Source organism: Hetaerina americana, unplaced genomic scaffold, assembly GCF_022747635.1.
Source record: "Hetaerina americana unplaced genomic scaffold, ioHetAmer1.1.p SCAF_4, whole genome shotgun sequence".
Lineage (NCBI taxonomy): Eukaryota > Metazoa > Arthropoda > Insecta > Odonata > Calopterygidae > Hetaerina > Hetaerina americana.
Genome location: NW_027286985.1, coordinates 83,066,157 through 83,354,514, shown reverse-complemented (window position 1 = coordinate 83,354,514; position 288,358 = coordinate 83,066,157). Strand labels below are relative to the sequence as shown.

General features: G+C 37.6%; 2 protein-coding genes across 2 annotated transcripts; both read left to right on the top strand.

Moving 5' to 3' along the window:
• The first annotated feature begins 104,110 nt into the window (after window positions 1-104,110).
• On the top strand, window positions 104,111-237,548 carry LOC139692491 (transient-receptor-potential-like protein). Its single transcript, XM_071590709.1, has 18 exons — window positions 104,111-104,170; window positions 110,006-110,201; window positions 184,238-184,510; window positions 197,962-198,134; window positions 199,685-199,810; window positions 202,324-202,397; window positions 202,545-202,617; window positions 205,856-206,067; window positions 207,175-207,313; window positions 212,080-212,240; window positions 216,333-216,493; window positions 221,805-221,961; window positions 226,482-226,677; window positions 227,791-228,054; window positions 230,041-230,082; window positions 230,741-230,955; window positions 232,600-233,150; window positions 236,419-237,548. Exons 1-18 carry the CDS (start codon window positions 104,111-104,113, stop codon window positions 236,919-236,921), a joined length of 3,576 nt encoding a protein of 1,191 aa, XP_071446810.1. The 3' UTR covers window positions 236,922-237,548.
• Window positions 237,549-251,615: 14,067 nt separating this feature from the next.
• On the top strand, window positions 251,616-266,855 carry LOC139692490 (chitin deacetylase 7-like). Its single transcript, XM_071590708.1, has 6 exons — window positions 251,616-251,810; window positions 255,843-256,039; window positions 258,652-258,922; window positions 259,720-259,832; window positions 260,531-260,671; window positions 266,522-266,855. The coding sequence occupies exons 1-6, from the start codon at window positions 251,616-251,618 to the stop codon at window positions 266,853-266,855; spliced, it is 1,251 nt and encodes a 416-aa protein (XP_071446809.1).
• Window positions 266,856-288,358: the final 21,503 nt, after the last annotated feature.

Genomic DNA, 288,358 nt, shown 5'->3' with positions numbered 1-288,358 from the left:
AACTCTTCTTGGAAAATACAAAAAAGATGGAAATTCACAGCATGATTATTGATGGAGGTCACCAGAAGCCCGCTGCTGCATTTCCATGATTACAACAAAAGAGCAATCGAATTAAATATTGGCTTGAGACTTGGAATGAAATAGATGTCAACGGTTGAAGTATTAGGTAAATCCTATTTTATCAAGGCTCGCACAACATAGAAAATCTATGCTCTAGCGCTAAATATGAGGTATTGTAATAGTAGCTGTGAGTGCGGTCTCCAAGGAAAGCTACAACAAACGAAAATTCTCTGCAGATTCCACCGAATATTTAATGCGATAAGGGGAAATACTGGCGTTTTAATAAAAATATTATTGCAATTAAAATAAGCAAATCCAGGGGAACACCTTAAGGTGGCAAACAAATATTCGCATCAAAAACATGACATTCAAACTTGCATTTCTGAATCAATAATCTGAAACATTTCAACATCATATCTCAATCACAAAAGAGACATTAACAACATGTTTTCATTTACAGAAAATTGGAAACTAAGTGTTTTATGCACAAAAATAATGAAAGAAAATACGAAGTAGGTATTCTCGCACATAGCCCTAAATCACACCATGTAAAATCACGCCCCATCTAATAGCATGCACCGTTCAAGACCACGCACCATCCAATATTACACACCCATTACAACTTTACACGCCGCTTGCAACTCCAACGGCCCAATATCGCCTTCATCGTCATTGCAAAGTTCATCACATACTCCTTTGTCCAGTGGCTGCCTTACATCCAATCTTAACAATCCACTCATTAGATAGAAATAACTCTCCAGGTAGCTGATGACATTCAACAACATGTATTTTAAAAAGCGAAAATATTTTTCTATTGGTTTTCTGTGTTTGTAAAAGAGTGATCGTTTTTTCCCCGTTAAATCTTGTTTTCCTATTTACTTTCTTAAATCCTCCCTCGCTTCGTAATTTTTAACCATTTCATACTTTCTGTTATATTTACAAATATTTATTCATTATTATTTTTTTCACTTTTTGTGTTACTAATATGACTTAGTACTTTTAACTAACATTACAAATTTTAACGTACTTTTTCTTACATTTTATAAAACTCTTTTATTTCAGAATACCCATCATACCTGCTACGTTATCTGATCTTTAATATTACATACCGAGTGTGCATGAATGAGTGCATATTATATGAATCTCATTGCCACTCGGCGATAGCGCGTCCATAAGTGCGTGATAAGTGCATTTTAATCAAATTATGAATTAAGCACTTAGAGAGTGTTCATATGACAAGGAATGCATTAACTTCTACTGTCCTCATACTAACACAAGACGACAGAACGAGATGAGAATCTGAGACTGTTGAAATCACATTTCGTTGATGCTGATGAAAGATTCACGGTTCACTGGGTTCAAAACGTTTTGTGACACGGAACTAAGAAGTAAAGACGGAGTTATCTAAGTAAGATGGCAGAATGAGCAGTAAAACTCTGCAATAACCGCTGCAACGCGAGGAATACATGGAATCGCAGATCAGTTCAACAGCTCGGAAAGCCCAAATCTTATTCAGCAGCAATACACCTCTGCCAAAGCATCTGATACGCATTGGATTTTAATGCATCTTTTGTATAATAAGGTTAGAAGAAAGGCTAGATTTGGGATGCGTGATAAAGTTAAAATGTTCAGTATCATTTTCAGATATGGAATTGAGTACAATAAATTTTCGAGTATTTTAAAATCCTTTGTTCATAAGAAGATAAAAAACTGATAATTATGAACCTCAAAAAATTCATCAATCTGAAGGAAGAATAATGCGGAGCACTTAAAACAAACATTAAAACGATTGGAACTCGGGAATAAAGTGCAGGGTATTTACTAACCATGTAGAAAGAAACCTAACTCTTTAACCGTCAATAATGATGAGTTTTAGGAGATGAAACTCCTACCATAGGAAAACGTTACCGTGACACGGATCGATGTCAGGCCCTTAACAAACACCTCACTTTGTCGGTGGCCACTTTAACTGACCGAAATATCATTCTATGGCCCATTTTTTATTATTTTCCATAACAAATATCGACAATAAAATCATCCCTATCTATGCAAAAGAGCTTTCTCAAATAGGAGATAATCGATGAAAGGACATTGATTTAGGAAATCAGGAATAAATTAAAGAAAACTGTTGCAACGAGCGTAATTATGTACTGTGCGGATAAATGGTCGCTGGCACATAATGATAGGCTTAGATTAGAGGCTTTTGAAATGTGGGTGTGGAGAAGGATGGCGAAAGTGAAGTAGACAGAAAGGAAAACAAACAAAGAAGTGCTAGACATACTGAGGGAGGAGAGGGTAATGTTGGGAGAAATCCGAAGATGTCAGGAGAGTTAGCCGCAGATCCTATTTTGGAAGTGGAAATCTAAAAAGAGGAAAATGACTGCTAGTGAAGATAGTTGGGGGACGAACAGAATAGTCTTGTCGGAAGGAATGAAATGGGGAAGAAATAATGTGCAAAAAAAGAAGTTTTTACCGCAGAGTGAGATGGGGAGGGAGTTGATGATAGAGACTTTGAGTAAGGATCTTAAGAAAAGACGCATAAGAACTTTAATATGGAGCGTGGTTCCGTACGGTCATTGTACGGAAACATGGCCATTGCAGTAGGATGATAGGCATAGATTGGAAGATTTTGAAATATAGGCTTCAAGAAGAATGAAGAAGGTGAAGTGGACAACAGTAAATTGATAACAATCGAGGAAGTTTTCGAGGCATGGTGGGGAAGAAGAGGAGATTTTTGGGAAAAATCTAAAGGAGGCAGGAGAGATGGATTCAGAGCATAATAATTGGTAATGGGATTTTGAAGACTGTAATAGAGGGGAAATGTTAGGCAAGCAAGGAAGGGGTAGAAACAGAGTATGGATGTTGGACAGAATAAAGGTTGGAAGGAAGTATGCGGAATTGAATTGGGGTCTATTTTCCGTTGGATGACAGGTTATGTTTTGTTATGAGAGACGAGGGAATCGTCGCTGTATCGTAAAGTAGCTGGTGTTAATCAAAAACCTACCTTGACTGGAAAATTATCGATAAATAATGATAAAAGACTTCATCGTATTTGTCACTATTCATTAAGTAATTAGGGTGCTTAATAATTGTCCGATGAGAAAAAAATAGGGAATTGATAGCAATAATTTACTGTATAAAATGATTACCTAAGCAGGAAATTTTTTCCTGTTTGTCCTATTCTTCAAGCAAACTTAATATTATCCCATTCAAACTTTAAACTTTTTGCCGAACAAGTGTAAACATTGGTTGAATAGCGCTTTAACTTGTTTATACCAGTGATATAAATATCAACTATTGTGTATTTAAAAGGCATCGTCCCAGAGGCTCCTTTCAAATCAGATGTAGTTACAACATAATGCGGGATGCAGCATTTACTTTTCATGTGCTATTTCCACGTATCTAGTGACGCAATGATTCGAAAACGATAAAATTCACATTACATTCGACCAACGAGCTAAAACATCCTATGCGCAAACGTAACTGCGCAAAAAAACTAAATAAAAGGACATGATGCCATTCTCCCATTCCCGTCACACTGATGAACGTTTTTACTCTCGCATCAAATGAAACTAAAAGCAGCTCTAAAAGAGAACTCTCTTTCCTTTATTTGATTTATTTTCCGTTTTGTTTCAAGGCGCCCTGAATGCACACAGTTACACACGTGGTCCATTCCAATGGTGTGGTGCGAGCACAGCGGAGAATCCAATATGCCGTCCGAGAGTGGATGGGAAGGGAGGAGGGAGGGAAAAATAAAACGGAGGGATAAAGAGAAGAGAAACAATTCGCCGAAGGGGAGGAATGCAGGAGAAAAACCGCAGGGATTCCATAGAGCAGAAATGTGATTGTGGTCTAGTTTCGCAGCGAAGAGTCTCTAGCTGCCAGCGGCATATCTCGTTATTGTTTTATTTTAAGTTTTCTTTCGACTACAGAATCTCCATTTTTACCCGTAGATAGCGTCCGCAGGGGTACACGGTTGTAAATTCTCTCCGCGATGAACGATGGCGCTGCTCTGGATTCGAGGATGTGTGGGTACTCACATTCGTTAAGTAGCTTTAATTCACCACTTCTTCGCGGATCGTGTGTGACAGAGAGGATAGCGAGTGAGATGAAAACGATGAAATGTGAGTAGTGAAAAAATGGTGCGCCCGGTTCATACTCGATATGAGCACTCGTATTCCAACCAAATTACATTCACCCAGCATAGAAGGCGATAACCCGTTTCGTCACATTTTTAGTTCCTTAGAGATCCGAGATCCGTGTTCGACCGAATGGCATCACCATGTTCATAATGCAAGCGCGATTTCATTAGTTGCTATCTTTGATATATATATATATATATATATATATATATATATATATATATATATATATATATATATATATATATATTCTTTAAAATGTGTCAATTCTGTCCCAAATGAATTTATGTCTGATTATATGTATTTATGTGTGCGTATGAATGCAATTATAAGTTTAATGCCTAATATAATATGAATACGGCGATGGGTTAAATAGAAGAAGGGGCCATTAGGTCTCAATTTTGCCCAAATAAAGACCTCTATACATCTATCCTTTCGCAATTCATGGGAAATTTCCAGAAAATTGAAGAAAATAATGTTGGTCTCATTTCGGAAATTTCTGCTTAAGTAATTTGTTCACAATCTTTGATTGATTTTTTTCGCAGGCAGGCAGGTTTTCCCTTTATATTTTTTGTCAATATTCCCTACTGCGTATGGAGCCATTTTTAAGACTCGACGTTTCGTCCTTCTTACTCCAAACTGTGGCAGGTATTCCTATTTGGCCTACTCCGAACTTTGATTAAGGTATTTATTTTTGTCTCACTTATGCATCTCACGCAGAAACGACCATTGACCATTGTTTTTCACATTTAAAAAATTCAAGAGATCGGAATTTGCACACAGAGCTGGGGTGATGACCATCTTCATTTTTTTTAAAGTACATGGTCATGTGGCTTCCTTGATAGCTTCTCGTATTAAAATAAGGATGAAAATAATTAAATTTTGCCCAAGCTTAACGGACCGGTTGATATTAACAATTTATTTAAAAATTCGAAAAATGATCAACGGTGTCTCAGGGAGTCATTTATAAAGGTGGCAAATAAAAAGATCTCCGTCAGCTCTTTATGACACTAAATGTAAATGACGAAATTATGTCTTGTAAAAATTCGCAATACAGAGCGAGAAATCCCGATTTAATTGAACCGAGAAAAAAGTCTAGTCGTATTTTGGCGTAAGTTCAAAAACCACAAAAATATCCCCTATTGTAGACAAAAAACTACGTTCCCTTACGGCCGCACCCATGATAACTTATATATATATTGATGGAGTTAAACTTCACAGGTGCAGGTACTCAGGTGTGAAAGAAATACAGTTTGATTTTGGTATGACTCCCAAAAATGCCAAAAAACAAAGTGGCTTCTAAATTTCTAGATTCTCATTCGCTATTTTGTCCGACTAAAGAAATAACAGTTTACAACACATTTATCCCAAGTGTTTTTAAATACTGTTAGAATTTTGTTCAATGTCTGATTCTGCAGATTTCGGTTATTTTCATTCTAAAACCAAAAGGTTTTCTCACTTTTCAAATTGAAAAAACTGAGGGCTACCGAACCTTTTCCCAAACTTTTCGACGGGGTGGCAATCCAGAAAGCTACCAACCAACAAAAATACATACCACTGAGTCCATACATATAATTTTTTGGCATATTTATTGCAGCGACAAATAACGCCGACAATACCGACGATTTACTATAGAGAGTTTTGAACTAATTATATACTTCGTGACAAACGTTCTTTGCTGTCAAATTTCCAATTAACTATTTATTGAGTGGAAAAAATGATGAGTTTTTACGATGGAATTGAGAGAGCAATATATCCAAATACACTCGATAGCTAAGAAATTATTCCTTCTGATATGAAAAGAAAGAAATCTCTATTAACATTCTCTTTTCCTAAACTTACAAGGCATTGTAATCCGCCAATTTCTATTCAGATTAAATGTCGAAAATAGGTTACCGTTTTCTTGTGAATATTCATTCAGTTTCCTTCGTGACCCATTGAACCTTTTCAAATAAATATGATTAAAATAAATATAGCAAACATGAGAAATTCCATCAAGGTATTTGCTATTTGTAAACTCACTTGTAGCGGGACAATTTCCTCATGGTAAATGTAATGATTTCCTCCTCTTCTAAGCTTCAACAAATATTCTGAGAAACCATATAGGTACGCAATATTAACAAGACTTAAATTATTTGAAAAAGATACAAAAAACTCAAGAGCCTGCAAAGAATCTACAATTTCCATAAGCTATGCAATACTATTCCTTCATAAAAGTTGAATGAGTGGAGAATGATAGAGTTGTGTTTAACAGTCATCGAAATACAAAAATTGGTTAAATTATTGCAAAAAAATGTGTATATTGGTGCCTGAATTCCTAATGGGAAAAATACTCACGGAAAAAAATGTCACCAATCAGCAGTCAATTCGGGTTTTCATCGAGTTCCAGTAATCATGAGGTTCAGAAGTGAACCACGATTGAGGAATTCAGGAAATTAATTTTCCTGCTCGATCCACCCATTTTTCGAAACGGAGGAGATGAATGAAAAGGAATAATGAAGGTCAGCTCGGCGGTTATAAATTCTCTCCCGAGTTGGCTTTCGGTCCTCCGTGAAGAACGAAATCGTGAAATGGGATCAATACATAATTAACGTACGTAAAGACCATTCATAACGACCGATTATTGCTATCAATATTCAGAATAAATCACTCCATTGGAATACATTTTTATTCCCTCAATGTAAATCCAAAAAAATTATTCACGATTTCAACTTTTGGCAAAATATATCATGATAAGGTATTTTTTTACTACGACAAACCGAAGCAGTAATCTTCATGTGAGTGCATGAAAAAATGCACTCCACTTCACATTATCCACGATTTTAGGTAATATTCCATTCAATTTCATGAGAATAGAATCTAAATTTCGCTACAATTCGCTAGCTTTTTGCGAATTCCGCATGAGTTCCATGTCGTTCAGGCTTGGCAAACGCGCTCAAAAGGCCCCGGGGTCATCCAGTGGTATCGAATTGGTGCCCCTGCCCTCCGACCTTTTACATAGGGAGGCGTGGCTTGGACCACTCCCCCCCCTCTGACGCCCGTCCACACAGCACGTGCTTCCCATTCATCCCGTGGAGTGGGAGGCGGAGCCACCGGCACCCGTTGCCAAGACGACACCACCTCAAGCTTTCTTTTCCCTTTTGCCATGTCTATTCTCCTTCCAGTGTGCGGATGCATATATACAGATTCAGATGCATATATTCGCTCACTCGCACGTCGTCCCTATCTCGTTTTTTTCCTTCCCCTTTCGCATCCACTTCCATTGTTGCCACGACAATGGCGAGCGGTCGTGTGGCACGCGCGTCCTTCCCACGGGCGAGAAGGAAAAAAAGAGCAACGTCGCCGCGCGGAACGAAATGCTTCGAGGGAGAAGCATCAACCAACCCCCCACACGCCTCTTTCCTCTCCCCTCCCCCTCGCTCACCAAAACACATCCCTTTTTGCATGGGGAGAGAGGAGGAGGAAATGAAAAAAAAATAATATCATTCATGTGGGTACGTATGCGAGTAAACGGAATACTTGCGGAATCCCGGCGGCGTTTGGAGAGCATGTCATTTGGTGGGATTTCTGCGACGGTGCCGATTCTTTTTTTTTATTTCACCCTCCGCCTACCGCAATCTCGGGAGCACGCTTGAATGCCTTGCGAGCTTAGGCGCGCATAAAAGTTGGAAGAGAGGTCCTTGATCATCCTCCTTATCTGTGTGTTGGGGCAGCGTCGGCATAATCCGACCCACTGTGAGACGGTTAGTTTTCGTTGCGGCCAGATTCGCCATTTGCGGATATCTAGTCTCAGGCAAACCGTCTGAATTTATTTTTTACGAAATATGACAACGACGGAATCGCGAAAAAAAGAAAAAAACGGTTAGCAATGCTCGAATACATTAAAGATTCTACTTCTTTACGAAATGTATACCATGCATTGATGTGGTGATTTCCATTCAACTGACGTAATTTAACTGATTATTTGTCCTGGAGTGAATTTCCCTACAAAGAGGCAATAAGCGACAATTAAACGGGTATTTTCTTGGTATTCACTAGTTAGTTTTTTTATTGGGTTAAAACTTAAAAAAGGCCAGTCCATCTGCTGAAAAAATCTGAGCTTCCTCCCTTCCCGCGAGACAATACGAGAATATTTAGTGTCCATACCCAAATGATTAAACAGAGGAACGCAAGTAGATTTAACCTATGCATCCGAGAGCATTAAAAAATAAACTTCAAGAGAATTTTAGCTATAATGATGTAACCTAGTGGAATTGATTAATTTCAAAATTTAACCGAATCAATAAAAAATTAATAAACGTATATAAATATTCGTTATACATACGTAGCTTCCGTGGCTCTAGGCCAGAACTAATTATCACAACAAATCAAACCTTTTTTAAGGTTTAAATAGGCTATGGGACCCCCCAGTTATAAACTATTACTGTAAACAATTAAAAATGGCAGTTTGGCATAAGATGAATAATTTTAATTTCACCCAACGTTTTGTAATCTACTAAAGTTTAAGTCCTTAATGATTTCGTTTCCGATTCCCTCATCTGTATTCGTTCTTTTTTTATTCATTGAAAACATTTCCTTCCTCACATTTCCATACCAATATATTTTTATTGTCTCATCTCATGGAGATATGCAATCAATTAGTTTAAACTGTATTACATTAACTCACTCTCAGGTCCAATAAAGTCGTGATTTCCGTACTGTTTAAATATTTTCTTGTTTTTATAAATATCCAATGGGAAAATTGTTTTTAAGGATCGACAAAATATATTACACGTGAGTGAATCTCAATATCAGATGAAATAATTATGTAAACATAAAAAGTTACTGAACGGATCCCGAGAATTAAATTTTCCCGAAAAAATTGCCGCTAGAAGTGGTGAGATAATTACACAGAAAACTTGGCATGGTCAAAAACTAATTTTGGGGCGGGTATTAATTATATCGTTGCTATTTTAAACTCATGTCCTTTACTCTCAAAGTGAAAAAAAACTGTAGCATTGCATTGCGCAGCATTTCACCATGGTCGTGAAATATTAAATCATAGTTGAGGAATTGTAAAGTTTATTTTTTACCATCATAATGAAGGAATTCCACAAAGTTAAACCTGAAACTGTTATGTTTATTTACTTGATGTTGATATCTTTTGACGGAATGTGATCTATCTACCGTTTTAGACGCCAAAAAGCGATTTAGACAAGTGTTGACCTAGTTACAAATTGACATATTCTTGTGAAAACTTCTCGAGATTAGGAAGGGAGTAAGAATTTGATTAAAAACAGCGTAACATTTTCTGAGTGTTAAAATTAATAACTGTTGGAAAGACATTGGTAAATATTTGCATTTCGGATTCAGAAATGAATAGATGAATGTTCCGACGGTATTAATCTGCTGATTAATACCGTCGCTGCCGTGATAAGCTGTTGCGAAGATATTTTCTCTAGATCGTAGCATCTTATAAATCTAGATGATTCCGACTTTTTATCGTACTCTTGGGAAATAGGATGGCTGAACTATAGATTTATTGATAGTAAATTAAACACAGCCTTCCTATGCAGAACTAATCCTAGTCTCTCAGGTTGTGTGAAGCTAAACCATGAATTTAGGAGCCATACCATTTAGTACCTTAGAAACAGAATTTTAAACACATTGTTTAAGTCACACGGAGAGCGCTGCGTAATTACAGGAGAACTTGGTAGGCGTTCACTCTCGTCGTCACGCTTCTTGCGGAAAGTGCTCTTCAAAGCCTACCGAAAATTCAAGGCGGAGACATGTGGGCGGGGTATTCTACTGGCATTTTGAACCGATTCCCCCGCCTTTGTTCTTTGTACCATAGCTACTACTCCTTTTTTTGCTCGGCATGTTTCCTCATGGTGTGGATAAGAGTCAAAAAAAGGAGAGGAGGGATTTCTTCAAATCCCTCTGCACCATAAATTCATTGCATACGCCTGATCCTAGGTTGCCTGATATGGGGTGAACATGCGAGTTTTGTAGGAGTACACGAAAATACTTTAAAAGTAAATCACCGGGGCGGTTTGAATTTACGTTGGAATTATACCATGAAGACCAGTCAAATTGACTTGAAATGCTATGGCAACGTTAACATTAGAAGGGTAGTCATGGATATACAAAGGTCCGTGCGCACCGTTTTATTCCGATTTTAGTTTTAAACGATGGCACCGATTGATCCTGAGTGATCGCCAACTATTTTTAAGTCTCGGAACTGTGTTTGTGTCCTTGTTATGCTTATAAAAAGTTAAATTAGTTGCCGAAATTTAAGATGTACCCACGAGAAGAGTCCAAACTAATTACCCTATAAAATTTACGATTCCACACAGCACAGCAACCCTACAATTTTAGTTCCTACTCTTTACACACATTTCCAATATACCTCAATTTATTTAGTTTATTTGGCAAAAGCAAAACCTAACTATTCTTTTCAAAGTATTTTAACACGCTTTCCAATTTCAATTTGTATTTACAAAAGTCGGGGCCGTGTTGAATGGCTGTGTCATAACTTAAAAAGTGAGGTTTGTCCAGTTTTGTGATATTTCTATGAAATTTACATGAGATTATCGCTAATAGTACAGCTATTATGCCAATAAGAATCACCACTCTGTCCTATCTAAAAATGAAGAAATGATTCTCCAGTTGCATATTTAAATTAACGTTCCAGTTTTAGATAAATATTTCAATCTAATTATGTCAATAGACATCCTGAGAGTTAATTAAAATAGTGTTTAAAAAGACATGTTAGCATTAACCTCGCGGAATACTTTGCAAGTGTACTTACGGTGATATTAGATTTCAACACGGCAGGAAATGATTGTTGGGATTTAGTAGAAAATGCGTTTTTGTGTTCGAGTTGCAGCTGTTGGGGTTTTTCATCAGAAATAGCACTACAGATCAAATTAATTTTTTCTGGATGTTCCCGAGTTAAATTTTTCACTACGTTCCAAGGAGAGATTGGTAGCAGAACTAAATTAAACCATTAATGGCAGAATTTTGAGTATTGAAGGAGTGGAAGAGGTGAGAAGCGATATTACTATGCAAACTGCTATTAAAAAAATCAATTAAGGTATTCAATTGCGAAGCGAGATTCGAATCCTCATTCTCCAGTTATACCGGATAGCGCTTTGCCCATCGACCTGACCGAGTACACAAACGTAATACGTTAATCCAATATATATGTTTACTTTAATGCAATGATGAAACCTAGTATACGTTACGTGTTAAATTAGACTAGAAACAGGAAAGAGAAATAATGACATGAGTATTTTATTTATACTTATAATTTTAAGTAGGCTAATTTTATAACTGTCTCATCAGTTCCGGGCTCTTAGCAATAAATTGTGGGTTGCAGTAGCAGTTATTCAGACATGCAACTGACATCTGAGGTCATTTTGATAGTTTAGGGAGAGATGGGTAATTTTGTTGGGGGAGAATGTACAGGTAATGGAGGAAGGGTGGAGAGAAACCCTGTGTTGGAATCAAAGTGCTATTAATGAAATGCCCAAGGGGGATGCAATTTAAGGTCACATTCGTCAGATGGCGCAGTTAATAGCTCTCCGCATAGTATCCCAAGAAAGGATCGGGATACCGCTGCAATATTAATGACTCTTTGCTTTAACTTCCCCTTCATTGCAACAATTCCGTGAAGGGTAAAATCTAGGTGCATATTGAATTGTATGGAAATTGAATGCGAATTTAACAAACAGTTGTACGGTGGTTTGTTGCGCAACATTTTCCACTTCATGTTTTTCAAAACTACGTAAATCATATCTTGATTATTTATACCTATGTACAGCCTCGATGTGGTAGGAAGATGGAAAGGGAACACAGTACATCAACCACTGTGTATTTTTATAGGAGTGGCCAGAGCTCATGTCGTTCCATTAATATAAGTGACGTTGGCGGGAATGGAGGGAAGTTCCTTTCCCTGTGCCGCCTGAGGATTCCCAAAAACCTGATTTTCAAAAATCACGAGGCTTGGGTGAATACGAGGATTTTCTAAGCCCAAATAACTCTAATTAGAGCTATTCAAATGTATCCGGACAAATAAATCAGGCGATAATTTTTTTTTCATTGAATTTGATGATGAAATTTAAGCCTACATCTCTAAACTAATACATACCGTATTAACTTAGAGATGTAATAGGAAGTAAAAATAACGACATTAATTTTTTCCACCATAATAATTATTGTTTTAAGCGCTTCACTGAAGCTTTCTGCAAGGCTGACGGCCCTTATCATTGAAGAATGCCAACCTTCCTGAATTCCTCCTTTGCCAAATCTCTCACATGAGTTCATTCTTACTGTCATTCGTAAATCTTACATGAGGTTCCGTCACATAAATAACCAAAAGGACGTTCGGTTAAAAAAAGAATATCACGAAGCGGTGGCTGCGGCGAGATATGACAACTACCCACGATACCTCAGCCGATCCGTCCACACTGATTTCGATCAAGACGCGCCCTCGCCGGCGCCTCACCTATTTCTTTTGGAGGAATATCGACCTTTTGGTTCGAGCCCAAAAATTGAAATTCGCGGAGGCAAACGTTTTCTTCCAGAAGAACCACTTCGATAAATCACTTGAGAAGAAGCAAAACGAAGTTACGTAACGCTTCACTTGATAGCAGTGGCATTATATATAGGACTTGAATTTGTCGGCGAAGGCACACGTTCCGCTGTTTTTTTTTCCTTAGCATCTTCAAGAGAGATTGAGAGAGAGAACAAAGGACGAGAAAGGAGTAGAGGAAATTGCTGTCACTATTCCACTCGTTTTGCGTCTCAGCGCATTTCAGGTAACCTCGGAAAATTGAAGATTTTTAGTTCTCTATTTTTCTTTTGTATTAAAAAACCTAATAATTAGTCCAAAAATAACTACGAGGTTCACTCAGGTTGTTATGCCTCCAAATATTTATTTGACACAATAATAACATAATGTCTGCCCAGAATATATTCAACCGCGCAATATTTTGTAAGTAATAACCTACTTAGAGCAATGAGGCCTAAATCCCCTTCGAAGTACTCTCCTTGGGGCCTCACACACTTATCCCAGCGTCTCTCCTACTTTTAAAAACAATCGACAATATTCTTTTTCGAAATGATAATCAGATGCCCAAGCGCATTCTCTTTCATCTCGTCGACGTCAAGAATTTCGTGCTTAAGTTTCAGGGGACTTGCTCCAAGTCGCTAACGATGGCCTAGGTTTTCCAAAAAAGGTCGTAACTGGGAATGAGCCATAAGTCCACGGCTATGACCCTGAATCCCGGAAAGTCGAGTCTTCCCAATGCTCGGTTGGTGACACATAGGAGAATCCAACGAGGTTGCCTATGACCATTCCGAAAAAGGGCTTTTTCAATTTTTTTGAACAATGGAATAGACACTGGGATAAGTGTGTGAGGTCCCAAGGAGAGTGCTTTGAAGGGGAATTAGACCTCATTGTTTTTAGGTAGCCTATTTTTCTCAAAATACTGCATGACTAGATACCCACCGGACATACCTCATAAGTCCGAAAAATTTGTGACTCCCATTACTTCTTGTCATAATCTTCATGAAGACGTGCAGGGTGTAGGGCGGGGGGTCCCTTTTTGCCACTGCAAAAACCGGTAGGTTCATGGCCTTGGCCACCTGTGTTTGTCGTCGCCATAAGACGCATGTCTTATTTTAATCGTCACCAACAAAAACAAATTTTATACACATACATAAAACCATCATCCCATGTCTCATTTAATGGATTTATTATTTAATGGAAGTAGGAGGGTGTTGAAGCACGCAAGAGGAGAAAACGGATGATTACACGTTGCTGTTGTGCAATCAACGACACCATTTTAAGCATTGAAAATATTTCTTACTCTAGTGGAAGCTATACGAACATTGTGTGCCGAACGAGTATAAATTGATCCATCCCAAGTGATGTGATTTTGAATTTTTTCAATCTACAATCCACTGGCATACGTGCACACATGTTCAATACCTCATCAAGCAAACCATTTATTCAATAGTTAATTGCCTTCCTGTACATAATGATAATCAGAGGGAGCTAAATATCGTTCATGACCCCAATGAGGCGTTTCTATTTACAATGAAGCAGTACTACCACATAGATACACCCTTACCATTTTGTTCCTCTCACATGACCATCACTTACGCTTCCATTTTGTTTTTAATGATAGAAATTATTATTCATAGAGCGCAATTAGAGTAAGCAACGATCGATTCTCACGTATCTACATAAAATTCAAAAATTCAGCACACAATGTGAACCACTTTCTAATGTCATATTCTGGATGTGCGGCTAAGCACGATATTAAAATTTGCATTAATGTAAACCCCCTCCTTTGGATTTACCTTAAGTTGATTGTAAATTTACTATTCGACATGCCCTAAAAACCATGGGCGATTTTCATTGCCGACTTATAGATAATACTCCGAAGAGTTTATGGGCACTTGTTTTAATGCCTTAAGAGAGCACAGGATCTGTAGTTTTTTTACAACAGAGCTTGAAAATGTACCTGGCCATACCCTGCCGAGTCAAGACGAAGCAGGTGCCCCATTATACATTACCATGATAATCCCGAGTTCAATGGAAACGGAGACAGGAATGAAAAATGAAACTGAAGTTTTTACAATAAGTTCCATGTGCAGATGAAATAATACAAAGACACAGCGAGCAGGAGTGAGTGCGGAACTATCGGAATATATTTGCATTGAGAAAATTTCGCAACAAACAATTTAGCACAGGCAATCGTCGTCGAGATGAAGTCATGCGATCTCGCATAACAATCCATGCGCTTTTATGCATTTTTTTTTGTTTTCCGTTCCTGGCGACCGCTTTAATTAGGGACGTGCTAAAACCCTGGCATTTGAATCGAAATAATCACTTGAGCTATTTGAATTCGTGTTTCTCAATTACCTCTGCGTGTCAGCTACAAATTGCAGTCGTCTAATTGGTGGATTACATGGCCGGTAATTCTAAACCGAGATTTCAAATTTCAAGAGTCGTGGGAGGGAGAAGGAGGTATGACTTTCAATTTATTTGCCTCCACAAATTTAGGTGCAGGAATTTTTATTGTCTAATTTTAATTTGTCTACGGTGCACGTGACTGAATGCCCAAAATGTGTTTTTTTGTGATTTACTCCATTTAATCGCTTTAGAATGTTAAAAGCTCATCTTCATAAAAAATTATCTCCCAAAAGAGTAGATATAAATTCACAATCAGTGTAATGTATTTATTAAAGTAATTTCGGATAAAATAATTTATGGTAACTGGGCAATTAAGAGGGTGTACTGATATAATACCGAGAAGAGACTGAGTAGTGGGAAAAACGTCAGATAGCAAGATATTCCTGACCTCGGATTTAAGCTGTCTTCTTCCAACCCATGCTTCTGGAGACAAACCTAAGGACAAAGTTGATAAAGGGAACAAGAATCCTTAGGTAGTACCTAAGGAGGAGACTCTGACAACATCTCACCAAATATGCAAAATGGAAGAGCATAAAATTTTTAAAAATTATTACTTACCGCAACTGATAATTCTTTATTTCCTGACGCTAATTGATTAGTATCCTTCTTTACCTCTAAAGAAAATTGTGAACATCTGTGGAATCTAAAACAAACAGTTGAATCGCTAATACCTGAAACTCTCACACACGAGCACAATCATTTCAAGGGCAAGAAAGAAATACATTCCCAGAACACACTCGATGATAAAAAACATAAATGGACACACCTCTCACTAACGATCACTCTCAATAGCATCCGAGTTCAGCCATTTACCACATTCATTTACTTCCAACATCCACCTTTAATTGCTGGTGGAGTGGGCATCTAATGGAATCGGTATGCCGGTATTATTACATGACTCCTGGCTTTTAGTGCAAACATAACTTGGCCCGAAAATGCCCTAATTGGCGATAGAAGTGACGCGATTCCTAAATCTGACAAATTAGCAATCAGAGTAATGTGTTCATGTAAATGAAAGTGCTTGCGCATAATAAAGAAGACACGCACAGCTTAAGTCATCGGTGAAAGTGAGAATAAACTTAGAAAAACTAAATCTTAAATAAGTGTTTAAAATTAAAAAAAAACATAATGGATTTTTTTACAGAAAATGATGCATATGCAGTTTTCATGCACATCTATTTTTTTCTAAAATAAACACATAAGACGGTATTTGTCTACTAATTCCCATTCCTTGTGATTATCACGCCTCCAACTAGCGGAAATCTCCCTCCCTTGTTCTGAAATACCGTCGATTTTAAGCGTGTCGTTAGGAATCATGCAGCAATAAAACTATAACCAGTAGCCTGAAGGTTCGTCTAATAGGTGAGGGTGGAGTTCACCTAGTACTATGTCCAACGGTGAGTAAAATTCACACGCCAAGTTAGGGGTGCCATTTCCTTTCCCTGTGCCTCCTATGGCTTCCCAGGAAGAACTAGTACCCGAACAATCACGAATCTGAGGGTGCCCAGAAGCGTCCCCGGGAATCAAACCTTGGCCTAGTGGTGGTCAGCAGTCTAATTCTCTACACACTGGGCTACCATGTCTCTCAAGAAAAAAAATATTCGAAAAAGGTTTGATGAAAATGAAGGCTTTACATTCATTGGCATTAGTAAATAGGGTTAATATTGAAAGGAGTAGCTATCGATGAAAAAGGAGCGAACGTTGATAGCTCTGTGCCTCTGCATGCTTGGGCAAGTAGCCAACTTGCAGAGAAGTAGTGATATTATTATCATTTTTTGTATCTCTAATTTGGACACTCCGCGAATTCATGTCATGTCATGTACAATAAATTCATACATTGAATTGCTGTTCGTAAAATATTATAAAACAAATGCTGTCTGAATAATTAAAATGCAAATGGAGGTGTGATCATGATCAAAAATATCAAAATAGTAATGATTCAACTTCAAACAATCAAAATTCATTTAATAGTGACGACAATACAATATAATCAATGGAGAAAACGATCACGTCACACAATGGGCACGTCGATTTTTATTTTTATTCACCGAGAAAATAATTAACCAATCATCAACGCTCAAACTGAAGTGTAATTTGATTCGTAAGAGCAGAGGCCAACTGTAAAGTATTAAGCTCCTACGGAAGTGGAAATTCACATAACCAGGTTAATTTGGAGAGGTTAGTTCCTACGACGCATGCAGATTCCCAGGGTTCTAGTAGCCACGAAACAACATAGCTTGGGAAAGGAACACGTTCGTGGTCTAACCTGAGACCATAGAGAAATTTCAATCCTTAACCCTCATCATTATTGCAAAATAAATGCACTTTATTGCAAATGCCAAGCTCCACAAAAAAAAGAATTCAAGTGGCTTGATTTCTTAGATTATCCACGCGAGCACTGAATTTCAGCTAAAATTTTATAAAATGAATGCTCTAAGAATAAAAAATTTAATTTGAGTAACAATAAAAAGATTCAAATATCGAAATTCACAACAAAAGAGTTGTAAATTTAAGCTAGGTAAAATCAGATTCTCTCAAGAAAATCCAAACGGTAAATATAATGGAGGTAATATCACCCAAGAGTACAAGTGTAATGGGATACCTACGACGAAAGCCGCTCGACGGCTTACGAGGGAAAAACTAAGCAAAATAATATTGGGTACACTCAAGACGAGTGAAAACGAATTATAACTTACAACCTGCATGAGGTGCTTATAAATACTGCGGGAAGATGACAAAACTATGACCCTAATGTGGCATACATCTTTATAAAATAATCAAAAATATAAGTTTCACATCTTTTGCAGTCATCTAAAAAAATCCTTTTTGCTCCTGGTGCATGAAAGCTTCGTCATCGGCATTATGTAATGCCCTTAGACGGAAAAGGTTTCCTCAATCATCCCTACTCTACAAGCCATCCAGTCAATCAAAGACAACCAACCCATATACTCTACAAGGAAAATAAACGCAACGCGGAGGTGAAAACAGAATAAATTCGGTTTGGAAGACAAAAAAAGTTGCTTTAACATCGAAAAAACACTTTGGTTGAGCCAACCGAAAAGAAATTAGCTAAAATCGGCCAAAGACGTCGAAAACTGCTCCCAGCAAAGATAATAATTCGGTTTACTGCATAATGATGTTGAATTTCCAATATTTGATGCTGAACTCAGATTGAAAACAGTTTATACCATTAACACATACGTTGATTCTGCTATACCTACTGGTGTACACCGTTGTGGCATTGGGAGACTTGGCAATCATAATTTTTCATTTATCTGTTATATACTGTACGTATGCTATCATACGTACTTTATGACGAATCCTCCCAATTTCTGCAGGGGTGGGTCACATCGCCTACCGATGTCCTTGGTGGAGGAGACCGTTGTATGTTGCATGTCCATATGGTAGTGGAATTTCTATTCTAACTTGTCAAATTCTAGCTTGCACATTATTGGATAAATTTTTTACTGAATCCTAAGGTGCAATTGTTTCTCAGTTGATAGTGTATGTATTTGCATTCGTATAATTTGAAAGTATTTTTGCATGAATGTTTACGCCACTGTAGGTTTGCATGGATGTGTTGATTTTGCATGTGGTTTTGTTCCTTCTTCCAGGTGGTGACCTAACACCCCCCGTCACACTCCCTTGCGGTGGCTTGCGAGGTTTTGTGTAGTTGTAGATGTATGAAATTTTATACACTACGCTCCACTTTATATCAGAAACTAATTCTTACTGATTCTAATGCATATAACATCTGCTAAGTTTTTTTCTATCTACACAAGAATACGCCATCTATCTTATCACTAGAATATGTATTGATTAAAAAGGCTACTTTTAGGCATGTTTTAGAAGAGATAATATTAAACCCTTGGAATTTGGAAATCCTGAGACATTTGTAAAATATTTTCACTCCCTTGAGACAGTAAATTTGATATAATATTACCATATTATTCATTAAAATTCGACAAATCACTGAACTACTGAATCCACTAATCTCATGCTCCCTACGTGGATTTGTTTTTTTAGTAGAACGTAACATTTAACTTCGTGCATAGGGTATGTACCTATCGATTTTATGAGCGTGATATGAGTGGAGGAGATATTCTGCTTGGGGTGAGGGCGGAGGGAAGCACAAAAATCAGAAATTAGGGAAGGGATAGTGAGAGGAGGGAGCCATGAAGTCGCCCACGCGTTGCTTTTCATGAAAGATCTCCCCATTCCAATCCCTTCCTTCCAACTCTAGGAGGAAAAATACACCCGCACACTACCTACACCCTCCCACGCAGAACACGAGCGTGCGTTCCCGTGACGTCTTGCCCCAGTAGAGTGACGTCATGGATGGGAAAGGTAGGTTGGTGGGATGGGAGGGGGGCGCGCGTGAGGGGGTGGAAATGGCACGGGAGGGGAAAGGGGCGACGACGATCACCCAGCCGGAGGGCCATGCGGAGAGAGAAGCATCTCCGGAACACCATCGGCCGGGGCAACGAAATTATATTGCTGACTGGGAGGGGAGTGAGACGTGGGCGGGATGGGTGGTAGACACGGAAATTGAGTCGGAATGGGGATGGGGCAGAGACGATGATGCATGGGAGGAGAGTAAGGGAGAGGGGTCATGGCGTGGGCGTGGGTCGCTTCGTACGCTCACGAGGTCACTGGGCATGCGCAATGACACTCACGGAGGGGAGGGTTGTACTTTTTCCGCGGGGCGTTTGCACGGCGCCCACGTTCGTCGCCGGCGCGATTCGGCAGCGCGAAAACACTCGCCCGTGTTTGCAGCGGCGGCATATTCCATTCGCGATGGACGATGAGGGAGGAGTTTGATGGACGCCTACTTCACCCCAAATTCCTCGAAAATGGGTATGGTCCGTTTCATTCGCGAAAGAGCAGAACGGCGAAAAAATAATACGCTCTTTGGTTGAGCCAGGCGAAATATTTCTGATTATAAAAATCTATCCGAAGATCTCCAACGAAAGAGAGCGGTTAAGACGTTCTGTTTTATCCTCATGTTTAAAATTTTTTAAATGTTGAATTCACATTTCACTCCGTAAATGTCACAGATGTTTTTGTTTGTTCAACATCTCAATTTGAATAATGACTGTATTTTTTTGCAGCAGTGCGCTGTAAATGACGCCGATTTGGGGCCTATACTGTATTACTTCCATGGATATTTGCAGTTGACACATTAACACTGTGAATAGCGACATTTCCCTACAAGTAACGGTCCCAGGGTTCTGATCTAGGATTCAGAATTTTTCATACTTTTTGCTGAAATTTTACAAAATATTTCTGCGGATATAAGACATTTTTTTCTGAAATTTTCCGAGTCGGAAAATTTTCAGACAACCCCTGTTTATATATATATATATATATATATATATATATATATATATATATATATATATATATATATATATATATATATATATATATATATATATATGGGTCGCGGTAGTCCAGGGGGTAGAGTGTTGGACTGCTGACCGGAGGGTCCCGGGTTCGATTCCCGGGCAAGGGAATTTTGGCACCTGCAGCTCCACCCAAGCTATGTGATTTTTCGCGTACAAGGTCTTCCTAGGAAATCATAATCGGCACAGGGAAAGGGACTGGTGTGTGAATTTCACCCACCATCGGGCTTAGTACTAGGTGAACTCTACTATCACCTACCAAACCGACCCTCGGGTTGATTACTGAATTATTAAACTATTATATATATATATATATATATATATATATATATATATATATATATATATATATATATATTCAAATATATATTTATATTAATATATTTATATATTGTCTCTTTACGAAGATATTCTGCAACACCATTTCGACGATTCCCGAACCCAATTACAGTCCCGACTTGGCACAAGCAGAGTGGCCGTAAGAACTTTCCGGAATACCAGGGAGCCTTCGAGTCGTGTAAAAGCCACTGGCTAAAGTGCGTCTATACTCCAGGAATGAACAGGAATGTACTAGTACTTTCAAGAATTTTGAGGCATTACAGCAATATCTAAAATAAATCTTTCTTTTCGAAACTTTTCCTGCTTATTTTATACCAAATATACGAGGGTCATCCGGAAAGTAGTACCCGTTCGTGAAATAAAGACACAAAAGTAAATATTAACAAACATAAAAAATTTTATTTGAAAGAGGATACTTTAAACTACTTCTCAACATAATCTCCAAGCAAATTAAGGCATTTGTCATAACGTGTGACAAGTTTCTGTATTCCTGCTGCATAGTCCTTCGCCGCCAGCTCATTGAGATACGCGAGGGACCCATCTTGCACAAATTTTTGCATAATGCAGATGGTGTTTAACAATTTCATGAACAATTGTTCGAGAAACATTGGGAAAATGCTCACAGATGTCATCAATTGTGACGCGCCGATCGTTCCTCACGAATTCGTCAACTGAGCTCACCAGTTGGTCTGTAATGACAGACGGTCTCTCCGAACGCTCATCGTCGTGTGTGTTCCCCCTCCCCATGTTGAAGTTGCGACACCACCGCCGAACAGACGACTCGTCCATTACATTGTCTCCATACACCTCCTTTAATTGGCGATGAATATCACATGGGCGAACGTTTCTTGCATTGAGGAATTTAATCACTGCCCTCACTTCACAACTGGCGGCGTTCTCAATTTTTTTAAACATTGTAAACAATCACAGAAACAACACAGGCAATGCTAGCGTCACGCAACTTGGCTCAGAGAAGGCAGACAAGCCACTGAAGCTATCTGACCTCGTCCAGCGGCTACTCGCGTCGTCAGCACTTCATGCGGCACGAACGGGTACTACTTTCCGGATGACCCTCGTATGTATATATATATACATGGTTTGTGAAAATTTTAAACCTCTATTTCATCGAAAAAAGTTTCTCCGCAGGAGATCAACCGGGAAAATTTTTTCCTTCCTACACGAATCCGAGTTCCTACATAAAGGAACTCGGATTATGAATGACTTTGAATGAAAAAATGAAAAATGACCATTGAAGAAAAACAGAAAGTTACTTAATTTATTTCAATTTTAGATATTTTCCTGTAATTTTTCCGCACTGCGAAACTCTTTCTCATTTTGTGTAAGACGGATAAAGGCTAATGAAGTCAATTATTCGTGGTTATAATGAATAATATGGCTTTTTATTGCATATATCCATGAAAATACTTTTCTTACGGTGTAGCGATGAAATCAAATTGACATCCTGGGAAAAGACGACTGTGTAAAGGCTAACTCAGATAATCGACCAGCGTTAGACGTATTCAAGATGAATGAAGTTATTCTTCTACCAAATACTCATGCATGTATGTTATTGGTTCATCATGACACTTGGAAACGGAAATAACAAATTCATCAATGGTGATATGCACGGAATTCTTAAAGAGTAACTCATTTATTAATTTCAAATCATGTGAGGGATTATGTTTTACTCAAATTGGGTTTGAGAAGTTTTTATTTCAATTTTAAAATAACCTAACACTAATTTCACGCGGTTAAAGTTCCACCGGCATATCAAAGGCAAATAGCGTTTCCTTTCCTCTTCATCGTGGGAGTAACTAAGTGTTTTTCAATGGCTGTACTAGTTAAAAGTGACGAGTGTGAAATATACACGTGTTCTAAGGGTGTGACCCACTGAGATGCTAAAATGATATGCCAGTCTTTCTAAGCTATTTTTCGATTTTTAATTCCACCAAGGTGAATTTAATGTGTTTCGCTTTGAGATTAATCTTATTCAGTAATACGTTGACTATTGGCATCCAATTATTGGGCACGCCGTGGAATGCTTTTGAATTATTCCGTACCTAAGTGCGTGCTTATGCAAAATGGCCGTCGTTACATTTGTCTTCGGATGGCCAATTGTCGCTCGCACCAAGTTGTCTTATTCTCTGAAGATATTTCTGTAGTTTGATGCGTGATGGAAATCCGAAACTTGGACAGCTTTGTTACATGAGTAGCAATTTTAAAAGGTGATGCAGAAAGGTTAACCGCACTATTTTCAACCAGCTTTGCTCCGAAACGATGGTCTTACTTTAATGGCCGAATCAGCAGCTGTCGGATTTATTGTTTCTTCTTCTTCGGCGATGTCTTAGAATCTCAAGATTATTAATATAGAAAAGTTGGCGAGATAACGAGGCTTCATCATTACGGAAGAGCAAGTTGAAAACAGCTTACGCTTCGTTGAGGTTCCTTTTCGTTTACAACTTTGTACGAAGAACCCTTGGATGAATCTTAGATACAGTTTTAGCTTTTGTACATCGGACAAGTGAGACTTAACGAAAAATGTGAGACAGGAAAAACTTCCAACTGAAAATAAAATATAGCTTTATAAATTCATATTCGAAAAAAACTACGAATTAAGTAAAATAACAGCAATGTAACGAAAAGTATGATTAGTGATCTATAAATATGATTTGAGTTGTGCGTATCCAACGCAACAAAACATGTAGTCATTGTGAAAAAATATGATTCTCGAATAAATTCAACATGAATATTAAATACTTGAAAGTTATCATTGGCGAGAAATATAGAGATGACCATCACAGGAAACAGGACAGATGATAGGGATAGATTCATATCACATAATGTGAACCAGGATTCTCATCTCTCCTTCACCGCAATGAATACCATTACCATTGCTTCACAAATTTATCTTCACCCATCACCACAAAACCCTATTTATTCTTTAATTCAGACTTTATCTTTAGAAAACATATGCAGAATGGTCGTTTTTCACCTCCATTGTTAATTTCTATTGCTAATATTTTACTATAACCTTATGACTAACGCTTAGGCAAACTATGTGACTAGGGAAGTCATTCCCATCGTCACCCTTTCTTAGCGTTTTGTTTCCGTTGAAAATGATGTATTTTGTGTGCCATTACAATCATTAAATTCTCAATAAAAATATCAAGCGAGTCATTCAATAAAGCCGTAGAGAAATTTCAAAATAATTTTTCTAAAAATGAGACACTCCAATCTGAATTTTACAATAACTCTATCTTCGTAATAAGAACGCTTTTACCCTTTTTCCGTTAACTTCCTCATCCTTGGACTTTCCACTCTCCAAACGTTTCCGTGCAGTCCAAATGCCTTTCTTTTTCAAAAATTTTCCAACATTTTTCCTTTCATTACGCTTCTCCTCCATCCAAATGTCAAGCCATCCTCGACTATTTCCAAACGACGCCCTTTCTTCTCCCATATTATCAAACAACCCTACTTCCGTCTTTCTCTACATTTAGCTTATTTTCACCATTATTCTCCACACCGGCGTCTCAAAAGCCTCCAAATTAGTGCTCACTCTCAGTCTTCAAAGACCAAGTTTATAAAATCGTTCAATGAAACGCTCTGTATCAAAGGTCTAACCAACATTTCACAAGCGTCCTTCCCTCGGAACTTTCCTTGGAATCAATTCTATCCTATTCCTTACTCCCACTCGTGTAAAAGTAATTCTTTTCCTTTGTGCCCTTATTATAATGCCTATTTCTGTCAAATATACTGTATTCGTCTTATAAAAAATATGCAAACTCATTCTATCAAAATCCGACGTTTTTCTTAACTATAAGTTTGAAATGACCGATTCCAGAATATACAGATATTCTGAACCCTGTTTCCACGGGTATATGCACAGAATCCCAGTTCACGTCTTTTCCGCCACTTGGGCACCTGTTTCCTCTGCCTGGGTAACCGATTTCTACTCCAATACATCAACCTGAACGCGATCGCCTTGAATGTATTACGCGTATCTACATTTAACCCTCAAGGCTCTGTGGCAAAGGGTCATAGGATAACAGCCATTTGGTTCACTGCTCATGTCGTTTGTTGTAATTAGTTGAATTATGGAAGCTCAAATTATCGTACCCGTTGTTTCATACTGTACCGATGTTGAACTGTGGACAGACGTGTGGGTGTGTGGATGGAGAGAGGTATATAACTCAGGGTTATATGAAACATATGGTATTTCAGAATCTTTTCAATATCATTAATCTACTAACTAATCCAAATGGGCTCTCTTATGAACGCCTTTCATAAATGATAAACCTAGCATAAAATCAAATTACTGCCGTTTATTTATCGATTCTTTGCTAGAGAAAAATGAAAAACTTAAACAAAAAAATATTCATTCGTAGAAGAAGGAAGTAGTCATAATCAATTATTGTAGCAGTATAATCATCATTGTAAACCCATTTGATGACGATGGGTTGGATACAATATTCATGCACATGGTTTATCGTCGCCTTCAAAACGAAACCACAATTTCCATTGAAAGCTGTCCCCATATCTCTGGGGAAGCTGATACGTTGACATTACAGATTCCAAAAGTAACTCATTCGTAATTAGTATAAATTGTTAGCAAGATATGGCGTTTTCATTCAAGAAAAACGTATTGTGAATATTATGGCATTCGGGAATGGAAAGTATAATCAAAGTCTTCAAGAATTCCAATGATTGTTTCTCAGTGTTGATGGGCCCTGCATCTTAAAGATAGTCCATACTTCTTATGTTACGAATCATTAGATTATCCAACCGATTTTTGCATAATGTTTCGAAATTCACATCAGACGGCCTTTAAAAATTAATTAAAATAAAAATAATAAAATCGTTATATTATGGAATAGTTTTCGGACATTGCCGTACCTTAGCTCTTATCTTTTTCCTAGATTCTTCTAACATGACGCTTACCTTTTAAAAGCGAAATCAGCGAGGTGAGTCCACTGAACGGTACATATTTTTTCTCGTCACAATAAAAAAAATTGGTCATTCATGTACCTGAAAATTAGGTATAAGATCACGATGTAGCTGATTACTAACGGCATTAGGCATTAAATATTGAATGAACCTAATCAAAAATATTTAATTTAAAAAAATAGTAGCAAATTATGATTGCAAAAAATTAGTCTTGAACCAAAAGCTTGGCTGGCTTAAAACATTGGAAGTTTGGATTAATTATTTCAATTTTGGGGCACTTTGTTTAGTTCCAGAAAAACAATATTTTGTTTTAGCAATGAATTAAGCAAAGCGATAATAATTTTTATCAATATGAATACTATTTTTCATAACTTTATCGAATACCATTGGTAAGAATTATCCCTTCGGCTCAGCCTAAATTCTTGTCGATTTGTATTAAATATACCTGTGTGCAAAACCTTGTATACAATCTGCGTCACTGAAAGAACTTGGTATTGTTTACAGTGACGTATACCTTTTCAAGAGAAGAATCCTACCAGATGTGTTTTATCTCATCAGTCCAAACGCGGTACTTCAGCCGCATTGTACGAATTAACTTCGATTAACCGCGAGATCATTGAGTTTCCAGCGCTGGTCATTTCTTGATGCCGAGAGCAAAGGGTACCTGCAAAGGCTATACAGCAAGTGTGCTCGGGCGAGAGAGTGCTGCTGCGAAGGTACGATTCTATCCTGCCGCAATCGCCCGAATCCTTCTTCGAATACAGTGACGTCACAGGTGACCAACATACGAAGGCGCGTATTTGTAGGATTGTGGCAAGAACCTCTACCAGCTGAATATTTATCAACATGTATGCCCTGAAGGTTACCCAATGGCGAAGAAAACCGCGCAAAATCCCATAGAAGAGGACCTGGAATGCGATTCCTTTTTAAGGTATGCTGCTAGGGATGAAAAAATATTCAAGTCGTAGCTCCCATATTATTGTCTCAGAAAAAAGGAATGTAGACAAACATGATTGGAACGCGAATGACTGATGGAATTAAAAATATTTACTCCCCCCTTCCGTTTTATTTTCTTCATGAAATTCAATATTGTGCTAAACCTCTCGTTTCCTAGTAAACCCAACCTGATTGAAACATATTTAAGAACACATTATCATAATTTTATACTAACTGTAATTAAAACTGGCGTATCACTCAAACCTTGACGCCGAAGCGAGTGAAAATTTTCTTCGGTGGATCATATCCACAGGAGAAAACTAAACGTGATTTGAAGAGCAAGGTTATAACATTGAAGGTGATCTACCAGCATCAATTTTATAAAAACCCACTTTTTTCAGCTCGCTTGCGAATGATTCTCAGGTCCGGATGGATTGTTAGTGTAGAATATCCCAAGAGAATTGAATAACAGTAATTAAGCATACAGTTTAATATCCTTGCACGACCCATTGTTTGGCAAGTGCACAGAAAATGTAATCAAACATTAATACTTATCTACTTCAAATAATTCAACCACCGCTTTCGCTTTATCAAGAATAGTACTTCACTGAGAGTTCAAGAACATGCATGCATATGGCAATCAACATGTAGGACAGCCTATGGAGGGTACTGTCTTTATATGAAGTAACAGAGTTGACAAGGCATATGTGACACGTTCGTCAATGTACTGCAAAATGTGTCGAAAGCTGAGGTCAATATTCAACCAGAAGACATCTACATCTACATCTACATCAATACCCTGCAAGCCACCAAAAAGGTGTGTGGCAGGGGGTGCAGCACCAGGAGGAAAGGGTAAGGGATGAGGGGATTAGGGTTGCATAAGACTTAGGGAAGCATCTCACCAAGCCTTGTACAAATATGCTTGACATACGCAGTCTACCGATATCTAAGAAAACAAATTAGATTATATAGCTACCATATTTTTTCTATTCAATAACATTTAATTAATGGTAATTAAGGGGGTAAAACATTTAACCAAGGGAAGTCATTATTTTAATCGAGCAGGTCTAATTTTTTTTAATTGCATTTTTTTCTAATCAACCGGTTATTCATGTTGTGTGTTCCCCCTCTAACTAACAAATGACTCCACAATTTGTAAAAGTTGCAACTGTTATTTTTTCTAAGATGCGATTACGAAAATCATATTCAGTAGTGACAGTACGAGGGTAATCCCAAAAGTAACCGACCCAACAAAGAAAACACAAATATTTTGGGAAAAAATGTATTTATTTTTCAACGTAACCTACTTTCAGTTCTATACAATTTTCCCAGCGATGTTCAATAAACTTGATACCCTTATTTTAATAAAAACTGTCATGCTCCTCAAGACAGTCATTAAATGCCGATATTATTTCTTCACGGTTGGAAAATCTTTGACCACTGAGCCATTTTTTTCAAGTTTGGGAACAAAAAATAATCCTAAGGGGCTAAATCTGGCGCATAGGATGCATGAGGTAGCAATTCAAACTTGAATTCAACAATTTGGCCATTGAAATAACGAATTTGTCAGTTGGTACATTATCTTAATGAATATAGTTTCTTTATTTAACATAATTTCTTTATTCTTAGCCAAATGCGGCCGCAATTGCTTCATTTCTTCGCCCAAACGTTGCAATAAGTTTGCATGATACTCGCCGTTGATAGTTTTTCCTTTTTTAAGATAGTAAATGACAATTATCCCACGCGCATCCCAAAAAACTGACGCCATGACCTTGCCTGCAGATGAAACGGTATTCACCTTCTTTGGAAACCCTTTGATGTTTCATCCATCGTTATGAAATGGCGCTAAAATTCTGCTTTGTTGCTTTGAAAGTTTGCTAAACACTCAATTGAAACATCTTTATGACACTGGTTTTGCTCGAGTGTGAACCCATTTTGTACACAGCTTTCTAATGTCCACATTTTCAGTTAATATGCGATGTACCGAACTTTTTGAGATGTCTACTGTATCTGCTAGCTCGCGCACTTTCAGTTGACGACCATCCAGCATCATTTTGTGGATTTTCTTCACCGTATCTTGAGTCGTCACCTCATTTGGTCGACCAATACGAAGCTCCTCTTGGAAGCTCGTACAGCCTCGTTTAAACTCTACTGCCAAAATATTTTACTTTTGTAAACACAGGACCAGACTCACCCAGAGTGAAATCCAGTTCAGCTTTTATATTGGTTGGGCTGAGGCTTTTCAAATCAAAGTATTGTTTCACATAACGATGACAAATTTTCTCCATTTCAAAAGTTTACTGAAAACGTTCACTATTGATGACTGACAAACAAGTACTAAACAATGCAGCGTCTTCAAACTTGAAACATATAGTATACTTTATAGATTACGTACTTTCTAATACAGTGATATTTTTCAAACAACTACCACCATCTCTATGTCAGGCCGGGTACTTATGGGCCCACCGTGTAGCTTGGTCTGAAGTTTTTCTAACGATAAAGTGATATCATTCATAAACCTATTCGCCTAAAATCACAAATGATCACAAAACTTTATTATCCGGTGGTGAAATTCAAACATTTGGACTAAAACCATCAAGCGCTGCTTTTACTTTTTATGACCACAAAATTGGTAACATTGGCTTTGAGAGGAAATGAAATGGAAGGTATTTGCTTTTCTTATGCTGTCACAGTTTTTCTTGTATGGTATAGGTATGCAAAGAGATATGCGAAAGATAGGAGGTGATTTTACCCTAGCCGCTATGTATTCCTTTGAAAACACGAGGTGGAATTTTAGCTACTTTATTTTACTCGTATATTGCAATATCTTTGCCAATTACCTCTCAACATGAGTCCGTAAGGATAGTGCGGTGCATATACTGTGCCCTTTCGTTTATTCCTTTCAGAATATTGCCGTACTTTTGACCTTCCTTTATCATAATATTACACCGTTTTATTGTTATACTATTTGTGGCGTAAAAATGAAAAATTAGGACAAAAACGAGATTTTATGTCATGACATGACATATCATATTACACAGGCTGTGTAATATTTTTATTAGTTTAATATTTTTACATAGAATATGAATTAGGCTGATTGATAATATGACAACAAGGCTAATATGTAATAAGTTTACCTGCACTAATACATAGATTTATGCCCATCAGTTAAAATAATTCATTTTTTCAAGAAAAAATTCTTGTACTTGTGTTCTTGCTTCTTTTGTCACTCTTGCGACCGTAGTTTTTCATAAAATTAAATTTTCTCTTAGCTACTTCCAGGAATTGAACACAAAAAGGATGCATATATTTAATGCTAAAAAAACATCACTTGTGAGACACTACATACTCCTTAATTTGATTAAAATGACAGTCGAATGTTAAAATTTTGCTGCATCAATGTCTGGAACAGCAGGTGTAAGTTTTTTTCTTTATTCTTTCCGTATAATTTTCGTATTTGTATGATTGAAATGTAAGGGGGACATTTTTTGCGTATAGCTCAGTGAAAGAAAAGCTACGCTGGCTAAATCGGATTTTTTTCTTCTGGAAATTTTCTTTTATACAAACCCAAAACTAGCGGAATAAAAAAAGCTCTGTTACTCATCATAAGGCGACTGGCACACATGCTGGAACATCTACGAGTAGGATTGAGTGAACACGAATCGAATTGAGAGATCGACGGACATAAAAACGAGAGCGGAAAATGACTCTCGGAAAACGCACAGGGGAGTGAAAAAAACAAATAAGTACTATATTGCGAAATACCTAGTGCATAACCTTCATGGTGCTTGACGCGGAGGCGAAAATCATTCATGTCAAAAAATTCATATTGCAATTGCATGTAGATACATCAAAATGCTCTTCTACAGATATATTTTTTCATCACTCAGGTTGCTTTCTAATGCGCAAATTCGATAACGTGCGAACTGCACATAGCATCTGCTCTATTACCAGTCGATGTTTTGTTCAGTCCCCCGGTCCTCTACAGTACAAGTTCTTTCAATTTTTTCAGTATAAATCTCATCGGAAAATACTAACGGTAGAGGTGGCGTATTCATTCTCATTTGAACCTATTGAACGGGGTTACATAAGAACAAGGCGTACCGGTCTGGGGAATTTTCGGTCGCTTCCTTTAAAATAAACTGGGTGTATTAAATTACAGCAATAATTTGGCTTCAAAATTATTCGATTTAAGGGAGCTTAATACCATTGAAAAAATCCGTCACAGCAGGGATTCGAATCCAGGCTATTAGGTTGGAGGCCAGTGCACTGCATAAAATCCGATTTCCGTAAATATTTTATGCAGATGGTGGGTGGGTGCAATTATACTTTCTGCGCACGCTTGGAAACTGGTTCCCCGTCTTTCAACTAATGTGGCGGAGAGTTTTCACCTTATTGGTGTACAAAATAAAATTCGGTTAGTCCATTAGAAATATGCAGTGCCTGAAGAGGAAAGGAGTGGTTAACAGCGCTCCCAAAACTATTCTTGAAGTATTTTAGAGTTATTTGGATTCGATACCCGTTTGTCCCTTCGCGGCGGCATTAAGTGCTATTTTTTGCCATCCTGAAACTATAGTAGCGAATAACCATATAGTATTCACAGTAGGGAATAACCACATGCATTCGAGAAAAAAATCACTTGATATGTTTATTTTAAGGTATTGGGGTAATCCCACTCGAAAGGTCAGGACTAATCCTTGCCACAGAACCACACCGCATTTATCAAATAGGACGCCATGAGTTAGGTCAGAGGTCACATTTCACTAATCTCTCAGCCGTGTGAGACACACTCTCCAATATAGGAAAGGGAGATCAATTGCTCTCCCCTTGCCGCGTGTTCTCTCGCAGAAAGACGAGGTACCCTGAAAATCACAAAGGTCTGGCAAAGTCGAGGTCTGTCTAAAAAGCCTGGTCCGACTATAAGTTGAGGGGTGTCATAGCGATTTGAACCGAGGAACCATTACAAAGGCACAACATCCAATTACCCGGCTAATATGTCCCTAGGTTTTAGATTTACTTACTTCTCACGACCATAGTTTCAATGCTCCACATTATCATTGGGTGATGATGATACGCAGCATCGAAACCATGACTGTGGGAAATAATGATTCTATATATGGAAATGAAAAGTTTCTTACTCTACCCTCATCATGAATGAATTTCACTAAATTAAGCCTTAAACGGTTATTTTGAATATACCACTTCCCACTGAGATAGAATGATAACGTAAATAAATTACCACAATAGGAAAAAACAAAATGACCAGGGATATTTAAAGTCCCAATCATTTATTTCATATCCAATAAAACTATTCCACCGATAATACTTAGAATTATAGAACACGAGTTTGATTTGAAAAATCTTAGCGAATGGCTGAAGCTACTTCAGGGGGGAAAATATATGTGTTTTTTTCAACTAAATTTCCTTTTAGACTTATACATTAGTGCCAACTTTGCTCCAGTTTGTTGAAATCTTCACTCTTCCAAATAATGTGATTCGTAATTCAAATTTCCTTCTCTCCTTGGAGACAGGTGGACTTGCCCCGGAAAATTCAGAATTCGTGTGAGTTTCATTTGTGTGTGTTTCTGTGTTTTGTTAGCTAGTGCTACCTTGGTGTACATTTATATATATATATATATATATATATATATATATATATATATATATATATATATGTGTGTATATATATATATATATATATATATATATACATTCAAACACGAAATCCCGCCAAACGGCGAATAAATACTCATATATACAGAAACATATATAAGGAAAAGGGATAGGAACACGTATAAAGGACGAACACAATAGAGGTGGGGAAGGCGGAATCGAACGGATCATTCGCCTTCCCCACCTCTATTGTGTTCGTCCTTTATACGTGTTCCTATCCCTTTTCCTTATATATGTTTCTGTATATATGAGTATATATATATATATATATATATATATATACTTATATACATTTATATATATATATGTATATATATTTATATATATATATATATATATATATATACACACACACACGTGCATGGGTTGCGTAATAAGTCTTGGGAAAAGTTTCGGAAAAATGGATTTATTTCAAATATTGCTACAATGCCTCAAAATTCTTCAAAGTAAATCCCTTGAGTGTCCACACACTTTTGCCAATGGCCTTTTTACGACTCGAAGGCTCCCTAGGGTCCGGTGGATTTCGGAAGATCCTTAAGGGTACGCTTGCAACCTTCTTCGACGGCATGGTGGTGTCCTTTAAGGGAGAATTTCACTTTTGGGAATAGAAAATAGTCCGCATTTCCAAATCAATAATTATGTTCACCGTCACCTTATCAATGCCAATACGATCTGCGATCATGCGCACACTTAACCGGCGGTCTGAAATCAGCACTTCAGGAGCATGTCAGGAAAAAATTGTTGCTGATACATTTACACAAACCTTTTATATGTATGTAGATAAACACGCGTGCATGCATCTGTGAACACATTTTAGTCTATGCTTATGAATGTTTGCATATGTGTGTGTCGAAGTATACGCGTGTATGCGTACATATATTTCAAGTATTCGAGACAGTATTTAATTACAAACGCATCACTTTTGTTGCATGATTTGACTGGAATATTGGGATACCATGTGCGTTTCTCTTGCGCCCGTCAATTATCTCCTAGTTCACTGCATATCGACATTTTTTTACTGTACTTCCTTGTCATGCAGGTTGAGGGACTTTCGTCTGCTCGTGCGCTGTGCATCCCTGGTGTGGATACACTCCCTGCCACACACCTTTCTGGGTGGAATGCAGGGTATTCTGTAAATATAGATATATTTGAACGAATTTCAAACAAAGAATAAAACCGATTTTGCATTAAATTTGTTTTTCATTTGAGTTGCTACTAACTGAAAATAACCTCGATACGCACCAGTGCTACTACGTATATCTCTGACTTTGCGGGGACCTTTGAAAATACCTCGTAAATTCTCCGGAGAAGGGATTTAAATATTTACAGAGTGAATAAGTCATTGGCGTGCGCGTTCATTTTTTTCGATAAATTACATTTGGCGGATACCAGGTGGCAGCACGCGCTGGCATCCCGCGAAAACTGAAAGTAACGCTATCCCAATCCGCTAATCCCGATGCGGAAAAAAATTTTGCTCATGGAATTTCGAGCACTGGAGCCCCGTAATTGCTTCCGTTTCACGGTCCAGCGCGTTCCTGCCAATCACTTCACGGCACCATCCAGGATTCCATTATTTCTCCTCTCTCAATGTTCTCAATTCTGAAGTCCTTAACGACGAGCTTCAGCATCCCCTTTGTTTATAGAGCCACCGCTTGTTTTTCTTCTTATCGCGAATAACAAACATAAATAGCTTTCAAAATTGAAAGCGGTTTCAATCCCCAGTAATTATGGATGGATTTTAACTCATCAACTGCCACCAATAGAATGAATAGAGCCCGATCTATTTAATACGAGTACAAGGATTCTTTGGATTCTATTCCATCTCATTAATTGCTAGTCATCAAAATGGGGTATACAGCTCGTATATCGATTAGCAAATCGATTTTTTTATTTTCTCGCCTTCAAAAGGAGACTGAATTTTGAGAGATTCTTGTACGGCTGGCTTAATATCGAATATCGTGCCCTAAATTCAGAAAAAATCGGCATAAATCAGTTTATGAAATTTGTAGGATTTAAAACCCATTTAATCTCTAGAAAAGTGCCACAAGTGCGTGATATAAAGAAAAGGCACACCTATCAGTATTTAATAACTCACCATTAAACACTAATTACGACGACAGGTGCTTATATCGAAAGAAAATCATTTGCATCAAAAATTCAATCAAATCCACAATATTTGTTCAGTTTTCTTCTAAGTGTACGCAGAATCATTACCGAATGCAGGCATGATATAATGGATGTCAATATTTTTATGCCATCCTGTACACTTTGAGGAAAGATTTTTTACGACAAAATCACGCTCACCTGACTTCGACAGGTTCTCTTAATGTGTTAAACTTGATTTGGACCAGAAAATGTGATTCTTGTAATAATTTAAAAGCTAGGTATAAAGATGCTATTTCTAAAAGTATGACAGATTAAATCTTCGTAATAGTAACTTAGAAATCGGTGCCAACTGAAACTTAAGGAATCAAACGCACATTTGTTTTTACAAAAGACCACTGCAGTATCATTATGACTCTTTTCAATATTTTGATGGCCTATATTAATTTTATCTAAAAAAAATATAATTTGGAATTAAACAACTAATTAATTCAGGTGAAATGACCCAAACAAGGAGTTCATAAAATAAAATTGCTATATTTAGGCAGAAGAATAATCGTCATTTATGGGGATTTAATCACTGATCATTAATAACTCTTTTAAATTCTAATTAATCGGAGCTAATTGCATTGTGAAATTTTCTTCTTGTCTGAAAGACTTATTAAATAGGAGCACAAAGATATCAATGAAAATTATTTTCTTTTATAAGATGGGTAAAATTAGCATCGACACATTATTTTCCGTTAATGGACCAAATAGTTGAATACTGTAGTGCCATAATGTGCTTGAACAGTGATGATTAAAATTGCGAGTGGTTAAAACTCGTGGATTAAATGAATACAGATACATAAGCAATGAGTGTTCATGATAACAACTAAGAGTGTAACAGATGGTCTTCATTTAAGGTTAGTCCAATATAGTTGGAAGCATTAAATTTTAGTTTTTAATGGCTTGGACGAATGGAAAATACAAATATGGGATTGACCTAAATAATGTCATTTATTCGGTATACCATAGCCGAAATTTAATCCATTAATACCCTTGCAATTTGGTGTTCTTATTCTACTGAATATTTTACTTAAAATTTTAACCATTCTTTTTTCAGCGGAAAAACTTTTTTTTATTTTAAAATGGTCATTCGTTGTACTTTTCTGCTGGCAATATTTTGGTCTCGCTCTTTAGCTCTACTATCAGACTTCATTTTTCTTCCTTACTGGCACCATTCTTAGTCTACAATATTGTTGAACTAACTATGTGACCTAATGCATGCTTATCCATCATTATGGGACCATCAGTACATTTTTGGTGCGCCGCAAATTGCTATTTACCCCTGGGTCTAAATCAATAAAAACAATTGAATTTATTGCAAACGCTGTGTTTTAAAAATGTATTTAGCTATTTCGAGAGAGAGTTCCCAACCGATAAGTAACGATTCTCTTCATTTATCGTCACAAATATTACACCTAAAAAATAATTAAACGGTCCACCAGCGTTATCATTGGGCTAAATCGCCCTATTCAGGGTCCTCGTGAGACCCTTACGAAGGTGTCGCACGAAGCTACGCTCGATCACCATCGAGTCACTAAAACGCTGCGTCCGCAGCACTACAGACAGAGGTGTTTGAGAAGCAATTGAGACTGACTCACGTGGTGTCTCCACGCCAATCAGTGGTCCTCCTTCTCCCTAATGTCTTGATATTCTATGTCGTCTGAACTTGCAAGCTAGTATACGAGATAAGGGGATAGAGGCTGTTAGGTCACCAGCCGTGAAACTTTTCCGAATCCTCGACCTTTTGAACGACGTTGGCAGTTTGGAGTTTTCACGGAAGAGTAGCACGTGAAAGAGAAATGAGTGGATAGGAATGTTTGGGCGAGCTGGCAAAATAATATCGCCAGAAATTTGAAAAAAAAAAATTGAGTGAAAATTCATTGCGTTAAAAAATGAAATTATAGCTTGAAACACTAAAGTAAGGAAGAATTTTTTTCTTGAAACGATTTGTGTATAAGCACGAAACACTCGGAAAGTTATCATTAAATAGGAATTCTGAAGGGGAATTAAAAGATGTCCACATTAACGAACTCGAGAGTAAGAAATACTGACTCTTAACAACTTTCCCATCGCCCACAGTGAAGCAGTTTCAGGAGCTAATCGCAGGCTGGAACTGATATGGACCAAAACGTAATTAAGACTTAATTAAGTGATGCAGATGAGAGAGATCTTGGTATATCCGAAAATTCTTTATGCGTCTATGATATCTTGTTTCCAGCAAGTTTACTGAATAAATAACAAAGTTTCTTTCGCGCGTATGAATATACAGCTTGCTTAATGAGGAAAGTGCTTCGATGTGCACTCAAAAGTCGGACCTTGCCGTTGTTAATTTGGGGAACTAGAGACAATAGACGACAACGGAGGTAGCCTTACGTGACTCTGACGACAATGCTCTCTCTATGATGATTATGGAGATAGAGCAATGGACGACACAAGTTATATATAGGGTTAATCAAACGAATATAGAGGAAATATTGAAAAGAAAATTTTAAGAGATAAGTTATTTCGCGTTCGTTAGAGCATACTTAGTAGCGCGTAGAGTAGAGCGTAGAGTACGTACGGGTCGTTTGCACGGGATCCTGTACAGGAGAAATTTCGGAATTTAAGGAAAGGAAAAACTGCCCTTTGTTGTAAAAAAGGGTTTTGATCGAACTGAATGTGTGCGATTAATAATTGGGTATCATGGTTTAAAAAAACACCGGAAAGGCGAAGACAGACCCAGGACTAGCTTTTAAGAAGGTACAAATCATTCGAGGTTGACACTGACGACTAGAGAATAGATAATTTCAACGAAGAATCGCATTCAAGTGAGATCAAAGTAGGAATCAAAGGAAATCAAACTTCGGAGCTCTTCCATATTAAGAAGCGCTTTATCTCCGCGTTTATCGTGACCATAAGAATGAGCATAGCGCTAGAAAAATTTTACAACCAGAATGTCACAAATCAACAGTTAGATAATTTAATTGCTGGTGGTCCAACACCTCTTCTAAAAAGCCTCCTGGCGATTTATAGGATAATGTGTAGTCGTACAAGGACTTAGCGCTACGCGTGTGAACCCGGAGACGGCTACGACCACCCGAGGCGGTGAGGAAAATCTCGGTCCGTCTCGATCGCGATGGGTACTCATGCCACGGACCACCTTTCTCCTCCACTTTTTCATTCCTTCTATTCCCATCAGAGGTTGGATTCTTCCCCTTCCATTTTTTTGGAGATTTATAGCCCGAGCGACGTCAGAGTTCACCTTTCTTTCCGCTCAGCCACATTCACTTTCCCCTCTAGTCTTGGTTTTTTAAGTCTACCGCGGGCTCCATGAGTCCGACATCGTATGCTCCGACGGAGAAGAGGTTAGGCCTACTCGCGGGGAAGGGAGGGAGGGATTCATGGGGAAGGGTAGAAGAGGTGAAGTGAATTCTCTACTCCTCCTCTGCAATTTCACCACCCGTAGTCGAAGGCTACCTGTACACCGACGTTCTCCCGGTGTGATATTGCGTTTAACGCGGACTTTAACATCTACTTCCGCTAACATTCACTATCAGAGTGTATGCATAGGAAGAATTAAAGGTACATAACCCACCTGGACGCTAAATTTAATATGATTCTGGCCTAAATTCGTATGACCACAGAAAGTATTCCGGAAATGTTACCATAGAGGCTACATATATATATATATATATATATATATATATATATATATATATATATAATGTTATACAATTAAACATTACTTCGTTACAAAGCCCTTTTTATATCTTCTTAGAACGGGTGAGGCTCTTCTTTTCGTATCCAATGTGAAACAATACAAAAAGCCTGAGTATGACATTGTAAAAACATTAAATCTGAGGATAACCATGAATTTAGAGTCACAGGGAAAGATCCTCCGGCTCTAGTTTAGCGATAAAGCCAGACAGTACTCACTATGAAACATACCAAAAGTAATAAAATAAAATAATAAAATACGTGTAACGATTGACACATGAAATTTTTACAGGATAATTCTTTATGAGGTAAACTCGCAACTTCTAGTGTGGGTATTCCTAATCCTTCGCTTTACGTGTGAAATTAAGTTTATGTATCAATGGAAAACTATTCAATGCACAAAGGCTATTATAGTTTATTTCTCTTGAAAATTCCTTCAGCAAGTACATATCACTGCTAAATAGACACTCTCATGAATAAACACTAATGTTTAGAAGGAATATAAGGGCAATATTTTTAGATGCAAAATTGTGCCAGGGTTGCAGTGAATTGAATTATGTGAACAGATTCCAAGAAACCGCGAGAAATCACGCGACAGTAACTTTAAACGGAGTCATCCGCTGAATTTTCATTACATTGCGAAAATTTCAGAGTGAAAAATCATTCGACTTGATCGAGATTCGAACCCGGATGCCGCAACGTCCGGTCGAGTGTATTAGCCAGTTGAGCTTATCGAGGCGTTCTCTTACACTCCAAGATTTTGGAAGCTTTAAAGGAACAAGATGTTGTGACGAAACACCGTACATACAATATCACAGGAATTTATAGTTGTGAGCGATGCACCACAGTCTACGAGGTTAAAGCCAACTTTAAACGCTAAGGGAGTATTACCTTCGCTTTGACCGGGATTCAAATCCGGATCCCTTGATGTCCGACCGAGTGCTTTAGACAGTTGAGTTTACCGAGGCATCCACTTACACTCCGAGAATTTGGACGCTTTAAAGGAACAAGATGCTGTGACGAAACACCATATTGTAATCGTAAGCGACGCGGACGAATTTCGAACATCGAGGGATCCGGGTTTGAATACCGGTCAAGGCACATGATTTTTACGCTCTGCAATTGCTACTACGTGAACACAGGTTCAATTTATACCTAATGGTATTTAGTGAAATAGCTAATTGCTACTACGTGAACACAGTTTCAAATGGTATTTCGTGAAATAGCTCACCATATAACACTAAGAACACGTAAAAAACTATTTAAAATCTTAATTAATTCTTTTTGAACTATAAATCAAAATTTTAACGATAAGTAACTTCTTTGGGAAGATTTTTTATGGTGACCACGGTGAGTATTATAATCCGCGTATAGCTTAGTTTGATATAATCGAAACATATTGATAGTTTTCGTTGAGGTAGCCAAACACAGTAGTAAAAATCTAAGTTATGGAAATGGTAATTTAAATCCTAGCCCTCAGTACATACCTATGCATATATTAATACGTTTCTATACATCATATATGATGAATTTCAATATTTTATACTAAAATAATTAAATGGAATAAAATTGAAAGTTATTATTTGGTAAATGAGCGTGAAGCTATGCTCACTTTTGAAAAATTCGCGCTTATACTAAAATTTTCCACTACTACATTGGACTATTTTTTTGTTCGATAAGAACTATTGGCATTTTAATTTAATATTTGTTACATATTTCAAACAAATTTAATTTGAATGGCAATGAATTGCATTATTTACAGGTACTATATGCCTGGGAGATACTATGATGGGAAATATGGCAGATACCACTCATATCAAAGTTAAAGAAATGGATAAAAAGATTATTGTTCCTTTGACAGCAGCATATTAACAGCATTAGATTTTAGGTTCGCATGTTAATGAAGGATAGAATTCTATCCTCCGAAGAACATTGTACGTTTATTAAAATGTTCAGTTACGGACACATGCATTCAGTTTTCGATATCCACAGATGCTTTTAAAATCTAAACTTCGAGGTTAGCTCATTTATTGTCATCTGAAAATAGGGAAAATTTAAAAAAATATTTTATTATAGAAGAGAGACTTTATGTCATGAGCGTCAATAAATTGGACAGATAATTAAATATAAATTTAGAGAGTCACAGAATGGAATTTCAAAGTGCAATATTGTACAGTAAAATGGCTAGGATTATTTTTATTTTCCAAATTATTCAAAAGTTATACAGTAGCTATGTTTAGGATTAAAATGTTTACATAGAAATGTATGCATATAAAAATATACGTCATTTCATGTTTTTACAATATTTAGAGTTTTTCATTTAACCGTTTATTTTTCGCTGATACCTGAGTTTGAACTTGTCTCATCACATCGCTTTAAAACTGGTATTTAAATCGATGACTGATTTAAAAACAAAATTGAGCCTAAACATATTGATTGACGGACCTATGAGAGTCGAAACAATTTGGAATGCTAATGAACTAATTCATAGTCCAGCATATTAGGGCCTGGGAAATTAACTCTGTACATTTTGTGTCGAATCAGAAAACGTTAATATCCATTAACACCAAGATGACACTCGAAATTTGGGACAACACGAATGAATGAAAAAAACGTTTTTTTAAGGTGAATACAATCCCGCTGTACCAATCGCTATTAAAAAAATACACCCAATCAGAATTCGAGTTTATTGAAATATGTCACTCCCCATTATCCATCTAGCATAAATGAATTTTTTCGGGGGTGAGTTTTAGTGCTTTTTTCAAATCTGTTGTCACAAAAAAGGGGTTGTCGCTTAAAAGGAGGGTTGTCCTTTTAACCATGCCCCAGGAATGCCGGATGGTTCCACGAATTCTCAAAGTGAAAAGATTTTTCCTCGTGTCCACGCAATACCCTCCGGCCAGATGACCTAAAACGACGCCCATTTAGCTCACGCTTATCGCCTTTCACTCATATTTTTTTCTTTCCTCGCATTACTGGGTCGTTAGTTGCTCGCAGCTGCGGTAAAATAAATGTATGGCTCGCGACTATTCCTGTGCGTGGTAAAAAAATTCAAGATTTATCAAAAGAACAAGGTTATTGCAAAAAAAATGCCGGTCGACAATATTTTTACCAAGGCCAGGACCATGAGTACGCAAAATGGAATTGCGAGTCAAGCTCAATGGATGAATATACATGTATCATTACGCACGTCCATCTATATATCTGTATTATTACGCATACATACCTATTTAAACGAATGCGATTCGTCGAGATATGATATTCCCCAACGAGTATATCGTATCGATTTTAACGGGTGATATCTAGTGTAACACTTAAATGTCAATGTGGTAATATTTTGCTGACCGCAGTGGCGGCGGCTAACGTCCTTGCCTCCCAACTGTTGGATTCGAGTAGTAGTTGTAGTTTTTAGGGGAGGCGACCGACAGCTAAGATCATTTGCGCCATAGGGGATGGACAGGAAAGGATAAAGGGTGGAGTGAAACCCGGCGTCGGCATTAGCCTACTCTTTACGAAAGGCGCCAAGGGGTCCGCAGTTTAACGTCCCATCCGACGGACGGCGTACTCACTCAAAGTACCCTCCACAAAGCACCTCAAGCAGGGATCGAGATACCTCTGAAAAATATTCAACACCGCCGGGATTTGAACCCGCGCCCTTAGGGTGGGAAGCCAGTACTTTAGCCCCCGCACCATCTCGATCCCCTTGGATTCGACTCCCGCTTATGTGGCTTTTCTCCATCAATGACTTGGTTGTTGGTAATTGCGTACACATTTACATATGCATCATTGTTAAAAGAGTGATGTAAAGGCTAAAAATGGGTTGTTTTTGGATTAATTTCTTTTGATACTTCAAAATCTCTCAAGAAAATTTAATTTGTAAATTTTTTAATCAAATCTCCAACAAACCCTACATTGTTGATTGAAATTGAGAACTGAAAGAAAAAATGCAGCTCTCTTAATTCCACTTAAATTGAACACGTTCGTCGGTCTTATCAGGACATGGGGGCATGTGTTATCGCATACCTTTTAAGAGTTAATGAACACAAATAGTATGATATACGCTTGGGGCTGCAACGCGTTTATGCTGCCTTCATTAAAAGCCCTGCGATGTCTAATAATTTTATGTACTTTGCAAATTCCTCACTTTTAACGTGATATTTCAGAGGAAAGAGTACCTTCATCAAAATTATGTTAAAAATGAGGGGATTCCTTTTTTACAGAACAGATACTGATGATTTTACGTTTTCAAACTTCAAAGGTCACCAGAGGTTACGTCAGTGTAAAGCCTCTCACTCGTGTATATCCATACTCTCCACTTCAAGGAAATATCCTCGATTGCATCAAATGTCATTCCGCGCACCTTGCGTGGTCACTTAAATCATTTTCAATAAAAAAAATTGTAAAAAGCATTGAAAGGAGGTATACATGTTTTTCTTTGCTCTCAATCAAAATTCAAAATGAGTTAATTTAATCAATGCAAAAGAGGAGTTTGAGTAAACTATGGATCTTGATTGGTCCAACTTCAATGAAATTGCAGAGAGGTATAAAAGACAAAATCAATTACTTAGATTCATTTATTTTTTTAGAGTGGGCATTTTATGAGTCTTAATTTGGTCAATTCCAATGCCTTTTCTGGATGACTCTACCAAATTCATAAAAAACCTGAATTGAGATAACCTGATTGAACAATGTCATTTTTGGGTTAAACTTGGCTACAATTTCCTTCGCAAACATATAGTATGTCTGGCCAAAGAGAATAACAAAAAAATTTCCTATGCATTCCACATGGCTTCGAATGGCATTCGGCATAATTTACAACTCTATAAAAAATTATATAATAGGATAGGCAACTTTATTGTACATCATCATTTCCAGTATTCTCCCGTTTTTACCAAAGAACGTGGCTTCCTTTTTACCGATGATGGGGTTGCTATTGTTTGAATTTAATGAGGTATCTTTTTATTGAGTGGGTCGGTTCACGGGCCACTGGCATAGATGAAGCAGGTCCTGAATAAGTTTCCGTTTTTTCAGGGTCCTACACATACGATGACCTAGGACAAACATGAACAGACCTCACAGATAAAATAAATTCAATCATAACAGAGAATTCCCGAAGATTATTGAAAATTGACCCTTTCTCCAATATTTTCTGATTTTATGAAAAAAATTAGCAATATCTGTATTTTCTCCAATTGTTCCGTCTTGAGTGTCCACCCAGAAAAAAATTAATAAAGGAATCTCTGATATGCAACATATTTTCTAAAATATGGTCAATGTGAGATGATGCTTTGCCGGATGTTATCATGTTGGTAACATTGGGAAGGTTATATGGCTACATTGGCAAAAGGTGTTCGCACGATTCAGATCTCACCTGAATTGAATCAAGGAGCAATAAGTAGTAAACAATTATATTTCATCATTAAATTAGAACTGTGATGCCCAAATCCTACATTTATGGTAAATAATTCATCAGTCAGCCATATTGATTCGCCATTTTATGACCATTAATAACCAAATGGTCATATCTATGCATTTACATTTATTTAGGTACCCCGAGTGTCAGAAATGCACGGTATTGAAAAAGCAAAATTTAAAAAAAACCGAAACGGCAAAAAATATACAAATACTAATATCAACATAAAATAAATCTGAATAATTTCCCTTGTAAATCAATTTCGTGCATTGAAAGGTGGGAGTAGTGCATCAGCTTCCGGGTCTTTACGTAGTTAATGCTTAGTCACGAACAGGTGATCGCGGAAAAATGCACTTCAGCACCAGTATCAATTTACAGATTGTCGCATTGAGAGCTTGTTTATTGCTTTCGGTAATACCGAAATTCACTTTAAATGACCGTTTCCATGGAAACTTTAGTCACCTCACTCGAAATTTCAGACATAGGAGCTAAGTGCTCTCCCGACGATGTTTATGGAGCCAGGTTGGAATATGGAGGGCACTCATCTCTATTTAGCCTAGTAAATAGGTAAGTTACTTCGCATTCATGTGGAGAAAATTCATGAAAATGAAATTCCATTTACGACTTCATTACCTCTATATATTTTTTAAAACGACTGTGTTACGCGTCAATCTTATATTGGATCGTTTATTTCGGGATAACTATATCTTTTGAATCAAGTAAGGTGCGAGAATACATGCATTCGACGGCTTGAACACGGTCCCACACGAACACCACCCGGCGTCATAAATCTCGCCAAAAATGCGTTTCCTCTGTCTAACTCCCAAGCCCATTTGACCCAACCGTCCGTTTTATTGTTCCCATTCAACTCCAAATGGACACATTCCACGAATGCACTTATCAGCACCATAACTGCATCCTGGCGCATTCATGCATGGTTTATACATCTCCTCGCTTGCCCAAGAGGACATCCCATTCTCCATCGTTCATTATAATAACCCCCTCTCTCTCACTAAATGTCCGTGGAGCCTAATGCTCTCGAACCTAGCATAGATATTACTTCCGCGACGCGGTGAACACTTAAAAATATGACGTCCGGGTGGACTGGAAAATGCTAGTGGTAAAAAAATACAAGTAGTAAAGACTTGTATATCATATAGATCAAGTACTTGGGACTTTTGAATGAAATGTCCAATAATTAAAAAAAAATTAATAATAATAATCTCCCTGGTTCCACTCTTCGGAAACCATCACCTATGAATCGAGAAATTGAAGGTACAAGTTGTACTTACAATTGAAGGTAATACATCTCTGTACAACACGTGGGAAAAGTAGGGGTCTTAATTGAAATGAATTCAATTTTAACGGCCGAAATTTCAAGGGTTGAACATGTCATAGTAGTCCCATTATCATACAAATTTATCTTGCAGTGTCCGGAGGCATCTTTCCCATAGATCAGACATATCATGACAGCAGCCTCTCGAAACCCGGATCAAAAGTTCATTTCACCAAGGAATATATCTTGTTTTCCGTGGTACTCTGGGCCACCCAGTGGCAAATGTCTTTCACAAACGTCTAACATAAAAAGATTAATTGATTGACTCGTAAGTCTCAGAGTTTTTATTCTAAGTGTATACATTTTATTATGAATGTGCTTAGTAGTATAACGCAGTAATGATCATTCAAGAGAAGCACCTGGAACTTTTTTGAGGTTCTGAAGGCCTCAGGGTCTCCAATATTGACGGCTAATAGGCCACCATAGATTTACGAAAAACAATTTGACGGCATCTGGCAGAATTTTGAAAGACTTTGGTAGCTGGTTTCGTAAAATGCAGTCTCATTCCCATAACGGGAACTATTAGTTTAAAAACGTCTTAGATGACTGAAATATGCTCTGTTATTACCTCAATTACGCTAAAACATCCATTACGTATGCTCTTAAATATAATTCAAATGTACTACACGAAGGACAAAAGTCTGATTTCTTTCAACTTAAATCTATAAAAAGAATGAATATGCACGAACAAAAAATTGCCATCCAACGAACCTAACAATGTTTTCAACTATGAAAATATTTTATAGCAGGCATAAAAACTTATTCTTATAGTTAATTATACATGCTTCACAAAAAATATTCTATAAAAATCAAATGAAATTTTTATTTCGGCATACATACATTAAAAGAGATTTTTAATTAATCACAAGTTTCTACCAGTTTGCCCAAATTTGTTATACCTGTTTATGTTTTGGAAACTATGCCTGCCATTTTGGAAATCCAAGCTTAATATAGGAGGATAGAGAAGTAATCATTTGAGAACTTCTCTATCCTCCGATATATCGTCCTCCTCCGATGAAGACGGAGTAGAATTCCGTCGAAATTATCAAAAAACAACGTGTGAGTGATCTTTTTTTGTGTTTCTATATTGTTTGTTACTGTGTAATATTCGGCAATTCCGTGTTACGTCGACGAAATCATCTATATATATATATATACTTTTCGAGCATTTAAGCTTATACCGCATGAAATAATATTTTAAAAAAATATTTTAATCGGATGCATTTAGATGTGGAAAAATTGCTGGAAATCAAACTATTTTAATAAGCTTCATATATTTACATTGATGGATACATGAGAAAATGGATTAGCATAAGAAGTTAAATATCTCCTTGTGGCGGAGTGAATGAATATTTTTAAAAATGCATCTTTATTAATCAAATATGCTTAATCCAACGTATATATAATCCAATATTTTTTACCACTCACTCGCCTTTGATGGACAATTCTCATGTCAAAAAATCAATGCACCACGTAGAGGGATTCATGAGACTTCGCCAGTGCTAGTAACCCATCGAAGCATTATAGTATTGCGGTGACAAATGTGAAACTAAACATCCCTGCCAGCTCAGAGAATTCACACCCGATTTGTGTTTTCGACAATGGCCTTGGTGTAAAGGATACTCGGCCATATATAGTATTTGCACTATATTGAGCATTGTACTATATTGACCATTGAGCACTATACAGTCATAAAAATTAACCGTTCCCGAATAGTTAAGTATTTATTTTTTTATTTTTCATTAAAAGCGTTTTTTTTAGTTTATTGTGTAAATAAAAGCCAATCACAGTCATTAAACCCGAAATATAAATTACGAGATATAATGAAATGCGCATTTTCGGGATGTTTAAAAAATTTTAATTTCCTTCCATATATTTAGATAAAAAAATAGTTTTTATAACCAAATATTCGCGGTCCACTCCACTAATTCATAAAGTCATCAATCACGCACAAGTACCAATGGCACATCAGTTACTTTGTCTTCGGGATTAAGAGCCTTCGGGTAATCATTTAACCACTGTCCCATTCATTTTTCCTATAATTAATCACATCAACGATCACCATTCGTTTAAATTGGTTGCTTCGGCATTATGCAAAGGTGCTCCATCCGATTGACGGCGAGGTCATGATGATGCATGCACGCTATAAAGGACAATGAAAAGCGAGCGAACAATATTTAAAGGGTGGCAAAATGGGTGTGAATTGCGAGCATTGTCGCGATAATTGTTTATTTTCAAAGTTCACGGGGATAATGAAAAGCAATTATTGGTGTTCACCATTAATAGTGGCCGATATGGTCATGCACGCCAACAATAAATGACATAGTCTTTGGTGGAACTGGTGCTTACCAAAGGGGGAAATATAACGGATAAGTAATGCTAAACTCTGTCATGCCTTCCATTGCTCACAAAAATGACACGCGAATTTGCATTTGGATGACTAGGTATAAGGAAGGGGAGAACTTTTTATAAAGTAATCATTATCAACACTTGAATTATGAAGAAAAATCGACAACAAGCACAATCATAACTGTAGGGATAAGGAAATAATCATCACGGTACACCCTTAGGGAATGAAGAGGAAGGGATGCACGGAAGAGTGAGAGAAGTTGGCAAAAACAGAAGACATATAGTATCATTTGTGACGTGTGATATGTGAAAGAACTTGTGGCTTAAAATGTCAAACGGTCGGATTGAGAGATTAGAGAGAAAGTTCAACAAGAGGAGGCCAAGGAAATAATGGCCAATGGAAAGTCACAGGGACTAGGGTACTAAAAGATAATGTTTACGGACAAAAAACCATTCTGAGAAAAAACATTGTGAAGAACACTAGATGAACCATTTTCGAACACTTCGCTTAAAAAGTGTGAAACAGAAGCAATAAATTATTGAAAAGAGGAAACATGACCAAGTCAAACCATAATATGAAGTGCCTGCAATATTACAAGACTGGTAGCCTATCATAAAAAATTAACGAGATAATTAAGGAGTAATGAGTTGGTTGAGTATCTTTTCTATAGTTTGCAGTAATAATAATTATCATGATATCGTAAGCCATGCCATGATGTTATTTTCCTTTTAATTCAGTGGGCATTTGATGAAATAAGCAGATAATACACTTTAAATAAGAGGCAAGTTAGTCCAGTGATTACAGCGCAGGACTACTGACCGGAGGACAAAAAACCATTCTGAGAAAAAACATTGTGAAGAACACTAGATGAACCATTTTCGAACACTTCGCTTAAAAAGTGTGAAACAGAAGCAATAAATTATTGAAAAGAGGAAACATGACCAAGTCAAACCATAATATGAAGTGCCTGCAATATTACAAGACTGGTAGCCTATCATAAAAAATTAACGAGATAATTAAGGAGTAATGAGTTAAATTCCAAAGAAACTGCGGGAGATGCCGCAACAGTAACTTTTAACGGAGTCATCCGCTAATGTGCATTTTAATGCAACAATTTCAGAGCGTAAAAATCATTCGCCTTCGCAAACATCTAGTTCCTTTAAAAGCCCCAAAATTTCAGAGTTTAAGAGGACGCCTCGGTAGCTTAAGTGGCTAAAGCACTCGACCGGATATTGAGGGATCTGGGTTCGTGTCCCAGTCAAGGCGAATGATTTTTACGCTCTGAAATTGTTGCATTTGGAGTAATGAGTTGGTTGAGTATCTTTTCTATAGTTTGCAGTAATAATAATTATCATGATATCGTAAGCCATGCCATGATGTTATTTTCCTTTTAATTCAGTGGGCATTTGATGAAATAAGCAGATAATACACTTTAAATAAGAGGCAAGTTAGTCCAGTGATTACAGCGCAGGACTACTGACCGGAGGACAAGAATTCGAAATCGGATGACGACTCTGAGCACCCTTAGCTTAACCCAATGTGTGTGAATTTTCGGGGGCCGAATATTCTTCCTGGGTAACCAGAAGCGGACTAGGGAAAAGAACTACCCCCGTTCTACCATTATGTGTGAATTTCACGTCAGGTGGAGGAGAGCTCTGCCCTCGCTTATAAAATTTACCTTCGGGTTGATCACTCTGATTCTAGTAGTAGGACGTAGTAGTAGTGTTAATGGGAGCCGACCGACAGATGTGGCCATTTGCTCCATTAAGGATGGACAGGAAAGGATGAAGGGTAGAGAGAAACCCGGCGTCGGCATTAGCCTGCTCTTTACGAAAGGTGCCAAGGGGTCCGCAGCTTAACGTCCCATCCTACGGACGGCGTACTCACTCCAAGTGCCCTCCACAAAGCATCGGGACACCACTGAAAAATATTTGTCACCACCAGAATTAGAACCCGGGTCCCCAGGGTGAGAAGCTAGTACGTTAGCCACCGCACCATCCCGATTCCCTCACTCTGCGTCAGTTGAAGCATAAAACACAAAATGTAATGCGAATTGGTGACCACTAAACGCTCATGCTGACCGTTGCAAATCCGCAAGTATAAAGGAATACTTACACATAAGTTAAGAACAACCTTTTGAATAGCGATTACACTTTATCCTAGGGATGGATGTGTAGAACATTGCCTGAAGAAGAGCAAATGATAATTTTCCCAATCATTTTTCACAGTATTTTGTAAGCACGCTCGTTCGTTTAGTCTATTTTCTTTCAATCTTCTTTATAAATATATGAGCCATAAATACGACTCGCTTCTTCGACTATGACTAGCTTCGCCTGGTTAATACAGCATTTAATATTCATAGAATAAGAGCTTTAATTTATTTCCTTGTCTTCCATGTCATTGTTTATATCTTCCTCTACATTTGTACTTTAATTAACATGGCGTACAAAAACACACCTAGATAATGTGAAATATTGGAATAAAAATGTTTTTCCCACAATTCGGCGGCTGATTGTTATGGTATTTGCAAATAACATCTAAATCCCAATAATAAGAGATATACTCATTTATGAATCACTGCAAAAAGCCATTTGTCAGGCTAAAATGACGATTTTTTAACGAAATTCAACTATAATTGTAGTCAGCTATTTAAAAAACATGGGTTGATATTTTCCTTCGAATAGAAAAACCTTCTAATTTCTCCAAAGATTAATGAAAGGCAATTAGTAGCTTGCTTGAATATTATTCGCATGCCCGAAAAATAGGAATAAATGCATGTCAACGGCACGTCGATGCCAATTTTACTTTAATACTTGGGCAAAGGGTTTCATCTACTGGCATGAAGAGACAATTTTAAATCTTGAAGAGTCGGCTTTTATATTTTCTCGAGAGTTTTAGGTAAATTTTTACGTCTGATAGACGATTTAAAATGACATTAAAACTTTGTCGAGGGATATTAACCGTTAGAAAATTAAAAATGAATAAAACGTTCATTCTCTACATTGCAATTGGAAGCGTGCTCGTCCACATCAGTTATCAATCCAAAGATTGGTTTTCTGCCACTGTCTGCTCTCTTCTAAACTAGCTTATTGACGTCTTCAAAACTTCTTGAATTTAAATAAGTCATAACGTGATTTTTGGACTTCATAATTTGCCAATCATCTCAATAATAATTCCCGCGATAACTACCACTTGGTAGACCAATACGTAGATCACAAAGTAAGGGCAATAAAGTTATCCTGTCATCGCATTCTTTTCAAATGGCTTCTTAAGATACCTTCCTACGAATTGACAACACGCTCCGTCGGTATAATCTTCTTCAAAGACTTAAGTTCAAGATTTTCAATTATTTACTACTGAGGTTGATTGGTCGCATTATCCGTGGATTATCAAAATGGTTTTAATTTCTGCTTCACAAGCCATGCAAGAATTTTTCCCAGAATTAGTTTAATAGGAGATTTAAATTTTTTACGCAATCTTGCTTGAGGTGATTACTGCCCGTTTCTCTCAACTATACCCTGCAATGTTCCGCAACTAGTAACTTCGTTTTAATGAACCCCCGACGGAATTCGCATTGGGAGCCCTATTTCCGTCGGAGGAACATATTCTTCGCCTCAGTTTTTCTCATTCCATACTAATATACCTCTCACTTGGATTGTACGCTCACTGTTTGCATGAAAACACTCGTCATTTACACACGGAAAGACTTCTCTTTTGCCCCGGGTCTCCCCAGTATTCATGAATATATCTTTCTCGTTTGGACTGGACGTCCATTACATATATTAAAACGCGATCCTTTTTTTTGCCGGAATGGACCCCTTTCGTCCTGTCGATTTAATTCCGAGACGCCTCCCAGAATGGGAAAGATTCATGTTAGAAGAAAAAAAAAGGATGCCGCCCTGCATCCCATGAATCGTTCGTAACAAGGAGAGACAGCTGGCGAATCGAACTCCTCGTCCCAGACTCTTCACCACAAGTGCGGAGACCTATTCTTTCCCATCTCCATCCATCCCTCCCTCCCTCTCCCGCTCACCTTTCAGCACCCTCCTCACCCGCCCTCTCCGTGTCATTCTCATCACCCAAAGGGAGCGTCGAAAGGGGGAGAGAGGAGACTTTCAATCGATATGTAAGGCATTCGGTTAAAAGGGCAAGGAGGGGAGGCCGGCAGGAGGCGAGTGTGCCTGCGACAGGGAGGATGAAGGAAATCGTACATCGATGCGCACATTCGATTCAATTTATCGATTATCCCAAGAATCGAATGCCATGGCGTAACATCCATTGTAATATTTCAAATAGGCGTACAGCAATGTGCTTTGTCGTGAAAAGGTACGTGTAAGGCACAAGGTGATTCGGGGGAAAAAATTAACACGCCATTAAAACGTAATCATCTATTGAGATCGTAATGTAAAAACTACAAAAACGAATTCGAAATCACTGCTGATGAATTTTTGTTCCAATATGATCACCACCCCACCAGTGGGCATATATGTTATATAGTACTCCCTATGAAGTTGATCGTACCCTGAAACTGTTGACGGCGGTCGTGGGCGCGTTTATGTTTACCGTTAGTTCTTACGCTTTTGAAATAAATTCAAGAAAGTGCGGTCAAGATGAATTCCCAATTTCACTTATTATTAAAACTCCTATGATCTTGTTTTTAAAATGCTCAATGCTCCATGAAATATATCGGAAGATTCCTTTTCGCATTTACTCTTCCAAAAGAAATATATCGCAGAAAATCGAGGAATATGCATCGATACATTCAATAGACATGATCATTAAATCATATGTCTATATCGATATATCGCCCCCATTCCTTAATGAAGTGAGCTGAGAAAGAAGGGGGAGAATGGAGTGGAAGGGAATACGGTCGAACCTTCCAATTCTCCTCCACCGCCCCTACAGCCAGCATCTTTCCTCTCTCCATGGAAACCGTTATTTTTTTCTCCTCCCCAGACGAGCCTAACGACGGAAGACATCACTCGCAGACGGGGGCGATGGGGCACGTGGCAGGATGGTGTGATTGAGGCAGGCACCGCCTCTAGAAATAAAGGAAAAACGGAAGCTGAGGAAAGAGTCAACGGCGTCAGTTGCCGAGAGCGATAGAACTTTGCATTGGGCCGCACCCGTCCAACGGGATGGCATTGGACACGCTCGGAGAACTATGAGCTATAAGCAACCATGGGAACCGGAAAAAAATTGCGTCTAATTGTAAGTCAATGTGTTATGTATAATTCATAAGTGCTCACTATTCATTTGGGTGGGCACAAAATTAATCAGTATTCTGTTCAAAGTAATTGACCAAGTCATCAAAATGATACTCGAATTGTAAATGGCCTCGTCAAATGGGCATGATATGAATTGCAAAATTACTGACGATTTCTTGAAGTACTTGGGCTGCTTGCATTTATTTCCCTTCAACAATTTTTTCGGACGCGTGCGGACAGTAAGAAAGTACTCCTTGATTAACTTTCATTAACATTGTGACGTGCAATACTGCTGAATGGAATGGAATTACTTTTGTCAGCTGATTTTTTTTCAGACGGGAACCAGGAATTATCAAACCGATGCGGTCTTTTGTAGCCCTTATTCTGAATGAATGTGTATACAATATGTATCGTGTTTTACGGCAAAGTGCAACTGAGTTGAAATAAAGTTGGTATATGCATACAAGTTAACACAAAAAAACACAATCAGATACACAGAAACACAAAAAAAAGAAACTCAAACGTTTTCGAATTTTCAATTTCATTGCCTTCCTTTTCTCCCCTGAGAAAGTTGGCTGGATCACCAAAAATTTGCAAACGTGTGAGTTTCTTTTCTTTCTTTCTGTGTGTTTCTGTGTTTTTGTTTTTATTCGCTAGTGCTAACTTGATTACATTATTATTCACATCCGTGAGACTGTTAAAAAGTAATATGTATTATATGTATATATATAATAAATTGGACAGCAACAAACAATATAGAAACACATAAAAACATCTTTACCTCTATATGTATATGCATTACTTCTATATCTTCCGATGAAGACGGAGCAGAATTCCGTAGAAATGATCAAGAAATAACGCGTGAGTGATCTTTTTATGTGATCTATATTGTTTTTTGCTGTCCAATTTATTATTCAACACTTCCGTGTTACGTCAACAAAATCATTTATATATATATATATATATATATATATATATATATATAAATATATATAAAAATATATATATATATATATATTATATATATATATATATAAATATCGATATAACTTCAGTAGTTCCATGCGTACCTTTTTAAAAGTGAGTTATACTCAAATATGGGTCAGGCATGGTACTAGTGCACATGATTAATGTTTACTCCTGACCGCTAAGGGTCAAGTATCTGGATCACAAACACACTGGCTTCAGTAGCTACTGGTTTCACAGTCAATGACCTTCTCTCGCCCCCTCAGAGTTTTTTAAAGGCCGAGAGTTGACACTCCTCAACCAACCGAAGTTGGATGTAGCCATCCAACTTCGGAGGCGACGGCCATCCTTCGTCCGTCAAAACTTACCATACCTACTGCTAAGCACCAAGTTCAGCGCTCTACCTTCCCTCCCCTCTCCCTTCTTGCTTCTCCGTAAAATACCTCAATTACTCCTTCCCACTTTTCCAACACAATCATTTTCATATTTCAGAATGTTTACGGATAAATAATTATTAAGATGTAACCGGTCGTGTTCATATAAGTAAATAGAGCGGAAAAGTGCCAAACCTTTCATTCTTTTGAATATAATTACTTGATTTAGCACAATTAAATCTCTAAAAGGTACAAGAGCCAAGCAAAATTTCCCCTACATTCCGGTTGCATCCAAATTAAGACTTAATGGAAAAGAGGATAACGCGTATATCCATCTATGTTTCGTTTTAAATTGTACTATTATTGTTGGAATTCACTTGATAGCAGCTGATTGTATTCATATTTTATTATTTATTTCCTAAAAGAGTTTTTTTAATTCTCAGATACCTACCGGTTATAAAAAGCATCCAATCCTTGTCAATTCTTTCGAGTCGTGTTTATTTCGACGTAGCCATACACATAAGACTATTATAAAATTGTAGTTCTTCTAAAGATTTTTTCCGCATTAACTTTCCTATCGTTCATGGAATATATGTGATCAGTCAGTCTCTTATCAAAAGACCAAAGAGGCACTATCGGTAATCATTCATCGGTCATTCATGAATATTAATAGGATAAAAATATTTCAAACTTTAGTAATTTAAATACATTGAATAAAAATAATTTAATACCTGCAATAGTTTAAATTAAAACTTAAATTTTGATAAAATGGACTAAAAAAATAGATTCAATCATTTATACTATGTTTCTTTATGATTGAGAAGAATGAATAATTTTTTTAAGAATATAATTTTTTTAGAACAGAGATATTTAATTTTTAGATAATTAATTTTGAAAGTAATGACGAGTGGAGTTGGAATTTTATTGAGTGTATGTACCATAAAGGCAGGCTGTAACAAAAGGGTGGTCCATTTATGGATATGAATCTCGAGAAAGAGGAGGATAAATTGCACAAGAAATAAAGTGAAAAGAATGGGAGATAAGGTAAGAGGTGAAGAATTAAAGGAGGGGAGAGGCTGTCTTCGCAGTTCAGAATATCAAGCGAAAGGGTTAGGGAAATTCGAAAGCGGATTTTATTCGAGCGAGGGCAAAGAATATCAATCAGTAGGTCTCCGATGGGAAGAGAAGGGAAAGAGTTTGGTTAGCACGAAAACGGATGGTGATTTCGCCAAGAATAAAAGGTCCATTCTGAGTTGGCCGGGATTCGTATCAAGAATTTCCAAAGCCATCACATCGAGAGCAAGTTGTCCTACTGTGCTTCACAGTAGGGAGTGAAATCATTTTGCACGACACATATGCACATATCTCCAAACGTAATTTTAGGAAATTTAACAATGAATTATTGCAATTTACATGCGAAACTAATTAATTATTCTAGGCTAGTTAACGGGAAGTGAAATCAAGGTCATTTATACTCGTTATTCTAAACGTTTAATGGAATATTACCACTTAGTAGTGTATGGGAGTACATTCAACACATTGAGGTGGTGTTAAGTCTGCATCATCAATATATCCACTGGCCCACATAAACTATTCTTCTGTAGGTTGTTTATGATCGTTGAGAGCAAAACTCACTCAGAACTAACACCTACGAAGTGTGGTTTCCACAAATTTAGGGTGACGAGACGTCTGCCACCATTAGGTTTACCATGAAGTTTTGTTGACCAGAAAATCAAACTGCTTGAATATATAACTCAGAAGGGTTGTTCAAAGGCATTTCCCATCATTTCAACCCAAAATTCTCCATTCAGTAGCCGAGTGCTCATAGTCGTATTAGATAACTCCCAACATCACCACCATTGTTAAAATAAATATGATTCACAAAACACTCTGCGCGGTGCGTTATAAGAAACTAGGAAATGTTTACTAGTGGAAAAGGGCTTATAAAAATCATTGTAGTCATGGCAACATTTTTTCGACCCAGCACCACCATATGCTAAGCTTCGTAAAGTTGTTGTGGCTGAACCCACTCCAAAATGACGTAAAGTTAATGTCCTAACTTCTCATTATTTTGTTCCAAAACATACTTACTTTATTAGTTAACATTTTGTACAGCCCTACACTGCGTTTGGAAGTCATTCAAGGGTTGTGTTCTCCAAATTGGAAGAACATTTAAATAAACATAATTCAGAGGGATCAAATTTGGCTGAAAAACTTTGAATTTTGGACATTATCTCTTTGAACTCTGAAACGTACAACCGTTCAAATAATACCATCTATAGCATAAGCGCCATTCAACCAAACCTTTGAACTGTGCGGGTTAAATAGTTTATGGTTATCTAGTTACGATGTGAATAATCGAGCTCCTTCTTCACCTTTAGTCAAGGGATATGACGGTTTCCCCGGCCCTTAAAGCGCGTGAAGGCCTTCACTGCCGGCACCAAAGGAGCAGGGACGTGATAGATTTAAATAATTCCGGAGCAAAAGAGTCTCTGAAAGGTCGGAGGGTGGAAATCGCGAGCAGGGTTTACTGCCGACCCGACCTGACCCGCAATTTTACGAACCTGAGCAGTGATTTTTTTTTTATTTTACCCGAACCAAAACGGTGGCTAGTCCGCATTTTACATGGGTTTGGATTCTTTGTAATATTTAAATTAAAACATTAATTCTCACTGAGGTTTGCTGTAGCTCATCGGGAGTTAAATTTTAAGCCCCGAATCACCATCGTTCGGAGCATTCAAGAGCGTGAGAGGAAGTTAGGCGCTATGCAGCATAACTGTTTGGCTATACGAAATAAGTTCAAAGAGTAACGGGAACTTTGTAAATTCGCATAGTTCATAGTGCACGTGCATAGTCATGAGTTCTTACGACAAATTTGAACGATAAATACTACTATTTGCAATAATGAGTACTACTTACATGTTCAACGTTTTGCGTGAAGCGTTACGATAAAAGCGCCTATATTTGTGGCGAAACGATTCATGGCTTTTGCACCTCGATAATGTTTCTACGCTTCACTTCACTGTTTCATCGTGAATATTTGGCCCAAAATAGCACTATTGTGATTTTCCAGCCTCTATATTCGTCAGAAATGCGTGTGACTTTTTTCTGCTCCCAAAAATAAAGAGAATCTTAAAGGATCGTCATTTTACAAGCATAAACGAGATTCAAAAGGCATCGTTGGTGAAAAAAATCTAATGGAGACTACTTCGAAGGAGATAAAATTGATATAATATCATTGACATAGTCATCAATCCGAAGGTCGGTTTGGCAGGTGATGGTAAAGTTCAACCAGTACTAAGCCCAAAGACATTTGGAATTCACACATCAGGGTAGGGGGGCCAGTATTGCCTTTCCCTGTGCCAGTTATGGTTTCCCAGGAAGATCTAGTACCCGAAAAATCACATACCTTGGGTGGACCTGAGGGCGCGCAGATGAGCTTGGGAATCGAACCCGAGCCCTCCGGTCAATATATTAACGTACTGACCCTGGGTATCTCCCAAAATTTATATAGAGGAATAAATAGTATTCCTTCAAAAACAAACTCAAATTTACGTTATTTATTTAACACATCACGTATTCGGATCGCTACCTCGTCTACCGTTGAATACACCACCATTAACTTCAACGAATCTTATTTTTAGTAATGGTCAAAAAGTGTGAATTATTTCCTGTTCATATACAATATCAAAAATATTTTTTATAAAATTATTACCACCACATAAAAAAAGTCCCTTTCAAGTCTTTTAAGTTTTTCTTTGTTGAAGTTGTGAAGAAAATATCAAATAAAAGCGTATTAGAGTTAGCTACAATTACACTAATCCCACCAAATCAAATAGGAAATGCTTTGATACGTGTTTCTCTTGAACATTCACTGAACTAATGGACGAGCCTTCATAACATTTTTAAAAGTACTGACAATGCCATGCTTTTCAAAATTCTTTTAACCACGTTGCTCAGTTACAGTATGAAAATACATGCTTATCCAAACTTTCTGCTTACTTTAGATGACTCTGAAAACGGCGCTTCTGAGACTCATTTTAAGTTATCATATCAATTAAGACTCTAACCTCTCTGAGAAGCTTCAACTGCATTTAATGTAAACTCCACGTACAACAGCATTAGAGAAACTTACGCGTCTTGGGCTGCATTTTTTTGTCATAGATAAGGAGACTCTATCGTGAGGAAGAAACACCTTAGACAGTACTAACGCTTCCGACTACATTAGAGCACGCACCAAGAGCGCGGAATAATATTCCTCAAGGAGCAAACCGTGCCCGAAAAGTGAGTCAAGTTAAAGGAGCCCTCCATTAATTCTCGTGGGGTTATATTCCTTTTAAACGTTGCAGCGGGAAAGCGAGAATTCCACCAACCGAACCCTTTTAGATAATCTCCAACACGCGTCTTGCATTCCAAAGTGTGAAATCCTCCCCTTCTAAGACCAATGCATGCTTCCTAGAGTTTCGCGAAGGGGGGCATTTGCATCTGTAGATTTATCCCAGTTTACAGGCACCCAAATGAAAGGCAGAGGACTCTACTACATCCATCTACTAAATAAAACCCCGCAATCCGCCGCAAGGACGTAAAGCGGTGGGCGTTAGCTCACCAACCAACCATGCCCAATCATAATATCTGTAAACATGTCTCAGTTTGATCATGCCCTTGTATAAATATTTTCACGATGAAGCTTATTACATAAAATAATATTTAATAACAGGATTTTTCAATAAAAAGGTATATTTAAATCATGCAGGAACAAGGTTATAAATATTGGTCTGTTTAAAATGCACGCAGGATATCGCAAAAATATACTCATCTCCAATACTTATCATCCCCTTCGCACCTGCGATGACACCTATTTTGATCTCTATAAAATCAAACTAGGAGCACTTTCCCGACTACTTCCTTCTGCCAAATCAGATAATTACGCAATAACTTCATACGAGGTGCGTCCAATAAATACGCGAACTGAAGCCATAAAAAAATCTTTATTTTGCCAAATCTAGTCTACATCGATTTTGTCCCATTCAAAGTACTCTCCATTCGTTACTATTTACTTATTCCATCTTCTTTTCCACTTTTTAAAGCACCCTTGGAAATCCTCGACAGGGAGGCTTTTTAGTTTTCTCGCTGTTTCTTGCGTTATTGTGTTCACGTCTTACCAGTGATGTGGGGTCATCACTGGTAAGATGTGCCTTCATTTTTGCATTTTCTGCCATCATTTTTGCATTTTGGGAATAGGAAAAAGTCGTAGGGGGCAAGATCTGGCAAATAAGGAGGATGATCAAGGGTGGTGATTGAATTTTTTGACAGAAACTGGTGAACAATCAATGCTGAATGTGCCGGCGCATTGTCATGGTGAAGGATCCATCTATCGCCTTGAATCAATTTTGGTTGCACACGACCTCTCAAATAATTGAGAACTGTAAGGTAGAACTCAGCACTTACTGTTTGTCCTTCAGGAAGAAATTCATGATGAACAACACATTTGACATCAAAGAAAACCAGGAGCATGACGTCATGGCCACTAGATTGCACCAGTTCGCGTATTTATTGAATATACATCGTATGGAAGTCCTAGTTAAGGGGACAGCGTTCCCATATCGGGAGTGTGTTTTACCTCCTGTGAGGAAATAGTGTGCGAACTTTGGCCTCATGATTCTTATTCCCATTGGGGCTGGATTTGGTGAATTTCTTCCATTTCAAGTAATTATTATTTCCCTATCGTACAATTGAAGTAAACCTGATGATGACGGTTGGTGTATCTTTATGTTTTCAATCAACCTTGGCGTTTAATCTCACAAATTCATTTATAAGAGAAGAAACTTTACGTGACATCTGACGTCACTAGCTGTCCGTATGCGAGGATTGGCGGAGGAGGAAAATACAAAAACGAATAACGGCGGTGCTTTTATGGATGGCCTTTAGCTCGGCTCAACTGCCAGATTTTTTACCGACAGCTTTCAGTTCAAGAAGGCAATATGTTTTTTATGATTTATCTGAGGCATCCAAGTACAAAAAGGTCAAGACAACTTAACTGGTAAATGTTATTTACAATATTTTTGTTGGATTTTTACTCAATAAATTTGTATTTCCTTAAGGGGTGACGACTTTCCGAAACCGGCACTCGGCATTTCTAATAATGCTCACAGGGCGTTCTAGGCATGTCTTCATCTCAGTTATGAAACGTGTTCAAACTCACTACTTTTTTAAAAAATACAACTCGTGATCTCCATTCATTCCTATATTATTATGTATACCCACAATTATGAAACCTCCTGTAAATTAATGAACCCAAAGTCACAACAGTGTCAGCAGATTATTCAGAAACTTTTGTGCGAATTAATTATTACACACAGCTGCGTCTTATAAGAAATCTTCCTCAACGGACAGGTTTCAGAAACTAGAACGGAGTCTAAGTATTAATGTATAAGAAAACCATTAGAGTTTACCTAAATAACCAAGTTTTCCTGATCTTAGACATATATATCCCACCCTTATAAGTAGTAGATTTACTGTAGTAAAACTACAGATTATGATGACTTAAATGAAACTCAAAAATTGCAATTGTTCAAAACACACTCTGCATGTAAATCCAAAGAAATACATGCGGAAGTGCATTTTCATATTTGAAAAAATCATTAGATTGAAAACGTCAAGTGCCGGCTATCATTGAATATTCTTCAAGTTGCCTTGCGGTGAGAAAAGGGCTTTTACTCTTTTAAATACGATAGCTTGAATATCTGCAATATAATTGCGAAGGTAGCAAAAGGAATACTTCAATACAAATTTCCCATTTTTATTCAAAATATAGAGGGCAAAATGATTTTATAAATGGACAAGGGGCAAGAAAAAAATAATAAGTTCTCTTTGTAGACGCTACGTAGACGTGACGTAATAATTAACGAATTGAGAGGCAGCGAATTGGACTGGATGGTTAAGGAATGACAATTTAAAATTACGACCATGTAAAATGCGACAACTTAAAATAAGATAATAATGGAATTGTTCCGCTTAAGCCCGGAGTGAAATTAAGCCAAGAAATATTTTTTAAAACACAAAATCCAACGGCGAGGCAATGCATCTTTGTATTACCTGGTATTGTTAAACAAAATTATTTTTCTTTCGAAATGAAATAAATTGAGAGTGCGCCACGAACGAAATTCGCAATTAGAAAAAATAAAGATTAGCATTGTTCACGAGCAACGCTCTTTTATTGCAGAAGTAAACGCACACAGTACTACAGTTTTCGGGCCTAAATTACACGCATCTGACGCTGGTATTGACCTAGAACAAGCAAATCTTGATTTATCTTCCTCGAATCTGCAAATAGAACTGAAGGTTTCGGCGCGGGTGGTCTAGAAACCCGTTAGGCAGCAAAAGGAATGTTCATGGATGCTGCAAGGCATCAGGTTTGTTTCAAATCCCAGGAATTGAATTAGATTTACACAGCGCTTGCGTTATATAAATTACCGTTATCGCAAAAGTAATAAAAATTATGTGAAACAATGCATGGATTATTAGATCCGCTTCAACATCGAGAAAGTTTACATCGATGGATTTCATTTTCAAATGTTCAAAATAACTTTGCTTTATGAGGCTTACTTTGTAGTATGCATTTTGAAGGCAGCTAAAAATAACTGGATTTCAAACATACGACGGCATTGTAGGTTTTTGAAAGCTGCCTCTTTAGTATGGGCTGATATCGATATGCCTAGCTTAAAGGCTATTTGAGAGGATTAGGTCAATATGATACACTAATCTGGAGCAGGAATCTTTCAGAAATTTTGCACTAAATACGATGATAGATCATTTAAGTTTACCCTTTGTATAATATAAGTTAAAAAATGGCAGAATACGGATTAATGAAATGAACGACAGAATATTAAGAAAGATGAATGAAACTCATAAAACACTGCTTTTATTTGGCATGGGCCTCGATCTCGACTTCCATACGAAAGCTTATTAAATGAGATTTTCTGAATAGATTATTGCCATGCTCACTAAGTTTGCTCTAAATAAACAATACGTACGATGTTCCAACACATATAACATACACAGCGGAAAAGGTTTTCCATAATAACCAAATACCTTTGGAGTGTCATGGGTATTGTACGAGGGTCATCCGGAAAGTAGTACCCGTTCGTGAAATAAAGACACAAAAGTAAATATTAACAAACATAAAAAATTTTATTTGAAAGAGGATACTTTAAACTACTTCTCAACATAATCTCCAAGCAAATTAAGGCATTTGTCATAACGTGTGACAAGTTTCTGTATTCCTGCTGCATAGTCCTTCGCCGCCAGCTCATTGAGATACGCGAGGGACCCATCTTGCACAAATTTTTGCATAATGCAGATGGTGTTTAACAATTTCATGAACAATTGTTCGAGAAACATTGGGAAAATGCTCACAGATGTCATCAATTGTGACGCGCCGATCGTTCCTCACGAATTCGTCAACTGAGCTCACCAGTTGGTCTGTAATGACAGACGGTCTCCCCGAACGCTCATCGTCGTGTGTGTTCCCCCTCCCCATGTTGAAGTTGCGACACCACCGCCGAACAGACGACTCGTCCATTACATTGTCTCCATACACCTCCTTTAATTGGCGATGAATATCACATGGGCGAACGTTTCTTGCATTGAGGAATTTAATCACTGCCCTCACTTCACAACTGGCGGCGTTCTCAATTTTTTTAAACATTGTAAACAATCACAGAAACAACACAGGCAATGCTAGCGTCACGCAACTTGGCTCAGAGAAGGCAGACAAGCCACTGAAGCTATCTGACCTCGTCCAGCGGCTACTCGCGTCGTCAGCACTTCATGCGGCACGAACGGGTACTACTTTCCGGATGACCCTCGTATATCCATGCATACGAACGAACAAAATCATACGTACCATAGTAAATATCTGGCGAAATAACTTTTATACGCTGTGCACTACCTATTAAACTTTTGGAATATTCATTATTTTTTTGTTAAGTCTCGATTTTTACAATAAAATGATATTTTAAATTTACCTGCAAATATTCTTGATGATTCGACGTTTCCCGGTCTCCATCAATATGTCCCTGAGGGAAATTTTCTCTAATTCCCTGTCGCATTCACACTGACATGAATGGTCGGCAAAATTTTAATCTCAAAAAAATATAAAAGAGTATAAAATAAAATTGGAAATATTTTTGTAAATTTGTTAAGGAAATTATCTCTATCGAAATAAAAAACAAAATCACGTGTTCTGGTACCCTATTAGCTTAATTCACACCGAGATTATATTGAAACCATAAAACTATTTCATTATTTCGCTCATATTTAAAAATTTAGAGTTATGCAGAAGAATATCTGCGTAAATTAAATAAGTTTGACTATGATACTAAAGTTACTGTCAAATTTCCGTACAGTTGGGAACTCTTTGGTAAATATTACACATTATTCCAAGCTGACTGTCTCAGGGTCAATGGTAAATTTAGTTTTTGTGCAGAATATCATTGATAAATGTGATAGATGATTTCAATTACTGTATCTGATAAATCGATTTGTCTCTTTAAATCTGACTGCGGATGGGTCAAAACATGTTTTGTACTAAATGAATACAGATCTGCTCCTTCGAAAATTTTTCTTCCCAAACTTTCATTCAATTGGTTACCACGAAAAGATATTTTTTCTGTGGAGTAAACCTGATTCTAATGAGTTTAATTTTTTATAAAAATTAATATTTTTGCTGCAGTATTTTCACATTTGTTGTTTTTGATCACTTTACATTTATCATTCTCATGTAGGTGCGTTGAAACCTCAAAATTTTAAGGTTATGGCTCTATAGTGAAGATTTCGGATATTCTCAATATTTTTTTTAAATTCTTCCAAAACAATTTACATTGGAAGTTTACTCAGCATTTCATAAATATGTCTTTATCTCTACCTACGCATTGTAGAGAATTGCAACGGTCATGCGATAAAACCAAAACCAATGCTAGGCGCTTTTCGAGATGACAAAATTGTCTAGAGATGAGTGTATGTGCGTTCGTCCTCTTTAATTTCACTCTAAGAATAAAAGAAAGTTAGGTTTCAAGGTCTCGACCTGAGATTTGGAGAAGTACGCATTTTATTTTACTCACCTTGACAAAAAAGAGCAGGAAAAAATCTTTCTTTTCGGAAAATATTTGTTCCACTAATAAAATCACCACCATCCCTTAAAACTCCGATGCGAACCTTCTGTTCCAACAACAAGACAGCCGTCTCACAGAACTTTTGAGTGGCGGTATTTTTTGAAAGAACTTTTGGCGCTTTGAAATCCGATCCCTCTACGGTATCATTTTTTTTTCGTCAAATCCGATTGCCTTTCGACCCCATCATGCATAGGGATGAACGGCCCACAAGACCGTTTTGCAAAATCACCGCAAAGAGAACCACGTTACTGATGCCGCACCAACCCACTCCCACCCCCAAAACCCCCTCCCCCCTACCCCCTTCACTCCGTCCTCCAATGTAAACCTTTGAAAAAAATCATAGATTGAAAGATGAAATGAAAAAAAAGACGGGGCGGGGGGGGGGGGTAGCAGAGATAGCGCGTGATCGCCAAACCAATGGCAATAAATTCAGGTCGCGAAGAGCAGATGATATCAGAACGCGCTCTACGGAATGGGAATCCAATTCAATCCCTCTGTTCCCCCACCCACCCTGCCTCCCTCTCGGCCATCCCAAAACACACACACAAAGCGACCGGCCGTCGAAAAGCGTCGCAGAAGAGGAACTAAAATACCAATTTTTTTTAAACTTCTGGAATTAATTGCCTCCTGGTCGTCGCCATCGTTCGCCGTGAATGCGAACCATGTCGGAGAATCTCGCCCGAATATAATTCGGACGAGAACTTAAATACATGTTATGCACATCAAAATTGCTTCACAGAGTGGACTCTGGATTTACTAATTCGTCATCGGTCAACAGCGTCCAGCTTCGAAACATTATTTCTACGCAAACTAATTAATAAGTGCGCCCTAAAGTACGGCGGCAATGGGAAATTGAATAAATGTTCCACTATCAAACTATCTTTCCATCCGTATCGAATTTGAATGTTTTCACTTTATAGTCATATCCATTTCATCAGAACCCATGCTTATTTGAATATTCAATTTAACTAACATCTACGTTTCACTTATAGTTTGCATTCCCGTGCCAATCCATACGAATGTATGTTATTGACGCGCGAACGAGAATCCAAATCAATTAAACTAGTGAAGTTCGCCTACACAAGCTTTCACTATATATGTTAATGAATATCGTATTAACGGAATTGCAATCAACGACAACAAACACTCACAAATAGGGGTAAAAATAAACTCCAATAATGGAATCCCTTCGCCTTCCAATGGCATTTAATATTTTTTAACACGTGAAAACCGGATTTAAAAAGAAGAATGTTAGGTGGACTCGGCAGAGAAGTAGTCATTATGGCGTCAAATTATATTGGTAAATTAAACCACCAGGATAAAATAACAAAGATATACCATACCACAGACAGATCCAAGTACTTGCTCTTCCCTCTCACGATACCCAGCCAAAAAAACATTGGATGCAAGTATCTGAATATAGTATACTGTATTGCATTAAAATTCAATCATTTACACAATTTCAGGCAATTATTATGTGATTAGGCGAGTGTCAGTGATTTTATATTTACTTATTTAATACATAAATGCATGCAGGAAATATTATCTCTGAATGTAAAACTGGTGTATTAACACCCCCCGCCACACGCCCTTACGGCGGCTTGCGGGGTATTGCGCAGATGAAGATAATATCTTTTGCATGTAACATGTCATGTTTTGAGCCAAAGTTTTACAAATAATTTCTTAAGCAATGTTTCATTTTGTTTCGCATTGCTTCACGACCGTAGGTACGTTTATTTTACATTTCAATAAATTTCTCTTAAAATATTCCTTTATGTGAAAGAAAAAAATTAGGCACGAAATAAATTACACATTCCCCGATAGCAAACTCCTCGGAATTCCTTTTTTTACTCGGTGTCTCAAACAAATTGTTTGAAAAAGATAGGAAAAATAACCATTCCATCCATCTTTTGGCTGTAGATAGATAACTTAAGCTCTCAACTGAATGTTACGCAACATTCGCCGATTTTTTCGACCGCAGTAAGCTTTCGGTTTATCACACCAGACCTTTCAAAAACGTCCGTGGGGACACAATACTTATGATGACGGCACGTTCGTACACGTGGCTCGTGAGCGGGCGCGAGAACGCCATGTTGCCGACGGGTTTATCGGAGTGCCCTACATTGAATCGACTATCCTCCGTGCTTCGAAAACTTCACCAATGCGGACTCGGCCTGAAGAGGCCCGCAAAAACCCTATGGGCTCGGGCAGGAGAGAACAAAGAACGACTGTGAAATGAAAGGGCTTTTACTAGATTTCCCACTGTAGGTGTACCAAACGCAACGGTTTTGCTTTACGTTTTAAATAGGCACCAACAAGGGCGATAATTCAAAACTTGCGCCGGCTCCATGCTGACTCCTAAAGACCGTTATACTATTTTACTCTGAAGGGAGGCGCCTACTTTTTTTTAGCTTTTCCTTGTAAAATGTAACAAATTACTGCTTAACATATTGTTTAAGGTAAATATTGGCGTTGATAAACAGTTAAAGGGTCGGAAATAAAAAAAACTACGTAAGACCACCCTCGTATATGTACTGAAATGAAAGAGAAAAAAATATATACATATAGATGTGTATGCAAGTCGGCGTGTCCGTGTCAATGCGTAAATATAGTTTTCATAAGAATAACTAGGGAGGCGGGGATCGATATATTGGCTAGGGTACTGACTTCTCACTGCGAGGACTGCCTACCTAGAGTTCGAATCCTGGAGATGGAAGATCTTTTTCAGCGGTATCCTGATACCTACCTGAAGTGTCTTGTGGAGAGCACTTTGAGTAAGTACGCTATCCATCTGATGGGACGATAAACTGCGGACCCCTGGACGATTTTCGATGACAGTAGGCTAATGCCGACGCCGGGTTTCTCCCCGGCGTCGGCATTAGCCTACTCGTTTCTCTCCTCTTTTCCCATCCATCCCTAATGGCGCAAATGACCTTAGCTGTCGGTAACCTCCCCTAAATCTATTGCTACTTGTATAACTGGTAAGTTACCTGAATGAATGTAATCATGATTTTATATATATATATATATACATATATATATATATATATATATATATATATATATATATATATATATATATATATATATATATATATCATGGATATAGTCCTGTAATCTAAACTGCAACGGAGAATTTGAATTTGAGAGTGAGTTGGAGAGGTATTTCACTTCGGGGATGTATCGTGAATTGGCAAGTACTTCACATGATAGCTATGATAAAAAAGAAGAAAATTGGGTATCCTCTCATGCAGGTAAATTAACCGTTTATAAACATATTAAATTCAAAATATATTTCTCAATTAAAAGTAGTTTCTCGGAATTTACAACAGAACAGATAATTAAGGCTCAGTTATTAAATTCATTTGTAATAAGACTGCCCAATAACAATTCATAAACTTCGGTTTTCTGAACTATACAATCCGTCATCATGAATCGAATTGTATTTATTGACAGATGATTCGATAAAGTTGGTGGTGGTCGAGGGAAACTGTATCTTCTCCCCGACAGCATATAGCTATAAACGCCAAAGGCAACAAAGTCGCCCATAGAATCCCTAATTCGGTGAGTAAAATGCAGTAATCTTTAAAAATGGGTGATTAATTAAGTCAGATTTTTCAATTTGATAATTAAAACTTCATTAAATCTAGTTTTGGGTCAGCTGTTCATCATAGGGCTCATAAATCACTTTCCGCTTGGTACAACCATGAATTGTTGGTACTTAGCGTTGAAAATGAAGTCCCACGACTGGTCACAGAAACAATGGGATATTATTCACAAAGACTGCATTCCTTTCCGTGACAGAAACCTAATGACAGAAAACACACACAACTTCCACATACAATTTTATATACGACCCACCTTTCATACAGATGACCATTTTTCCATGTGTTTAATGCAATTAACTTTCTTTAACGATAACAAAAATCCAAAAGAGTAAAAGCCAGCGTTAAATACTCTCGACTTTCATCTAACCACATTTCCAGATTTTATTTTAGAAGACATGTTGAAGTATATCATGCTTCAGTGATGTTATTGTGTTTTAAGAGCAGTCACCATTTACAATGGAAGGTCTTTCTCTTCTTCTTCTACTGAAGTGGATAGGTTCCACACGAACCAAGAATGGCAGTTTTACATTAGCGATTAATATAGGTGAATAATGGCAGTATAAAAGAATCGAATAAAAATTCTCATTTATTAATTATATTTAAAAAAAGATATGCAGACCATGTTAAATCCACAACTTTGCTTTAATAGGGGAGACTTTGCTCATCCATCCCCTTCCAATACAACCCAGGATGCCATCCAACCTCATTTTAAGGGCTTATCCAATTCTTACCCATAGCATATATATATATATATATATATATATACATATATATATATATACATATATATATATATATATATATATATATTTATATGTATATATATATATATATTTATATATATAATGTATATATATATATATCTATTTATTCATACATATATGAACTAAATTATACACTACACATACCGTCTATCTTAAATGTACGGAGCTAAAAGGTAAATAATTTTCGATCACTCCATATCATTAAACTCATAACCTATTATGTATTTCATCTCTTCAGCAGGTTGTAACTCCACTCCGATTGAATTTGAGTTGTGATTATTTTTCTTTAACGTTGAAATCCCTCTACCTCTTTCACCATTAATGGGAATTCGTATTCGTTCGTGTAATACGCCTACAATTAGTCGTCATCCGTTCAAGTGCAGACTCATTGAGAGAAGGCTTCCTTTTATGAATGTTGAATGCTCTGTAAAAATGATATTTCGCTCACGTATTTGCTCGCGTTTGACATCATATGCTAATAAAAAGAGTGCACATATAGCAATCCGATAGATCCGGTGTATTTACGACTAGTTTAGCTATTTCCATAGTAAATAATCGGAAGAATCTGAGGATTCTCTTTATCAATAATTTTTCGATTAAATCGAACTCTAGAATGTTTCAGAAAAAAAGGAGTACCTAAATTCCAGGGTAAAAAAGGGTTAAGTGTACTTTTTTAAGTAAATCCTTCCGAAATTCTAATGTTTATATTTTCTTTAAAATCATGTCTTATATATTGTTCTTAGACTAATCCTATCCCTTCAAATGAGTGTACATAGTTTTGCAAAGGCCACGGCAATATGTAGACTCTATTTTCCATAAAAGAAAACTTTCCAGGTGAAGCAATGAAAGCCAATGTTGTTAACAATGCTTGTAGATTTATCCAAGCAAATGGTTTTTTATAATGCACTGGATTTCTCTTTCTACTTACTGGATTGCCCGTTTCCATCCAGCTCATCTCAACGATTACTTATTACTTTTTTGAAATCGATTAATTTTAGTTTAAAACATCGTACACAAGTATTGATACTGTCGAAAATAAGAAAAAATATTTTTTTTAAACTCGAAAAATTCTTTCTAAACAAACTTTTAGCCTTTTCTTAATTTTAAATCTGAAAATACCCAATGATCCTTTGGTGTGCCTGTGAATCAAATCAGCAATTGACGAAAGTTTTTGAGTCATGGCGTCATCCTCCTCTATGCAACGAGAATTTGGAAAATTTTAGCACTCTTCATCTCCCGACATAACCTGAAGAAAAGTGTTTATTTATTTACAGATCCGGAAACATTATTATAGTATGTAAAAAGGTGATCGCACAGTCAAAATCTCGTATTGTTTCATATTTTGAATAATGTTTTTTATAAAGGTATCTGAAGTAGTAAGAGTTCATATTAAACATACGTGTTACTTCAATAAGAGTTTAAGGGAAAGGTAACTCAAGCAGGAAAACTAACTCAAAAAGCACCGTTATTGAAACTTTCAATGGATAAAGCTATATATATTCATGATGTTGATAATTTTTTGGGATATCCGTAGTTATTTGACTTGAGGACGGAGTAACCTAAGGTCGAGTGCCCAGTTAGGGATTTCTGTAACACGATGGTGAATTGTCGTTAGAGCACCGCTTAGTAAAGTACTGTTGCTTTGAAACCCCTCTATCAAATGTGTCTTTCTGTGCAATTTGCCGATGTCACCACTGGTCGATGTACGATATGGCATAAGGCTCTCAACTGCTAACAACATGGTGAAAGGTACTCTCGTGTGATGCCATAAATTTTGATCCTCGCTTTTTTTCTCGCTCAGTTGTCGTAATTTTTATATGCCTAATGTCATTGAAACCTGCTTCAATCTTGTATTCATCGACAGAATTACCAGAGCAAAAAAATCATTCACTTTAACCGGGATCGGAATTTATTAGGATCCCTCAGTTGCTTAATTGACTAAAGCACCAGGCTGGATACCGAGGGATTCGGGTTCGTATCCCCGTCAAGGAGAATGATTTTTATGCTCTAAAACTATTGCGTTTTAAAGCACATTGGCAGATGGCTCTGTTTAAGTCACTATTGCGTCATCTCCCGCGACTTCTTTGAGGTTCTTAGTCTTAGTTCACGTCGTGGAGTTATTGCCCTCCAACAATCACCAATTTTCAAATGGATGAAGGGAAGGTGCAATGTCAGCAGCATTCTGAAATTTTCCGGTGATATCTGCAACCGCAATCAATCCGCAACGTGCCCTCGATGGATGTTGAATCTCATACGTACGTAGGCACACGACGCAAGAACAAATGCGAAAAACATGAACGGTTTCCCTCAAACACTTTCTATCATATTCTAACCCTCCCAAACTTTCGTCCGGCCATCCTCGAAGGCGAACTCACGTACGACTGGAAGACAGAGATATTTCGCCCCTGGCTCACTTTCCGGGCGAAGCGCCCGGAGCGAGGATCCATCCGGTGCTGGAGCTCCATGCGCGGAATTCGGAAAGACCCTTCCCCTATCCCCCAACCCCCTCAAAAGAAAAGGGGTGGGGAGGAATGGCAGCGGTAGGGCTTTTATGTGCTGGAACGCACATACTTGGTGCGTGTGTGAGAGAGAGAGGGGGGTATATCTTTTATCCCTTGGGGTGAGGTGGGGGAGAAAGGGGTCATTCTCTCCCATTCAAGGGAAAAGGGGAAAGACAAACAGAAATAAGAGAAGGGAGACCGAGGGGATGTTTAAGGGCGCTGGAGATTGGCACATGAGAAGGAGAGGTGAGGAAGCGAGAGAGTAACATGTTCGAAGCACATTTAAAACCATGTGCACGTCCGTAAGAAGTTATTCAGACAAAAGGGAGAGTGTGCACAGGAAAGGAAGTTTGCGAATAGTTGGTCGCAGGAGGGGAGTAATTTGCGGACCAAATTGAATGCACGGGATTTATTACTATCATTTTTTTCTTAACCCATTTTGGCATCAATAAAAATACTCTCGCCTCACATTGAAATAGTTTTTTTTTGGCTCACACTACTGAAAAAAGGAAAATAAGACCGCAAAACCAAACGAAATTCATTATAAAAATACTGCTTAGAAGACACCTATGCTCGGTAAAGGCGGGCTAACTGGTGAATTGGCTCTTGTCTTTGTTTCTCGATCTCGCTACAATATGAGGGATTGGCAATCCAGTGGGTGAAGCGCTGGGATACGGTTCGGTTTCCCCAAACTTTTTCGAGCCACCTTCGATCCCCCTTCGATCCATAAACCTATACGCAACGCCCCCAATCGATAGTTTTAAAATAATAATCAAAATCATAAGGCAAAATAAACCAATGAGGGACGTTGAAATAATTAAATTAAAAATAATGACTAATCAAATGCTTATTTACAATCCAATATATGCATAGTTAACACATCACATTTATGCAAAACACTTAATTTAAAATAAAAAGAATTTAAACAGTTTTCCAGCGTCAAGTCTAGGTTCACTTGGCAGGAGTCTTATATCACCGCGTTCACAAACCTGAAGTCATGATCTCTGCTTAGAAATAGGTTGAATGACTGTACTTAAACCAGGTTCCACCAAATATGAAGTCGGAAAAGCAAGGATTTTTTTAACTTCGTTTCACCATTCATAATGCAGGATGACGATCGGAAACCTTTTCTAACCAAAACTCTCGATAATTGATCTTCAACTTTGGTTTCAATTTAACGTCATTTCTTAGCCCAACTAATTCTTCCTCTAATATTCCAAATTCCTTAATGTCTACAAACGGATTCATTACCCAGTATGGAATTTCCGACGAAGAAGATCCTCAAATCGCTGCGTCATAAAATAAGGAGATTCAGGTGGTCAGAAAACACTCTCAAATCATTATCACCTCTACCAGTTTGCTCTACTAGAAAAATCAGGGAAGGAAATTTTTAAAGATCGCGGCGACCTATGTTGCGCTTAAATAAAAGCAACTTGGAAATTGCATTGGAATTGCAACACAGTCACCATAGATTTTCCCTTTCTAAGGTTAGTATCTTTTTCCTACAATTCTAAATTCATTTCATTGAACTTTGCAAATAGTTCAAGCAAAAATGCAACGTCACTTTTAACGTATTTTAAATTGTTGCTGAGAGAAATACCTCTCTCCTCAAAAAACTGCACGACAGTGCCAAAAATATTATAAAGTGCCTTATACAATTGCCTTTTGATAGCCAACAAACTTCGATATGTAGTAAAAAATGTTAAAAGAATTCCTCATTCTCATCACACAACTCTCGAAAGAGTCGATCGTTAAGAACATGGGTTTTGATTTGTTTAACCGCAGTAATAACAATGCTTAAGAACTTGGGTAGGAGATCACTTAGTCATTAGGCCACTAGATGTTGCCGGTGAATGAAACAATGAATAGCAGAGGCACCTCCTTAAATAATGGTTTTCCAATTATCCAAGGGTAACAGGGTGCCCTGCCCATTGCCCTCGCACCCTCCTTTCCTACTGGAAATGATAGGAGGAATCTCCTTATTTCGGGAGATTCTTGGTCCCTGTGTCGTTAGCCAGTTGTTTAACATACCTTATTCCCTCTCTACCACAGGGAGGTGAGCGTCATGAGTTTCTTTCCCTTTATCAATTCTAAGACCAAAATGTTATTTCCCAGAATCTTCTGTATTTCAATATGCCCAATGAAGTGACAAATACTAATTCTCAATTTACGGATAAAAAATAAATAAAAGGAAAAAAATACCTAACAGGAAAAAATATTTATCTCTCTACAACTTAAATGTATTTCAACATGATATTCCAATTAATCCTGACAAACTTATCGAAAATCAAAATTTAGTTTCTTCCAAGAGCTTTCAGACGTAACTGCAAGTTAGGGTCACAGTTCATTCCTCACTCAACACTCACCGACACTCGGCACTCTTCTTAAACTTATAAATTTTCTGGTAGTTTTCAAATGTATTAAATTAGGGAGGGTAAAATTCGGGTATTTTAGGTCGTAAATTACGGTTTAATGGATTGAGGAATAAGACAAGTTTTGTAAAATGCACCAAAATTTACTAATCCTATAACATCGATTTCATTACTGGTTAAATTTCATTTCCTTACCTTTTCAGTTGATGAAATCGGTGGCATCGTATTAATCACTCTTGGTGAATTGAAGAATTTTTTTCTTATTTCTCAAGACTAAAATTTTACAAGGTTAAGCCCGGTGTCATTGAAAGATTTACTGGATTCACATGCCAAATAAATTCAAATTCTTTCAGTGGAGGATTTTTCAGTACTGCTTCAAACTGCAGTGCCTCTTCAAAAGAATTGACCACTACTCCTTTATATGGGGCATATTAACTGTGAATAGTGTGGTCTGGTTTCGCCTAGAGCAAAAAATAATGCATGGTTTTCTCATGCCTCCACTTTAAAACTTCCCATTCCCAGCCTCATGTCCCACCTCACCCGACGTGAGGCGTCGACCCGTACAGGACACCTATTAAATAAACACGAGTGCATACCTGTGAATGATGTCACACTACCCTTTTTGCGCTACTCGCTAATCTATCTACCCCTCCCAACCCCCCCCCCCCGCACTTTCAACCTCTTCCCTTATAAAATCATGTAGCAATTTAATTTATTTTTAGGCGCCACAACGACAGGTGTAATTTACACCTAACTGGGTCCATGTATAGAAAATAGAAAGGAATGAAAAATTGTAGGAGACGCTAATTACTTTGAATATGTATTGTGTAAGTTAATATTTTACAACTAAATCTACGGAGAAAAGTCTTACATTAGTCGGAATTAGCCGAATACTATTAAAAACATAACTTCTCTGAATATGGCTTCAGGATAATCACCTAGGGAGAGTGATAATCCTGAAGCCATAGGGAATCCTGAAGGGTGGATTTCAAGGGATCTTCTAATGTTTAGATATTCACGTACAACCTCATCTTTTTGACTTATCGTCTGAAGCTTAAAAACAATCAGACTGGAATCACAACCTTGGTACCACGGTTTAGAGTAGAGCGCAGTCCCCTATCTTCAGTCACATGTTAATGGTCAAACACCAAATCTAAGCAATTTTAAAAATACTATTTGGCTCAAAGTGCAAAAAAGTCCTAGAAGTCTTTCATACACTAAAATTACGGCTGAACAATGACCGTTTGATCAGAAAACCTTGGATAATGGCTGAATCGCTAATAAAGCCGTTATCATATACATTATTTCCTTAAGACTTTCTTATGTTTCCTGTTGCAGTTGAGGAGTCCTCACGTAGCATTAGATAATGTTCATTGCAAGCTTCTAAAAATATTTATTTTCGTTTTACACAAACCTGGGCTTATTTAAAAATTAACCACATGATATTGAAATGCGCAGAGAAAACAATGCAAATTATTTTTCATTATCATGGCGACAAAGGAATTGTTTAATACGCGAGAGCCAAAGAAAATATTATTTCAATTTATAAACCAGATGATTATGTAAGTAAAATTAATTTTAAATATGGATTATAATGAAAATCACAATTGATAATTGATATTTGCAAACAAATTCTTTCCATTCTCATTGATAACCATTCATAAAAAGCGTAAAGACGATATAACTCACATGTTCGTATTATTAAAAACGCATGGTTGGCTGTTAATACATATTTGTGACAATTTTTTATCACCAAGAACATAATTTACGACAGATATATTTTTTAAAGCTGCGAATTAATGCCCATTATTCTGTGAAGTTTTGGTTACATCGGTTAAAAAAGCTCCGGTGCCATATCCTGAGAACATTACCACGTGAACTGAATAAAGACGCCATCTCAGCAACGTATATACTTCATTTTTTCATTCGCCTTCATGAGCTGAAATAAGACACGCAGCATCCGTTTCTTCGGTTAATATATTTTCTTGAATGTGTTTTGCTGAAGAGGCAGTGGCCCTAAAAACATGTCCAATGCGCTAATAAAGTACCTAGTTTCATGATATATTCTCTCTAGATAACTATGGCGTGTATGATGCTAAGCTGATTGAGAACAGCGCAATGAGATGGAATACCGCAATTTTAACTATTGTACCTGAATTATTAAGATTCCTTCCTATATGCGGATATTTAAAGTGGTAAATTGAGCGGCTTTGAACGGCTTTTTCAGGTTATTATTTATTTTTTATTGAAGTGAGCCTTTCGTAATTAAATTCCCATCACCCACGATTTGCTAGGGCAATTTAAGCATAAAACTATTGCCCGACCATTTCATTACATTTTATTTCATTAAAAAAGCACCACAAGTAGGGATCGAGATACCACTGAAAAATATTCAATACCGCCGGGATTTGAACCCGGAACCTCTAGGTGGGAAGCCAGTACGATAGCCACCGTGCCATTCCTAATACCAAATTGTTATTATGTCTGGCATAAAGTGCCTATTTTGTCTTAGCATATTTTTCTTGGGCGTCTGTGTGACGATTTAATCTCGTAGTATCAGAGGAAACAACATAATTTACACCATAATAAGCATTTGTTTGTTATAATTTAACTATGGTGGACACTGATTGCATTCTTATTTACTCACTTGTTCTTAAATATGGGTTTTTGGCATAAGTTGGGACAGGACATTTTTAATAGTACTTCTTTTTTTTTTAAAATACTCATAATTTTGTATTCTTTATTTGGGTAGTGAAGCAGTCTTTTCTTGCGTAGCGCATGTATATATGCGTAGTCCTGAGAATAACGTAGGTTTAGAAAATAACATATTTGTTACATATAGATAATGTGACTCTTGACAGTTATAAATAACTTAAAAAATCGATTTCGATGAATTTTTTAAATAAGAGCAGTTCCCTCCCGAGCGCCTGTTGAAATAGAAATTGTAGACTCGATTAAATACTTAGGAGTAGGTAAATTCTTGTGTAATGATACCACAGTTTTCATTACCTGAGTCCACACCAACTGACTACAATCCGATTCTATTTCCTGTATTTTCTTACTTTGTGAAGGTTAAGTGGCTTTACCCGCAGGACAAGTACATTATCGTTACACGTCCTGCCCTGTCAGTGAATTAATTCGTTTCAGAATCTAACGCTAAAGCACAATGCAAAACTTTAACAGTACAAATATAGACTCTTAAATCATGGTTAAAAATCATACATAGTGTTCATATAAACTGATAATTTTCTTTAAAGTTTATGGCATTAAAATTTTAGCCATAGATAAGAAAAGAATGTCCTTCGATATTACGTACAATAATAATTAAATATGGCATCTATGCTCACATATTTCACCGTGTGACATTTGTAAATATGGAATTTAATATTCATAAATATTTCTTCCAGCATTTAAACTAAAAACTGAATTTCAGCTAAGGTCAAAAAAGCAGAAATTTAACGATTTCTGAAAACTCGAATGAGGCTAATATAACACAAGGCATCACAGCAGCATTGCCGCTATTTTAATTCCCCGCCGCAGACTTCTTTATTGTACATGTTATGGATCAAAGAATTCTCGAGCACACTTCTCAACTGTTTACTCAGCCTGACCTTGCATCGTGGCCGAGGTAGTGGGCACCGAGGTCGGCCGCCGACTGGAGGTTTAAACCCGGGAGATGCGAGCCAGTGTGGATACGCCAAACCCCACCCAGGCCGAGTGATTTCCCGGGTGTCAGATCTTTGTGGGAAACCGCAGCAGGCGGTAAAGGGAAAGGAATTGCTCCACCCATTGAGGTCACCTTAACCCACACCTATCTTAAAATCAAGTTAACCGACCCCCGGGTTGAAGGCTGTGGTTTGAGGTTATTTGACAGCAGACAAAGTTTTGGTTTTATCACGTCTACCATTTTTGTTTCAAATAGAGCAGTATTTTGATCAATAATCTCTCCTCTTGTCACTGGATGTTTAATTACTTTACGGTAAATTATTGCATAAATATTCAAAATTATAGTTTTCCTACTTGCTTTCTGTATCACCCGAGTTATTTATAGGTCTTTAAACACCATTGATGATTTTTACACTTTTAAATCGTTGCATTTCAATGTGCATTAGCTGATGACATCATTTAAATTTACTGTAGCGAAATATCCTGCAGTTTCTTTGAATTTGATCGGTGTTGCATCGCAGTCGATTAAATTTTTCCTACGATTCAACTTCCCAAAATTATTGATAGAGGATTGAAATTCTTAATTTTTTTAGTAATTTCACTCGTTAATTAACAATATACAGTTTAGATATTTGAGTTCTAAGCTAGTGAATGGTTCCTGGTTGGAATGTGAGAGGTGTTCGGCACAGGAAGACGTTTGGTTTTTAACCAAATTTAATATAGTTCATAAGGTATTTTTGTGTATTCCCTTTGTGCATAAAAAATATTCAAATAAGATTTTATTAATAGAGTAATTCCGTCATGATCTTACTGTTCTACTTCGTGGTAATCTTAAAACCCGGAGGAAAAAATCGTTTATCTTTAACATGCTGCGTCTGTCCGCTTCTCATGACAAGTGAATGTCGGCGCCCGCCATGTTGAATATAGTAGGTACGTGTTCAAAAAAATGTAATAGTTGATTACGATTATATTAATGTGAAGAGATACTTTGTGAAGATACTTCTATTATTCATCTCAGGAAACTCAACCAAACAAATACATTTATTAATGACCTTCCAGTTTTACGCCATCTGCTACACTTGTGATTGAATCAGACACACCCGCTCAGTTATCATCTTTGAATTAAGTATTATTCAATAAGTATAAAGGGAGGTTTCATGATAAAGTAAACACTTTAATAAAATTCCAATCCCTGATCTCAGAATTGTCAATTAGGCGTGCTAAAACTGGTACCCTCAGGTCAGTTACCTAGAAAGAAAAATTTCACTAGAGGTACAACAGAAGGTTTAACGCTTACCTATTGAATAGCCATGTGTCAAAATTAAATATTCACGTTTTGGACACAAAAGACAAGTGGGAAAATCGTTATAAAATAATATGCGCCGGATAAGAGCTTGGCTCTAGGTTGGTTTTCTTTTAGAGGTCGGGTTTTCATTCGGAAGATACGCCCAGAAAGTCTTGACTAAACCCGATATTGGTAGTTAATTGGGGCGCAGTATTTCCTACTAAACCACCCAAGGCTCCTCATTACACTCAAATCCTTATAGGTGTAGTATTTAGGGGAGCCGACCGTCAGCTGAGGTCATTTGCGCCATTAGGGATGGACAGGAAAGGATGAGGGGTTGGGAGAAACCCGGCGTCGGCATTAGCCTACTCTTTACGAAAGGCGCCAAGGGGTCCGCAGCTTAACGTCCCATCCGACGGACGGCGTACTCAATCTAAGTGCCCTCCACAAAGCACCTCAAGTAGGGATCGAGATACCTCTGAAAAATATTCAACACCGCCGGGATTTGAACCCGGGCCCTCTGGGTGGGATCAAATCCTTGTATACGACCAAAGCTGTGCAAGTGATTAGGATACATCTATTTAAAGCGGCTATTGTGATTTTTCAATTATTTTACAATTATTAAAACACGCAATAGATTTGGTAAAATATTAGCTATCAATTGAACAGAAAGTAAGATCCCATGCGAAATTGAATTAATGGGGTAAGTCGTGAATAAGTTACCATTTTCTAAATAAAATAAAAGTGGGTACTATGTATGAGAGGGCAATTATTACGACTGTTCCACAAATTAATTGAGTAAATCTGTCAACAGATTGTCAAAAGGGTATATGAGAAGGTACAAGTATCTCTCAATGATGAAGGAAAGAAGATGTTTGAAGAATAGTCACCGTTACATCTTTAATTAAATTCCAAGCTATGTCACTTTAAGTAAATGGAAGTCAAAACTAGGCTGAGGTAACACGGTGATGAAATAGGATATCGTTAAATAAACTGCGATGGCAGAGAAAAATTAGCAAATTAGAGTACCACCTACCCGAACGTGTTGATATAATATATTTTCATTAGTAATGCGGTGGTGGTGACTCCATAGTAACGGTCGTTGATGCACGAACTAACCCGAACTGTCTCCATGCTATGCGACGTAAGTATTAGTAAAGATACCCCTTCCATAACCTTACAAACAAACTGACCTCCTTAATGAACATCGAGGTTGTCGGAAATGGTTGGGACTTACCTATGTTTCGTCTACATGTGCAGGGTGATAAACACGTAATGCATATGACACTTTCTTAATTCATATCCTCCTTTTTAGGAGACATTTGGAGTGCTTACATTCAAAAGCTGGGAAATGAATAATTCAATATCAAATAGCGTGCGTAATTAGCATAAATGGGTAAGTCTAAAAAAAATGGCATGATATTTCGGATTCCCTTGTTATGCCGCCATCGGGCGCGCCCTGTACCTTTCAAAGCGGATGCTGGATATAAAGGAGTGCCGAAACAGCGGGATGAATAGCTTTCTTCGCAGGGGGGTGGGGTGGGGGAGGGGAGAGTGGGGGCAAGCAAAAGAGCGACGCCGGGCGGGGAGAGGGGGGGAAATACTCCGAAAAATTAAAACCTCTCCCTTTTTAAAGGTCATGAGGATATCGCCGACGCCTCCGTCCCCACCCCCGCCTCCCCCTCGTTCCACCGCCTGACCTTTTGTGACCCTCACTCCACCCACGAATGAGGTAATGGAGTGACCCCGATTCAACGAGACGGGAGCAGATAAATAGAGGAATCCGCCAATGTTTCGCGAATAGGTATTCACGTCCCATGCGTTTGAAAATTTACCGGAGAAACGTTCAAAATGAGCACCATTTTCTTCTAAATCACTGCTGAAGAACCGCTTCCGGTTGAATCGCGTTCACATCCCGTCTAAAACGGGTCCTGTGCCTCAAATTTTCGTTCCCTATCCTTATCAGAAGACAAGTTAGGAGTCTCACAACTTGAGTTACTTGTATGAATGAAATGCCACGTACAAATGCCGCAATAAATATTCAAGAAGAGGTCAGTATGTAGGAAATTAATTAAATTAAATAAAAATAACAATTAAATCACTTTTGATGCAACATACATTAGAGTAAGGAAATATATAAAATATTTTATGAGAATAAAGTAACTTGGAGGAAGACAGGTTAGGTCCAGGCATACTAGACAATGAGATAGAAGAGGCATTAAGGGAAATGAGACTAAATAAGGCCGTGGGGGTGGATAACATTCCCGTGGAACTTTTAAAAAGCTTAGGAAAGTGTGGGAGGAAGAGGCTATATGGGCTGATCCGTAGTATTTATGAGGAGCGAATCTGGCCGGAAGACTTTGTGAGATCAGTTTTAGTTCCTATTCCAAAAAAGGTAAAGGCCACGTCATGTGAGGACTATAGGACAATTAGTTTGATATCCCACGCAGCTAAGGTTGTTCTCAGGATCATAAACAAAAGGATAGAGAGTAGGGCAAATGATTACTTAGGGGATGATCAGTTTGGGTTTAGGAAGGGGAGAGGTACGCGTGATGCAATTGCAGTAATGAGATTATTAATCGAGAGGAATATAGAAAACAACCAGGAGGTATTTGCCTGTTTCGTAGATTTCGAAAAAGCGTTTGATAGAGTGAATTGGGAAAAACTAATGAGTATATTGCAGAAAATAGGAATAGATTGGAGGGAAAGGAGGCTAATCCGCAATCTGTACATGTCTCAGACTGCTCAGGTGCGAGTGGAAAACGGGGAGTCCGGTTGGGCAGTGTTAGGAAGAGGTGTAAGGCAGGGTTGCCCATTATCACCGTTGCTGTTCAACCTGTATGCAGAGGAAATGATCAAAGAGGCATGGGAAGAACTGGAGGTAGGAATGAAAGTGGGCGGGGAATTCGTAAAATCAATTAGGTTTGCTGATGACCAAGCTTTAGTTTGTCAGTCAGCCAAGGGGCTGCAAGCATTGCTGAGTGAATTGGAAAATCAGTGCGACAGGTATGGGATGAGAGTCAATATTATTAAAACAAAGGTTATGCGATTTTCTAGAAAGAAAAAGGCCAAGCTTAACATTAAAATAGGAGGGCAAAAACTAGAGCAGGTAGAACAGTTTACGTATCTCGGTAGTGTTTTGGACCAACACGGTCAAAGTAGTAGGGACGTAAGGAGAAGAATTGCGCTAGGTAAAGAGGCTTTCACAAGGAGGAGGGAGTTGATCACAGGGACGTTGAGTAAGGATGTTAAGAAAAGACTCGTAAAAACTTTGATATGTAGCGTACGGTGTGGAAACGTGGTCGTTGGAGCAGGAGGATAGACGTAGACTGGAGGCTTTTGAAATGTGGGTGTGGAGAAGAATGGAGAAGGTGAAATGGACAGAGAAGAAAACAAATGAGGATGTATTTGGTATGGTGGGCGAAGAGAGGGGTATGTTGGGAGCAATCCTATGGAGGCAGGAAAAGTGGCTGAAGGGGGTATTGACCGGCAGCGGGATGTTGAAGACTGTAATTGAGGGGAGAATATTAGGCAAACGAGGAAAGTAAACTGTGCAATACAATACAACAATTTCAGTGTACAAATCATTCAGCTAGGCCAGGATTCAAACCTGAATCCCTCGATGCCCGGTCTAGTGCTTTAACCAGTTAAGCTACCGAGGCGTCCTGTTTCACTGCAAAAATTTGAATCCGGCTTAGAATCCCGATCAAGGCAAGTGATTTTTTTTACTCTAAAACTGTTGCATTTTAATATATGTGCATTTATCGAATGACTCCGTCAAAATTTACTCTTGCGGCGTCTCCCATCGTTTCTTGGAATTTAACTTATGTAATATTCAACGAGAGGACCATTTAAAGTACATAACCTTTAGCTCGGAAAACTTATGCTACATTTAAAGCAGAATATAACGGCATATCGTAAGAAAGAGAGAAAAAATGTGTTAAATTTGAAATAAAATGGTACCTCAATTGAATAAAGAATGCCCAATTTAGGAAAATTAGCCGAAAATGGATTACAAAGTGAATGTAAATTACTAATTTATTTGATACAAAATAAAATTTAGACTTTTACAAATACGGGCGAATATAATTTTGCCATTTCTAAACAAATGTTAGAATAGGAATTGTTTCTGTAGGACATACTTGTATTTAAACGCTTAATTTTTATTTATTGTCATTCTCATGGATTTTTAAGTAATGAGCCAAAGAATATTTAAGAGCTGACGAAAATTGGATAATGATATCTGTTTTCACAATGTACGAGCCTAATACGAGGCTCGTATTAGGCTCGCACATGACAATAGGGAAGGGATGGGTTAGCTCTGACAGTCATTAATCGAGACAAAGGTTGTTTATCAAACGCTACACGGAAATTATGTTTCGGTTCTTTAAATGTTCATGCACAGGATAAGGAAGCACATACCATGCATAGAATGCCCGAAAGAACATGTATTCGGGCATACATACTTTCAGGCTTACTTCTAAACAGAAAGAGAACGGCGTGAAGTGTACACATATGTTACTTATCTTCACCTAAAGCCAGAGCAATTGTAACAGTGATACTCGTTCCATCATATGGCTCGATAAATATTGTTATTATTGATAACAATGATGAAATAATCTTTTTCCAACACAGGAGTACTCAGCTCGGTTAAACGTTGTTCATGGTTGATTGCCTGGACAGGGTTTCTTATTCTGGCCACTATTCCTCCCTTCTATCTTAAAGCTAATCTAATCTAAGATAGAGAACTCAATGACATAGTTCAATCCAAGTATTGGCTTACTACAGCACTCCATTCTACACGTATTTGTGCTAATCTCTTTTAAACACCAAATAAATTGTTTCTGGTAATTTGTCCTTGACCTTTCTGAGCAACTCTTTCTTTCCAAAGCTCCTCATTTTGAACTTCTCCGATAAACTGCTTCTAAGAAAGTGTCCAATTAGATTTTCCCTACTTTTTTGCGGTGCCTCCCATAGGTGCCTTCACTCGACGTTTTTAATGGTCACTCAGTCTGTCCATCATTCTAACGACACGCCAATTTCAATTGCCTCTAATTTTCCTTTTTCTACTGCCACAATCGTCCTCGTCTTACGGGTGTAGAGAAGAGAGACCCATGAATTCCTCAGATAGCCCTCCTATCCTTTAAAAAAAAACTTGCGCAAGTGATTTTAAAAGCAGGCACGAGGGACTTTGGATATTCAACTTCGATAATGAGGCAATCAAAAGTCCCAGAAAGGACTGCCATAATATGAATAGGTACTAGGCATTCTCATCGGTGGGAAAATGTACCCATCCCTTTCCCTCATCAACGAGAATTTTTGCTAATAACCTCTCATCGGATCGATAAAACAAAAGGACGCCAATGTCCCTCTTTAATGAAACCTGCGGTAAGTAAAGATGTAAGGGTGTTGGGAGCGAACGCTTTTGAAGTAGTTCCCCAAAACTAGTATTCAAATTATAAGTCTCGAAAAATATCATCAAATGGAACATAATGTATAAAAAATCACACCATGTAATTATAAAACTTGTTAATTTGAGCTTAAATTTTACAATTGACGTGGCTAGGAGTTGCCGAAATAAAATTATGAAATAAAATTAAGAAAGGATATGTATCACGAAAACCTATATCAGAAGCAGAAAATGGAATTCAATTTGAAAATCATTTGCTGCAAATGTATTTTGAACAAATTTAAAAAAATATGGCCGACTTAATTGTGACATTGCATGCGAATTCCCCAATGTTTTTCATATTTAACAGAATATCATGGCTCAATGCTCATAATTCAATATATTAACCATGTACTCTCGTATAGATAAGGTCGTCTATAAAACTCCCACTTAACTCCTCGTTTTCCTGTACTGACTTGCGTAAACACATTTTTTTATTGAGATTCGTACACACTGGTTCAGAATCAATCCCTGCACTCTTTGAAAAAGGAAATGAAAACGACTAGGATGCCGAATTCCGATTCCATTATGTTTAGCTTTTTGTTGCTAACGTAAAATTTTCATGAGGTGGTGAAAAGTTAGCAGAAAACAAGTTGCAATTAAGTAAACATTTATTTGGTGATGACGATGTCAACTTATTTCCGAGAAAAGAAAATGGAAACGATACCACCGGGCTACAGAGAGATGTCAACTTACTCATATTTTACATTTTCTCTTTACTCGCAGTTCTAGACGGTTTTCAATAAGAAATTTAGTAAGAAATTTAGTGTATAAATATAGTAATCAACCCGAAGGTCGGTTTGGTAGATCATAGAGTTCACCCAGTACTAAGCCCGAAGGCATGTGAAATTTATTCAACAGGGTAGTGGGGCCAGTTGTGCCTTTCCCTGTGACGGTTATGGTTTCCTAGGAAGATCTGGTACCCGTAAAATCACAAAGCTTGGGTGTAGCTGAAGATACGCAGAGAAAACCTGGTAAAATCGAACCCAGGCCTTCCAGTCGGTAGTCCAACGCTCTACCCCTGGACTACCGCGACCCACGTAAATATATATATATATATATATATATATATATACATATATATATATATATATATATATATATATATATACACACACACACTAAACACTCACACGAGCAGTATAATACTTAGACGGCACAATAGAACAAAAATAAAATAGTAACACTTAAAAGGACTCTAATATTGTAGATTGTTTGAGCTTTCGGCCTTCTCAGAGGCCTTCTTCAAGTAAGACTCTTTTAATTGTTACTATTTAATTTTTGTTCTACGGTGCCGTCTAAATATTTTATGTGTTTATTTATTTATAAATATATAAAAACACCGTCTAAAAGAAACGTCCGCAAGGTAGACAATGAATATGTCCGTTAAAATGGGTTGAGTCAGGCATAAGGACAATGGTTTACAGACCCCCTTCCTTTCCAAGTGTATTTTACGTCCAACAGTTAGTTTTTCCTTTGAGTCAAATAATTTTGGTGATTTTAAAATAATAAACTGTAGAATGGAAACCTTAAACAAACTTTTACCAGATACCATGGTGTCATTGGAATCATTACAAAACAACTGAATTTTAGGGCGGCTGGTGGTAACTATGCTTTGACCCTCAAAGCTCCGATAGTATCCGAAACAAACCAGGTTCTGAGGTTAGAGGAGCTCCAAAAAAATAACTTTTCTAATTTGAGGTTCTGGAAAAATTAGTTCAAATTGAATCTCTGGTGCGAAAAACTTGAATATTTTTAAAGGTAATTTTTCATTCAATGCTTGATTTTACTTGGTATTTCATGCAATATTTGGAAATTCTGATTTACTTTTTAATCGTACAAGGAAGATATTTAATGTATATAGCTAAAAAGAATTTTAAAATAAAAATCACAGATAATTCATTTCTTTTTTGTGCGAGTACATTCATTTATTCATTAATTTGCTAATGCTAATTGAACCTTTTATATTTTAGAAATTCTACATTGGGAGATACGGTTTGAAATAATTCATGCAAGCATTGAAATTCATCATCAAAGAAATTATAATTACGGTCTTCAAAATTTTCATACAAAGTTTTTGATTCAATTTGCTGAGACGTTTCCTCTTGACCCAGAAAGTACTTGTATGCCTCAGCTGGACTTCAGGCTTTTATTCTTCGGGAGAGTCTTTTTCCCCTTAAAATGTCTACTTTTGAGCAGTGTGTATTAGAGCAAATATAAATTTATAGCAACAGTTAATCCTTGCATTGGCATCAGAAAGGTTTTAACTCTTGAAATAGGTTTTTAGTGACGAAGAACTTATGTATTGTGAAGTGGTGTATTCCAGTGAGGACGGCGGTCCTGGGAGGATGAGGGGGAGAGAGAAGGGTTGGAGTAGCAAGAGGATTTGGCGAATTGTGGGGCATGAAATGGAGGCGCGCTGGACGTTAGTCAGTTGTCAAGTGAAGTAGCAATTTGGCGACCAACGATGAAGAGGAGAAGAGGCTGCGAGGGATAAACAATGCGACGCCTGGGGAAAGTGGGCGGGGCCCTTGTTCCAGAAAACTCCTTCCAGGCATGTTTACGGAGGCCGAAAGAAAGATGTCAAATGCGCGTTACATTTGAAGGGCGTCACTACTCGTAGTTACATGAAAGGTGCCCCTTATCTGCCACCGACATTCTTCCCCTCCCTTCCCCGCCCAGCTCTAGAACTTACTGCCTCAACCAACCAGATCGGAACAAATTAGACAGGGAAAAAACTTCAAGTGCACCATTTCTGATTGATTTATCGTTAGGATGGTTGAAATTAATTGCGTGAGAGAAGGGAATGCTTTCCAAAAGAAGTGAAATGGCGACCGGCGTTCGAGTATGGACGCAGAATAAGGATAGATGAACACTTCGATTCATATGAAAAGTGACCTTCCACGATTCAGGATATTTTAGTTTTATAGGAATAGGGTTTTTATAAAAGAGAATTTTGATATTTGGAAAAGGGGAAAAGGATTGAAAAAACTACTTTGGACAAATAGGAAGATCAATGAGGAAGAGTTATACAGGTCAGGTTAATGCACGAAATAGGCGATGAGAAAATAAAGAAGATAATAAACATAGATGTACAATAGAGGTCCTAAACGACTTTTAAAATAGACCGTTAATAAGTGGAGGATGCTATTTTACGGTGTAGATGAAGGGAGAAGGTGTCAAAATTGCCAATCTGAACCCCCGAGGCGATGGTTGAGGTCATAAGGAGCCTAAGAAAGTTCATTAAACAAGTATTTTCCAAATCATATTCCGGAAATCATTGAGCAAGTTCAATTGTTTTCATCGCCCATCGATTCTACAACTTACGTTTACATAATTTACACCTTTTTAATGAAAATGAAATTTAATTCACAACCCTTGACCGTGAGAACCATGTTCCAATACGAGAACTAATAGGCATATCACCTGTCGTCTTAAATGCGTAGAACTTATTAATAAAGATTTATTTCTTTTATCAAGGCCACACCATTGTAGAATGTTAGGGAACCTTGTAGCATGTTATTAAACATTAATACTACAGATAATGTGTCATGCTATGAAAAAACAAATTTTTCCTCGTCAAATGAGATGGCCGGGATCAGAGCACTGAATTAAAATTCTAGGATTTTGGCTACTACCACAAACATTCACCTCGATATTCCAAAATCAAATAGGTGCCATTGTCCTTAAGCTTCGCCCCCAAGAACCAGGTCACGCGCAAGCCGCCTTAAAGAATAGAAGTCGCGCAATAAGACGATCTTATGCATATATTTATTTCTTTCTTTTTAGACTGAACTTAAGCATGAAGCTCGAAACTGCCTCAAAAATAGAGAAGGGTGAATGCTTGAAGAAATGTTTTCTGTATCGCATCTTTTTCCATCACAATAAACCAAAAGAAGCACGAAACCAGGTAAATACCATGTCATTAGCCATTTTTTAATATATTTAAATTATCGTAGAAGCAAAAGACAATAACACACGCGTCACACGTCATTTTCCTAATTTCCACTCATACGCAACCATCTCCTCCCCACAAACTTCCCTTTTCTAATAAATTTTAGAGCAACCAGTTTGAAACAAAAAGAAAGAGAGCACTTAATGCATTTCCTTGAAACGGTGATGAATTATGCAGCGCAGGTGTACCTAAAAAAATAAAATAATGCAGAGCGGATTCAAGACTCTATTTTTTTCCTTCATCAAAAAAGTAAGAAAAAAAGAGCTTCCCATTTTATTCCAAACCTCCTCCTGGTTTCCCTCACTGTTATATTGCTGCTCTTTTTTCATCCATTTATTCCTTCGAACGAAATCCTCTTTCTGCTCCAGAGAAAGACGGTTGGGGTGAGGTGGAGAAATGGGGGTGCAAGGGGGGGGGAGGTAAATGTAAGATGGAGGGAGAGGTCATATTATTCTACAGAACCCAAAATAGAGTGAAATAAAGAGGAAAACGGTGCATGGCAAGAGTGGGGAGTAGCTGCTTATTTGAGAGGAGAGATTTGCGTAATTCCTTCCAAAAGAATCTCCACGGGATTCAATTTCGCACGAATGCTTTCATTTTTAACTCCTTAAGAGTGTACACCAGAATAAATAGAATTCACTTGGTTGTTTTACATAATAATTGAACAAAGAACGTAACGAAAAAACAGTAATATTGGGCATAAAATAATCGGACATCAGTTTTAAAAGTATATTTCAGTCTTTTAATTATCTCCTAACTTCCTAACATTATTCCCAAATCATATTTTCATCCCGTTAATACGCTGTTTTCATTTTATAGAGTTGCACGTTTTGATGTTCTGATGTCCTTTGCGTCAGTTCATGTCAGTATTTGTATATACCTAGGTAAGTAATTTGAGTGTATTTAAATTATATCTATTCCCAGAAATTTCGGTTCAGAATTATTTGGACAGACGATTCATAGCAATCAAATATATTTGGTAACAAAACACGTAAACTTTTTTCGTGTCTACTTTTCACAAAAGTGAAAAGTGTATGTGAAAGCACTAGCAGTCAATTTTGAAACCATTGATTGAAAACTTTTCTCAAGTTTTGATAAGTATTCGAACTCTTGGTATTAGGACCGGAGCAATGGTAAACTGCTATCATTATCAGAGTTTTAATGGAAGTTAAGGGAAACTCTTTACTTTATAACCGTCAATTTTTCCAAAGTTTACAGCACATATGTATGCTCATGATGTGATACACAGTACCGTTCAGTTTCAAAATTTATAAATCATGTTTGAGATATATGAAAAATTCATTTAGTATCCTTCGGCAAAGGAACCGGAAAGCTTACAAAAAACATATCTCGAGTACAGGATAAAAGATCATTCCAAGTGTCAACTCCCACTCTGAAACAAGAATGTGATTCAAACTAATTACTGGATCTGAAACTGAACATGCTGAACTGTACTATATTTCGCACGCTCAAAGATAAAAATGGAAGAATACTTGCGTATTTATAAAAATCCTTGATACAATTCATTGCTATAAAATAATAAATTTAAACAATAACACCCACAAAATATTTTAACCAAATACAATTAACTTTAAGACCATTGAAGTTGATTGACATTTTCAATTATGGAGTGAACATTAATTGATGTGCACACATATGATGCAAACATTATGATGGTGAAATACAGGTTGCTACATGAGAATCTCTAAGAGGGACTCTGTAAATAAACGATGTTTCCCATCGAACAGGGTTCGTCTTGATAAACAGCGATGGCAATGAAGTAAACAAAAATGCGGTGTTCTAACAGCATATATGTGTATTTTATATGCAATTGATTTCGAAACAGCGTACTGTTTTCTAGTTAGGTGATGATTCACTCAATCGAAACCGGTCGGAAATAAAATATTGTATTTTGTGGAAAAGTGTAATTTTATTTTCTTCACTTAAGTAAAAAAGTCAATGTATATTTCTACAAAATTTTTTATTCGTTATAACTAGTTATAGGTGCCTTTCTCCTGAGGATGACGCCAATGCATCGACACTAATTATACCGAATAGACGATTTAGTGGAAAAATACATTGTTCTTTTACTTCAGTGGCAATCGATTTCCACAAAGTTAAGCCTGGAAACATTGAATATATTTTATTTTCTTCCTAATAATCATGAAGGAGTTCTTTGAAGCCATGCAAAACAACTCTGTATTGCTTACTTAACCGTGTGGCCCACCATTATTACCCGAAAAGAAGAATTAAAGAAATTAAATTGACGGAGGAGTGATTAAACGTAGAGTTCTTTAGTGCTCCTATACTTTTCGTTTCCAAACCATCTAATTTTATCGTAAGCAAATCATCTCATTATTCCCATCAAGCTAAGATTTATTCTAATTAAAACTAATGTAGCACTTCGCCTCAAAGATATTGCCATCAACGTTCAGCGAGTTGGCACAAAGCAGGGTTTGGTTTGGAATTGCAGGAATATCCGGTTAAAAGCAATTTATCTACCATTCCCACCAATATCACAGATGTGCTAAGGAGATTGGCAACTCATAGTAACATAACATTAAACGTAGACACAGAAAACTAAATATGAAAAAATTGTATTGACGTACTACGATGATGAATACCGTTAAATTAGATAACACTTCAAAAAATAAAGACTGAAAATGGTTATTTCATTGTGGCTACTAATTGAAGTAACCATTTGCTTTCTAATAAAGGTTTGCCGTTCATTTAGAAAGTAACCTAGAGATGTGTCATGAAATGGCGTCTAATTCTACTAAAAACATTGTAAAAGGGTAACATCTCACCACTAGCCGTCGTTTGAAAATGATTAGTTCATATTTTAACAGTTTAAAGTGAGTTTTGATTAATGTATCTATCAACATCAATCTTAGTAATAGCACATCCCAAGAAAAACGAGTAGGCGAATGCAGTATGGAGAATACGCACATGCTGATGTTCACACTGCGGATTTATAAATCATCGGGTAGCATTCGCAACTCTCTACTGCTGCTGTTCGTCTGCTTTCATGAAATCCTAAAGAATGAATAAATTGAATAAATACTGCCGCCATAAAAGTGGCTTAAGTCAACTCCACGGGAGGGACTTCGTTTTCTAAATCTACAAAATAAATGCATGCTTTCTACTTTACTGAAAATTTTACTTAGGATAAGCATTAAAAGAAACATCGTCGGTGGAGACAAAACGTGCCGCAAAATAGTGCGATACTTTATGGCCTCACGTAACTGCTTTTTTCAAAATAAATTACCTAAATTTTACGTTCAAAATCTATTTTTTTATTTTTCGTATGGGTGATTCTTGACTATCTGCGGAAGTCGCATTTATTTCTAACACAAGGATAATGAAAAAAATAGTTCTTTCATCTTATGCAATAAAGTCTTTCCCAAAACTACAATTTCGAGCATATGTCAAAAACTTATTTTCTTCTACTTATCTGTTTCTTGAAGATTTGGGTGAATACGACATATTTTAATCAAGATGCGACTTGGTTGTAAAGTGGGTGAAGCTAGGAAACTAAATGCAGTATCCCGTATTCAATTTCATGCTATGGATATCCAAAGATGTACTAAGTTCGGGCGATTTTCTAGTCAACATACCTTTCGAAGGCAATTGAATGTCACACACATCTTTAATATTTTCATTGAGTGCAACGTACGTAATTAACTGGTTCTGTATCATTTATAATATTCAGCTCTCTAACAGTTCCAAATTATAATGACTTGCAAACTGACGCGTAACTTTAAAAAGAGGCTCCGCGGCCGACTACTATGAATGCATGAGTATCTAAAATGCCCATCAACCCACTCAGTACCTACTGTGTTGGAAAGTACCCCGTACCTCGCATTTCGAATCAGACTTTCGTGTCTTCTTCAAATATTTTAGATCTGTGAGACTGCGGTAGAACAAAAGAGCAGTGTTTTAGTCTAGACGGGAGAGCTTTCAGTTTTTGACTGGAGGTATCCCAGGTTCGAATCCTTGGAAGACCTCAATTAAAATATATTCTAAATATTTTTGAGCTAGCCAGAGCTCCATGATAACTTGAACGGCGTCGCATGGTAAAAGAGTACCCATGAATAAAAATGGGTACTCTTTAAACTTCAAACAAATTTATGGCTCGATTCTAGGGAGGATCAAGACACTGTAAAGCACATAATGGAAAGGTTTTTATAATACTAGTACAGTATGTATACAAGTATTTAAGTTAAAAATTATCACACAGGACAGCACATGAAGACGACTCTCTCCATAAGCATAAATGATGCACTCGAAAGTATAACACGGGGAAGAAAGGGTGGACCCAAAGACGCTTGTTAAAGCATTTTATTCGCCACTTTCGTTTAAAAAAAACTCGTCGACGACGCTATGTTTCCCCTTGCCTCACATTTTTCCACTGAATTTCTGTGTCTTTTTCGCCTTTCCAACCCTTTTCCCACCAGGATGCACTTCCGCTGGCTTTAGCAAAGACCTCGTCCTCTTTCGCTGGCTTACTAACTAACCAGTCAACCAACCAAACTAATTCAAGCGTGTTCTTGAAAGGGAAATTAACGACTCCAATTAAGGAGCAATGCAATTATTATTTCCCTCTGCCGAATCAACGAAAAGAATTTTCTAAAGAATAACTCGAAACTTAATTGCTAAGGGGAGGTGTCGTGGAGGGGGAAAAGGAGGGAGGCCCACGTGGGTGAGATGGGAGGATGGAAAATACGCAGAGGCCAACGAAGCACAATCCCCACTCTAGAATTCTAAATGAAAACGTTTCACACTGTTAAAAAGATCTATCCAGATATTTAGGATTAGAATGATTACTATAGATGTAAAGAAAAATGTGGCATTTACCTAGCAATATTTATTAGGGGACACCACTTTTAAGTAATTATTACTAAGAAATCACTAAAATAGCTGAATAAAATTTTGTATATTTATTGATTTTGTGTCCATAATGTAATTATTTACAGCTATTGATGTTGATTCGTTTTTTTCGAGAAGCCGTAGGTTACAGTAACTCACAGTATGGAGAGGATAAAGGCTCACACTGTGATGAATTTCCTTCATTTGAAAGGTTACAGTGCACGGGAAATCTACGATTACTTAATGGTTGTAAATGGAAATGATGGCACATCATATGACACAGTTTTGAGGCAGGAAAACAATTTTCAAACTGGTCACAAGTCCCTTGCAAACTATCCAAGAATTAAATGACCATCACTAATGGCCAATGCTGCCACAATGAAGAAAATGGAATACTTTATCCGATTGGACTGAAGAGAAACTATTCAATTGGCCATGCACTGATATTCGTGACGCCAGTGCGTGGAAAATTATTCACGAAAAACTGCACATGTTAAAGGTCTCAGCACGGGTTCCACGACTGCTGGCTCCTTTCCAGAAGCAAGCACGTCTCGACCTGCAATCGCGACCAAGGCATGAGCGGCGATGTGGCTTTGAAATTTTTCCTTATCCACCCAATTCTCCCAGTCTCACTCCAAGCGAATTGTTCTTATTCCCAGGACTCAACAATACATTGCGAGCCAGGGTATTTGAAGTCATTCAAATGGTGAATAAATGGTTTTCGACGCCATATGCTGAGTTCTACAATGACAATCTTGAAAAGGTCAAGAAAAACTGCGAGAAATGCATAACTCTAGAAAGTAACTACGTAGATGACCTCAATGCAAATACAAATTTAGTTTTCATTTTGGTTAATTTTAGTAATAATTACGATACCCCCTCGTTCGCACTTTCATTGATATACACTCCACATTTTCCTGTCCCCTTGTAATTCTTTCGGCTATATAACATTCATGCGTTGCCTCATACAAGCTCTTTCCTTCCGGGCACTCCCTAGATCTCGTTTTCTTGAGAGCCCGTTTTAATTATTTCCACTCATGACTTAATCGGTCCACCTCTACCCGCTTGTAATCACTTTCTCTACTCTCGTTTATCTGCTTGATGAGTCGACTCTCATCCATTACCATTCTACATAACCCAACCACTGAAGCACAAGTCTTCCGTACGTGCATATTGTTGGCGGATCCAATCCTGATTCTCTCATAACACAATCATTGATTTTTAGGTTAACTCAATCCAGGAACTCCATGCCTGAACGCCCGAATCCTAAATTGCCCCAACCACACACCGGTATCAATGGCGTCGTCCTCGTTGGCTAAAAAAGCAGTTACAGATTCGATTCTTCCCTAGTTGGTTTTTCCCGCAACGTACCTATAATTTGAATGTTTTCATTCCTCAGGTATTTTCTCAATTTCACCGAAAACAAAAGTTTGTTAATAAATATTATTATTGCCCACTTCATTTATTTACCAATGCTTATTCGAGCGAACACAAGTAAGCGGATCAGTACAATGCTGTAAAAAGGGGCAAGTAAAAGTATTACTTAATTGAATTTACGCGGTTGGTAAAATCCAATTACAAGGTCTGTCTCAAAAGTAGGAGGACTGAGTCGATTGAAAAAAATTACAATAGATCGAACTGTATGAGGAAGAAATCTAGACAGAAAAATGGCATGCAGGCATTGTATACAGGACAGTTAGGAAATGATATCCTGATAAAAGAAGAAACTTGAAGAAATTAGACAAATTATAAGCAGAACATAATTTGTTCTATCTGAAACAGGCATACCAAACCATAAGATAGTTTCATAAAATTTTCGAAATTTGACCTAAACTAATTTGTGAAATACAGTAAGAGGAAAGTTCAGCGGTATTACTTAACCCGGTGAAGAACTAGACTGCAAAGTTTAATCGAAATTCCGATTTAATCAAAATTCTTCGACCACCCTTATGCCTCCACGCACCACTACCAGTGGGTTTACCACGCCTCGTACGCCTTCTGGAAGGTAGCGCTCGGAATGCTGCTAAGCTCCCGCGTAACGGCCTGTTGTAAGGCTTCCACCGAGCCGAGGTGACGTCCTTTCTCACGGATTTGAGGCGGGGAAAGAGGATGAAGTCTGGTGGGGCAATGTCTAAAAATTTAGATTCTCCATCACATGGTCGAAAAGCTCTTGTCAGATCTGGTTGCGAGTTTCCTTTTGTTCGTCCGAGACCATTCGCGGTACCAAGTTTGCACTCACCTTTCTCATATCCATATTTTTGGTCTCAAGTGGATGTGCATCCCTTTAAGAGATGCCAAGCTCATTAGAAACCATGTAGAACACCTAATCTGCGATCTCTGTCCAAAAAAACTTTCATTCTTGCAAGTTTTTCGACTCTTTTTGACGTAGAAGGGTGTCCTGAAAGCTCGACGTCTTCAACATCTTTTCTACCCTCCCGAAACAACTTATGCCTGTCAAAAACATCCAATCTACCCATCGCGTTATCACTATAAGCTTCATTGAAAATTTAATGAGTCTCTATCCCAGTTTTTTCCAGTTTCACGCAAAATTTGACAGCTGAGCGCTGAACTGTTAACCGGTTCATGACGGAGCGTAGTGATGTCACGTCATAGAGGTTTTGTAAACGAAATATTTGCACTCCACAAAGACTAAGAGCCAACTGCCACCAGTATCTAGTCTTCTATGAGACTCTCCTCCCTCGAACTCAGCCAGAAAATTGCCACCCTTCCGTCCGTCTATCCGGGAAAAAATAAGTCATACTACTTTTAAGACTGAACTTTTAGGGTTCAAAATATTGGTAACGTCAACTTGGGACATTGCTTAAGTGAACATGAAATACCTTTTTCTGTACTGTGTCCAAGGTCGGAAGAATTAACGTTCGTCGGATGGCGGGAGTAGCGCGACGATGACGACCACCATTACCAACTTCCTCTCCCGCACAAAGGGAAAAATTCGAGAGCACCTTCAGTGAATAAAAAGAAAATTCTCTCACTAGATGAAGGATTCCGCGCGAATACAACTGCGTCAACTTTACCATTGAACTCTCAGTCCAACTGAAGATAAAGTAATAATCATTAAAAAGGACAATCAATAATGTCTCATGTGCAGGTAGAACCACGCCAACCTGTATCATAAAAGAAGGGTGAAAAACATCCGCTGTTCAAGCGTTCTCAGATCAATTCTTGCAATAGAAATATCAAGTCACGTAAGCGAATAATTTAATTTGAAAACTGCATATATACACTGCGATTAATATATCAGTCAAACTTACCGTATTTGTGTTAAAGGAATATGATTTTATATATTGTGTACGGTACCTCCTCCGTTTATACTCGTTTAACATTCGGTTTCAACAACGTTAGTGGCTTCAGGTCAACGCGCCAGGTTTGACTGCATAACTTCATTATATACAGGAAAGGATGCTTCATAAATAAAATAAAACATAAACACAGTAATCAACCCGAAGGTCGGTTTAATATATGATGGTAGATTTCATCCAGTACTAAGCCCGACGGCGTGTAAAATTCACACATCAGGGTAGGGGGGCCAGTTCCTTTCCCTGTGCCGGTAATGGTTTCCCAGGAAGACCTGGTACCCGAAAAATCACATAGCTTGGGTGGAGCTGCAGGTGCCCAGAGTGCCTTTCCCGGGAATCGAACCCGGGACCCTCCGGTCAGCAGTCCAACGCTCACCCCCTGCACTACCGCGACCCACATAAATAAAATACTAGGGATTAAAAGAGTAAGAAGTATGCGATGTAATTACCAGCCTGTAACGTCATTGCATGTGGTGAACTGTAGCAAAAAATATTTTATGTAAAGGGAAATCATTATTTATTAATGCTTATCAATCTAGATATCGTTCTAATCACTAATGGTCTTTTTGTCAAATAGTTACTTATGATGCTTCGACGGGCTGGCCGTCACATTCAGAATGCCACGAGGAAGGCCTAGAATCCATCTCTCCCTGCGAGCCACACCACACACACCCTCCACCGATTTCCTCATTCAACTTTCACAACCTGTCCTCTCGGAAAATGCATTCAATTTTAGTAATAAATTCTACACACAAACAAAAGGCACTGTAATGGGTACACGTGTGGCTCCTTCACTTGTTAATCATTTTATAACTTCTCCAACATCACCCACTACTCTGGGTCCACTTTATAAACGACATCTTCCTACTTTGGCTCCATGGACGTGAAACTATATCTTTATTTGTTTCCTCTCTCTACTCCTGCCGCTTTAGAGGGAGACAATGGTGGTGTTCTTCTACAGGAACACTTTTTTTAGAGTTTAAAAATTGTCATTATGGGAATTTGCGATTTAAAAGAAAACTTATCTGAGAAAAACAAATGCATTTATACAAAATAAATACTTGGGGGGAGGAAAGGACGGTTTATTGATAGGATGTATTGCTTTTTGTCCTGAAAGATGGTTATTTTATTTAGAAACTTCCAAATACCTAATTCTAAATACTGAGTATATTTCACTGCATTCCACCGAAATTTAGTGATTTTTCCTCCATAACTGCGGCGAGTAGTAGATATAAATATCTTGCTAGCTGTACATTTCGTGCTTGGATCACGTCCGCCTCCTGTTTGTCACATTTTAACTAATATAGTGGACACTTCCATGAAAAAACTGAGGTTTAATAAAGGAAGGCGAAATTCCCATTCGTTACATGACAAAAGGGGTAGTAGATGAATGGGAACGCTTTCGAACTTCCTGGTGCAATAATTCATCAAAATCCCGTATGCTCCGATGACAAGGTCACTGGCCTGGGCAAAATGACCATTCAGGATTTCCAATACGTTCTCGAGCAGAGTGAACTCCGCTCATTAGCAAAAAGATCAACATCACACGCAAGGACCTCAGCGTGAAAAAGAAAGACTATTCGAGCGTGCATCATTAAATCATGAACTCGGAAAATCAACACTTATTGAATTCACACGAAGAAAGGAAAATATTTTTCTTGATCTAATACGCCTGAGAACGCCCACCAAGGTGGGCTTCTGAATTTGAATGCCCGCAAGCCTGACGAGCATAAAATTATCTACTGCAGAATGCTTTACAGTTTATGGTTTTTTCAACAATTTTTGAACAGCACATGATAATTTATTAAGTGTAGGAAAGAGTTTACTATATTATTTTTGAATATTTATAAATATGTTTCAGTCTTAGAGAGTTTTTAGGTCGGCTGCTGATGTCTGGTTAAAGGAAAATAAAAGTTAAAGACGCTAATGCGAGAATGAGATCACAAGTGTGCAGAATACTTCAACGTATGAAAAAATGAGGCCTATTAAGAAAAAATATATACAAGAAAGTTATTTTCAACTGATTTATAAAAAAATCTCTTATTTTAGAAAATGTTCTTAAAAACTCAGTCATAGGAATGTAAAGAATTCTAAGGGCTCTAGGTTTGAACTTTAAAAATTCTCATATTTCTATTGCTAAGGAAAATCTGGATTCAAGGACTAACTTTTGGGAGGGGATTTTGGGGAGGTCATTGAAAATCGGAATGAGGAAATTGGTATTCACGTGTCTTAAATTCCGACCAAACCTCTCATTTTCTCCCTCCGCCTCCCGCAAGAGCGGAGAATGACGTTAACATACGTAGAATCTGAAAGTGGCAAATCTTACGAATGACTTATTTGATATCTTCTATGTTTTTAAGTGTCACTTCCGCAAACTTCAGGTATCCAACAGTTATTTTCATTCTCCCGGGAAGGTTATGCTGAAATTAATTTTTTCCCCGGAATAGATAGACACGAGAATTTGTTTTGTATCGGTGGAAGACGGGAAGAAAATATGTGACAGAAATGTTAACAACAAAGTTTATGGACCATGGAATCATTATTTATGATGATTTTAGACAATGTGGGTGTAGCAAAATAAGGGTTTACTAGTATTTGTGCAAAGGCAAGGATCTCGTTTCACTTCCGAACAGTCAACGGATCATTCCTGAAACCATTTTTCCCTGAGATTGTCAAGTAGTGAATCTAATAATATTTATTTCATTATTTTTAGTGTGAATGAATTACTCTAGGTTCATCTAGACATGTTAACATATTTATAGGTGTTTTAAATCGAATTTTTATTTGCACACCGCTCGAGCCAAACTTTCGATTCATACCACCCTTTCTGCGAGGGATCATCACATGCCTCCAATAACATAACTCTGTACATCTTCTCATTAGTAAAAGATGAAAATTAAAATCAATTATTGAAATACACTTAAATTCATGTGGATCTTTACATTATACACTTATCACCGGATTACGTTTATGACGGGCTTTGCTCCATAATGGCGAACCAAAATTTGTGACATTCGGACTCTGATCGAGATGAATTTTGCATTCGCGCCGACACATAATTGATCAAATAAACCGAAATGTATATGATTCCGCTGATCTTACTACAAGGCCGTCAATTTGTGCCATTTCCTGTCGTGCACTTGATTTATTTACGCTATCAACAGCCTTCAACCGGAAGGCTGGTTTGATAGGTGAGAGTAGAGCTCGTCAGACTAACCAACGAGCGTTACGGCGCGGATTAAAGACATGTGCGTCGTCACACGTTAACACTGAATTTGGAATGTTAAGCTTCCAACAAATTCACTTGGGTATGTAAATGGTTCCCAATCAGACTGCGAAAAGAAGATACTTTCTCTCAAAAATAAAGAACAGAACTCAATTTATTTTAGGATTCTATGCTGTTAACGCTCTAAAATAAAATAATTTTACGATAAAAGGCGTGAAGAAATGAAGAATCATCCTTTGAATAAATATTCTGCGATCGAATAATATTCTTTAAAACCTTAGCAGGACAGCTAATTTAATCACTTCACAGCGGATATAGATAAAATTCTAAGCTAGAAAATATTAGGTCAATTGTTTCCTCGGGGAGTTAGTTCTTCAAAAGAAGCAAGCGTCATGAAGACAGATTGTTAGTATTTCTCTCTTTTTGCATAAACGGAGGGCAAAGCATTTTGTCCACTTAATAAAATTAGAATCAGTTCAACGTCATGTGGGAGAATTTACCAAAATATTCTCCTATGTGATGTAATTTTATCTTAATTAATATCGGAAAAAATGAGATGATATCGAAAATCGTTTTATAACCCGTTGGAGTTCAAATTGGATACTAAGTGGCGAGATTACATACCTCCGTGGAGGATTAGGGTTATCTATGCTTGATTTTACAACCTATGGGTTTCAGGTCTCATTCATCACTTAAAATAAGAGCATTCAATTATTAGAAAATATGATCCGGTTGCAATAAAGTTAACACGAGGTTTCCCTGGAAACGTTTTTCTTTTATTATTCCTTGACATATTTTAAGGGACGTACTCCAAAAGATGTCTTTAGTTACTATCCTGGAACGTATGCAACACCACAGATTCCATATGTTGTGATAGTACGTCGGTCTTTCAGGATAGAATCCTTAATTTTAAGTACAAATCAACGTAGCGATTTGCGTTTCATCCAGAGGCTCTAAATGATAAATATCAGTAAATTCGAATTACAAACCGGATTATTACACACACTTATATTTTCTATTTGATTTTGAGTATAGACCAAAGGACCAGAATTGTTAAGACTGGAATATGTAGCATTTTATGCCTAAAAAATTTCGGCCTTCGAGGAAATGGGACAATTTACAGGTATATTGTCCCTGTAGATAGATAGATAGAGGTCTTTATTTGGGCGAAATTGAGACCAAATGGTCCCTTCTTCCATTTAACCCAATATACATCAAATAAAAAACATGCGATATACAAAAAATTGCGCTGTGGAAATATCATTCACCTAGATTGGGATTCAAACCGCGATCTTTCGAGTCCCGGCCAAGTACGTCAGTTGAGCTACCGGACAGGCAACCTTTTACACTGTGAAAGTATAAGAGTTTTTAAAGCAAAAAGATATAATGACGAATTACTGCATACTGATGATTACAAAGTTAGTTGGAGCCGTGCAAATGCGACAGTTTATAAATGCACCATCCAACACTTAAACACGTAACTGCTTCCCTTCGACAAGTTCAAACGAAGTATGGGAAATCTTTGACGGTGACCAGTGGAAAAATTCTTCCGGTATCTGTGCAGGAAATACAGGCAACTCTGCTAATGTCGCTGTTGAGGCATTACCCTTCAATTTCTATGCGGAAGAATATGCTTGGTTATTAATGACATATGGAAAAGGATAAAAATAAAGAAAATTAGTTGAATGAGCGGAATACAAATAAATTTCATATATGATAGGAGAAGTAGGCAGGCTGTCAAAGGAAATTTGAAGAATGTAGGTAGAGTGGACAGTGTGGTTATCAAGAGGGATGTTAAAGTGGAAAGAACTTTGACAAACAGCGACGTGAATGGGACGGACACTTTGAAAGGAATGAAAGAGAAAATAAACATTTGAAGAGCTGAAGAATAATATGGCGTAGATGCGAAAGCGCTGGTGTTATGAAGTGCTCAGAAGCCAACTGAAACGAGTAATAGTCGTCGAGAGAGTTAAAAACCTACCCATAAGCCAAATGTCTATAGTAAAAAAATACATAGCGACAAAACCAAGCTCTGTAAAATGATGCGTAATAAAGACTAGACGTTGTTGATTCTTTTAAACTGTCGCCATTGACACCAGATCGGGGAGCCTTTATTACAGTCCTTAATTCGGAGCTGAAATGGGGGTGGGAGAGAGGAGAATGAGGGGGCCCTTAAATCCATTATATACGGAGAGAAGGCTTCGTTCTTTAAGCTTTTTGTCCGCCGAAAGGGATTCTGGAAACCCTTTAAACCCATTCCGGGGATTAATTTCAAAGAGCCGCCGCTCGTGTTTCCAAGCAACAAAGAGAGGCAATTTGCTGGGATTACATAGGGAAGGACTAAACACGTAAAATACACACTCGTGCTTAATGGAGGGTAGAAACAAGCGGAAATATGTATTAAATCCCTCCCTATGTCTCCCGACACCATGTAAGAACGCTATTCATGCTTTCCTCGTCTTTACCAGAGAAGCATGAATATTAATGTGGAGGCAAGAATAAATCGTTATGTCATGCGGTTTGCCTCTCCAGATAACTGGTTTCCATCGAGAGAAAGTCTCGATAATAATTCTTCCAACCTCTGAAAATTGTATGCATCCACGGTGGAGTGTTTCCCGACACCATTTCTCATAGTTATCATCGACAGAGTTTCATGGATATTTGGTAATTTCAAAGCTGTGTTTGAAACATTGGAAAAAGATAGTTACTCAATAGAAAAGAGAATCACTTCAACCCATTATTTTGCAATAGAGATAAGGTGTTCTACATGAGGACAGGTAGAAGAAGGAACATGAGATCATTAAAGAATTTTTTACACTTCAAGCGTATCCGCGATCGGATGCTAATCTACAGTCAAAGAAGTAAGTGGTAGATCATAATGTGAAGGGGATTAGGTTGGCGATTGGAGGCTTGCGAATTAAAATATTAGAGCCATCTCCGGACATACTCAGCAAATCAAACTCGCATGAATACCTGGGTGTCATTATTTTCTGTGGACAATCGGTTGGACTGGTTGTATTTGATAAGAGCCGGTGTGAAATATTTTCCCGGTTGAACGTCCAACTACTTAAAAACAAGAAATTGAAATTTTCTATATCTTGGTCTCTTGGTACAAAAAAGGCATATACGGCATGATAAAAACTTTGAAAAAATACTAGATTTTCATTTTTATTTATCAACGCGACACAGTTCTCCTAATTTTATACGAAAATGTTTAATTTGAATCAAATTTTATCCTAAGATAACTCAAATCCTCAAATTAACGACGAAAAGGAGAGTAAATTCATTGATTATGGCGATGCATTTTGTATGGCTGAATCCACATTTGATTAAAAATACGAATGTGTCTCAACTTTGTCAATAGTTGTAGAATTAAATCAATAATACAAACATATAAATAAGGGGGGTCCATATACAACCGTAAATTGTATTGAACAGCATTATTCCATTGCCAACACGAGTGGATTTGTTTAAGAGGTGTGTTGGATGCAACGGAGGGGTCAAGAGTGCAAAAGCAATTCACCTGACCCTGGAACCGTATTACGGTGATTTCGCTTTCCGGACGGATTGTGCCGGCCACTAATTCCACCTTTTTATCCGGAAACGGTCGACGCAATAATGGATTTTGGCCAAAAGGGTTGGCAGCAAGCATGCTTTGTGTGTGTTGTCCGCGCGGACAAACACGATTCTCACGTATCAAATTCCTCCCCCGGCCAAACTGCAACTACAATTGGGTCTTTCAGTGCGGCGCGAATCTCAATTTTGATTATGACGGTAAATTATGTACCTGATTCAAAATATGGTCATTGGCTCAAAAGAAAATACACATGTTCATTAAATTTCCATCAACACTACGCCATTGCTTTACACTCGTTTGAAGTGTTATAACCGTCAAATTTGCATCACACACAACGACGCCTTGATACGCTTATAATCAAGGCAAAAACAAGTGTGCATTGTACTCGATAATTACCGGAATCAATTTCAGGGTTTGATTAAAAATAAATACACTTTGTCCAACCTTGGGTAAAAATCAATGTCGATTTCATTTCCCAAATATACCCCGTATTTCCCGACGAAAATAACGTAATTTTCCCGTGTTATCCCCTAAACCCCGTGCTATCTTACAATGGATATCTCATAGGATTGGAAATACAATTTTATGCAAAAATTTTATTCCGTTCACCCATTGCTTCGCGTACCACCGGAACCGCAGAAATCGGCTCTGTTTTATGCATTCACTTCAAGCCATAGCCTGAAACCCTGCAAATTTGCGAAATTTGGTATTTGCCGACTCTATCCTGATTTCTCGGCATAGTGACAACCGTTAAATTTATAGAATGGCAAGATGGATAAAGCTTAAATCATTAAATTTCAGACCAAATGTATAATTAAACGAGAAATAGAAACCCAAAATCTTTCACCAATAAAGAAACAACCTTGTTACCAAGTTTTTCACAGATAAACTCGAATTCATTAAATTGTATTGAGGATGCCCATGTTTATTAGCACAAAAAATTACCAATTCTTTATTCTCAGAAGAAATTATGTCCCTACCGGCTGTGATTCATATCTACAGCACTTCCCATGCCTCCATTACTCACTCTGCGTATTTGCTGAAAATTGGAGGGGATAGAAAATATCCTTGTCTCACTCCACTGCCTAGCACTCTCCATCTTGACTCTTTTCCCACCACTCACACCTGAGCAGCCTGAGGAACGTACATAAATGCGATCAATTCGAAATAGTTCTTTGCATGAAATCATGCGGTTGTTTGAATTAGATTATTTTTAACGCAATGTAGTATCATCGTGACCTCGTTCGAGCCATTTTATATCATCGAATTTAGCCAGTGTCAATCATTTTTCCCAAAATACTGCATGAGGACCGAAGTCAGGAAACAAATAACCTAAAAGTTATTGACTGAATGGAACGCCTTTTATGAGTTGAATTTTAATAACAAATATAATGTGCCAGAGGTCAAATAATCTCTCTCGGCGAGTGAATGCTGGGCCAGTCAGCGGTGTGGTTAGTTCAACGCCAAGCCCCTACATTTCTCTAAACACGTAATTTTTGCTCCAAACCCTCGCTTGGGGTTCGTTCTAGTGTCTATTTATATTCCTGCAGTATTACTATCAACCGAAGCGTTGTATAATCAGATTATCCCCACTAAAGGCTTTGAATTCTTTGCTATGAAGTAGCCTATCGGTGAAGGTACGTTCTTAATGAGCTAAGTGGTAAAGCATTGATACACTTTTAAATCTCAACTAATGTGGCATCCAACCTTCTGCAACATTTAATACTATTACTTCTTCTTCAATTTCACATGCATACAATCTCCCTTTTTTTCCTCTTATTATTATTATGGGAATTCTACTGGTAAAGATCTGTTTTGTCTGGAGAAAACCTAATCAATTGTGCAACAAAAGTTTACTTGCCTCACCTAGCAAAAACTTAACCTTATATAGGAGATTACAATAAATGCTTTTTCAATTCCGTACACCACCTTCCTCCTTTTATTTCGTCCAACATGCCTATGAAATTCCTACCCCTTCTGACTTTGCCTAACATTCTTCCCTCTATCACAGCCTTCAACTTCCCTCTATCACAGCTCATTAAAACGCTCGGAATTTATTTTTCCTGCTTGGATTTCTTCCAACAATCTTCTCCTCTCCACTGCCATGCCTGGAACTTGCTCGTTTGTTTTTCGTTTTGTCCATTTCCTATTTCCCACCCTTCTCCACACCCGCATTTCAAAAGTCGTCCCCACACCCACATTTCCAATCTATGCCTATCATCTTGCTTCAATGACCATGTTACCGCGCGGTAGAAAACCATACTCCAAATCAATTTTCACTAATATTTTATTGACAACCCTAATCAACCTCACTGTCATCATTTCCTCCCTCCTTGAGAAAGCTTCTTAGCCTAAAACAATTATTTTTCTTATGTCCCTACTACTTTTACAATTTTGGTCCAGAACACTTCCGAGAGAGGTATAATGTTCCATTTGTTTTGTTTTTTGCCCTTCTATTTTGATATTTGATTTAGCCTACCATTTCTTTCAATATTTCCGCCTATACAAAGCTTACCAAATTTTTTTTCTGATATCATGGTTTCAACACTTAATTACCAGTGTGCCCACATTTGCTGTCGTCTTTGAATATCTTCTGATGTTTTTTTATTATTTTTTTTCGTCCTTTTGCCGTTTGTCATCCTCCTCCACACACTTATCCAAAAATTCTCCAATGTTTAACCTCTTTTCTTAACAAAACATATTCTGCAACGAAAAGAGCTACGCTTAATACTAAAATATGTACTAATCTAAACTCTAAGTTCAATTCAAAGTGCAGGATAGCAACTTACTCTTATTTGACGCAATTCTTTCAATTTCCACACTGTCCACCTTCGTCTGGAACACTTCCTAATTATGTGGAGTCTTCTATTTGTTCACATTTATGCCCTCCAGTTGTATAAATTAACATAGCATCCCTTTTTTCAGAAAACGTCCTCCGTTTTCTTATTCTGATTCTCATATCATACCAATCGTATCAGTGCTGTAATATTCTCTACCTTTGGCTTGCAATCCTAAATTTGCTGACATTTCATACCAAAACTGACAGAAAATCGACGCTATACTGTAACTATATTTATGCAAAACTATTGACCAATTTTTTTAAATAAGCATTCAATTCTCCACGAATAGAAGGCTGAAATGGGTGAATTGATACTAATTTATCCAATATGAAGCTAAAACGAATGAGACCTAAGGGAACAGAATTTGGTCTGATTCATTAATTTATTCATTGATAACTAAGAATCATTTAACATAATATCCACAGTTCAGAAAAACATCCTGTTCTTTAAAAACATCTATTTAACACAAACTGGTACAGTATGCAGAAACAGATATTGAAGTGGAAAATGGGACGTAGATTCGATGGCAACCGCATGGAATCCATGTTTAATTTTGTAGAAAACTTTCATTTTATCTCTCCAAGAGTGCATTAAGTAACACTTTAGGATTTTGTCATTGATCTATTGAATTGAACTTCGTGAAACTTATGCATCACAAGCAAAAGTGAACACAATATAATAATAGTGCTTTATAATTAAGAATTAACAGGCCCATAAATTGAAATTAAAACCGCGTAATTTATATTTTTTTGCATTTGATTGAGGTCCCAATGGAATGAAGAAAATTCGGGTCCGAATGAATTAATGATATTAAAATATAAATGTGCTTAAAATTGGATTCAATTTCGTTATTCATCTTTTGAAAAAAAAATCAGTATTCCGTATTTGATTAAAAAAATAGGTTGAGATTCGATGAGAAAGGGGCGTCGTATTCAATGAATTCAATGAAATTTTGGATTCGAGTCGTGCATATTTAAAACGATGACAAACATGCAATGGGTTTACCTAATTGACCACAACATTTTTGAGTGCTTTATTCATGTTTTGCTCAGTTACTCTTGTTATCGATACCCTTGACATGCCATGCATCCACGCTCGTTCATTGGAGGTTTTCAGGTAACGTCTATCAGAGTAAAAAGCGTCGATTTCATTTGAATAGGAACATACATAAATATAAATAACGTTGGTTTGATCGGTGACCCGTTTAAATTCTTAAATATACAGAATGTAGTAAATTTATCACCCATTGCATATTTCTCCGGGATACGGTCTGCGAGTTTTCTAATCATTTCTGGAAGTACTTAAGCCATCATTTGCGTCCTTTTCATTGGTCTGAATAGTTCATTTTAATGACCAAATATTTTATATTAGTTCAGAAACGTTTGTTCCCTGAAATATTAGCATAAAGTTTCTCGTTAAACCCGTTTTAAAACGTAATTTGTAAAACAACAGTTATTTGACATTTAAATTTTTTACCATCTCGTAGATCGTATTAGGTAGTAATGGAATTAAGAATCCCCGTTCAATTCAAAGTATTTAACTTTTCCGTACTTGAGCTCAGGGTGTCACTCCATTTCGTGACTTCTTTGACGCGGTCACAAAAAAATTGCCACTCATGGATTTCGGTCAAATCACGCATTTATATTAATTTTTTTGACCAACGTTTTCCGTAGATTAGTCTATTAATCGTATTTCTTTCATTTTTTTCAGAATAAAAGACAGTAAACCGTCACCAAAACTTTGAATATTATGCAATGGCAGTGTCACTGAGTTTTATTGGCTTTTCTTACATTTTTTTAACCTCATCAAAAGAATATCCCGAAATTTTAGCGATGGTATTTTGTTCAATAAGCTAATTTTTTATGATCTCTTTTAGCTAAGAAAAACAAGCATATCTGTAAAGTATCACGTCATTTTTATTTTACTTTTGTTAATTCTAGGCCATTTATCATCGTACGTGACCAATCAATCAAGGCTGTATCACAGTGATCCCCTTCAGTCTCATCACTCACATTCAGGACTAAAATTAATCATGGGGCAGAATAAAAGGGATTAGTTACTGTAAGTGGATAGTTTTTTATCTTAAAACTGCGTTTCCTTTACCATTTGATACCCCGAAAGGAACTGAAGAGAAGAGTATTTATTCATGTCTGCGTTTAAGAAATTCTTTTCCCAAACAACTCTTGAGAATTTCGCACTCGTCGAAGGCAAAGTTTCTAAATCTACATAAATACCACACGATCCACCATAAAGGTGTTTGGCAGGGGGTAAAAGTACTAGGTGGGATGGGTATGGGATAAGGGAGGATAAGGTAGAGGAAAGGAAAAGGTAAAAAACATTCACTAAAAACCTCGAAATAAAACGTCCAAATTTATATATTTACATGCTGGCGGAAAGCGTATTTCAAAAAAGAGTCAATTTTGTCAAATAAGATATTTCTTTGGTACACGACGAAGGAGGGAATAAAAATTAACCAATCATGTATACGACAGACGTCAACATTCTAAGAAAGGTAGTGCAGAGCTGGGAAGTGAAAAGGGGGAAGGTCTGTCAATTCAAGTTCATGTAACTCATGGAGCGCACCTTTAAATCACTGGCAAAAAATCTGACGCCCCGCTTTTGGCAGCGGGCTGCATGAGGCATCACCCCCGAGGGGCCGAAAAATAGAAGGGGGAGCTTGAAAATACGACAAAAAAGGATTGGAAATGTTGTAAGATGCACTAAATTGATGAGTTCCAGTACTAAAATGAAAGTTCCAGTATCAGTTTCTATTTCAGTACAGAATGGGTTGACTTTTATGTCTTTTGCGATATCACATTTGCCTGCGTTACTGCCACTCTCCTGTATACATTTACTAACTAACACATTTCGGTAGGACTCTTTGAAAAACCGCCAGCCTCATTACGGTTATTCCGACACAATTTGTCACTTCTGGTTTGTGTGGTTGACTATAAAGCCCACTTTTTAATTATCACCAGCCTCTTTTTTCAAATGTAATGTGACCTTAATTGCCAAACAGTTTATTTTAATTTTAATATTATTTTAGTTATATTCACCGTACTCCTGTGATAATTTTGGCGGCGGTGGTGAACGTTTTGACATAATTACTCAATTAGATCGTGACATATATGTATAATTTGCCCGGTGCTTCAAACATTACGCACAAAAGTAATTTTACGCCAGAATTACCATCGTTAGTAATCTGGACCGTCTTAAAAAATATTAGTCATCTATCACATCATTGGATCTTTAAGGAAAAATTTAAAATTTCTGAAACTACAGTAGTCTGATGAGAATACTGTTAATTAAATTTTAAGTTGCGTTTATTGTGCATCTTCTTTTTTTTTATTTTACGTATTGACCGATGTGGACACTAACGTCAGTTGCCTGGGAACGCGGTGTAGTCTAGTGGGTAGAGCGTTGCATAATGGCATTCTCTAACAGATGTGCTACCCATTACCAGCAGCCATAGTTCACAAACAGTAATCACATTATCGAAATAACACATGAGTCAACTACTGATGCCATAATTACCGACTCCGACAATCCACAATGCAACACAAAATCAACATCACAATTCTAAGCTCCCGTTTTGTCACCTTAAAATTCCATCTCGACGAATTTAATTTCGCATTTGTTAACGTAGATAATTAACAACGCCGTTGTCACGACTTTATTTCTTCAATAAATTCTTTTAAGCAAAATTACCACCGTTTGTGGGCAATAAACGAGAAAAGCGACGGGAGGTTTGGATAATTCTAAGGTTTGTCTGTCATACAAGCAACACATTGCAAACGACCCAACTTCACCGAGGCTGAATCAAATGTAACTGAATACGGCAGAAATCTACGCAAATAAATGTGGAAGTGGTAAATTTTGTTTATAACAACTCACATATCGGTGGTGGCGATAAAGGAAGAGCGAAAAACTTGCCAAATTAAAGGCATTTGGGCTTAATTTTCAGTTTGTTAAACTTAAGTTTTGTTTTGACAGTAAATTTCTCTTTTACAGCGCACCTGGGGCATGAGTACGATTTTTCTCGTTTAACGGTACGAGTGCGGACTTTTCTACAGTTTCAGAGTCGTAAAAATAAGCGTCCATATTACATGTGTTCCATGAGCGTGGTAATTGCTCGCTCTTGTCTTGGGTTAATACGTTTTTAGTGAATTTAGTGTCAATATTTTCATAAATCATGCTTGATACAAATCCTTGATGGTCCATTTTTATCGTGTACGTTTAACTATATTCGTCACAACGCTGCTCAAAACATGCATTTACATTCTCTTAATGTATCTACTTATATCTTCCGAGCAGGGCAATGGGGGTTGCGGAGGGGGCGGCGGTGGAGGAGGCGGGGGTGGCGGCGTGCGGGGGGTGGGAGGGGCCCAAGGCGGCGGCGGGGGGCTCGGAGGGGGAGGGTCGGAGGGACATGGCTCTCAGGGCCAGGACGCAAAGGAGAGGACCTTCCTGGAGGCGGCCGAGAGGGGGGACCGCGCGACCCTCCTCCGGTGCCTGGGGCCCCCTTCGCCCGTCGACGTCAACTGCGAAGACGCCCTCGGCCGGAGAGCTCTCGGGATAGCCGTCGACAGCGAGAACGTCGAGGTGGTCGAGCTTCTGCTGCGGCAACCCGGGATACACATCGGTGAGCGAGTTCGCCTTCACCCTCCCTCCCATCGCGTGACAATGCACGCGTGCGGATTTACCAGCTGAGTTACATGCGTGTCGATTTCACGTTTGACCGGGGCTGCCATTATCACGGGTTATCAATCCGAAGATTGTTTTGCAGTAGTTCTCCACACTATTGTTCCATCTGCTAGTCCCTTCATATCCTCCTACTATCTTTGCACCAACAACTTTCATTATTTGCTTCTCGCGCTTCATTTTTGACTGTCGCTCTGATTCTTACGCTCTTTCTTCAAGCAGTCTTTAGTAAACCAACATCTTTCTATAAGCATGCGATTATTTCTCTTTTTCTTCGCGAGACATGTATGACTATATTTCTTGTGGGTAGGTAGAATTTATACTGAATGTAAGAAGCTTTTATTGCAGTTTGAGGTGTTGGGTTGTATTGTGTTAGGTGAGGCTATGAAATTGAATATTGTTCAGTCTGTGTCCTTTCGAAACCTAAGCTTAACCGATGGACTACCAATTAATAGTGATTGCTTGTGGTGACAAGTTTAAAGTAACCGTATTCCATGTATAAAAACTATCGTCCTAAGTTTTTAGGATGTTTTCATTCGTGACACTTCAATAAATAGAGAAATCGTTGTATTACTTACGGGGTTTGAATTAACAGAATCCTTATCTCGGTATGGTTTATCTTCCAGCACAGTATTGAATATTTTCAAAGATATGTACTAATTAGAGCTTATGTGGGAGATTTGCCTCTCGCCTACCTTATTTATAGTCATCGATATTTCTAGGATAAGCTTTACATGTCAATAATTGATCATTTGCTTTATATGATATTTATTAAGAAACTATAGAGTTTTTATTCTATAAATTAGCTGGTCTCCATTGAAACAGCTCATGGGCCCAATTTTAGATAGCAATTTAAAATTATTTTGACCAAAGCCAATTCACACCTCATTGCATGGAGGAAACTAGGTGCAATGAGAAAATTATTTTGAAAAGGAAGCCATTGGCATGAGAAGACAGATGGGGGCAAATTTTATATTTTAGTGATGTTTAACGAATGCGGATTCTTTAAGGGTCAAGACAGAAAAAACAAAATTGGTAGGGATATTAATGAATTAGAGAATATTTAAAATAAATAACTAACTTAATAATCCATATCACGAAAGGGATATATGATCAAAAAAGTCATATGGAATAAAAATTCGGGAAAAAATACCACCAAGGACGAAGCGATTGTTTCAAACATAAAATGCAAAAAAAACGCATTAAAATGGAATAAAATATTACCAAAATAATCCAAACTTACCGTCTACTGTATTTCTGAACGCAAATTTAAAAAAAACTAAGCTAATCCAATCTAACGATAAGAGTTCAAAGAAGGCCAATTTACCGCAAGTGCTCTTTAAAACATATTTTCCACGGTGGAGTATGCTCTTGAGGAATTACCTCCACTCCGAAACGAGCACGCTCAACGATTTTCATGCATGTTCCCGAGGAAATTTGGCCAACGTCATTTGCATCACTAGAAACGTGAGCCTTACATCGCAATAGATGTCCAAATGATATTATCGACTACGAGTGGATTCATGCGTCTGGATACCCCGGTGAGGAATAGACAACGGTAAAACGAAGCTCTATCTCTCAAAAGGATCCATTCCTCCCTTCAAGAATACTTTCATTGACGTCAGAAAAACGTAATTTACACCAGAGCACTACGTGTATCGCTCCCGATGAGTTTTTCATGGGGTTCATATCTAGTATATCTCAAAATTCCACCCGATTTCTTTGCGAAACGATGAATACTGCCTCGAAGCTTTTACTGTAATTGAAGATTTTTACCATCAGGATTCCAATTTTTACTTCAGTACTTAAGGAAAAACTCTACAGTAATCCTCATGAACGTATGCTTTATTACCCTGCAATCCTTCAAAAGGCCAAAAGGTAGGGCACCACGTACTTTACTCTAGTTTTTGGCTGGAGAGAGCGAAAGATAAACAAAGGGTATCCTTAAAAGGTATCGTATACCATGGGACGTGTCATCTCCAAATACGTGTGAAATTAATTATTTTACGTCATTTGTAAATTTATATCATTGTGGCTAGACATTTTTTTAAGATTCCAACTATGGGCTTTCTTACAATTTTCCCGACGAATACGCCGCTACTTTTCCTGATTTTTGACTCCATTTTTTGGAATCTGATTAAACATATTTTTTAATCCATCCGTCATCGCTTCGCGAGCCACTAATATAGCTGACGTCGAGCCCATCTCACTTTCAGTTTAAGCCTGGACGCGCGAAGTACGACGGAAACAACTATGAGAAATATGTTTTTTTTGTTAACTCCATATTCCACTGTCACATTTTTATTTTTATATCACATTTCAGAATTATTTAGAAAATAAGTGTTCTTTTTTCCCCACTTTTTCCTGAACTTTTGAAGGAAATCGGGAGTTTCCGACTTCCTCACGATTCTGCCGACTGAGTGATCATCCTTACTATGCGAAGTATTTATTTCTTTTTGCAATTCATATGCTCTTGTTCGCCAATAGATGTCCAAATGATATTATCGACTACGAGTGGATTCATGCGTCTGGATACCCCGGTGAGAAATAGACAACGGTAAAACGATATGACATAGGTATGAATTTTTTATGCAAAAATCTTAGCCCCAAAGGGCCAGGCAGTTTTCCAACCCTGTACTTCTTGAAATACACCTCTGCTAGATAACCAAGTTCTTCCATAATTTGGTAAAAACAACCATTTTAATTGTGTTTATTAGAGGGAGGCAGCCGAGTGCTAAGGTCAAACTAGGTAATAATAAACAATACAAAAATTTTAATGCTATATAACTTAATTTTGCCTAATTACAATTGTGATTCTTGTTATTTCTTGCTACACCACTCATAAAATATACGAGAGAAAAATGACTCCCTATATTAATTTTTCCTGCCGTCAATTTCTCTTAACTTCTCGTCAATATTCTCGCCCACTAATGCAATGCGGAGTAAAAATGAATCCCTCGGTGTCGACGTTAAAATCTCATGAATTGTATTCATCGAATAGTTTGGGTTATGCATGTTATCTCCGTGCTTACGGTGGCTCCCACCAAGTTTTGATGGTAAGCGGAAGAGGCGACTTCGACCGCCTCCCGTCAACACGTTCGGACATAACCCCACTGACGGCCGAGACTACAAAGGACTCGGCAGACCGACTCGAGAATTCCGACCGCGAACTAGGCACGTGCAACCTCCTCCATACACGGTCCGACACGTCCATCGAGCCACCTTAATTTCCGCCAACAACCTCTAGCCGAGAATGGTGATGTAGACAGATGGGTTGCTGAGCACAAGGATTGAACAGACAAGGATGTAGTGAGATTGTGCACGTTGTTGTAAACTAGCCTCCACTACGGGACTCCTCAATTGCAATTTCCTTGTTGGCTTTCAACCATGCTATCAGCCATATTGGTTCCAGTTGGTCCGTTCACACAGACACCTTTGTGAGATTTTTAAGATGTTAACTTTCGCCCGCGTGCCATATTAATCCAAGGGGTTATAATTATTTCAGAATACATTATAGAAAAGAGGCGATAAATATTGGATCATAATCAATGTAAAAAAACAAAGGTTTCAGGTTTCAGAGAAATAAGACAGTTAAGATAACCGTCAAACAGGGAGGATGAAGACTGGAGCAGATGAAAGAGTTTCCTTATCTCGGCATAGTTTGGGACGCAAATCACAGAGGCTTTAGATTCATAAGGTAAATAACTGCGTTAGACAGAGAAGCTTTCACATGGAGGGAATTTATTACAGGTATTTTGAGTGGGAACTTAAAGAAAATGTAAGGGAACACTCCGGAATTGAAAATTGATCGGAAACTTCGTGAATGAAGCAGGATGATAGGTTAAAGTTTTTTCAGATGCAGGTGTGAATAAGGACGGAAAAGATGAAATGGACAGAAAGAAATTTAAATAAATTAGTTCCAAATTAACTAATGAATTATAAATCCAAAGGAAGCAGGAAATGTGGATGCAGAGTACCCCGATTAATCGTGGAATATCGAAGACTGCGAAAGTGGGGAGACTGCATGTTAGGCAAGGGAAGTAGGAGTAGAAAAATAAAAAAAACATGTTGGATGGGATGAGAGAAGGTTATCATATATGCCAAATATAAAACACAGCTGAATGTATTTTGGGATTTTAGGTTGTCTCGTTAGATGTAGTAATATGAGGCATAATTCATTAAGTGAGGGCCGCTTGCTTATTTTTAAATATTGGCGCTTCAGAACACAGTTTTACTCCTACAGCGCCATCTACTGATTCATTGAAAATCTATGGCAGCATTTATTTTGTTTCAGAAGTCGTTTGCGTATCCGTGCATGCAAACAGCAATGTACGCGACAATCGTTGATCCCACCAGCTGTGAAGTGCGTTCTTTCATACGATTCTTGTGTACAAAAGGATTGTCGGCTGCTGATATTCATCGGGAGTTAAGCCTAGTTCATGAACCTACAGTTATAAGTGAAGGAAAGGTTAGTCAATGGTGCCGTGCTTTTAAAAATGGACGAACAAATGCCCATGACAAAGAGCGAAGTGGTAGGCCCAGTATTCTGGCCGATGAAATTGTTTCGTAAGTGGAACGAAAACTGCGATGTGATCGTCAATTGACGATTAATGACCGTGCTGAATAATTTCCTCAACTTGGACACATTATTGTCTACAATATTGTCACGGAAAACCTCGGATACCACAAATTGTGTGCAAGGTGGGTACCGAAACACAACTGCCAAAACCAATAAGAAAATTCAAGATTTTTGCTGCGAACTCCTTGACCACCCACCGTACAGTCCTGACCTTGCACCTAGCGACTACTTTCTTCTTACTACTATATCTTGAACTTTTGACAATGCCTTGGGGAACAATGTTTCGAAACCGGAGAGGAACTCAAAAACGGCGTTGTCAATTGGTTCCACTCTCAGGTGGCGAACTTCTATGCAGAGGGGTTAAAGAAGCTGGTGCAGTGGTACGAAAAATGCTTAGAAGTGAACGGCGATTACGTAGAGAAGTGAAGTAGGTTTGTAGCTAACTAAAAGTGCCAATAAAATGTGTTTTATAAGAGTATAATTTTTCCTGCGACCAAACGGCCCTTACTTTATCAGCACGTCTCGTTTATGCAGCAATAATCAGCCTTTGGCCATATAAAACCTACCTTATACGCTAGAATTCAAAAAATGATACAGTTAAAATATTAGAATTGAGTCCACTTAAGGCTTCACTACTGACAAATGTCAGTAAAATGTCAAATCAGATACGTCGACGAATCAAGTTATTTTGATAGAATTGAAGGAAAAACCAATTACAATGATGATTGTTATTTATCATTTAAAACTTCAGACAATGCCTTAAGTTCGAAATTTCTATATATACCTAACTTTGAATGGTGCCGTGATCAAAATGTATAAAATATTTTAAACGAACAAATGAAAATAGACAATCCAAATTTGCTACGGAACAGCAGTGGTTAAAGATTTCTCGGGTCATCCATTCTTTCCATGCCCTTCACTAGAAGAATATCTATGAGCATTTCGTCCATCTTCCTGTGTCCAATCATCCAATGACCCTGACCCCTAGCACTATCAAAGCGCTCCGAGGCCGAGACAGACGACGACGGAAATAGAAACATATCCCCCCGGAGAACCCGAGGGAACTTAGCTCATATTGAACTCATAGAAACCTCCATATCTTAGGGGTCCTAGCAATCGACTATCGCCGGAGAAGTTGTCGATCGGTAACCAAACAAACATCATTTGGAGTGCCGGTGAGACGTATCAATGTGTTTTCAAGGGACCTAAGGCGGCCGCTGCCAAAATTTGAGACTGAGTGAAAATAGCCTTTCGCTCAAGCGTAGAGAAGGTGATTTAGTAAATTCATTTCACTAAAGTACAATCGTAACGTGAAGGTATCGGATAGGTCATCTGACTAGTAAACTGTTTCTACAATCAGTATACGAGGGTCATCCGGAAAGTAGTACCCGTTCGTGAAATAAAGACACAAAAGTAAATATTAACAAACATAAAAAATTTTATTTGAAAGAGGATACTTTAAACTACTTCTCAACATAATCTCCAAGCAAATTAAGGCATTTGTCATAACGTGTGACAAGTTTCTGTATTCCTGCTGCATAGTCCTTCGCCGCCAACTCATTGAGATACGCGAGGGACCCATCTTGCACAAATTTTTGCATAATGCAGATGGTGTTTAACAATTTCATGAACAATTGTTCGAGAAACATTGGGAAAATGCTCACAGATGTCATCAATTGTGACGCGCCGATCGTTCCTCACGAATTCGTCAACTGAGCTCACCAGTTGGTCTGTAATGACAGACGGTCTCCCCGAACGCTCATCGTCGTGTGTGTTCCCCCTCCCCATGTTGAAGTTGCGACACCACCGCCGAACAGACGACTCGTCCATTACATTGTCTCCATACACCTCCTTTAATTGGCGATGAATATCACATGGGCGAACGTTTCTTGCATTGAGGAATTTAATCACTGCCCTCACTTCACAACTGGCGGCGTTCTCAATTTTTTTAAACATTGTAAACAATCACAGAAACAACACAGGCAATGCTAGCGTCACGCAACTTGGCTCAGAGAAGGCAGACAAGCCACTGAAGCTATCTGACCTCGTCCAGCGGCTACTCGCGTCGTCAGCACTTCATGCGGCACGAACGGGTACTACTTTCCGGATGACCCTCGTAATTCTGAGGCAAAACTTTGTAATGACAATTTTTAAGTGGCTTTTTGAATTCCACCTAGTTTCTGTGTGGAATATGTTTCATGACCAGTACTCCGTTAACAGATGAAAAGACATTAAATAGTCAACCATTCGGCATACTACAAAAAAGAGAAAGCTAAAGTCATAGTAGTAAACTATGTAATATATAAGTAAGGTTTAGTAGATTGTATGCTCATATATGTATATATTTATATATACAAATTATATTTGAACGGCACAATAGAAAACAAAAATAATATAGACAAAACGTGAAAGGACACTCACATATCAGAAAATTTTAGCTTTCGGCCCTCTATGAGGACTTTTTCAGTTCAGACTGGAAGTTTTCGAGCGGAGAGAATGCGAGGTCTAAGGGGAGGGGAGGCGCAGGGAATGCTGGGAAGGGAATAAATGATAGCGGTTAAGGGTGGGAATTTCAAAATATCGGAAAGCTAGTATATAAGCGGATTCGTGAGTTCTCACCTATTTATCGGTTTTTGGTGGCTGAATCGGGTAGGGATTCTAGGATGGTTAGGCAGATACCCTGGTCGAAGGAAAGTTTGAGGGAATTTGCGCGCGAAGGGAAATGAAGTAAAGACCCCGCATTCCCTCTGCCTGAAATCTGACCTGAAAAAGGCCACAGTTAGGGTGGAAGGCTTTAACTTTCTGAAAAGTGGGTTAATACCTAACATTACTTACTAAACCAACCTTGGGCTGGGTAGGTTTTTGGATGGGCACAGCGGCCAAATAAATATTTTGTGACTCCTAACAAAACAAAATTCAGCATCCTACTCTACATCAGGTCCCTCTTCATCTCTGAGTACTTTCTTCCTCCCTTCATCCCGTCCAACATCCCGCGCCCGCGCAATTCTTTTCCTTACGTCCCTACTACTTTGACCGTGTTGATCCAAAACACTAACGAGATACGTAAACTGTTCCACCTGCTCTAGTTCTTGCCCTGCTACTTAAATGTTAAGCTTAGCCTTTTTCTTTCTAGGAAATCGCATAACCTTTGTTTTATTAATATTGATTCTCATCCCAAACCTGTCGCACTGATTTTCCAATTCACTCAGCAATGCCTGCAGCCCCTTGGCTGACTGACAAACTAAAGCTTGGTCATCAGCAAACCTAACTGAATTTACGAATTCCCCGCCCACTTTCATTCCTACCTCTACTTTTTCCCATGCCTCTTTAATCATTTCCTCTGCATACAAGTTGAACAGCAACGGTGATAATGGGCAACCCTGCCTTACACCACTTCCTAACACTGCCCATCCGGACTTCCCGTTCCCCACTCGCACCTGAGCAGTCTGAGAGTACAGGCTGCGGATTAGCCTCCTATCCACTACTCCAATCTATTCCTATTTTCTGCAGAATATTCATTAGTTTTTCCCAATTCACTCTATCAAACGCTTTTTCAAAATCTAAGAAACAGGCAAATACTTCCTGGTTGTTCCTGGTTGTATTCTATATTCCTCTCGATTAATAATCTCATTACAGCAATGGCATCACGCGTACCTCTCCCTTTCCTGAGCCCAAACTGGTCATCCCCTAAGTAATCATTTTCCCCACTCTCTATCCTTTTGTTTATGATCCTTAGAACAACTTAAGCTGCGTGGGATATCAAACTTATTGTCCTGTAATCCTCACATGATGTAGCCTTTACCTTTTTCGGAATAGGAACTAAAACCGATCTCACAAAGTCTTCCGGCCAGATTCCTTCCTGATACCTGTAGATACTACGAATCAGCCCATATAGCCTCTTCCTCTGACATTTTCCTAAACATTTCAGTAGTTCCTCAGGGATGTTATCCACGCCCACGGCCTTATTTAGCTTCATCTCCCTTAATGCCTTTTTTATCCCATCGTTGAGTATTCCTGCACCTAAGCTATCTTCCTCTACGTCATGTTCCTTTTCCATGTCTTTGTTGGTCGAAGTTCTTACTATACAGTTCTTCTATACATTTCTTCGATCTCTCTTGGATCTTTCCTATGTCAGCTATTATCTTACCCGTCTTATCTCTAACTGTTAGCATAGATCTTCCTACGTGTATTATGTATATATATATATATATATATATATATATATATAGAATACATGAAGTGCCTCCCGTAGACTATAACCTAGACGTGGTGGATAGGCTTCTGCTCTCCCTTCACACCTTGAGCTGGCGGGAGCAATGGTAATTGCTCAAGATTGGCAACCCATTCCAGATAGTTCGAACGATAGGAGCTAGGTGAGGCGTCTGAAAAGGCATCTGACCCCAGTGGGCTGGCCATTGAAAGATGGTGTCACATTAAATACAATGATCAGGTAGGCAAGGGGAAACCGCTTCAATTATTCAACGCTAGAATACCATTGTGGAAAGTCTAGAGGAAATGAATCCTGTGAACAACGCAACTCGGCCTAATGGGCCGTGTGTCGTGCTTGGTAGTTATAGCACATCATAATTAAAATAGAGCAAATACAGAAAAAATTTTCACATTTTACTTTTTATAAATTATCTAAGTAATATTTCGGCGAAAATCTGCCAGCCGCTTTATCTAGCATTAAAAATATTCAAACGAGCAAATTTGACATTTCTCTTAAATTTCAAATTTATTAGCAAATTTTAAATCCAGTTAAAAAAAATATACCTTGTAATGTAATTAGTGTAATCCTCCTTAATTTGTAGTAGAAAAATGTAGGAAAAATTATTAAATACAGATGGAACCAAGGGCATTTCTTGGCGAGACTTAACAATTTACATGAGACTGGAAAGTATTTTATTTTTTGCACAAACATTTAAATACATTAAACTTCGAGAAAATTCTACAAAGCGTTTTACCATCGTTATATTCCAAACAAAATTTCACCATAAATACTCTGGAGTAAAAATTTCAAATGTAATAAAAGAAGTCACTCTTCCCATTGAAATTTAAGTATGGAATACAGGTTTATAGAGCAATAGAATAACATCTTTATAGACCAAAGATTCTAAACCTGGTGTATTGCAAGAGATATATTAATGCGAGATAATGAAATACTTTTTTTAACGTGGATTCGACGATAAAAATAATTCTAGAGGGCATATTTTATTAACCATAGAGGAATAGAAATACAAAGAACATATAAAATAAACATGAAAAAACACAATATATTTTTGGTCGGGCGTAGAATTTTAGCGGTAAGTTTATTTAAGCCATGAGGTCAAAATGATTAAACATCGGCGAGCTAGGTAATGTGGACCCGAATTTCATATCGCTCACAGCGCCAGGTACGAAAGGAAGCGGAACTCAATGCGAAAAAATTCAGAATTTTAAGCCGAATAGAGGGAACAATTTTTTTATTTATTCGCTGAATAGCCAAAGGATAAAGCTTGCTGTTACAAATATCCTTGCTATAACATATTGAAAAAAGTCACCCTTGCTCAATAACTACTCGCGTAGGATCACAATAAATCAACGCTATTATTAAATGTTTCTATTCCCATGACTGTGTTTAATGAATGAGTATACATTTTACATAAGGTTTATTCAGTAAGACTAATGCAGCACGTCCCTACGTGATGCATGTTTAATTGGATTATTTTTCACGAGACTCTGATATATTTCCACCCAAACATGTGTATTTTGAAACGATACAGATATCCCAGTTTTTTACACGAAACTTTATAATTTTGAACCGAGTTTAAACTACTCTTCGTGACACATTGATAGATTCAACAACTTTTGCAACAGTAAATTTTCACATGTTTTAAAAATTACGCTTCAATGGTTTCGAATACAAGAGTCATTATTCAAGGTACACTATGATAATGACACAGGTTGCAGAGTTGTTGATTCTTTTATCATGAATATAAGAAAATTTCTCAAAGTTATTCCAAAGTAAAGTATAGTTGCAGGTTTGTTTTTTTTTGTTCGTTTTACATCATTTCAATAAGAAACCAGAAATGAAGAAGTTGAAAATCAGAAACGAGAGGACAAAATAATCAGTGATACACAGTTCATTCAGAACGATTGATATGTGAACGAATATGCTCATGGTGATTACATGATCCGTCATCAAAAGTTTAATCTAATTTGGCGGGCTAGCATCTTTGGTCGGTGTTTTCTTAATAGACACCATACGAGGGTGGTCTCATAAGTACCCGGTCCGACATAGAGATGCCGGTAGTTGTTTGAAAAATATCACTATTTTGAAAAGTACGCAATTTATAAAGCATATGTTTCAAGTTGAAGACGCTACGTTGTTCATTATTGGGTTTGCAGCCACCAATAGTGAACATTTTCAGTGAATTTGTGAAAATGGAGAAAATTGGTCATCATTGTGTGATGCAATACTTTTATTTGAAAGGCCTCAGCCCAACCAATATAAAAGCTGAACTGGACTCTACTCTGTGTGAGTCTGCTCCTTCGCTTACAGCAGTAAAATATTGGGAATCAGAGTTTAAACGAGGCAGTACGAGCTGTCAGGACGAGCATAGCATTGGTCGACCAAATGAAGTGACGACTGCAAAAACGGTGAAGAAAATCCACAAAGTGACACTGGATGATCGCCAACTGAATGTGCGCGAGCCAGTAGACAATGTAGGTATTTCAAAAAGTGCGGTAATATCAACTGAAAATTTGGACATGAAAAGCTCTGTGCAAGATGGGTCCCGCGTTTGCTCACACTTGAGCAAAACCATTGTCGTGAGGGTGTTTCAGTTGAGTGTTTAGCAAGGTGTCACAGGAGCAAAGCAGAAGTTTTGCACCATTTCATAACCATGGATGAAACATGAGTCCATTATTTTACACCCGAGGTAAAAGAACAATCAAAACTATGGATTCAAAAGGGACAAAGGCGCCTGTTTTTTGTGATGCACGTGAGATTGACTATCTTGAAAAAGGAAAAACTATCATAGATGAGTATTAAACAAACTTATTGCAACGTTTGAGCGAAGACATCAAGCAAAAGCGGCCGCATTTGGCTAAGAAGAAAGTGTTGTTTCATCAAGGCAATGCAACAAATCCGTTATTGCAATGGCCAAAATTCATGAATTAAAGTTGGAAACTTCAAGGAAAACATACTCAATTGGCATGTAATTTATTCCATCAAATATAGATAAATAGAAGCTTAATTGGATGATATAAATATGTGTTGACATATACTGCTTAAATAAATGTTTCCTCCACGTATCGCTATGTTGAAATCATTCATGGAGATATTAACCCAAAGCTATATTCATCTAAACCGATCATATATGTTGCCACATAAGCCCTATGACATTCCTCTGACCAATTGGTCTCGCTTTCATGAGTCAGTGGAAAAGGATCTTGTACGCAAGCAATCCAGTGCACTCTCCTAAATTCGTGCTAATCCTTTTAAAATGATACATAGAGCAGCTAAAAATGGAAGCATAGAAGGAAATCTTATTCGCATTCTAATTTCGTAGGAAAAATGTTGAAAATGCTAAAAAAATCTGTCATGATGTTAGGAGAAGATATCTTTAGTTTCAAAAGAACCACTAATGGCAATCATTTCTTCCTTTTTGTGCATTATTTTTTCTTATAGCTTTTTGTAGTAACTGTAATAAAAAAATCTCAATAAACTGGCAATTAATTGATCGTAAAAAATTTCTAGATCAGTTTAATGCTGGAATGATATATTTTCCATTGCTAATCAAGAGGATCAAATGTTTTACAGCGCTTCAAAAAAGGTCATCCCCTTTTTAAAATTATCCGTCACAGGTTAATAAAGAATGGATAGCAAATTTAGTGACGTTAGTTGGCTACATCGACTGCATTTGTTCTCAAATCTGAGGTAGTTATTTTACCTATACTGATGGCAGTATTTGCGTCATTAACGCTTTCTAAAAATAGTGATACTAAGGTTTCTCCTTTCATTATGTCAAGAGGAAGGAGATGGATGGTTCAATGTGCATGCTTTAATTTTTTCTCCACCTTCCAGTGGGTAGATTGCTGCCTGCTGATCGCTAATTGAGGTGCTGCCATACGTTTTTATCACTTTTCCATTTATCTCTAGATGGTTAAAGGCACAGGACATTACCAACACAGATCCTTAGTTCCTGAAGACCGTGATAACTGGAGATAAACCGTAGGTGTGGGGGTACGACCCGGAAACAAAAGCGTAGTCGTGTCAATGGAAGTATCTTGAATCCCTTGACTCGTACGGTGCGCAAGAAAAATCAAGTTCGGATACTTTTTCGATAGATCTCGTAGCCATTTTAGCATAGTCCAACATCTCCGTGTGTTTTTCGAAAGTATCTTATGCGAGAGTGGTTTAGAAATATTGGGTTTACCAGCAATAATGTTTACCGTTTGCCGAGCTCCCGAATACCTCTTTCGCCTCTTTCATCATTTCATTACCCTGTTGGGTATCTCCCTTCTGATTTTCCTTCTCTGACTTCTGCGATAATTGCATGTCAGTCTCCGAGGATAATTAGATTTCCTTCTCCCTTGTGATGTTTTTATTCCTTCGGCGATTTCATCATGTACATCCTCCACTGCATCGAGTTCGTTCGTAATAATACTACCTTTTACCGACAATGCATATGTGGGTTTCGTCTCTACCCTCACCAAGACTGCTGTATTCTTCCGTTAATATAAATAAAATTCTTCACTATCGTCATAGCGCTCATCTGTAGTTTTTCGTTTATTTCTTAATTTCTGTTTGCTAAACCGATCTGGTTCGTCCTTTAGTTGTCGATTAAAAACTATCTTTCAGGATAATAGTTTTTTTTTTAAATCTCAGTTTCATGTTTAATTAAGTTCTATAAAGATAGAGAAAGAGAGAGGCACAGAGAACTGGGGGATTGAAAAAGATATGGCCAAAACTTTCCCGTGGCAATATATAGGCCCGCATATTCCAATCGGTTGAACTTCATTTGATGAAGCATTCCCAATACTATTGCAAAACTCGTGAAAATGTCTGTATCATCGACGGATAACGCCCTTATATGCGAGTAGTCCAAATGATTAATTAAAAACACTTAATGATACATTTTTAAGCACTTTATTGCACTGTGTCTTAAAATAGGAAGTGTCAACTGACCGATTGCAGTTCCTCCGGTGGCAACTGCATTAAACACTCAATATGGTGTGCACGGGAAATATCACGATTACTCTAACACATTTTTGCCAAGTGTGACTTTCTCACGAAAGATTTTTACACTTCAGTAAATGAGAAGATTTACACTATCAATGAAAAAAAATGTAGTTTTGAGGCTCCCTATTGATATTATAAAAAAGTTCATATCTTCCAGTTGATCCCTTCCAGTCATTTTTCCATATTTTTCCAAGTGGCACCAGGATAGTAGTGGCCATTACGTTGTCGCGTGGTTGGCGGCCGTGATGTCATTGGTGGGAGCGTAGGACAGAATGAGAGAGTCGAATTCGGTTTATAAGTCTTATTTAACCCTAATTCCGAAGCCCTATGGAGTTCAGGCACCGGGGAGTAGGGACGAGCGAGTGGGAAAAGGTTGGGCATCTCTGGTGGGGTCGTAGGCTCAACCGACGGACTCAGAGGCAGGGTATCGGGTGAGGAATGGGGAAGGGAAAGAGTCCCTACTCCAGGATCATCTCGCCTTATAAGGCATCGAAATAGCGCGGCCATAGCGCCTTCGGGGGGAGGGATGACTTCAAAGTAGCTATATAGTAGATACGAGTACTCGTACATTGTAGCAAAAAGGGAATTGGGTGGCGGACATTGTTTTGTCTTGGCTTCCGAGAAACCTGCACTACATCATCATACATGGTCTGGTATGCTGGGGGGTACTCCTTGGGAGAGATAATTGTTAGTGGGGGTTTCTCTGAAACCCCCACTACATTATTGAGGCACTAATCAAATTTTAACAATAATTTGAAGACGCCGAAGAAGAATTCACTAATTTCTACCGCTTCGGTACTTTTTCTGTCCTCTCAGGATCACCTTCCACCTTATTTCCGGCTATGAGGGCCATGGGGTGTGTGGACAGATGGATATCCCCCGGTACGAATACGAGGATCAGTCAGGATATGTTCTCAGTGAAATGAGTTGAACAGCTCCTGCGTAATGAGCCCCTCATGCCATGTTACGTTCACATACATAAAGTTACCAGTGACAAAATGCTCTCATTCAGCATACCCCTCCTTTTCTGATACATGATTTTAAACAATGGCAGTCAACGTGAAGAGATATGCGACGCGATGTTAAATAAACAAAATGGCTGCGCAGCTTAATTTTTGAGTGGAAGGAAATGAATACGCATGCGCGCTTTCGACAATGCTAGATAAGTTAACAGACCGTTCTTTTTTTCTGCGCAAGGTATCGCATATTATGTCACATCCAAGCAGAAATGAGAAAAAGTGCAATGAGGTTGGAGGGGGCACAGGAGTCGTGACGATGTCATAAACGAGTGTGCTCCAATATGGCGTAATATACATGTAGAATCTCATTAAAATACGTTAATTCGGCCAATGGTTAGTCCATATTACTGCGTCCTATGTCTTTTAATCAGATTTGCATAATATAGGACATGTGAATAAAAATTCGCGATTGCGAAATGAAAAGAGAAGTGGATCGTTCACAGCCGGAAACACGATCTCCTTATTGATCCATCCTTATCTATTTCAACACTGACAATAAACTGAACATTAACATTCTACACGATTTTCACTAAATTTAGTTAATATAAAGTCAATTTAGTTATTATATTACACTGATACATTAATGGTAGAGAAGAGAATAAGCTGCAATGAAAATGTTTTGGTCAAATTCTACATCTGCTTGGTCCAAAATTTCTTTGGTTGAATACGATGGTTTGGACAAAGTTGGCATTGTTACATCTGACTTTTAATCTGGCTCATTGTTCAATTAGGTTAACATGAAACTTTTGGAATTAACTTTGGGCATTGATCCCAGGTTAAGATCCTTAAAGCAAAATAGAGATCCTCTGGTGCTCCAAATGACCATCTATCCATCAGTGTCCCCACCTACCCCAGCTACCGAAGTTTAACTTGAGAATCAGTGGCATTAATTAATGGATGTGCATACGCAAAGCACAAGCGCACGTCCCGTGGTTAGGAGTCCATTTGTTTTGTTTTTTAAATCATTGCTCGCAAGGAATTTCCACCAGACCCATTTCGTGCATTTCCCTCCCTGAGTGCGTTCCCGTCTCACTCGCATTGTGCCGAGAAATCAGAGTGGTGAGAAAGTTTGTGAACCTCGAACGTCTAATGCTTAACCGCTGCGTCTAGATCTTAAAGAAACCTCAGACGTCCTCGCAAATGTAATTTTCAACGTTCCTCATCGTTCCAAACACAATGGACTAGGTTTTTTTAAGCGAAAACTTCATCCAGCCACTAAGCATGTTTACCCATAGCCAGCCAACAGCATACAGTAGAATAACTTCACCGGCTAACTTGCAAGGCATTGCCAAGACCTCGTTTGAGAATTAGAACTTCAAAGTTTAAGCATCAGCTGATATTTTTATATATATATACTACCTTGATCAAAAAGTTCCCGGAATAACCACCGTGTGGCGCTCCCATCGTTCCGATTTGAGTTCTGTTTTTTTTGTTAAATTGGTACATCTGTTGTTGATATTCCCTTTAAATCTTAGTGTCATAACTTGACATTTGCAAAAGTTACGTAGCCAAGAGTACATCTATCTCTGTGTGTGTTGGCGATTTTTTACAATTTCAGAAATGGATTTAAATTTGCAACAACGAACTTGTATTAAATTTTGCGTAAAAAACGGATTTAGTGGCGCACGGACGTTGGAAATGTTGGAAAAGTGTTTCGGCAACGATTCTCTAAAAAAAACGGTCGTTTACCAGTGGCACGAGCGGTTCAGAAGTGGTCGTGAGTCAATCGAAGATGATGAACGCAGTGGCAGACCATCGACATCGAAAGTCGGTGAAAAAATTGATAAAGTAAAAGAAATGTTGGTCAATAACCGCAAATTAACCATCAGAGAAATAGCGGAGGACTTGAACATTGCCTATGGATCCGCCCGAGACATTGTGGTTAATGATTTGGGTTTCCGTCGTGTAGCAGCAAAGTTGGTGCCAAAAGACCTCAATTTCATGCAAAAAAGAGACCGTGTTGACGTCGCAAAAGACATGATTTGCGAGGCTGAATCCGATCCCACATTCATCAAAAGGATCATTACTGGAGACGAGACGTGGGTTTATGAGTACGACACGCAATCCAGACATCAGGCAAGTGAATGGCGTTCACCAAATGAGCCGAGACCAAAAAAACCACGTCGTTTTCAGTCAAAAAAGAAGGCAATGCTGACGGTTTTCATGGATTACAACGGTGTAGTGCATCATGAATTTTTGCCAGAAGGCCAGACAGTAAACAAAGAGTATTATTTGGGCGTTATGAGACGTTTGCGTGAAGCAATTCGCCGAAAGAGACCAGAAATGTGGGCAGAAAACTCGTGGATTTTGCACCATGATAACGCACCGTCGCACAGTGCTATCATTATTCGTAATTTTTTGACGAAAAATGCAACAAATACCATCCAACAGCCACCGAATTCACCTGATTTGGCTCCCTGTGACTTCTTTCTGTTCAATCGAGTTAAAAAACCATTACGGGGAACGCGTTTTAGCAGCCGAGAGGAAGTAATGGAAAAATCGCAGGAAGCACTGATGGACATACCGAAAACCGAATATAAAAAATGTTTCGAGGATTGGATCAAGCGCTGGCATAAGTGTGTTGCAGTCGATGGGGATTACTTTGAAGGGGACAGTATAGATTTAGATGAATAAACTTGTATTTTTAATTTTCTGAATAAATTCCGGGAAATTTTTGATCAAGGGTATATAAGATAATTATTAGCTGAAATACAAGTTGTAGCTTGAAAAATAAGTGAGATGGATGGATGCTCCGGGAATAGGAATGAAAGAAATAAACGAGTTATTCGCAAACTTTTATGTTAGTTATTCGGTTATTTGGTCACAGAGAAAGGATGAGAATCGAGGCAGAATATAGAGAGTGAAAGACTTTGGAGGTCGAAGAAGAAGACCAAATAGTTACGGAAAATTTGAAAAAGGTGCAAAATTTATTTTGCAAGCATTGGAAATTGCTTTCAGCAAACTCAAGTCTCTCATAGCCTCGAGAAAGCTGTGTATATTTCGAGAAATCTCAATTGCCGCCAAGGGGTTGAATGACAAACTAATGAACGTTTATAATCTCTCACCAGTAACAGGCGCTGAGATGACGTCTGCTCGCAAACTTTGTAAAGTATAACATATTAGTATAATCCTATAAATTTTTTTAATCATGCAAATGGCTATTTTTCCTCGACGCATGAAACAAATTGTTAATTAAACCTTCCAAGTTACAAAAAAGGAAAATAATTGGCACTTGGTGTACCTAAGGTACCAAAAATAATAATTATATCTTAGGCTTGTTACGGCTTGGAACTAAACAAAACCACCAATGTCGCACATTCATGCAGAGCTTTACGCATCAATACATGATAACGATATGAAAAATTACTAAAGAACAAGAAATTCATTTTTATATGGAACAAAGAGGTAAAAAAGTAAAACAATGAGCAGGTAAGGAAACAAAATAGTGCCAATCTTTACTCACTAATCGGATGTTCTTCTTCCTAAAATTTGCTACATTATAGGAAAAAGAGAATAATCAAATCTTTGACTGCACCGCTCACGTCTTTAATTAAATTAGCCATTTTCAATCGAAAGATTGTAGAAAAAGAAAAAAACAGACATGCTACAAAGGTAGCAAATGTAACTTTCAAATGCTGAAATCAACATCAGCACGATAATGCTACTGAAAAAGAGACGAAAATTTCACACAGTTAGTGTTGAAACTTAACTACAAAAATATTATTCATAAATTTGATTTACTTCCATCTTTTACTTCATTCTACTCCTTACAGGTCTTCAGACATTTTCCGAATATTTTCGAAAGGAACGCACGTTTCTTTAGGCTAAATAATGGTGGACCGACTGGATGTTTAAAATGCTCCAATAAACCAGGGTGGGGGTCATTTGACTCGGCAATTAATCTAATAATGTACTTAGCAGAGCGATTTATAAGCCAGCAAGCACTCTTTGAATGAAATAATAACGGTAAGTATCTTGATGCTTATGACCTTCCGTGCGAAAGTCCTTAAAAACAAACGAGCGAATTGGCAAATCCAGGCACTACACCATTCTTTGAATTGATAATAAACTTTTTTAATGAATGATATTTCATAAATCCATTGGGGAAAATTTGGACAACTCCATCGACGATTTCGTAAAAACTTGCAATGCAATTAAAAGGTATTTTGTCAAACTATTACAGGCATTATTAAATGTCATGTGTCAAAAATATGTTACATTATTTACATTAACGTTCTTGATAATTAATAGAAAAAGAAATATTTCATTCTTACCTCCTTTTAAATTAAATTTAGAAAGATGCAAAGATTAGTCAGAGGCAAAAATTAGGTATTGCTTCGACTATCAAGAACATCTCCTGTTGATAATCCACACAATTACCACTGCGATTAGCTACCACAAGATTACATTAATCTCAAAAGCCTCCCTATCGATAGGATACTACATCACAGATTTGCATCATAGGACGCAGCCTTGCGCTCGACATGAAATGTATAATGCCGCGGTTGCTGCAATACTAGCTTTGAGATTGGTGCAGTATAACCCTTGGTGATCAAAGAGTAGGTAATATTCGATCTCCCGCACGCGTCGCGCCCTTACTTTCATTTCAAGGGAATCGATACTACGGAGAGCCCTTTAGTCGTGTCATCGTTACAGTCCCTCGTGCACGTGCCCTCTTGTAATAACAGGTCCATCAGTCGTTGACCAAAATACCACGAGGCAATTTTTGATAGACTATAAAACTAGATAGGAGTCTAAAAACATAAAAGTAGGATAATGATTTCAAAGGGAAATCGTGAATATTTCGACTTATTACTGTGCTCGAATACGAATGGATACCACCGCATTAAGTCTTCCGGTGCCAGAAAATTCAATTTAAGTCGAAACTTTTCCCAAAAAGGGGATTTTATTTTCTCGTTTCCTTTTTGTCTCGGAAGGAAACTTCTTCAAAATCATGCTATCATTACTGACTATATTTCGGATAAGAAACCTTCACGGCGACAGTCTAACACTAATTTTGGTACAAAAATCACCCGAGTAAAGCATTGAGCGCCGTAATGACGCTCCATGATTAGCATGACGTGGAGTGGACCGTTTTGTGTGGACCACCCTAATTTGTCCCAGGGTGGGGGGCGCGTAAGCCGGACTCTCTTTCACAAACCCACAACGATTTCTGCCTAAGCGGTCGAATCTATAGGACGCAGGAGCGTATGGCTTCAGGGGTTGCAACCGGGTTCAAAGCGACTTCAAAGTGACCCCTGGCTTCCTCCAGAGCCAGGACCAATTCCAGATAGGAGCGAAAGAGCTGCAGCCTTCCTCACTCGTCGGACGGTGCTTTGATGGTCTCTCAGATGGACAGACCAGCCATTTGTCGCTTTCGCTTGAAATGACCCATTTATCTTTTGAAGTAGCCACAGGAGGTACTCCAACATAGGAGGTAGGATGTACCCACATATTTAGTGGAATACCAATTCAAGACCTAAATGGCCGCAAATAGAGAATCGGTTTTCAATAGTGCATTCCGCCGTATCGAGGAATCCCAAAAATAGGAGGGAATTTGGCTTTGAGGCCAGTCATGACAGAAATTTCCAACTACCTTGATTTGCCATTCACCTAAATGATTTTATTTGGATATTTTAAAACCAACTTTTCTGGAATACCTGTATATCGCCATTGTTATTACGTAGACATTTGCAGCGACTGTTTGATCCTACGAAATCAACGAAATTGAAATTTGCTATGAGCAAACATGAGTGAAAAGAGTAGGGCCTGAATTCAACGAAAAAGTCATAATTTATCTCAAATGATAAATAATATAGGTAAAATTGATTTCCCGTGATGATAAAAATTTTAGGTTAATTCATCAGTATATTCAGTTATTGTAAGTTATAGAGTTAATTGATTGAATGTTTCGAAATGTGTTAAAAGAATATAATATTTACACATTTGAATGTAAAAAATTAAAACTAACAACATAATCTCATTGAAAATCTCAAATCGCAAATATTTTCGAATAAACTACCGGCTAATTTCTCCAGCTGACTGGTAGACGCACTTTCACCTATTATAGTTACAACGGTCGTATAAAATTGAAAGATATGGTTATTTTACTTTTTGAAATAAAACAAAATTATTTTAGAACGACGGTGTTTCACAGAGTTTTATATCTCACATGTATGTTAGTTCCGAAAAGTCTGAGGTAAAATGGTTGCTCTAATAGCTATCCATTGCCTAGTTACCAATAGATGAACCACTAAGTAATAGCAAAATTTTGTGGACTTCGTGGCGTCATTACGTCAGGTTTCCCAGGGTAATAAATCCGAATTGGGAATGTCCTTATTTTTACACGAAATGCATGAACTTCGAAAAACACTAAGTACCGTATTTTCTGCAGTCGTATTGACGTAAGGCAAACGTAACAATAAACTAATTGTTTAATTTATTGTTTAGTTACAGCTTCCTTCGTAAGGACTAGGTATAATCTTATTCTTCGCAGTGAAATACCGAGGAGAGGTTTTTGCCATGTTACCAAAAATTATTTGTAATTGAGTTTTCTTCCGGCAATCGCTAATTTTTAGCGGATTTCATTAATTTTGGAAATTATCTAAAGACTGTCAGACTGGAATATTTTAATGCTGGTAAATATTCTAAAATATCTAAAGAGTAATTAGGCAAGGTAACAAACTTGGTTTCTGTTCTATTCAGGTTTTTTTTCGGAAAAGTTTGAGTTGAAAATTTAACAAACAAAAAAAATAATTAACGAAAAGACTTAAAAGCTTGGTTTTATTTAATCCATTTTCCCCAGTAATTCTACAATCAATTGAAAATTCACGACCATCCCCTCTATCATTTACTCTATCATGTTGAAGTTATTATGGCACTTAACTTTTTCTAAATTATTAGTTTACTTTCTTAAACAACTTTATTTTTATTTAGTTCAATGAAATACTAAGTGGTGGTATTCGATATAATATTTCAATTTTATTTTTGCTCAAAAATTTATAGCAAAATTACTCAAATTTCAAAAGTGACATAATAGATCAGAGTAATACATTATGATGAGCACAATAACTGATATTTCGCACATGTAATTAATTATATCGCAAAAACCTCAAAATCACTGGAAAACCTTAGCGTTTTTTTATTTCTATGAAATAATTTGCAATGAATCTATCTCCAATTGGAGGATTGAATATTTTCACTTCTTCGTCGATGAAGACAATGATCTGAAAACCCAAGCAACGGTATCTGCACAGTCATATGGAAGTCCATAGAAAAGTTTAGATCCGATGAGTTCATGCGTGGCAGAACCAACGGAAATATTTGGTCAGAGTTTTAGCTCATGTTGTTTAATTGTAAAATAAGACATCAATTAAATTCTTAGTAATAATATACTTATTTTTCTTTCTTTTCTTGTTTAATTGAGGATTAAGGAAAAGATTAATTTATCTTGATATTGACGAGCTAAACCCATTTACCGCATAAACTTAAATGAAAAACGAATCTCGGTTCATTGTTTTGGTTCCAAATGATCATAAAAGTATGTTGTCTGCTAACACTCACAAATTTACATTGCATCCCTACCAGCAAGAAGGCGTATGGCAGATGATGTTTCATCAGCCATTTACGTGATGACCGATGACATACCGTATCATTTCAAAGTCGAGTTTTCCAAATATTAGTCCGTGATGCAGTTGTGGTCTCGTATTCCGCCCGGGGAAAAAAGGATTCATTTAGGACGAAAAAGAACAAAAAATCACGCCGCAAGGCAGTCTTAACTTCTAATAACGATGGTACTATAAAAATACGTAACAAAATTGGATATAGTATTTTTCGCTGCGAATTTCAACTTAATTAATGATCCGAAACGGATGAGGAGAACAAAAAATATTAAAGGACATATATGGCTCCTTCCAAACAATTAGGGAAAAAACTTTAAAGAGAAAATCTTTTTCCTGACAGACGAGATTTCGACCGTAATATTCTCAAATGACCGGTACAGAGAGACGAGATCATAAATGAGTCTCGGCCCAATGGGCTTCCAAGGAAAGGCGAACAAATCTATATATTCAAATTCGAAGTTATATGAAATATGCCACAAAATCGTCAACCAGTTCAGAATGATAACTGGATTCATCCTGTAAGACCCCGACTTCAACGAAACAACTGTGGTCTAGTTTTGCAGCATAATTAGTCAATGCAAAGGTATGAGAAACGAATTACGTTAACTGAAGTCATCTTCAGTTCTGATCTGTCGAGAAACAAAGTAAATAAGCCACCCAGTCACAAAAAAACACAACTTCATGGCAGAAAACGGAAGTCATTGATCAAGAGGATGCTACAGACGATGAATGGGCGTGAAAAATTCAGACGCGCCCTCATTTTCATTTGTTTCCCCATGCATATTTCATCTTTCTATCTCTATAGCGAGAGGACAAATGAGAAACGCGCCCCGTTGATTCCGATTCGGGATGAGAAATTGATTAAACAAAAGAAATATATAACGAAGGAGAGATCAGGAGGGGAGGGAGTTGAGAGAAAAGAATGAATCTTTTAGGTAATATTTTCTTTTTTTATTTTCTCCTTCCCTCCTCCAAAACTGAATCCGCCCCATTTACGAAACTCCATATAATACATTCAGTACGCATATTTTTTTTGTCGGACTTAATACATTTTGTCCCGGCATCCCATTTGGTTCCATTTCCCTTCGAGCCAGCACAAGGATGTAGAGAGAGACAAAGGCAGAGAGAGAGAGATAATTAATGCAAGACAGTTCCGGGATATTTTTGTTTTTCATTTTGCTTTTAAAATTTTTTATGCTTATAACTTAGGAGAGAATAAAAGGGTGAAAAAAACACTTTTCTAAAAAAATTCTTGTTAAGCAGATCCGTCGAAAAATTTGTTCTCATAGAGAGGAGAGAAAAAAAATGTGAGTAAGCGAACTGTTCGGAGGAGAAGCCGCTGATTCACCTTGAACTGAATGGTATTTTTTTTGCACTGGTCTGCGAGAGTGTGTGAGTAAATGGTGCACTTTTTTTTGAAGTGACGGTACAAAAAAATAGGAAAGTAGGAAAAAAAAAAGCAGGAAGAGAGAGGAGAGTAGTTGGATTGGGATCGATTGGAAATCCGGGCCGCGTCCATTCATCCGTGGGAGAATTGGAAGAGTCGAGCTACAGAGGATGGGTCTCGCGTCGACAGAAAAGAATCGATACAAACATCGAAGTATCTCCATCGAATTGGGGAAAGAAGTAAATCGATCTCTTTCTATTGGACGCTTTTAAAAACATCGGTGCAGAAATAAAAAGAAGAAACGTCCAATTTCTAATTACTCATCGAATCAATATTATTTCTAATTCACTCCTCTCACAGCTAAGTCTAAAACAAATGTAGCCAACTAAATAGGAATAATGTTTATAACGAAATAAGATAAACGTTTTTTTTAGTATTATATTCTACATTTATTATTGTTTTTCAAAATTTTAACTAACTTCTTCGGTGACATCGGTCATCGAGATGATAATAAACAAAGCACACCTGATAGGTTGCTCTCTTTGGTGAGGTCAGTGATCACCTCATTCTAAGCTCGATTTTACATTCGTGAATTCCAGCCTTCGTCTATGTCACCTTAAGTTTCCCAGGAAATTATGGCTACTTTCCTCTCAGAAGTCGCTTGGAGTTTCTGCATTTGCGATCGTTTTTGTTGTGTTTCCCTATTTCCGTTATCTACGAATCCTTCGAACGACGATGCAATACGAATCTTTGAGGTTGACTCGTTACTCCTAGGGTCATTGCGTTATCTTAGCTCACGTATTGATGAAGAGTGATGGAAAATAACGTTACTCCTATTCATGCATACTTCATGAGCTAATAATATATAAAAATACAGTTTTAGAGTTTCCTGAGTTTGTTAATTTTTCAGAAGTTCCCTAAAAATTATTTTGGATTATTTTCTAGGCCTCAGTTTTTCAAACTACGTGATTTCGACTCTTTTTTGCCCAAATATTTATTTATGACTTTTGAAAATCGTTGTGCAGGTGATGTTATGATAGAACTTTAATACGGCTTCTTTAACGGCGCACATTTTTCACTTTTCAATGAAAACGACATCTGTTTTTGCACCCTTTTTCCTCAAATTCTCCTGGTAGTAACCCTCTTCTATCATGAGAGCTTGTAAAAAATCTTCCATTTTAGATGCCGATATCTATGGAAATCAACTCGGGAAAATACTGTTTTCTCACGATCATTTGATGAAGTGCTCTACAGACTAAAAATTCATTAAATTTTATCTAATTTGAATACATCTAACATCTCGATGCGTCTTCCTTAAATCGGACACGGTTCTTTAGTTGGAGTAATTGTAGATACATCCAGCAACGGATGCGAGAATATCATTAAAAGAACTATGGATATATCAGCAGGAGAAAAATGCCGTAGATTTGAAGTATTCAAGCTTTGTCACCATGTGAAAGTCTTCAACGAACATGACACACCACTTGGGTTAAGGTGGGTCGTGAGCGGAGTCATCCGGATGTGAACCCTGAACCCTGAGGTCAATGGCCAAAATTTTCACCAATTTTACCACCTCTGAGTCTATATATCGATGTGATGAATCGATAGAGAATCGATAGATGAAATATTAAGAAAAAATGCCTAAAATATATCTATCGATACCAAATACTTTGTTAAATTACCTGAATATATCGATGCATCGATAATTTAGACTGTAGCAGGTGTAGCTGATCCTCTCTCCTCCTCCTCACGAAAGCACTCATCTCTCTCCCCGCCCTCTCTCCCTGCCCTCCCTCCCCATACCCTCGACTGCGTCACCACTTTCCACATATTTTCACCCCTATTCAAATCCTCTCTCACCGCGCTTTTACATGCACTTTTAACCTCGGTTGATGCCGAATGGGAGCGAAATATTGGGAGTGAGAACGATGGGTACATTTTGGCCTATTAGCAGTACGGACGTCGTTCCTCCCTTTTTTTCTGACTCCGTGTACGTAGGCTTCTGTTTTTATTCATTTGACACTGTTGGCCCAGATACGGGGATTCCAATAAAAGTGGCAGAGAGCAACACTTAAAAACCGTCGACGGCACACACATCTCCTGCATCGATACATTAAATTAGATGCTCTTGCGAATTCGTTACTACAACAGTTGGGGGAAAAAGAACAGCGGGGCATTGCTTCGCGACCCATTATGCAATCTATCCCAAAAAACATGTAGTACAAGATCCTAGCACATCCAACATTCATTGGGGATTACGGACACAAATTCCTGTTGGGCATAGCCGCCCATTTTCTAGAATCTTGTTTCCGATTTTTACCACTGAAAAACCGTCTTTTTTACTGATTCGCTCGACTTTTCCTTACAAAGATGCTAATTTATACAAGATATCGGAATGGCAAGTACCGTAAGCAGTTAAGTTTTGCTGGTTTCACGATATTGCGCTACAAAAAGGTTTTCTTATCTTATCGGAAATCAGATGCTAAAAATTGCGTATTTTTAGAATGGTCGTCGAAGCTCATCTCTTATAACGTTTCTTCCCTCCAAACCTATAATCATAGCTTTTCCTCCTCGAGACTGCCATTGCCATCACCTCTGTCGGACCTATCACAGTTCATAGCTCGCCAGAGCTTGTACCTGTTAACTGCCTGATATAAGCTCTAACTGATCTGATGAGAACTTGAGAACTAAAAACAACAAGGTCCTCGAGGGAAACTCCATTCCGGAGATTGAGAGAATCGTAAATCAAATTACTATCATTCGACTAAACAATGTTCTCTCACCCATGATTTCATCTAGAGCCAGAATAAATGAAAATATTCCTAAATTTTTCCCGGGATCCATATTTTCTTGGTAAAGCGGTCACCCTGGTATTGCATAGATTACAATGCGTGTGTTCTACTCCTCATATGATTCCCACACTCAAGAACTCTGAAAGAACTTCACTTCGACTTCCTTAATCTATATAATCAATTGGAGAGAAATGATAATAAACAATGGTGATTTCCTATGTAGTACCAACTTTCCTCTATTAAAACTACAGAGGAAATCAAAATCTTTTAATTCAATATGTCAATCAGTTAATTACTATTTCTCTCCAATATGGAATGTTTCCACAAATTTAAGCCTGAAACTACACGGTTATATAATCAACGGCTGTAGTCGATGCATCCCTCATTATGAGAGTATGCAGCTACGCTTAGGGCATGATGAATATATAAGTCGGTGATTTACGTAAACGCTCAACAGTGTCCCTTAGACAAGTAGATATTGCGGGAGAAGCTAGCTGAGAGATCCCTGCAAAATAAAGATCAATTAACTATTGTTGTTAGGGCTGCGATTAAAGACGATTATCAAAGATCATTTTCGACTCTGAAAAACTAAAATATTACGATTGAACATAGGATTGTCTCAACCCCTGTTGTTTACATTGCTTCAGATACATACTATATAATGTTTACACTCCGTATCGACGTCAATGAAAAGCAAATTTCAAATACAAAAAATTCACATTTTAATGGATTCCAGTAGAAAAAAAATCAGGTCTTGAAAAAAAATGGCATTAGTTTCTGCTTCACTGCTTATAGCTACCTAACGAAGTGAAAAGCATTCACCTTGATATTTTAAAGGGAAACGCTAAAATTACATTTATTTATGAAAAATCAGTGTTATCAAGAGGGGACTTTTTTCTTGTAGAATATTCAAATAAAATCAATGAGTGACTGTACTTTCAAGAAATAATATAGAATGTAATGCCATACGAATGGATTTTTAGGGAAAATGAAATTTATAGAACAAAATAAAATAAATGTAAAATGAAAAAAAGGTCTGCTGACGACGATACCGACCATACCGGTTTGCAGGCAATTTATTTTTAAATAAAATTTGATAAATGCACGCTTGAAGATGTAAAATTTAACATTTAGACACTGTGATTATCTAGGAAGGACGTATCAAAATGGGGATACTAAAACGGAAGAGTCCAAGGGAAGGCTATCAATTGGACAAAAAACTACTGAGGACAATTATCACTTGACTGTACTTTAGAGAGTAGTGTAAACAATGCATACATGGAATTTAACTTAATAGAGAGTAAAAACCAGAATGGCGTTATAGAAAGAAGATGTGAAACGACGATAATATTCAATTACAGAAGAATAACCAGAATAAAGTTAACAAACGGTGACACAACTGAAATTTCTTCCGAGGAGTTGGTGAACGGAATGTATATATGTAGAGGGCTCAGAATACAAAGAGAACAGGGAAACTAATTGGACTCATGCCTATGCAAATCAATTCGCAGAGGCCGAATAGAAGGAACCTTTGAAGGGAAGGAATAAAAAGTAAGGCCTCGGATGAATTCCAAAAAATCAGGTGAGATGAAAGACATGACCGCATAGTAGGATGAAAAAAATTGGAGAGAATGGAAATGAAGGGAATAACTTGGGAGGTGGGAGGTTTGTTAAAAACCATTTTCAAAGACTTATAAACCGAAGATGATGGCTGGCAATAAGCATTCATTTTTGTTCTCCAAATTCACGTATGCGCTGCCAACTCTTCTCTTCTTCCAACGCACCCCCGCACACTCCAGCCCCAATCCCCTCTTGCCCCTGATTTGCGGCCCCCCACCGTCTCTCCCTCCTCCGGGACAAGGTCTCGGCTGAGCCTTTGTACACAGCTATTTCACGCCTGGTGACGACATGAGGGGGAAAAAGGAGAAGACGAAGGATCGGAACTAGGTCAGCAATTTGCTCGTGTGCCCACAAATCGAAAAGTTTGAATCGCCCTCGTCCTCAACGCCCCCGCCCTTCTCGCGGGCACTTTATCGCATGCCAGCTTCTCAAATGATCGTCAAACTAATTAGGTTGCGTCAAAATTTTCGGCGAATCAGCTTCCTTAACTGGTGGTGCCCTCATTTCTAATGGATCCTTAGCTGAAACATGAAGCGATTTTTTTTATCGGATTTTAGCGAGTAACCATCATGTTTTGCTCCTTTCAACTCACAGTGTGATCAAGGAAAAATTTAATAGTCACGTCCCGAGAGTCCTCGCCTGGTAATTCTAGACATTGCGAGATAATATTTCACCTTCATTTCTGTTAGATTCGATTTATCTTGAAATGCATGTGAATCCTTATACACAGTTCCGAGTAGGCGGCGATGAAGTTCGTTAAAGGACAACCCATTTTCAAAATTTAGTTAACAAGGGTGCTTCCTCAAATGTTAAAGATCTGAAAGTTCGGAAATCCAGCTCCTTCTAAAGGGTTTGTGAAACGATTATATTTATTTTTCAATATTAAACTCACTAGTTATGCCGAGACCCTAAGTCAAACTCGTTAAATTTATTTGTTGAGATCAATTGTCAGTGGATTTATTCGGAGATGAGTTCAATTTAAAATAAAATTTCCTCAGCATACATAAAATATAGATGATTTATTTGGGTCTTCCTCTTAGTAAAGGTTTTTCTGGGAATCTAAAGAGCTTATTTATATGTAAGTATCATATGGAGTCAATTAATGTTCATTGAAGTAAAAATGAAAACTATCATGGGATATTGAAGCCCATATTTAACAACTGGAAAGTGAAAGCTGCACTGAATTTAGTTAAAAATTTAGCTAAGTGAATATTAAAGTAAAAGAAAAGGGGACAAAAATTCATACCCATGGTACAAACTTCTGAGTTTTGGGGGCGGGTTAAAGTTTATTTTTCCGCCGGCAGATTCAGTATTCGATAAAATTGGAACACGCGATGACTTCTTAAAAAACTCATGTGTCCAGTAAATTACTTAATCCACCCTTGTGATATCATAACTTTTAAAACTAATATTGAAGATAAATCAATGATTTATCATCTTAGATGGATTCATTTTATTACCCTAATGAAATATAACCTCAATTAATCTGCAAAGCTGTTTTTCAGTTCACGGTAAAAATAACGATGTGAGTAAAAAATCTCAATCTCTGGCTAATTGCTTTTTTAATTCTCTCCGCAAGGTTTTTTACCCTTCCTTAGTGATTCACGGGAAAATTAAGGTAATCGCAACTTTAACTCCCTATTTGTAATTATAGAACGTTTCCTATAACATAAAACCTTGGACAATGTACTATCACTTGTTAATTGCAATGCAATGATCATTTTGAGTACGGATATTTTGCAATCACCTTTTGTTTCAATCAAAACTAGCTAAACTATCAGTTTGTACGCGTAAAGTTCGATCACAATTTTACAACCTGCCCTTTTTCTCACTAAAGGATTGCATTATTGACTTCCATTTAAATAGAAAGTTGCAGTGAACTTCAATAATTTTATAACCACAGGAGGAAAAAATTGGAGTCCCCCTAAATGAAGGCAAGAGGTCCAGCATCATCAACTTCTAACAAATTCTAAGTAGTTCTTCTACTTTATAATTTTTTAATTTATATTATGCTATTTTTAAAAGAATAGTTTTTATACATTTCTCGTATATAAGCCATACTATTTTCATATAAAACTATATACTTCGCGGAAAAAAATATAATCTCATTAACTTCAAAAGTTGTTCGGACCTTAATGTTCATCGGACTTTTACGGTTGGTTTTTGGTAAGCGCCATGCCTTTTCCAATTATTTGAATTGATAATTGACTAAATATAGTCATTATCTATTCAGCAAAAGCTCTCCAATTATTAGCAGGTTCTCAGCAGTCAGTTTCCCCTTGTTTAAATAGGGTATCCATTTCTTTTTCGACGTCAGTTTCGTTCTCCATGAATTAAAGCCCTAGACTTTAAGTCCCATGGTCAGCCCTACAATTTCACTCCTCCCAAACCGACTGTCAACATCTCCTTTCTTCACCATACGAGCACTCGAGGCTTGAGGGATCTTATGTTTTCCCAGTGAATTCACTGAATGAAGAGTTCTTGGTTCCGGCCACTCAGGTCTAGCCAGAAGTAGCGTTGATCAGCACCGAAGTTACGACGGCTGATTCTGCCAACTTCTCCACGCTGGAGTAGAAGTTAAATACTTCACCCTGAAAACGATGGCACACTTAACCGTCCGAGGGCCGGTGCCAAGTCGACGCTGCTATCGACGTGACGCACAATGCTCCCTGTGGGAAACCCGTGAACTCTTCATGCATGTGACAATTCTCGATTTAATTGTCTTCTCTTTCCAACAGAATTAAAAATGAAAACAGTAATTCCCCGAATATTATAAACTCAATAAATAAAATTTATTACTTGTTTCAACAAAAGATCAGGTGAAATACATCTCGCTGATAACTTAAGATGTTTTCGTTAATTGTGCGGTTGAGATGCACGATGTTTTTCGAAAATTGAAAATTATTTCTGAGTGTATATGAGGGTATTGACACGCGATGGATTTACAATGCTTTCATTGAGTTAGGCTGGAAAACATAAGCAGGTGCTACTACGCCTAAGATAAAGCGTTTAAAACAACATGAAAATTTAACAAAAATCTATTGATTTGTACTCAACTATTGGAATTTTCAATCGTTCAAAGCGCAGATGATGATGAATGTAACTTAAATATCCAGTGCCGAATACAATAAAAGAAACATTTTTAAGAACGGAATAAAGACCGACTCAAAATCTTCGTTGTGCATTTGGTGGGCACTTGAATACTTCGGTTGAAAGAATAAGCTGGCAAAAAACATATCCATCCCAATGACTTGACAATGTTAAGACAATGAGGACAAAGGGAAATGGTGACAAAATTGTTTATTTTAAAGAGTAGGACTTAAGTTCGTTTACCGAATATTTGGAATCACAATCGGAGAAAATTTAATTGCCCGGCATGTTACCTCTCGTGTTTGGGCCTTCAGCGTTTCCTCGGCTCGAGCATTTCTGCGACTCGTTGGTAGAGGCGCTGCAAAACAACGCTAATAAAATTAAAGAAACCGTTAGGTGGCAGCAGAAATGTTCTTCATTTTTCCGATGATCCTAGCCCCTTTCCGGTGCTTATTATTTTTCTAGGTAATAACTTGAAATTATTTAAAGTAGAAAGATTGAAGAAACTATAATTATAGATATCACACCACCCATCAAGGTACCCAAATTCAATACATACTCATTACCTACGACTGGAGCACTATGAGCAACAAACTTGTGGTTTTCGATAAATTAATTTAATCATATAGTGAACAATATCGATTGCATCCCAAGAGAGAGCCCGCTATGCCTCGTGCAGTTAAGGCCGACTCAGCGCTCGCGTTGCCTCAGGAGAGGAAGAAGGGGCATCGCCGTACAGCATCAACTGGCGACAGGACGTCATCGTCTGGAATTGTGTCTCCTGAGGACCTTCGTCGTGTGTTCGGGAGAGGGGAGTCGGCGCCAGCGTCGGCTTCCCCGATCCCGTGGACGGCGAAACCAAAGGAGACCGCTGGCAACGTACCTGCCACAAAAACAGATCCAGCACCAACGGTGACACAGGATAGCTCCAGCGGCCCTTTTCAGGACCAAACTGGAGTTGACGACCAGCAAGGTCGCAAGACCGCCAAGAGGAAGAAGGAAGCGAGAAAAACGGTGCTGCCGGTTTCCTCGCAACCAACTTCGTCTTCGGCGCTCCCAGGTGATGAGGAGGGAGCTGCCCGAGCCCTGGACTCGGACGACGAGTCGGGCGACGGTTTTACCGTCGTCGGCTCAAAGAAGAAGAAGACGTCAACCCCTACGGACGACGCCATCCCGAGGCCTGCTGCCACCGAAGGAGCACCAACGGTGACAAAAAGGAAGACGCCTCCCATTGTGCTGTATGGCGTCACGGACGTCCAGGGGCTCATCGAGCGACTGGAAAAGGAACTCGGGGACGAGTTTGGATTGGAGGTCAGGCGATCTTCCATCCGACTCGTCACCGAGACCATTGAGGGTCACCGAAAGGCGACTGCGGTACTGGATTCCTTGAGGATCCAATACCACACTCAGCCCATCGAGAGAATTCCCGGGGTGAAGCTTTTCATCAAGGGCGTATCTCGGTGGGTCAGCGATGACAAGGTGACTGCGGCCCTTCAGTCACTTGGCTACGTCGTCAGAAGCCTTCGTCGCCTGACGGTCATGGAGGCTGGGAAACCGGTCCCCATTGATCGCCTCGTGGCGAATGTCGTGAGGACGCCGAGAGCAGTGCAGCCAAGGGACATCCGAAAGCTGCACTACTGCTTCGTCACGGTGGAACAGTGCCGTGGGGGAGGTGGCCCGTTGCAGTGCAATAACTGCATGCGCTTCGGGCACATTTCCCTTGCATGTCGCTGCGCCACCAGGTGCCTTCGGTGTGCTGGAGCCCATCGAGTGGAGGAGTGCTCCAGGGGAAGGACTGACGCAGCCATCTGCGCAAACTGCGGAGGTGACCACGCTGCTGTTGCTCGACGCTGTCCTGTGGTGATGGAGGCCTTCCGCCGCCACAAGGAAAACGGCGACGCGAAAAGAAAGGTTGCTCCGGCTGCTGGGAAGCCGGCGAAGAAACCTGTGCCGGCAAGGGCTGCAGCGAAGAAAGTGGAGGGGGGAAAATCCTTCGCCACGATCTTAAAAGGCCCTTCTCAGGACCAAATGGAGATAGACACGGCGACAAACGCCCGGTACCAGATCTCTTCCCCTCCCCCGAGCACAGAGAGGACCGAGGACTTGTCAACCTCGGCCCCGAAAGTCAAAGGGGAAGTCCTTCCGGGGACAATGGAGAAGGAGAGTACGGCAGAGGACCGGGGAACGTCGACGCCAGCAGGCGCCGCCAAGCCTGTGCCCTCTAAGTCTTCCAAAAAGAAGAAGAAGAACTCCCTTCTAGCTCCTGCGGAGAAGAAGGAGGAAGCTGCAGCGGAAAAGCCAGCCAAAACACCGCCGACCGACGCACCCCCGGACCAGGCAAGGACGGCCCTTGTCAGGACCAACGCTCCCCGTGACCCAGAGATTGCTTCCGCGGCTGTCGCTCCCGTCGCCTCCATTGCTCTGCAGGAGGACCAGGAGCTTTGGGTGACAGTTGCGACGATCTCCAAGACTCTGAGGCGGTACATCAGCAGCAAGCAAGGGCTCCTGCTCCTCTCACTCCTGGAGGAACTGGCGAGCGCAAGATCGGTTTCTTCACCCAGTCATGGGTAGAGACCCTCTAGTGCTCGTCCAGTGGAACGCCAACGGCATTCTTCGCCGTCGTGAAGAACTTCGGGCGTTCCTCCAGGACAAGAATGCTGCCGTTGCAGCCATCAATGAGACGCATCTCCGTCCGTCCGACGCATGGAGACTCCCCGGCTGGACCATCTTCAGGTCTGATCGGGAACTTCAGCGCCAGGGTGGTCGAACATCAGGAGGTGCGGCCATCCTCGTCCGGAATAACATTGAACACCGAGCGTGCCGAATGATCACTCATCGGAACGCGGAGGCTGTCTCGGTGGACGTCCGGACGCGGGGAGGATGGCTCCGGATATCTTCCCTATACTTCCCGCCAGGGAAGCCCTGGGACCCGGATCTCATCCTGGACCTACTAGGAAACGGCAGCCCGGCCATCATTCTGGGAGACCTCAACGCCAAGCACCCCACCTGGAATTCAAGGTCTCTCAACACGAGAGGACAAGCCCTCCGCGAGCTTGCAGACGACGAGGGACTAACGGTGATTGGCCCGGCGACGGCGACGCACCAGCTTGGAGACGTCCTTGACATTGCAATCTCACGTGGTGTCCGGACGTCTCTCAGTATGCACTCGTGTGTTGAACTGTCGTCGGATCATAACCCGACCATCCTGCTGCTGGGGACCAGAGTTCCAGTGATTTCAGCCAGATCTCAACTTGACCTTCGTGCCGCGGACTGGAAGACCTTCCGAGGGCTCATCGCTGGTAAGCTGCCGAGGGAACTGACTCCACCAACATCGGAGGAGATGGCAGACCAAATGGTCGGTCATCTCACTGCTACCATCACCGCTGCCATTGAGGCTGCGATTCCTAGAAGGGAGAGGCGCTCGTACTACTTGCGTGTGCCGCTTCCTCCCCCGGTTCGCGGACTCATCACGCGCCGGAATAACATCCGCAGGCGCTGGCAGCGGTACAGGACCGACGACCTTCGGCAGCAGCTACATGCGCTTGACCGGGAAGTCCGCTGCGCCCTCCAGGAAGTCCGCTCGGACAACTGGGAGGCGCACCTACGGGAAGATCTCTTGCGGGAGGATGGCACGGAGGACATGGAAGAGATCTGGAAGATCTGCAGGAAGCTGCGAGGAAGCCAGCGACTGGACCCCATCGTATTCTGCGGTGATGAGGTGGCGACATCTCCCGGGGCGAAGGCAGAAATGCTTGCGGCCTATCTCGAGGGCACCTTCAGTCCTAACCCCGGGAACGCGGATTCGGCGGCCATCGAGGAGGAGATCGCGGTGTCGGAGGAAGCGGTGAATGCTGCCCCTGAAGATGCTAAGGCTGCTCCCCAGTTCCGGAAGGAGGACGTTCTGGGCACGATACGCTGCTTACGCAAGAGGAAAGCCCCGGGAAATGACGATATACCCAATATCGTCATCCGGGAACTTCCGAATGCAGCGGTGGCGTACCTGACCAGCATCTACAACGGCTGCGTCAGGATTTCCTATTTCCCGACCACTTGGAAGAGAGCGAGGATCATATGTCTCCCGAAGACGTCGAGGACGGAGGTGGGACCCGGAGACTTCCGGCCCATTTCTCTACTCGACGGATTCGGGAAGATGTACGAGAGACTTCTGCTGGAGCCGATAGTAGGTTTCGTCCGAGAGGCTGACATCCTCCCGGATGAGCAGTTCGGCTTCCGCGAGCGGCATTCCACGGTCCATCAGCTGGTGAGAACCACGGACTTCATCACGGACGCCTTCAACAGGAAGATGTCGGTGGCAGGCGCATTTTTCGACGTCAGCAAGGCGTTTGACCGCGTCTGGCACCAGGCACTTCTGTTGAAGATGCGGAGACGCCACTTCCCGACGTGGATCATCGAGGTGATCCGCTCCTACCTAAGAGACAGGACCTTCGTCGTTTCCTGGTCTGACTCGTTCTCTGGGGTGCACCGGATCTCCGCTGGTGTCCCCCAGGGTTCGGTTCTCGGGCCAGTATTATTCAACATCTTCTCCCATGACATTCCCAGGAGTCATGGGAGGCACGAGGTCCTGTCACTATACGCGGACGACGCGGCGCTCCTGTGCAGCTCCCGGCGAATATCTTTCGCCGTGGAGAGGCTGCAGATCGTCGTCGACGAGCTACTTTCGTGGTATCGTCGCTGGCGGTTTGCAGTCAATGCCGGGAAAACGAAGGCAATCGTCTTCCATACCGGCAGAGGAGCGCCGACAGAAGAGGAGCTGTCGGTGAATGGAGTCACCCTTCCGTGGGAATCCGAGGTTCTCTACCTCGGAGTGCTGATGGACCGGAAACTCCTTTGGAACGCCCAAGCGCGACGTGTCCGAGGGAAGGCCTTCGCGGCGCTTAACCGGCTTCGGCCGATTATTCGTCCGGGGGTCCTGAGCTCGGAAACGAAGCGTCGACTGTACCGAGCGTGCGTGTTGCCTGTCATCACGTACGCAGCGCCGGTATGGTCAGGAGTGCCGAAGTCTACCCTCGCTCTCATCCAAGTGGTGCAGAACTCTGCGCTACGGTGCATCTTGGGATGCGGGCGCTACGCCCGCGTGGAAGAGATGCACCAGGACGGGAACATGGAACCTCTGAACGTCCTTCTTCCGGAGCTGTCTCGAAGATTCTTCGAGAGGGCTGCGGATTCAGACGTCGCCACCATCCGACGCCTCGGAGAGATCCAGGTTTCAACGTGGGACCGCTATAAGCGCCCCATTGCGAGCATGGATCGCCAAGATGCCCTCCCAGCGAAGAAGAGGCCCAGGCTTCAGTAGCAGGGATCGCCAGAACGCCGTGACAACGCAGAAGACGACGCCCTGCCTTAGAAGCCTAGGCGGCTGGAAAGGCAACACAGTGGAGCCCCGACCGGAGTAACGGGGGTCCGTCCACGAGAATTGAACAATATCAAAATCAAAAAATGATATACCTGGTGATGAAGCCCAAAGGTAGACAAAAACACTAAAACCATAGCAACAAAACCAGCATAAAACCATAGCAACCATATTCGTATACTCTAATTTCTTCAGTGCAGACTACTCCTTCCGTCTGAAAGTGATTTTTCATTGCATTTAGTCAATGGAGAATAGAATTTCCAACATATTGAATTTCAATAATATATTATGTATATACTTCTCTTCAAGGTTTGTTGGCAAGGATTAATTTGGTGAATTGCAATTTCACGCTTCATCTTCGACTATTGATCTTTCCATAGAAAGATCTTTTATGGGATTATACTGAAATATATGAAAGGGGTGTAGGCAAAAACTCAAACAGTCCTTCTATGGTAATTTGAATACGGTGATATCTGAGGCAATTGATTGCTTAATAGTGTGTCGTCACTGTTTGATTTACCTCTCCTCCCTGAACTCTACCGAGCACATATTTGTCGCCTGTCAAATTTCTGAAATGTGGCGCGAGCCGAGGACACACATCAAACCATCGTTTTCGAATTCATCTGCAAACTGATGAGAAAACTACGGAATACGCAAACCTACATACGCGCGCGCGCACGTTCGAAACAAAAGAAGCACGGGTTAAGAGTCGAGATCGATACGGAGAGAAAAACAATTGAAGGAGGTTGGGCGCTGTGGAGTGGTTGGCAGGGTTCGCTGGCCCGTGAAACGGAAGCGATTACGGCTTGTGGTTTTCCGAATCCCGAAGGAGAACTTTTTTGGCCCGGGTCCAGAGGATTGGGAGAGAGCGTTATACTTGCACCTCGCGGTGCCAACGCGATTTTTACTGCCATCTGTAATTTTCCAACAGAAATTATTTCGACAATTGAAACTCGTACGGCAATAGAATATTGAATATTTATGATTTTTTAAGGGTTATTTCGAGGTAATTTTATTTTTTCTTTTGATTTTATCAAGAAAATTTTACCTTGTGAAACAGAAAATTGATTTGTTAAACTAATCAGTTTCTTGTATCCATTTCCTTATTTTATCCCAGGGAGTTTTAAAATGATAACAAAATATAATTACCGCTCTAGTACAACGTGTTCCTCTAATTTGAGAAACTAATATAATGTCATGCATGTAAATACTTGAACATATTTTTGACTGCAATTTTATGTCACAAAACCATGGAAAAGGTAAATTTCTTCCGTTTATGCCCTAAATATACATTACTATCAAGATTTGATTATTATCATTATTATCATTATATCTGTCTCTCTTAACTGATTGTGTTAGAACTATTGTGAATACATGTTCACATTTTATGGCCGTGATATAAGGGATAGTAAAATGAAAACCGAATACCCGCCGCAAACTAAATCCCGCGTGAAAGATGGCAACGCGATACGTTACGTGTCGATAGTGTCATCGCTGTAGTGGGAGAACTGCATAGTGATAACTCACAGGCGCACAAAGTTGTTGGGTTATGTCCTTATTGGTGCGTATACTGGATTGGTGTGTTCGACCAATTGTAGAAATAGAGGCAAGCAAAGAGGAGCAGAAAGGTGAGGTTCGTTTTCTGGTTGCTGAGGGTGCTGTACGTGAAATTCGTGGTCACGTTGTAGGGGGTGTTCGTTTTTTATTTGACTGCCCTTAATAATTAGACCGATCAATTCAAAGATAGCAGGACAATACCTACCTTGAACGATCAACTAAGTAATTCTCTACAGGTAAACGTAATTACCATCTTATGCGAGTCGTTACAGCTGTTATACATGACGATGTGGTGTTTAGAGTTGAGCATATTATTAAAAATTATTTAATTTAATAAATGTACTTTGGTTAGGGTGGTTTTAAAGGCCAACTGCATGTTTATGATAGTCCCACTGCTAAGTTACTCTAAATATTTCTTTAATGGACGACCTAAATCATTCGCGCCCGTTATAACGAGCAAACAAATATGGTGATGGTTAAATGGAATATCGTTTACGTACATAAATACGAACTTATTACTGCCTTTCGAGCACGCGCTCACAGAGGTCGATACCGAATTTGCCTGCCTACCACGTGCTTTTCAAGAAACTATAATCCACGCATGCTCTCTTTAGTGTATTTGGAGGTCCCTTTTTTATATCCCTGATTACACTGTACTTCGATCCATACAATTATTTCCCAAATTCATTTAGAGTCTAAACTACCAAAACAATTTGCACCGGGGTTTCACCTCCGATTAAGCCTGGGCCTAGGGCGGAGGAGAAAACGCAAAGATCCCGAAAACGGAAGGAAAGGTTTCCTGAGGAGTCGCAGTCCCAAACGAGGGTTTCTCCGCCGTCTAATTGGCGATTCCGCCCATTAATCCTCTTCCCTAAACCCCTCTCGCTCCCAAAAATCCACTTAATCATCCCGCACACACCTCGCTCTAAGCGTCCACCACAAATGGCCGACGACGCTAAACTTGAAAAGATGATATGCTAGAGGCTCTCAATAACCCACTACGTTTCATTGCTTGTGCCAATGGTGCCAGGCATTTCCGATGGCATATATAAGTTCTATAATCCACAAATTTCAATCAGAGCACAGACGTAAGTAACACAAATAAGTTTGGATGTTAACACTCGAAGAAATTAATATTTATAATACGAAAAGGAGCTATCTAAAGAAGATACAACCAAAACAGGTATCCATAATAAGGCATAACATTCCAACTTTCAGGATGTGCATAATTGAACAGGGCAAAACTAATAAATTTATGCAGCAAAAAATGTTTTATGTAGAAAAATGAGTGTCACGTGCAATGCAATAGCTCATTTGTTTTGCTCACGCATAAATGGAAATGGAAATCATATATTTCCACGTACGTAAGTCCAAATTGACTAGGACTTTGTTTTACATACGACTCCTTTTGAAAATATGCATGTACACAACATGCATTTATTTTTTTATTCAATTTCATTAGCCCACGCCTCGATAAATACCAACGCGGGCACAAGCGACTCCGGCTTACCCACTTCCTTGCCCTGCCTCCCCCATATCACGCGTTCCACGCGAGCGCATTCGCCGGGATACATCCATCTTCCCCACCCCTCGCACTGTGCATCAAAATCCAATCAGACATTCAACAAGCAATCTGAGGTCGAGACAGTGAACAAACAACGCCAATTCCCTCTCTCCCAACGAAATATTTCTCGTTCTGTGGGGAAGAGTGCGGGGACGGAATCACTATGTTAAAAAACGACACAGTGCGACTCTCTCCCGCGCATAACCGACGCGGAGTGGGGAGTCAGACGCGTGCTATCGAATCATGCGCACGCTCGCGCCGGATATGGAATATCTGGTGAAATTTGAAATGGGATCGTTGTATTTGACCACGTCGGGCAGTAGAAATCTCAAGTATTCACAATCCTAGGGCCGAATCGGTTCGTTTTAACAGAACTAGGAAGCACGTAAACCTCTCAGAGGACTGATTGATTATGCTGTATTTCGTGAATATACTGTACTTCGACTTTAAGGAACTCTTTAATTCAATGCACTGATTGTTGGGATGGTGAACTCCTCAACTCTTGTTGCCACATGCGAAGTATATTCACGGTTTTACATACATTGCAGAATAATGCAACAATTTCAAGGTGTAAAAATCATTCGCCTTGGCCGGGGTTCAGACCCTGTAACCTCAATGTCAGGCTGAGTACTTAACAAGTAGCCAGTTAATCTACCGAGGCATCCTGTTACGCTCAGAAATATTTTTGCATTAAATTTTGCTTTAATCTCGTGGACTGTGGTTCAACGCGCACGACTACGAATACCTGTGACATTATACGTACCGAATTTCGACAGAACATCTTGTCCCTATAAAGTCCAAAAAATTTCGGAGTTTACAAGGACGCTTCGGTAGCTTAACTGGTTAAAGCACTGGGCTGGGCATCGAGGGTTCTGGGTTTTAATCTGGTTTAACGCGAACATTATTTTTCAATGACAGTTTAATTTTCAAGGATAGTTAATCAGTTCATTAAGTTTTTGAAACACTGCATTGGTATTAAAAATATTTGTTCCAACATAGATCATAACTCCGCAATCAATTATTATTGTAATCAATTATCATGCAGTTAACACGCTATTGTATATACATACACACACATACACACACATGTATATGTATGTATATATACATATATATGCATGTATACATGTATATATATATATATATATATATATATATATATTCCTATGATCAACTTTGCCCTTGGATAGTCTTGACAAATTGTGTTGCCCTTGTTCATTTAAGGAATAATTTAATAAATTATTTTTCGTAAACATCGATAATATTAAGTGATATTTTAAGCGCAATATACTTCGTACCCCTTAAATACGTGATAAAAGTTAAACTGTGATCAAAAATTGAAAAAGCATTTTACACTTTAGAAAACAATAACCTCGCGCTCCGTTGATAAACACCAAAAAAGTGAGAAGCATAGAAAACATAAAGAACAGAAATAGTTTTTTTACTCGAAATGTTAAGTTATGCAGCGTGCTCACATGCCCGATAATTGGAGCTTTGGAGATACAATGTTTTGAAACAAAAGGAACGGGAAACTCCTCCACTCTTGTCGGAAGATCGATACACCCTCTTTTTTATATCCACCAATTACACCCTCAGTTGAGCCTGATAAGTGGAACACCGACTCATTCAAGGGAAAAAATAGTAAATGACTCATATCCCCACTAAAAACTCGAACCAAAAACTGGGTTGTCCACAAGAAATCTTTTCCTTTCATCGTTTCTCCTCGTCGATTTCATAAATATATTTCTGATATTCATATTTACACAGTAAATATTCATATAGTAAATAGAAGTCAGATCAATGAAACTCCTTCAATGAGTTCCCCTCCTGAAATCTGAAGTGATACTTGACTCATACTTGAATTATTTAGATATGCAATTTGGCCCTTATGTATTGTTTTCCTTTGATCTACGGGGGGAGTTGGATACCAGTAGCACCCAACTTCCTCCATATTATCTCCTTCAAGACGATTATTAAAAGGCAAAATTCGATCTCTTTTGCCAAGCAACAAAAAATCCGTGTTATAAGCATACATGTTAGCAATGATTTTACACAATTTACTCACGAATAAAGGTTAATCAAACGACGAAAAAATTCAATAAGTAAGTACTACTTCCATACCATACATGATTATTATATATTATGAAAGTCTCCTTGCAAAGGAATGCTGAATATTGCAATGAAAGGAAGCCATATGGCGACCCGAAACATGCAAATATTAAGTTTTTAATTGAATGTATTGCTGATACTATGCTTCAAAACTATATTTGAGGAATCAAAGCGTTTAATCAAAAGTTACAATAGGGATTTCAAGTCTTTTTCTAATCATACGATCAGTAAATTCCACAAAATGACGCCAGGGGAGCTTCATTTGTTAATTTGTTCACCTCCACTGACATGATTTTCCAGCCGCTCACTCACACTGATGGAAGCTGTTTACTGAACTTCCTTTTTCACGCTTTCTGTTGTAAAAATTTCATTCGCCCTAAAACCGAAAGAACCTACAAGTAATCAACATAAAAAGGCCAAAAGACGATTGTAGAATCCCATTAGATTATAAATTCTTATTCCCGACTTTTTCCTAATTTTTGCTGACAAACATTCGCGATTTTCTCACGAGTATTTAGATACTGATTAGATATTTTTTTGTACATTATCAACTCATTCCTGCACGTACCACTGGTGTTATCGAAATAAATGCTTACATATTGCTTTTTTCAGGACCTGCACATAGTTTGGCCTGTGGAAAAAATGAACTGATCTCAAAACTTATAGCAGTATCGTCACCACCGAGAATTTCTGACACCAGTATCGAAATCCCTAGTCGAAGATCAAATTTCAGACTTCAGAAAATCGGGCATTCTCTCCATCTCTTACCGATGCTTTGAAAAATTCAGTAATCCCCGACTTTATTTCGATTGAATGGTCACCCCGGTTGCAGAGTACTTCACTAAGATAATCCACTTCAGATACGACAATCAGAATGCATCACACTGCACATGCATAAACGGTGCTACCAAATTAGTGGTTGAGGTCAAACAGCCATTTCACGTTGAAAACACTTTTAAATGATTTTGCTCCCCTTCTTCTGACGTGATTTTCTTGAATCACCTAGTTCGTAGTCCTTGAATTAGACTTCTGTTAAATTTGAAATGATGGAGTTAATTGAAATGAGCCGAATTTAAGAACCAAATAAACTCCTATTAAAACGATCTCTACCCCACTTTTTAAAGAAACTGCTGAGCCATTTTTTTTTGACGAGCCACAGTTTTTCACTCAAGAGTTTATATCCAAACGGAGTTCAAATTCGAGGAAATTCATATATTTATTATGTGCTCTCTATCGCAACAAGTTGGAGCTTTGAATATTTTCAATATGGATATTACTCACTGGCTATGGATTCATCTAATATTAAAATTACTGATAGTTATAAGTAATTTTCTGGAAAAACTTATCATCAAATTCCCGAGATAAATGTTATAAAAATGCAAAATCAAATATTCGTAATAATTACTCAACTAGGAATGGGAATCAGCCAAAAGCATTGAAATATTATAAAAATAACGGACGTATCAGTAACTGTAACAGACTGTGCAGTAAATGTTATGTAGCAGACAGTGATAGGCGATAGTGAGAACACTAGGTGAGGAAGAAAGGGGTAGGGACAGCATGAACATCAAGCTTAAAGTACGCCGAACTGAATATCCATTGAATGTAGTGATGGGTGACAGGATGCGTCTTCTTATAAAAAGCCAATAAATGTAGCAATATTCAATATGTATTCATGCAAATCTTATAATAAACGGTAGATCACCAAATGATAATACGTATACTATAACGTTTTTTAAACATGTACATAGCATAAACTAAATATCCCTAAGAAATAGGAACGGAGATAGGAAAGTTAATTTCAACACCAAGTAGGATGGTGTAGTTTAGAGGAATTGCATGGAACAGCAAACCACCGCGGTCCATTTCTCTGCTTCAACAAACTTAATTTAAAATTCAATTTGTTTGCACAATAGAAGAGCTTCTAAAAATGTATCCAAAATAAACTCTGAACTAAAACAGTTAAATAATTAAATAATTAAGTAGTAACAAAGCCCATTTTTTGCACCAACGTGATGGAGCTGCTTTTATATATTTTTAAAAAGCCTATAAATAATCAAAAGTTAGTTTACGATTGGATGAAGTGCTGGTCGTGAGACCACTCCAAATAAATTATGTTAGAGGTTTTAACTTTATATTTCTGAGAGTTTTGGCATGTAATGTGATCCAAGATGGTGTTTTACCTTTCACACTCTATACTCGTTTCTAATTACAATAGTTTTTAACATAGCATATTTATTTAGTAAATCTCTGCAAATTTTACGAAAGCATACTTATTGCGCAATAAACTAAGTTGGAAGGCACACAGAAGGATGTTGAAAATAGAAAGAAGCGGTATCCAAATTAACAATTATCAGATAAAATTTTGAAAGCTCTAGAATTTTAATATGAAAAATGCTCCTTAAAAATATCGCCATTTTGTATGACCTTCAAGATTTGAAGGCAAAACAATTTTAGAACAAATTTTAAACTCCGATATTGATCATACAAATTATATTTATGATATGATAATAATAGTAATTACCTCATATTCGAATTTATAAAAAATGCGAATTTGTATTCAAAGAATCCAGGGAAATAAAATGGGTTTCATGAAAAACATCACATTAACAAATTCCAATGATAGCTTAAGTGGCTAAAGCACTCGACCGGATATTGAGGGATCTGGGTTCGAATTCCAGTCAAGGCGGATGATTTTTACACTCTGTAATTGTTGCATTGAAAAACATCACACTGATTAAGTGCTGTTCAAAGCGCTGTTATGAAAAAATATAAGTAATATAAATGAACATGAAAAACGGGTTTTGGTACATTAGTAAACCTTTCCTTCAATGTAAAACTTTGCACTGAATTACAGGGTTCGTCCGGAAAATAAGTGTACTGAGCTCAGGAAAAAAAATTTATTACACTTTTACATATCTTAAGCTAATATTCCTCAAAACAGGACCCTTGTGAGTCGATACACTTGTTCCAGCGGCGTTCCCATTCCTGGAACGCTCCCGCGAAGGCATCATCGGGAACCTCTCGAAGACTCGTCGTCGACCTCTTCTCTGCCCTCCACGAACATCTTGTGCCACCGAAAGATCATGTTTCTGGACATGGCTGACTCCCCGTAAGCCTGGTTAATCATACCGACAGTTTCGGTAGACGATTTCCCAAGCTTTACCGCAAATTTGATGGAATAACGCTGCTCCAAAAACTTCGGCATCGCGTTATTCCATCAAATTTGCGGTAAAGCTTGGGAAATCGTCTACCGAAACTGTCGGTATGATTAACCAGGCTTACGGGGAGTCAGCCATGTCCAGAAACATGATCTTTCGGTGGCACAAGATGTTCGTGGAGGGCAGAGAAGAGGTCGACGACGAGTCTTCGAGAGGTTCCCGATGATGCCTTCGCGGGAGCGTTCCAGGAATGGGAACGCCGCTGAAACAAGTGTATCGACTCACAAGGGTCCTGTTTTGAGGAATATTAGCTTAAGATATGTAAAAGTGTAATAAATTTTTTTTTCCTGAGCTCAGTACACTTATTTTCCGGACGAACCCTGTAGCACTTACTACGTAGAGAAGGCCACCGACAGCTGATATAGATGTGTAATTTGATAGATGGAAGACGTTAAGGTAATATGGAAGAAGGGTGGAGAGAAACCCGGCGTCAGTGTTAACCAACTGCATTAAAATAGGCGCCTAGTTATCGCAAAATACTATATAACGTTCCATTCGACGGATGGAATACTTCATTTGAAGAGCTTGAATATGAATCGAAGTGGGGATCACAATACCACTGAAAAATCCTACCACCACCGGGATTCAAGCTCAAACTTTCGGCGATTGAAGTCAGTAAATTAGCCACCACACCATGCCAATCTCCTGACACTTTTAGATAGTTCGATCACGTAATTTCCCTACATTTTTGCCAAACGTGTCTTTTCGCTGTGAAATAAACTTGTTAAGAAATACACAATTCTTACTCATCGTGGATACCAATTATTTTAATATATTTACGTCTGAAACCGTTCATATGAATGAAGAGGAATCTTATCTTTCAATTTTCCTGTCTAAATTAAATGAACAAATCACTTTCTTCAGTAGCATTTCGAAATTTCGGAATAAATATTTAAAGGGGCAAATTTGAGCTTAAAATACTAACATATCTTTCATGAAGGTATTTAATGTTCGTTACCTCATAGTTACTGCAAACAAATGTTCAGACAGAGGTAACAACATGAAAATATACATATCTACAACTCTATCTTCAGCAACTTTGACGACGCACAAATGTCTTAAATTAATCCCAAATTACTGCCTAAATGGCGTATCTCCTCGGTATCCACTGTCCGTCCACCTCGGTCTTAACTTTCTGTTTCAATAAATAGAAGGATTTACTGCAACGCGACATTATTAAAGAGTATTTACCGATTAAATTAGTGCAAAAATACAATATACGAGTTTAAAATCGATAGTGCATATCTGATTGCATTCAAAATTTTTTGGAAGATATCATTTTCAGCCAGTACAGCTTTCCACATTCAATATTTCGAGGTTATATTCTGGCCCAAAGGTGTTTACTTTACAGGTTATGGTGAGAACTACCTTTCGTGAAAAAAGTACGACCCAAGAAAAACAAATTGTAAACGAATTTCGAGAAAATATGTGTCACACTCCTCGCTAAAGTTCAACAAAATGCCAAAGACTTGTAAATTTTAAATTTTTGGACGGAGTTGATTTCATCATTTGATGTAAAATTTGATTATACTTAGTAACTACAAACTTGAGAGAGTGAAACAATTTTACTATTTTGATTACTTCACCAAAATAACGTCTTGATATAGTTTTTGTAGAAACATCAGCTAGTTTCTGAGATGTGGTATGCATAAGAATGGTAAAAACAGGTTGGATAAATAGGAATCTTAACGGCGTGATTTTACTTAAGGTAAGGAGGGAGAGGATGTTATTTGAAATTCAGAGAGGGTAGAAAAGACGAAATGTAGAAATATAGAGGGAAGCTTTCTCTAAATAGAAGGGAGAATATTAAAGAAGCAGGGAAAACGAAGGATAATTTTGAGAAAAAATATTTTGCAAAGTGAAGAGAATAGCGGAAAGTATGATGAATCGATGAAAGAAATAATTCAGTACAAACAAGAAGAATTCTAAACGGTATCTTACCCATAATTTCTGCAAGGGAGCATGAAAAGATAGGAATAAAGCTACCCTTAATAGATGGATCAAGCGTGAAAATGGTCGGTAGCTAACGCATTGATTTAACAGTGTCACGGTCGACGGTTATTACTAGAAGGAATATGTGTATTTCAATCGTATGTCATTCGACGAGAAAGGTAATTTATTAGTAGCAAATTAAAGGAAAAGTCCTATAGCTGTATCACTCAAATAGGCACCACTCGTCTCGCAAAGAAAACTAAATTTGTTAAGTGGTTTGTGGGTAAAGAAATTCTACTATAGTGACCAATAACGTCCTCTAAACCAGAACACCCTTCTGTATAAGTTTGTGGGAATGTCACTTCCTCGCCAGTGACCAACTATAGACACACACACTCAGCTCAAATGGGATTCTTCACAGGGTTAAAGAGACTCCTGGGTTTATGAACCCATGCACACTCTTCGTGATTGGTTACGGGAAAAATTCCGCGCGAGGGGCAACCACAGAGAATACACACTCACAAGGACTCAATAAAACACTCATACATTCAAAAGGGCCAAACTACTGACTATTCAAACATCAAGAAGAAACTGAACAACATCAAGAGACAGCAACAAACTGGGAGAGACGAGGATTCGAGTATTTTGGCCACAAAGTGACCATCCTCAACTAAGTGAAGAAAAACAGGCACTTGCAATAGAAGGTTGTAAATTGTAAGTTTTTAAATTGTCAAGGAATGGACAGAAGTTCTATGCATACGAGGTGTGTTCAAAAGTAAGGTGACTTCATATTTTTATGAAATTTTTTTTTCTTCAATTTTCAAGTTGTCCCCTTCAAAGTATTCCCCCGGATACAATGCACTTGTGCTTCCACTTTTTCCAATCCTTGAAGCAATTCTGATAAGCATTTTGTGGTATAGCCTTGAGCTCTTCCAGCGATACAGTCTCAATCTCCTCATTTGTTGCAAATCTCTCTCTTTTTATCGGTCTCTTCAGCTTTGGGAACAGGAAAAAGTCGCAGGGGGGGAATCCAGCGAATATGGTGGCTGAGGCACGATTTTGGAGTTGTTTTTGGCCAAAATATCTCTCACCAGCTACCATGAGTGACCAGTTACAATATCGTGAAGCCATGACTTGTTTTTTCATAATTGCGGACGTTTTTTTGCATAACTTCAATTCAATACTTCTTGTCGACCATATAACCTTTTGGTAAGAACTTCTTATGCACTATTCCAAAGTAATCGAAAAAAACAGTGAGCAAAACCTTGGCATTTGATCGAACTTGGCGTGCTTTTTTCGGTCTTGGTTTTCCTGGGTTCTTCCATTGGGACCATTGGCCTTTGGTTTCGACGCATAACCATATGCCCATGATTCTTCGCCAGTTATAATCCTTTTGAGCAAATCAGGATCATCATTGACGTTATTCAACAACTACTAAGCGATGCTCTTTCGACGGTTCTTCTGGTAAAAACTAAGCAGTTTCGAAACGAACTTTACACACATCTCATGCCCAAAACCCCAAAAAAATTGCCTTTCACGAGCCAACCGATATGACAGCTTCCTTATCAACTTTTCTTAAAGTGATTTGAAGATTTTAAGACAATTTTCTTCACTGTGCCAACGTTTTCATCTGCTGTTGACGTGCTGGAGTGTCCAGAGCGAGGTTCGTCATTGGCAACTTCTAGGCCATCTGGAAAGAGCTTGTACCACTTATAAACATTTTTTACTCATGACAGACTCACCGTACGCTACTTTCAACTTTTCATGTGTTTTATAGCACTTAATTCCATTTTGTTCATAAAATTTGATGCAAATTCTTTTATCCTTTTTTTATAGCAGAAAATCGCCGAACACAACAAAAAAAGTGTAACATTTGTAACTGTCAGTAATTGACCAAACATACGATATTGTTGTAACTGTAAACAAATGTTTAGGATATGTGTACAAACACAACAAAAACAAAAAAATCGAAAATCGCACGCATGTTGCTCGCGAAATTTCAAGTCACTTTAATTTTTGAACACATCTCGTACACTAAGCAAAAGAAGGGGGAGGAGGAAAACATCGGAGGAACCAATTACGACAAAGTAGAAAGGGTGATTTAGAGTGCGGATGGGAAAAGGGTGTGAAAGTGGGGTGAGGGAAAGTGTAAGGAAGTGAGGTGAGGTAAGAGGGGACCCTTCAAAGCCTAGATTCTAAGTATTTAGCAAAAAATTCATAAATTATATCTTGCCAAAATGTACTCAGGCAAATGGAGATCAAAAAGCACAATTCCTCCATCTTAGCTGTAAAAAAACAAGAAAGCAGCGGATTTTTTCTTCGCGTCCTTCAGTAAAATTCAAAGGATCGTCTTTTTTAATTTTTCTGACAGATTTTTTCTCATAAAATTCTCGGAACAGCTCACAACAACCATATAAATCCACTTGCATTATAGGGCGCATCGCTTTCTCTGGACGTTAAGGGTGTTTGTAAGGGCTTTCACAAGTACATCCTTCTCATTTTATGTGATTCACTTATTCCGAAATACTGAAACGCGCCCGTATTTGTGCTTCCGTAGGGAGTAGAATTTTAATAAGGCAACGTAATCATTAGCTAAGGCCTCTGTTTTCTAAGGTTATCCATAGTTCCGCTACCTGTTGAAACACAACATTTTTTTTAGGCCAGAATTAACTCGTCTCTCATCGTTTTGTATAAAACAATTTCGATGGATGGATGTAAGAAAAGAGGTCGCTTAGCTGAAACCAAATCGAATCACAAACATACGCAAGGATCAAAATGCAATTCGTTGTCGACATCGTTATGAATTGAGAATCATTGAAATGGCCTCACGGTAGGATATTAGTTGAAATTCATTGGATTGGCATTCAACACATAAGATTCCATGAAAGTGGAAATTAAAATTGAGTCGGCCATTTGAATATTAAACTACATACGGATGGTAGTGACAGGATTGAAATAACTACAATTATCCATCAGACGGTTATTTGTGGCTCCCTGCTGTCCCATTATGGAAAACATTGAGCCTTCCCAATTCCTGCACTTGTATTATATGACCTTTTCCGTTGTCCGATATCCTTGAAAACAGAAAAAACCATACCTATTGCTAATACCTTGTCAAATTTTATTTATTCAATAGTAAATATTCTGTTTAAATAAATGTAATAAGGCCTAGAAAATCAAATAATTTCATATCCTCTGCCAAAAGTGTAGAAGGTATCACGTATATTTTCTAAAAAATGTTTTAGAAGTTCTTGTAATACATACTGTGTTTATTTAATTATTCATTTGGGTGAATAATGCAGGCTTTTGTAGAGTAAAGTTAATCATTGAGACAATAAGTGAATTAAATCCCCCATATTCGTTAACTTCGTCCAAAAACGCCAACTCTAGTAAAACCTACGTTCAAATCGAATCACAATGGTTACGACACAATTTGTACACATCAAATGGTTTCATCTGCGGCTACGATTTAAAGTTGAAAATTAAATTGCTTTGAAAAAGATCCATGAACACTGACACCAACAGTGGAATTTCCGTATTGACAAAATCCCTCCCCTGTTCCCCTTTTTAATCTGGGATATTATTCTTGTCCTTATCCCGAGGACCGAAATGTCACGGATTTCACGTCGCCTTGGTTGCAATTCGTTTGCTTCTTTCCCTGTCACCCGCACCGAAGTGGTGTTTTTCACGGCTGTCACCAAGTAGGGCAACGAATCATTCCCGTAAATCAATCAAAGGTAATCTACCTGTGAAAGGTAGATATTGGGCTGTCTCGGACGACTACTGCAGTCCTTGAGCGAACTTCGCACTTTTTTAAATTATTTTCTTCACAAGCCCCCCCCCCAAAGCCCCCAGGGTCTCTGTCTTCATACCCTGATATTTCTGCCGTCTAAAAAGCCTATTATCTTACTTTTTCCATCCAGATTACCTGACTTATTCTCCCTTCCTTCAGCATGTTATCAACATCTCACTCTACCCTTCAATATATCTCTCACTCATATTTTCTACTTTATTTGTATTTAACCAACCATTTTCCTTTTTTCTCCGACTTATTTTTAGCTTCATCCTTAACAACTCTCTCCAACTACTTTTTTCAATCCTCTCAGTACTTGAATGTCAAAAGCCTCTCATTTGTTCTCATCCTCTTTAAAAAAACAAGAATCAGATACGTACAAAGCTCAATATTAATCATACTAATCTCTTTAGATATTTCCGTCCTCTTCAAATATTCGAATGAATAAGGATTTCTTTTTTAAAAGGCTTTTGCAGAGTTCTGCTGTCTAAGTCTGATTAAGAAGCGCATTCACGGGTGACATTTATACCACAAGTTTCACTGGTTACATAAGAGCAGAAGAAAAACAGTAAGGAAGGAAATTTAATAATTATTTTAAATAAAAATGTCCTTTGTTCAGTGTGTTTTGTAATTTTGTAATTTTTTTAAAAAATTATTGACTCCGAATAAAAGACATTTCTCATCATGGAGGAGGTCTAAGGGGAGGTATGCCCCTTTACTCCGTCCCCCTGGTTTGCTCACAAATTTTCTGCGGATGAGAAAATTGTGTATGGTGTCGTTTCACCTAAACAAGCATAAGTATTCATAGGTCACAGTAGTCGCTTTGAAAATGGCGCTTTTTATGAACGGTCGTAGGTTCTTTAAGATTTCTGTCCTTGGGGGCTTAAGCACAGCTCGGGATTGTTTTGATACACCTCTATCCCTTCATGGAGGCAGAAGAGGAGCCTTTCTTTCAACTCCTCTCTCCAAGCACCTTCGATATCTTAATGGCAGATTAATTCCTAGGGGTAGCCTTTGAATTACTTGGGCTTCAACTTTTCTCAAATATAATAGAGGTGTGGCGAGCGAGAATGCAGAGGAATTCAATATCTCCAGGATTGTCTTTTTAATTTTTCATCTAATATACATTAACACCCATATTTTTCAATTGAACCCATTTGACTGACGAAAATACCAGTTTTAGCAGGTTTAGAAGTGATTGAAAACGGTATTACCGCTGTTAAATTTGGTTAAAATAAAAACTGTGGTGGCTTAACTATTGAGAATGCTAACCCCTTAGACGTCGGACCTAAGTAATCCGTTTATATGCGTATATATTGGACCTATTGATTCAACAAGCAAGCTCCTGAAGAACGTTAATTACATGAAAATTTACATGAAATATAAAAATAATCTTCATTAAAATCGTTGCAAACCATATGCACAGCCTAAAGTAGTGAAATTCTAGGAGACTCTGTATGAGTCACCTAAAAGAATTAACCTAGACATTTCAACTGTAATAATTGATTTATAATTACTCCTCGAGTCACTCTAAATCACACCTGAAAAAATCACAAATGTTCTCTTTTGTATGTATACCAAAATAAAAGGCAGAAAAACGTGTAAAACTCATGAGCGCATTTTTTCTAGAACGAATGTGTTATTTTCCTTTAAAGCAACTGGCGTGATGGACACACGGTTTAACTCATGATTTCATTGCGGACGAAAAATAGAAACCTTGTGAATGGAGTTAAATTTTTTCACCGCGTTTGAAAGGAGGAAATATGATTCAGTTATCATATACCAAAACCAATAAAATTAACCAACTAGATTTATGTTCGCGCGGACAGTTGGGCCAATCTTCTGGCCGCGGAAAACCTAAAAAAATTAAAAATTGTCTCAACCATAAAATTCGATTCAGAGGGAAAGGTCCGGTAGAGCAGGTAATTAGGTTAATTTGCAGTCGTCTGAACCACTATACAGCGTAATCGCATATGAAACTGATACAATATGTACAAACACATCCCTCAAGAGCATTGATATTTTAGAATCTTCAATATTTTACTACGGGAGATCATTACTCGATCACTTTCATTCACGCCACTGAACAATGTCTGAACAAGACGCAGTACGTGGAACTAACAACCGCAATTAAGTATCTAATTTTTATTTAAGACAAAAACCTGGAGAATATTTAATTAGTCGAATCAATTCGATCTTTTTCATTATTACTGATTTTTGGAAACGCGAACTGTTCATTATATGGGTTAGATGGAATGTGAATAACCCTAGAGGTATTCTTAAAGGCTACTATCTAAATTGTCATTGAAATCATCAGCATCACGGTTTAATTTTCCTGAACTTATTTTTAAGGTGCGTTTACCTAATTCCTTGTACGATATGTTAACTTGTCTCCATTCCTTGTATTTATATGCGATGGCTAATTATGCAAGCGTCTTTCTTAATCCATGCAGTGGATTCATCCTCCCTCCTTTAACTTTTTCAAAATGTTTTTTCCAATTCTGTAAAAGTTTAATATAAAAACACACCCGCTTTGTCTTCACTCTGGTAGATTATCTTTCAATTTGTCTTATCCAGTAGTCTTTCACAGGTTGGAGAAATTTCACTTCTATTGCTTGGATTTTTGCGAATCTATTGTTTGTGCCCTCCGCCATCATACTGGGAGGCGAGTTTTGCTATACCTTTAGTTGCTATTTCTATTGTTTTGATATAAATATTTCAACTGAGGATATCACAGTGTGTTTATACTATTATCATTATTGGTATTCCGCAGTTTATAGAAGGTTTTGGATGGATACGGATTATACAACGGTGCAATGATACATTTGCTTCCTTGGCTTTCCTAATGAAACACAACCTGGCATCCAACACTATAATAAGCTTTTCCATTCCGCATGCTTCCTCCCCTTCTCCATTACGCCCAAAATGCCTATCGTTTTCACCTCCCGACCTCACCAGCAAAACTCTCTTTCACAGCCCTCAATATTGCATTTTTAATCAAGATTTTCTGCATCCATCTTTCCTGCCTCTATTGGGTTCCTTTCCAACAATCCCTTTCTTTTCCCTCACCATAAGTAGCACTTCCTTGTTTATTTTCAATTTAAACCACTTCATCTTTTCCATCCTTCTCCACGCCCATATTTCAAAAGCCTTCACGCTAGATGTATGCTTATTAACCTCCTGCAATGGTAATATTTCCGCACCGTAAAAACAAGGTGCATTGATCATAGACACATTCAAAATGAAAAACTAATAAATACTGCAGAAAAACACCCACACTGGCAGGGGTATGTGGAAAACCTGCAAAACCAACAGAATTATGTCTAATGTGCGGATACCTAATAACGGTGAAAGAGTAATATATATCATGAGAACATTAAGAAAAACTATAAAATATGTTTAAAATATATAGCAGAATAAATAAATAGAAAAAATCATTCAAACTAATGAAATAAATAAAATAAAAGATAAATAATTAATAACAATAATAAATATGTAAATATAAAAATAAAATTTTTAATAAATTACTGCATTAGTCATAGTAGTAGGATAAAATATAAATAAATATTGATAAAAACAAAAGCTAAGAATGTTTTCAAAATATATACTACATAAAATTATTAAAAATATAATAAAATAAGATAAAACTAAATATGGAAAATATTGTGACAGAGAAAAACCCATCAAATACTATTTTTTAGTGAAGCAGGTCTTTCGGTACCTCGCTCAGTTCCATAATCTTAAACTCAAGATGCCAAATTCTTGTCACGTTTTCAAGGTGATGCCTAACAAACGCAAAATCTATTTCTCTCCTTAAATTTACCTTTCAAAACACGTCAAGTTTCCCAAACTCTGCTGATATTTCAAGCGTATTTTTCCCGCGTAAGTTTCGATATCATTGTTATCTCTGAAAAACTTAAGAGTGTGCATTATTTATATACAGTCGCCAGAGTTTATTGGCGAACAGTTTAATAAATTCCCTTTCTCAGAAAAATAATTCTGCGCTTATTTTCAAATGCATTAGAAGCCGTAAGTGCGATTTTTTTGGCTTGCATGACTGGTGCAATATGGTGACGTAAGGTATCACAGTAATTTAAATTATGAAAAAAATATTTGGGTAGACTTATTACATTAATGACATAAAAATTGATCTAAGCCCATCATGTTCCACAATATCGTAATTCAGAATTATAATCTCCAAAAGCGTAGTAAATCTGTTTATTTTAAATTGGTTTAGGGAGAAGAATGCATCTAGTTTAATTAAAAGTTAAAAATTTGCAATTTTTCCAAAAAATAAAATGTATTAATGCGACCGGTTCATTGTAACCACATCATCGTTAGGTGACAGTCGTTACTTGGAATCCAGAATTGTTAATTAATTATAATGTTCCACCGTATCACGCCTGAAACGTCTCTTTGCATCTAGTATATTTTAAAATGATGACGCTGGAGCCATAACGGTTCATTTGGGACTTAAATTGTAACGTATTGATGTCACTTCCGGTATTCCTTCACAACGGGTGTAAAAATTAATTTTTCTTAGGCAAGAAGACTACGATTGAATGAACCGAAGGAGTGGTCAAGAGACAAATATTTTTCCCTTGATAAGTAATCATGCTAAGATCTAAAACCTTTATATCCTATAAAGTAATATAATGTATTGATGCGAAGTGAAACGTCATCATAAACGGCCTATAGTATAGGAGACTCTAACAGAGGAGGAGAGGTTTTTGGTAGAATTATGATGGGCGCTCGAACCCACGGCTCGCCGTAAATCAATTGGAAAAGGTCCTTATCGTCTCCGCTCATTCGGTAGCTTCTCTATCTCCAGACAGGCCGGATGCAGGCTTCCAAATCACCTCTCCTCAAAACGGATCCCTTTGGGCCCCCATCCTCATTTAAGAAAAGAGCATTGTCCTACGCGACTATTAGGACTTCCACCATATTATTTCTGAACTCCAAAGTTCTCTATCGAAGGAGACCAGAAGAAATTTCAGGAACCAGAAAATGACAAAATTAAGCTAAGAGATCGGTTCAAAAAAAATGCGATGGTTTAGGAATGGTATGTTATTTCGTTGAAATGAAAATAGAGGGAAGGAAACCAGCTATGCTATAGTCCGTTAGACTGAGGAGAGAGCACACTCATATAATTGCAAGGTATTTCACAAAATAGAGTTAAACAGTCAGAAAAGGGGTCTCGAAGTGTGCGCAACCAAATTTTAAGAGAACAGCTATCGTCAAAGGATGTGTTTCCCTTGGCGAGGAATTATTTTTGACATATTCAAAGTGCCAAAGTCAATAAAATTTTGTTCTTCGTGGCGATTACCCTCGAAATTGCTCGAGCAAGCCCAAGGACTTACAAAAGACCTCCGCCTCCCCACTGATGAAAGGGCTCATCAGTCACTCAAAATGGTTTCTTAATGAGCACAGCTTTCAAGAAAAAAATTTGAATCTGTCCGTGAACCACTTTCTACGCCACTGTTGGTGTAATAGGTGTAGCCGAGCAACGTTATGGTGGTATGTAAAACCTCCAACAAGCGCTTCATCATTCACCGACCCCTCTCACTACTACAAGGCGCCACTACGCTGAGCTCGCACTAACTGATTACGAAACGTTTCTCTCGAACGTGCACATTCTCAAGTTGAAAATAAATTTAACAAAAACTAATAATATCTTTCCACTGTTTTATCTATTTCTACTAAAATAATTAAAGTCAGTTGGTTTTGGCATCAATAGAGATGAAAGAGCCGCGACACATTCTTTATTTACTAGCGTAACATTTGAATTCAGAGAAGTGGTATCGTTCTGGTTCAAGCGTTTGGTTTCTGGTTTAGGTTCAATCCCTAGAGGCTTATCGAGGCCACATCAGACCTCTAAACTTCTGATTTTCTGATATCTTCACAAGAAAGAATTGGTCATACTGGAAAAGAAACTGATCCTAACAACCTGAATGCTAGAAATGCCCACGCCAGATGGCAATCAATCAAAGGTTTACCTTCTCCCTACCTTCGTGCTGAATAAAAAGTCTATTATCTTCATTCCTCTTCACTTACCAGACATTTACCCTTCTTGAATGCTCAATACCTCCGATCATTTCCTCCACACACCTTTTCTGACTTTTTCTTTCTTCTCCCACTGTACCTAAAAATTTGTCCTTACTTTCTCTCCTTGTCAGGAATCCTCTCGGTTCAATGTTTTCCCGATTCTCCTCTCAAAATCTTACAGTCAGCGCTAGTGCTCCTGCCTCAAATAAAATTCGTAATTAGATCTTTAACAATATTTCCTTTATTTCCTTACTTATCTTATCGTACCCTCGTCATACTATCTAATTACTCCGAAGATTTATAAAACGACCTCCGAGGCGAAGAACAGTGCAAATTCAATTTCCACTATGCATTACCCTTCCCCATTTGATAACCACCAACGCGGACGAAGCATAATGTATTTTGCTTGAACTGCAACTCCATTTGTAGTCAAGGAGCAACAGTGTGCCGTAAAATAACCGAAGCTATGTACCATCAAATGTCACATTCAGCGTTTCAGTCCTCAGACTTCTTCGTAGAATTTCTTCATGGAGTGGAAAAGATAAACTTTTAATGCAACCTTCGTACATTCCACTATCAGAAAATTTTATTGCACGACCCAGGTTTCAACACATTACTTAAGGATGGCATAATGTTTTCTTAAACTTTTTAAAATAATTTTTTCTTCATACTCCCATCGGTTACGGCATGAGTCGTTCAGCAAATGGATTTCGTGCTTGGGTACAGCTTTCCATAGAAAGGAAATATGGGACCATTCTTTGATTTACGTCACTCCCTTCTTCAGGCAAGGAGACCTTCGAAAAGGTAAACTCGTTACACATTCCATCGCTAACTGGCGATGAAATCCTTTATTGATACAAATTGGAATTCACCCATGCCACTTAGGTTACCATGACTTTCAAAAGTATAGAGTCGATGCAAAAACCAAAAAAACTGGGGTTTTTTCCTCGATATACAGCAATGTTGAACATTCATTAATATAATCAACATTAGTCTACTGGGTAAGTTAGACATTGGCCGTGCACACGGCTCCTCACCCAACCCCGCGTCACACGTCCTCCACTGCCCCTCACCCAGCACCGCATAACGCGATGTTGTACACTAGAAGAAGTGTTTTGAAAATCCGCATTCTTCCTTCCGCCCTTCATTCCGTAGGCAATTTTATACTGTTTTTCTCCCCTTACCTAGGCCGCATTATATTCCTCACCCTATCATATCTAAAACATCCCATCTTCAAAATTTGTTGTCTCAGGCGTAACTTTATGGAATTCGCAAAACATATTGAAATGAAATAATTGACTTTGCAATTCCACACACTTTGTGTGGAATTCCAAAAAAAAAACTTCTCTCCTCTTGTATCGAGTCCATCCCTTAATTTGTTTTCATTTCCGTCTATTCTGCTTTTCCATTCAGCAATCATACCAGATGTACACGTACATACATATTTACAAAATGGATATATACGTATTTACTTTCATTTACGTAGAATATTTTTCATAACCTGAACGCTTTAAAAATCGACCTCATTACTTTAAAATTAAAATAAAATTCATAACTAGTCCTAATCGGTATTTCATTGTTTAAGGTTAGTTTGGGATCCTCATAGAATAAACAATAACACGAGACATTTACACCCCTGTCCTAGCGAAACACAGGCTGAAACCTCATACTACAATATACACTTCATCCATTCTGTACACTTTCTTCCTTCGTTATTCAACATGCATTGCCTTTTCCTCCCCCTTCCTCGCTTTCCTAATGCTATCATCAATGATAGTTTTTAAAATCTCATCGCCAATCAAAATGCTCTGTATCTATTTTTCCATGCTTCTTTGTATTTTTCCTAACAACCGTCTCTTTCTTAATTATGCCTAGCACTTCATTTTCTCTCCTTTCTGCCCATTTTACCTTTCTCATTCTTCTCCATACCTACATTACAAAAGAATCCAACCTACGCCTTTATCCAAGACACGATGATGAATAATGTTAAAACAAAACTTTGTAACTCCACATGAAAAATAAGCTTTATTGAGACCTAATCTTCACTGCGGTTCAGCATCTTCAGTGAAGACTAGGTCTCAATAAAGCTAATTTTTCATTTGTAGTTACAAATTTTTCTTTGAAAGTTATTCATTATGGAACAATTCCACAAGGCTACGCCCGAAAATATTCACTAAGACAAGATGAATCGTAATATTTTTTAAATTGCTGACCTTTCATAAACTGAGTGTAAATTACTCCCAGCCTACTTTCTCTAGGGATTGTGATTGCGAAGGCTCTTAGCACTCTGTTTCGTCGCATGTGTTAGTCAGAGTTCAAACTTGTCTCCATTTCGATACGAAGACGTCATGTGAGAAATCATATAAAATAAGGAATTGGGGAAGTCAGGTAAGGATAAGAGAAATTAATGCACAATTATATTCGCGTATTCGACAACTCAATGCCAAAAAACAAAAGAAAATGCACGGGTCAGTTCAAACAAGGCGTCTGCTAATTTTCACAATGCTTTCCTGTGATTAATATTAATTGTAGGTAGTAGAACACCATAATATTTTGGCCCCAATGTCAATATGTTTTATACTCGTAGATATAAGACCTTGTATCCACCAAAGCAGGCACGAAAATTTTGCTCCAATGTCAATCTAAGCAACGTGAAATTTCGTCCATGTACATATTTCCGAGAGTATCAGGATTCAGTAATAGACGCAAACTGCTCATGCCATGGAAGTACATATTGGCACCGCAGTTTTTTTGCCACAAGTATTTTAGACATATAATGATATGAAAGACGCAGACGCTCATAAAATTTCACACTTGTAAGTTTTCGAGTTTAACTTCGGCAGTTATTCAGAGATTTGATGGCAGTAATAGAAAAAAGAGGAGAATAATTGAATTTCAGCGCAATGTTATAACTCGCTGGAGTTAAACCTGAGGTCGAGTTCCGAGTTCTTGTTATTTTACACCCGAGATACCCCCATTTCGAAACTTCAAATGAACATTTTTCAAGACATGAGAGAGCAGGTGGCGGGCATCACAGTTCTTATTACCTCGTAACTCTCAAATAACCATGCACCATATTAGAGCGGATTTTGATGATTCATCCTGGGTGTGAGGAAAAAAAGAAAGTGTGTCGCTAAAAGCCTTCATGACAACTTTTTTCCCGCCTGTCGTCTTTCGGGCATGTTAAAAGACCACCTTTCAATGGATCAAAACTGAAACTATGGGAAAATGAAGATCGCAAGAATGAAAGAAATCACCTACTTTTAAATGTATATAATGCCTAGCAATGGGTATGTTAGGGCATAATTACACATAATCAAATATGAGTGCACATATGGTCAAGCGTTTATTTTACAAATGATATGCGTCCCTTCATAAATGCCTACATCATGCATTAATGGATGTTTGACTAAACATCCATTAATGCATGAATCACTAAAGTTTGTTATTCATATTAATATTATTTTGGTTCTTGGGTTCGATTTTTTTATGATTGCGTATCGTACAAATAAACCCAGGTATTCTGTACCTTCCTAAAATGCTCAATATTTTCCGTTCTCTCTGTGCTTACCAGTCTAATCCTCCCAACACACCCGTCATGCTTACGCTCTTTTTCTTAGCATTTGTTCGCAAATGTGGACGGTTTTCTCTGAACCTTTTCGATTTCCTGAATCAAAGTTTTCTCCCATGGATCCCAAGTACCTTCTAGGAGTTCTAGAAGCGACCTAAAGGACAGTTTCTATGCAAACTTTTCGTTGCATTTTCTACAGTACGTTTAATGAAGCCTAGCCCCTTCAAATCTGACTTTCATGTCCTTTTAACGAGTTTGCCATACGAAGGATTTGATCTAAGAGCAACGTACAACTGTTATTAGTTTGTTAATTCGATACCATAGTTTTCATATTATCCATATTGTAACTCTTTTCTTCTATTTTAGAATTTCATAAACTGTGTTTTTTGTCTACCCATTGACTTTTGTCTTTTTTTCGTTCAAAATCTTACATCATATTAAAAAAAGTCAAATTCTTTCAAGTATTCAAACATGGCCATTTGTTCTCTACCTGAAGAAACTACAGGTTATAACCACACTGGTGGAGCTTGCTCACTTATTTTTTTTATTAAAGGTTATTATTCGTCTCTCTAGTTATAGCTACTATTAAATTAATTAAGAAATCCTCCCTGATTTTCCACCATAAAACATTTCTCTTGCAATCAACACTCTCTTAGTTAATTAGAGATTTAAGAAAAAGAAATTCATTAGCCTCCCTCTACCCATTACCGATTCCAACCTTTCTAAGGGTATATATATATATATATATATATATATATATATATATATATATATATATATATACCTGTATATACATATATATATACACACATATATATATACATATGTATACATATATATACGTATACATACACACACACACACATATATATATATATATATATATATATATATATATATATATATATATATATATATATATATATATATATATATAATTATATATATATGCATATGTGTATATATGTGTATATATATATACACATATGTATACATATGCTTGCATAAATATATATATAAATATTTTGAAGACTGTAATAGAGAGGAGAATGTTAGGCAAGCTATGAAAGGGCAGGAACAGGATAGGGATATTGGACGGGATAAGGGGACGAAGGAAGTACTCAGAGATTAAGAGGGAGCTGACGTAGACTAGGTTGCTGAATTGTGTTTTGTTTGGAGTCACAAAATATTTATTTGATAATTGTGTCAATCCAAAAACCTATATATATATATATATATATATATATATATATATATATATATATATATATATACAAATACATATATGTGTATATGTATACAATAATTTTGCCTCTTGAAGAAACTCACACCAGGTGAGGCGTCGGTCTGTTAATGCGAGACCGAACAAGAGGAATCACAGTGTGTGTGCATATATATATATATATATATATATATATATATATATATATATATACACACACACACATAAACAGACTGTAATTCCTACTAACTAGTCTCCTTTAACAGGTAACGCTTCATCCGGTGGGTCTTTCTCCAAGGGGTGAATAATACAAATTACCTTTGACTATCTTTCGAAAAGTTTCAGATAGTTTTCAATTAAAAGTCCATAATTAATTTTCCTTCCATAATAAAAAATGCTTTAAACTAAATATGTTTTTATTGTTAGACTTGTTTATATGGACAGAAAGATGACTGTGAGAGCTACAGTGCAGCTTATATTTCGGTATTTTATTTTAATTTGGCAGACAACGATCTCATCCCATCAATTTGGACGCATTCCACTTCATCTGTTTCAACTCTTCAACTCATGGAATAAGAAGGTCTTGGATCCATTATCGCGCACTATCCTGAGAAGTTTGCAAATTCGGCTCTCAGAGGATATTTGAAGACTGCGCTCTAAAACCGCAACCCTGCACACTTTAATTCCTTTTGATTCAAGATTTCCCTCACTTCTTTACCCTCTCTCTCTCTGTTTCCCGCGTCTTAGATTTTCCCTCCCGTCTGAAGGAAGGTCCCGTGGTCCCAAGGAAGGGTTGAAAAGTGCTGTAAGAACATTCCGTTCCATCCATCTCTCTTGGGTCCGCGGCCTGTTTACGCATTCGAGGCACAGCTCAACAGGGACAGAGAGGAATAGCGGCGGCTCCGTACTCAAGGGGGACGAACGGAGAAAAGTGGGAATTGAGGGGGGGAGAGGTTGGTGAGGATAGCAGTGGGATGGGGGCACTTGCGTTCGGGGACTCTTTTTAAGATTTCGGGTGCAATCCATCATCTTGCGTGGAGGAGAGAGAAAGAGGAGGTCTTGGGGGAGGGGAAAGAAGAGTTTAAAGGAAAACATGAGCAAGAGGGAAGGGATAAGAAACAGTGAGACGAAACAAAAGTGAGACGATATGCGTGTGGGAAAAACAATTCGACGACTTCGACACGCTACTTCATTTAAGAAAATATGAATAAATATAGATAAGCACGTGTGCGTGTTTATTTATTTATTTATCTTTTAGAATTACGAGCTGATCAGCACAAGTACCTGCGGATATAACTTCTACATTACGGCCACAGGCCACCCATCATTCAGTTGTGGTAGAAGTGATTAGAGAAAATGGTTTAAAGACAAATACGAACATATCTGACCGTTGTGGGCCCTAAAAGGGACCCTTTCGCCACCAGAAAAGTCATGACTGATATAATCTGATGAGGGTCTTTTGAAGAAGGAGATTCTCAGGGTCTGCAGGCACATACCCGTAAACGTCCATTAGTTCTTTTTCATATTATATCTATCTTTTCTTACCCCCTGTGTGCCACGTCTGAGTATGTAATAATATACATATGTGTGTTTGTCAACATGTACACACATGGATATACTATCACACATCGTTTAATTGGTAAGGTTTTTCAGGATTTATTTGTTGACAATGACAGAAACAGAGAAAAATATATTCTATTGTTTCAGGCTTCACTTCGTGGAAGTATTTAATATCCATTACTAAAAAAAGAAAGAAAGACTCGTACTTTTCCACAGATTTTAATCTGTGGAAAAGTACGAGTCTTTCTTTCTTTTTTTATTAATGGATACAGAGAAAAATGCTTGCATTTTTCCAATTAATAGATTCTTTAACACCCACTAGTTTCGGTGTACTGCACCATTGTTAAGATTTGAAAATGGTGCGGTACAAAAAAACCAGTCGGCATTACAGAATTTATAAAGTGCAAAATTGTGTTTTCCCTCTTTCTGTCATCATGGAACGATTCCACGACGCCTGAATCCCTATTGTAAATTTAGTGACAACTTTTGTGCTGTTCTTAGGTGGGTAGCAGCGCTTAGTTGCTGCGTCCATCAAAAACGTATAATAACTGCTGAACTACTATTAGTGAAAATAATATAAAATTCTCGGCTTTAATCGAGTGCGGATGAGACATGAAAGGGATTATCCCATGTATACAGGTACTGTAACTGTACATTAATGGTTTTTCATTCCGACGGGAATTCCGCCCTTGGCAGACATAGAGAAATCAAGCTAATATGCCAAATGTTTTATAACCTTTTCATACTGTGGCCTTCTTCATCGTGAATGCAATAATAGTCCCTTGCACTAGAGAAGTTGCTATATACCGACAAATGTTCATAAGTATAGAAAAATCTGAGCTTGAGGAGTGCATTAGAAAAGTTACTGAATCTAATGAACCCATGCTTCACGGCCCACTTCTTCCTGCCCTAAACCAAGAAAGTCTGAAAATTTTATTTTATTACTCGTATCTATTTCTTCTCTTGGTGAAAGTAGAATCCCGCACATTTTACAAAGACTTAACTCAATTCTAAAGAAACAATTAATGCCACTCAACTGGAAAAGAATCCTCTGGGTGAAATTCCAACGTCAAGCAAACTTGAGAAATGTCCTCGACTTGACGAATCTCCTATTTTGACCATCAGCTACGATAAGATACAGAGGCTGCCGTCTCTTCCGTCTTACCACATATTTTGCCTCTTTTTACATGGGATAATGCGCGAAAGTCAAACTTGTCACACTTCAAATATTGTGAACAAATGGCTTCATTGAGTTAGTTCTACAATTAATTTCGATTAAATAAATCAAACCGGCAAATTTAAACCAAAAAATATGATTTTTTCATATAAAATATGGAATATCTTAAAGATGCGGCTTTGTTCTTCAGCGTTCGATTTTAACTCCATCGTACAAGAATTTTCATTTTGTTATTTCCAAAGAATGTAATAGCTAGTCAAACTCTTTCTATGAATAATTTTAAATAAAAAAGTTAAAAAATTAAGCTTTAACATCTTATCAGTATCATTTTGTTTTCATCAAAATGATAGCATTCAAAACAAAACTTTATTTTGATGAATTAAATAAAATCCCAAGAAACTAAAAATTATACACAACATCACTCCTTATGCTATCATGATCTTACTCTTTCTTACTAATGCCTTCCCTACACCAGCCATCTAAATGGGAATTTACATGACCTAGAAGTGCTGATGTAAAATGGTTTTTAAATTGAGGGTCAATCACAACTGATGGTCCGTTTAAATAATATAGAGATACTCGCTTCAACAATTTGGCCTTCCAGCGCTTTTATGAAAAAGACAATATATTTGTTCATCTTTCGGAGATATTTTATTTTGCCCGCAAGCAATAAATATGGATGTCTAATTAAGTTGTCAAAAGCAGAGATAATTTAATTTTTTTAGATAAGACTAACATCACTTTTAATGAAGTTTCACAAAATAATTTACTCAAGGTAAAATATAATAGAATCCAATGCATCGTGCGGAATGCGTTCTAGCGATAGATGTAATGCATAACTCCTACGTTAAAATCTCTCATTCAAATTTTTTTTATATATAAATATAAGTATGGAACATAAAGAACGGTTATTCACATTCCATTAATATTAGTGCTTCGAGGACTATACTAGTCATGCGCATTGGTGCTCCTCATTTTTCTTCAATTTTTTTACTGCTGGCTCTGCAGTAAATTTGAAGTGTATAGTCGAAAGGCAATTTTACATAAATATATCATTTAAATGAAGCTGTACAGTTGGAAAGACGTAAATGCAGTAGTCCCAATGTTTTTAATCATTTCATTAACTAAAACAAAATGTAATGTATCTCTAGTTAGTTTTCTAACATTCTCCTTAAATGAGTTTTCTAAATATCATTACAAGCTGAATCACCTTCTTGCATTAGCACGCGGTAAGTTATCCCCAATTCATTAAAATTCATAGGAAAATTATCAGCACAGTAATCCAATGTGAATATTATTATTTTTAATTTTCATAATGATTCTCAGTGCAACAACCCAACAGCGAAATTACTCTATTATTTAAGAAAAACGTAAAAACTCTTTTAGTGAATATTAATTATTCTAATATCCTTATATCATGGGTTTCCCAAAGTGGGGATCCGGGTTAATCACTTTCTCCCCGCCCGAAAACAGTATACGAGTTCTGTTCAAAAAGCATTGCAAAATTTGAACTTCCGCGGGCAACGTATCCAATGCAACCATCCACGCTGCGAATGCGTCCATCTTCTAAGACCCTGCACCTCCCTTAATACGAACTCCCAACCCGACGCCACATGTACCTCAAGAAACTATGATTCGCCTCTCCTGTAACTTCTGCCCTGCCTTCTACTTGGACGAATGCACGACCACCCTTTCCCTCCGCATGAATATCCACCGCTATTCCACTAAATCTCCTACCTTCCTGAATTATCCTATCCCTACTCAAACTGCTTCCCAAAACCAATCTTTGATGACTGCTCCTCTGTTTCGGGGATTGAAGCCCTTCCCAAATCTACAAGTAACATTTAGGTGAGAACCCGCGAGGTGGCGCATATCTGGGTGTCCAAGTCGTTTAAAACCCCCGGGCTGAACCAAGCCCACTGAATAGCTGCCTGCCTATCCCCTCCCACCCTCCTGTCTATTTCCAATTGGTCCCTTACCTCTCCTTCCCTCACCCTTCCCCCGAACATGTCTTCTCCTCTCTTCCCCGAGAACGTCATTCTGATGACGACGGTCGTGCTGTCGAAACGTCAAAACTACATATATGGGTGTCCTTTCTTTGTGTTTCTATGTTTTAAAAATCTACATCTGTGTTTTTATATATTTGTGCGTCGCCTAAGAGCGCTCCATTTTAAAGATATTTACTATAAAGGTTTTTTTTTACATTTTATGTGCATTCTTAATGAATTACCCAGAACTTAACCCGAAGGTTAGATGGAGAAAATGAAGAAATATCCGGCACAACAGTAGTACCAGTAATCTGCCCAACAGCGCGTAAAATTCATGTAGCGGTGTAGGGAGGCCCGGTGCTTTCCTTGTACCACCCTCGGATTGTCTGGTTCCAGCAAAATAACAATTTTTTAAACTAGGATGTCCTAAGTCACCGTGAATTTCCCTAGGCTCCAAAGGTCAACAGCTGAATCCAATATAAACTGGATAAGCGCCATGAAAGCTCAAATTGCACCTACATTCCATACCTATCTACAATCCACGATTAATCAACGCATGACAAGCACCGTAGAGTGAGGGACTTATGGGGCGCTGGCGCAATGCTCTTTCAGTAAAAACAAAACCCGAACGCACATTCAGCGAGCGCCATGACACTGGCTACGTTAGGACATCAAGTGATGTATTAGTTTGCTCCATTTGATCCAGAATGAGGTAAAAAGTATTTCCATCGGTCTACAAATAAAACTTGGTCTGAAAATAAGTTCAGAGTGATATATCGACCGCTTGCGTGTTTGGCACTTATCGCTACTGTACTATGCGAGTACAGTAGCGATAAATTCTTAGAAATATTGAAAATATATTTGAACTCCAATAAAAATATGTATTTATTACAGAAAATGATTCAAAAATACGTATTCACTCCAATTCCGGGATTATATACGTATAGTTTTGATAATGGAATAGGCATTTAATCCTTTCCGACTACGGTGAAGAATCTGAGTAAAATAGCTCCCTTTCTGCCGGCATGATTGTGCAAATCGTTAGAAGTTGACCCATTTTTTCTTGTTCATACCTATAATACGAATAAAAAATAAAGATATGTCTTTTGCATGACACAAAAGTAATATAAATCTTACGAAAATTAGCAGATTGAAGGCAAATACTATTGAATTATAAAGCAAAATAGCGTATTATCGTGAAACTCCGTTTATTTTCCTGCTGTAAACATACAAATTTTAAGACCAACTTCCATCATTTATCTTTGATATGAATTTTTCGATCAATTTCATTTTCTACCTTCTAACTGAATATTTACTCTTCTAAATGTAATAGGTACAAAACTATTGCGGCGCATGACACATAGCTTTAGGTTAATTGATTGTTGTAAAACGGTCACCCGAGAATGTGAGTGGCCGTGGTAAAGATCATTATAGAGTGTGGTAGTGGAAAATATGGCTACTTGGCGGATGTCATGATGTTTCCGTCATGATCAAACTTTCAATAAAATAAGTGCTTTTTTAAACCCTAAACTTCGTGTCTAGGTGGGATTTCAAAATGTTTACCCCTCACAGAACATGAATCAATCGCGAATAATGTTCTAATATCACTTAAACCGGGCCAATATTATTCAATAAAAGGGAAAAATAAATTCAAAATGTAAAAATTTCAGAATGTAAAAATCATTCACCTTGACCGGGATTCGAACCCGGATCCCGATCAAGGCGAATCCACACAGGGTTCCGGGTTCAAATCCCGGTCAAGGTGAATGATTTTTACACTCTGAAATTGTTGCATTGAAATGCACATTTGCGGATGACTCCTTTAAAAGTCACTGTTGCGGCATCTCCCGCAGTTTCTTTGGGAATTCAAAATGATTTCTTTTACCCTGTGATAAACTCATAACATTTTATTTAGAAGATTTGACAACAGTTACCGAAGTGCATAATTTTGAGAGATAGTTGAGGCCGAGACGGAGGAATTCCATTTGATGATATACATCTACGCAAATGACACAGATTTATTATTCCACAAATTTATATTTACTGATCAATTGGCTTCACTCCACTGTAGGCTCTTCAATTCTAATTGGTCATTAAGATCCTAAAGTATGGGTGACACTAGTTTATCAATAAAAGTGTAACGCAAATTCTGGGTTACTTTCGTATCACTTATTATGATTTTAATTTTCTGAGACGTTGCCTTATATTAGCCTGAGTAATCTCAAGAAACTGCGAGGGTATCAAATTTCTAGGTGACAAATTGAATCGATTCACAGCCTCTAAGTATCAATATGTTCCGTCTCTTTTGATGTTTGTCTAGTTCTGGGTGAAATTATATTATATTTAAAAATAGATAGATGGATAGAGGCTTTCATTAGGGCAACGCTGAGACCAAATTCTTCAATTGAACGTCTCATGATTAAAATTGTATATTTTATGGTACGATCGATGAATATGAAAATGTAAGGTTAATGATGTTTTCTTGCAAGATAAAATGACTTTGTTTAGAAGAAAAAAGTTGAAAAGGTTGCCCGCCGTAATCATTCTTTCATAAAAAGTCAAGGTAAATTTTTTTCCGATCCGTTCCCGATATGGGATAAACATCACGCCGATGACTTCACCGAAACAATATCCTCATTTTTATCACTTGATGCCTCGACAAATCGGCTCATAAATGATCCACACTTTTCCATTCCATTTATCTGCCACAGTCATCACAGGATGGCGAACGATTTCCCGATCGTCTAAAACTTTCATGCGCCGCCTTGGCGCATTACAGGGATCACTCACCGCAAATAGGATAAGCCCTCTTCCCCTCACGACTCGTTTGCAAAATTAATCACCCCTGGAGGCCAGAGCGCGGAGGAGAGATGGAGGGCGAGAAATGTGAAAAGAGAATATGAGAGAGAAAAAAAACGAAAACCTCGACCTTTTTTTTTCGACTCCTCCAACTGCACAAGCGGGAACACGCTCTCTAAAGAAGAAAGTAGGTTGAAGCCGAATAGCCTTTCATTTCACCTCGCAGTATTGCGGGCATCCCTCTTCTTTCAATTCCCTTTTAGGTAAAACCGCTGCACAAACATGACTCGGTTATCTTTTGTGTTTCAGAGCGCGCAGAGGTATACACGAGTTCATTCCGTTTATTCGATGCATGGAGAAGACCAAAAAGAGAAGGGAAGATGTACAAAGATACCCAAATGTCTTTTCTTTAATTAAGACTCCCACCACTCCTCTCTCTCTCCCTCTGCCTCTGCCTCTACCCTTAATTTAGATTCCTTTTCCCAATAACTGCAGTCTTCTGCAATCAACTGCAATGCGCGCACATTCGCCAGTGACTACTAAATATTTTTAATCCTCCGCGAATGGCGCGTGTGTAACTGTCGTCCCATAATGAATATTAAATATATCACCCATATAAAATTTTTAATCTCATTCCTCGACCAGTCGCCTTTTTGTTTCCGAAAAAGCAAACATTATATCACCAAGAATATAAATCATATCTCATAAATTACTGGATATATAACAATGTATTTTTATCTATGCATCCATAATAACAGAAGTAAGAATTTATTTCTTTATAAATATTTACACTCTGGTACAAAGATATTTACCAAGATACGGCATTATTAGACACAAATAATTTATAAAATGGGACAGATATGACAAATATATATTATTATCTACATATTTACAGATTATTATTATTTAGTTGCCCAACGCTTAATGTATCGTAGGTTTTAAATGAACTGGCACTAACGCCCCTATATTTGATTTCCTCTCCTAAAACATCGACTGACTATCAAACTACAGCTTAATCATTCGTAAGCCTCATTAATTTAATTAATTACCCACCAAAAAACTCTCCTGCACCAATTTTTACCATTATACTCTTATGACTTATCCGCACATATATTGAAAAGAATAGGTGATAGTGGTTATCCCTGTCTTACTCCCATGCCTAGCATTGTCCATCCCGACTCTCTATCTGCAACCCACCCCTGTGCATTTTGAGACGTGCAGGTTCTAATTCACCTATCTCTCTAATCTACCACTATATTGTACTCAATTTATTCAACTGAACATCTCGTAATCCTGGCAACATAAAAAAAATTCTTCTTGCACTTAATATTCCTTTCCATTGGCGACCTGATTACTGCTAAAAGATATCACGCGAGGTTTGAACTAGGCATCTTCCGTTAAGGAGTCAAAAGTTATTTACTTCTGCTAAATTCCTACGTTGTAATTTAAAAATGGTGGTTAATATATCATTAGAAAAAAAAGTCGTAAAAATATGCATTGTGGGATAAGCCTTCGCAATCGGAACTACACAGCTTTTTGAGGGAAATTATCGCCTGGCCGCAAACCCCACCACAAACGGATCACAAGAGTAAAAATATTTTTACTCTTGTGATCCGTTCGATTCCGCCTTCCCCACCTCTATTGTGTTCGTCCTTTATACGGGTTCCTATCCCTTTTCCTTATATATGTTTCTGTATATATGAGTATTTATTCGCCGATTGGCGGGATTTCGTGTTTGAATGTGTATTTGGCCAATGTGGCTCATCTCTTTCTTCTGGCTATGCGTGCCACGAAACGCACTGTTCTTTTCCTGTATGTTGTTGTATGAATTCTAACCACTTTCCTTTCCTCTTGTGTATTGTCTATTTCTCCTTTGGTGGGTGAAACAGCCCCCTGACGCCATCTCTTGGCTAAAGAATCGGGGCGCTTGGCGACATATAAGACCCACGGATCTCAGGGTAAATTACATATCCTCGATAGCTCAAGTGGTTAAGAGCATCCGCCCGGCAAGTGGAAAGATCCGGTGTTCGAGTCCCGGTTGAGGAAATATTTTTACTCTTGTGATCCGTTCGATTCCGCCTTCCCCACCTCTATTGTGTTCGTCCTTTATACGGGTTCCTATCCCTTTTCCTTATATATGTTTCTGTATATATGAGTATTTATTCGCCGATTGGCGGGATTTCGTGTTTGAACATATATATATATATATATATATATATATATATATATATATATATATATATATATATATATATAATGAAATATCCTTTATATATGTCAGGTGAATCAGTGTGTTTGAAACCACATACTTCAGAATTCTAGCATGATTTTAAAGAACCCTGCCATGATTATTTGAGTTTTTTTATCTATATTGAGCTAGACGACTCAAATTATTATAAAAATATGGATGAAATCAAATGACAACTCCTTTTGGCTCCAGAGTCAATAAATAATATTATCCATAGCTTAGTCTTAGCATAAAATTTTTTCTCGAAATCTAACACCAAAGAATGAAACAATAATTAACCCTGCTAGCATAAGTTTAACTACGATCGATAATAAATGAATCACAAAACGCCTGAGTTCTATTATGGAAAGTTTTTCACGGAATCTAACATTTAGACTCACTGCGAAATGAAACAGTATGAGTTTATATTTCCCCGCGGAGTGAAACTAGAAGTTTAATTTGGACTTAGGTTGCTACCCTGCTTGCAAAAAGCTCATAAATTATGTGAACAGAGGCGCCCGTACCAGTGGCGTAAAATTCAGCAGCATCCCAGGACTACAAGCCAAACAACGGAGGAATATTGTTAAAAATACATTACACCCTGAAAACCACTGTTAGGGTGTGTGGCAGAGGCTGATACAAATCAAGCATGCAACATAATAGTTACGTACTTCTTAAATGTCAGTATAAGTTAGATATCTGTAGATAGAGTTGTCTGTTAAATTATCCAAATGAGGGAAAACATTTACTACTAATAAATTCACAATGATATATTGATGCAAAGTCCTTTTCTAAGCATGGATACGTGCTGCTAGTAAGAGGAACAAAAAATCAAGGGTGAAAAAATACAATTAAAACTTACTAGGTAACTTAGAATATTTCCGTAGTGTCATCGTTTTGCATTTATTTTCATCATTTACCGCTTGTGCGAAAATTGGAAAAACAAAACTGCAGTTTTACAGTTGATACATTTATTATTGATCATAGGTGCATTCACTCTGTAGAATTTAGGCATGGTAATTAAATCAAATTTCAATGTATTTTAATTTTTTCATTTATATCCTTACAATCTAATTTTCACTTTCTCTCCTATCGTAGGAGGCCGGGACTAATATTACATTTTTTACATCATCGTAAAAGAGACATCACAAATGTATTAATATTACCATATAACCATGCGTACTAAAGGTGTTTATAGACGAAAAACATTAATAAATAAAGGAAGACAAGATATTCCGCTGTGGATATGTCATTCAACCATTTTACAGCATTAAGAGAGGGAAAATATGTGAATTATATTTTCGTGACGTATCTATCCACGGAATTTGTATCACTTTATTATTCCTCTTCAGAACATTCGAATGTGACAGAGACATTATGTAATTTTTTAAGTTTCCCTTCGACTTAATTTTATTTAAAATATTTCTACATGTCCAAGATTGTTATATCCTTGAAATTATAGTAGCGATCATAGGTGTCTAATTCTGATTTATTTATGAATATTTTGAAAATGCACAGCAATATATTTTGTCTCAATAGTATGCAGAATTCAAAAAGATTCCGCACAATCAAGTAAATTTAGAAGTATGCCAGAATAATCTACAAAAGGATACTTCACTACTCCTCCTCTCATTTCTCAATTAGATAGCTTCGTTTAATTCTCCATGGAATAAAATTAATACAAATCATTCACTACGGCCGATTAAGTCTGTAGTCAGATTGGTGCAGTAACTAGAGTACTGATTTCCCATTCAAAGGTCCCGGGCCTGAATCTCGAAAGTGGCAGAATATATCAGTGGTATCCTGATCCCTACTTTGGGTGACATTCGATGGTATTTCAAGTGCACCACCCAGAATGCCATTCAACTCTTTTGCGTCTTTGGTCAAGCTGAAATCGACGCTGGTGTTTTCTGCGCCCTTTTTCTGCACCCCCAAGCACTCAAAATCCTACCTGTGCCAAAAGAATCACCCGTTCCTTATCCTACAAATGAGCTCAGCTGTAAATCGGCTCTCGTAATGGATCACTTCTAGCACTATAGCCATAAGTGTAGACATAATGATATCTTTACAATGCAACAATTTCAGAGGATAAAAATCATCCATCTTGACCGGGATTTGTTTTTACACTCCTAAATTGTTGCATTGTAATGCACATGTAGTGGATGACTCCGTTAAAAGTTACTCTCAGGGCATCTCCCGTTTCTTAGAAACTGCATGAGATTGATTGCTGATAACTGATTTCTTTTACACTTCCATCGTGTTGGTCTGGAATTGAGACTTTGGCCATAGAAAAACTTGATTTTCTTTCTTGGAATCCAATAGAATGCTCTACCACAGCACCATTAATCACGTTGAGTTTTGCGGATTAATGTCGGCTAGTAAAACGGGATATCGGTCTGTGAACTCCGAAAAACTAAACTGAGGAGTTAATTTGTAATCCTTGACTCACTGTTGCCCTTCCCGCTCCGACTGATCTAATCTAATCTTGGTTTTCGTCCTCTCCCAGGTGACGCCCTGCTCCACGCCATCACGGAAGGCGTGCCCCGGATCGTGGAGATGCTCGTGGACCACCCCAGCGTCACCGTGGCCACCCTGGCGCCGGAGTGGGTGGTATCGCGGGGGGGAGGTCTGGGAGGAGGGGGCGAGGGGGGCGCCGTCAAAGGGGCGGCGGGAACGTCCCTGGGCGACGAGGGCTCCGACTTCTCCCCGGACGTCTCCCCAATCATCCTCGCTGCTCACTGCAACCAGTTTGAGATCCTGCAACTCTTCCTCTCCAGAGGTGAGGGCCCGTAGAGTCGTACTCTCCTTCTATTTTCTATTGAAATTCGAGGGAGGCGGGTGGTGGTCTTTGAAGGATCCCTAAACCCCTGGAGCCTCACAACCTTTCTTTCCTAGGGCTCCTGACGTCTTTTCCAATGCTCCAAATATCTTTGCTCGGCGACGGTGGCGACTACTAAGTTGTAAAGGCCCATAAGTAGGTAGGAGTATTTACCTCCATTCCAAATATTATTGGATCCACCAGTTTCAGGGAAAGCCGAAAATTTAATCACCCGTCTGATCAAATCGATTCATTGTCAATCGATAATAATCTTTCAAAATGTTGGTTGTTAAAGGAACTCACCATTAAATAGGCAGTGCTTTCATTAGTGTTAGAGGTAGACTAGTGTTTAATTTGTTTCTAGATGGTTAACGACTGATTATTGCTACCTAGGTACTTACGCCTTGTGATATCCATAAATTTAGAGTAAGGGGACCAGTTACTTTTCTACAATTCGGTTTAACCACGAGGTTCTACAATTTGGTTTCCCATTTTTAAGGTTTCTACAGGGTTCGTCCGGAAAATAAGTGTACTGACTCCTGGGCTGGGCGCGCCGCTCCAGGCGCGCCCAGCACCGCTCTGACGGGCTGCGATTGGAGGGGGGTAAGTTGGCAAGCGACGCTGAAAAAGGCAGTCGGCTCTGAGCTGTGGTACAGTGAGGAACTCTGTTAACGCGAACCTCCACGCTCGACCCACGTCACGGAACGCGATGCCGAAGTTTTTGGAGCAGCGTTATTCCATCAAATTTGCGGTAAAGCTTGGGAAATCGTCTACCGAAACTGTCGGTATGATTAACCAGGCTTACGGGGAGTCAGCCATGTCCAGAAACATGATCTTTCAGTGGCACAAGATGTTCGTGGAGGGCAGAGAAGAGGTCGACGACGAGTCTTCGAGAGGTTCCCGATGATGCCTTCGCGGGAGCGTTCCAGGAATGGGAACGCCGCTGGAGCAAGTGTATCGACTCACAAGTGTCCTATTTTAAAGAATATTAGCTTAAGATATGTAAAAGTGTAATAAATTTTTTTTCCTGTGCTCAGTACACTTATTTTCCGGACGAACCCTGTATTCTCTATATTTTTCCATTTTTCCCTAATTTTTCCGAAATTTAAAGAAAATTAGGTACTTCAATTAAATCACCTATCGTCGCATGGCATACGTGATACCACCCTGGTATCACGCATGCCACTCCTGTTATGGTTATGGCATTTTCCCAGGTCTGAAAAAGCAATGGCCAATAACAAACACAGGCTGGTGTCAGAACTTAAAGAACTTTATCATCGGGAATTTACGATTAGCACATCGCAATCCCGACTTATTGAAAAGAAATCGACCGCATTCCCGAATTTTCAAAGATGTAGGGTAATTACCAACTTATTTCCGATTTCCCGATTTCCCCATTTTCCCAACTTGGTAGCCACCCTGTTCGAGCAACCAAAAAAAGCACATTGCAAGGATGATTTTTCAATGGGGCACTCTAAGGAAATCATATTTGAATTAGAACCTGGGACCCTTACATCAGTAGCCGAACACCCTAAGCCCTAGGTCACCAAGCCTTAATGGATCGCTAACCAATATATATTTAAAATGTACACCAACCAGAATAATGGAATGCATATTCATCATCACTCATTTAAAGAAAAAGTATCTCTGTGAATTCCTACAACCAATGAAAAATATTTGACCAGCACGCAAGACAATTTCGAAATAATGAACTTTTTCGTTTTAAAAATAAACCTTTAAACTGACGGTTGTGCTTCTTACTATCATATCAACAGATGAAAAAAATATACATGGATATTCAGTTAAACGTCAAAGTTGAGAGTTTGTTCGAAACCTCAAGGGCCACTAATTTAAATTATAAAAGTGGGAAAGTGTGACAATTGTAATTTTATCAGTTCGTAATTTTATGCAACAGGATTCTTATCAAAACTACCCTAAGAAAATTTGAAGAATATTCATAACGAGAAATGAGGGAAAAAGTTTTCTTTAATCATCAGCGTTTCTATCCTAGTATCAATCGACTGCAACCCCCTTTTCAATGATAGATAATTTACTCTCTGATATGCGTTCCATCTGCTTACTCTACTTATTCTTACTTAGTCCTCATGGTGCTTTACTCTTGATTTACACGCTGTCAACGATATCGTTTGTACTGCGAATTTCTGCATTTCAAAGAGTACGTGTGGATGATATGGCGAGGGGTATATACTGGGTTAAAGGAGGCGTGATGTCACAAAAAAGATAAAGGCTTACATCACATGGTACCAATAAAAAAATGAACTTCACCATCCGGTGCGAGGAGCGAGACTGAAATCCTGTCATATAGTAGACAATAAAAATTCTTCGGCGAGCAGTTCATCAAATCAAAATGAGAAACATTACTGAGGAGAGAATAGAAAATATGTTACATGAGATGGATGAAGAGGTTCCGATAAGGCCATTAAATATGTGTCATATAACGGCGACCGTCCTCGATCGATGTCCTCTTATCACTCCCACCAGGACCTTTCGCTGCTTTTACTTCCGAGTGTCCACTGCTCTTGATGGATTTTGTATATCCAATATTCTTAATTGTGTCCAACACTTAACACAGAAATCCCTCTTTTCGAACAAAACGCCCACCTAATCTAAATCCCGGCGAAAAATAATAGCCGTCGTTCACCTTTGACCCACATTGGCCCCTCTATTTCCTCATCGCTTCGCTGAACAAAGCCTCTCAAGTCACCATCCCCAGATATATTGTCCGACTTTGCTGTTAATCTCTTTTATTCCCAGCATGTCAACCACTCGTTTAGTCAATATGCTTTATGCGGCTCTCTCCTTTTTTATATTCGGAGTTAATCGACCAAAGTTACAAAATTTAAACCGATTCTGTTTTCCCGCTGCAAACTAAAGAACAAATGTGAAAGCGCTAAAATCTCTGTACAGAGAAAGAAGCTCCTCGACCATCGATTATTCTGTTCGCCACTCTTCCAGCATATAAAACGATTTGATACCTATGTAATTCATAGGAGCAGTCATAAAAAATAAAAAATAGCTAACACCAGCTAGCCTCAAAAGAACAAGTTAAAAACTTTCAACCAAATAGATTTAAACGCTGTAGCATTTGAGTGCAAGATAAGAAAATGGTTCCTGACGAATGGATCTGAAATGGTAGCGTGCATTAAATTAACCACACATTTACCTAATTTCCATCAGTATACGTTCTAGTAATAATGGTGTTAGCACATTAGCAAAATTATGAGAATGGAAGATGCCCTTGTCTAGTAATAATATTGATTTTTCAACGCCTGCGGAACAAAGTGATCCCGCTTATAACTCTTCGTTGGCTCCGATCCTAATTACGCTGCATTTTATCATGCATAAATATCACTTCACCAAAACAGATGAAAAACCGTTAATGACTATGGATTTTGATCTTTAAGTTTGTGAAGCTGCGTTAATTTGTTTTAAAAACCGATATAAAATATTTATCGTCTAAACATCGAGTAGTTGCCAACGTACCCGTAATTACTCAATCGCTGCAATTACGGTTGAGTAGTTACTTAGCTTCAACCGTATTTAAAATATCAGGATTATTTGCATTTTTTAGCTCGTGCGATATATAATAACTTAACGGCTCATATATAAATATCTAATATGATATTAAGGTTCATGTTTAATTATGAGAATTATTTCAAGCCTCATTCAATTTATATCTTGAGGGCATAAACACTTAACATTTACCATTTTCAAATCAATGCTTTGCTGATCACCTCATGCCACGAACAGAACAACCTTTCTCCATCATAGGCATTATAATTATATTTCTTCAATTTTCAGTAGATACGATTTAACAGAAATAAAATGATGAACACCATATATAGCATTCACGTTTTGATCTTCAAAATAAGTTCTTCTGAAAAATATATTTAAAACCACCCCCTCCCCCAATAGAGACTCGCGTCTGTGGCCATAATTGTTAGTGACATAAACATAGACCAAATAGAGCAAGAATTAACGCGTGTTAGACAGTATAGCTGTAAAGAAAAATATCTTAGATTAAATAAAATTAACATTAGTTTTAAAAATAGCTTTAACTTAATACTAATTTGCTATTAGTGGATTTTAATGTAAGTTTGTTTAATGTTCCCAATACGCAAAAGAAAGTTCCTAAATAATCGTTAGAAAAGGCTTGAAAACTTTTAATATGACGGATTCTTTCGAAAACATGCCGTCGAAATATCTCTTTTGGCATATAGCCTATTCTCTACAAACAAATATTCGCTACTATATTTCGCAAATGTATGGAGAAACTTCGAGGAAACAAAACGACCTTGTAACTAGATGTTTTTGATGCACCAGTTGTTTTTCTCTCTGTGTCCCTACCACCTACTCGCCAAGGAACCGAAACAAATCATCGTCTGTACAAAAAACGTAAAAAAAAGAATGGGAACAATATGCGGAGAGGAGACTGGAAGAGAGCGGAGATAAAGTAGGAATATTCCAAGAGGGAACCCAAAATATTTTACTGAAAAAGAGTTCAAAGACTTCAAATGCTCTAGATTGAAATTGGATTATAGATACAGAATTTATAATTTCCTGATGGCATCAAAAATATCAACTGGGCAGAACTACGGATGTACTGAGCGACTCTTGTTTGTTACGAAATCAAAAAAACCTTTACTCATTACAAAGTTCTCCAATCATATGCATTAAATTATTACCGCAGTGTAACATATAATTGAGATTAAATATCATATTGCAATATGCTCAGAAATTCAAATTCCATTTTTGAAAGGTAATTACATGAGTGTTCCCATTCCCAATCAAATTTTATTACTATTTTTACAACAGCAATATTTTTTTATTCACAGCCAAATGAAAACAGACTATACATTTTTAAGTAAAATTTAAAAAAAAGGGTCACACATAAAAATTGAATGCAAAAAAATGCGAGCATGATTACGACAGTATTGACTATATCTTTTTGACATTAAGGCTTTATTATTTTTACTAAATAACTTGATTAAGGTAGATCAATAGTAAGAGCAGGGACAATTATGGTATTTCAACGCTTATGTGTACTGAAAATGTGACATTTGGGAAACTGCAAAAGCTAAGGTAACTACTTTTTCATCGCAAAATTGTGTCGTTTAATAATTATTTAACAAATATGCAATATTTTAAATGCACAGTTTCAGTTAAATCCCTGATTCATATCCTAATTACTGAATATTTTACATTTTGGGCTCCCCTGGGACGATCCCTACATTTGCTACGGTAAAATCTTTTCTGTCATCTAGCGATGTCCCTACCTGGAAATACAAAATACGAAATTAACAAAATTATTTATGTAAGTGTACTGTTTTTAATTTTTTTTCAATTATCATTTTTCTAATATCATTAATTATACTCATTTATTTATATTTACATGTACACTCTGGGAGGAAACGTCGTACAGTTAAAACAAATAATACACATAAAAACACTATCAAAACATACCTCTTAAAGCTTATCGTTATTAGTAGTCTGATGCCGACGCCGGGTTTCTCTTAATCCTTTCACATTCACTGAAAACTCTACCCCTTCCAAATTAATCAGGTATAAATTAAAGCTAAATGAAGCAAATGATCTCAGCCGTCATTTGCCTCCTCTACTTCGACTAATATCAAATGAAAAGATTAAGAACGAAAGTGATCGGTGAAAACAGGAAGGAAGAGGAATGGAAAATGTAAAGGAGTGCGGGCTCTTTCTTTGCTTTTTGGGATTCCGTCGTGATATGAGTGAAGGAAACAACAGATGGAACATCTAATTAAATACGAACATGGTTTCTCGACGCTGACCGTCCACCCAGGAAAAACATTTGAAGTCATTATATGAATTCACCGAGAGTGTTTAAAAAACAAGATGACTCATCACAATTAGCCAAAATATTGACAGGGTGTTCACTCATTTTTATGAATTCCCATTGCCGAATATTTTCACAATTTTTCGGGGAATATTTCATCCTTATCCCCGAATTTTCTACCGTGTATCTGGAAAATATTTAGGGTTTTTCTTTGTTTATCATTACCTCTTACCTTCACGAGTCACTGGCATCACATAAATTGGTCCTACTGCCGTTCCGAGTTTTACACACTCTTACACACGCGATGGTCATTGGAAAACACGGACTTATCTCGCAACTAAAATTATCGTCATTTTCATCGGGAATTCCTGATCCACACTTCAGCTTCCCAACTTTTTTTAAAAATAAGTATCTCTTTCATCCAATTTTTACAAATTTACAGTGTTGGAACTCAGCGGTCACAGACTTTCCAAATTACTGATATTCCCGTCGCCGTTCTGACTGGAAAACAGATACGGCGGGAACTTTAGAACTAATTTTGTGCGATAAGGAAAGGACCTGGATTTGGAACAAATGAAAAATTCTCAATTATTTAAACATAAAGGATGTCATGTTATGTTCACTTCCACTTTCCCCTCTCCTACTGTATGTTGCTAATAGCCCCCTCCACCTTACCCTGCCAGGCAGACCCTCCTCCACCACTCCGTTCGCGCCAGAGAAAATCAGTACTACCACTTTTGGGGCGACTCTGTATATTACGTAAGTGACAGTTTCAGTGACAGTTTTCAATTCCAGGTTCCAATGACAGTTCCAGTGACAGTTTCATTGACAGTGACCCAATTCACTGGTTCGTCAATGGTTCTCACTGGTGTCAATGGTTTGCGGACAATTGTGGGCCGCACAACAACAGCCCCTCTCCTCGCCCCCAGCCACGCATGAGGTCATTGAGAAACGCACTTCAACCTCCTCCGTCTCCTCCCTCAACACCCCCTCATCCCACGCCCCTACCACATGAGCTGACATGTATTTTTTCCGAGACCAATATTAAAAATACACAGTTACTAACGAGGCCAGCGAGTTGATAAAAAAATCATAAGGTTCGCAGAATAGATATTCTTTTTTTCACTTTTGTGTTGCTACATGTAAATTCAAATAACTGTGGAAGATGCTGCGACCGTAACGTTTAACAGTGTCATCCGCTAATATGGATTAAAATCCATGAATTTCAAAGTGTAAAAATCATTCGCCTTTATCGGGATCCCGGTCAATCCGAATGATTTTTACAATTTGAAATTCCTCCATTTTGATTGCTCCGAGTACTAGAGTATGCTCACAGCGATTGCCTATTTTCAAAGGATACCTATAGTTATGTTTTTTCCTTCTATTCCTGTCTTACCTTATTAGCCATTGCTTCTTTCTTTCTCAATATAATGCGTATACTATACATTTGTTTTAGAGTGAGCTAGCTTGTTTCTTCGCTCGCGTGGTTTTTTTTCCTAATGGCTAAAAACTAATTCCACGTCGAATAAACCGGCGCCCTTAATTTTTCATTAGATTATATGGCATCGGTGGCTACATAATAACGTGAAGTTGTAGCAATGTGAAATGTATGAACATGTTCCGCCACCTGATAATGAAACTCGGCTTCAAACAGTATTAATATTTCATATATAATCTTACAGAATTGCTCTTTCTTTTAACCCTATCGTGGAAAATCTTAACCTGCATCTTAACTTACAAGTCACCATGAGTGTAGTGACTTGTGTGGAGGGTGAATGGCAGTGAACACACTAGCATCATCTCCAGCTATTTAAGATAGTCGTTGATTTTTTCAATAGTTATAACTATTTATATTTTGATACGCAGAACTGTCTTACAAACAAATCTCTAGTTTCATCGTCAGTAGTTGTGCAAAAAGCTAAGGATTCCTTATAACAATCTAATTTGGTGGTCAATTTCCCTTAACCTCACATTATGGTCCCCCTTACAATTCATTGTGTGGTTAAAGCTTTTGTCATCTGTGCCAGCGTTAAACTTGAATAACTTTACATTTATCCAATATTTTCAGCCGTGCATGCAGCCTTCGGGCTTCTAATGTCTCACGAATCGAGCTATCCAATAATATTGCGGAGCTATTTGTGTGCGCAGCAATATTTTCAACGAAACGTGCACCTTTTTACTCTTTCCTGTTTAAAGTCTAAAATACCTCCTTTTGAGCACGACCGAAAATGCTCGCTGAGAATCAGCCTTTTTTTAACAGTTAGTTTGAGAGTGCATATTCACCGAAAGTTTCAAAAAATAAGTGGGCACGATTTCAGTCGAATTTTGACGAAGTTGATGCATACTTCTTGAGGTTTCGGAATAAATACAAGTGTTCAGGATTAATGCGAATGTGGATCGTCGCTCCACAAAGAAATTGAAAACTTCTTCCGCTTTTCCTATTTTAGGCATACCTATATGTGCACACCTCTTCGGACGGAATCTTCCAGACTGATCCTGGAAGCGAAGTAAAATGCGGACTACTCAATATGTCTAAAAATTGAATCCCTCTCTTTCGCCATTGGGGTATCGTTATTATGATATTCTTTTACTGATGATTCCCTCCTTCACGAATAAATCTCTTCTACACAATTGGCGTATTGATCTTATAAATTAAGGAGGTGTGAAACGACAAAGATGAGTTTCACAGCACTATACGACACTATCGTTAGAGTAGTCCTTAATGAAAATTAATTACCATATATTTTATTAATAAATTCTTACTTCGAATATATATTATGATATCCTTCGTAAAATTCCAATCTCTCCGGACTTAGCCAGTTTACCTATCACTAACCACTCAAATTAATGACTGCTACCGATTTGATTTAGGAGTAGATCCCAGACATATGCAATAAAAATACAAGCAATTTAAACCTGCTCCGGACGGTAGGAGAACATTTTACGTGGTTGGTGACATTGGAGTACTGAAATAAGTTGGTGTGCCATGTCTAACTTCTTTCGTCAGGGTTAGGGGGAGAGAAATATCTCTGGGCTTGAATGGCAGCGGGGTGACGAGAGGACGAGAGACACACGATCCATACGGCTAACCCTGTCCAAGTAAGGAAATAAAATGGCCCAACCAGTTTCTAAGGCAAGAAATGTCTTTCTCAAATGCCTCACCCAACTTAACATTCCCAAATCGAGGGTTTTTTTAAAGTGCTTCGTTGATTCGTAAGTGACCTTTCAGTTCTGCTGTGTGTGTGTGTGTGTGGAGAATTTTGCAGTGATCCCAACTCGAGTTGACCGCATTTAGGACCAAGATTCTTATTACTTCTCGCTGCCAACGATATCGCTTCAACGGGTGAGAAAAGTTGAGCCACGGAATTCCCCCACACGCCAAGATTCGAATTCTGCCTCGGCTTTTCCAGGAATGAGGAGATATTGCATTCTGGAATAGGTTCGGAAGTAAGAAATAACTTCTTGCGCTCGATTCCATAAGGTTGCAACTGGCAAGGTCATGACGGGAAAGAATCTTGACGTCCCAATCTCCGTAACCACGGAAATTCTGGCGCATTTTTATACATGTTTCGCTGGTAAAGGCTTTTCCCACACGCGGTTGAAGTTGCATAGGATTTCATGAAACATTCTCAATTCCATGTTCTGTCTGTGAAATATTTGGCACTACTAACATATGAACGCTTCAAACAGAGAAAAACATGCTAAAGAATACCAAACTAACAATTATTAATCTGTGCGATATGTGTATTTCAATTCTGAAGAAAAAATTTATAAAATCGGTTCCGATTGTACTGCTACTGTAAGCTACAGGTAAACTCTTACTCAGATGATACCCTTGTAATAATTTATTCCTTGAGGCTGTATATACCAGGATCATTGAATTGTAAATTAACCTAAACAAGAAAACATATACACTAGACCATAAGATCACTTTTAATAGGAACTATTTTTAAATTATTTTCCTATATATATATATACATATATCCACGATTTTTTTCCACATACTGTTAAGCTAGCGGCATTTGACAATAATTAATCGAATAATTCAGAAAAAAACCAGAGGAATGGCAAAAAATGGTGGATGCAATAGTGGATAATAGCACAGGAATGCATTAAAGCATTACCCTGTAGTCATGCTTTGCAGAATATATTGCCGATGATATCCCGTTCTATCACGAGACGAAGCCAACCACGATAGGTTGGCGCCGGGGGTGGATTTTAAGACGAATATTTCACTCATTCACTCAAGTTATTCCACCGAAGCTTTGAGAAAGCACTTTTTCCAGGATTGCAAATATCACTTAGAATAGAAAATAAATGCACATAACTCTCACAGAAACACAAGCATACTCTAAAATACCACAGGAGAACTTCCCAACGATGAAATCACATCACATTGCCACTGTTACATAAAATCACTCACCCAACCTATACGGATATTTTTTTCACCATGCAACGACAGTGAATAATCAAATAAGGGCACAGATAACCATTCCCATACCAAGTTAGCACATTTTACTAATAAAATAACTAAGGGGCAATTTGAGTACGCATTGAAGAGAGACTTTGCACAGAAAAACAATTTTACGGCACAAAAAACTCAAAATGAAATTAGACATGCATTCGTATTTATTCATGAATAAAGATAAAACGATGTCTCGAAATAAAGTAACGAACGGTCATGGAGATGGATCTCAAAACAATGTGGTTGCCACTAGCAATGAAGAGGAACACGAGCGGCCAATGTCACCTCTCGACTAAATAAGTCCAAATGCATCACATTTCTGAATAACGACATGAAGACTTAAATGCAAAATTTATTCCGGGTGCTACTCGGATAGACTGCTAAATTTCACCGGGAAAACGACTCACGCAATTTGTCTACTTTCTCTGAGCGGAATCGGAAACCAAAACACGCCATTCACTGCAAGGAACGTGACTCCTATTTCAAGACTTCCTTATAAGATAGAACTCCGAATTCCGAACGCTGGATTTCACTTTCCCTTCCTTTCAAAACATTTCTCTTTTTTCCCATAATTCACCTTTGCATACTTCTTCTTTAGTCCATTACAAGAAAGGACAAACCCTCTTAGCCTTGGTCTCCGGCGATAGCTACTCACAGGGGATATTATCCTGCAAATGTACAAAACAAATTCTAGTTAATGCAGCTAATGTATCGTAAGATTTACCAAAGCAGGTCTCTTTAATACTATATTAATAATAATATGTTTATTAATCTATTTTTGAAAAAGGATTATGAAAAAATTATACTGAAACAGGCTGGTAATGGAACGTTTTCCATAGCTACGCAAATACTTTTCTGCTTATTTTTTGATTCTTTAATAAATACGCGTCGAACTTACGGGCGGAACCGAGGAAATGTTATCTGCTTAACGCAATTTAATGTATTTGAAAGTGCTCCAAAAATATATATATATCAGAGGTAAAACAACAATTGTAAAGTTTTTACACCTAAGATCTAGGCGCCATTTATTTCCAGCTCTTTGCATACTTTTTTCTCCGTCCCAACCCATTAAATTCAAATGATATGTCCAATTTCCTCATAAATTCTTTTTCTCAGCGTCAGACGAAAATTAACCCAAAAAAAACGACTTATAAGCATAATTATATTTCATCAAACGTTCAGCTATCATTTCCGTTCATAATTTCGAAATGCGTTCTATCCTCGTACAAAATATTGGCTCCAATATTTGCGATAATATAACTGAATCTGTACACTCACACTGAACATAGTCACTAGAGTTTGTAGGGGTTGTAAGAGGGGTTTATTGGGAAACAATAAACTTATTGCATGGCCATTGAAATGGAAGCATTTTATGAATCATGCTTAAAAAGGGAAATGATAAATACAAGGTAGATATATGAAAAGCTTAAAGGACTTACTCTGATTTTGTTCAAACATGTTTTTAAATTGTTCCTATCTGTAAGAGGAAATAGCAAGCTTTTAAAACTGTAACCTTGTCGGGAGAGTACTTGCCTTTTTTTAACTTGGTGGTTTAAGCTGCTCAAATAGGGCAACACTTCTTATCTCAAAACTTCCTCCTTCATGTTTAAAGTTAACACGAGTGTTTATAAGTCGATTATTCTAGTTTTTTCTCCTTCTATTACAGTATAGATTGGTCTCCATAATTACCTAACAGAATTATTTCACGTGTATTTTATTGTAGCAGAGAGGATCAGAAATTAATTCACGGATTAAATGAACGATGAAAAATATTGTTAACTTATTGAATACGAAAAGGAAAAATCATTATATGCCCCCGTCGTATCTTCTCCTAAAACTCCTGCTAAGTTTTACCCTCTCGTATGCTTCATTTCTGCTATATTACGCTCTCTTCTCCGTCTGTCCAGCATCCTTTCCTTCCCTTTGCTTTCTTCGACATCTTGCCACCCTGCACAGTACCTCGTCCATTCATTTTTAAGTCTTCTTCAATTTTACCCATCAACTTTCGCTCCTCCTCATCTATAACTAACTTGTCCCTTTTCTTCTACTGTCGGAAACGGAGGGAATTTTCTAGTTCACCTGTGACACTTAAATATCTCTCCATATTTTTTTGAGTCAAAGGATCTCCTGCGACCTTATGTCATCTTTAGTAGTACCTTCAAGTAACACTTTCGCTCATCCGACTGCCAACAAAACCAGCCGGTTGACCGGTCTTTTTGGGAGAAGGGGGTGAGTTCACGTGTTTCAGCCATCGGTCGTGGGAGAAGGGTCCATTGGACTGGTGTCGTGAAAGTTACGCCTGAGACGGTTTGCTTCGCTTGAACAGAGTTTACGAACGCTCGAATTTTTTTCTCACAAGATGCTTGAAACAACATGGCGCTGGGCGAAACTGCATGGTGCCAGGGACGGCGCCATGAGACGGCGGTGCCAGGGACGGCGCCTGACGGCGTCAGAATAAGAACAAATAAACAATCAGAGAAAATAAGCTGAGGAACTTAATTCTCAAGAGAAATGTCAAATCGTAAGCTACGCGGATACCTAATTCTCTCGCACATCCACGTTGTTTTATTGGATACGTGCGGGCACCGCGCACATGGCTGTCAACGATAAACGACGATTATGCTGTCAAGCATTATGGTTGTATCAATATGCTCGATATGTAAAATTTTCAGTTCAATTTGAAGTAGAAGTGGGAAGAGGGTTGCTTCTGAGTAAAGGCAAGTAGTCGTTCTTTAATTCTAATACAAAAATTACGTCTGGTCCTGCCACGATACACCACCTTTCTATCTCCGCTGAGGAGATAACACACTCCTGAGCATGATAGGGGGATCTAAATGGTTGAGGCTGCTTTTATGGTGAAAAGAATGGTTGGTGAAGTAATAAAATACGACTTTTCAATTACCCTCAATAAGAATATTAGCAATTTTAGAGCTGAGAGTGCCTAAATATTCACTAATAAAACTGCGCCCCCGCTGTAGACGTACGCCAGAAATGGATGTGAGATTCAGTGGTGCTCAACTTTATCAACAGTTGCCCCTCTCACTACTCTTGGACATGAATCCAGTGACCATCATGTTTGACGGCACCTAATGATGTCATTTTTCTCTCCTCCCACAGGCGCCTACATTGAGAAGCCACACCCGCTGTCGTGTGGATGCAGGCGCTGCACCGAGGGCGTTCTCAAGGACTCCCTGCGCTACTCCCTTCGCCGCATACACACCTACCGCGCCCTTGCCTCACCCGCCTGGATCTCGTTGACCAGCAAGGACCCCATCCTCGCCGCTTTCAAGGTAAAACACACTCCCGCGAATGTTTCATCTACCACACTCTCCACTCACACACACTCACTCACGCCCTTGCTCTAATTGGAACCGTCATCATTTCAAGGCGATGATTATAATTGCGGAAAAAATATTCCTTTCAGAGAAATACCTCGATGGAAATGATTTCATGAAAAGCCATTCCCATTTCGGTAGATCGCATTTTCAGCTGATGACGCCAACCTTCTTTCGAGTAATAACAGCTTAATTCTTTCAACTTGTAATTTATGTGATTTAATATTAACTTCGGAATATCTTCATTCATTTTACGCCATCGTTTCTGTTTCTTAGTACATCACTTGGAAATAAACTCTTATCGCTCTTTTGGAATTTGATTCTTATAATTAAATAAAAGAAAATTACTCTAAATTAATTTATGATCGTCATCCATTTATTCAAGCTTTGATGCCGATAAGATATTGATGAGTCTTCTCCATGGATAACCATTCCATTATATCCATATTAACATCGAAGGTTAGAAATCGCAAACATTTACTTCTTACTTTAATTACGATTACTGTATCGTCAAAACCAAGCTTCTGAGGCAGGAATATGTCTAAAACTAAACCTTTAACCATACGGAGAGAGCTAAGAAGTGTCCATATTTGAAAGAAAAATTAGGAAAAACTCTAAAATTTATCATCCTTAAAATTGATAAATCAAATATGATTATTAATTTAACCCTCATATTAATACTTTCTAAGACAAATGATATACCGGAACCTGAACTTACTCGTTTTAATGCCTGAAATACACATAAATATGTAAACGCATATGCACGCTTATTATTTGACCAAATTTGATAAACAAATTAGTTATAATTATTTTTCAAGGGACTCCAGTAAGGTTAAAAAATTACTAAAAGGTGTTTCAAAGTTCACGTGGTTTCAGTTCATATTTAATGTGTATCGTCCAGCAGACCTCCGGAAAGGGTTCCGTCAACATGCCTTAAACACTTTTAACGAACATAAAAATATAATATTTGAAGAAATCGTGCAAGGAAAAGGTCACACCTTTGGGTACCCTTAAGGATTTTCTCCTGTTCATAATTTAACTACAGTCGTAATAAACTCATGCAAAAATCTGGTCGACAACTTTGATCCGAAAAAATACAATAAATAAACGCTATAATGTTTTTTGGGCCAGAATAACTTTTTAAATATCAATGGAAATTTTTAAGATAACACCTTAGTGTAAGCACATGAACTTTTGTCACAATTTAGTTGTTATGGCTAGATTTTTTTCATCCAAAGAATTTTTTACCTGAAATAATTACTGTAATACGTTCAAAACTCTGAAAATATTAAGATCAAGTCCTGTACTAGACGGCTAGAAATGTCACTCGTAAAAATATGAACACTGATATTTTCCGGACATTCAACAAATTCTGATTGGATGGTTTTTAATGGAATCAATCTTTAAGAAATGATCCTATTAAAATATTTCGATCCGAATCATAAAATTTATTTTCAACTCTTTTCGCATCTTAACCTCATTCCCTTTTTCCCTTCCCAAAACAGCTGTCGTGGGAACTGGAACGCCTAGCCCTCGTTGAGAACGAGTTTAAGGACACGTACCTGGAGCTAAGTGACCAGTGCAAGAGGTACTCATGTGACCTGCTTGAACAGTGCAGATCCACCGAGGAGGTAAGAGACCTCCAAGAATCCTCTCAAGACCACACTATGAATGACTTCACTACAAAACATTGTAAACCTAATTTAGGACCAACGTCCGCTTGTCAACCGGCAATGTTTACCACAAGGCCACCGAAGCAACTTTCCGCATATTTCGTTAACCCTGCACGTTTGCCCCAAAATAACGGTCCTGAAATTTACAAGAACACATAAATCTCCCACATATATCGCTAGGTGTTTTATTTGAACTCCTTAAATAGAAGAGGGTCGTAAACACCCTTATCAACCCTCTCGCTCTTTTGCTGTAGTAATTGTAAGATTTAAAATTTGAAAATAATTTAAATAACTTTTCGGCTATAATGACGCGCATTAAAAATGATTTTAAGTGCCAAGAGTCTTGAATCCTCTTAAACTGGATTCGGTAGAGGGCTCAGACCTTATTGGGTGTTGTTCGATCTAATGGAACGAGATGATGACGAGGCTAAAGAGTCATAGCAAGCCCTGGTTACGTATCTAGTATCATAGCAAGCACTATTAGCGTGCAGAAGAGTCTACAATTAATAGAGTCATTCAGCCATGCAATAAAATGCTACACTTCGCATCATAATTCGTGGAAAATTATTGATGTATATGCAAATATTGGAAGGTGAAAACTTGCTGAAAAAGTTTGTTTTTTTTAAATGACGCGTATAATTATTGCGTGAATGATAAGTTGAAGAAATATGGCTCATGTCATTAAAAAGATAAAACATATAATCAATGTCTCGTTAAATGAATCCTACTTGAAGATTGTACTTGAATAAGAGAAATTCACTAGCTTACATAACGTCACTCCTGTATCAACGATGATATAAGAATTAACTAATGAGAATAAAACTTAATACTTTGCATATCACTGAAACCGTATAACTTCAGTAAATTACATTCAAATAAATTCCTTGCAGGCAGACTAAAAATTGGCAGTGGAACCTATTATTTCTCGGATAAAAGATATAAAAACGCGGGATTAAAACTTGAACCATTATACTGCGTTATAATCGTTAAAATATGTGCACCGGGGACTGTACATACCATTATATAAATCCGATAGTCATAAAATACGGGCTTCATACCAGCCCAGTGAATAAGCCAAACGAAAGTCTAATTAAAGTTTTCCAGATTATACCCACACGCAAGCGATCAAATTCTAAACGTACATGTATAAATTGAAAATGAAGTATTAAGTAAATTCTTAGATTCGTACTGTTGGATTTCGTATTTAAAAAATTTATTTTGAGGTAGGGTGACCATTCGATCATTAAATTAAATATCACAAATTTCAAAATATCTTAGCACGCCGGCAGCAAGTGCCTGAAATCTCATTCTTCTTAAGCAAAGAAGTCTTTTGATATGTTTTCGAATCGAAGTTCATTACATGCGATCTTATATAAATAAAAAACCATGTACACATTTATCAACCCGTAGGTCGGTTTGTTAGGTGGCGGTAGAGTTCACCCAGTACTAAGCCCGACGGCGTGTGAAATTCACACATCAGGGTTGGGGGGCCAGTTCCTTTCCCTGTGCTGGTTATGGTTTCCTAGGAAGACCTGGTACCCGAAAAATCACTTTATCTTGGGTGAAGCTGCAGGTGCCCAGAGTGACTTGCCCGGGAATCGAACCCGGGACCCTCCAGTTAGCAGTCCAAAGCTCTACCCCCTGGACTACCGCGACCCACCTTATATATATAATACCTAATAAATAAAAGTCAACTTATGATTAAATAAAAACAATGAGCACCTCATAAATTCAGAGTGCATATTAAGTTTTTATGGTATTATACCCAGTCCTTATCCAGTGTCCTATATTTTCTAAGGACTCCTTAAATTAATCATAGGACTGGTCTGTTAGCACTAGTTAATTAGGTACCAAAATATTGCGTTCAACAAAGATAGACTGGTCGGACAGTCGATATATAGATTACTTAAAGAGTACTTTTGAAAGGGAGACCCCAATTCACTCCCCAGTATAAATGAAATTTTTCACGGTAAATCGCTACTCATTTACATATATGTTGCCTAACCTAAAGCAAAACTGTATGGTATCTGTAAATCATTTAAGAAATGGGAGATATTAATAGAGCATATCCGAGGTATTCCTAGCACTTATTGATGGCTTGCAAGATAACCTGTAGATGTAGGGGTAACTCAAGAGATTTAGATCGAATAACGAAGTTTACCAATTGCTTAAATAGTGCCAAACGTGGTGTATTATTTCGAAAATAGTTAAAACATTTCGGAAATGTTATCAAACTTCTAAAATTGAGGATAATGCGTAAGGTACTCTTTATGGACATAAAGGTAATCTTACAGGATATAAAATATGTGTTTCACATATATCCAAGGGATTACCTAGAAAGGTTTTAAGCGTGTCTCTTAATGACATCCTGTTTATTTCCCACTTTCCAATAACACCCGTCCTGCATCTCCTATCTCCCGCCCTCGGTTGCGATGCGGCCCTTCGTCGTCAATCCACTCCTAAAAAACCAGGTGATTGCCGTCCTGAACCGCCAGAGCAACAGCTACGGCGAGGAGGACGAATGTGGCCCAATGACGGCGGACGAGTGCGGCCCCGGGAGCGCGGATGGGTGCAAGGGCGAGGGCAGTGGTGGCGGCGGGGGAGGCGGGGGCGGCCTGAGGGGCAGGAGGAGCGGAGGCCGCAGGCAGAAAGGGCGGGGGTGGGCGACGGGAGGGGTGCTGAGCGGCCACAGCAACCCCCTGGCCCCGGGGGAGAGGCTCACCCTCTCCAGGCTCAAGCTGGCACTCAAGTACGAGCAGAAACAGGTGGGTGAGAAAAAGGGCGTCGTCCAAAGGGGAGGGGGAGGGATGGCAGGAGGGAGAGAAGAACAACCCTCCTCAGGAAATTCCCATGTAACTAGAACACACGTAGTTCCTTAGCTTCTGTGATTTCTCTACTTTAAAAGACAAAATTTGATTAGTAATAACAGAGTGATCCCTCATTTTCTAGATTCTCATTTCCAACGAAAATACAGTTTCTTTCCCGATATTTCTCCCGAATGATTTGGAATCTGTTTTCGTACTTTTTGTGGATCGTCTCTCTTCGCTGCGGGTGCCACTGGCACCACTATGAAACTAACAGGTTGACCTCTTATATTCCCAATTTCAATTACCATTTAAAGAATTTCTTCTTTTTCCGGATTTCTTTCCGGAGTGTTTGGAATTCAATTAATAATTCTAAGTAAATCAATCCTCTTCGCTCTGCGTACTTCACTGATCGCTGCATCTGATCTCCAGTCCTCCTTAGTTTTATTTCGTGCTAGACCCTTAAAGCACATTGGCCAACGGGAAATACGAACTTTCCTCATTATTAACTGGAGCACCATTCCCGCTTTGATTTGCTGCTTGGCGTCGTATTACAAAAATATAAGACGAATTCAATACCTACACATTAAAAAAATGCTTCTACAAATTTGGAAGCATACGCCAACCATGCCCATAGTCTTATTAATAACATAAGTCGATTATGGTCGAGATCTAACCAGTAGTTTGCTTTTAAAAAAATATAAAATGTCAATTCTGCATCTTCATTAATAATTTAAGATATCGTTGCCAGATTTATTATTATTAGGTAATCTACCGTTTAAGCTAGGTTTTCGGATGAATCCAAATACCAAATAAATATTTGGTGACTCCTAACAAAACACAATCCAGCAACCTAGTCTACATTAGGTCCCTCTTCATCTCCGAGTATATCCTTCCTCCCTTCATCCCGTCCAACATCCCTATCCTGTTCCTTCTCTTTCTTCGTTTGCCTAACATTCTCCCCTCTATTACAGCCTTCAACAACCCACTACTGATCAAAACGCCCCTCTTCCATTTTTCCTGCCTCCATAGGATTTCTCCCAACAAACCCCTCTCTTTGCCAACTATATCTAGTACTTCCTCATTTGTTTTATGCTCGGTCCATTTCACTTTCTCCATTCTTCTCCATAACCACATTTCAAAAGCCTCCAATCTACGTCTATCCTCCTGCTTCAACGACTATGTTACCGCGCCGTGCATAGCTACGCTCCATATCAATGTTTTTACGAGTCTTTTCTTAATATCCTTCCTCAACGTTAAGGAAAGATTCTTTTTTTCAATATAAATGATGGATACAACAGAGAATATACATATATATATATATATATATATATATATATATATATATATATATATATATATATATAATCAAGCTTAATTTTTCAGTCAGCCAATAATGGGTTGCAAACATTTCTGAGTGCATTGTCAATTCAACGTAATAGATTTGGGATAATCATAAACGTAACTAAATAAAAGATGAGGCGGTTTTTCAAAATGATAACATCTGAGATTAACGTTGAAATAGGTGAACAAAAACTAAAGCAAGTGGAATAGTTTACCTATCTCGCAAGTGTTTTGGAACAAAATGGTTAACGTAGTAAGGACATATGAAGAAGAATTGAGGTAGGAAAAAAAGACTTCAGGGTTCGGAAGGTACCGACGACAGGAACGTTGAATAAGGATGTTAAGGAAAGGCTCGTTAAAACTTTGATATGGACCGTGGTTATGTACGGCGCGCAAACATGATGATTGAAGCAGGATAATAGGCGAAGGTTGAACGATTTTGAAATGCGAGTGTGGAGAAGGATGGAGAAGGTGAAATGGACAGAAAGGAAAACAAATGTCAAAGTCCTAGGTATGGTTGTGGAGGAGAGGAGATTGTTGGGAGAAATCATAAGGAGAAAGGAAAAATGGATGAAAAGCATATTAATTGATAGGGGGATGTTGAAGACTGTGATAGAAGGGAGAATGCTAAGCAAATGAGGAAGAGGAAGGAATACAATAGGGATGTTAGGCGGAATGACAGAAAGAAGGACGTATGCATATACAGTTGAAGAGAGGTGTGTTGTAGAGTAAAACATTTTGGGTTGTGTTTTGCTAGGAGAACCCAGGAAATTATCTGCCACCTTTAGGTAGCTCGTGTCCCCTCAAAATCTACCTTATTTACCTATAATAATTACCTATAGCGATAATGTGTTCTTTACAATTAGGTTCCGAGCATCCCATAAAGGCGAATTTCGATAATCTGGATTCCCCCGAAATTGGTCTAGCGCCTTGTGGTTAGAAACACCTCACTGCATATATGCAATATATGTTGCATACCCTTCAGGATATCAAATTATATAACTGAACCCCATAATAATTCACGGTAAGAAGTAGTTATTGCTTGAATGTAATTACAGTCTAAGAGTTAAATTTTCAGCAGGACGTTCTCCAAAATATATTTTTATCCATATCACAAATTTAATATAACATTCAGACCAACAATTTCAATATGTCCAATTAGAAAACCTCTTCCTGTAATCTTTCAAATAGACCGAATGCCCATAAGGTTGCAGAAAATTTTTTGAATTCATGCGATTCAGAAATATCACAGCCAAATCTATTTAAAATATGTATTTTATTAAACTGAAAAAATAATAGAAAAGCATTTAAACATGTATTTTTGTAGCTATGCTAAAATATTACCTAAAATGTATCAATATGCTTAGTACTTCTCTGTAACTTTAATATATTTAATCTTCACAGTATTACGCTGATAAAATTTTATCAAAACTAAAGGTGATTGTTACAATTGCGTAAGCGAAGTAATACTCTTACGTAACTAGTTGCACATTAAAATTTTAGAATTATTTAATTATCATATACGATTATGCCCTGCTTTTAGAAAAAATAGTAAAAAGGGGACACTTATGGAGATGAGCATATTTTTAATTCAGGGAAAACTATCATTTGTCACAGCAATATAAAATATGGGTATAACTAACACTTCCGCGCGCTGCTGTTAATATCATTTTACAGACGGTATTTCTTCATTTTTCACCATAATTAAACGAGCCTAAAGCAACTGTTCTCAGACCTCCTCAAAGATAAAGAGAATTTATTTCTTGGTTTGCTTTTCTTCCAACTAATGCCACCCTCCAACCTACGCACATGTACGACTCTACGTGACGGTATGGCTATGTCCTACAACAAACAGTTCGTGGCACACCCCCACTGCCAGCAGCTGCTGACGTCCATCTGGTACGAGGGCTTCCCAATATGGCGGCGCCGCAATGGTGCCGTCAAAGTGCTGCTGTGCCTCGCCATAATCGCCGCCATGCCCTTCATCGCACTCACCTACCTCCTCTTCCCCAGGACTTCCCTAGGAAGGCTCATCCGATCCCCCTTCATGAAGTTCATCTACCACAGGTAGGTGCGCAATGAAGGCTTCCAGCGAATTACATACGGCACAACCAAATGCCGTTGGTCAAAATTATGCCAGATTAAGACTTTAAAATCGTACATATATACATATACATACATATATAAATATAAATATATATAATTCAATAATATATGTATATATATATTTATATGTATATAAAACTTTGGCTATTTTCAAAAAAAATTATTTGGTCTGGTTATATACTTGCATACATGCGTATTCACATGGGTATACATATGCAGCAAAGGAATAGATACACAAATAAAAGGTATATACACAAGATATATATACATATATAAATGTGTACACATATATACACACACACACATATATATATATATATATATATATATATATATATATATATACCTGAACCCCCGAACGAATATATATATATATATATACATATATATATATATATATATATATATATATATATATATATGTGTGTGTGTGTGTGTGTGTGTGTGTGTGTGTGTGTGTGTGTGTGTGTGTGTGTGTGTGTGTGTGTGTGTGTGTGTGTGTGTGTGTGTGTGTGTGTGTGTGTGTGTGTGTGTGTGTGTGTGTGTGTGTGTGTGTGTGTGTGTGTGTGTGTGTGTGTGTGTGTGTGTGTGTGTAAATATATTGATCCGTAAACAATGCAAGTAATTGAAAAGGAGTAAGTAATAACTTGGGTTATTTTCAAAAAGAATTATTTGGTCTCTCAACTTGCCATTTGAATAAGCTATTTAAAATACAAGCGGAATAGTTTTAAATCTTATTATTTCATCAAAAAGGTAATAATAATGAGCATTTTAGATACTTTAAATTATTCGAAAATTGTTATGCTATCACAGTAACTTATTCTCCTAAGTTACAATTAAGTAGTACCGTAAAGTAGTTAAGCACTAGTAGAGTTAAGTATTGCACCAGAACCGTAAATAAGTCCAACAGTTTGACAAAATATCACCAATATGAGCTTAGAATAAGTATGTATATGCCTATCCATTAATTTACAACTTATACACGAAATTTACTGTCTCTAAACTCTGTGGCTCTGTTTAAAGTGCATTGATAATCCCCCTTGATCTTTTCCCCATACTATGACACAGTGCATCATTCGGGTGCTTCCTGGTGCTTCTGGTGCTGGCTTCAACGAGAACAGAGGGAACCGAAGTCTACCGCCAGAATATCCGAGGACCTTCCCCTTCTCTCATTGAGTGGCTTATCCTCTTCTGGGTGTTCGGAATGGTCAGTGTCTCTACCCAACTTTGAAATTGGACATTATGCTCATTTACCAAATCTCGCCTCTACAAGAGAGTGATTTCACTCATAGTATTTGTTATCATTTTCATTCAGACAAATTGATTTGATGACGATCTGCTGCGATCACACTATAATTGGTTTTTCAAACAAAATATGCTTATCTACTTTTTTTCCAGTTTGTTTTGCACATTTTCCACTTTGAAGGCTGATATACGATTGTTTTGCTATATTTAATTCTATTAAATTAGTTTAGGCTTTTTGATTCACTCCAACGTGTGCTACTGCAACTATCATATAGTAAGAGATCATTTTATCGAGTGTTTCTTATAGATAATTGACTAATGCTCTTTTCTACGCAAGTATTTAGTCAAGGGTGCATACGATGGTAGTTTGGAAGGTCCATACAAAATCAAAGAGATGGTACAACTAAAGCATACCGAAGTTCAATATTTCATGTCATGAAAAGGCAAAGGGAGCAATACAAACATATGGTGAGGTAATTAAATGGAGACGGGCCAATTTCTACTCCATCCATTTCACTGCCCTGCATTTGGGGGCTTTCCGATGCACAATATTCATGTATAATAGATAGAATGCATTAATATTTTAGTTTACCTCAAAAACTACTACCATTCAAGAGCAAAATAATGCATATATAAATCCTGTTTTATACCAGCATGCAAAACAAATACATATATTCAGCCTTGATTATATATGTTTGAAATTATGCCGCAAGCATATAAACATTTGGCTTCAATGTATTTCATGTGGTTATTAGTAATTTAATTTTAAAAAGAAACCACTTAAAGGTTGAATCCACGTCACATACGTAAAAAATATACGTATATTCTTTTTAGATTATATATATTTAACTTTATTTTAACAAAATTTAACATTAAACCTTTATCGTTGAAACAGATTGGCAGGATAAGGTCAGTACGAGGGGGGACCTAAAAGTAACGGAAATTGGGCTGCGGTGGGGATGGATGGGGTGAGGATAGGGGAAGCCTTTCTTCGGCCGGTCGTAAGTCAGGCTTACGCCCTCTGGGTCAGTATGCGCAGCGCCGTCGCTGTGACTGGATCGGTCTGTCCGTGAGAGCTGTTTCAGTGAAACAACTTTTTTCATTTAGGCGGATTATCAAGAGAAACGTGCTGCAGTGAAATTTTGTTTCCTGTTGGGGTAATCGACTGCGGAAACTATTGTAATGCTCAAGACTGCTAATAAAGAAGCTGCTCTAAGCAACACCAGAGTCTACGAGTGGTTTACACGTTTTAAAAATGGTGAAATGTCAATTGAAGACCAACCCCGGTCAGGCCGCCCTTCAACATCAAGAACTGACGAAAACATCGACAAAATCAGTGCCCTCATTCGTGAAGACCGTCGCAGAACCATTGATCAACTCTGTGAGATGTCTGGAGTGCCATGGAGTTGAATTCAGAGGGTTCTAGAGCAGATCTTTGGCACACAGACGACTGGTTCTTCCATCATGACAACGGCTCATACTGCCCTCTCCGTGATGCAGTTTTTGACAAAAAATGGCATGGAATCGATTGTCCATCCCCCCTATTCACCGAATTTAGCTACCTGTGACTTCTTTTTGTTCCCCAGACTCAAAAGGGACATGAAAGGAAAGCGTTTTGACACTGTGGAGGAGGTAAAACAAAAATCGCTAGAAGGCCTAAAGGGCATCCCGATAAATGAATTTCAGAAATGTTTCAAACAATGAAAGCATCGTTTGGAGAAATGCATTGAGATCAATGGGGAATACTTTGAAGGTGAACAAAATTTAATGTAAATATATTGAGAACTAAAGAATCTAAAACAACATTCCTGTTATTTTTGGATCCCCCCTCGTATAATGTGGATTACCTTAAGTGGGGATTTATAGACTGACCTATAAACACGCACATGCCGGTGTGCTTACAATGCAAAAGGGTGTTTTCAAATGAGGCAATGAAATCTTCCAGACTAATTGACAATTTTATGAAGACACATCCTGATAAGACAGAAAAGACTTAAACATTTTTTCAGTCACTTCATAACAGATTCTAAATTCTTCCTATACTTTCAAGTATGCTATGTAATGCTTCAATACATATTAATGATGGTTTGCGTGCATCATACAATATTTCACTATTATTTGCCAAATCTAGAAAGCCACATACATTTGGTGAAGAACTCATCTTACCAGCAGTAAGTGAAGTCCTGAGTACTGTTTTGCATAAGCCACCATATGATACAATAAAAATTATTTTCTTATGCAACACTTCAGTTCAATGACAAATAGATGAAATGGCTGAAAATGTGGAAGATATATAGTGCAGCGTTTACGAACAACAGAATTTGCATTACAGTTGGACGAGTCAAGTCACTGTGATAACATTGCATACTTGAGAAAATATTTACCAAATCTTTTTGCTATTCATTGTGTCATTCACCCACAACATCTAGTGGCTAAAATACTGAGTTATTGCCTTCCCAAGGCCTTTAACATTGTAATTACAGAGGTTAACAAAATCAAAGTCCATGCTCATAATGTCATGTCAACTCTTTTGAGAGTTGTTCGATGAGAATGACAAAGATTTCAAACGTTTGTAACTACACACGGAAGTTTGTTGGCTATCAAAAGGAAATTGTATAAGGCCCTTCTATAATCTTTCGGACACTATCGTGCAGTTTTTTGAGGAGAAAAATGCTTTTCTCAGTGACAACCTTAAAGAGATTAAGATTTGCTTTTTTGTCTGAACTATTTGCAAAGTTCAATAAAATGAATTTATAATTACAGGGAAATGATACTAGCCTTATAAAGGCAAAATCTGTGGTGCCTGTGTTTATTTTCAAGTTGCTTTAATTTAAGCCCAGTATAGGTTGCCGCGCCGCAAGCTTTATAAATTTCCTTCCCTGCTTTTTTCTGCTGCTTGATTACTAGCTAGAAGAGCAAGCTAGTGTCGGGGATGATGTTTTGAGATTCTTTTGTAACCATTTAGCCGTCTTGCATAAATATAACTCGGCGATTAGAGGATTTCTTTTGTTGGAAATTACAGACTGGGTGATAAATCCATTTGTAGATATTGAGGAAGATGAAGTATAAGAGGAAGAATTAATTGGACTACAAAATGACGTTGAATTGAAGCCAAAGTTTAAGATGAATTATCAAGAGTTTTGGTCGCAGAAGGTTTCCGATCATTATCCTGCATTATAGATGATGGTTAAAAACTCCCCCTTGCATTTCCGACTTCATACATGGTGGAACGTGGTTTTAGTGCAGTGATTCACCTTATTTACTAGTAGAAAAACAGACTTCAGGCTTGTGAACGTGGTGATTTAAGACTTCTACAAAGCGACATTAAACCGGAAGTTGGACAACTGGTGTTAGTTCATCAAGCCCATCTATTCCATGAAAATTTTATTTGATGAATCTATGTTATTGAATTAGGCAATGGAATCTCCTTAAATGACTTCTAGACCGAGCTGACTTCATATTTGGCGGAACGTGGTATATAATAGTCACTTAATTGTTCAACTAATTTTAACACAACATGATTGGTTATTGTATTTTTATAAATTGACAATATTTATGCAAAATAATGCTTGATTTAAGTAAAAATATGACAGTTTTCTAAAACAAACTTTCTCAAAATTATTTGTTTTGGGAATTCATTTTTATGTAAAAAGTATATTCTCACCTAAGTTCCTTTTATTGTATATTGTAGAAGTCTTTTGCATAAATGTGATATGAAAACTATGCATCTATTAGATTTTAAATAAACATTAAAGCAATTGTTTTTAATTTAATAATTTCAATATTCCTCATTTGGTTATTTTGTTTTCTGATTTTGATTATTATTTTAAAGCTACCAATTAGGGGCCATTAAGGTTTATGGATCTAAGGGGGGGGTGGCTTGAAGAAGTTTGGGAAACCCTATATTAAACCATCCTTAGCCTTCTAATTAGTGATGTTCATTTCCTTGCACATTAATTATCCTTCATCTGCAATCATGATTTTTTTTCATATTTTAATAGATATAAGTAAACTTGAATAATCTCAAGTTTAAAAAATATTCTATCACCTGTGGTGTTAAATGAAAACAATTCATGTGGATTAAGAGATGTACAAAAAATGCAAGCTAACTTTAAAATGATGCAACAATTTCAGAGGGTAAAAATCATTTGCCTTGACCGGGGTTCGAACCAGGATCTCTTGATGTCTGGCTGATTGCTTTAGCCAGTTAAGCTATTAAGGCGCCCTATTAAACTCTGAAATTTTGGGAGCTCATCAAAAGGAACAAGAGATTATGATGAAATTCCATGCATACAATGCCGCAGGCATTCATCACAATATCTTGTTCCTTTAAAGCCCCAAAAATTTCAGAGGGATCCGGGTTCGAATCCCTGTCAAGGCAAATTATTTTTACACTCTGAAATTGTTGAATTGAAATACATATTATTGGATGATTGTGTTAAAAGTTGCTGCTGCAGCATCTCTCGCAGTTTCTTGGGATATCTAAATTGAGGTTTGCGATAACGACAACACATTAAGGCAGGTAGTAAAATAATTAGATACCCATGTTTCACCATCAATCCCTTCAAGTAAAGCAATGCATGTTTAGAAAATACCAATTGCTGCAGAAACACCGATTGCTGCAGAAAGTTATTTCCTTTCAAGCATAGTTTCTGACTAATCTTTCTAAGTCAAAGTCATTTTTGCTGGTTCCCCCATAATCATAAATATGTTAATCCTCTATTGAAGGTGTGGTCCGAGTGCAAGCAGCTGTGGGAGGAGGGCCTGAAAGCCTATGTCCGCCAGTGGTGGAACTGGCTTGACTTCATCATGCTCTCCCTGTACCTCTGTACCTTCTCTCTCCGAGCAGTGGCCTTCACCCAGATTAATACTTCCAAGTATGGACCAAGGTGAGTGAGGAGGCAGGAGGTACTGTGGAGCAGCAGATATCAAAATTAAAGCTTAGTCACTAGAGAGAGAGAGAGATCATAGATGATCCTCTTAAATCCTCCATATTGATTGATCACAAAATGCTCATGACCTGTGAACAATTTCCAACTTATCTATTTAACTTTAACTGTCTACTGATGATGTGTTACCCTGAGATTCATACAAGGAACACATGACAGGAGTAACCTTAAATATGGAGAGCATAACTTTTCTATAATATTTACTGTAACTCAAGTAGTCAATAAATAGGTTCAAAGCCATAAATCTGGTCATGATGATGCAAGCACTGATAATGATGACCAGGCAAAAGCAAAGAAATTATGAGTAGAATCACTCCTCTGAGTCACTATGCTATGGCAAGTCAATATTGTTTTGAATATCCTTTGGTTCCATGCTAACCTGGATTTGACTTGACCCTTTGCTGCTCCCATTTTATCCTCTCTGTTCCTTAAGTTTACAAGTGTCTTTAAGTTGGTGCATAATGAGTACAATCCCTCTACTTAGTGTATACTTTCATCAGGAAATCAGGTGTTGCATTTTCAGAGAGTTGTTTTGTAGATTGGTTTGAGCTATAATGGGATCAGGATGGTGGCTATAAGTGGCTTCCCACCCAAAGGACCCAGGTTTGAATCCTGGAGGCAGCAGATTTTTTTCAGTGGTATCCCGATCCCTACTTAAGGTTTTTTTGTGAAGAGCACTTTAGGTGAGTATGCCATCAGTCAGATGGCACATTAAACTGTGAACTTCTTGGTGCCTTTCATTAAGAGACCCACCTGGTTTCTCTCCATCCTCCCTCAATTTGCATTCATCCCTAATGGCACAAATGACCTTAGCTGTTGGTCGCCTCCTCTAATAACTACTACTACTACTTAAGCTAGAATATCATTGAATCAACATCTGGAGTTTTTTATTTGGCCAGCAAGGGCATAATTTCCCATAATAGTCTGGTATTTCTCTCTGCCCATTTATCATTTTGGTCTACCGCTGATAAATTAAAATAGCTTTTTAACACGAAAGAAAATATCATCAGTCAGGCAAGTAATCTAAAATCTCTCATAAACCTTTTAGCTGATGCTGATATCATAAGGACAACATACGAAGGGGGTCCCATAAGTACCCTGCCTGATATAGAAATGGCGGTAGTTGTTTAAAAATATCGCTGTATTAGAAAGTACACAATCTATTAAGCATATGCTTCAAGTTTAAAGGCGTCACGTTGTTTAGTATTTGTTTGGCAGCCATCAATAGTGAACCTTTTCAGTAAATTTGTGAAAATGGAGAAAATTGGTCATCGTTTTGTGATACAATACCTCTATTTGAAATGACTCAGCCCAACCAATATAAAAGCTGAACTGGATTCTACTCTGATTGAGTCTGATCCTGCTCGTGTACATCAGTAAAATATTGGGCAGCAGTTTAAACAAGGCCGTACGAGCTGTAAAGAACAGCATCGCATTGGTCGACTAAATGAGGTGACGACTCCAGATATGGTGAAGAAAATCCACAATGTGATCCTGCATGATCATTGACTGAAAGTACGCGCTTCCAGACATAGTAGGCATTTCAAAAAGTGTGACACATCGCTTATCAACTGAAAATTTAGACATGAGAAAGCTGTGTGCAAGATGGGTTTGCTCAAACTCGAGCAAAACCAGTGTAGTAAAGATGTTTCAATTGAGTGTTGGGCATCGGTTTTTTGGGATGTGCATGGGATGATTTTCATTGGCAATCTTGAAAAAGGAAAACTATCAACAGTGAGTATTATGCAAACTTATTTCAATGTTTGAGCGATTAAATCAAGCAAAAGCAGCCGTATTTGGCTAAGAGGAAAGTGCTGTTTCATCAAGACAATGCACCATCTCACAAATCCGTTATTACAATGGCCAAAATTCATGAATTAAAGTTTAAATTGCTACCTCATGCCCCCTTTTTGCCAGATTTTGCCCCCTCGGATTATAATTTGTTCACAATCTTGAAAAAATGGCTCAGTGGTCAAAGATTTTCCAACATTGAAGAAGTAATGTCGGCAGTTAATGGTTATTTTGAGGAACAAGACAGTTCTTATTATAAAAAGGATATCCAACTTATTGATCATTGCTGGGAAAAGTGTATAGAGTTGAAAGGAGATATGTTGAAAAATAAATACTTTTCCCAAATTTTTGTTTTCTTTGTTTGGTTGGGTACTTTTGGGATTACCCTCGTAATACAAGAGAGAAAAACCAACACAAGGCTAATGAGAGCAAAGTAACCTGAGAGGATGTGAGAGCTTTCATTCATAACATCATATTAAATGAATCAAGCTAAAAACTCTCACCATCAAATGAACTACTAACATTAAAATGAATAGGTTGAGGCAGAGGGTAGGGAAAACAAGACTTGAGAAAGGATTTTTTTGGAAAAAAGAATCATTCAAACAATAATCAATAATAATGTTCAACAAAGAGTAATCACTAGAATAAATTATTGTATAAAAATCTATTGGTGTACGTGCCATTATAAGCTTAATAAGCAACATAAATTAGGGACCAGTTTCATTAATTTGACCCAGTAGAACATCAGCGGAAGTTTTTTCAAGTTGAAACGAGTTGCTAGCCTATGCCTACTTCTAACGATTAAAAACACTTTCCAGAAGTATTTCTTCATGTTGGGAAACAGGCAAAAAATGCATGGGGATATATTTGGGCTGTGGGGAGCATGAGGAACACACTTCACAGATATTTGGTAACAACGTTGACCCATGTATGATCATGGTCCAGTATCCAGCCTGTTGCTTTGAAATACAATCCCAAGCACTTGATATGGCCTGGGATGACTTTCAGTACATTCCTTTAGTGTTTTCCAAACGCGAATTCAAGAAGAACTTGCCAAATCCAATGGAGTTTGAGCAAATGTGTTCAAAAGTGGGCTGTGAGCTCATGAAATACATTCAAAAAAGTTAGGCCTCACGCAGTAATAGATTCACACCAGGTACTATTGTGCAAAGGAGTTTAATTACATGATATCCTGATGCTATAATGCACCTAATCATGCATAGAAACTTAGCTAGTATTAAATATGTGATTGCCTTTCCCTCTGCCATAAGACCATATTCTTTGGAGCATTTCATTACGTTTAGGAAATGGGCTCTGTTGGTTCCGAATTTAGACATCATTTTCTGCAAAAATGATGTCAGCTGGCATTATTTATCACCATTATTGCATTGGTCCGCATATGAAAGATGGTAAAAATGAGTGGAAGTGTATGCTGCATGAGTGAGCATGTTCAGTATGAAAATAATTTGCAAGAGATAGGATGGATTTGAAATACTAACTTCAGAAAATTAAAAGGATTTACCCTAAAAAAGTCATTTTCAGGGAGACGATTATAGTTCAACGCATGGTACCCTCTGGAATGCTAATTAAAATGAAAGATATGAAGCCAAGCAAACAAGACCATGCATGTGAGCCCAAGACAAATTTTGACTGGAGTCGAGCTTACATATAGTTGCAACAGAAATATAGGTCAATATTTCTCATTAATAGTCCTAGTATAATGGAAAAGACCTTAGTCTCTGCCAACAAATTTTACATGCCCATGAACTTTGGAGTATCAAAATTTATGGATACAATGAAGCCAGCCTTCCCCGAAGTAACATAATGAAAATGCCTAGCAGTGAATTACTGGCTATGAATGATGACATAGCAGAATGGCAGATAAAAATGCATATGCTTTGTTCAGCTGGAGATGGATATGCTACCATAAAATCCAGAGTATTCAGCCATATAGTCAGTTTGCTAGGTAAGAATAGTGCTCCCCTGATAATTAGCCAACAGTTTTTGAAATCCACCAATCAAAGTGGCAGGGCAACTTCATTTCCCCATTCTCTCCAAAGGTCACCCTAAATGAGGATTTTTTTCTGGTTGAATAACCTCTGGCAAGAAGTGTACATGCCAAAGTGATAACACACAAATACATTTTGTCACTGGCAGAATAGAAACAGGTGCATAGCAGATGGATGAATGCTTGCTCCACACAGAATTAACTGCCACCTTATGTCTCCTCAATCTTTGCAGGGAGATGCCTAGGAGCCAGTGGCCCAACAATGACCCCACTCTCATCGCAGAGGGTGTATTCGCAGTCGCCAATGTTTTCTCCTTTGCCCGCATTATTTATCTCTTCCAGACAAACCCACACCTTGGACCACTTCAAATCTCTTTAGGGTGTATGATAATAGGTGAGTACTTGCAGAAGCCTTTCCCAAACCATCATCAACAAGAGAGAATCTTTGCTGATCAACTGCTGCATAAGAAAGTGCATGTTTATTAAAAATTAGGGCACAAGTACCTTCAGTTATGGAAAAGGCACCAAAATTTATCCCATACAACATCAGCAGATTCAAAAAAAGTGAACTATATTTTGAAATGACTTATTTCAATTATAATACTTTATTATACCTTGTAGTGGCTATTGAATTGTCTGTTCCCTAATTAATATGTCTAAACATTTAAGAGGCAATTAATTATCTTCCACGCTGAATTTTGCTGCTTTGTCTCTGACAATTTTCATTCAATAACAATTACTTCCCATGATGAAAGAAAACACTTTGCTTTTCCACATTGAATTTTTTATTATGTCCTAGGTTCCGTTCAGGTCATGAAGATGTTATGCTGTAAAGAAACCTAGGTCGTGATAAAAAATATTCTACATGGAAAAGTAGAGTGCCTTCGTTTATCATGAAGGATTTCCACCATGTGACACCTGAACCCGTCATTAATTACTTCCTATGATAAAGAGAATGCTGTGAATATAAAACATGAAATTGAAATTAATTCCTATCCTCTTTAGTAAATACACACAAAACACATCTTAACTTTTAAAGTTAGAAATGATGTTTCAATAAAAATAGAAATTTTCAATATGAACATTTTACAGCACCTGTCAAATTCAGTTCAAAATGACATTTGCACATTTACATTCTCTCTCGAGTCAGAAGGAAACCATGGCCCACAAAATAGCTTTAATGGTGTGAAACAAAACATATGCTACATATGTATACATATACCATTGCCAAGTTTTTATGTCACTCTTTCTTTATTTATTTCTTCCCAGCATCAATATTAAAAAATGATGAGATGGAATGTATGAGGATATATATGAGTTCATAAGGATGACAAAGGACAAAGATAATATCATTAATGGGAGATTTTAATACTGCTTTTGGATCTCACAATATGGAAACCATGGGAAAATTTGGTTTAGGAAACATCAATGATAGAGGGGAACAGCAGCTGGAATTCTGTGATCAACATAACATAGTCATCACAAATACGTTTGAGGTACTTTTGAGAAGACGGTACAATGGGAAACACCAGGAAAAATTAAAAGTTGATTGACTGATGGAATACATCATCATAAGACAGTGGTTCAGGAGACAAATAAAATCCAACCATAGTTAATCCGGTGTGGATGTGGACAGTGACCATAAATTAGCTATGGCAAAGTACAACTTAAAGCTTAAGAAACTTAAAAGAGCAGTTAAGAATAAATAGCCACTAGAAAAATTCAAGTAGGAAAAAACAAATAGAAAAGTAAAAAAGAAGTCAATTGAAATAGCTGAAAATGGGAAGAAAGTGTTAAGTGGAATGAAATGAAACAAGAGATGATATAAGAGCTGGATAAAGTTCTGGGTAGGAAGAAACTAGAAGCTAGGATATCTCGGATGACAGAGGGATTTCCTAATCTAATTGAGAAGAGGAATAAGCTAAGAACATAAAGGATTGGAGGAATAAATGGTAGTAAGAAATATGATAACAGACAAATGTAGAGAAGAAAAGGAGAGGTGAAGAAAATATTAGACCATATCCAAGCAGGAAAACAAGATTCAGCCAATCAGAAAATAAAAGCTCTACCATATCAACCAAGAACAAGGTCCATGGTGACTAATGGCAAAGAGGGAAGGTTGTTAGTAGATAACAAAGTAGTGTGTGAATGTTGGAAAGAATACATGGAAAATTATACCATGACAGAGATATCAAAAATGATAATGAATGTGAAGAAAACCAAAGCCATGATAGTTTCTAGAAGCAGGAAAGAACCTCTTGTAATGCTAGGGGAATCAAGTATTAGTCAAGTAGAAGAGTTCTGCTAGACTGGGAGTATCATTACAAGAGGTAACAGATGCACCTCTGTAGTGAAATGAAGGATAGTCTTAGCAAAGAAGGCATAAAGCACAGTCAACCCAAAGGTTTGGTAGTTGAAGCTAGAGCCCACCCAATACAAAACCCAATAACAAGTTAAAATCACACATCAGGGTAGGGGGGACAATAACTTTCCCTGTACTGAAGAATTCTGCATGTCCGGGTTTTCACCGTGTTGTTGTTTGAAGCCGACAACAGTTAACTGTTGTCGGCTTCAAACAACAACGCGGTGAAAACCCGGACATGCAGAATTCTTCAAGCCACCGCCGCGAAAATCTACGCAGCCATATACTTTCCCTGTACTGGCTATGATTTCCCAGGAAGAACTGGCAACCAAAAAATCATGCAGCTTGGGTAGAGCTGATTGTGCCCAGAGAGGCTAGCATGGGAATCAAATCTTGGACCAGCCAATAGTCCAACATTCTACCTCTGGGCTACCACATCCCCTAAAGATGGGGTATGGAAATAAAAAATATCTTTTATATAACAAACATGAAATTGGTACTTGAAAATCCTTAGGGATAGCGTTTTTTGGAGTATATTGTTTTACAAAAGTCAAACTTGGACATTGGGAAAGATGGAGAACTCTCTGTTGGAAGCAATGGAAATGTGGAATTAGAGAAGGATAACAAGAATGAGATGGATGGAAAAGAAAAGCAGCATAGAAGTATTCACAGGAATTAAAGTAGGAATGAATTTAATGAAAGAGATGGAGAAAAGAAAAAGGAAATTTATTGGACATGTTCTGCGGAATAACAACTTCCTGGAAAATTTAATGGAGAGATAAGTACTAGAAAGGGAGTGGAAGGCCAAGAAAGAAGTTTCTGGATGGCATAAAAAGTATTATGATAGTCACAACATTCACGGATTTGAAAATAACAGGAATAAAGAAAGAGAATTTATGGCTGCAACAACAAGTCTCTGCCATTAGAAGATGATAATGATCATTTCTTTGTGTAAAAAATATTTGAGTATATTATATTGTAAAAAACTATACACACATTCCAAAATCAGAAAAGTATTTTCAATGCCAATATGGATATCTTCTCATATATTGAAATTACTACTTCTCAATGCTTGCTGAAAACTTTTCTTCGTATGGTGCATGAGATTAGGATGATACCGTACAATATAAACTAATTTGTAGTTTCCTCTCGGCTGGGAACAAAACAAGTATAAGGTAGAATTTTATGGGTAAAATAAAAATGTCTCTAATGACTTTAAAGAAGTTAAATGCATAACTTATAATTTTCACCCATCCTGATGTATTTCCCCACTTGTATGTATCTTTAAATGATTAAAAATTATTCAAGTATCTTATTTTATACCTTTAGCTTTCCTATACTAAAAAAGCAATTCTTATACAATATACTTTGAAAATAAGTCAAAGGAATTTGATGAAATAGAAAGTCTTCAGTTTTTGTGAGTGAGGAAACTGTTCAGCCAGATCTTGACTCTTGTGAAAACTGTAAAAGGGAGTGTTAGATTTCATTGGAAGAATCATTATATTTTGTTTTTCCAATTAATAAATAGAGGAAATGGGCAGATCTAACATCTTCAGTTTTGAGAAAGGGAATTATTCAAGGTTCCTTTTTTGGAAAACTTTGAAGGGGCTATTGATATTTACTGCTGCCTGCTTAGAGATGGATACTCTAGATCCAATAAAGAGCTTAAAAATTAATAACAGAAGTAAAAATCTATTCAGGGTTTTATTTTCCTTGGCAAACTCATTATCATAAGAAGAATCAGTCCATACTTTACAAATAATCCATAAACCCTGACATTTGTACCCACGAACTCAATGCAGTATACCGAGTCCTAGAAAGAAGTTATATCCTCCCCTTTCACCTTTAAACACTTAACACCTTTAGAACAGAATAGCTATTGATTTACTCTATAGTCACATTTACACCAATTTATTTCTCTTCACCTCCAAAAGCGAGAGTATATGTTCCAACGAAATGTGTTTTAATTGTTACAACTTCTTCTGGATTTGAAAGTGGGTAAGAGTGGCAACATGGTAGGACTGTGATGTTGGTTATCACAGACAATACATTTTGAACATCCGACCTCTCCGCTCCCTTAAAACTATTCATCAGGAAATAATTGATAGCTATCTAAGTCTTCACTCCCTACTGCCTAGCCTTGAGAATAATTTAAGTGATACTCCGTACCTCTATGTTCACTCTATTACTCTAATATCAGATCTTGCCTCATTTGATTCATACATTCTATAGAGCCTTTAACACATCAATAATAATATATTCACAGCATACCTCAATAGCATGCTGAGTAACCAGAAAATAGACTTATTATTTAGTACTCTATCATTTAACGTTGGTTTTAGTTGGAAACAGATGCTTAACTCTTCTACAATTCTGCATTGTTACTTTCTTCCTCCCTTCATTCCATCCACAATGCCTATCCTATTCCTCCTCCTGCCTCACTTACCTAACATTCCCCCTCTATCAACATCTTCAACATTCAAACACTAATCAAAATGCTCCGCATCCACCTTTCCTGTCTCCTTTGGATTTCTCCCAGGAACAACCCTTTCCAATCTCCCACTATGCCTAGTATTGTACGAGACTTACAAGAAGTATGAGACACTTGTACTTCTTCACTTGTCTTCCTAAAGTAGGAAAACATAGGTGTACATTAAATTTCTTTAACACAGATAAACATCCTACATAGATTTTTTGTACTAAAATACAAGTAGACTGATATAATAATCCTTAAGTAGACAAGTACATAGGTGTATTTTGAATTTCTATAAAATGCATACACCCATACTACACATGTGTTGTGTAATAAAATGTAAGTGTAAAGAAATGTTTTCATACAAAAAGGCCATGAAAATTGCTTCTGCAATGCACTTATACAAGTGAGAAATATGGATAAAAATTCCCTCATTAAGAATAGCCATGGATTCCCTTCAAGCCAGATTACCTAAGTTCACGGTATGGGACATCTTATTTTCAGGAAGTCACTAATTAAGTAGCTCAAGTTAACATATCAAATCTATTAATTGATCTTAACTGATGAAGAACAAAATCCCATTTGAAAATTCAATGCAACAATTTCAGAGTGTAAAAATCATTCCCCTTGACTGGGATAAACAAATGATTTTTACACTCAGAAATTGTTGCATTCAATTGCACATTAGCAGATAACTATGTTAAAAGTTACTGTTGCGGCATCTCCCACAGTTTCTTTGGAATTTTCCAGTTGAAAATACCAACTCTGAGCTAACATTCCACTAAAAATGAGAGTTTGAATAAATCAGAATTTAAAAATCATGTTAATTCATCATTGGAATGACTAAACATTAATTTGATTTGATTCCAGACATAGCCAAGTTCCTCTTCATATTCTTCCTGGTCCTTACAAGTTTTGCCTGTGGCCTCAATCAACTATACTGGTATTATGACTCGACTACAGAATACTGCCGTCAGAAACCAAATGGGAATGTTGAATGCCAGTCAAACCCAGATGCCTTTATGACGTGAGTAAAGTTACCATCCAATTGAGCCTATGCAACTGAATTAGGATGAATTGTAAAAACGTTTTTTTTTTCGAATATTTTCTGTATATTTAAGATACCATTCCAAGATCATCCACCCAAAAACTATTCTAAAATATATTAATAAAACCTGTACTAAATTTTTAAAGTTTTGTAATAACTTTTGGCGAAGAAAATAGTTTTGTTAAATATCTTAAAATTATATTAATTAAAAAAGTGTGACTATTACCCTCAGCAATTGGCATGATAAACTTTTTTATAGATAAGAAAATGTTTGGATTGTTTCTAAAATGACAGTCAGTGAAATAGCCACATACAGCCCCAAAAAATATTTTTTCCACACTTTCAAGATACGGGAATAAGACTGAATCGTAAAAACTACATTTTTGGGATTAGCAGTGACTTTTTAAAACATTTGAAATTAATGTTAATTAATCAATAATAATTTGACTATATGAACAATTAATTTAACATCCCCTAATGATTCTCCTAGTGAGATGAACAAAATGTTACGCATTTTAAAAAAAAAGTCATCACCAACCTAAAAATATATGTTCTACAATAGATTAAGAAGTTCTCGAGGACTCCATCTATGAGAACAATGTCTATAATAATGGTTTTCAGAAGGTGACAAAAATGTGTTTGGCAGACAACAGACATATCATTATTTCCTTAAAAGCAATTATTTTGCTCTGAAATATAGTGAGACAAACATAATTGATTAATTTTTTCAGGTTAAATGGATTTTTTACAGCTATTTCACCATTTCTAATATCAGAGAAAATTTAAGACAGACTTACTGACAAAACAGCAAGAACTAGGACTTAAAAAATGATCACACCAATTTATTGATCGAAACACACTATCTGATGGATAATTTCCTGCTTGTGGGACAGAAGATATTAAAATATTCATTTTCAATAATATGATGTGCAACAAATTAGAAGTAAAAGCTGAACCAAAGAACTTGGTCATTTTTCAAACCTACAAGCCACTAGGGAACCACAGGGAGGAAGAAGTTGATAGGGTATATAAACAGTTAGAGGACATAACCGGGTGTAACCAGAGGGAAAAACTAATAGTGATGGGGGATCAGAATGCTATGGAAAGTATAAGAAGAGATGGTAATTAGGTAGGGGACTATGATTTAGGAACAAGGAATGGCCTCAAGGAGAGAGCCATTGAGTTCTGCAGGGCACAGGGGTTAATTATAATGAAGACTTCCTTTAGACACCACAAGAGGTATAGGTATAAATGGATAATGCCCAGGGATTCAGGAAGGTATCAATCAGGCTATATTATCATTAGGCACCAATTTATTAATAACATAATCAATTCACAAAGTTTCCCAGGAGTGAATGCCAACTTGGATCACAACCTACTAATTATGAAGTGTAGAATCAGCTTCAAAAAGATGACAGGAAATGCAGTTTAGGAAATGGAATGTTGAAGCATTAACAACATGGACAAGGATTATCAGCAGGCTGAAGAGAAAATGACGAGTGAGGAAAGGAACCAGGTAACTACAGAGGAAAAATAGGACCATATCAAAAAAGTAAACTGAACAAGGCTGAAATTGGTGTATCATATACGAAGGTAAAAGCAATGTCAGGAAAAATCAAAAAAATCAAAGATAAGTAAGTAAAAACACTACATGAATTAGGGAATATTCAAGAGAGATGTAAGTAATATATAAAGGAACTGAGCGCGGTGAAGACATAAGGTCAGCAAGCATACATATAGAAAGACAACATGGTGTAAATGAGGACAGCATAGGCCCAGGCTAACTCAATGGCAAGATAGGAAAGGCTTGGATAGAATTGAAATCAAAAAAGGCCCTGGGTATAAACAACATTCCCACCAAACTACTTAAGGTTTTACGACAATGTGGGAGGAATAATTTCCATAGACTAATTCCAGGGGAAAATAACATTTGGACGGCACAAAAGATCACAAAAATAAAATAGATAACACATGTAAGCTTTCCGCCTTCTCTGAGTCCTTCTTCAGGATCGACTCTAGCCTATTGTTATTTTTAGGTAATCTACAGTTAAACATAATGGACTGCCTAAGATGTTCTTATTTCGTTCCAAGTAATTATTACCTCATCCAGTGTCCTTGCCCTCATAATTAGAAAAATACATTCTTCACATGTACTATTGATTAATAGTATTTCAGTCGGTTTTTCCCATAATTTCAATTTAGCAATCCAAATCAACATTAAAAACGCTTTCGGTTCAGTTAAAAACTAGCAGGAGAAACAATAATTTGCAAGCAACTGTTTTCTCACTAACTATTCTTCTAAAAAATTGTTTCTCGCTTAGGGGTATACACGCTAGAGGAAGAAATTAAGATGCACAAGCAAAGATGAGTTTCATTTACGGCAGTAAGTACGCGGGTATATGAATGTATGGAGCAGTGAAGAATTTCTTATTTTTTAGAAATGTAAAAGACAAACAACTTTTCTCGAACACACGATTCAAAAACTTGAATATCCAGCCATGAGGTTAAACGTTGACAATATGACCAACACTCGCAAAATGTCATCAAGACATTAGACGAAAAACGATTATTGAGCATATTTATACAACTTTGTCGCCTTCAATGTAAACTATTCCAAAGTTCAAAAATTTTTAACGAAATATAACGCACTCGCGTACTGCTATTTACAGTACCCACTCGGAAACAAATACGCTTTTCATCTCTTTTGCGCCCTTTTAAGATCTACTCAACTGTATAATGTTTTTCCTAGGTCAGTTCAACAAATATAATTATTTCCTAGTTCATTAAAAAATCAGAGTTGTGATTCAATCATTTAATTAATTAAAAGACAGGATAGAATAAATATCATGGATGGTTCATATTTTCCCACGCATATGTTCAAGCCGTTATTTTGATGCGTCCATCATCGTATTTTCCAACACAACACAACAACTAATTATCATGAAAGAAGAATGCTTTACTTTTCATGGCTTAATAACTAATTTATATATTATTTTAAAATTTTTTTATTCTATTCATGTTAATTTTATTCGGTAAATTTCGATTAAAACTATTGTGACATTATCATACGTCTAAATTTTACTCATTTTCTGGCTGAAAATATATTTGCGGGAAAAATTAAATACAGAGTTCTTCGAGAAAATCGGGCATAATTGAGCAATCTTCGAATGTCTTTACAAATTTTTGTACATGTGTACTTTCAAAGAGCCTTTTGAGTTCCTCAAAAAATCCTTTCATCTCCCCATGTTCTATTTTGGCATAAATCTTCCTCCTGGATTCTCAGTTGATTCCCAAAAATGAGGAATAATCTATTTCCAATGCAAGTGGTCGGTAGAGATATTTATGAAAAATGGCATGGAACTGGGTTTCTTAGAGACTAAGGGTCATATTGTCGTTATCACTTTAGTTAAGACCTCTCTTTTGTTACATCAGGCTAACAAATCTTGACCATGTTACTCTTTGTCAGGATCAAGCCATTTTTTTCTGTATGTATCTAAACATTTGTAGTTTTATATTTAATATTGCATCTTAAGAGATGGCTAATGGAGGCAAGTAAGTGGCATCTGATGGGGTCCTTAATCTTGGTGGATTCCAATACATATTAACATTAAAAGTGAATGGCTTTATTCTCATTCAAAGTAACTACAGTCTCAAAAAGGAGAAATATTCCTTTCACTTCTACTTCCTCTCAGATTTTATTGACCATAGTTATAATGAGCGAAACTGCATAAATAATTGACTCCATAGATATAAATTGAGGTAGTGCACTGATTTTGAGTGGTGAATTACTTTGAAGATTCTGCCATAAATGACATTGTTGAGCAAATCTGAACACAATCAGAAAAAAGTTGCCATTTCTTAAAGGCGCACAAAGAATCTGTGGCTAAGAATTCAGCATGGATTTTTTAAATTTATGGTACTCCCTCTTTAAATATTAAACTATGCTTTTACAAAAGGCCACAGGAAGTTTTTAATTCTTGGTTTAAGAAACACCTGGCATACCTTTACTGCCATATCAAACAATTCATTTACAAAATAATCTATTAATAATATTGCTATCTTGAATTAAATTGCACTATCAGTTGTGCTTCATTTTTGATACATTAATTTTGTGCATTGTTTCATTAGATGGAGCTGTAAATTCAGTTATTATCACTTTATTAGTCTGATTCAATCATGACACAATAGAATTCCAAATAAAAATTGCGTAATAAATTTAAAAATATCACCTACCTATAATCTTTTAGTAGTAATAGGCAAGAGATATAAGCAATACATTTATTTACCAAGACTAAATATTAAGTTGGGAATTAAAAGTAGCTGTTAAATATATTTTTTTTATTTTAGCAAAGGATTGCTACTGTGCTATAACTATTATTACTTACTATATTTTTTGTTTGTGCAAATGAATAACAACTCTCAACATTCTATGTAGATCTTACGTTTAAATGCTGCCTACTCTTGGGGAACTATTGCATGTAGACTTGTTCTCTTTGCAGTCTGGATGTCACATTTGCAACCCTCTTCTGGTCTCTGTTTGGCATCAGTTCACCCCGAAGCACAGAGCTGGTGGAAGGGCACACCTTCATTGAATTGGTTGGCCAAGGAATGTTCATGGCATACCATGTTCTGTCCATTGTTGTCCTCATCAACATGCTCATCGCTATGATGTCCAACAGCTTCCAAGTCATTGAGGTATTTTTCATTTCTATTAAAATGATCAATTTGTCATGACAAATACAATTAAGTCAATAATTAGGAAACCAAAAAAACATTTGCATTTGCTCGACAAATTTTGGATGCCAATATTTGTAAATCAAATAGATTCTTTAGAAAAATTCTCTGAATTCACTTTCATAAGGCATAGTGATAGCTCTATATCATTAGAGTTTTATGGCTCATGTGCTGACCTTAAGTGTTTTATTAATACTATGCCATGTTGTCATGAATCATGGGCTTTCGCAGTATTTCATAGATGCTCATGTGGCTTCTGAGGTTAGTTGCATGTGCTGGCATATGACAGGGAGCATCTGCAGGAGCATGGTTACCTCATTCCTGGAAGGAAAACATGTGAGATTGGACTTTGGGACATAAATTGTAAATTGTTCCACATGCTCTAGTTTTTGCCCTCCCATTTTATTGTTAAACTTAGCCTTTCTCTTTCTAGAAAACTGCATAACCTTTGTTTTATTTATGTTGATTCTCATTCCATATCTCTAACCCCTTGGCTGACTGACACACCAGAGCTTGGTTATCAGCAAACCTAACTGATTTTAAGATTTCCCAGCTGTCCTTCATTCCTATTTCCCGTTCTTCCCATGCCTCTTTAATCATTTCCTCCACCTTGAACAGCACCGGTGATAATGGGCAACCCTGCCTTACACCTCTTGTATGTCTTAATTTTTAGTTCACAGGGTGCATAACTTTGCATATAAAATAGTAAATGGTAATGTTGATGACACAAAAGCTGTTAAAACAACTTTATCTGTTCAACTCCAGTTTTCTAGGGAAAAATAGGAAAAAATCCAGTATTTTTTCAATCCTGGGAGATTCATCAAAGAATTTGATTTACCTGATTTACCATTACTACAGTAAAAACTGTGATAAGATAAAATCTACATCAAGTAAACATTTATTGTGTGAATATGAGGCATGACAAAAAACCTTACATGCCATTTTGTAAAAATCATTTATTGAATAAAGAAATATATTGATACATTCTACTCATTATTGTACTAGTTCAAAGTAATGACAGTACTTTTTAACCAATCCGTTTCATCTAAATGCAACCTTTTTTGCTTTCCACAGGACCATGCTGATCAAGAATGGAAGTTTGCCCGCTCAAAACTCTGGATGAGTTACTTTGATGAAGGCTGCACTCTCCCGCCTCCATTCAATGTCATCATCAGCCCCAAGTCCATTCTCTACTTCATCCAAGGCCTTGCACGCCTCTTCCAGAAACTCTACTCACACCCACAGAAGATCCAGCAGCATACAGTCAACAAGCCAACAAGGGTTCAAGGTCGGCCCTGCAAGGGAACATCTTCCGATGGGCCCATCCTCACAAACAAGGTGGGTCTGGTTTCTTTAAAGTTTTGTTTACTGTAGTATGGATCGTGATATTAATTACAATTATTATTAATTGCTAGTAAGCAGTGGTGCAGTGACTTTGGGCTGACCTGCAATGGTAACAGTGAAAATATATTGCCCACAGGGGTCTGTACGAAAGACATAAGGAAAGTCAGGATGTCCGTAGTATATCAAAAGTCAATACACTCATGCATAACGAATGCTCTATGTATACATATGTATATGGCAAACCTATAGACAATAATCACACATTGATAAAATGTGCAATATATATTATATAATATACTGAGCATTATGGCTGATGATGGATATTCAAATGCGATGAATTAATGGTAATAATATTTTATTCATTTTGATAAATGGTGATACATTAAATGTCTTCAATATCAATATCACTTAATATATAAACATAAGTTCTTAAATGTGATGAAGATTGTCATAAAAGAATTCATCAAATGATTAAAGTGGGCAAGCAAGTAGCCAGGTATACACCCTATTCTTGTAATTCAGGATACAGTCCTATTTCAACTGAGTAGGCAAACAGTTATACAGTCGAACTTTCACATTATGAAATGAGTTGTAAGTTGAGGACAGTTTATAATAAGTAGTACTTAAATTTGCTTTACCCCTTGTGATGTAGCTATGGATGTGGGGATCTTAATTGGTAAGTTTCTAGATTATTTTTCACATGAATCAGAGCCTTAAAGACATAAACTGAATACAGTCATGATTCCATACCTAATAAAAATAGGCTTGCCAGAATCATGTGGTGGTATATTAGCAAGAGGGTGAATAGCTCTCTTTTGTAGTAGCAGATTTGTTTAACATGTGGGGAATGACCCCATCAATTAACACCTAATTCAATTGACATAGAAAGAAGGCATGGTAAAGTGTCAAATGATACTCATTTGAAATGAGAAAGATGAGCTTTCTTAAAATATAAACAGCTTTACTCAGTTAATTACAGATCCAATGTGAATCTCCCAATTAAGGTTTGCATCAATATAAATTCCTAGTACCTATTTTAGCAGTTTCAATTTCAGTTATTTTTGATTTAAGACTGCATACAATATGCTGGGTTTTTTTTTATTTAAATGTAAATGATTGATATATAACCATTCCTTAGCCTGTCATTGGTCAGCGCTAGATCAAGCCTTTGCATCTTCTAGATGAAGACATTTTTGTAAAAAAATACTGTCATTGGCATACAAAGATTAAGATTTCAATATTAACGAGTAAATCATTAATCATGATGATGGACAGTACTGGGCCAAGCACAGAGACCTGTGGGAAACCACATTTTGCTTTATGAGCTGCAGATCGACGACCATTAAATTCAACCAATTGGTGGAATTCATCCAAATATGACTTCATTAGTTTCAGTGCAACTCCCTTAGCACCATAATATTCTACCTACAAAAGTAATATTGAATGATTAACACAGTCAAAAGCCTTGCTAAGATCACATAGTGTCAAAAAGACTGCTTCCCTCGTTTCAAATGGACAAATGAAGAGAGGGAGTCAAAAATTGAAACAAGACAAATGGGCTAATGCGTGATGGTGAAGTTTTGAAATCATGGAGTTCCATTGAGCCTTTTTGCATTCCTAATTTTGCTTGTCTCCATTTGCAAAGTGATCAACTGAAAAGTTGAACAAAATATGAATTTTTTTTCATTTGTATAGAAATCCATATGACTGTGGTATAAACATCACAGCATTTATGGTGTTGATTAAGTATTATTCATGGCTACAGCAATACCTTGAAAAATGAGATATTTCTAATTTTATGACAAAAGTTTCCATTTTTTACCCTTTGTACCACTACATGTGATTTGTGAGTCATTCATCCATCCATTCCCAAAATATTATATTATAGCTTCCCTCACCTCGTTCAGCATGTTACTTAAAAGTTCAACCTGATCTCCTTCAGCACATTACTCAAAATTTTTGTCTTTTGGTCCATTTCAGGATGCTGAGGAATATCTGGAGAAAACTTTCTGTCAGGAAAATGTAAGTACATAATGAACATGATCCCACCAGGGCATGTATTGTGGAAATTTCTAATGCATGTATGTACCCAATTTGGTTCAATCCTAATGTATATTAGGCTACTCTAGGAGGACATGTGAACTATTTCATGGTGTTATCTATACTCTTTTAATATATGTTTTCAAAATTTTGTTAAACTGGTATATATGATTAAAACATGGGTCATGTGTTTCATTGAAAAGTGTCTCTGTCGAGTTCGATTTGGAAATCAAGTATTTTCTAACATTTAACTGCCCCCAGCAAAGATGAATTTCAGTTATTATTTTGCTCTGAGCAAATTTTTCAACAGATTATTTCAAATTATTAGGTGCAAAATTCACTTAGATGTTAAAATGTTTGTCAACATCCTATATCTCAAAGTAGTCACCCAGAAAACTTTCAATCTCTAAAATATTTCAATATTCTTCATATTTCCAAGTCAATTCTTGGAATATTTGGCTTATATTTATTTTTCTCTCACTCTCTTCATCGATTCCATCAGTTTTCATAATAAATCCTCCTTGTACAATTTAAGCTCAGTCTTGCCTTCCTCCCTCCCATGCTTCAAAATTGGAAAAACTCGATTCAAGCATACACCCATCAAATATATCATGTTAATGTTTGTTTTATTTCTCTCCAGAATGATACTGGGGAAGGCAAGAGACCAAGCTTTGAAGAGAAGGAGGACAATGGGTCACATTGGCAGGCAACAACACAGCAAACGCCAGCCACTTACGAGGAGGTGATGTGTCGACTTGTCCGAAGATACATCCACAAGGCAAAGAAGCAGATGCGACAGGATGGAGTGAGTGAGGACGACTTGCTCGAAATCCGACAGGATATCTCAAGCCTAAGGTCAGTGTAATTCTTTTAGCATGTTTTCATACACATTTATGCTGATAAATAGTATGAAGAGCAAAAGGAAAAAAGAATTAGGCAGCTATAGATGGAGATGACACTAGTAGGAAAACAAATTAACCAAAACCCACATATGGGGATATTCATACCTATGTTTGTGGAATCAAGTCAGTTACTATAGAAACCAATTCATTGCAGGAGGGACAGGCAGGATTGCTAGGCCATTGAGGGATATTGTTCCCTTTGGGAAAGGTAGTGTTGTAACAACGAAATCACAAATCATGAATACAAAGTGGAGAAGTCAAAGGAAACTCCAGAAAAGTGAAACTTAAAAAAAATCATGAATCCATCCATTATTGTGGGATGCAAGTAACCTCTTTTGTAAAGTCTGATATTTTTAAAATAAACATAAATGAAACTCGACGTCTGATGTTAAATGAAAGCTAAAAATTGTAGTGGTTCAAAGAATAATTGAAAAAGATGATAAAAATATGATAATTGTAACAGCAGAAAGTAATAGAACTGAAATGGTTGAACACATATTTCAAAACGTGTCCATGATGCCAAGAAGGTTTTCGAATTTCCCAGCACTTAAGAAATTCATTGCTTTATGTTTCTCTCAGTCAGAGTGAATACCTTCAATTCATTCTGTCCATTCTTTCTGTGACTCAGAACGCATTCAAAAGTCATAGAAATTTCTACACAATGCAAAAAACTTAAAGCACACCAAAGAATTAACCTTTCTTTGAAAGTATTTTAGTACAATGAAGTATCCTAATAAAATTATAGCATATGGTGTTCCATTACATATAATTTGTAAGATAAAAAAAACAAAAGCTCTCATAATTTTTTAATGTTCATCCCAAGATTTAATGACAGAATATGATAAGTTTCAGTAAGACTTGGTGAAAATGATATGTATTCAATCCAGTTGCTTTCTCTAGTCAAAGAAAATTCCCATATTTCAGCAGAGAGTACTTAAAAGTCATTGATTTTCATTAAAAATGGTACTTCACAAAAAATTCGGCTGCATTAATGATGGAAAATATTTCAAGTTTAATTAAAAATTGTTTCAAATAGAATGCAAAAATTGGAATATTTTGCTGCATCACAGTCACTCGTGTATTTAAGAAAGAATGTACTTTGATATAGTATTATAAATCAAGATAGTCATGATATGTTCAAAGCATGTTAAATGAACAATTTCCTCAGTAAATGGGATATAAAAGGCCCCAAGTAAAAGTTGAGGAAATACTAAAAATGGAAATTTAGAGTATTTTGACAGATTTGGAGAATGTAGGCAAACTCTATTTTTACTAAGGATGGCTGGAAGAACTAAGAAACTCATTTCATGGATATTCTTCAAAATATAGAGAGCATATAAACCAAGTTCTTTTCCAAAATGTTTTAGAGTTCAATTTTAATGAATTCATTAATGATCTTAATCATTCAGTTTATGTGGATATACATGAGTGATCGCAGAGTATGCATCATGTGTATGATAGCAACCTGAATTTTCATGGATTTTATTTAAACTCTCAAATTCATTTTCCTTAGTTTTGATTAATTGTGGGATAGGACAGAGTCACATTAAGCCCTTCAATTGCAAAATTAATGTTTTCCCAACCCTTCTTTCAACAGGTATGAGTTGCGTGAGGATCGGAAGAGGGAGACGGCAAGGGCAGCCAGCCAAGTTGAATCAATCAAACGAGACATGCTCCAGGCACTGAGGGGAATCATTCCCTCCAGCTCCACCTCCCTCCACATTGTCCACCCCCCCACTTCCGCTCAACAACAACAACCACAGCAGCAGCACCCACAGTCCCACCAGCCCACTGTGCTGCAGTCGTCATCATCTCCCCAACCATGGCACCACTCCCACTCCTCCCAGGGGCACCTGCTCCTCCTGCAGCAGTCATCCACTGCCCCCCATCCCCTCTCGCACAAGCACTCGCAGTCCGTGCCAACTAGTACGGCATCGTCCCTGGCCCCTCCCGCCCACCTCCAACATGCAACGCACCTGAATGCACCCCCTTTCCTCAATGCCATCCCACAGCAGAGGTCCGTTGACCTCGGCATCCTTGGCTCAGAGAGCACAAGGGCCAGCCAGGTGAGGGCCGCCGATGGCCAGCACTTTGGGAGCCACTACGGGGGAAGCACGAGCACCGCCAACAGGTTTTCATACTCGCACGGTGAGAAGGAATCGCTTGGCCCCCATTCTATCCCCTTCTTCCCATCAGAAAACTCAGTACCTCATCCCTTTCATAGTTTTTGCATAACCTCCCAGAGGTTAGCGGTAACTACAGCTCCCAATTAAATTTCTCATTTGATGCAAAATTACACACAACTATGTCAAAAGATCACAGTGAATTTTGTCAGGATTAAATTTGTGGATGGTAAATTTTTTGGGTGCAATTTGTTAAAATTGGACAATGCCAATAATCACATCTTTGGAATATTCCATGAATTAGCTAATTTATTTCCAGTCAGGTTTTAATGTATATATTACATCATCACAACCAGCATTGCATTGTAGCTTCACGATCAGTGTCTCAATCCTCCCTGTCCACCTTTCCCTCCTCTCCTCCTTCCATGGTTGAATGGAAGAAGGGATCATTAGGTCTCAATTTTGCTCAAATAAAGACCTCCATCTATCTATATATCCTCTTATTTGATAATAGTACATGTGAAATGGCACATATACTCATTTTACACCTGGATACGATGAAGGTGGAAAGAAACTTGTTAATGAGGGAAAATTGAAATTATTTGCCCATTATCATGATGAAACTTATGCAAAACCATGATATAACTAGAATGCATAATACTGTCGCAATTCAAAATGCCATAGCTGAAATTACTCCTGAAATATGTACAGCTTGTAAATTCAAGTAAGTGATACTCAATTGAGTTAGTAGATATTCCAGGATGAGTGTTCAAGAAGAAGGCACTAGAACGGATGCCTAAGTTTAACCTAACATGCACAACTTTACTGCTACCATTTGCCATCTAAGAGTAGATGACAATGCTTGACTAAATGTGTAGTCTAAAATATTCATAACTAGTATGTTGGTGATATTGTTATGTCAATCATACCATTGAAAACATCTGTTGCCATTTTCTAAGACTGAGAATATTCTTACAATAGTTAAAACTCTGATATCAAACTCTGTGGCATTATCCAAAACATTATCATTTGCCCAAAATTTCAAAATAGTATTATGAAATTTGGTGACCATTCATGCAAAAGCACCTCTGAATTTTTGGTGGTTGCCATCTGAATTCAAAAGTTTTTAATTAAGTATTTGCAAAATTCAAATTTGGTCAGAGTGATTACTCAATTTATCCATCATGGTATTAAGCAGAAAGTGACTAATTTAATGCATAATTAAGAGGTTATTCAAACTCTCTTCAAACTGGTTATATTAAGCAACATTTCAAAATTAGTCATTAGGGTTTTTATATCAATTTACCAGCCTGGTTATTTGGGTTGGTTACACACCGACTTGCTAATTCAAAGGTTCAAGCCCCACCTCAGGCATGGGGAGTTTTACTAACACTGGTGGCTCAGCCCCTGGGACTCACCTGATGACAAGTCAAGAAAGACTTCGTAGGATTCCAGAGGCTCATGAGCCCCTGGAGATATCCAGAAAGCAAAAAATAATAATATGTTTGTTGTATTAAATTTTTATTCCTGCTATCCTGACATAGTAATACAAAAATGATGAACTTGACTTTTCATGGCAGTGCAGAGTTACTTTTGCCCCATACTCAACCAAGTGTATGAGAAATTCACTTCATGGCATTGGCGGCTATGTTAATGCCTGTATATTTTTTACCTCTTCCTAGTACTCCTTCTCAGAGAATAGCTAAGATCCATAGCTCACTATTTTCCCTTCCATCGATCCACAATATTCAATTCAATTGCTGATTTTCATTGGTAATGGCTGACACTGAACTACCCTAAACTCATTTGAAATTAACATGTTCATGGTAATTATGTGGTTAAAATCCTTTCCCAATTGCTACCATTCAATTTTCCACAAATTTTAAGAGACATGAAATCATAATGCTTTGATTAATGGAGTTGTACACAGCCAATGCCTAGGATTTGATCTTGGGATCTTCCAACAGGCAAATACCCCTACCTATTCTTCCTAAAAAGCCACAGCATTAAAATTATTTTATCATCATAGCTGCTGGTGTAAAATAAACCTACTAGAGTCAAAACGTTTGGGCTATTTGATAATTATATAATGGTCAAATCACAAAAAATGCTTTGAATCTTGTAGAGGCATATAGAGACATATGGAGTAAAGAAAGCCTATGATTAAAACTTTTTACCACAGAAAATTTAATTCTTCAAAAGAGAGCAGAAGAAATGCGAAATGTTAAATAATGCAAACATATGTAATGTCTCTCCCTGGAGGAGGAAATATTGTAGAGTGCATTTTGCTGTCAAAATATAATTACTAATTAATTTCAACTTAGAAAAAAATAGCATCCATTGAATGGCACATGAGTGTATACTTTTCCAGTAGCATTGTTTGTTATTCCCTGTTATATTCTTGTGAGGATACATTCCTCTGTATCACAAATTTCAATAATAAATAAATATATTCCTGCACTTGTGAAAAACACAACATTGGGCTTCCAATTTTACTCATCTATAGCTAATACTTTAATCTTTGAATACATATTTTGGGACCTTTCATGGGGCGAGAAGCCAAAAATTCCCAGCTGGAATGACACCGCAGATAAATATAGTTTTGTTATAATATTAAACATACATTTTGTTTGTAATTGTAATTGCAAACTAAAGTTTTTGTTATCATTTCAGGGGAGCCTAGTAATTTAAATTTAAATCAGATTTGGGAAGCTGCTGGATCTAAATCTTTAAGAAGCACTCACCTTAAGGATAAGAAAAAAAAATTTTTTGTGCCTATTTTAGAGATGTGAAATCTTTTTTGCCATTTTTTGGAACATTTCATTCCCATTTTCACCTTTTTGGTGTCATGGATTAGTACGCAGCCTGATATGAGTACTATGAAAAGGAGCTGTGGTCATGAGTGTGTGATAGACATACTATCTGTTCTGAATAGTGAGTATTATGAGAATTTGATAATCATACTTTCATTACTCATATAAACAACACAGATCAATGTATTTTTGAGCAGACTCATTGACTGTGAATGTGAATGATTTGTGAAATACATTGATAAATGTATTTAAAGCAGCTTAACTTTTCAAATAATGAGGGGAAGAGAATTGTGACTCGAGCATAAATGAAATGTGGCATTAAAAGTAATGCTCAGTGGTTTTAATAGATTGGTAGGTATATTGATCGCTTATGAAAAAATATTATATTTGGTTATTTCTTGGGGAAAACTCATTTTTTTTCTACACACATTCATAAAAATGTTGAAATGATGACAAGTATACTTTCCCAAACTATTTTAGGTAATCTCTCAGCATCGCCTTCGACAGCCACCACAGCCTCTCTGGGTGGGAGCCACGTGTTCCTGCCTCGCCAGTCCTCCTATCCCACCCCTTCAACTGGCACCATAAGCCACCAGCACCAACAGCAGCCACCTTTGCCTCAGCAGGCACCACTGCCACCACATCCTCCCTCACAGTGGGACCTCGAACAGATCAAGAGTGAACTCATTGCAAGCCTGCAGGCTGAACTGAGGGAGGCACTCAGGGAGCTGGTTGCCACAGCTTCCATTGTGGTGCCTGGCCAGCCAACGGCACCTCCATCCATTGTGGCACCCATGATGCCCCAAGGGGGACCAGTGCCCCAGCAGCCACATGGGGTTGGTGCCGGTGGGACAGCTCCACAGGCCACAGCAGGAACAGTAGCACCACCACCTCCCCCACTCCCCAGTTCCACAACTCCTGGCCCTGTCCTGCCTCCTGGTGGGACTCACCTATACCAAACTCACCTCTACACTCAGCTATGAGAAGAGCGAACGAACGCATTTGAGGTTTTTGTTGTTTGTTGTTCTCCGGTTCTGGAGTACTCTGGGAGTTATCGGCACAATCACTATTACATCACCACCGACAAACAAGCCCATGTCAGACTAACAAATGTGGAGAAATGCTTTTTTTATTCCTCTCTGCTTCTTCACTGCTGCATTCGGTGTTATACCATTGGTGAAAGTTTATTGATTGTGCAAAAAATGGGTGCTACAACAAGCATAACCAGTACTGAAAGCAAATGCTAATGTAGGTAGTAATTTTGAATGTGGATGTGGCAGTCAAGTAGCATGAATGAAGAAAGTTTTTTCTTCACACTCATTTATTTAACATGGAGCTTAGGATATACATATGCACACATATGTGGAAACATTTATGTATATAAATATGCCTCATTGTATATGTGCACAAACTCATTCCCAGCTTAGCGCAGCATTCTTATTTGTACTGTTTTGCATCAACACTTTTGTTCGTTTAAAACAGATTCAGTGCTCTCCTCAACTCTTCCTGTTTCAAGAAGGTCATCATTCTTCAATCAATAGTTTTAACCTTTGTCTTGCTTAGTGTAAGATCTAGACCAAGTTGATGATCTCAAACAAAATTTGAACCAAATTAGCACACATTATCAGAAGTAATGATTGAGTATTGTTTTTACTTAAATGACTTTTAATTTTTAATTAATTCATTCCATCATACTTTAATTAATTTTTTCATATCATTTTTTCAAATTGGATTTACATTAAAATGCATTCAAAATTTGTTGCTATATTACATGTTACTTAATCTTAGGTCCTTATGGTTTCAGCCTCAGCTTTTGCAATCATTGCAGTCAAAACACTATGAATAAACTACATGCACTCTGAAATTAAATTTGTTTTTTAACTTTATACTATTAAGCCAAATAAAGTATGTCATCTCCAAGAGGAACTGATAGAATTTCAATTTTATTTAAAATATCATTAGGCCAATACATATTAGTGGAAGTGAGACTACATAATTCCTGATTATATCGCAGAAATCCATGGTGTGAGTACAATACTGTCAGTCTTTTCATTGTGTCTTCATAAATCCACTGAATCCTTCACTCATTTCATGATTTTTTTGAAGAGTGCACATTAATTTTACAAGTTATCAAAATTTAAGACACCAAAAAAGTTCCTTTGATATTAATTTTCCTCTTTTCCACAAAAAAAAATATTTTTTAACTTCATCATTTGGTCCCCATGCCTTTGACTTTTAATGATGGCATTATCAGATGAAGCAAGTTTAAATGTTCACGTGATTACAATGTTTTATTCTCTCCTGTCTTTAATACACACTGTCAAATGATATGATTTTCCAAATCCACCTATCCAAATTGTCCCAGCATCATCCAAGTGAACTAAAGCATCCTTAATCACATTCAGTTTACAACAATTTTTCCAAGTATACCTAGCATGAAAAAGGAACTGTTCTTTTTAAGACCATAATACTTGTGAAATGCATTTATCACACTTTATTCATGGTAGATAAATAATTCATTGAAAATCATTTGTTTTTTGTCAAATTGCTATGATCCACCACACTGAAAATAAATCCAACCTTGTTCTACAAAAACAGTTTGTTGGCCAGAAACTATTTCAGGCCATCAGTTCACTTAATATGACTCTAAGTACTTCACATATCGTAGCCTAAAAGAGTAGAATCTCAGGAACTATAGTTGATGCTTCTGACACCGTTTTGTATTTGGATAAGAATATGTTTCACCCTATACTTAGCCTCAAGAGAACAAATCAAGAAACTGTGTTAAGCAGGGAACTGGAGTTTCTGAATATGTGCTCACGTGTGTGTGTATGTGTGCATGCGTTTCTGTGTGTTTTGTGCAACGATACCACTCCTCACTTTTATAAGGCCAATAATTGCCTACAACTGCCATGATAACAAGTTACAAAAAAAACTCACATATGAAAATTCTATGCATACAAAATGTTATGTAGGAAGTATTATTTGTTTCAAAATAGGTGCTATGGGGCTGTGACATGAAGGGGGAAAACTTGAACGAACACCAAGACAACTCATCCACGATGCTTCTTGACATTTGCCCAATGGAGAGTGAATGACTTGTCTTGAAAACAACTGGGAAAACACAGTGCCACTCTGTTGGTTAGGGGAGTGAAAATGTGAACTTCATTTTTGTCTCACATTATATTGGAGAAACTGCCTATGGGGCAGAGCCTGTATGTCACATAACAGAAATTATTCCATAGGCTGGAATAGTTTTTTCTCTCATATGACGAAGGTTTGTCAGAATTACACTTGGAACTTTCATACATAATTAATTGAGCCTAGTTTAACCCAGAAACTTATCCTCTCCTAACCATTCAGCTGTGGTAGAACTAGGGATTAAAGATAATGAAGTTACACCACTTACATAATGCTTGTTTTGATGATTCTAGAGGGTAGGAAGTGGCTCTGCTACCACAACTGTGTGCTTTACAATAGTGTGATGGCAAGGAAGTTTTGCTTGCATTGTATGCCTGGTATATTAAAATGTAGTTGAAACTGCATCACACCATGCCCTATGATTTATATATAATGTGTGCATTGTAATTGTTTCACAGTTATAAATCTCTTTGAATTATATTAGCATTGAAGAATGAATTACTCACCATGTAGGCGAGGAGGTGTTTCAAGGTTCATGTTTGAATTATCAATATCTACTTTGCTTACAAGGAAAATATATATTCTCTAGCAGTGAAGAAAAAGCCCATGTCAGTTGTGGAGTTAAGCATATATATCAATGGTCCACTTTGTCAATTTGGAATGGGAAAAATAGCATGAAGAGAAACGTTCATAAAGTGGCACTTACTAATGCTAAGCTAAAAATGATTTCACCAAACATTTTGGTTCTTATAGCTTTATTTTCCTGAGAGAGTATGCATTGTTCAAGGAATTCTGCGCTGTTTCTAATTACCTTTGTACAACACAGCTAGTGCAAGTCTTGTAAATGTTGTACCCCTAAACTTTAGATACCATGAGTAACATATGATTTCAATTTGTTTCTTGAACAGAGCCCAATTAAAATCACATTATTTCACATTTCCAGAACACAATGATCAATATTGTTTTGTAACTGGGTGTGCTAAGAAAACTGGTACTTAAAATTGAAGCAGTTGTTAGAAGAGGGAAATTAATTCTGTTAAGTACTGTGGCCATTATTTTTAAAATTCAAACATTCCACACATTTCATAAATGGATATAATTTTACTTAGGACTTCCATTTGTTGGGAAAACCTTTTATTTTTCCACATTTTTCATTTTAATAACTTTCAGGAACAATTTTTCTTTGACTCAATCACTGTGCATGCCATTATGGATCTTCGTTCTCAATGAGTGTCACTTAGCATACAAGTGAAATGATCATGTAATATAAACTGAATTTTGACAATCGTCCCAGGATAGCAATGCATTGTTTAAAATTTTCATCTTTACAGTCTGCAGTAATGCATTTTGTTTGCAGAATGAGCTCTTATTGGTATTTATGTTAATTTGAAAATTGAGACCAAATTACAAAAAGTTTCAGAAAAATCCAAATATAATATTAAAAGGGAATGAGGGTATTGAAATCTAATTCACTCCTTAAATGAGGTCCAATCAAGCAATCTACCCATTATTGAAACCTTGCTATAAATATCTACTCACTTAGCAATCTCTCACATACTTAAGGTCTGCAAATACATTATTAATATGTACTTGAAATATAGCACTCCTTGAATATTGCAGGCAGACTGGCAAGTTAAATGAAATACCTAGCAAAGGGGAAATGAAAACAGTCCTTTTAGAATGGAAGTAATAAAGGAAGTCCAAAAACCATGAAGTTTTTCAAGTGAATGTAATAGACAAAGAAAATAGCATCTACTTGTAACAATTACTAACCTAATTGTTTGGTATAATTAATGGCATAGCTGCCAAAGCTGTGGCGTCAAAAATTACGAATAACACATTGGGACAATAGTGAGAGAATAATGAGGGACTGAGAAGATGAATTTTTGAGTAATCATTTAATAAGTATTCAATCACAAAAAAATTCCACACAACTTCACCAAATGAAGATAGCAATGAGCACCTCACACTAAATCTAAAATATTTGTATAATGATGCTTATTTGGTTTGGTAAAGGAAAATAACTAAGCAGCCATTTACTAAACTGTCATTATAGGCCACATAAGAGGTTGATTTCTTTTTAAAACATTATGCATTTTACATGGTATTGCAAAGTTAACATTTAACCAGGGTTAGTATATGAACCATTTAAACTTTTTTGAATGACTGCGAACTGATACATCAATTTAGAGGAGCAGCACCATGAACTTAATGAGTACTCAAATTATCAATTTATTTACACTCTAGCTGCTTGCATTACAGACTTGTATTGACATAGCTCTAAGTCTCAAAACATAAACAAACAATGCAAAAGCCAGAGAATTTTGAGATTTTTTCAGTCACTTGATGGTTGAAATTGTTTCAGGAAAATAGATAGTGCAGTGGATTCTTGGAGAATAAAAAACTGCAGAAATTTTGAGGCGTAAGCCAATTGGGAAAGGCTATTATACCTGTAGAAGATATTTATAGAAAAGCATCTTGGGATAGGATCTCAACATACTTTCTTCTTGATTACTCAATACCTTTAAATGTTCAAGTTATCGATGTTTCTGCTCCATCTGGCCACCTTTTAACATTCAACCTGCTTATATTGCAACCCCAACTTTAATCTCACAATTATGTTTATAGTTTGGCCAGCAAACCAATGAAGCTTCAATGGCCAGCTACCATTGAAGGAAAAATCTCTTTCCAGTGGAATCAATTTTTCAGTAAGAGTACCTGGAAATAAACTCCCATCATCCGTTTTTACCAACTGTAAAATAACATAGAATGTTTTTGCCCCTAAGGAATAATTTTCCATTTCCCAGGACATAAAACAAAATGCTGTAGCACGTTGTCAAAGAATAAATACTCAGCTATGGTGCTAATTTTTCTGGGACAGAATTCAAACATATTAATCCTTAGGATTTTCTAAATTGAAGTGTTTTCATAGCATAGGATTCAAGATGAAGCAAGAATTTATTTGCCATTAATTAATATTGACATTTCTCCTTCAATTATGCCTTCTAGTATTCATTTGGTCCTTAGTGTCAACTTGCATATTTTTGCTTTGTAAATAATACATTACAACAGCTATCCATTAATTAGCCACTACATTCAAGCATATTTGAATACAAATTATGGGCAGTGACACATTTGGTTTCCTGGAAAATGGGCAAATTCATGAATTCAGAATGCATGGAAGGTAGTTTTTTAAAATGGTATTCAGCAAGGTTATGTACATGACAATATTATGGTGCATGGTATTTAACAAAACAAAATCTTGGATGAATGGAAAATATGTTCTTTTTTAAGTCCAGCTTAGCTAATAGGGAAAAACTGGGCGGAACACTGTGGGGCTCAGAGCAATCTCCTGATATTCAATTAGAGTGAGGATGTGAACAAATACTTTAAGGCAATTCTCTATTTCTCCATTTGAGTACATGACGATGAACTACATGTCTAATTTGAAAGCTAGTCAATACACAATCATTCTAACAGTAATAAACTGATGTATTCAACTGTAGTTGAATGTAGAAGTGCGTTAGCAATATGATGATTGCGCAAGGTCAGGTGCTCCATTCACTGCGGGAAGTTTAACTAGATGTACAGATGGATGCAAGTGTGGTCATAATAAGGGCTTCCACTGTATCAAATGCTCCAATTGTATCAATGAAACCATGTATAGTAAAAGAGAAGAATCACTTAAAAAATTATTGAGAGTGGTAAAATAGAGCATATGAAATCAAGAGAATTGGAAAAAATATAGTGACAAGTTGTAAACAGAACACCTTTTAATCTTGTAAGTTAATTTCATGGAAATGTCAATGAAAAATATTCCAAGTTTTCAACAAATCATGTTCATCAACAAATAACAATTGGGCCAAGAAAATATGCAAGAGCACTGGTATTGAGATCAAATTTTCATGGTAGTAAATCCAGCACAGTCATACCTACAATAAGAAAATACCCTCATATAAAACCCCAACTAGAAAAATAAAGATATATTTTTAACAGGGAACATTTCAATTTACATTAGAAATATTTCTATTTCAGGCATTTATTATCCCTCATTTGTGCAGAAATAAGCTCAGCTGATGGTTTATAATGAAGTGATGAACAACATAAATATGTGATTAGTAACTTACTCTAAGTCATTACATATACCTTAAAAGCTCCTAGTTGTTGCAGAGTGAGGGTATTTCATCTAATGAGGCGTTTTATTATAACTCTGGTTTCCTGCAACCTGACCCCCCAAGATAATCCCATCGGGTCCAAAGCAAGTGCTTTCCTCATCTTTAGAAGCACAACAAACAAAATGATAAATAAATCAGCACAAAATATCTGGATGGTATTAAGACTCTGGAGAGTATCCAAAGCCTTACCAACTTAATTGCACAAGGCTAAGCTTTATGATATTTTAAAATGCTTTTAGCAATGAAGATCCAAAATGGGGCAATAAAATCCACAGTGAGGTTCCCTGATTCACATGATTTGTTTTTAATGAATGTTTTTCAAATTTCGAACCAGAATTGGCCAATGCTGGGTATTGGTAATTACCCACAAGTAACAAATCATTCCCTCTGCAGCCTTAGTGTTTATTTGATTAATGAATTGTTATATGGATATATAAACCTATCTAACAAGCAATACATTTTGCTCTAAATATTCTGATAAATGAAAAAGGTTAACAACCTAAAATATATTACTTGAAAGTGATAATATTGGTAATGTACCTGATTGAATGTAAATTAAACTACATACTGTGTTTAGTGCTGAATGCTTGTTGATTGTTTTTCTTGTAAAAAATCCTCAAGGAGATACCGATTGGGGAATTAAATAAACATATTATATTAATTGCCAAACATGTACATGCATAGGTGATTCCAGAAAAAAATAAACAGCTCATTAAGTCGTGTTTCCATTTTCTCATCCAAAAATGAACTAGCAAATGAAGCTATTGCTAATTCAAGATCGTCAAGATGAAATACATATGCTGCTGTAATTAATTGAATCCATACATTACCTCTACAATTATATGTAACAAAAGTTAATAATAAGTTTAAAATTAGCTGTAAACATACAATTAATATGTTGAGGTTACAACTGGATAATCAGTTCTACCTACCACTTTATAACCCACTAATGCAATAATGTAATATAGAATTGTAAAATAAAATAAATGATAAAAGGTGATAAGTACTAGAGAAATAAATGTAGTTATTAGTACTTATTACTGGAGAGTATTTCTCAATATGTTATATAAATATTTTATCTAAAAGTTTCATATGTATAAAGAATGTCATGAATTAAAACCAGATTTAATTATTCTATAACTCAAAGAGTGATTATTTATCTTTCACAAAACTTAAATCCCCCTACTGCTTATTACCAATGACAAAGTATTAGTAATTAAACTACCAGTGATTAATGAAATAGGTGCATTCCTATATATTATGATGCAAAACCAAGTTTTTCCTATGGCAGAATGGAGCATGTCCAACTAACTTCCTTTATTTATATCCTTTAATTTAAATACAGTTGAAGAAACTAGCTATAAATTCCTAGTTTTCAGTTAGTACAAAACCAATGGAGTAGGTAAAAAGTTATGGCTAATCATTACTAAAGGCCTTTGCACCATGACTAGCAGGCTTTAAAGTTCTTAGATCAGGGAGATATCAAGCCTAAGAGCAAATAAGAAATTCTCTTGAGTGGCATATGTATTTTTTATATTTTTTGTAAAAATTAAGCAGAATGTGTATTGATATTGATATAAATTCACTTTTGATTAATTGCCATTCATTTGATTCTTCGGCTATGCAATTAAGAAAATTCACCTTTCAGAAATCATCCACTATTGTATTGCTACAGTAAACCAATGATTGGTGGCCAGAGACCACATTTTCCTTCAGTAACAAATGAGTTGAGAGTAATCCTTGCCGAATAAAAATGAATATGAAGAGTGATTTCTTAGCTTTCTTTTCTACTTGTAAAGCTTTAAGAATGACATTATTCATGAAAACTTTATGAAGTGATTATTGTTATCCACTATGTGATTATTAAAACTTGTAAGTAGGTGGCAAATGACATTGTCAAGTATTCTTGCATTTCCCAATTTTCTAATTTCATTTGCAAAAATTTACCAAATGCAAAATATGCATTGGCCATGTTTGTCAAGAAAGCTTCTTTTTAGTTTATTCCTGATTCATTATCTTGAAAGAACTATAGAGAAGTATATCTCACAATCACTCTGAAATAATCTCATAAAATACAATGGGGGAAAAATTGAGTCAGTCAGCTATCTCTTCTAAATGGAGTCATTTATTTGCTAAAAGAAATTCCACATTCTTCATACTCAATAAATGTGTTCAAATGGAATTTATTCATTTATTAAATGAATTGTACTGCTAATTACCATTAAATTTGGGTAGTAAAACTGAGGTCAATGTTTCAAGAGAGGTCCCAAAATCAAATTTGAAAGTGGAAGTATAGTGTATTATTTTCCCTTGAATCCACAGAATGAGATAATGACATTACATGCATTTTTAATTAAGCACCTAACACATATGATAATTAAGTTTAAAGTCACATTAGTGAATACCTTTGCAGAAAGCACAGTTCAAAGGAGTCCTACACCACTAGGCACCAGGATTTTCTTCAGAATATGGATTCTTCTAAAACTCAGCCAAAAAGTAAATAAAGGGCAGATTATCCCAGAAAAATATTTCTGGTTTGGCCTCCAAATTACTGCTGGGAATAGCATATGATAGAACTTTATTGCTACACCTTTATATGATTTTTTTAAGGCTTAGAATATCAAATTATGTATGTCATGTCAGAATAATGAAATATTTTTGAATTTATTATAAATATTTCTCATAATTTATAGTGAGAAATTATTAAAATAAAGGAATAAGGCAGGATTGCTGATTGTCACTGCTGATATTTCATTATATGTTGGGAAGGTAATTAGCAAGATCAAGGAAATGATAAGAGGCAGTGTAAGAATTTAAGGATAAAGGAAGAACACTGCGATGTGGATGACATAGCTATCCTGATAAAGAAAACTGAAGACATTACAAAGTTGCCAGCAAATATGGAAAAGAGAATGATAAACCACAGCCTTGAAATAAAACAAGATTAAAACTAAGGTAATTATTTGCAAATTAAGTAGGAAGAAAATCTCCAAGTAAGACTAGGGAGAGACATGCTGAATTAAATGGAAGAGTTTGCAATTAAGGCAGAAGGATTGATTTCTATGATAAAAAGCTAATACTAATGGCAAATAATTCTAGCATGGGCATAAGGAACCAGTTATTTAAGAATTAAGTATGGGGTCCTCCTTTCTTCAGATAACACTTGGATGATAGGGACAGAAGAGAAAAGAAGATTGAAGGCATTGCAATGATGGTGCAACAGAATAATAATATAAATAAATTATGGACTGAGTAACAATTAAAGAAGTACTTCAAAGAATGAGTGAAAAGATAAGGCAATGGAAGACACAAGAAGAAGAAAATTGATTGGACATATCCTGAGGAACACAGTTGTTTCCTGAAAGCCATAATTAAAGGAAACATGAAAGATAAGCATTAAAAAATGTCAAGGATGAAATAGAAGAAGGAGGTAATGGCATATATCAGTGCAAGGAGCTATAAGGGAATGAATAGATTAGTAGATAACAGGGTAGTGTAGAGAGCTGCAAAAAACCAGTAATTAGATTGAAAACCCATGAAGATGAATGAAGAATGCAAGATTGTACAGAGGTAACAAAAAATCTTCTTGCAAAAACCCCCATAATTATTACTTGTTTCAATAATTCTCCTCTTTCATCATTCAATTATTAACAGCTGTTATTTACAGCTAATAAAATAAGGGGTCTGAGACTTTTAAATATGCAGGACCCTGCATTTGAGGGGTTCCTGACCAGGGAAAATCCTTTAATTTTTTTATATATAATTCCAAGGTTATTTAATATGTTAATAAAGGTTATGCTTCATATAGGTTAGTTTATATTAGGCCCAGTCCAAGTTTCACTTTCTTAACTTAGACTTGGCTACATGCAAAATTATACATAAGGTGAATTGGGTGTGAAGGTACCCTAGCACTTGAAAGTATCTAAAGGAATCCATTTAAGCAGGAAACAAATTTGTTGTCTTGCATGGCAATCTAGAGAGTACACAATTGATTAGTGCCCTCCAAAAGTCAAGGATGGAAGGGGGAATTCTGGGGTATTTAAGGAGTTCAATAGATGATACAATGCATGTATCTGAATGAGAAGTAACCCAACCAAATTTGGTCCACTAGTTTGCCCACAATTGTCCTCTGCTATTTGTGGAAGCAAGTGATATGTGCCACTTGTCTCATTATTGTCTTATTGTGAAAAGCTAATTATATACACGAATGTTTTGGCACAATGGAGCCTTAGCCTTCATCCTGGAAAAGGGTATTATTTCAGCTAGGAAAGGAGTTGAGATAGTTCATTGTGTAGAATATAAGACTACTGACCAGAGGGTCCAAGTTCCAATCCCAGAGACACCTTCGGGCTCCCCCAACTTCATCAAAATTGAATGATTTTTTTGGATGCCAGATCTTCCCGAGAAACGTATGGCACAGGGAAAGGAACTGGTGGAAAGGCTTGAGCTAGGGCTCAGTGCCCTATCCTCCGGCTTGAGGTGATGGCCTCCTCTCACCAGCATTTCCTAATGGAATACGCATAAGGCAAGACTTGTTATTCAGTGCATGCCATATTGTGCTCCACTTAACAACTGATATGCTCTTTAGCTTGATTCTTAGATTCTGTGCCGGTACGGATTGCACCCATAAATGCTACTTATTCAGTAATTCTTTTTCCCTTATATCCTTCCCTCTCAGTTCCTGATATTTCAAAGTGCTTTGGAACCCAAAGAACATTTTCACATTGCAACTAGTCTAAGATGGGTGACTAAATACCCTGGACTTTTGCAAAGGGTGAGTTTCATCGCAAAGAGCTCAGCTGCGAAAAGACTGTGAAGTGGATACAGTTTCCTACAAGCAGTGCCGTGATAAGAGGAAATTATATTGCACGTGGTTCTACCTGATGATTCAGAACTGTCAGGATAAATTGATTTCAAAAGGAAGGTCATGGAAAATGAAGGATGGTAGTTTCTCAAGAGTAAAATTGGTAATGTCATCCTGACTGAGACGCCTGAAAAAGTTTTTGAGTTTGAAAGTGAGGGCTTCAAATGATGTGGCCTAGTGATAAACTGAGTTAAGGTATTGGAGAGGGACTTGAGATTGAGATAACTGCCTGCTGGAGAGGTAGGTGAGTGTTAGGAGTTCATGTAGGTGGTGACTAGTCAGTAGACAAATGGGATTACCTTCTCGGAGTATGAGGACATTAGTTATACGAGGCGTATTTTTTTAAGATAAGTGCCGTTGTCAAATACTTTATGGCCGCTGCATCGCTGCGTTTATTTTGTTCCTTGAGCGTTGTTTTCTTCAGGGTAACACAACAAATTTGAGGCATACTGAGAGACTTTTACTAAACTGCATGGCGCATTCCCAAGCAAAAGGCGTGGTATGCTCATTGTTTTGCTTCATGACAATGCCCGGCCACACGTGGCTCGTCGAAACCAAGTTCTTATTTCATCATATGACTAGGAACCCTTCAGAAGAGGGACTCTGCCCTTGAAAAGCTTCTAAGCGATCAGGGTCATGACGTTGATGACAACGTCCAAACGGCCGCTCAGCAGTGGTTGGTAAATTAGGTGGCAGATTTAAATGAGAATGGAATTGATTAGCTGATTGTACGATTTGATAAGTGCCTTGATGTTGGTGGAAATTATGTCGAAAAGTGAATTAAGGTCCAGATTTTCTTGTGAAAATTAAATTTGTTAAAAAAGTTACTCGTGTTTTTTTAGATAAAAACGGTATATATTTTTAAAACACAAACCTCTTACAAAGCTTTCGCATCCTCTCTGGCTTGAAAAGTCTACGCCAGGCTTTATTACGTATAAAATGAGTAGAATCAAAAATATATATTCGCTAAACGAATCCGCGCAGATGAGAAAGCATCTGTAATTATAGAGGATTTCACAAATAGCAAATTTAATCGATAGGACTTTTATGCACTTTTTCGATGAGTATTCTGATTTTTCCACCGTCTAGAAAATTGATAAAGAATTAATATAATAATAGTAAATTCATGACCATATTACTCTATTTAGTCTTCTTAAAATGTTTCATGATTCATGAGACTAAAATTCATATTTTTGATATGCTATTTACGTTTAAGTACGGGATCATTATAACTTGACCAAATAATTGTTTTTAATTCATCTTATAAAATTATTTTTTGAATCCGTACAATTGAAATAACAAGGGAAACCATAAGTTATAATATAAAAACACTGAATATAAAATACTGCAAAATGTTGAGCAAATACGTAACTTATGATGCGGGGTTCGTAAGACCCGACTTGTTAATTGGTGCCATTGAAATTCACGTGTCGATCTTGGGATTATTAGGCACTTTTTGCTTTATTATTTTTTTATAAATCAACCCTTTAAGATAGGTTTTGCATAGACACTGTAGAGTACCGCCATATTTTTAGACCTCGCCTAACAAGATAACATGACACCCAACACTGCAATAAATCCATCTTCAATTCCATTTCATGCCTTCGTTCCATCAATAATTTTCCTGCTTAACGTTCTCTCTTCCATCAGTCTTCAACATCCAATTGCCCATAATTATTCTCTGCATTCACCTTTCCTGCCTCCTTTGGACTTCTCTTATCAATCCCCTCTCCTTCCCCACTATGCCGAGCACTTCCTCGCTTGTTCTCCTATCTATCCATTCTTATGCTTACCTTGCTCTTTCTCTTAACTCATAGCCTTGGTTTTCGTTTACATCGCTTTATGTTACATACCCGTCACATTGATTTCCTAAAACGCTCAGCAATGAATGTTACCCTATTGTATTGCTAGCTTTTGGGCTAAAATGTTTGCTTTATTATATTCGATTTTTATGAAATGTTATAAATATTACTACAAATGGAATGGTTATCATCTAGTATCCAATGCTCTGGGTAGCAAATTTTGTGATTCGTAGTAGAAGTAGTAGTTTTTTAGGGAAGGCGACCGATAGTTGAGGTCATTTGCGCCATTTGGGACGAACAGGAAAGGATGAAGGGTGGAGAGAAACCCGACGCCGGCATTAGCCTACTTGACGAAAGGCGCCAAGGAGTACGCAGCTTCACGTCCCATCCGACGGACGGGATTCTCTCCACTAAGCATCTCAAGTAGGGATTGGGATACCACTGAATTATATCTACCGCCACCGGAATTCGAACCCGGGCCTTCCAGGCGGGAAGCCAGTAGCAGTTAGCCACCGCATTATCCCGATCCCCTTCTGATTCGTTAACTTCTCCGGAGCCAACGCGCATAGCTGTCCAATGATTTTCAAGTCTTCTTGACAAGCTTTTAACGTTCATTGTCAGTAATGCTTAATCTGAATTACCCGCGAGCAGATTCTCCTTCGTGGAAATCATTCCATTTGTCTAAATGAATGGCACGGAAATAATTCATCGCGCGATATGTCTTCGATTGATGTGCAGAGGTAGTGACTCCGTGTGCAACATATTCATATGATATGGGATCGTAGATTTTCGCGGCGTTCGGATGAAAGACTCTCCATTCTCGGGATGTCACCGCGTAGGTTGTTTTTCTGACAACAGTTTCGCCCGTGTTTCAACGAGCGTCATAAGGTCGAAGACGCTCGTTGAAACACGGGCGGAAACACGGAGCTCACTTCGACCTGAAGACGCTCGTTGAAACACGGGCGAAACTGTTGTCAGAAAAACAACCTACGCGGTGACATCCCGAGAATGGAGAGTCTTTCATATTCATATGATTTTTCATGTTCTGCAGAAATAGCTTCATAATTTTAGTTTTAATATATTTTTGTTTCATATCAATACAGCTAGGGCTAACAAATATGTTCTTATGCGACAAGATCTGCGTCTAATACATGAGGTTTACCATATAAATTGTAAATCATTTATTTAACTTTCTTTGCACGTGAATACTTCCGTTTTATTTGTGTGCATCATCCGAAATTTTCATTTTTCGGTCTTTACTAGTCGTTGATAATGGGCAAGTAACTAAATATTGTTGTATAGAATAGTGCAATTTTCTCCTCAGCGACGGTAATCGCTGAAGGTTTGAGAAATAAGCCGTATTATACTCGTACTATGAAATGGAACCCATTCGTAAAGAATTTCATGCATCAAAGGTAAGCACTGAATACTCCCAATCGTTTAGCCCACCAATCATCAAAAAAATGAGATAATTTCTGCACATAATAATCGAGAGTCAAAAGCGGACCTAAAATGAAAAGTCTCCCAATTGTATCGTAGAGGCATAGAATTAGATAAGATATCAGAATTCGTGGCTCAGCCCACGATAAGTGTTATCTGACCCTTCGTCATATATGACTCAATGTAAGAGCCGAAGTGATAACAGCTTTTCAGTTCCTGATTTTGCTACAAGCCTGTTCGTCCATGAACTCAGTCATGGGAAGCTTGATATCCATAACATGGCTGCTGACATACACGATAATATGGCTACTGGCAGCGAACGGAGCCCTCAGCGAACCGTTGAGCAGGTGCGACGATTCGGCCTCGCCAGAGGCGAACTGTAAGCTCCCCAAGTGCCGATGCTACAGCAGTAACATACCTGGTGCTCTCCAACCAGGTGACACACCTCAGGTTCGTGAACACATCAAAAATGGCATTGATACAGGTATGATGACTAGGGAAGGAGAGCGAAAAAGAGATGGGATTGGTATGGGAAGAATGGCAGATGTAATGGGTGATCTATTGCTCCATACACCCAAAATGTGTATGGCAGGGGGTTCAAGCACTAGGTTGTAAGGGTAGAGGATGAGGGAGAGGAGGGGTGTTTAATAGGTGAGGGAAAGGGAAAAAAATATCCACTTAAAATCCACTAAAAACATGTGCTGGGAGGTTATCAGAGTGAGAGCTCACATCAAGGTGAACACACTACATATTAGCGCCAATCTTAGTCTCAAAAAAGTTTTAATCTTACCCACGAAAGAAGTTTTCTAGTTTCTTAAATAGAAGGGGATTAAAATGAACAGCGACCACTTTAAAGTATTAGAGACTGCCTCCATACTAAGACAGGTTACGCATAAATGGAAATCAAGTTTATTTTGAAGTGTGCGAAGAAACTGAATACAATGTTTCCAAAGCTAAAGTTAATATCGAATATATTAATCCCTGGGGACGATGGTGGAGTCATAGGTAGATGATATGAAAAATAAGGGAAAGAAAAATTTAGAGAGGAAATGAAAGATGACTGATTGTCTCGTCCGTGGGACAACGGCATGAATATGGGCCACAGAAGAAAGGTGTATTGTGGTAAAAGTTAGTTCGATATGGCGCCAGTGCTTAAATTACCCCCCCCCCTTCTTTCATCAGGGCGGTGATTGCTCTTCCTTTGATTTCTAAATAATTATTGAAGGAGAAGGTGATTTAAGCAAATAACAGGTTGACGAGAAAGTCGGAGGGGATCGGTATTGTGGGCGGTCTCGTTGATACACGTTATCTTAGGGATTCTAGACCTTTGTCGTAGGGGATGGAGGTATTAAGGGGTGCGACGTCAATAGTGGCCATCGGGTGCTGTGAGGAGTTAGTGCATAGAGTGAGGCCGGAGGAAGAAGAGATAAGAATCTTAAATAGAAGAGGAGAGGAACGAGACTATGAGCTGGAGCATGGAGGTAATATATTTTGTCAAAGAGTTTTAATGTTGCCATCTTACACGGCAAGCACGAGCTTAGAGAGATGGAGGTGGCAGTCCGCTTTGGGAGGCAATACTGTTCTCGTTCAGTGGTCTGGGAACTGCGGTGAATTGCCCTAAAAATGGATATCTCGGGGAAAATGAAGGCTAAATAATTAAAAAATTAAAAAATTAAAAATATGTTATATATGCATATTCAAAGAGGGTGTATTCCATTCGCCATTTTTTTCTTCCATCTGATTTGTACTCTGTGGCGTGCTGACGTATTTGGAAAATTATTTGCTTACAATTATTTCGCGTATCAAACAAGTTTATACAAAAGCCCGTCTCGAGCGCTTCCAAGTAGAATATTTGTTTCTATTTAGTAATGGACCATTGGAATACGTGAATTGGCAATTTTAGCAACCTAGAATTACTGGAAAGTTGCCAATAGAGTAGTGCGACTGGATCACGACTTGTCATGGAGATAGTCCCCTATCGTTGGAAAAAGTAAAAAATCGATAGGAGCAAGGTCGTTAGTGCAGTGGACATGAGACACTGCTTCAAAGTTGTCTCTAAGAAACTTGAGTCTGATGAGGAGAAGCGTTGTCTTGTTGAGAAAGCACAGCTTCAGCACTTTTCAGTCGTTTTTCTGTCAGTGTTGTTAGGAGCTTTGTCCCCAAAACACTTTTGTAATTTATAACCCTCGTCGTAGCACGTTTTGGAACAAAGGAGTGATGGTTACGCTTTCACCTTGAAGAATGCCTTCAGCATTTTTACGTCCTCGCGGAGGACGGTCTGCACAGATCCCTCCGAACTGCCGTCCATAAGGGGCAAGATCACTCACACCCACTAACTGGCGGTCCTCCTCCATAACAAATTGCTCCTCCACTCGCGAAATTATGTTTCCGATCCTGCTGGTCCGCGGCTGAAGCTTCTTGGGTTCACTGCCACTTCGACCTTCGTTGTGCTGTAACGCACCCACGAACTCAAATTTCTCACATCCACAACATCACTACATGTCTCACTGAAGGTGGAGACTATGGGCGATCACACGCTGTTCTTGTACTCAAAATGCCACCATTTTACAAATGAAAAACCTTTATAAATTCATTGGCAGCAATGCAGACAGTGGAACTGTACTGCTCAGCCATCTACGTCTTGTATTTATAACGAGTGTCGGTGTATTTTAAGACCGAATATTTATGATCACCTAGGCCCAGTCTCCTGAATAATATTTGCACACCTTAGACCTTGAACGTGCCTGGTACATTCTCCCAACCACTGAAGAACAGATGAGCAGGTCGAACTGAAATTTAAACTAGGTTACATATTTCCGAAGTTATTTAACGAACACTTTTGAATGCGATACGACTGTCATCGCTGTTCAACACTGTCATCATATTTGAGAGTGGAAAGCATTCAATCATAATACTTTGAAGAGTAATTGAAGTAAGAATTTTTTTATTTAATAAGATGGTACTTTCCCCTTTTATATCTTACTCTGACTTTCGCCATCTTGCATGTATATTTTTGATAATTGGCACCTGTGACTTGTGTAATCTGCCACTAACTTCTTCTCATTAACAAGCAGAACTAGTCTTTTTCCTTTGACATATCATTTTCCAATTCAAATCCATTGATTTTCATTTCCTTTCCATTTCCAACCACAGAATTCCGTTTGTACCTTATGGTGAGACTATCCCTCAATTTAACTCTGTTAAGTATCTCTTTAATTTGATCAAATACCTCTCCCCTATCTCTTCTCCTCAATGACCTAATGTGGGTGGTTAAACTTAAATTAGGATTTTCAGTCTAACCATCTGATGCAAGGTCTTTCCCGAAAGTAGCAGGACTGAGTGGATAAAAGAAATTTATTCCAAGAATTGATACATCAATCCAAAATTCTTCGAAGTAGCAGGCTTGTGCGTCCACACACCGCTGCCAGCGGGTTTTCCACGCCTTCTGGAAGGGGGTGCCCGGAATGCTACTAAGCTCCCTCGTCACGGCCTGTTGGAACGTTTTCACAAGCCGTGGTGACGTCCTTTCAGCTCGGATTTGAAACAGGGGAAGATGAAGAAGTCTGGTGGGGTTTTGTCTACAAAATTTTGATCCTCACTCACATAGCCGAGAACCTATTGGCAGATCCGCACGAGAGTTTCCTTTCGCTCGTCCGAGAGCACTCGCGGCATCAACTTCGCACACACCTTTCTCATGCCCATGTTTTTGGTCACAAGTCGATGTAAATCACTTGTATGGATGCCAAGTTCATCAGAAACTATGAGAACACTTAATCTGCGATTCCTGTTCAACAAAGCCATCACTCATGCAAGATGTTCGTCAATTTTGAGGTCGAAGGACCCTAAACGTTCGACGTCTTCAACATCTTCTCTGCCCTCCCGTAAAAATTTGAGTCACTGAAAAACACCAGATCTACCCATGGCGTAATTTCCATAGGCTGCCTTGAGCAAGTCATGAGTCTCTTGTCCGGTTTTATTCAGTTTCTTGCAAAATTTGATGGGATTTGGGACATATATTGTAGGCACTAATGTTTTGGCCTGAACTGAGTAAAGGGAACAGAGGGCTCTAACTTATACCACACTAGCAGAGCACTGGGAGAGCACTGAGACCGGTTTCGTGGCAAAGCTTAGTGTCCCCCCACCTTCTACAAGTGGTTCTATCCCACCCTGACCAATAGGAATGGCGCGGGAAAATCAACTCCACTACTTATGGAATGAACCCCGTATTCTTGAAAATGTTGTGTCTATGATTTTCAGAGAGAAAACTTCCATGGAAAAGGAATAAATACTTTGACTTTCTTCATTTAATGCATTATTATTATTAATTTTCCCTTGAATTATTCAGTGTAAGTATTACATTACATCATCAATATAAACAGTCAATTTGAAACGTGTTGTATTTACATTACACAGTGCATCTTTGATCACTGAAATGAAGTGAGTAAAGAAACATTTGTAAGATTGAAAAACTCTTTTCTACAGCTAGTTATGCTGACATTCGACGGTCCAGTAACAATGTTCAACTATGAGAATTATTATGCCAAGTCACTCTTTAATCGTCGAAATCCCAACAAGTGCAATATATCTGCCACCTTTTTCACTACCCATGTGGATAATGACTACTGGTTGACAAATGAATTATACCGCCAGGGTCATGAGATTGCTCTGCACACCATCTCGTAAGTGTACTTATGATATTTACTGAAACCCAGAAAATATTTTAGCATAAAGCAATTGCCATTGGACATAACAAAGTTTACCAATATCCAAAAAGCACTATTTCCAACTTTGATATTGCATGAATGTTACAGTTTGGTATATATGAATACATCTAGTGATACAAATTCTATCGTCATAAGCTCACACCAATAGTTAATACTCATTCTTAAATGATAGTAGAGAAGCAGATGGAGGGTGAAGGATTCAAAATCATTAATCTAGGTTTAATGTCCCTGTGAACAAACTTGTTTCAATCAAGTTGAAATAATTCAAGAAATGTTATACCATGATTAATTGATGCCTCTTAATACATCTCTTTCCCTTATTGGCCAAAATTCTGAATGCCAATAATGACAGGTTATAATTAAAAATAAGCGTGGAACATAGTCCATCTTAAGTAATATCACTTAATAGATTTATTACATGCAATTATTTAAACTTTCCATATTTCAATAAATAAAATATTTTATAAAAATTGTAAGACTTTTGATTGATGGCTGCATCCATAATTTTTAGTAACCTATGTAAATAATTTTTTCTGACCATTAAAGTGGTCTTATCTACACCATAACTTAATTTATTAGTCAATAGCTAGTAGCCAAAGTATAAATGGAGACAAATCATACAATGGGATTCAGTGGGTAAATTTAAATCAACAAAAGATATTCATAGACATGATTTTAAGCAATTAAATTATGTGCAATCCATAACTCTGGATTTTTGTGAACTGGGACATCATGAGTTTGCAAAATATTTCAATGGCACAGACTTGCAAACGTGCAAAAGGTGAAATCACTTTATATAGCATGTGATCAAGTATTTAGCAACAAAAGAGAAATTGCATTTAATACAAATGAAATTAATTTGATTCATAATTTTCCAAAATGTATTAATTAGATATAGAAAGTCAACAATGTTTAGATACAACATGGCATTATGCCTAAAGCAATGACCACTAGAAATTCAGTTATTATCTAATCAATTTACTGCTATAGTTTTTATTAAATGAAAACACCCAACTTAAAATGACTATTGAAATGACTAATGCATATCAAAGTGTCAATAATGTGAATCATGCTTACAGCCTATATTTAAGAAAGCTCACATTCTCTGAGATGAAATGATGTGTTCATAGGGAGATAATGCAAACTTAAGACCATTATTCAAATTTATTTATCAAAACAATCAGTACAAAATAGTTAATTATGTTCTGCAATGTGTTGTCTAGCTGGGCTGTTTCTATATGGATACTTTTTCTGATTTTTTAAATTTATTTTTGCTTACAATAAGTACAAAAAATAAAGTGAAATAATTATCTAGTCACATATAGAGTAGTACTACAGATCATAAAGGAAGGAAACATGGAGGGGAGGAATTACAAAAGAAGGGAAAGGATGAGCAATGAGAATCAAGCAATGAAAAATGTCAGTGCAAGAAGCTATGAGGGCATGAAGAGATTGCTGGGGAACAGGGTACAGACTGGAGAGCTGCTATGCAGAACCAATCCTTGAATGATAGCCTTTATTAAAGATTATGTCATGGCCCTATAAGTCAATAATAATAAAAAACTTATCAATCTAAAATATAGACACTTATCAGCTGATATGCTACTCCACCAAAAATTAAATATTCAATGGTTTTTTATTGACTTCAATGGGAAAATCATTTCCTTCACTTATTCATAGGTATTTATATGGATTCATATCTTTCTTTGAAGGAGCATATTTCTACTTTTTCCTCCAAATTAAATTCTATCTGTTATCTGATTAGAACCATTAGATCATCTTGCTCTAAAAAAGTTCTGTTGCTATTTTGTTATGGTATATTCTATTCTTTACACAGCTTCTTTGCCTGGGAATCAGTACCCCTACATTCAATTATATTTTGAAAAAATACAGAAGAAAGCTGTTGGATTAATTGCCCATGAAGTCTATTGTGTGCTCCCTGTGGTTATTCATTTAAAACTTTAAAAGTAATATTATTTCTTTTCCACCAAATAAATTGCTTAGTGTAACCTAGTTCTCCTTTTCCCCAGTCCTTAAACACTTCCTAAAAATCACACATCCCTTCTCGACCCAGAGTTATGAGGCCCCATTATTCTTTCACATATGAGGCATGCACCTGGTGGTGACTTGAATTGATGATAATGAAAAAGTTCAAATCATTAAATATTATTTCCTTAGTGGAGGGACAAAATTCAGTTGAGTTGAGGAAGTTTTCCATTTTATTAAAAAATGGAACTAAATTTTCAATAAAAAGTCAAATGTGTATATTTGCAATTAAGTAACATTTCCTATCTTTGCACCATTCAAATTGTAATTGAGTAACATTTCCTACCTTTGTGCTATTCAATTTGCTATCAAACTGTGGTGCAATCTTTGTTTTCAGACATTCGAGTCACATTTTCATGTTCCTATAATTACACCCTTCAATGTCTGATGTAGCTTAATATTTTTATAAAGCCAACAAAGTCACTTATGAAGAGAAATGTTTATTGTGAAAATAATGAAGAAAGGTCACTATGGAGTATTCAGGCAAAAGTTACCAATTTCCCTTGTTTTCATTTTGAAAGGCACCCCTCTGACTTGTCTAATTGGGCAAATGCTTCTGTAGAAAGACTGGAGGAGGAGTTCATTGGTCAGATGAAAATCCTTAATACATTTGGACTCATCCCAATGGATTCAATGAGGGGATTACGAAATCCACACCTGCAGATGTCTGGGGACAACACTTTCAAATTGATGTTCCAGCGTAACCTTACGTGGGACTCTTCATGGCCAACACATGCTAATTTGATTGATCATATAATATGGCCATATACTTTGGATTTCAAGTCTCCTCAGGTAAAACACTGTATTCACCTCACTAATTTCAGCTTAATATTTTTATAACCAGCTCAGAAAATATTGCTGTCTGCTACAAAAGCTATGACTTCAAAAAAGTATTTTCTCACATAGTTCTACCCTCAAAAATTTAAGACAGTAATTTTTGCATCATAGTTTATTTAGAATAATATTCTAATTAAAGAAAATATTTGTGATTCATTATGCAATGTACCTAAAAGCACAAAAGTCAAGAAACAAAAAAGTTAATTTTATGAAATAAAATGTCACTAGTTGTTCCTCCTACTACAAATGTGTTATGAACTGTTATATGTATTAATTAAAATGTTTCTTTAATCAGTGATAAATGTTGCACATACCTTAAAAATGAAAATGCTAATCCAGAGTCATCCATTTGTCTTTGATAAATATTTGATCCAATCCAATTACCAAGCCAACTAAATACAGTTATAAAATAAATTAAATCCAAAATTGCTAAAAGATTTACAACTGGAGGTTATTCTTTCACCTAGTCAATGGATGTTACATAATGTTTGTCTCTATGTCATGCACATAATGTAATTTGTAGACGAACTCTTATCACAATCTGTAATAAATTAAAGATTGAAACTGCATATTAAAAATAATTGGCACAACAAGAAAATGCCCACAGCAAAGCATCACTTATAAAGTAACATGTGATTTGGCAATCTTAAAGAACATTTCATAAGTTATCACACTCTAAGATGGTAATTTTGAGGAATATTCCTTGGTGAACTGCATTGTTTAATTTTCATTTGACTACAATACCATTTTAGGATTGTCCGATTCCTCCATGCCCAAAATCATCATTTCCAGGTCGTTGGGTTGTTCCAATTGTTGCTTGGATTAATGAGAATACCATTTGCTCTACACCAGAGACTTGCCCTAAGTGAGTATATTTTTGTCCTTATTGCTTTAGATCATTTATTCATTTGTTGCACAAAAGTTCAAATTTCAAAACGCTGGCAATTCCTAAAAGATATAATTAACCGTACTGTCTAGGAAATGAAATGGATGGTAACATTAAAAATATTCTTCCATGGTGATTAATATTCGGAATGTTCTGGTCATCCAATCAGGAAATTCAGAAGAATTTTGTTTTCAACCCCTACCATTTCAAGGACAACTTGGCCAATATTCCAATCCTATCCTTGAAAAAACACTTCACATTTTCCTACCCTAATTGATACCTTCAGATGTTGGCATTGTAAAAATTAGCTCCAAATTCACCACATTTACAATGCTGCATATTTAATAAGAGTGATTGATTTTCAAGAAAGTTGTTGGAAACAAATATCCTTGATTACAATTGAAAATGTGGTGAATTGTAGCCGCTTACCATGGGAAATGCTTGCAGAAATTAGTAATTTGATTGAATAAATTGAGTCACCATGATGAATATTATCTTCAATTAACCAAAACAGTCCTAATGACAGTCAATCTTGTTTTATCTTAGTTAAATACTTGTGTGATGTGATTCTTTTTGTCAGTACAATTGTATTGCAAGAAGCATTTTGTTTAAAAATCTTCATCTTAATCTCAGCTCTGACTTACAGTCTGATCTCAATTTTTTCTCCAATCTCTCAGCATCAGCACTGAGGGAAAGATCCTGCAGTTCATGAAGGATAACTTTCACCGCCATTATGATGGAAATAGAGCACCATTTCCTCTCCTCCTCCATGCAGACTGGTTTTCAGCGCATCCATTTAGATTTCGTGCCTACAAAAAGTAAGGGAATGCACTCAGTTATTGATAAACTGTTCTGTACTAACCATGCATAGAGAGATCAGAGATATCTTATCAGCTTTAATTGTCAGTTCCAAAAATATATCCTTATATGATACAATGGAAACATGTTGTATTTAGTTCATGAATGATTAACCAAAATCTCTAAATGATGATCAGTGAAAGAGATTCAAGTCAGGCTGTCATCATCCAGTAAATATTATTACATGATGGAACATTCATAGGCATACAGGCACTATATGGACTTTTTTTGGCTAAGAAAGTACACATTTTTGTGATGTAAAATTCATAGTTGGCCGAGAATTATTTCTATTTGCAAAAACATAATGAATTATAAGTTAAGAGTTAGGGTCAAGTCATCAAGCTACCCTCACTATCTTTGGATTTAAGAGCAGACTTAAGACTGTGGCTTACAGAAGTGCTCGTGCTTAGAAGAAGTTTAATGGAAATTTAAATTAGGAAATCATTTAAAATTACTTATATTAGCCAGGTACCATTTTTGTGAAAAATAATGGGACATGAATCACTGTGAGAATATAACAAAGCAACTATTATCTTTGCCTACCCACCAGGAGAAAATCAAATATGGTAATTAACCTTTAATTAGATATAATACCATGGAATCCTTATAAAACAAACAGAATATAAAATTAAATACTTGATATAGCAAGAAATATCAGAGATAGAGTTTATTCCACTATGATTTGCATTTAAAACCGATTGGTAAGAGTGATGGCTATGTATGATACCCACTCTTGTGGTTTCATATTATGAGTGATTCAACATTTCTGTAAACATGAAAATCATAAAATTTCATCTTAAATAATAGTGAACACATTTTCAACAGTCTCAGCCTGGCAGTCTTTAATTTCCAGGCATATTTACCGTTCCTATATCATTTATTTTCCCCTGGCTATTTCAGCCAAACAGCAGTATTGTCATTGCTCATAAATTGATTCAGGCCAAAATCATGTTTGTCAGAGGATCTACCTTTTTCAATGATTTTATCAGCAGGGATAATCAGCTGAAAAAATTGTTTTATACCGGCTATATCAGCAGCATTAGTTGGTTGCAAACCAAATAGATCAAGGTGGATGACTGAAAAGATTATCCCGTGATTTATTTTGCTGTTCATTAATCAAAGTAATTCTTCTCCAGCCAGGCAAATCCTACTTTGAGTATATATCTACCAGTCACATATCAGCAGTCAACCAATTGACCTTTACCAAGAACACAGTTTTGCTCTATTAGCAACAGTTACCACCAAGTTCTCAAGCACTGTCTAAATAAGTTTTAAAAATAACAGAATATAAACTTCCAGGCATTAATTTAAAAATACAGGCACTGTTTTTGCTCATTGTTGTTTTATTTTGCCAAAATCTAGCTCTTTAATTAATGATCACCAATTTTTTATATACTAATGCAGAATGTAATTGGGAAATATTAATTACAATCAGAATTAATACAGTCGGGACAAATTTTCCTGTTTCGTAGATTTCGAAAAAGCATTTGATAGAGTGGATTGGTAAGAAGTGTTTTGGACCAAAATGGTCAAAATGTAGGGATGCAAGGATAAGAATTGCTTTGGCAACAGAAATTTTCTCAAGGAGGAGAGAATTGATGACATGGATATTGAGTAAAAATGTGAAGCTCCTAAAAACTTTGATATGGGCCATGGTTATAGCAGTAGATTTAGAGGAGGCAACTGACATCAGAGCTTATTTGTACCATTAGGGATGGACAGGAAAGAATGAAGGGTGGAGAGAAACCCGGCATTTGCATTAGCCTACTCTTTATGAAAGGCACCAAGGGGGCCGCAGCTTAATGTCCCATCCAACGGATGGCGTACTAGCTCAAAGTGCCCTCCAAAAAGCACCTCAAGTAGGGATCAGGATACCACTGAAAAATATCTGCCACCAGTATGTTAGCCACTTCAAAATCCCAATCCCCACCATGGCTATGTATGTCGTGGAAACATGATCATATGAAACAAGATGATGCATGGAAATTGAAGGCTTTTGAAATGTGGATGTGGAAAAGGATGGTAAAGGTGAAGTGGACAGAAAGGAAAAACAAATGAGGAAGTGCTGAGTATGGTGAGGGAGAAGATGGGATTGTTGGAGGAAATCCTAAGGAGGCAGAAAAAATGGATGAAGGGCATATTGATTGGAAGTGGGATGTTGAATGCTGCGATAGAGGGGAGAATGTTAGGCAAACAAGGAAAGGGCAGGAATAGAATAGGGATGCTGGGTGGGATGAAAGGAGGAAGGAAGTAAACAGAGATGAAAAGGGGCCTGATTTATAATATTGCATTGGGTTGTGTTTTTTTAGAAGAAACAAGATATTTATTTGTAGTCGTCCATCTAAAATCTACCTTGATTGATAGATTATATATATAGTAATGCTCTACTAATGAGTTCTACACAAATAGTAATGCATAGAAAAAAGGGTAAAATACATAATGGAGAACTCAGAAAAATTACTTTAGTTAAAAATGAAAGTAATGCTTTGCATTAGCAACCTAGCAATCTCAAGACTTGGGATAGAGTAATAATGCTGGACTAATGGACCACATAAATTGCATTGACTTTCAATCTGCCACTCCCTCCTGAGCATTCTGAGACATGCACATGTTGTAGATAAGTCCCACATCCTAACAAAATCCTCCTATTTTCTGCAACACACTAATTAATTCTATCCAAATCATCCGATGAAACACCTTCTTAAAATCTATTAAACACACGAATACATCCTAATAGTACTTGCATGTCCTTTTCTATTAGTGAAATGCTGACTGTTATGGCTCACATGTGCTTCTCCTCTTCCTGAATGTAAACTGATCATTCCTTGAGTATGTAATCACTTTCCCTCCTTTTCACTCTCTTATTGATGATGCTGAGTACCACTTTAGCCACAAGCGAAGTCAAACTGATTGTTCAATAGTCCTCACACCTAGCTAGCTGTATTTACCTTTTTGGAGAGAGGAGCTAATACTCATCCAACAAAAGCTTCTATCATAATTCTACCCTCATAAATGCTGCAAAATAGTTCATAAAATTTCTTCCACCCATGTTTTCAGTAACCCTTAAGTACCTCTGTGGACTTAAGCTATCTTCATCTATGTCATATTCTCTTCTGCCTACACTTGTTGGCCAGATGCCTTTACTATGCAGTTACTCTATATATTCCTTCCATATGCCTTGAATTTTTCTTGGTTCAATTAATAACTTCCTTGCTTGTGAAGACACTGAGTGAGATACACCAAGAGGTGAGGGATATGTTAGTGAGCATTGATGATATATCCTTGTTTACACATGTTCCACTCACAGGCACATTACAGTTCCTGAAATGACAGACACGTGACAGTCACCTGAGCACCAGATTTGGTGCTTACCTATGATATTATTCCACCATGTATTGACCTCCACCTAATTCCAGTTCAATAGAAAATTCTTCAAGCAAGTAGATTGAGTTACCAAGGAGTTTCTTTTGCCTCCCAGCATAGTCAATTTCTTTAAGAAGTATTTTGAAGAAAAGCTCTCAACTCAGCTCAACTGTTACCAAATCACTTTTGCCAAAATGTCAACACACATTCAAAGTCTGGCCCCCTGGCAGGAATACCCTCAACCAGTTCCTGCAGCATATTAATGTCAACATCCAAGCGTCACTTTCGTGATAGATTTGGAAGATAAAGTCATCTACCTTTCCTCATCATTCTGGCAAGGGAAGATACAACTGATCACATATCATTTATCCTCAGGAAGAGAACAGGGCAGCATGCTTGGCATCAAAAGAAACTGAAAGACATACAGGGTTCGTCCAGAAAATAATTGTACCTCCACGCTCGACCCACGTCACGGAACGCGATGCCGAAGTTTTTGGAGCAGCGTTATTCCATCAAATTTGCGGTAAAGCTTGGGAAATCGTGTACCGAAACTGTCGGTATGATTAACCAGGCTTACGGGGAGTCAGCCATGTCCAGAAACATGATCTTTCGGTGGCACAAGATGTTCGTGGAGGGCAGAGAAGAGGTCGACGACGAACCACGGCCTGGACGCCCATCAACGACACTCACCGACGAAATTGTGCGAAAAGTTCGCGATGTACAGAACTCTGATCGTCGTCTTAGTGTTCGGATGATAGCAGAGCAGTGTAATGTGCCAAAAACAATAGTGCACGAGATTATTAGGCACCAATTACAGATGCGAAACGCGGCGGCTGCATCACGACAATGCGCCGTCTCACACCGCGCTTGTCGTGTCGGACTTCTTGGCCAAGCACGGCGTGGCAACGCTGCCGCACCCGCCCTACAGCCCGGACTTGGCACCACCGGACTTCTTTCTGTTCCCGAAGATAAAGAGGAGTTTGAAAGGAACGCGATACGGGACTTTGGACGCCGTCAAAGAGGCCGTGACGACATGTCTTCGAGAGGTTCCCGATGATGCCTTCGCGGGAGCGTTCTAGAAATGGGAACGCCGCTGGAACAAGTGTATCGACTCACAAGGGTCCTATTTTGAGGAATATTAGCTTAAGATATGTAAAAGTGTAATACATTTTTTCCTGAGCTCAGTACACTTATTTTCCGGACGAACCCTGTATTCCCATCCGCAAAAAACAAACTTTTCCTCTTCTGATGGACGGTGTCTGAGTAAGAATCAAAGAACACCAAATAGCACGAAGAACACAAATATTCTATTAATTTCCTATCGTCATAAAAGAGAATTTCACAGTCCTGGCCTCAACTTAATCTACACAAAATCCCCCCACCTACCACATGGGCATGCAATGATGAATGTTAAGGCACCAGCCATACATGTGAAAATATTATTTTATAAATTAATTTTAATGTATATGAGGTATACAAAAACACTTATAGGCATACATGCCTATCGTATATACTTCATGCAATAATTGACCAAGTCAATAATAATATCTGTCTTTATGTAAACCTTTTTAGGTGATTGGGTTTCATTTTGTCATAATTACTTATTGTGCAAGAGAAGAATGAGAACATGAATTTGTTAATGAAAGTATCTATCTCTGTCATTTCATCTTTTTGGCTGAATCTACCAATATCACTTGGTACCTTAATATGTCCCTTGATGTTACAAGAAATCTCAAGTGTTCTGTATCTCTCTGAAAGTCTTGCCTACTCTCTACGTGAATTGAAAGGCTACCAAACTAATCCCTTCAACATAGTCATCATGTATACTCTCTTCTGTAGTAATTTTTAACAAACCTCAAGGATTGAAAAAAAAATTTCCGATTCTTTACATCATGCTCAATCTCATGAATCCTACATATTTGCCATCCAAATGTGGTCTAATTAGAGTAGTACCATATTAACACCTCTCTCTTACCTTCTCATGACATTTTCCTGCAACCTATCTAATGAAACATAGCTCCCTTAAGGCAGACCCACTTATTCTTCTGATTGCTGCTGACATGGTAACTTAGGTCATCATTGTACATCAAGCAGAACTATGTATCTATGTAATTATCAAACCAACTAGTTAGATGAACATTCCTCTTAAGATGAACAATCTAACTAGTTAGATAGATTTGCATTCACTACTGTTAAGCTGGAAGGCACAAATTTGTATATTAATTAAAAAACCTCATAGATTATTCGTCGCTTCTCAAAAGCTGTTCCATTTCTTTGCTACCACTCTAAGCTCTGTATCAATGGAGAATAATGAAAATGGATGGAATGCTGATAATATGATCGTTAGTTCCTGGAGTATATCTATGCCCTTCCATAATTTTGTCACTAAGCACGGCAATAAGCCCTTCCTGCAACTCAAGTGAATAACCAATTTTTTTTAATTAAAGGTTCTTGGACTACCTGGCCACCCAACCTGGTGTGTACATTGTGACCATCTCTCAAGTTATAGAGTGGATCCAAAATCCAACCCCATTGTCCAAAATGAATAAATTCTGGAAGTGTTGGAAAATTCCAAAGAATACTTGCCACCCTCAGGGCTGCAAGTTGATGAGAATAAATAATGGTGAGGAATATTACATGGAATCCTGTGTTGATTGTCCTGATGTGTACCCATGGCTTGGTGTTCCTGATGGAAAGTGGTCTTCCAACATAGTACCCTTGGTAGCATTTATACTAGTAATAACAATCCTCATACTAGTAATATTGAGGACCTGCTGTTGAGTTCATAGTATCAGAGTAGTGATAATCTGTAAAGCTAAAGCACACTGCAAGAAATCTTTGTTTACATTATTTGGTACCTTGAAAAAAGTGAGGAAAAGTGTAACATTATTACTGCTACTGCTGATAATTACTGCCTTCAAATTTTACTCTGTGATCTGAAATAAATGCATTTGGAATATTCCAAAGAACTAATACACCAAAAAACTCTAAATTTACACTTTGGACACACTTGGGAAAAGGTGTAAATTGGAGGAAAGTACAAATTGTAGGGAATGGGAAATAAATCTCTTTTCCTTCAAATTCGCTCAACTAAGGACATAAATAAGAACCAGACAAAACTGTAAACGTAAAAATAGAATAATCTATCATTAGTTAACATAATAGTCTTTATTTATTAACACGATAGCACCCATGAGCATTTTCCAGAATTTGTTAGGATGGGAGCAGATGGAAGGGCACTTACCCCATTACCTTGTCTGAAAGATTTGAAATTAAATGTCTCAACAGCAACTATTTTTATTGAGGCACCTTCTTTAGATCCCTAGAACTCAGAAAAATCTGTCATTTTTAAGTGTATCTTGAGCAGACAATGTGGATATTAATTGTGAAGTAACATATTTTCTATAATAAAGTGATGATACATTACGAAAGCTGCTGGAGTTAAATCTTCCTTAATTTATTACCAATAAACAAAAAACCTATGCAAATGAATTCATGATAACTCTTATGTATACAGAAATATCAATAAAGGAATTGTTCAGTAAGGTTACTTTGTAATTCATGGCTTCCATACAAAGATGTTATTGTGTAACAACTCTTACCCTTAAAGTTATCACTTGACCTTTATAAATATCATTATAAAGAGTATTCTGCAAAACTTTGACGTTGCGACTACTATCATGGAGAAAACAGCAACAGAACCAATAATAATAATAATAATAATACTTTATTCATTTTAAAAATGGTACAACCATATTAAATGTCGTCAATCATAATATTACTTAATATATAAACATAAGTTCTTAAATGTGATGAAGATTGTCACAAAAGAATTCATCCAATGAGTAAAGTGGGTGAGCAAGTAACCAGGTATATACCCTATTCTTGAAACTCTGGATACCATCTGATTTCAACTGAGTAGGCAGATAGTTATACAGTCGTATGTTCAGATTGTGACCAAAATACAGGCATTTAAGAATACTATGATAAGGACACAATAGTTATGTGGTAGTGATATCATTGTTCAGTACTTGAGTGAATCGTTATTTTGGAACTTGTCGACAACGTAATTTATCATTTTTATCCAACATTTTAAATTTAAAATAGGAAAGGGCGAAGCCTTTCCAGCCGGGGTGAAAAGAGTTTTTTCGCTCCCACCATGCCCGCTGACGTCAGAATGTTCGCCTTGACTCGATTATATCCTAAGATTGGAGAGCTTGAAAAAGACAAGTTGTCATGCATAAGAGGTTTCCAAAGGATTTCAAGTGGACTCATTCCCACTTCAGAAAAATCGGACGCTTCTGTGGGATGGAATACGCGCGCGTGGGAACGACCGCGTATTCGCCCATGAACGGTAAAAGAATATTTTCACTTATTTCTGTTTGTGTGCGTTTTGGAGAGACCGCGAGCGAAAATAAGCACCAGGATTTATGCCCTCCCTCTTAATAAAGGGCTCAAGTGTGCGAGGGAGAACGGAATGAAAGATTGAAGAGACGTGGAACAGAGGCGCCACGTCCCCCATCTCTTAGCGAACTCCACAACTTTACTGCGAGATACGGTACACCCGTAAAATAAGCCAGTGAAATCCTTTGCTGCCCCCGCCCGACAATAAGTGGCATTTGAGATTTTTCAGTTTACGGCAGGCTCCTAATAAATATTCTATTAATACTTCAATGGGAAGGAAAAATATGGGTTACCTACATATCGAAGATAAAAGGTTTGACTGGAATGCACTGGGACTTATCATGAAAAAAATCGTTTTTTTTAGGTACGTTCGAATACATTTAGAAACGGTTAAATGGTGTCTTGTTATTGTTTAACTGAAGTTTAAAGTCAAACTCCGGTCGAAACAGAAGACCAATTTACGAGGAATATTTGAAAAGAGGGGCTGTTTTCTTATATATAAATATTGGCGTGTCAGAACAAAGTCGGTATTAGTAGTATTTAGGGGAGGCGAACTACAACTAAGGTCATTTGCGCCAACAGGGATGGACAGGAAAGGATGAAGGGTGGAGAATAACCCGGCGTCGGCATTAGCCTACTTTTAACGAAAGGCACCAAGAGGTCCACAGCTTAACGTCCTATCCGACGGACGGCGTACTCACTCAAAGTGCCCTCCACAAAGCACCTCAAGCAGGGATCGAGATACCATTGAAAAATATTCGATGCCGCCGGGAGCAAAACAAATTTGGGCGCATGAAGCGCCATCTGCTGATTGTTTCCAAAGCCACTGAAGTTATTGTTTTGTTTTAGTAGTCGTTTGCCTGTCGGTAAATGCAGATAATGCGTGACTGGTGGCCTAATACCCCTCGCCACACGACCATACGGCGGCTTTCGGGGTATAATGTAAATTTAGATAACAATATTCACGAAAGCCGTTGCTCCCGCCAGCAACGAAGTGCGTGCTGTGATTCGATTTTTATTTATAAAAGGCGGGGAACATCAACTGCACAAATTCATCGGAAGTTGTGTGTAGTTTATGGACCCACAGTAATGAGTGAAGGAAATGTTAGGCAATCGTGTCCACACTCCTAAAATGACGGCATGCAGGTGCATGGATTTGATGAAGAAGAGCGGAGCGGTAGGCCGGATATCCAGACCGACAACAACGTTCAACAAGAGGACCAAGAACTGCGATCTGATCGACTTTTGACGATTATTGCTATGGTCAATAGATGTCCCCTTATGATAAACACCACTTATTACACGGTTGTTACAAAAAACCTAGGATATCACAAATTTTATGCAAGGTGGGTGTCGAAATAATGATCAGCATGAAGAGCAAATTATGTTTGATCACCTACCTTACAGTTACAACCTTGCTCATGGGGACTAATTCCTCTTTTTGCTCCCTGAAACAATGGTTTGGTTGACAATGGTCGGAAGATGACCCAATTCAAGACCACTGTTGTCAGGTGGTGCATTCCCAGTCAGCGAACTTCTATGCCGAGGGACTAAAAAAAATGGTGCAGTGTTATAAAGAGTGCTTAAAAGTGAACGACGATTATGCAGAAAAGTTAAGTAGATTCGTAGGACATTAAATCAATTAATAAAAAATGTTTCTGATATATTTTTTAATGATCAACCGGCCCTTACCTTCCTAAAATGCTCCACATATTGTTCGGTTTTATTTCCCTTTCTTTGTTCATTGGAACTAAGCATCATACAACTTCCTTTATGAAAAAGCTTCTAGAAAACCCTTGTGGTTGCATGGTTAATTATTTGATATAAGTGGTGACTAGACGTTTTTCTGAATCTATATAACCGTGAAAAAAGTTACAAAAATATTGGTGAATAGCTATTCTCCATGTATGCGAAGTACATCGCACATAATGACCCAAATTTAAAATTATTATAACTAGCATAATTCTCTAAGATAATTAAAATAAACAACACGGTGTTGTCCAAAAATGATTCCCTCCAGCGCAACAATAAACACCCGCTATTTCTGTTAGTCATAGCCGATCATTAAAAAACTCATCTTACAATATTTTTGAGACATTCATCACATTTACATAGGCACAAATCTATTTATATGGTAGGGGAATGAGGTAATGTTTTTAAAACAGCATCTTTTTATGGATCGAATATCACAGAATTTCTTTGACCGCCAGAGTGAAGGACGAACCTCCTTAAAAGGGTGATGCCGTAATGGTTCCAGGTTGGAGGAGTAATGTGATTCTACATCTCCATTAGAATGTCTCCCATTCTTTCATCCAAGCCACTCAGCTAATTTATGATGAGTGAATGGATGGACGGTTCGGTCACTCACTCTTAAAGAGTGGTGGGAAGATTCCACTTCCAGCCATCCCCTGAGAACTTCGCCAAGATTTCTCATTCTTGAATTTCACTCTTGAGGGGGGAAAGGAAAAAAATACATATTGGAAGAGGGGTGATGATATTTAGGGCAAGGTCGTCATATCCACTTCTCCCTCTTCATTTTTGACGATTGTGGTAAACCCGTTCCAGTCCAGAGCACCCAGTCAATGCCGTCCGCGCAAGGCCCGATGGTAACTGTCATAGGCTCTAAGGATGCCATGGCAACGCGTACGAACAAGATAGCCGTTTATTTACTTTTAGAATCTCAGTTATTCCCAAGATTACGAGATAAACTCAAGCTATGGCAAAAACATCCCTTACTTAAAATGAACGCCCAACTTGTGGAGATAAGAGAAGATCTAATATCGCCTATAAAACTCCCAAATGAACAATGAGATCAATGGAAGCTATATCTGTATGCTGATTAGCAAATATCTTGTGGGAGCACAAGTAAAAAAATATTCGATGACTTGATTTAATTTCATTATTGGCATTTGTTCATTAAATTTTAATTTATATAAATTTATTAATTTCATTTTATTTTTCTTCAAATAGAGTATTTTTGATACTACCTTGTGGATAGCGATACCACAATTTTGCTGGTATAATACCGATCAAGACTGATTTATAAAAGGTCTGAAAAGTTTCCGACCTCAAAAATTTTTCAAAAATGTGTTGTATCTTTGTTAGGTCGAATACTTTTCAGACTACCCTCGTATATGTATATATATATATATATATATATATATATATATATATATATATAAGTATACATATATATAAGTATATATATATATATACATATACATATACATATATATATATATATATATATATATATATATATATATATATATATATATATATTTATATATATACATTCAAACACGAAATTCCGCCAAACGGCGAATAAATACTCATTTATATAGAAACAGATATAAGGAAAAGGGATAGGAACACACATAAAGGAAAACACATATAAGAACACACATTAAGTGTTCGTCCTTTATGTGTGTTCCTATCCCTTTTCCTTATATCTGTTTCTATATAAATGAGTATATATATATATATATATATATATATATGAGTATATATATATATTTATATATATATATATATAATGGGCTGACACAATATAACACAAATAGAATAGCAACATTTAAAAGGACACTCACACGGTAAATTGTTCGAGCTTTCGGCCCTCTCAGATATAATATATGATATCCATGTTAACATATTTTGTAATATCTCCACCGATTTCAAAGTCTGTGGATAGTATATTTTTATGGAAAATACAATTTCTTTTAAGATAGATATAAAATATATTCTGCCACTTAGTGAAGCCTAAAACCGCAGAGTATTTCGAATAAATGAATTTATATTGTAACGTTCTGCTCGTGTAGATGTACATGCTGTATTTGTTTGTTGATATCGCTATTGGGGACTGATTGTTGATTTTTTTACGGTTACGTAATAATTTTGGGGTCAGTTTTGTTCTCGGGTCTGCGAAGAGACGTGAGAGATGAAGGGATAAAGTTGGCCACAGAATAAACCCAAATTATATCGAAGTTAGAATTGGGGTTAATATTTCAAAAGTTAGCACAGCCTTCTGGAGACTCATGACCATTAAAATAAATAAGAAGCTGCAAATTTGTTCTCTTATTTGCTACTCTCATAAAAACCACTATTTCACAAGAACTCACAGCCACTTTGTTTGATAGTGAGCTCCTGCCATGGGTTCCTTTCTATGGATTTCCTGCTGCTGCCATCGTGCGGCCTTAAACATTTATAAACTATCCCAAATTAGGGAACCCGATTTCTGGACGGCCTTCGTCTACCCCAGTCATTCACTCATTCTGTATTGGGGAGGTCGAATACCTCGGAAGACAAATGCGGTGCTAGGCACACGAGATTATAATCCGACAGAGATAGTTCCATGAAAACAGGGTCTTTGTGCCGCTCGCTCATTTCGAAGAATTATGAGCGCGAGCTTTTGTACAAAAGCGAGGCTGGAAAGCATTTTAGCATCCTAATAGCTTCCGAGCTCGGTCGTAATGGTTAGCGAACTGTTCAATATATACAAGATGTGTCCGGAAAGTATCCAACCTGCCTTCTTTATTGTTTTTTGATTGTGAGGGTGTAGCGCACTAAGAATTTGCTCCAAGAGGTAAGGCGATCAACAAAGAATATTACGTTGAGGTTCTGAAAAGATTCCGTGATGTGGTGAGAAGAAAACGACCGCGTCTCTGGTGAATCGGTGACTGGCTTCTTCACCGCGATAATGCTCCAGTGCATTCATCGTACCATAAGCAGCAATTTTTTGCGAAACACAAGATTTTACAGCTTCGATAGCCTCCGTTCAGTCCCAAAATAGCTCCCTGCGACTTTTGGATGTTCCCAAAATTGAAAATGGCGCTCAAAAGAAAGTGGTTCGACGACATCGAGACGATTCAGAGTAATGCGACTCGCGAGCTGAAGGCCATTCCGACATCTGCGTTACAGGATGGCTTTAACATGTGAAGGCACCGCTGGGAGCTTGTGGTTCAATCAAATGGGGACTTCTTCGAAAGATGCCACGGCCCGGATGACGAACATTGGCACCAATGCGGAGATATAAAACATAGGCCGGATAGCTTTCGGTCACACCTTGAATTTTTGAAGGGCGTCACTACCTTCTCTCGACCTTCTTCATAAAGGTCCATACCGAACTGCCGAACTCATCACGTCAAATTTGTATCGGGCACGAAAATATTTAGCAGAAGGTTTTCGAAAAGTTGAAAGTAGCGACGTAAAGGAATCCACGGTATAATCGGAAGTTTTACGATGGGGGCAACAAGTTTATTATACGCTAAAATGAACTTAGGTACGATATCACAAAATATTGCTTACATTTACAGCGTAAATTTGAGGTAGGTTATTTATCCCCGGATGTTCAGGACATATTAATTGCCCTGACTTATCATTTAAAGTACAAGTACAAGGTGTGATCAAAGAAGGACCGGACTGATTTTATTCTACGCAAACCGTTCAATGGATCGAAACAAGACACAGCGCGCCATCTAGCGACACATCTGACGACCAAAACGAGAGTTATTTCGTTTGTAGACGTCGAACCGATACGCAGCAGCAGCGGTACGTGTCTTAACCTGTTCGTCGCCGCGTGCAACGGCAACAATTAAGGAGCTAGAGGAACAGCGTGTGAGCGTGAAATTTTGTTACAAACTTGGCAAAAGTGCTACAAAAATATTTGGAATGATTCAGCAAGCCTTTATTAATAAGCTATGAGTCGAAGCCATTGTTTTGAGTGGTACAGTCATTTTACATCGAGCAGAACCTCGACGGATAACGATTCGCGAAATGGGGGCGGCCTTCCACTTCGACAGACCCCAACCATGTCACATTGGTGAACGATTTGGTGCGGGTGAATCGCTGTTTAACTGTTAGGGAGATAGCCAAGGAAGTGAGCATTAGTTTTGGATCCTATCAGACAATTTTGACAGACATTTTGGGCATGGCGCGCGTCGCATCAAAATTCGTCCCGCAGGTGCTGACTGATGAACAGAGACAAAAACTAAAATGTGTGGACATTTGTCAGGAACTCCTTGATCGAGCCAATGCCGACTCAGAGTTTCTTAAAACCATCGTAACCGGTGACGAAACCTGGGTTGACGGTTATGATATTGAGACCAAGGCCCAGTCTTCCCAGTGGAAAGGTCTTAATTCTCCGCGAACAAAGAAAGCTCGCATGTCCCGGTCAGATGTGAAGGTCATGCTGGTGTGTTCCTTCGATTGGCAAGGGCTGATTCATTACGAATACGTTCCTTAATGTGAAACCGTCAACAAAGATTTCTCCTTAAAGGTTATGAAGAGGCTGAGGGTCGCGGTGAGCCGAAAGAGGCCGGACATGAGGAGAAACTATGCATGGCGTTTCCACCACGATAACGCGCCGGCTCACACGGCGCTGATCGTGACTGAGTTTTTCGCCAGAACCGGAACTTCCGTGATCCCGCAGCCACCCTACTCTTCAGACGTGGCTCCATCAGACCTCTTTTGTTTTCAAAGTTAAAATCAACCTTGAAAGGGCGGAAGAAACGTTGGCAAAGGTGTGTCGTCAGCCAAGGCATGTACTTGGAGGGCGAAGAGTTCGATTAAGCTGTATCCGTCGAAATAAACAAGTTATAAAATCTTTCCTTTCTTTTTTGATCACACCTTGTACGTCCAATCAGGGAGATGGATAGAATTACGTATTTATTTTACATATTTCTTCTCACATGAGTAGTGATCAAAATAAATATTATCGCTGGCACGAAAGTGTTAATTAGTTTTGGAAGTGTATATGTTTTATGGATATTCTGCATGCCTTTTCAATATACCCAAATATAACATTTTCCCTGCATGATTTGTATGTATCCTTTTGTTGAATATTCCAGCATTTAAGTAGTTTAATCGCCTGAATAGCTTAGTTTTAGTGCAGGTTCATAATTTTAAGGCGGAGTTTAATGATTTTTAGATGACAATGATATGTCATTGGAAGATCCGCGTTAAAAGCAACCAACTAGTCAACCAAAAAGCTAATTCGATCGGTAAGTGAAGCTCACTTCATACAGAAACCCAATGGAGTGTGAAATTTACACCCTTGGCGTAGGTTGAGAAATTTCTTACTCCAAAATCGTATGAAGTTTTGGTACCAATAGCTTGGATGAGCTGGAGTTATCATAAGTTACCGCCAAGAATTAAATCAAATCTCCTAGCAGTAGTCTTAAGTTCTACCTATGGTGCAAATCACGTCAAAGTTGGAAGACGTCTTTCTTCACGAGCAACGATGACAAATCCTCATAATTTGCGAACGAACTAGGTATATGGTTGAGTTTTAGGATTTTGCTTCAGGACATTATTTTTGTGCTTAGTGTTAGGATTTTATTTCGAGCTGATAAAAAAAACCATTTTAACTGAATAACGAAACACAAACTTTGATCTAGAATAAACCGACGCCATATTCTCGTTCTATATCTCCAACGTTACTGGCTTAATGTCTTTACGATACAGTTTTTCCACACACATGATTCCTTCCATCTCTCTTGGTTCAACTAATATTGTTCCCGACTTATCCTTGAAAATTAAATGGTTACATTAAAAAATAAGCAGCCCCATCAATATTTATTCGTCCGAGTTCCTTTCGAGTGCATGATCGAACTGATATATCAGTTGAGGTGCAATATTTACGCATGCATGGCTGACATCTCCGCCACACTCCCTAGTGGCAGCTTGCGGGGTATTGTGCAGACTTAGATGTAAAACTCTGGCATTGACAAGAAAACAAAATAAACATACCGCGCGGTCCCCACCTCTTTAAGGATTTCCTCGTTTGCCTGATCCCTCTGGTTGGTCATCCGGTCAACTGAGGTCAACCCATAAGTTTGGAATCCGTGTTCTCAGCGATGAAACAAGTATGTATTATCACGGCGTAAGGATAATTCTTTTCAATAATTTGCAAATGAATCTTCGAAGAACTCTATCCTTCTCTACAGCCTTAGAAATGTGCTATGAAAAATCTCAGCTGGAGCTGACAAAATATAGCTGCCAAAAAACTCTCCAAAACTATTTTCGTCGAGAAAACTCAAATTTTGAGTAAGTTATGTTTATCTTGTTTCAGTCTATTATGTTTTCTTTCACACCCATCTTACTCATCGTCTGAGGCTATGGGGACATGTCTCAGATGCAAAGAAAGCAATCGTACTTCCATAAAAATGTATTGAGAATGCGAAGCAATAGAGTTTCTCTCAAAACTGAGGGTTACTCTTCATAAAATTGATTATTATGATAATATGTACTCTGTCAACATAACCTATCAGTTGTTTATGCAACAGAAAAATGTTAATGACAACCCAACCATAGCAAACATACATAATTACTACACATGAAATGATAATTGTGTGAACGTTCTCATTGCACGTTGATCCAATCGCGCAAAACTCTAAATCTGGTCGTTTGATTCTATAAAATGTTGTAAACTCTGCTGATCTTGCTTGAAATAATCATTCGAGTGGTACTGAAGAAATGGATGGGATTCAGAAAGGTCAAATACTCCATAGAGGAGTGTCAAGGGTCGTTTAGTCCCGAGTGTCAAACCCTAAGTCCCAAGGTTTGTGATATTTGATGTCAGCAGGGATGATATCTCGAGACTTAAATCTCTGCATAATATGAGTATGTTATATATTTTAAGACTAGTAATTAAATACCAGTTCTATTTAGGGTAATCAGCGCCAATCAATTCTCGTTTTCAGGATATTTACCATTCGCGAGACTTCAACTGCCGGCCTGAAGACTCGAGGCTGAAAATTAATTATGGTACGACCTTTATGAACTATATTTTGTCTTATTTTTTAAATTATAGGGATAAACATGATAAATTCTCCAAATAACGATAAAATCTACAAATAAATGTGTTCCTTGACGAATTATACGGGACGGCAATATTTAATATCCGAAAAGTGAACCAGCAGAAAATACGAGAAGAAGCCTCTGAAACATGGTGCCAATGGCACATTCATCCGGAGTTGTCGCCGCCAAACTGCATGAACTGCGTCATGAATTGCTGCCGCACCCCCCGTATTCACCCGATCTGGCCCCCTTGCGACTTTTTCTTACTCCTTAGCATGAAGAAATGGCTCGCGGGAAAATATTTTAGCTCAAACGAGGAAGTGAAGACAGAGGCGTATTTTGGAGAGTTCGACAAATCCTATTTTTTGGAGGGGTTAAAAAAATGGCCGGTACGTTAGGAGGTTTGTATCTTTCTAAAAGGGGACTATGTTAAAAAATAAAAAAATTTTTTTTGAAAAAATGGTTTCTTCATTTCTAACACGGGTACTTATTGAACCGCCCTCGTAATTTTAGTAGGTTCTACAGCATTAAATCTGATAGGTTAATTACAACAAATTAAATGAGTTTTGTCGTGATTAACTCTATGAATATCAAACTTAGTATTCAGTATTATTTTCTGTAAATATGAGGTTAGTTCAAAAATTATCGCGAATTTAGTATTTCTGCGGGTTGCAAATATTATATGTGATTTTCATTTTTTTTGTGGCTTTATGTTGGTACTTATGTCTCTCACGTTTGCCGAAAATTTTGGCCATTTTAAATGTTCAGTTAATTGTTGACAGCTGTTTTGCTTGGCTGTGTTTGGGCTTGTCTTCCATTTTTGCCAGTTCCAAAAAATGGATCAAAGAATCTGTATCAAATTTTGTGTGATAAACGAAATTAGGTAGGCAAACGCATTCCGAATGATGACTGTGGCATATGAAGAAGCTACCTTGGACCGAAGTAACATTTATCGGTGGTACAAAATGCTCTCAGAGGGCCGAGAAGATGTGAACGACGAAGAGCGTGCCGGACGCCCGAGCACGTCAACAACAGACGAAAACATTGATGAAGAGAAGAAAATAGTATTGGCCAATCGTCGAATCACCGTTAGAGAATTTGCTGAGGACCTAAACATATCGATTGGCTTGTGTCATTCGATTTTTACCAATGATTTGGGCATGACATGGATCGCCGCGAAATTCGTACCAAAATTGCTCAATTTCGACCAAAAACAGCAACGCATTAGCATTACTAATGACTCTGTCCGCGACGACCCAAATTTGCTCGATGGGATCATAACTGGTGACGAATCATGGGTTTATGGTTATGACGTGGAAACTCATCAGAATGGAAGTTGCAGTACGAGCCAAGACCGAAAAAAGCGCGCCAAGTTCGGTTGAATGTGAAAGTTTTGCTTACAGTTTTCTTCGATTACAGGTGCGTGGTGCATCAAGAAGCCCATAAAAGGCCGACGCTACGCTACGATTGATGAAATAAAGACTGCACTGGAGGAGCTGAACAAGATCACAAAAATGATTTTTTGAAGGTCTTCGAGGATTGGAAAAAACGTTGGCTCAGGTCTATAACATCTAATGGGGGTTACTTTGAATGGGAAAAAATAGCTATTTATGAATAAATAATAATTTTTGAAAACACACAAAAGTCATGATACTTTTTGAACAGACCTCGTATATGATTCTTACACAGAGTGTTTTCTTAATTTCTTTTAATTTTTATTCCTGGCGTGGTGAAAATCCTTCAAAAGCATTTCACACTCTTATTTTGACGAATCACTTCACATCGTTATAATCCTCGAGCCAAATATCCAACCTCTCTAAAACCTTTAATTTTTAGAGCCATCTGTTCAAACATTTAATAATTATTAATATGAAATATGTCAAAAAAGAGCCTGATAGAAGACTGAGACTTGACTTACGAAAGAATTGTCATAAATTATCCATGTATTGTCTTATTCATACGAATATTTAATGAAAAAATTGTGGCAAACATGTTTGGGATTTCATTCATACTGCCGCGTCGAACTTTTTCCATTCACGAACGTGGATATGGAAAATAATCGCTAAAAATACTGAAGCATGAATGTTTAGTTTAATATTAATATCAATTTAAAAAGCAATATAGAATAGTAACTTAAATTTATGCACGTGATATTATACTATTCACAAGAAAATATTTCCTTAAAGAATTTGGACAAAATAAATATATTTGAATGCAAATGCAGGTTGAATATGAAGTGAAAAATTAGCAAAATTTTTTATGTATTTCCTATGATATTTTATATTGCTTCATATTAATATAGCAACGTTTCCAAACGCGGCACCTAGGCATTAATTTTTGTATTTTTTGATATTCGACCGAAACAAATCTAAGGAGTAGGATAGGGATGTTGGACGGGATGAAGGGAGGAAGAAAGTACTCAGAGATAAAGAGGGACCTGATAAGAGTAGGATGATGGATTTTGTGTTTTGTTAGGATTCACAAAATGTTTTATTTAGTAGCTGTGTCCATCCAAAAACCTACCTTAACCGGTATTAACTTTTAGCATTTACACTTCCGTTCAGGTTGTGTAGCCTGGCCATCCTTGCAAGACCCCAATATTATTGGCAGTACAAGTAAGGACATGCTACTTCAGGTATTAGTCTCACAAGGAAGATGCAGCATTGTTATATTTTACGCGTTTCGTAGTGCCTTCCTTTGTACAGGGTTCGTCCGGAAAATAAGTGAACTGAGCTCAGGAAAAAAAATTTATTACACTTTTACATACTACCTTGATCAAAAATTTCCCGGAATTTATTCATTATATTCGGTTTTCGGTATGTCCATCAGTGCTTCCTGCGATTTTTCCATTACTTCCTCTCGGCTGCTAAAACGCGTTCCCCGTAATGGTTTTTTAACTCGATTGAACAGAAAGAAGTCACAGGGAGCCAAATCAGGTGAATTCGGTGGCTGTTGGATGGTATTTGTTGCATTTTTCGTCAAAAAATTACGAATAATGATAGCACTGTGCGACGGTGCGTTATCATGGTGCAAAATCCACGAGTTTTCTGCCCACATTTCTGGTCTCTTTCGGCGAATTGCTTCACGCAAACGTCTCATAACGCCCAAATAATACTCTTTGTTTACTGTCTGGCCTTCTGGCAAAAATTCATGATGCACTACACCGTTGTAATCCATGAAAACCGTCAGCATTGCCTTCTTTTTTGACTGAAAACGACGTGGTTTTTTTGGTCTCGGCTCATTTGGTGAACGCCATTCACTTGCCTGATGTCTGGATTGCGTGTCGTACTCATAAACCCACGTCTCTTCTCCAGTAATGATCCATTTGATGAATGTGGGATCGGATTCAGCCTCGCAAATCATGTCTTTTGCGACGTCAACACGGTCTCTTTTTTGCATGAAATTGAGGTCTTTCGGCACCAACTTTGCTGCTACAGGATGGAAACCCAAATCATTAACCACAATGTCTTGGGCGGATCCATAGGCAATGTTCAAGTCCTCCGCTATTTCTCTGATGGTTAATTTGCGGTTATAGACCAACATTTCTTTTACTTTATCAATTTTTTCACCGACTTTCGATGTCGATGGTCTGCCACTGCGTTCATCATCTTCGATTGACTCACGACCACTTCTGAACCGCTCGTGCCACTGGTAAACGACCGTTTTTTTAGAGAATCGTTGCCGAAACACTTTTCCAACATTTCCAACGTCCGTGCGCCACTAAATCCGTTTTTTACGCAAAATTTAATACAAGTTCGTTGTTGCAAATTTAAATCCATTTCTGCAATTGTAAAAAATCGCCAACACACACAGAGATAGATGTACTCTTGGCTACGTAACTTTTGCAAATGTCAAGTTATGACACTAAGATTTAAAGGGAATATCAACAACAGATGTACCAATTTAACAAAAAAAACAGAACTCAAATCGGAACGATGGGAGCGCCACACGGTGGTTATTCCGGGAACTTTTTGATCAAGGTAGTATCTTAAGCTAATATTCCTCAAAATAGGACCCTTGTGAGTCGATACACTTATTCCAGCGGCGTTCCCATTCCTGGAACGCTCCCGCGAAGGCATCATCGGGAACCTCTCGAAGACTCGTCGTCGACCTCTTCTCTGCCCTCCACGAACATCTTATGCTACCGAAAGATCATGTTTCTGGACATGGCTGACTCCCCGTAAGCCTGGTTAATCATACCGACAGTTTCGGTAGACGATTTCCCAAGCTTTACCGCAAATTTGATGGAATAACGCTGCTTCGGCATCGCGTTCCGTGACGTGGGTCGAGCGTGGAGGTTCGCGTTAACAGAGCTCCTCACTACACCACAGCTCAGAGCCGACTGCCTTTTTCAGCGTCGCTTGCCAACATACCCCCCTCCAATCGCAGCCCGTCAGAGCGGTGCTGGGCGCGCCTGGAGCGGCGCGCCCAGCCCAGGAGTCAGTACACTTATTTTCCGGAGGAACCCTGTATTTAGGGGGGTCGCTATGTGTACCAGAGATAAAAAAATTGTGCTGTACCTAGGCAACCGGTGGAACTCAAGTGTTTCGCAGGTGAGCCCAATAACGCGGGTGTTTATAATTCAGGTGGAAATTGCTTTGACGCTAAGGTACCTACGACCTCAAGGGGTCGTCAATTAGATACTTAATTTATGTTGAAGACTTTCAACCTAATCCCCATTCATTTAATAATATGTGGATGTCACCCTGATCCCTCCCCTAGCTCTTACTTAATAGCGGGGTTTTTATGACATGCCGATGCATGATGTAGTGTTTGCAAAAGGTTCCTCGAAGTACCAGACTTAGAGCAAGGATGCCACCTATTAACATCTCTGTTCAAGTAATATCTAGGTAAAGCTTTCAATTCATCGCAACACATATGCAAAACGATGGATAAACGAAAAAAACGATGGATTAACTTGGAGGTCGGTGATGTATCCTAGATTAGACTAAATAGAAATGCATGGGTAGGCCCTATAAGATCCGATCCCTAAAGTTTGCACTCGTAATAAAAGCTGCAAATTATGGAATTACCTAGGATAGAAAATAGTGCTAGTGAAAGGAATAATCAAGGCAGACGAGCCTTATCCAATGTTGTTAGATCACATATAAGAAAATAGAAGGAAAAATTGTGCTGTACCTAGGCAACCGGTGGAACTCAAGTGTTTCGCAGGTGAGCCCAATAACGCGGGTGTTTATAATTCAGGTGGAAATTGCTTTGACGCTAAGGTACCTACGACCTCAAGGGGTCGTCAATTAGATACTTAATTTATGTTGAAGACTTTCAACCTAATCCCCATTCATTTAATAATATGTGGATGTCACCCTGATCCCTCCCCTAGCTCTTACTTAATAGCGGGGTTTTTATGACATGCCGATGCATGATGTAGTGTTTGCAAAAGGTTCCTCGAAGTACCAGACTTAGAGCAAGGATGCCACCTATTAACATCTCTGTTCAAGTAATATCTAGGTAAAGCTTTCAATTCATCGCAACACATATGCAAAGCGATGGATAAACGAAAAAAACGATGGATTAACTTGGAGGTCGGTGATGTATCCTAGATTAGACTAAATAGAAATGCATGGGTAGGCCCTATAAGATCCGATCCCTAAAGTTTGCACTCGTAATAAAAGCTGCAAATTATGGAATTACCTAGGATAGAAAATAGTGCTAGTGAAAGGAATAATCAAGGCAGACGAGCCTTATCCAATGTTGTTAGATCACATATAAGAAAATAGAAGGAAAAGAAAAATATATCAAAGAGGAAAATGCAGCTGATATAAAATGTCATTGTCAAAAAGTGTTACTGCCCATGGTTACGAAGTCTATCACCTGAAAGACACAAATAAGAAGACACACATAAACACAAAAATCTACCCGAAGGTCGGTTTGATAGCTGATGGTAGGTTTCAACCAGTACTAAGTACGGTGTGTGAGATTGTCACATCAGAGTAAGGGGTCTGTTCCTTCCTATGTTTTCCTAGAAAGACCTAACATCCTACAAATCACATAGCTTGGGTGGAGCTGAGAGTTTCCAGAGAGATATACCCAGGAATTGAACCTGGACCCTCTAGTTAGTAGTCTAACGCTCTACGCCTGGACTACCGCAACCCTTAAAAATAAGATATTAAATGTCTACTAAACGGAGGCTTTGAGGTGATTGAATATAAATTAATAGAATATGAAAGTTGAAAATGAAATGGTTTGTGAAATTATTAATGAGTATCATTCAATATTTAATGAGGGCTACATAAAATAACTTAAATGCGATGACCACGCATAGCGAATTACAGTGAAATGATTGTCAAAACAAGTAGTAAACCTGTAGAAAAATGGAAAAGAAGTTGACTCAGATGTATTTGGCCTGAAAAAATCAATCTGATGTCGATCGTATCAAGCGATGTTGGAGAGAGACCTCGACGAAGAACGATCGGAAGATTGAGGATAACTGAATATTGGAAATCGAACGACGAAAAAGACCGTTCTCTCGTAATAAAGGATTCCACTTAAGATGGAAGATGACTTCCTCATGCAAGATACGGAATAATTATATCTTGTAAAGCAAAGCAATAAAAATATTTCAAGAGTTATATTTTATGAAGATCGAAATATGTAAAATGTAAACTACGCAATATCAATCCATTTTTTACCTATTAAAATACTTTAAAGAAAGTAAGTAGTTATAAATAACCATTATAAATGTAATTTAGGATAATATAAATTAACAGAAATGTAATCCTACGTTTTAATTTTGAGGTAAAGGTTATTAATAATCGAACCCATTTTTAAAATAATAAATAAAATAAAAACTACAAATATACAAGATAAATGGTATAAAAATAATTTCAAATGAAATACGAGGTATTCGTATGTAAGTAATTTCTAATAATGGTGATGGCTAACTGGATATCACATTTTCATCCAAAGAAGCATGGAGTTTTCGTGACCAATGTAGAAAATAAGCACGGGTTTAGTCTTTAATCGAAGACAGTCTGTTTCTATTTACTCACTCTCTCATCCTAAGGTCTTTTCCAGCCTTCTCAAGCTTTCATTACCCTTGCCAAAATGGAAAAGTAGAGCGGCGAATAAATATTTTGCGAGTTCCCCATCCACTAAAGGGTTAGGGGGGCCGAGTATCTATTTCCGGTGGGACGTCTCTAGAAAATCAAACTTAATCGCGGGGCATATGGATTTCGCGCGCTAAAATTATCCAGAATGGAATCCGTTTGAAAAATATACGATTTCCACAAATACACGCACACACAGACATTCGAGAGCCTGTTTTTTCATCTGTGTTTTTGTATTTCCCGTATGGCTCACATCATTATTTTTTTCCCCTCTTGGCAAAAAGGATCCACGTGGACCAGTTGGTCAAAGAGGGGAGGACTTTCCGCACATCCTCAGGGAAGAAAAATTTATAAATAGAAATAGAATGGCTGACTTAAAGATCCGGAAGAGCCACCACAGCCTCCCTCTGCTCTCCGGATGAAATGTTTTGACCATAAACCACGCAGCATCCCCGTCTGGTCTTGAATCTAACCGGTGGTGAGCAAGAAAGGGGAAGGGAAAGGAAAACAGTAAAAAAATTAAAAAATACACAATTTCGTTCTCATTCAAACAGGTTTTCTGACCCTCTTGAGTAAAAAGAAGATGTTTTTTGAGATTTTTTCGGACCCTACGAATATATACTGCTATTTAAACGTGCGCTTACTTGTGAATTTTCCCGCTGTCAGTTTAAGAGAAGCACAAAGGAAGTGGTGAATATTTTTTCATCCTACGGCAGGGGTCCCTAAACATTTTTCATTGGCGCCTTTATTATCCAAGAAGAATTTTCAGATATTCCCTTGAGGAGCATTTTAAGCCTAGTTAGCTGATTTAATTGAATGCTTTTGAAAACGGTTTCAAATATTAATGTCTTTCGGATAAAATTCCCCATGTACGAGCATATTTAGTGCCCGTAGAAATAGTACAAAACTCATTTCTCCATAATATATTTTGTCGAATAATAAAAATCATACAGCATTCATGATTACTGAACTATTTATCCGGAAGGGAAGTTTATTATCTATGTTCAATTGCAACAGTGCAATCAATAGTGTAATCAACAGTGTGATCAATTCGCACCGCTTCCGGGAGTGGATGCAAACTCTGACAACAATTTAGTTGCTATGAAGTGAAGCGTATATTTCAAAAAGATAAGCCAGGGGCGGCGGGTTAGGAAATGGAATAAGGAAGCATTAAATGGATTGACTAGGGAGGAGTTTCTATTCCGAGAAAGGTAAACGCTACATCATATGAGGACTACAGAACGATAAGTTTGATATCACACGCAGCTAAAGTTGTTTTCAGGATCATCAACAAAAGGATAGAGAGTAGGGTAAATGATTACTTAGGGGATGATCCGTTTGGGCTTAGGAAGGGGAGAGGTTCGCGTGATGCCATTGCAGTGAACACTAATCGAGAGGAATATACATGAAGTAGAATACAATACAATCAGGAAGTATTTGCCTGTTTCGTAGATTTCGAAAAAGCGTTTGATAGAGTGAATTGCGAAAATCGAGTATATACAGAAAATAGGAATAGATTGGAGGGAAAGGAGGCTAATCCGCAACCTGTACATGTCTCAGACTGCTCAGGTGCGAGTAGGGAACGGGAAGTCCGGATGGGCCGTTTTAGGAAGAGGTGTAAGGTAGGGTTGCCCATTATCACCGTTGCTGTTCAACCTGTATACAGAGGAAATGATCAAAGAGGCATGGGAAGAACTAGATGTAGGAATGAAAGTGGGCGGGGAATTCGTAAAATCAGTTAGGTTTGCTGATGACCAAGCTTTAGTTTGTCAGTCAGCCAAGGGGTTGCAAGCATTGCTGAGTGAATTGGAAATTCAGTGCGACAGGTATGGGATGAGAATCAATATTAATAAAACAAAGGTTAGGCCATTTTCTAGAAAGAAAAAGGCTAAGTTAAACATGAAAATAGGAGGGGAAAAAACTAGAGCAGGTAGAACAGTTTACGTATCTCGGTAGTGTTTTGGATCGACACGGTCAAAGTAGTAGTTACGTAAGGAGTAGAATTGTGCGAGGCAGAGAGGCTTTCACATGGAGGAGGGAGTTGATGAGAGTGACGTAGAGTAAGGATGTTAAGAAAATACTAGTAAAAACGTTTATATGGAGCGAAGCTATATGTACGGCGCGGAAACGTGGTCATGTAAGCAGGAAGATAGACGTAGATTGGAGGCTTTTGGAATGTGGATGTGGAGAAGAACGGAGAAGGTGATATGGACCGAAAGGAAAACAAATGAGGAAGTACTTGGTAAGGTGGGCGAAGGGAGGGGGTTTTTTGGGAGCAATCCTATGGAGGTAGGAGAAATGGATGAGGGGCGTATTGATCGGCAGTGGGATGTTGAGGACTGCAATATAGGGGAGAATGTTAGGCAAACGGGGAAAGGGCAGCAATGGATAGGGATGTTGGACGGGATGAAGGGAGGAAGGAAGTACTCAGAGATGAAGAGGGACTTGATGCTGAGTAGGTTGCTGGATTGTGTTTTGTTAGGAGTCACAAAATATTTATTTGGTAGATGCGTCCGTCAAAAACCTACCTTAATCGGTAGATTACTTAATAATGATAATGTCCAATTGCAGTCATATATACTTTTGAATGGTATTCCTAAACAAATTGCAGGAATTTTCAGTTTCAAAAGAATGGTATATTTTTTGGTTAGTGTGATAAGACTATGTAGGAAATAATGTTTTCTCCAAAGTTTTTTTTCTTGCTATATTAGTTTTATCTTTCAAGCATTAATTTCGGCGCTGTTCCATTATTCTTAGTGACGGTTTATGACGTTGTTCTCTAACATCCTCCGCTTCCCAACCTCTATGGTTATTGGTCATACCAAAGTCTTTCTTTTAACCCTCTCTCTCGCCTCGTTCTTTATTCCTTTTATCAAAGTCTCTTTCAGTCTACCTCTCTTTGTCTTCCATTTGCGTACCACTCCGACAAATTGCTTTGAATTCTCTTACTCCCCATCTGCAGCAGTTAAGTCCTCTTCAGGCAGTTGATCTGCCATCGCATTCTTGTTTAAAACTAAAAGTAGATAATATCATAATACGAGTATAATATAGTATATACGGTCGTATATTATTTTGTTGCATGTATTCCTTACTTTGAAATAACAAGCGTTAAAAGAGTTTTTTTCATTGATCGGTATAAATTAATTTCCGATGGAAATAAATGAAGAATTTCAATAAAAGCGATTAAAAATGCGATTTCCAAAATTCAGGAGACGAGATCTGATTTCAATAAAGATCAAAATGTATAATTTTGATTAAATAAATATTCTGCTCCATCTTACTCAATAGTAAAATTATTATTGTGGGAGTTTCAAAATGGAACAGACGAACGTAAGGAACACAGCCAAACCTTGCTGTGGCCGTTCAAAAATTGCTACCACTTGAGAAAATTCTTGAGAAGTTCATTATATTTTGAAAGTAAAATACAAGCAATGACTTCGATTTTTGCATTAAAATTATGGACGCATGAATTCAACGCTGAATTTTTCGGAATTGAGAATACTGTCACTAAGATGGGAAATAGATATCATCGTGCTTTAGGAAACGGGATATTTCTTGTTCAAGTACAAAATTTATGGAAACGGAAAAGACCAGAACAGACGCTTCCTGCGCAAATTTAACTGTAAAACTACAAAAGGTAACTAAAGAGGATTGAATTCTCAAGTTGGATGTGAACTTACTATGTCATCGGTGGCATGGATATTATTAAGCTGGATACCTTGTGTGCCTTTAAATATGCTGCTTTCAAACACCCCGAGTAAACCCAAGTTGGACGACCTTTCTTTTTGTTGTTACTAACTATATTCTATTGCGATCACTATTCAAGGACAATCATCGCGAGCAGATGTGATGTATGTTATAAAACCGAGAGTTAGTTCGATAGGTCAGGATAGAGCTCACCTAATACCAACCCTTATTGTAGCGTGTGAAATTTACAGACCAGGGAAGGGGAATCAGTTCCCTCCCCCGTGCCGACTAAAGTTTCACGGGAAAAACTATTATTATTTGGAAATCTAC

What these genes read in the sequence shown, in the direction of transcription:
- LOC139692490 (XM_071590708.1), top strand. Translation starts at nt 251,616, where the DNA reads ATGGGAAGCTTGATATCCATAACATGGCTGCTGACATACACGATAATA. An exon ending in ATTGCTCTGCACACCATCTC is followed by an intron (nt 256,040 to 258,651) that starts GTAAGTGTACTT and finishes TCATTTTGAAAG; the next exon opens with GCACCCCTCTGACTTGTCTA. An exon ending in TGGATTTCAAGTCTCCTCAG is followed by an intron (nt 258,923 to 259,719) that starts GTAAAACACTGT and finishes ATACCATTTTAG; the next exon opens with GATTGTCCGATTCCTCCATG.
- LOC139692491 (XM_071590709.1), top strand. Translation starts at nt 104,111, where the DNA reads ATGTGCCAGAGGTCAAATAATCTCTCTCGGCGAGTGAATGCTGGGCCA. An exon ending in TCAAGTACGAGCAGAAACAG is followed by an intron (nt 202,618 to 205,855) that starts GTGGGTGAGAAA and finishes TACAACAAACAG; the next exon opens with TTCGTGGCACACCCCCACTG. An exon ending in CAGGATATCTCAAGCCTAAG is followed by an intron (nt 230,956 to 232,599) that starts GTCAGTGTAATT and finishes TTCTTTCAACAG; the next exon opens with GTATGAGTTGCGTGAGGATC.